Source organism: Sminthopsis crassicaudata, chromosome 1, assembly GCF_048593235.1.
Source record: "Sminthopsis crassicaudata isolate SCR6 chromosome 1, ASM4859323v1, whole genome shotgun sequence".
NCBI classification, from domain to species: Eukaryota; Metazoa; Chordata; class Mammalia; order Dasyuromorphia; family Dasyuridae; genus Sminthopsis; species Sminthopsis crassicaudata.
This window is the reverse complement of record NC_133617.1, coordinates 397,156,853-397,421,101: the sequence shown is the minus strand read 5'-3', so window position 1 is coordinate 397,421,101 and position 264,249 is coordinate 397,156,853. Positions and strand designations below refer to the sequence as shown.

Genomic DNA, 264,249 nt, shown 5'->3' with positions numbered 1-264,249 from the left:
ATGGTGGCAAGGCATAACATCAGATTGTAGAAGAGTTTTGAGTGTAAATGTTGAAAACAGTAAACTTTATATTCTGTAGAAGATAGTATACTCTTTGTTGAAGCTGCCTGGGAATTAAAAGCAATTTTGCAAACTTAAACTGGTGCCAAACCATAGGCCCAGTTTTTTCAATAGTATTTTATTTTTCCAAATACATGTAAAGATAGTTTTCAACATTCATTTTTGTAAGACTTTGTATTCTAAATTTTTTTCCCCTCCCCAAGACAGTAAGCAATATGATACAGGTTAAACATGTGCAATCCTTGTAAATGCATTTCCATATTTGTCATAATTGTGCAGGAAAAATCAGACCAAAAGGGAGGAAAAAAACACAAGAAAGAAAAAAAATGGTGAAAATATCCTGCAATTCACATTCCTTCTTCATAATTTTCCCTCCGGGTGCTCTGGGCATTTTGCATCCCAAGTTTATTGAAATTGCCTTGAACCACCTCATTGCTAAAAAGAGCCAAGTCTATCACAGTTGATCTCATAATCTTGTTACTGTGTAAAGTTCCGATTCTGCTCACTTCACGTAGCATTAGTTCATGCAAGTCTTTCCAGGTTTTTTTGAAATCAACCTGTACATCATTTCTCACTGAACAATAATGTTGCATTACATTATATACCCTAAGTTATTGTGGTATATTCCCCAACTGATGGGAATCTATTCATTTTCTAATTCTTTGCCACCACAAAAAGAGCTGCTATAATCATTTTTGCACATATAGATTCTTTTCCCTTTTTTATAATCTCTTTGGAATACAGACCCAGTAATAAGACTGCTGGATTAAAGAATATGCAGTTTTTATAACCCTTTTAGCATATTTCGTATTTGTTCTCCAGAATGGTTGCATTTCACAACTCCACCAACAATGACTGTGATCCAGTTGTCCCACATCCCCACCAACATTTATCATTATCTTTTCCTGTCATCTTAAATCAATCTGAGAGGTACCTCAGAATTGTCTCAGTTTGCATTTCTCTAATTAATAGTAATTTGCAACATTTTTTTCCATATGACTAGAAATGGCTTTAATTTTTTCATCTAAATCAACTGTGATGGACTTAGCTCTTCAACAATGAGGAAATTCAAGGCAATTTCACTAGATGTGAGATGGAAAGTGACATCCATATCCAGAGAGAACTATGGAGACTGAATGTGGATCAAAACATAGTAATTTCACCTTTTTGTTGTTGTTTGTTTGCTCCCTTTCTTGCATTTTTTTCCCTTTTGATCTGATTTTTTTTGCACAGAATGGTAAATATGGATATATGTTTAGAAGAATTTCACATTTAAGCTATATCAGATTGCTTTCTTAAAGAGAAGAAAGGGAGAAATTTTTGAAACAAGTTTTTGCAGAGATGAAGGTTGAAAACTATCTTTACATGTATTTGGAAAAATAAAATACTATTAAAAATTTTAAAAGAGAAAATAATTTCATCTGAAATTTGTTCATATTCTTTGACCACCTAACAATTGAGGAATGACTTGTATTCTTATAAATTTGAGTCAGTTCTCTTAGATACTTTAGAAATGAGGCCTTATCAAAAACACTAGCTGTAAAAATTTTGTCCCAAGCCCATTTTTGGCACATTTTATTTTAACTCATGAAGGCTAAATTGTTTGAACTGTTATACTTGAGGGTAGAACAAATAAAAAGAGCAGGGGACGGCTATTAAGGACAGCTCCTCTCAACTAAGGCAAGCAACTAATACCTAGGGCAACAACATCTGACAACTCAGTCTCCCAAAGTGGAATAAAAAAAGGCTAATGACTAGGAAAGGAGATTTCTAATATAGAAGGTTCTAGATCAACAAGCATTTATTAAGTTACTTGGAAACTACAGAGATAAAAACAATAACCCCCAAGACTGCTAAAGGAGCTTGTGTCCTATGAGAAAAACATCTCACAGAAATAAGTATAAAATAGTAAATCATGGTAATGTGATGACTTTGTATTCCCAGAATTTAGCACAGTGCCTGGGAAAAGGGACTTTAAAAAACTTGATAATTCATACATAAGGCATTAAAATGACTTCTCAATAGAAATCCCTTAAGACTGAACGACTCCAACTTCATCTTGTCTCTTTGCCATTAAGAAATAAAAAAGTCATGTCCATATGACCAAGCTTCAGTGTGATTTAAGCCTTAGCCTTCTGGTCCTATCAAGTCCTAAGAACAGCTCTCTGACCTATTGGAGGAGGGAGGGAACAGGAGAAGAAAAAGTAGAAATTGGTGCTAGATGAGAAGGGTGGCAATGCCAGCAAATAGATTTTAGATAAATCATGACCTCCGAAGTTTGGAAAGAGCTGAAGGGTCATCCAGTTTCTTAGCCTTTGCCTGAAGCCAAAATTTCTTCAACATCCCTAATAAGAGGTGATCCAGTCTCTGCTTAAACATATCCAATGACAACAGATTTCACTACTACTTATCTATTATGAAGGCTGGATCAAGGGTTATGAGCTCTAGTACTGAAATTCAGAAGAGAAAATTTAGTTCAAGAATGTAAGGGATGGTGAAGATTGGGGAAAATTCTATGATTCTGAGCATATACCCAATTACAGTTTAGGAGTATACCTCTAAGGCAGAAGGCTAAGAGAAGAACCAGTATAAACTGTCACAAAGCCAAGGCAGATGAAAATTTCAGAAAATCACTCATATGTGGAAATACATATATATCAAAGAAAATTGTGATCCAGAAAGTCAAAAGAGATGGATGTAGAAGTCTTGAGAAACTGCATGGCATATTGGACATAGCAATAAACCTGGAATGAGATTTCTCAGGACTAGTAGGGAACTTCTAATGCAAGGGAACTTTGGATTACTACAAATACTATTGTTACCAACTGCAGAAACAACAATATGCAAAGAATTTGAGATTTAAGAAGAGACTCCCTCCATCAATTTATTCACCAAATGTTAGTTACCTCTCTCTCAAATTCTTTAACTATTTTCTATTTAGTACTTTTGTGTGCATTTTTTCTGTATCTTCATATATATATATATATATATATATATATATATATATATATGCATATATATATATATATATATATACACACATTATATATATATATAATACATATAATTTTATTTTAAACAAATGCAAAATGAGAAAAGAAAACTTAAACATTTTTATGTACATAGCAGGATATAACAGGGGATTCATTATAAAGCAATAAATTTTTAATTCAAGAAAGTCTATATAATAAATATTACATGTTATTTTCAAAGCTTCCTAGCTTTTCTCTTCTTCCTCATAGGTTTTCATTTGTTCATTTGTTTTACTTTTTTTCTCTCCTTCCTCCTCCCCTGCCCTAAAGAAAGCTAAAATTAAGCATGGTTATATATACACATACGAAGTCATCTATAAACATACACATATATGTAGAACTATACCATGCATATTTCTAGTTGTCATCTGTTTCTCTGAAAGTGTATAGCATTTTTCTTCATAATTCCAAATCTTTCCATGTTTTTCTAAATCAACCAGCTCATTTCCACAGCTATATTCCAATTAAATCACATTCTATCTGAGATGCTGTTTAGGAAAGTTTTGGGGTTGGTTTTTGCTTTTGTTTTTTTGGCAGTATTCTGTGTTTCTTTTATTCTTGGTTCATAAATTTTATTTATACAAGAATACTTTAATCTAAAATAATAAAGATTATCCAGTCCAAAGACTCTCACTGAAAGTTTTTTTCCCAATATTCAGCATTGCTTTTATTCTTGATTATATGAGTTTTATTTCTACAAGAAAAATTTTGATTAAAATAATAAATTATCCATTTATACTTTAACAAGACTTTCATCTTATAAAGTCTGATACTGTTGATTAATTTTTTATTATTTGAAGTATTAAAAATGCCTCATCTCTGTAGTGCTTCACAATTCATAAAGTGCTTTTACAAAGTCACAGCATCACAAAGATGGCAAGAATCAGAGATGTCAATCCTCACTGACAAAGAATGCTTCTCCATCAAATGTTCATCTTTGGAAGCATCGATGGCTTTGTCCTCTTAACTGTTTATATTTATGAGTCAGTGTGGTATAATGGAAAGGGTACTGGTTTGGGTGTTAAAAGACTTGAGTTCTAGACCCTGTTCTGCCACTTCTTAACTGTGTGAAGCTGAACAACTCACTTTACCCCTCTCAGTCTGGTTTTTTTGTCATTAACTTGGGTTGTAATTTCATATGTACCCATTCTACCCACATTCAAGGGTGATTGGAATGGAAGAGAAGTTTGCAAAACCTATCACAAGTCTAACCCACCCCAACTTCAAATCTACCTATCTTGCTACCAAACAAATTTCCCTAAAGTTTAAATCTGATCATGCCCTCTTATGTAGGTACATAATAAACTCCAGTGATATATCCAGGATTAAATATAAAGCCCTCTGATGTTCAAAGTCTTTCATAAGCTTTTTTTTTTCTTTTCTAATTTTATAAGCTTTATATTTTTTATCTTTCCAGTGTTGTTATAAATTACTCCCTGCATATTCAAGATGTGAGGACATTGGTCACTCCATGAAAGACACATTCCATGTCTTGGCTCCAGATGTTTTCTCCCACACTTGAAATACTCTTTCCCCTCATCTTTACGTACCAGTTTCCCTAACTTCATTTCAGGCTCAACTAAAATCGCCTCTTCTATAGAAGGCTTTCCAACCCTCTTAATTCTCATACCTTTCCTCTGTTAATTATTTCTTATTGGTAGCTAGGTGGCGCAGTGGATAGAATACCAGCCCTGAAAGTCAGGAGGACCTGAATTCAAATGTGAACTCAGTCACTTAGCCCCAATTGTCTCAGTATAAATAAACAAACAAACAAATAAATAAATAAATAAAGATTATTTCCTATTTATTCTATAAACAGCTTATTTGTAGTCTCTCCCATTAACACAAAGCCTGCACAATTGATTAATCCTTCCACATGACAGCCCCGGAAATGCTAATCTCTTCAACCTCAGTATCCACAATTATTTCTAATGATTCTTACATGCCAAGAATGGAGTGTAAGAGAGAACATTTCACTCATCGCATTATTCATTTTAAGGCAGCACAGCAGCACACTAAATAAAACACTGATCTTTTAAAAAAAAAATTTAATAGTATTTTATTTTTCCAAATACATACAAATATAGTTTTCAACATTCACCTCTGTAAACCTTTGTGTTCCAAATGTTTCTCCCTCTCTTCCCCCTCACCAGCTCCCTAAGACAGGACACAATCTGATATATGTTAAGTATGTGCAGTTCTTCTAAACATTTCCATATATTCATCATGCTGTGCAAGAAAAATCAGATAACAACTGTGATAGACTTGGCTCTTTTCAACATTGAGGTGATTCAGGCCAATTCCAATACAGTTGTGATAGAGAGAGCCATCTGTATTTAGAGAGAGGACTATGGGGACTGAATGTGGATCACAACATAATATTTTCACCTTTGTTGTTGCTTGCTTGTTGTTTGGGTTTTTTTTTTTTCTCATTTTTTTCCTTTTTGATCTAATTTTTCTTGGACAGCATGATCAATGTGGAAATATATTAGAAGAATTGCAGACTCTGAAGGTTGTATGAATCGGTTGTATGACATGGTAGACACTGGCACTGGATTGCCCAGCATGGTGTGCCCTCATCAGAGAAAGTGCCGTGCTCTGTGAGCAAAGCAGAATTGAATTAGCCCAAAGGAAATATGAAATACACAAAATTAGAGAAGCCACCCCAAATAATGGACTATTTGCGTCCAACCTGTGGCAGGGCATTCCAAACTTGTATTGATTTGATCAGCCACAGTCAGTTAAACTGTAACCCAATTTTAACATAGTGATGTCATTTTGGTAATTTCCATTCTTTTCCAAAACAACAACATGGATTACTTGCTGTATAGGAGAGGGGAGAGGGAAGAAAAGAGAGAAAAAAAAATTGAATACAAGGTTTTGCAAGGGTGAAAGAAGGAAAATTTGCCTAAATTTTGAAAATAAAAAGCTATCATAAAAAAGCAAAAGAAAAATCAGATCAAAAGACGGGGAAAAAAAAAAGCAAACACATAATAATAAGAAAAAGGTAAAAAATACTTTGCTTTAATCCACATTCAGTCTCCATAGTCTTCTTTTTGGATGCAGATGGTTCTCTCCATCCCAAGTCTATTGGAATTGCCTTGAATAACTTCATTGTTGAAAAGTGCCAAGTGCATCACAGTCGATCATCATCCCATAATCTGACTAATGCTCTCTTGATTCTTCTCATTTCACTCACCATCAGTTCATAGAAGTCTTTCTTGGCTTTTCTGATATCAGCCACTCATTTCTTATAGAACAATAATATTCCATTACATTCACATACCATAACTTATTCTGCCATTGTCTAACTGATGGGCATCCACACAGGTTTCAGTTTCTTGCCACTACAAAAAAGGCTGCTACAAACATATTTGCACATGTGGTCTTTTCCCCTTTTTAATTTCTTTGGGATACAGACCCAGAAGAGACACTGCTGGATCAAAGGGGAGAGCACTGATCTAGGCAGGAAAACCTGAGTTCTCATCTGACCTTAAACACTAGCTACATGACTTAACTTTCTCAGTTTCAGCTGTAAAATTAGGATAATAATAGCAACTACCTCTCAAGCATGAAAATCCAATAAAATGATATTTATAAAGGGCTTAGCACAATAGTGGTACATAGGAGGTGTTTAATAGAAGCTTGTTCTTGTCCATTCCTTGCCTCTTATTCCCTTAAGAAATCTAGATTTTCTTTAGAATCTAGGTTTTCTGAGATACTAAAAGGAGGACTAGAGAGGTAAATTCAGGACAGTTTTTCCAATATGTGTAGAAAAATTGAAAGGAGATAGTCAGCTTGGGTGAGAAGTCTTTTTCTCAGAAACTGACTTGAGCTGCTATCCCAATCTAATCCATTCGCAGGTATATGTGCTAATGAAAAGCAAGAACCTTTTAGGGAGAGAAAGCATGTCCTACTCTACACTGTAGTATTTATAAATGAATACAATATTCCAACTGTGGTGGACAAGCAGCTGGGAACTGACAGAAGTATGTCTTTTTTTTTTTTTTTTTTTTTTAATGAATTTCAACAAGATTTTGAATTGATGCACCTTCTGTGTGCCCAGCCTTATGCTGGTGCTTTATCTTCTTGACTTTAAGTGACATACAATCTAGTAGACACCTAAAACACCAAGGAAAATTCAAAAGCAACATTAAAACCAGCTCCAGTGAGGGGGAGAACATGGAGTATACCTAGGGGTTGGAGAAATTTAAAGGGATGATTGTTGTGGGTTCTTGAAGTTGACCATAGAAGGACATGAATGATTTGGGCAGACAGAAAGGGAAGCCAGTCATAAAATTGTACCAGAATAAATGTACAAATTATATATTTGGATGATAATTGTGGAAATATATATAGAAAAATTGCACCTGTTTAACATATATTGGATTACTTGAAGCGTAGGGGAAGGGGTAAGGAGGAAGAAAAAGAAAAACATTTGGAACAGAAGGTTTTGCAATGATAAATGTTGAAAACTATGGATATGTTTTGAAAATAAAAAGCTTTAAAAATAAAAAAAAAATAAATTTTGTATTGGAGTGTCTGTTTACCTGTAGCATTCCCCACCCCCCCACACACACACGTGAAAAACCTTCCAACACCCTTCTTAAACTAGATAGCCACTACTCAGCTCATTTCTGTGGTCATGGTATTAAAGTGTCTAAAGTTATATTCTTGTACAGCTAAATGATGCAGGGGATAGACTGCCAGGCCTAAAGTCAGGAAGACTATCTTTCCTAAATTCAAATCTGGCCTCAGATACTTACTTAGCTGTGTAATCCTGGGCAAGTCACTTAACTCTGCCTTAGTATCCTCATCTATAAAATGAGCTGGAAAAAGAAATGGCAAACCATTCCTATATCTTTTCCAGGAAAACCTCAAATGGGATCATGAAGAGGTAGGTGTTACTGAACAACAACAACAAAATTACATGCAAATTATAACTGCTGACTTCTGATTAAGATGGCTACCTGAATAGGAGGTAGATTGTCCAGTTCCAATAGAATACTCTTCCACCTCCATCTTCAATGCAAACTTTTTTATGGTCCTTTGATTCTTTATGTAGGTAACTTCCAGTATCTCTGAAACCATTACCTTGGTTACTTGTGGCTGAACCTGTCATTTTATTTTGTTAAGCCATTTGAATTTCCTGTGTAAATTTGCCATCTGCTTTGCTTAAAAAAAAAAAAAAAAAAAGTTACAGTTTCCTCCATGCTCTGGCTTGGGCTGACAGTGAACAATGATAGTCTGCCACTCTGGGAATAGAACCAGTATTGCCAATGTGGTCACAAAGCTTGGACTTTGTGAAGCCTTTCAGGATGATGTATCTGGATAGAGGACTTACAGAAGCGTAGGTGCTTAAAGAAAAACATTAGAAAAAGAAGACCATTGAAACTTTTTTAATGCAAAAAAGTCAAAAGGAAGCACACATAGTCAAAAAGAAATTTCTTTTTTTTTCCCCCCCCCTGAGGCTGAGGTTAAGTGACTTGCCCAGGGTCACACAGCTAGGAAGTGTTAAGTGTCTGAATCACATTTGAACTCCGGTCCTCCTGAATTCAGGGCTGGTGCTCTATCCACTGCGCCACCTAGCTGCCCCTAGAAAGTACATCTTTCAAAGATATACCTGCTTATCTGCCATAAAGAAAATGCTTTTTTACTCATTCCAAAAAATACTTTTCCAACACTTTCTACATATATGGCATAATGCTAAATGGTGTGACAGACATAAAGAGTACTACATGATCCCTATTCCACGACTCTCATAAAGCAAAGCAAAAAAAAAAAAAAACATACACTTACAAGAAAGTACAATGAAAAGGTACAAAATGCTATATTAGTTCACTTGAGTAAGAGATTATTTCTCTTGAAATGAAGGAATAAAGGGTACAATGTTTAAGGAAAGAGGAATTTCCAGACAAAGAAGCACCCCTTAGCAAAGGAATAAAGGCAGAAAACAACTAGCACAAACATCATGAATTATGATTCATTATGAAAATTATGATTATGAAAATCATTATTTTGATTATGAAAATAAAAGTAAGTCCTATAAACTACAAAAAGTTTCTTTCTAAACTGAATCTACTTAGGAACCTCCTATTATTTTAAACTTAGCAGAGAGGGGTGTGTGTGTGTGTGTGTGTGTGTGTGTGTGTGTGTGTGTGTGCAGTCCCCACATACACATGTATATATACACCCACATACAATTTTTCCCAAAGATTTATTGAAAAAGTAGATTGAAAAGGATAATACTAACTGGTAACAAAAGGAAGAATAAATGTTGCTGTTCTCCTTAAAAAAAAAAAGAGAGAGAGAGAGAGAGATTTCAATGTAATTTACAGAATTTATCATGTTTTTTTAAAAACAAATGATATGAAATAGAAATCTGGGTTGCAATTAGAATCTTCTTTGAGTATTCTGCTGTGTGCATGGAAATTCTTCCCCAACTTCTTTTTTGGATGAAGTTTATAATTTGAAAAAAATTTAAAATTACCCTAATTTGGAAGCCTTACACGTTGTCTGCAGCATGCAGCCCTTTCTACTATGGAGGGAATTAAAATAGGTTATTAAACCATTGCAGTACACTATTCACTGCCTTTAGTACTCCCTCCCACACAGAAACTACAAAATTTTTTAGGGCAGCAATTTTCTCTTTCAGCCAATCAAGCAATATTTGCCAAAACTCCTTAACTTTTTTCAGTATACCCTTCCAGACATCCAGGGCCATTTCCAATATTGTAGTTTCAGATCTTGGCTGCTGATCATTGAGATAATAAGAGAAGCAATACTTCAATTTGTCCTTCCACAGGTTCCAGAAATCACACAGCTCAGAGATTGGATCCCTGGCATCGGCATTAGCAATGGCCTGAGCCTGAAGAAAAGCCTAGAAAATGCAATTTAATGATTTCAGAGCTGAATTATTTGAGAGAGAGAGAGAGAGAGAGAGAGAGAGAGAGAGAGAGAGAGAGAGAGAGAGAGAGAAAGAGAGAGAAAGAGAGAGACAGAGACAGAGAGAGAGAGACAGAGAGACAGAAACAGAGAAAGAACCTTGTCCCTCCCACCAATGTCCAGTCTTCTACCTTCAGGTCAGAGTTTTCTTTTTTCTTTACCCTTCCTTTCATTGACCCTTCCCTCAAATCCACTCAGACAAGTGGTTTCCATCATATGCACCAGAAAGGCAACAGAGATCAGAGGACAAGAAGAAGACAAGAAGTCCAGGGCAAGTGACATGGGGAGAATGAATAAGAGGCCAAAGTGAGTAAAAGGATAGAGAGGGAAGAGATGTGGCAAAGATGTTGGAACAGGCAGGAAGGACAGAGGCAGGAACTAGAGAGCTTGGGACCCACCTGATTTTGGCTCCGATATTCACCTTCAACGGCGTCCATCACAAGGTTATTGACTTTCTCCTGAACAAGAAGTGGAAAGCAGCAGATAAGGGACAGCTATCCTCAAGCAACCCCATCCCCAACCATGGTGGCAAGTCCACAAACCCCCAAGATGGAGAAAACAAGATGGATGAGGTGAAGAGAGAAAGGCAGGTCACTGAACAGGATCCAGATAGTCATAAATCTTAGTTCCCCTTACTGTCAGTTAAGGCTGTGTAAGGAACCTCTTGATGAAACTGAAGAGAATATAACAGGGGTCAATGCATTAGAAAGATAAGTGCAACTGCTCAGAAGCACTCCTAGCATCCTGAAGGCAAGCAGGCCCCTTGTTAGGGATCCTGACCAGCTAATGTATTTAGAGTTTGGGAGAATAATTGCAGAGCCTTAGAAAAACAGAGTAAGACATGACAAGATAGAAGGGGAAAGAACTGAGCTTGGAAATCCAGGCTTACCATGTGCATAGAGGCTACATTATTAATATCTCCCAAATCATCCTGTTTGGAGAAAAATTGATTGATCATTACCTCCTCCAGCCTCCTCACATCTTTAATCTAACAAGTTCTTCCCCCTATCCCCAATAACATGGAGGTGCCACCCAAGAGACTGAATTCCTTCTCCTTTCCATTCAATTCAATGCATTCAATGAGAATGGATAAGGAAAAAAAAATCACTCCATCCTGAGTTTCAATTTTCTATCTAGAGAGATAATAATCATCACTGTTGGGAAGCACTAATGAGATCATGAATGTGGAACTGCTCAGGAAAGTTTCAAGTTATGCATAAAAATAAAATATTGTTATTGTTGTTGCTGTTGTTGTTATGCCAGATATCACTTAAACCCTAAATCCCAACCATCTCAATACCTCTAGGAAAGTGTAAGGAATCCAAGTCTCTAACCACGGCCCAGGGCTCAGGGCTGGAAGTTGCAACCCACCTGATTTTCCCTAGGAAGCATGTCATTAATGAAACCTTCAGTTAGTTCGTGCTATGAAAAGAAAAACAGAACCAGAGTTGAGGATGGGACACAGCTAGATAGAGCCTAGAATTCCTCTCTAATTAACATCCAAAAGCTCCCTACCTACCTGGGAAACATGAGAGTAGGAAAAGGGGAGAATGGAAGACAGAAGATTAACATCTCATCTAGGCTCTGTGATACATTTGTTTTGTTACATTTGGGCTACTTGTTTGCCTTATTGGGCCCGTTTCTCCAACTGTAAGAGGAGATGGTAGAAGCTGATGATCTCTTCTCCCTCCAAATCAAAGATCTTATGGTGATCACAGGTGGTTTCTAAGGTTCCTTTGACCTATGTGGTGCCATGATTATTTATTCTTATTTTCCCTTGATTAAGAAATGGAGGCTCTATGTGGGAATATATTTGTTTGCCTTACCATTCTTCTCCTGAAAGCTTTTCTTAACTTGACCTGTGGAGAAAAGAGTGATTAAGTCCCATTCCCATTCTCCCTAGTAAGATATAGTGAGGGCAACATAGCTTCTCTTTCTAACCACCCTATTCCCCAATCCCTGAGCATGTTCAAAATTGCTCTTTTCTTCTACATATGGAAGTTGGGCTGGGGAGCCTGAATCTAGTCATGTGTGACATCTCAGAGAGGCCTAAAGCAAGCCCCACAAAGGGTCCATATAATCTTCCCTTATCCCAAACCATGATTGACAATACTTACAGTCTGGTAAGACTGCAAGTTCCCTACTATAATAATCATTTTTACTGTTCACAACAATCATACTCATTAATACTTATCTGGTGACTTCATAGACACATTTTCATGTTTCATAGACACATTCTCAAATGACATCATGCACGTGAAACGTGGTTTTTATCCAAAAGACATTCATGAAGTCCCTCCTTTCTTCTTAGAACCCAGTCCCACCTTTCCTCTCAGAAACCCCAAATGACAGAGCAGAGGCAAGGATGATTGATGCTTTGGGGGAAGGAGAGAGGGGGGAGAGAAGTGGGATATCCAGCAGCCCCTTCTCACAGTCATGGGGACCCCAGAAATGATCCTTCCCTCTTAGCCTCACTTTGAGCCTTCCCCACTCTAGTTGGTCCCTGGGTTTACCTTCCCATTGCACATGATGGGCCTGCTTGTGAGGGACTGAGATGTGTAAGAGAATGAACAGGATCTGTGGGAAGAAGAGACTGTTTTAGGGGATAAGAAGAAAGGTTACCCTATTTCTCTTAGGGCTGTTGTGACACCTGAGGGGGGGGGAAACTTAGAGACAGTTTCTAGTCAACAGATTTTTGAATTGCAGATACAGTCAAAAATATACCTGAATACAAATCAATTAGATTTTCTTAGGTTTCTTTTATACATGAAAGCAACAAGACCAAAGGAAATACTTCCTCTATTCTGGCTGGCTACACTAACCAGATACAGGAATCTGTTCATGGGAATACAAGAAAACACAGTACATAACATTACACTATATAATAGCTTATTTTAAGGTATAAATAACAATTGGGTCAGACAATTAACTGAAGCAAAGAAATGTCGATTAGAAAAAGATGAATAAAAGGTATAGGATCTTTCACATATTGAGCTTACTCAGAAAGCTACAGCAGCCCTGTGACTCCTTGAAACCAAAACCAAAACTGAAATTCAGTTTTTGAAACTATTTAATGCCCATCCTCAGATTCTTGGGAAATGGGATTTCACCAGACTTGGGAGCATTTCCCAGAATGATTTTTATCCTGCTTTACAAACTGTACCCCCCACCTTCTGCCTCTTCTGCATTTTGTTCTCTTCCTTCCTATCTTCTTTAGGAATTTTTTTTTAGCCCACTTTCCAAAAATTTCCCCAGTCTCTCCTTTTACCTCTATCAGCTGTGGGCTCCTGGATCCCTGTGAGAGAAAAGTAAGAGAAAAACACTTGTTTGATATAAAACAGGAAAACGGATGAGGGGAGTGGGCGGAGCTATAAACATCAAGATTGTCAATCCTAGGGCGGCTAAAAGGATAGAAGGCTGCGCTTGGAGCCATAACTGAAACACTTGCTGTGTTATTTAACCTCTGTTTGTTCCAGTTTCTTAAGCTTGAAAATGGGAATAATAATCGCTTATTGTGTTCCAGGCTGTTTCTGTTCTATGTCCGCGACCCTCTCCCACTCCCCCTTCTGCCTCTCTTCTACATTTTGTTCTCTTCCTACCTCTTTAACCATCACCTTAGCATTTTTTTTAGCCCCCTTTCCAAAAACATCCCCGGACTTCCCTTGTACCTCTATCAGCTGTGGGCTCCTGGATTCCTCTGAGAGAAGAGTATATTATTAGTGAGAAAAACCGCTTGATATAAAACAGGAAAGGAGGCGGGGAAGAGGGCGGAGCTTTAGTTAAAAGTCAATGTTGGCAATCTTCTGGCAGCTAAATGAAAGCTAAATAGATAAAAGGCTGGGCTTGGAATCACAACTGAGTTCACAACAAGCATTACTTGTCGTGTTATTTAACCTCTGTTTCAGTTTCCTCGGCTTGAAAATGGGAATGATAACCGCATATACTTACCACTGCTGTAGTGGAAATCAAAAGGGGTCACATTTGATAAGTGCCTGACACATAGTAGATGCTATTTAAATGTTAACTTACTATTATTATTAATATCATTGCTATCTCCACTTATATTTAACTATCTACATTTTTTCTAATAATTATATATTACCTGCTGTTCTCTATGTGTTAGCCAGAGTTTTTCTGTAGCAACTTCATCCTTTTTCCAATTGGTTAATTATTTCTTTAAATAAGCTCTGGGATGGGACAAACAATTCTAATAAATCACATGATTTCTTCTCAAGTAGAGGAAAACGAAAGTACATAGTTCAAACCTCTTCCCCCTCAATTCCCCCCCCCCCCCCTTACTCAGGCTACTCCTTACCTCCAACTGGCCCCACCTTTTGTTGTTGTTCAATGGTGTCTGCCTGCTTGTGACCCCGGTTGGGGTTTTCTTGGCAGAGATACTGAAGTGGTTTGCCATTTCCTTCTCCAGCTCATTTCCAGATGAGGAAATGGAGGCTAAGAGGGTTAAATGACTTAAGGGTCACAGAGCTAGTGTCTAAGGTTAGATTTGAACTTGACTCTTCCTTGATTATTCCCTACAATACACAGATGCTGTACCACAGTTTTCCACATCCCTTACCATGTCTCCATCAGACACAACATTTAAAGCATTAACTAATCACGAATGAGAATTTGAGATAAATCAAAATATCTGAGTTCTCACCCTGAATTCCTGTGCAAAGTCAGCCACCAGTGCTGTCAGTCTGAATAGGAAGCAGCTAGCTTGCATGAGATGATGGTGTACATGGACACTAATCCCATCTCCTCAAAAGGACCTGTCAATCCATATCTTTTGCCCTTCTATGGACATTGTTTACTTGCCTATAAAAAGCCAAGAGGGAAGGTGAAAGGCAGGATTAGGGGGATTGTGGCAGCACCCAATTGTCCTGTTACTTTGATGTGCTAAAGAAAATCCTTTTAATTTCTTGAGTTTGTCTCCTTAATCAGAATGAGGTCATTTTCCTTTCTTAAGCTTGTTGTCTTCTTCTGCAGAAAGACAGGATGGGGCAGCAAGGTAGTACAGTGGATAGAGTTCAGGGCTGGGAATCAGGAAGACTCAACTTCCTTACTTCATATCTCATGTGTGTGTGTAACCCTGGGCAAATCCCTTAACCCTGTCACCTCAGTTTCCTTATCTGTAAAATGAACTGGAGAATGAAATGGCAGTTCATTCCAGTGGAAACCCCACATGGGAGTCATGAATGGCTAAAATCACTAAAGAAGACAATATCCCCAGGTTGCTAGGCAAGGACCATACATTCAGCACAGCCCTACTTAACTCAATGGGCAGTGGAAGGAATGTGAGGGAGCATTTCATCTAAAAAATCAAAAGTACCTACAATCTACTAAATATAACTTTACTAGAAGAGGTTTTACCATCTACTTTTGCATGTAATTGTATTATGGAAATTTTGTAGACAATATGTGATTCTCCACAAAAAGAATGCTTATTTCTACATTCTGTGGAAACATTCAATCTTCCTGTTTCCTGGGCAAGTTTTTGGCCAGTTATTCTACTTGCCTCTGAAATGGGCTAAATTATAACTACAAATCACATGATTTCTTCCCAATAGCAAGAAAACGAAAGGATATATTAAGTTCAGCTATTCAGTCAGTCTCCTCTTCCCCCCAGAGCACTGAATAGGGAATTATGAGAAGCTGTTTCTATAGCAGCTCCTAACCAAAAGTTTAGTAACTGTCAGAAAAGAAAAGGACTGATTTTGACCTATTCTTTATTAAGTAATGTTGACTTTGTGATCAAAGATCCCTTTCCATATATTCACCATTAACTATCTCATTTTAAAAGACATTTTTAAATTTTTTATGTATCAAAGTCAAACTCTGGTCAATTGTTTGTATGTTTTCAGACACACACACCTTTTGCCTTAAAAAAAAAAAAAAAAATAGAAGTCACTATGTCTCCTATGCCATTCTTGGAGATCTCTGAAAGATCAATGGCAAGTTCTTAATGTATTCCTATAGGTCCCCTACCATCACCACTAAGGGCTTCAGCATCAACCTAAAAGAGAAAAGATAAGATAAACTGGGCTAGCTCTCTGGAGGTCCTCCTAATGGGCCTTGGTTTCAGCAGAATAATCACCACAAGAATAGTCAGGAATAAAGTCCAAAACCTTTATTATCTCCTTCACAATCTGTCTCCTTCACCTGGGACCGGGCTAGCTTTCTGGGGGACCTTCAGATGGGCCTTAGTCTTAGTGGAGAAATGAAGGAGGCAAGAGAGCCATTAGGATGGTGGGAGATGGAATGTTTCTCTTCCAGTCCTTGACTCTTATATACCTTATTGTAATTACATCATTACAGCATACTGATTATGCGTGAACTTAGAGAAAAATTACATCACCACGCTAAGTACTCAGTATATGTGTGAACTAGGTAACCATTGTCTCATCAATTCCTCTGAGTTAACACATTGTTTCAAGTATACTTCTCCAAAGTTCTGGCTCTCTACAATAAACAGCCCTCACAGAAAGGGAGATGTGGTAAATAGTGGATCACAGGTTAGAATTTTAGAGTTGGGAATGTGGATCCAGAACTCCTCCTTTTTGAGAATCACTGCTTTGTTCACACACACAAACACACACACACACACACACACACACACACACACACACACACACACACACACACCCCTCTGAGCTAGTGACCCAAAATACTTCTTCACCCTTTCACTTCCCCTGATGGAAAAAACCTAGTTCTGGGAATATCTTATTGAGTGAGATCTAGAATTATCACTCTTGATTGAGCTGAATTTCCTCACTCTTATAAAAATGGGCTCTGTAATACTTGTACTAAGTACTAAGAGCCTCCTCTTTTCACTGAGGCATCAGACAATGGAATAGCACAATTACTAGCCAATCAGGAAGAGTTTTGATACATAGGGTTGCTTGACATACCCATGATCCTTTGCAAAAACTTTAGCTGAACTCAGAGATGCCTGCAACTACTAAAAGCAGATTTGACCAGCTCAGAGACAAAAGCAAACATCTTGGTTTCTGATCTACCTAACGGAAAGTAGACCTTTTGATTCCTTACTTAGCTAAAGAGCAGCAATCCTCCTGCTTTCTCATTTATTATATTTATAGATAAGTTCTCCCTTGGTCCTCCCTCCCCCCCCCAATTATAGATAAAGATCTCATTTTCTTTCTGATGGGGGCGGTAGCCCCTTGATATTCCTTGTTTGATCTCCAACTTCTTTTGGGACTTGGACCTTTGATACAAGGTCTGTTCAAACTAGTTTGGGCTATCTGAGCTGGCCAGGGTTTTACAGCCCCCATTCTAATCTGCTCAGATAGACCAAACGCCAGCAGGAAATTCCTTTTTGGGAAGAGACTTCTGTCTCTCCCCAAAAGATAACAAGAGAATCCTTATCTTATTTACATGACTCTCAGGAACCTCCTTACATCACTGCATCTGAATGATTGTGCTCTTGTATAAAACAGAGTCCTCAAAAATCTATTCTTTGCAAAATTGGCCTTGTACCGTGCAGCCATTTTGCCCACCAGCTCTCCAGTGTTTCCATTCTAATCAATAAAGACTATGTTTCCATACAGCATTAAGTAGCAAATTCCTTTGCTGCCGAAACCCCGCCTTGGTTACTTTGGGGAAGGAAGGAGAGAGAGAAAAGGAACTGACCTATCTCGGTTTAGACCCTCAGTTTACTCCTCATTATTTCTTTTTTCATTTTTTAAATTAAAGTTTTTTATTTACAATATATATGCATGGGTAATTTTTCAACACTGATCTTTGCAAAACTTTGTTCCAAATTTTCCCCTCCTTCCCCACACCTCCTCCCCTAGATGGCAGGTTATCCAATACATGTTAAAGATGTTAAAATATACATTAAATGCAACATATGTATATTTCCACAATTATCTTGCTACACAAGAAAAATCAGATCAAGAAGGGAAAAAAACTGAGAAAGAAAACAAAATGCAAGCAAACAACAATAAAAAGAGTGAAAATGCTATGTTGTGATCCATACTCAGTTCCCACAATCCTCTCTGGGTGTAGATGACTCTCTTTATCACAAGATAATTGGAACTGAAAAGATCTGATTCTCTCCCACTGCGAGCAGATGTGAAGATTGTCTCATTGTTCCAGCTTGTAAGCTTGTTCTCAGCTAATAAATGCAGTTATAATCTTTGTAAACTGTGCTTGGACTCTGACTCATTCTAGGTCTCCCTTTTGGACCTGGAGTTTCTTCCATTTAAGCAAGTCAATGAAATAATCACATTTTGGGATTTTACACAGAAAGTGGATGCAAGATAGCACACTAAAAATTGGAAAGGGTCCAATTGCAATTAGCTTAAGTGGTTTCATGTAAATCTTTTAAATCAGGGAGTATATTTCCAAGATGGTGGAACCATTCACAGGCTCTGCAGTCTCTGATGATGTTCTTTCCTCAATCCTCAAGATTGTCTCTCTCCTTAACTGTCTGAAATGGACCAAAAGGTTGGCAATAGAATCTTTTATGTATAAAATTAATGTCTCACAGAAATTGACAACTACATCACACTCAAAGATATAAAGGTGAACACTGTTTCATTAATTCACGTTGTTTTTCAACAGTTATACAACAATGGATAAAAATATCAACCAATTACTTTACTGTATATTACTTCCATAGATTCCTCAATAATCAGACCAATTTAATAATTCCTAAATTGTTAAGTCAATTTTAAGCCTTGATCTTAACAAATTATCATAACCTCTTATGTTTGTATCTATTTAGTTCCACAAGTTTGTGTCCTGCATCAATTTTACTATAATATATGAATTTAAATGGCTTTTAATGAGTTCTACTTTTTTCTAGATGAGTAATATTTGAAACTACTGTATTATTATTTCCCCTTATATTTCAGTAAATGAATCATTTTAATTTATCCAATTTGTACAAAATGAAGATTACAGGAAGAATCTCTACTAAATTGTAGCTTGTCAAGGATAGTTTATGAACAGATATGTATACACAGTGATGATTAGAAAGTCAAACTACAAAGAGCTCAATGAAGTATCAGATTGTGAAAATTAAAGCTGACTTTTTTCCTTTTATCTGCTCAATAAGGAAATGTAGACTTCGGATAATTTCCAAGTAGAATGGACAAAACTAATACAAAATGTGAACTATTTAGAAAGGTATTGTAAAAATCATGATTTTCATACTGTATTCACAGTTTCTCTACATGCAAGTTTCCTAGGTATTCTAGTCTCTGGCTTGACTTTATTGTTCTTTCAATATTATACAGACAATACATATCTGTAGCTTCTATCAGAGTTGGATAAAAAGTTTGTGAAAGTTTCTGAACTTGAAGATCAAATTCTAAATTTAAATTTTTCCTATTCAGCACTAAAGAAATAAACATTCCTCACTCTCCAGGGAAAGATGACACAGGTCTGGGTGAATTTGTATACAAATTACTGAAAGTCTTTATTTTTAACAAACTTGGAGAAATATATTTTTCCCCATTCCATCACCCTCTTAAAAAAAAAAAATCTCAGGAGACTACTTCTTAATTTGAAAATCTATCCAAGCTTACAGCGATTGGTTTCACTTCTTCTCACTAAATGCCAATTACACAAAAGACTATCATAACTGGTTAATAATGAGTAAATTCATTTGTCTAAGCCAATAGCAAATAGAAATTGAATTCTATAGATTAGAATGCATCAGAAAACATGAAAGTAAATGAGCTCTTTAGATGGAAGCAAACTAAGATCAATGTCAACCAATGTTTTTATGATTATTATAGCTTTTATTTACAAGATATATGCTTGAGTAATTTTTCAGCATTGACCCTTGCAAAACCTTCTGTTCCAACTTTTTCCCTCCTTCCCCTCTACCCTGTCCCCTAGATGGCAGGTAGACTCATACATGTTAAATATGTTAAAGTATATGTTGTTGTTGTTGTTTTTTGGGGGGGAAGTCTTTTTTTTTATTATAGCTTTTTATTTACCAGATATATGCATGGGTAACTTTATAACACTGACAATTGCTAAGCTCCTTGTTTCAATTTTTCCTCTCCTTCCCTCCACCCACTCCCCCAGATGGCAGGTTGACCAATACATGTTACATATGTTAAAGTAAAAATTAAATACAATATATGTATACATTTCCAAACAGTTGTTTTTCTATGCAAAAAGAATCAGATTTTGAAATATTGTACAATTAGCCTGTGAAGGAAATCCAAAATGCAGGTGGACAAAAGTAGAGGGATTGGGAATTCTATGTAGTGTTTCACAGTCATCTCCCAGAGTTCTTTTGCTGGGTGTAGCTGGTTCAGTTCATTACTGCTCTATTGGAACTGATTTGGTTCATCTCATTGTTGAAGAGGGCCACGTCCATCAGAATCGATCATCATACAGTATTGTTGTTGAAGTATATAATGATCTCCTGGTCCTGCTCATTTCACTCAGCATCAGTTCATGTAAGTCTCTTCAGGCCTTTCTGAAATCATCTTGTTGGTCATTCTTACAGAACAATAATATTCCATAATATTCATATACCACAATTTATTCAGCCATTCTCCAATTGATGGGCATTCACTCAGTTTCCAGTTTCTGGCCACTACAAAAAGAGCTGCCGCAAACATTCTTGCACAAACAGGTCCCTTTCCCTTCTTTAAGATCTCTTTGGGATATAAGCCCAATAGAAACACTGCTGGATCAAAGGATATGCACATTTGATAACTTTTTGAGCATAGTTCTAAATTGCTCTCCAGAATGGTTGGATCCATTCACAACTCCACCAACAATGCATCAGTATCCCAGTTTTCCCACATCCCCTCCAACACTCAACATTATATTTTCCTATCATCCTAGCCAATCTGAATGTCAACCAATCTTAGACAATCAGAAACTTATGGAGACATCAAAATTCCCCTTTCATGTCAGCAAATGTTTTCCCTTTCTCCTCTTTGGAGTTGGTTCTAAACAGAATCTGGAACAGCGGATTTTGTTTTTGATCCTGGAGGCAACTTATTGAGTAGGGATGTGGGTGTGTAAAAAATTACCTTATTGGGAAAAGGACCCACATGTGAAAAAATGTTTGTGGCAGGCCTTTTTGTAGTGACAAGAAACTGGAAACTGAGTGAATGTCCATCTGTTGGGGAATGGCTGAATAAATTGTGGTATATAAATGTTATGGAATATTATTGTTCTCTAAAAAACAATCAGCAGGGTGATTTTGAAGAAGCCTGAAGAAACTTACATGAACTGATGGTAAGTGAGATGAGCAGAACCAGGAGATCATAGTACAAAGCAACAAAAAGATTATATAATGATCAATTCTGATGGACATGGCTCTCTCAACAATGAGATGATTGAGACCTATTCCAATGGTCTTGTGATAGGGAAAGCCATCTGCCCCAGAGTGAGGACTATGGGTACTGAGTGTGGATCACAACATAATATTTTCATTTTCTGTTTTTTGCTTGCATTTTTCTCCTCTTTGATCTGCTTTTTCTTGTGTAGCATGACAAATGTGGGAATATGTATTGAAGAATTGCACGTGTTTAACACGTCTTAGATTGCTTGCAGTTTACGAGAGGGGATGAGAAGAGAAGGAGAAAAAAATTAGAAACACAAGGTTTTTCAGGGGTGACTTAAATTTTCAGTTAGTTCCTTAGGCCATTCCCTAAAACTGTAAGGGAGGCACACTGGACAGAGCCTAGAACACCTGAATGAAATCCAAACTCAGATTTCTACTAATTATGTGAGCAAGTCATTTAATAACCTTTCTGCTTCAATTCCCCTGTCTGTAAAATGAGTGTGTAAAATAAAAGTGCCTACCTCCCAGAATTGTGAAGATCATAGGAGACAATATTGAAATAAAGTGTTTTGTAAATGCTTGATATTATCAAGTTGTAGAACAGTTGCTATTGCATTAGTGAAAGGAGTTTTTCCACTGGAAATTCCCTCTACCTATATCCAGACAAAAACATTTTCTCTTGTATTCATAAATGTTGGGAGGGAGGTAGTTGTGACATTGGGGGGGGGGGGAGTTGTAAAAGGACATTTTTGTCATATATCCCAAAGAATAGTGAAATATTCTAATATATCCAGTTAGAAAGATAACAGTCATCTCACCAGAAATAGACACCCAAGGCAAAGGAGTGAGTGAATTCTGTTTTGGACATGATGAATTTGTGGGTATATGGGACATCCAGATGACATCCAGCAGGTTTTGGGTAAGACAGGATTACAACATCAAATGCTTAAGTGAAATCTCAATGAATATTCTCTACAGAATTCTCCTGAAATTTACTTATCTTGTCAAAAAGGAAACTGAGATCTCACATCACCTGCTGTGGATGAAGTCATACTGGTAAAGCAGAATATTCCTAATGATGCCCTCCCCTGGCAAAACCAGGGACAGTAAGGATGACATAGCAGAGGAAGGAAGGGGAAGCTCTAACTAAGGCATGCAGACTAAGTTAAGCAACAAGCAAAGGTGGATTCAGGACAGTTAGACTTGTAACTTTGGAAAGCTCTATCAGCTAGTGAACTAGAGAACAATCTCCCCTTGCACTCGCTTGTTTATGGGCACATAACTCCTCCAAATACTTTTGATCTAGGAGGAGGGGGGAGGATAACAGGAGTATCATCTGTTTTGGAAAGTGGTGGGAGACAGATTTTTCTTGTTATGTTTGTTGTCTGTAATGAAGCATATGTGACCACAGTAAGGTTTAATTTTTTGTTATTATTAAAACTTTTTACTTTCAAAACACATTAATAGATTATTTTCCACATTCACCCTTGTAAAACTTTGTGTTCCAAATTGATTCTCTCCCTTTCCCCCACCCTCTACCTTAGACTGCAACCAATATATGTTAAACATGGGCAATTCTTCTTCACATATTTCCACAGTTATCATGCTGCACAAGAAAAATCAGATCAAGGGGCAGATAGGTGGTGCAGTGAATAGAGCACCAGCCCTGAAGTCAGGACCTGAGTTCAAATACTTCCTAGCTGTGTGATCCTGTCACTTAACCCTAATTGTCTCAGCAAAAAAGAAAGATCAGATCAAAAACGGAAAAAATAAGAAAGAAAACAAAATTCAAGCAAACAACAACAAAAAGAGTGAAAAGCTATGTTATGATCCACATTTAGTCCCCATAGTCCTCTCTCTGGATGCAGATGGTTCTCTATACTCTATACCACAAGTTTATTGGAACTGGTCTGAATCATCTCATTGTTGATGCTGATGATTTTGTATCCCACAACTTTGCTAAAGTTGTGAACTGTTTTTAGTAGGTTTTTAGCTGATTCTCTAGGATTCGCTAAAATTATATGATCTGCAAAGCCTGGTAATTTGGTTTCCTCATTATCTACTGTAATTCCTTTAATTTATTTTTCCTCACTTATTGTCAAGATTTATTTCTGAAGCGTTATATAATATAGATGGGTGAGATAAATTGAAGGCAATCTATTGGGGGCAGAACCACACAGGAATTTCTAACATTTTAATATTTTAAGCAATATTCAATTTACTTTAAGCTAAAATTTGAGGTAGGCAGTGAAGCAGAAGCAATCCACTAACTTGCAGAGGGGTGTCCTCTTGTGACGATAGAGGGTATTGCAGCTCCTCCAAGCTCAGGAACTAGTTCCTATCTCAGAAATCTACTTCTGGCAAATGATGTACTTACTACACTTCTTAGATGACTAGTTAATTAATTGACCATCTCCTTTTCCAGAAAATGAGCAAGATGGGATAGCATCACCAAGTATACCCCTTCCCATTGCTTTTTAGTATTCACTGCTTCCCTTTCTAAGTATTCACAAACATCTAAATGTACTTTAGAATGCTTCCAGATTAAAAAAAAAAAAAAATCAAAACAATAATATCATTCAGGCACAGCCTAAAAAGTGAGAGTTCTTGGTGTCCAACATTGTGTGCTTCCATCATTGTGTTGGGTATTTGAATGAGATAATCATCAATATGTAATAAACTATTAGAAATATTTTAAACTGTCTTTTAAGCATCAAATTTTATTTTATTTTTTGATTTAATAATTTATTTTCCACAGTTACATGTAAAAGAATTAAAAAATTTTGTTTTTAAAACTTTGAGTTCCAGATTCTGTCCCTTCCTTCCCTCTCCCCCCTCCCCACCTTGAGAAGGCATATGTGAAGTTATACAAAACATTTCCATAAAAGTCATGTTGCTAAAATAACAATATTCTGAGATGATCAATTGTGAATGACTGCTATTCCCAGCAATACAATGACCCATGACTACTCTGAAAGACTTATGATGAAAATCCTTTCAATATCCAGAGAAAAAACTGATTGTGTCAGATTGAAGCATATTCTCCCTCTCCCTCTTCCTCTCCCACCTCCCCTCTCTCTCTCTCTCTCAAACTCTCTCAAACTTTATTTTTCTTGAGAATTTTTTTAGGGAGGAATCTTTGTTTTCTTTCACAATATAACTTATGGAAATGTTTTGCGAAACTGTACATGTGCTTTCTTAATGGGGGCTGGAAATGAGGAGAATGGGGAGAATTTTAAAAACAAATGTAAGATTGTTTTAAATATATTCGAGGAAAAAATAAAAATGTTTAAAGTTGAGATGGAAAATAAAATATATATCTCCCCCACTCCCTCCTCAAAAATCTGTCAATAAAAATAAAATTTTGAAAAGTATGCTTCAATACATATTCTGTAAATATGGATAAGATTTTTCATCCTAAGTCCTTCAGAGTAGTCTTGGATCATTGTATTGCAGAGAATAGCAAAGTCATTCATATTTAAGAAATTGGGCTTTAGAGTATGATTCATCTAAACTTCAGTGGGCTTCTCAGCCATGAGCATGGGCAAATATCATTCTGAAAGATTCATTCAACCCTGGTACTCTCATCTCATCATTACCTTCTGCCCCTTTACATAGGAGGCATAAACCTGAACTCCAAAACCTGCCTTTTAGAAGGCAGCGCAGGCCATCCATCTCTCCCTTTCTTACCTGGCTGTGCATGCTTTTGGATTTCTTTGGACTTCTCCATCATGTTCTTTCTGAGTATCTTCTTTGCTTTTCCCTACCATCTCCTCAGTTTCTTTTTGCATGTTGCCTTCTCTCTTTAGAATTTCTTGCAGCCCTTTTTATAGTGGCTAGAAACTGGAAACTGAGTGAGTGCCCATCAGTTGGAGAAGGGCTGAATAAATTACGGCATATGAAAGTAATGGAAAATTATTGTTCTATAAGAAACAATGAACATGATTTTAGAGAGGCCTGGAGAGACTTATAGGAAATGATGCTGAGTGAAATGAGCAGAACCAGGGGATCATTGTAACATGGCAACATCAATATCATAGAATAGATGATCAGTTCTGATGGACATGGCTCTCCTCAACAAGGAGCTAATTCAAACAAGGGTGTTGTGATGAAGAGAACAATCTGCACCCAGACAGGGCTGTGCCTGAATGTGGATCATCACAACATGGCATTTTCACATTTTTTGTTGTTTGCTTGCATTTTGTTTTCTTCTTTATTTTTTTTCCTTTTTGATTTGATTTTTCTTGTGCAGTATGATATTTGTGGAAATATGTATAGAAGAATTGCACATGTTTAACATATTTTGGATTACTTGCCATCTATCTAGAGGTGGGAATGAGGAGAAGGAAGGGAAAAATTTGGAACGCAAGGTTTTGCAAGGGTGAATGTTGAAAACTATGCATGTGTTTTGAAAATAAAAAGCTTTAAAAAAAATAATTTTTTTCAAGAAAGGCCTATCTTTCTTTTTAATATCCCTATCTCTATCACTTAGCACAATGCCTGGCTTGTAGTAGGCACTTAATAAATGTTTATTGACTGACTTGTTGACTAAACTCATTGAATTCAGCTATATTCAGCCAGTCCCTTTACCTACTTTGGGTTCCCAATCCTTGCTAATGGTATTTGTTCTATCCTTCCCAATCCAAAGATCATTTTTTGAAGAGAAAATAAAAGCAAAGGGGCAGCGAGGCAGAGAATAGAGCACCAGCCTTGAATTCAGGAGAACCTGAGTTTATTTAACTCTGGCCTCAGACACTTCACACTTCTTAGCTGTGTGACTGAGCAAGTCACTTAACCCCAATTGTCTCAGCAAGAGGAAAGAAAATAGAAGCAAAGTAAGAGTTAAGTAGTTTAATTTTTTTGTTACCATCTATTCTTCTTATTCTATCCAGTAAAACAGAAGTCATTTCTTCTTTTATCTTTCTCTTACCTCCAACGTAATTTTAAATACAGTTTTTTTGGATAGCTTTTGTTTTTTAGATTACCTCAACTTCCCACCACATTATTCTGCTTCCTTATTCCCCTTCTGAAGAGCCATACTTTATAACAAATTTTTTGCAAGCAAAAAAAAAAAAAACCTAACTAATATATCCAAAGAAGTGTGACATATGCAGTATTCCACACTGATGGTTCCTCTATTTTTGCAAAGGAATAGAGGAAAGTATGGAGTTTCATAAACTTGATTTGGAGTCAAGTTTAGTCAATATAATTTCCGCAGTTTTGATTGTTTTGTTTCCAACTTATCTTTTTTATTTATTTTTATTTATTCATTTATTTATTTATTCATTTATTTTTCTGAGGCTGCGGTTAAGTGACTTGCCCAGGGTCACACAGCTAGGAAGTGTTAAGTGTCTGAGACCAGATTTGAACTCAGGTCCTCCTGAATTCAGGGCTGGTGCTCTATCCACTGCGCCACCTAGCTGCCCCCCAGTTTGTCTTTTTTAAAGCCCTTTTTGTTGTACTTAGAATAAATTGCCAGCTTTGGCTTATTCTGATCTTTGGCACGCCTGAGAATTCTTATGCCATGCTTAGTATAACCTGATGTAGAGCGTCACAGTCATAACTGAGAAATATCATATTTTGTGCAAGAATGTTTGTGGCAGCCCTCTTTGTAGGGCAGCAATTTTCTCTTTCAGCCAATCAAGCAATATTTGGAACACTCCTTAACTTTTTTCTTTACACCCTCCCAGACATCCAGGGCCATTTCCAATATTGTAGTTTTAGATCTTGGCTGCTGATCATTGAGATAATAAGAGAAGCAGTACTTCAATTTGCCCTTCCACAGGTTCCATAGCTTGCACAACTTAGAGATTGGATCACAGGCGTTGGCATTGGCAATGGCCTGAGCCTGAAGAAAAGCCTAGAAAATGCAATTTAATGATTTCAGAGCTGAATTATTTGAGAGAAAGAGAGAGAGAGAGAGAGAGAGAGAGAGAGAGAGAGAGAGAGAGAGAGAGAGAGAGAGAAAATGAGAGACAGAGAGAATGAGAGACAGAGAGAGACAGAGAGAAAGAGAGAGACAGAGAGAGAAGAGACAGAGAGAGACAGAGACAGAGAAAGAGAGAAAGAGAGACAGAAACAGAGAAAGAACCTTGTCCCTCCCACCAATGTCCAGTCTTCTACCTTCAGGTCAGAGTTTTCTTTTTTCTTTACCCTTCCTTTCATTGACCCTTCCCTCAAATCCACTCAGACAAGTGGTTTCCATCATATGCACCAGAAAGGCAACAGAGATCAGAGGACAAGAAGAAGACAAGAAGTCCAGGGCAAGTGACATGGGGAGAATGAATAAGAGGCCAAAGTGAGTAAAAGGATAGAGAGGGAAGAGATGTGGCAAAGATGTTGGAACAGGCAGGAAGGACAGAGGCAGGAACTAGAGAGCTTGGGACCCACCTGATTTTGGCTCCGATATTCACCTTCAACGGCGTCCATCACAAGGTTATTGACTTTCTCCTGAACAAGAAGTGGAAAGCAGCAGATAAGGGACAGCTATCCTCAAGCAACCCCATCCCCAACCATGGTGGCAAGTCCACAAACCCCCAAAATGGAGAAAACAAGATGGATGAGGTGAAGAGAGAAAGGCAGGTCACTGAACAGGATCCAGATAGTCATAAATCTTAGTTCCCCTTACTGTCAGTTAAGGCTGTGTAAGGAACCTCTTGATGAAACTGAAGAGAATATAACAGGGGTCAATGCATTAGAAAGATAAGTGCAACTGCTCAGAAGCACTCCTAGCATCCTGAAGGCAAGCAGGCCCCTTGTTAGGGATCCTGACCAGCTAATGTATTTAGAGTTTGGGAGAATAATTGCAGAGCCTTAGAAAAACAGAGTAAGACATGACAAGATAGAAGGGGAAAGAACTGAGCTTGGAAATCCAGGCTTACCATGTGCATAGAGGCTACATTATTAATATCTCCCAAATCATCCTGTTTGGAGAAAAATTGATTGATCATTACCTCCTCCAGCCTCCTCACATCTTTAATCTAACAAGTTCCTCCCCCTATCCCCAATAACATGGAGGTGCCACCCAAGAGACTGAATTCCTTCTCCTTTCCATTCAATTCAATGCATTCAATGAGAATGGATAAGGAAAAAAATCACTCCATCCTGAGTTTCAATTTTCTATCTAGAGAGATAATAATCATCACTGTTGGGAAGCACTAATGAGATCATGAATGTGGAACTGCTCAGGAAAGTTTCAAGTTATGCATAAAAATAAAATATTGTTATTGTTGTTGCTGTTGTTGTTATGCCAGATATCACTTAAACCCTAAATCCCAACCATCTCAATACCTCTAGGAAAGTGTAAGGAATCCAAGTCTCTAACCACGGCCCAGGGCTCAGGGCTGGAAGTTGCAACCCACCTGATTTTCCCTAAGAAGCGTGTCCTTAATGAAATCTTCAGTTAGTTGGTGCTATGAAAAGAAAAACAGAACCAGAGTTGAGGATGGGACACAGCTAGATAGAGCCTAGAATTCCTCTCTAATTAACATCCAAAAGCTCCCTACCTACCTGGGAAACATGAGAGTAGGAAAAGGGGAGAATGGAAGACAGAAGATTAACATCTCATCTAGGCTCTGTGATACATTTGTTTTGTTACATTTGGGCTACTTGTTTGCCTTATTGGGCCCGTTTCTCCAACTGTAAGAGGAGATGGTAGAAGCTGATGACCTCTTCTCCCTCCAAATCAAAGATCTTATGGTGATCACAGGTGGTTTCTAAGGTTCCTTTGACCTATGTGGTGCCATGATTATTTATTCTTATTTTCCCTTGATTAAGAAATGGAGGCTCTATGTGGGAATATATTTGTTTGCCTTACCATTCTTCTCCTGAAAGCTTTTCTTGACAACTTGACCTGTGGAGAAAAGAGTGATTAAGTCCCATTCCCATTCTCCCTAGTAAGATATAGTGAGGGCAACATAGCTTCTCTTTCTAACCACCCTATTCCCCAATCCCTGAGCATGTTCAAAATTGCTCTTTTCTTCTACATATGGAAGTTGGGCTGGGGAGCCTGAATCTAGTCATGTGTGACATCTCAGAGAGGCCTAAAGCAAGCCCCACAAAGGGTCCATATAATCTTCCCTTATCCCAAACCATGATTGACAATACTTACAGTCTGGCAAGACTGCAAGTCCCCTACTATAATAATCATTTTTACTGTTCACAACAATCATACTCATTAATACTTATCTGGTGACTTCATAGACACATTTTCATGTTTCATAGACACATTCTCAAATGACATCATGCACGTGAAACGTGGTTTTTATCCAAAAGACATTCATGAAGTCCCTCCTTTCTTCTTAGAACCCAGTCCCACCTTTCCTCTCAGAAACCCCAAATGACAGAGCAGAGGCAAGGATGATTGATGCTTTGGGGGAAGGAGAGAGGGTGGGAGAGAAGTGGGATATCCAGCAGCCCCTTCTCACAGTCATGGGGACCCCAGAAATGATCCTTCCCTCTTAGCCTCACTTTGAGCCTTCCCCACTCTAGTTGGTCCCTGGGTTTACCTTCCCATAGCAGGTCCCATGGGCCTGCTTGTGAGGGACTGAGATGTGTAAGAGAATGAACAGGATCTGTGGGAAGAAGAGACTGTTTTAGGGGATAAGAAGAAAGGTTACCCTATTTCTCTTAGGGCTGTTGTGACACCTGAGGGGGGGGGAACTTAGAGACAGTTTCTAGTCAACAGATTTTTGAATTGCAGATACAGTCAAAAATATACCTGAATACAAATCAATTAGATTTTCTTAGGTTTCTTTTATACATGAAAGCAACAAGACCAAAGGAAATACTTCCTCTATTCTGGCTGGCTACACTAACCAGATACAGGAATCTGTTCATGGGAATACAAGAAAACACAGTACATAACATTACACTATATAATAGCTTATTTTAAGGTATAAATAACAATTGGGTCAGACAATTAACTGAAGCAAAGAAATGTCGATTAGAAAAAGATGAATAAAAGGTATAGGATCTTTCACATATTGAGCTTACTCAGAAAGCTACAGCAGCCCTGTGACTCCTTGAAACCAAAACCAAAACTGAAATTCAGTTTTTGAAACTATTTAATGCCCATCCTCAGATTCTTGGGAAATGGGATTTCACCAGACTTGGGAGCATTTCCCAGAATGATTTTTATCCTGCTTTACAAACTGTACCCCCCACCTTCTGCCTCTTCTGCATTTTGTTCTCTTCCTTCCTATCTTCTTTAGGAATTTTTTTTTAGCCCACTTTCCAAAAATTTCCCCAGTCTCTCCTTTTACCTTTATCAGCTATGGGCTCCTGGATCGCTCTGAGAGAAAAATATCTTATTTGAGAGAAAAACCGCTTGATATAAAACAGGAAAGGGCATGGGGAAGAGGGCGGATCTTTAGTTAAAAGTCAATGTTGGCAATTTTCTGGCAGCTAAATGAAAGCTAAACAGATTGAAGGCTGGGCTTGGAATCACAACTGAGTACACAACAAGCATTACTTGTCTTGTTATTTAACCTTTGTTTCAGTTTCCTGGGCTTGAAAATGGGAATGATAAACGCATATACTTACCAAGGCTGTAGTGGAAATCAAAAGGGGTCACATTTGATAAGTGCCTGACACATAGTAAATGGTACTTAAATGTTAACTTGCTATTATTATTAATATCATTGCTATCTCCAGTTATATTTAACTATCTACATTTTTTTTTCTAATAATTGTATATTACCTGCTGCTATGTGTTACCCAGCGTTCTTCTGTGTCAACTTCATCCTTTTTCCGATTGGTTAATTATTTCTTCAAATAAGGAGTCATGAAGTGCCAGATATGGCTGAAATCACTAAAAAAGACAATATCCCCAAGTTGCTAGGCAAGGATCACACCTATTCAACACAGCTCTACTTAACTCAATGGGCCGTGGAAGGAGTATGAGGGAGCATTGCATCTAAAAATTAAAAGTACCTACAATCTACTAAATATAACTTTACTAGAGGAGGTTTTATCATCTACTCTTGCATGTAATTGTATTATGGAATTTTGTAGATAATATGTGGTTTGCCACAAAAAGAATGCTTACTTCTACATCCTGTGGAAACATTCAATCTTCCTCTTTCCTGGGAAAGTTTTTGACCATTCTACTTGCCTCTGAAATGGGCCAAATTATAACTACAAATCACATGATTTCTTATCAATAGCAAGAAAATGAAAGGATATATTAAGTTCAGCTACTCAATCTCCTCTTTCCCCCAGAGCACTGAATAGGGAATTATGGGAAAATGTTTGGACTGATTTGACCCATTCTTTATTAAGTAATGTTGACTCTTTGTGATCAAAGATCCTTTTCCAGATATTCACCACTAACTATCCCATTTTAAAAGACATTCTTTAACTTTTTTATGTATCAAAGTCAAACTCTCTGGTCAATAGTTTGTATGTTTTCACACACACACACACACACACACCTTTTGCCTAAAAAAAAAAAAAAAAAAAAAAAAAAAAAAAAGTCCTATTTCTCCTATGCCATTCTTGGAGATCTCTCAAAGATTACTTAAGAGTTCTTAATGTATTCCTATAGGTCCCCTATCACTACCCCTAAGGACTTTAGAATCAACCTCAAAGAGAAAAATTAAAATAAACAGCCTTCATAGAAAGTGAATTGTGATAAATGGTGAATCACAGATTAGAATTTTAGAGTTGAGAATGTGGACCCAGAACTACTCCTTTTTGAGAATCACTACCTTGTTCACACACACACACACACACACACACACACACACACACACACACACACCTGAGCTAATCCAGTTATGTGCAATATTAGTGACCCAAAATAGGGACATGCTACAGAATCTTGTGTAGTCTGTTCTGAGAAAGAACCTAGCCCCAGTCTTCCCACCCACTCTGTGATGTAGAAACCCCTTAACCCTAACTAGATCAATCTTCATTCCCCTCAAGCCCAACAGAAACTTTGATCAATCAGTTTTTGTCCTGTCCTGTTCCTTATTCTTTGAAATCTATATAAGGATTGTATATTGTTCATCTTTGCCTCTTTGGGCAAACTCAATAAATCCTCATTGGTCCAGATTATGTTTCTTGGTCACTCTGGTTTTTTTTTTTCTATTTCCAAAACCACATAGTTGAAGAGAAAAAGATTGTACATGAAACTGCATGTCTCTATTATTTTTCTTTTTAATAATATAGAAAATTCAAAGCTGATTTTAGAAAGGCCTGGATAGATTTATATGAACTGATGCTGAGTGAAACAAGCAGAACAAGAAAAAGATTGTACACAATAACAGCAAGAATGTGTGATGATCAACTTTGAAAGACTATCAAGTCTGCTCAGTGGTTCAGTGGCCCAAAACAATCCCAATAGACTTGGGACATAAAATGCCATCTGCTTCCAGAAAAAGAACTAAGAAGACTAAATGTAACACAACACATGCTTCAGTTTTTTTATCTCTTCCATTATTATTCCCTTTTGAACTGCTTATTGAGTGAGATCTAGAATTCTCACTCTTGGTTGAACTGACTTACCTCACTCCTATGAAAATGGGCTTTGTAATACTTGTAGTAATCAGTAAAATATACTAGAGTCTCCTCTTTTCACTGAGGTATCAAACAATTGAATACCACAATAACTAGCCAACCAGGAAGAGTTTTGGTGCCCAGAGTTGCTTGATATACCCATGATCCTTTGCAAAAACTTTAGCTGAACTCAAGAGATGCCTCCAATTGCTAAAACTAGATTTGACCAGCTCAGAGAGAAAAGCAAGCATCTTGGTTTATGATCTACCTAAAGGAAAGCAAACCTTTTGATTCCTTACTTGGCTAAAGAGTAGTAATCCTCCTGCTTTCTCATTTATTATATTATAGATATTTTCTGCCTCAGTCCTCCCTTTCCTGCTGAATTATGGATAAAATTCTCATTCTTTTTCTTTTTTTGCATTTTTTTATTAAAGCTTTTTATTTACAAAACATATGGATGGGTAATTTTTCAACACTGATCTTTGCAAAACCTTGTGTTCCAAATTTTCCCCTCCTTCCCCACATCTCCTCTTCCCCTAGATGACGGTTATCCAATACATGTTAAATATGTTAAAATATATATATATATACACATACATATTTATACAGTTATCTTGCTACACAAGAAAAATCAGATCAACAGTGATGAACAGAACCAGCTACACACAGAGAAAGAACACTGGGAAATGAATATGGACTGCTTGCATTTTTGTTTTTTCTTCCCAGGTTATTTTTATCTTTCTAAATCTGATTTTTCTACTGCAGCAAGAGAATTGTATAAATATGTACACATATATTGTATTCAAGATATACTTTAACATGTTTAACATGTATAAGACTGCCTGCCATCTAGGGGAGGAGGTGGAGGGAACGAGGGGAAAAGTTGGAACAGAAGTGATTGCAATGGTCAATGTTGAAAAGTTACCTGTGTATATGTTCTGTCAAAAAAAAAAGCTATAATAATAATAATAATAAAAAGAAAAATCAGATCAAGAAGGAAGAAAAACTGAAAAAGAAAATAAAATGCAAGCAAACAGCAACAGAAAGAGTGAAAATACTATGTTGTGGTCCTCTCTCTGGGTGTAGATGGCTCTCTTCATCATAAGATTATTGGAACTGAAAAGATCTCATTTTCTCCTACTCTGAACAGATGTGAAGATTGTCTCATTATTCCAGCTTGCAAGCTTATTCTCAGCTAATAAATACAGTTATAATCTTTGTAAATTGTGCTTGGACTCTGACTCATTCCAGGACTCCCTTTTGGACCTGGAGTTTCTTCCATTTAAGCAGTCCACAAGATCAGTATTATTTTAATATTCCCAACAGGAGAGCTCCTTCACTTTGTATTGTCTGGCATATATTCTCCTCTGTACATCTCCTCTGGTTTCTGTTTTTCTACTGATTTGAATAAATGTTTTTCCTGGCTATATGTTGTATATGTTCATCGTAGCACTGGTATTTGATGGGAAAGGGGTCAAGCTTTGAATAAAATAAAGCTTGGGTATGTCTTCTTCCCAATAATGAACAGTGATCAAAAGTTAGTTTGAAGGTGAAAATTTCACCTTTTAGACTAATAACATTTAAGGGAGCAGACTGCTATAATTTCTCCAGTACTTCCTCTTTTTTAGGAGAATGGAGTGGCCAAGGGGTCTCTGGCTCTAACTCTCTGCTTCTCTTTTTGGCAGGAATTAAAATCTTTGGAAAAGGGTTGGAGGAGAAGAACCTGGAGATGTCTCTTCTACCACCCTTCAAACCACACAAAAACATTCCTGTAACGTTCTCTTCTCTGAAGTGTAATCTTCTCTGGGAGCAGATTTCTTGGAGGGCTTCTGGAGGCAGCCTTAGTTTCAGTTCAGTTCAATAACCCCAAATACAGCCAGGAATTAAAGTCCAAATCCTTTATTGTGTCATTCAAAGTCTTGTCTCTTTTCCTGGGGCCCAGTTAGCTTTAGTAGAGGCCTATCTCTCTCCTTAGTTCCGAGAGCACTTTCCGAATGTCTCCAGCCAGCACAAAAGTGGAAGTTGGAATGAATCTTGACTCTGCCTCCAAGAGAGTGGGCTTGTGGGTTTCTGACTTGTGAATCTCCCAAAAGTCGATCCCAGTTGTGAATCTCCTGGAAGTCCATGAGTGGACTTGTCCTTTCCTCCTTATATATGCTCTCTAAAGGTGTGAAGTTTAATGTGTGAACTAAAGTGTGAACTCCTTTAAAGGTATGAACTCCTTTAAAGGTGTGAACTAAACACCTTGTTTCAAGTTCTGGCCCATAACATCTCCTACTTTCTTTTGATTATAGGTATACATAAATCCATCAATAATTTTACATATAATTACATAAATTACATAAGCACATAGCAATATAACACATGCAAGAAGTGATGTAACAAATAATATGAATCAACATGAGGAATTATGCATGTCCATAAATCCTAAAAATAGTCCAAAAGGAATCTATTGTTCATTAGTTCATGTGCCAAGAATCCAATAATTCCTGCAAGCTTTGAAGTCCTGCAACAGTCTTATCTTGTGTTAGGGAATGCAATGATTCCTGCTGGTTTTAAAATCCTACAATAGTCTTTAATCAACAATTTTTCATCTCAAGGAAACAAATGATTCCTGTTGGTTTTCAAGCCCTGCAATAGTCTTATCTTGTGCTAGGGAATCCAATGATTCCTGCTGGTTTTAAAATCCTGCAACAGTCTTTAATCAATTTTTCATCTCAAGGAATCCAATGATTCCTGCTGGTTTTCAAGTCCTACAACAGTCTCATTATCAGCCATGCTCTTTCTGTGTCAGCTGTTTCTTAGATCTTCTCCTTTGTTTTGAGGTTTTTCTCCTTTTCTGTCTCTCTCCAGGTGCTCATTGCCACCCATGTGTTTCCTTCTCCATCTGTTTCTTCCTCTGACTATAAAAATACAAGCAAACCCTTTCTCCTAAGCAGTTAACCTATCTAATTCTCTTCTATTTGCCACTTTCTAAATCTCTCCTCATTATCTGGCAATTATATTGGAGCTGTTTGCACTGGACACTGCCCTGTTATTTTAAAAGGCCTGTATTCCCCCCAAGTGTAATCCCTTTCTGCTATCTGATTGTTTTTCTGTTGGTTGATCATGTACTCCCTTCCTGCCATGTGATTGCTTTTCATCAGATTGAGCACATCAGAGTCCTGACCTTCTAAAGACTCTCTGGGTGTAAACTCAGCTGCCATCATGCCCCACCTATCTTTTGTATGATATCTTGGAGTTGGGCCCTGCTTCTCATTTCCCTGGGTCAATCTACATTCTGAGGTCCAGTGGAAGCCCTTGTGGTATTTTGGACATAGGGTTTTAGGTCTTCTCTCAGCCTGCCTTCTCACTCTATTTCCATATCTCAGATGTCCTATATTTTCATACTGAAAACATCGACGACTCTCTCTAGAAATCCCTTGCCAAGAGGGACCCTGCTCCCATGTTCAGCATAGTCTGGGTATAATAAGCATTTGTGCTCACTGTAGCACAGCATCTTATGATCTCTAAAGGGGCATCTTTGTGTAATCCCCATATAATTCTTCTGCAAACCTCATTGGCATTTTTCTTAGCCAGACTCTAATCATTATTTCTGTAGCTGCATTTTCTCCAATGGTTCTTGTGACAGCTGTTTGCAAACATCCCACAAAATCTGCAAAGGGTTCATTGGGACCTTGCTCTATTTTTGTGAAGGCTTCTCCTCGATCTTTTTGTCTAGGGAGGGAACCCCAAACTTTTATTGCAGCCTTAGAAATTTGCTTATACACTATTATGGGATAATAAATCTGTTCTGAATTCTCTCCATACTGACCTTCACCTGCTAGTTGGTCAAAAGTGATTTGTACATTAACTCCTGTTTGCCTATTGCATCTGACTTGAATCCTACATAATTCATAACACTCCAAAAGCCACAACAAGTTTTGTCCAGGTTCTAAACATGTCCTTGCTATGGATTTCCAGTCACTAGGGGTTAGGATTTCATAAGCCAAATTATTTAGTAACATTTTAACATAAGATAATGTAGCCCCATAAAGAGTGCAACCTTTTTTCAAATCCTTAATTTTATCCAAATCAAAAGGAGTATATCTTCTCCTTTTTTGACCTGAAGAGTCAAGATCTTCAATCACAGGGTATACATTTATAAAATCAGATCATCCTGTCCTTCATTTTTTGCTTTAACCAGTGCCTTTTGTAATCTTGTCATAGGCTGCTTAATAGATTGTGCTGATTGTGTTTCTGCCTCTCCCTCTCCTCCTTCTCCCTCCACCCATGAAGGGTTAATTGAGGGAGGTACATCAGGAGATTGGAAATTATCTAATTTCTCCTGATGTGAAGCTTCACACTCAAATTGTACTTAACTCCATTTTCATCTGATTCTTCATCCTTTTCACCTAGTTTAGTTGGCACTTCCCCCTCCTGCTCTTTCTTCTTTTTCCTTATTCTATAACATATAATTTCCTAAAGCCAGTTGTATTAAATTGTATATGTGTCTTTGGAAATTGAGTCAGGTCCATTTTTATTGTAGTATTGACAAAGTTGCTCTCCTACTAATTTCCACTCCTCTAGATCCAAGTCTTTTTCCATAGAGAACCAAGGAGATATGTACTGCACAGTTTCTAAAAGTTCAGTGATCTGCTCCAAAATTATAATCAAACCTTGGCTTTTCATGACCCTGACCAATGTTCTCTACACATTTTCTTTCAGAGAAACAGAAGGCTGTTTTCTAAACATCTGTCCCATTTTAGCTGAAATTCTACTTTATCTCTTTAACAAAGTTTCCTTGTATTCACCCTAATTTCTGGGTCGAGAGACTTTTCCACTGGATCAGGATTATGTCTGTCCCACGTTCAGGAGCTAAACTGTAATGTTCTCTTCTCTAAAATGTAATCTTCTCTGGGAGCAGATTTCTTGGAGGGCTTCTGGAGGCAGCCTTAGTTTCAGTTCAGTTCAATAACCCCAAATGCAGCCAGGAGTTAAAGTCCAAATCCTTTATTGTGTCCTTCAAAGTCTTGTCTCTTTTCCTGGGGCCCAGTTAGCTTTAGTAGAGGCCTATCTCTCTCCTTAGTTCCGAGAGCACTTTCCGAATGTCTCCAGCCAGCACAAAAGTGGAAGTTGGAATGAATCTTGACTCTGCCTCCAAGAGAGTGGGCTTGTGGGTTTCTGACTTGTGAATCTCCCAAAAGTCGATCCCAGTTGTGAATCTCCTGGAAGTCCATGAATGGTCTTGTCCTTTCCTCCTTATATATGCTCTCTACAGATATGAAGTCTAATGTGTGAACTAAGGTGAGAACTCCTTTAAAGGTGTGAACTAAATACCTTGTTTCAAGTTCTGGATCATAACACATTCCCCTGCTACACATTGAGGGCAGTCTTCACAATACATAGGACCTCTCTACAGTGATCTTGATACATTAGCCAGGGTCTGCTCAAAACAGAGAAAAAAATCATAGGTTGATATCTTTCATAAATATTTATGCAAAGACTTTAAAATAAAATATTAGCAAAGAGGCTATAACAAAGATTAAACACTATAACCAGATTAAATTTATACTAGGAAAGCAAAGTTGATTTTATAAATATTGTAATATCATTTTGAATATTATGAAATCTATGAATATTATAAAATTATGAAAATAATAAATTTAATTAAGCACATTAGTAAGAAAAACAAAAAAAATTATATGATTATAGCAATAGATGCAGAAAAAGCCTTTGCCAAAATGAAACTTATTTTAAAAAAATGTTTAGAAAACATAGGAATAAATAGCCCTTTTCTCTCAAAAATGATAAATAGTATGTATTTAAAGCTAAGAACTAGGACTACATAAAATCTTTTCCAATAAAATTAGTAATAAAATTAGGATTTCCATTGTCACCAATGATTTAGTATAGAAAATTTAGTCTATAGCAATGAAATCAGAAAAAAAAAAACCCGAAGGAATTATTTTACATAAAGAAGAAACAAAATGATCACTAAGAAATGCAAGGGAATAAGCTAAAATTGAGATAATAACTTCAGCAAAATTGCACTATATAAAATAAATCTACATAAATCATTATTTCTATCAACAATTCTATGTAATACCAATAAAACTCAGCAAGAAGGGCATAAATAAAATTTTCATTTAAATAAATACGAAATGTATAAAATACTTAGGAATCTATCTATCATCTACTAAAATACACTGTGAAACTATATATGAATTATATATGAACACATATAAAGTATATATAATTATAAAATATAAAATAAAGATAAATATAATTATAAAGTACTGTTTGCAGAAATAAATATACTCAGATTTGGGTTATGGATAGGATGAATTAATATAATAAAAATAATAATACTACATAAGTTAATTTACTTATTCAACATCATTCCAAACTACCAGAGAATCATTTTATAGAAAATAGGAAAAAAAAATTCAAAGATCAAGACTTTCAAGGGAAATAAAGAAGATAAGTAGGAAGAGCTAGATGGTACAGTGAATAGAGCACCAGCCCTGAAGTCAGGAGGATCTGAGTTCAAATATGGCCTCTGAAAGGTGATTCATCCTTTCCTATCTAACCTCTAAGACCTTGTTAATATTTTGTCCTTCAGGAAAGGAATTCCTGGTCCCAGTAATAATTAGGTCCCTTAAATCTTGCATATTCTGCCTGAATGCTTGATTATTATTATTATCTCATTCTGGATTTACTAGTGGATATTTTCGTTCTGCAGCCATCACTCCTTCTGCAAGGGGATGATGTCCCTCCCACTCTTCCATAGTTGCTTTCTAGTAGCTGATTTTTCTTCTGAAGTGAAGAGAGTGGCTAAGATATACAATTCTCTCCTCAGCTGTTTTAATTCTCTTTCCAAATATCTATATACTAGTTCCCTGTAGGCTTCTACTGCCCCTTGGTTCTCCAGTTTAATCAAGGGAAGCTGCCTTTCTGGTTCCACCTCCACAGTACTTGTGGGACCACTGGCTGAGGAGGGGGCATATACAGTGGAGGGACTGCAACTAAAGGATTCCAGGGATGAAATGGGATCTTCTCAGTCTCTGGCTCTTCTTCTACCTCCTTTTCCTGGCTTAGAAACAGCCAGGCTTTTATCCCTGAAAGCCAGAGGTTTGCATACATTGATTCTTCTGGATTGAAGGGATTTTTCCCATTAACATATAAATTTAGTTGTTGACATGTCCAGTTATCAGAGGAACCATATTTTGGCCAAATTATGCCACCACCAATATCCTGGACACTCCAAACAAAGTAGCAGCATTTAATCAGCATCTTTTTATCCTCTTTTCTTTAGTAAGTCAGGAGAGTTAAATGCCAATTTTTGCTTCATATGCATTTTTACCTTCCTGGTATGATTCCTCAAGTTCAACTTCTGATAACAAAGCTATGGACTCCTTGCTTATAGGAGTTTTTAAAGTGATTGTACATTGCTCTTCTGTTTTCTCAAAACTTTCCAAACTTTCAAATCCCTTTCAATCTATGTTTTTCTCATTCCTACATGTTTAAAATTTCTCATTTCACTATATTAGATATATTTCCCCCCTTCTCTCCCTCTTTCCCACAAAGCTGCTGCAGTCAACCAGAGGCAGAGAGAGAGAAAGAGAAAAAGATTTTCTTTTCTTGCACTATCTTAATCTTGAGAAGCCCAAAATTAGCTCCCAAATTACCTTGCCATGATCAAAGACCAATACTTTCTGAGCCACTCTGAAAGAATTACTATTCTGAAAGGACTCCAATTCCAACAGCCTGATATTTTTCTAAACCTACAACACAGAGGCCAAATTCTTATCTCTTACAAGCTTGTTAACTTTTAACACAGAACACAGAACACAAAGCAGACACACAGACACACAGAGAACTTTATTTTCACCTTTTACATACAGATTTAAGTCTGATATACTCAAATTGCCCTGGGAGCATCCTCCAAGTTTTCTTCTCTTTTATATCTGGGAAGTTCATCCCAGTCTTTAAGTCGACTTGCAAGGAGGCTGTCAACTGGAATTCCTTAGCTAACAATCTGACACAAATTATTGGACTGCTTCTGTCCCATTTTACAACCTGGTCCCAATTCACTGGTCAGTGGAGGTCCCCGTTACCCTCACTCCCGAAGTCACCCAAGAGTTTCCTCAGGAAAATCCTTTATCACTGGGGTCAACAGCAGTCCCCACAAATTTAGGAAGGCTAATCCCTTGGGTCTCCCTCGACCCAGCCAATGGACCCCCAGATTCCTGAGAGCTTTACCTCTAGTTACATATCTATTTTCTTTTTTTTTATTAATTTTATAATTACAAAATTTTTTGACAGTATATATGCATGAGTAATTTTTAAAATAACATTATCCCTTGTATTCATTTTTCCAGATTTTCCCCTCCCTCCCTCCACTCCCTCCCCTAGATGACAGCCAATCCCATACATTTTACATGTGTTACAGTATAACCTAGATATAATATATGTGTGTAAATCCAATTTTCTTGTTGTAAGTTAAGTATTGGATTCCGAAGGTATAAGTAACCTGGGTAGATAGACAGTAGTGCTAATATTTTACATTCAATTCCCAGTGTTCCTTCTTTGGGTATAGTTGTTTCTGTCCCTCATTGATCAGCTGGAAGTGAGTTGCATCTTCTTTACACATATATTTTCTTTCAGACAGCACTTTGCTGGCCATCAGGACTCTATTTCCTTCAGTTTTCAATTCTGCTTTCCACTGAATGCCTCGGGTTGTTGTCTAAGAGGGAGGGAGGCTGCACATTCAGAGCCAGAGACCATGGAGAGAACTACTCTGTGGGCATGTCCCTGTTCAGGGTGCACAGCCATCTCCCCCAAAGACCCCCATTCCAGACAAGCCCCCAACTGTGTGGGACATAAAGATCCTTATCCAAAATGACTACTCAGAGATCATTCAAAGTAGAAAGCAGAAAAAGTTGTTTATTATAGCTCTCATGAGAGGTGGGCAGCAGTCCAGCCATGAGTGGAAAAGAGAAGTGAAAGTATTTACAGCAGGAGGGCCAAAGAATTAGTGAATATACACAGCTTTTATAGATTTTATTACAAGAGATTACATCACAAATAAGAGAGCATTGAGAGGGGGGCCATATAACTGGTTGTTGCTATCCAGAGAGATTGGAATAGAAGGAGTCTGGCTTAGGCCTTCAGGCTTTAGATAATCAAGCCGACACTGGTCAAGCTAATAGACTACTAAATGCCAATAAATGTCAAATATTGATAAATGTTATAGGCCAGAACTCTGAACTTGAAACAAAAAATTCTTACAAAGTAATAACTGAGTGGAATTGATGAAACAATGGTTATCTAGTTTAGCATGGTGATTAATAGTTCTCTAAGTTCAGTATGATTGATTTAACCCTATAACAAATAATGGTTTCCTAGTGATATAATGATTGGTTTATACTCAGTGTACAAGCATATAAGCTAGGTGCCTCAGCTAGGTTTGATTCAGAGGCTGTGAACTGGAGGCAGGAGCTCAAGCTCTCAGAACCAAGAAGAGAGATTCAATTCTCCAGAAGGCCTCTAAGAAAGCTAACTGGGCCCCAGGAAACAAGCCAAGACTTTGAAAGAGATAATTAAGGATTTGGACTTTAACCTCTGGCTACTCTTGTGGTGATTATTGAACTGAAATGAAGGCTGCCTCCAGAGACCCCAAGAAAACCAAACAAAGAGCATTACAAATAAATGTCACTGATTAATGTTAAGCAAATATGTCTGCATATGCAGGACACAGGGAAACAACAAAAAGGTGGGGAGAGACATACAATACTTATCTTGTAAGTACTTCATCTTTCCATCTCACACATGAGCAAGATATTTAGCTGCCTTTCTGCCTCAATTCCCCTGTCTGCAAAATAAGTGTGTAAAATAAAAGTGCTTACCTCCCAGAATTGTGAAGATCCTAGGAGACAATATTTAAATATAGTGTTTTGTAAATGCTTATTATTATCAAGTTGAAGAACAGTTGCTATTGGATTAGTGAAAAGAGTTTTTCCACTGGAAATTCCCTCTACCTATATCCAGACAAAAACATTTTCTCTTGTATTCATAAATGTTGGGAGGGAGGTAGTTGTGACATTGGGGGGGGGGGGAGTTGTAAAAGGACATTTTTGTCATATATCCCAAAGAATAGTGAAATATTCTAATATATCCAGTTAGAAGGATAACAGTCATCTCACCAGAAATAGACACCCAAGGCAAAGGAGTGAGTTTGCAGCAAAAATGAATGAATTCTGTTTTGGACATGATGAATTTGTGGGTATATGGGACATCCAGATGACATCCAGCAGGTTTTGGGTAAGACAGGATTACAACATCAAATGCTTAAGTGAAATCTCAATGAATATTCTCTACAGAATTCTCCTGAAATTTACTTATCTTGTCAAAAAGGAAACTGAGATCTCACATCACCTGCTGTGGATGAAGTCATACTGGTAAAGCAGAATATTCCTAATGATGCCCTCCCCTGGCAAAACCAGGGACAATAAGGATGACATAGCAGAGGAAGGAAGGGGAAGCTCTAACTAAGGCATGCAGACTAAGTTAAGCAACAAGCAAAGGCGGATTCAGGACAGTTAGACTTGTAACTTTGGAAAGCTCTATCAGCTAGTGAACTAGAGAACAATCTCCGCTTATACTCAATTGTTTATGGGCACATAACTCCTCCAAATACTTTTGATCTAGGAGGAGGGGGGAGGATAACAGGAGTATCATCTGTTTTGGAAAGTGGTGGGAGACAGATTTTTCTTGTTATGTTTGTTGTCTGTAATGAAGCATATGTGACCACAGTAAGGTTTAATTTTTTTATTATTATTAAAACTTTTTACTTTCAAAACACATTAATAGATTATTTTCCACATTCACCCTTGTAAAACTTTGTGTTCCAAATTGATTCTCTCCCTTTCCCCCACCCTCTACCTTAGACTGCAACCAATATATGTTAAACATGGGCAATTCTTCTTCACATATTTCCACAGTTATCATGCTGCACAAGAAAAATCAGATCAAGGGGCAGATAGGTGGCGCAATGAATAGAGCACCAGCCCTGAAGTCAGAAAGACTTGAGTTCAAATCTGGTCCAGACACTTACACTTCCCTTCCTAGCTGAGTGACCTTGGGCAGGTTAACCCCAATTGCCTCAGAAGAAAGAAAGAAAGAAAGAAAGAAAGAAAGAAAGAAAGAAAGAAAGAAAGAAAGAAAGAAAGAAAGAAAGAAAGAAAGAAAGAAAGAAAGAAAGAAAGAAAGAAAGAAAGAAAGAAAGAAAGAAAGAAAGAAAGAAAGAAAGAAAGAAAGAAAGGAAGGAAGGAAGGAAGGAAGGAAGGAAGGAAGGAAGGAAGGAAGGAAGGAAGGAAGGAAGGAAGGAAGGAAGGAAGGAAGGAAGGAAGGAAGGAAGGAAGGAAGGAAGGAAGAAAGAAAGAAAGAAAGAAAGAAAGAAAGAAAGAAAGAAAGAAAGAAAGAAAGAAAGATCAAATCAAAAAGGTAAAAAAAAAAAAATGAGAAAGAAAACAAAATTCAAGCAAACAACAACCAAAAGTGTGGAAAGAAAGAAAGAAAGAAAGAAAGAAAGATCAAATCAAAAAGGTAAAAAAAAAAAAATGAGAAAGAAAACAAAATTCAAGCAAACAACAACCAAAAGTGTGAAAATACTGTATTGTGATCCACACTCAATTCCCACAGTCCTCTCTGTAGGTGTAGATGGTTCTCTTCATCACAAAATTATTGGAACTGGCTTCAATCATCTCATTGTTGGAAAGACAACAATAATTTCTTGGAAAGAGTTACATCCATCATATATTCTTCTTGTTGCTATGTATAATGATCTCCTGGTCCTACTCACTTCACTGAGCATCATCAGTTCCTGTAAGTCTTGCCAGGCCTTTCTGAAGTCATCCTGCTGATCGTTTCTTTTCTTTTTTTTTTTTTTATTCATTTTTCCAAATTATCCCCTCCCTCCCTCCACTCCCTCCCCCCGATGGCAGGTAATCCCATACATTTTCTGCTGATCATTTCTTACAGAACAATAATATTCCATAATATTCATATACCATAACTTATTCATTATTATTTTCCAATTGATGGGGATCCATTCAGTTTCCAGTTTCTTGCCACTACAGAAAGGGCTGCTACAAACATTTTTACACATGTGGGTCCCTTTCCCTTCTTTAATATCTTTTTGGGATATAGGCCAAGTAGTAACACTGCTGGATCAAAGGGTATGCACTGTATGATAACTTTTTGAGCATCGTTCCAAATTGCTCTTCAGAATGGTTGGATCAGTTCACAACTCCACCAACAATATATCAGTGTCCTAGTTTTCTCACATCCCCTCTAACATTTGTCATTATCTTTTCCTGTCATCTTAGCCAATCTGAGAGCTATGTAGTGGTACCTCAGAGTTGTTTTAATTTGCATTTCTCTGATCAATAGTGATTTGGAACACCTTCTCATATGAGTAAAAATAGTTTCAATTTCATCATCTGAAAATTCTCTGTTCATATCCTTTGACCATTTATCAATTGGAAAATGGCTTGAATTCTTATAAATTTGAGTCAATTCTCTACATATTTTAGAAATAAGGCCTTTATAAGAACCTTTGAATGTAAAAATGTTTTCCCAGTTTATTGTTTCCCTTCTAATCTTGTCTGCATTGATTTTGTTTGTTCAAAAATTTTTAAATTTAATATAATCAAAATTATCAATTTTTGCATTCAATAATGAACTCCAGTTCTTCTTTGGTCACAAATTCCTTCCTTCTCTACATATCTGAGAGATAAACTATCCTTTGTTTTTCTAATTTGCTTATATCACTTTTATGTCCAAATCATGAACTCATTTCAACCTTATCTTGGTATAGAGTGTTAGGTGTGTATCAGTGCCTAGTTTTTGCCAACCAATTTCCAATTTTCCTAGAAATTTTTGTCAAATAGTGAGTTCTTATACCAAAAGCTGGGATTTTTGGATTTGTCAAACACTGGATTACTATAGTCATTGACTATTGTGTTTTATAAACCTAATGTATTCCACTGATTGAATACTTCTTAGCCAGTACCAAATGGTTTTGATGACCACTGCTTAATAATACAGTTTTAGGTCTGATACAGCTAGACTACTTTCATTTGCTTTTTTTTTTCATTAGTTCTCTTGAAATTCTTTTTTGTTCTTCCAGATAAACTTTGTTACTAATTTTTCTAAGTGTAAAATAATTTCTTCGGAGTTTGATTTTTATGGTACTGAATAAGTAAATTAATTTAGGTAGTATTGTCATTTTACAGCCTACCTATGAACACTTGATATTTTTTCCAATTCATTAGATCTGACTTTAGTTGTATAGAAAGTGTTTTGTAATTGTGTTCATATAGTTCTGACTTTGCTTTGGAAGATAGATTCCCAAATATTTTCTATTATCTATAGTTATTTTAAATGGAATTTCTCTTTTTATCTCTTGCTCCTGGCCTTTTATTGGTAATACATAAAAATGTTGATGATTTTGTATCCCACAACTTTGCTAAAGTTGTGAATTGTTTCTAGTAGTTTTTTGGTTTATTCTGTAGGATCCTCTAAATATACCATCATATATATGATCTGCAAAGAGTGAAAATTTGGTTTCCTCATTATCTACTATAATTCCTTTAATTTTTCTTCTTATTGTTAAGATTTATTTTTGAAATGTTATATAATATAGATGGGTGAGCAAAATTGAAGGACATCTATTAGGAGCAGTACCATACAGGAATTTCTAACATTTTAATATTTTAAGCAATATTTTATTCTAACCTCAATTTTGAGTTAGGCAGTGAAGCCCAAGCAATCCAATAAGTTGCAGAACGGTGTTCTCCTGTGACCATAGAGGGTATTGCAGCTCCTCCAAGCACAGAAACTAGTTCCTATCTCAGAAATCTACTTCTGGTAAATGGTGTACTTACTACACTTCTTAGATGACTAGTTAATTAACTGACTATCTCCTATTCCAGAAAATGAACAAAGTGTGGATAGCATCACCAAGTATAGACCCAGTCCACCCCTTCCCATTGCTTTTTATATTCATTGCTTGCCTTTCTAAGTATTCACAAACATCTAAATGTACTTTAGAATTCTCCCAGTTGCATGTAAAACAATTTTTAAAATTTGTTTTTAAAACTTTGAGTTCCAGATTCTGTTCCTTCCTTCCCTCTCCCCCCTCCCCATCTTGAGAAGGCATATGTGAAGATATACAAAACATTTCCATAAAAGTCATGTTGCTAAAGTAACAATATTCTGGGATGATCAGTTGTGAATGACTGCTATTCCCAGCAATACAATGACCCATGATTACTCTGAAAGATTTATGATGAAAATCCTATCAATATCCAGAGAAAAAACTGATTGCGTCTGAATCCAGATTGAAGCATACTCTCTCTCCCTCTCTGTCTCTCTGTCTCTCTGTCTCTATCTCTGTCTCTCTCCATCTCTATCTTTGTCTTTCTATCTTTGTCTGTCTCTCTCAAACTCTCTCAAACTTTATTTTTCTTGAGAATTTTTTTAGGGGGGGGAATCTGTTTTCTTTCACAACATGACTTATGGAAATGTTTTGCAAAACTGTACATGTGCTTTCTTAATGGGGCCTGGAAGTGAGGATAATGGGGAGACTAGAACTCAGAATTTTAAAAACAAATGTAAATTATTTTAAATATAATCAGGGAAAAGAAAATATATATCTCCCCCACTCCCTCCTCAAAAATCTGTCAATAAAAATAAAATTTTGAAAAGTATGCTTCAATACATATTCTGTAAATATGGATAAGATTTTTCATCCTAAGTCCTTCAGAGTAGTCTTGGATCATTGTATTGCAGAGAATAGCAAAGTCATTCACATTTAAGAAATTGGGCTCTAGAATATGATTCATCATAGGTAGTAATGACCTGGCTAAACTTCAGTGGGCTTCTCAGTCATGAGCATGGGCATCTCTCATGATTGGAAAAATATCATTCTGAAAGATTCATTCAACCCTGGTACTCTCATCTCATCATTACCTTCTGCCCCTTTACATAGGAGGCATAAACCTGAACTCCAAAACCTGCCTTTTAGAAGGCAGCGCAGGCCATCCATCTCTCCCTTTCTTACCTGGCTGTTCATGCTTTTGGATTTCTTTGGACTTCTCGATCATGTTCTTTCTGAGTATCTTCTTTGCTTTTCCCTACCATCTCCTCAGTTTCTTTTTGCATGTTGCCTTCTCTCTTTAGAATTTCTTGCAGCCCTTTTTATAGTGGCTAGAAACTGGAAACTGAGTGAGTGCCCATCAGTTGGAGAAGGGCTGAATAAATTACGGCATATGAAAGTAATGGAAAATTATTGTTCTATAAGAAACAATGAGCATGATTTTAGAGAGGCCTGGAGAGACTTATAGGAAATGATGCTGAGTGAAATGAGCAGAACCAGAGGATCATTGTACATGGCAACATCAATATCATAGAATAGATGATCAGTTCTGATGGACATGGCTTTCCTCAACAAGGAGCTAATTCAAACAAGGGTGTTGTGATGAAGAGAACAATCTGCACCCAGACAGGGCTGTGCCTGAATGTGGATCATCACAACATGGCATTTTCACATTTTTTGTTGTTTGCTTGCATTTTGTTTTCTTTCTTATGTTTTTCCTTCTTGATTTGATTTTTCTTGTGCAGTATGATATTTGTGGAAATATGTATAGAAGAATTGCACATGTTTAACATATTTTGGATTACTTGCCATCTATCTAGAGGTGGGAATGAGGAGAAGGAAGGGAAAAATTTGGAACGCAAGGTTTTGCAAGGGTGAATGTTGAAAACTATGCATGTGTTTTGAAAATAAAAAGCTTTAAAAAAGGAAGAAGATTCCGAGTTTGCCCATCGAGCGCACGCTCAAAAAGCTCTGCAGGGAAGCCGGGCATCATGCACCTGAATGGCAAAGTGGCGCTGGTGACGGGGGCTGCGCAGGGCATAGGCAGAGCCTTCGTTGAGGAGCTTCTGCACAAAGGAGCTAAGGTAGCCCTAGTGGATCTCAATCTGGAAGAAGGTGAAAAATGCAAAGCCGCCCTGGACGAACAGTTCGAACCTAAAAAGACGCTGTTCCTTCAGTGTGATGTAGCAGATCGGGAACAACTGAGAGATACTTTTCGAAAAGTAGTTCAGCATTTTGGAAGATTGGATATTTTGGTCAATAATGCCGGAGTGAATAATGAAAAACACTGGGAAAAAACTGTCCAGATTAATTTGGTCTCTGTGATTAGTGGAACTTATCTTGGACTAGACTATATGAGCAAACAAAATGGAGGGGATGGAGGAGTCATTATTAACATGTCATCTCTGGCAGGACTTATGCCTGCTGAACATCAGCCAGTATACTGTGCTTCCAAGCATGGAATAATTGGATTTACACAATCTGCTGCTATTGCAGCTCACAATATGAAGACTGGAGTGAGATTAAATGCCATTTGTCCGGGTTTTGTTAATACACCAATCCTCCAGTCCATTGAAAAAGAAGAAAACATGGGACAATATTTTGAATACAAGGATTGTATCAAAGATATGATGAAAATTTATGGAATATTAGACACATCAATCATTGCCAAAGGATTGATGACCATTATAGAAGATGACACTTTAAATGGCGCAATTATGAAGATCACAACATCTCAGGGAATTCACTTTCAAAACTACGATGCAATTCAATCTAAAACTCAGTAAACATTTCATGAATTGCCAACATTTGAATAGAAATACAGTTGATGGATACACACATTTTTGGATTTGATTCATAGACGCTATCTGTTTTAAAGATTTTAAATCATAGTATAAAAGGTGTCTGTTTTAAAGTTTAAGTCCTTTCATGAGAAAATTTATAGTGAAGAATAAATGTATTTGTATGGGAAAAGGTTAATGCCATTTTTCCTTGTGGTATATTAAACTTGTGATTAATAGTTAAAGTAATTCTGATACATAGCATGAACCATAGGATGGACATGAAAACCTAAGCTATGAGAAATGCAGAATGGTGTTGAAATACTAGTCCGCATTTTTAAAAGTCTAATTAAATCATTAGTGTACAAATGATACATTTTTTGAGGTCCATCATGTTTTTTTTATTTTTTTTCAATACTTGAATTGCTCTTTCAAGGTAGATAGAGATATGTTATAAACAATTGTATTTGTGTTCATAATTGGTTTAAATGAATAAAGCTACATGAAATAGCAAATGCTCAATCATAATACTTTTAATACTTAATATATACTCTTTGATCTGAGTAACTCCTATTCTTAAAATTTTGAGTGTATTTATTGTGACAGCATCCCTTTGTAATAAGAAGTAGAAGAATCAAATACAGTCCATATACTTACTACAGAGAGGACTAAAGTTATTGACTAAAATAGCTCAGATTCCTGTCTTAGGAGATACACAGCCTTCCCATTTGTCAGTCACAACTTTTAGTTTCTTATTGATTAGTCTACTTGAATTCAAAATTCTGAATTTTAACTTCAGAAGCTTTAATATTAGATTTTAGTGGCAGTGCTTTTAGTATTGGCAATTCAATTTTTAGAAGTGACATGAAGCAAAAATAATAACAAAGAACCTTTCCCCCCCAAAAAAATTAATTTATATACTATTTTATTTTTTTAAAGTATAACTGAAATATGTATTTCAGATTCAATTTTCATGTTAACAATTTCATGGATTTCAAAATTGCCTGGCTTTCATTGAAATCATTTGATTTAGATCTCTAAAATATTACTAATTACTCTCAAATTGGATGATTAATAATTTGTTTCACTATTTGGGAACTGATTTGGCAACAACTATAGCAAAGCTACAAGATACAATAATAAAAACTGCCATGAAATAGTGTCCCTTTTGTTACTAGCATAACTACACTCTCCAGGGCCAGTAAAGGAAAAAACTAGCTACCTTACCTGAGGTGTACAAAAATGTTTTCTGCTGCATTAAGTTAAAGTAATCCATACTCCACTACCACTCAATGGTAAAAGCCCAAGATTCCTAACTTAGTCACTGAAGTCTGGAAGTCCGTGAATTTACTTTGCCTGCTGAATTATAGGTCTCCTAATCTGAGTCAGGTTCTCTGGACTGTGAAGCAAGTAACTGATGTACCTCCTAAAGGAGAGCAGATAAAGATTAGGAGGGTTTTCATCCATAGGGTCCCATATATGTTACTGACTAAAATTCTCTGTAGTTAAATTTCTGCTATTTTGTGGAACTCTTGAAGCTGTTGGGACAGACAGTTTCAGCAATGCAGAACTCCAGTGGAAGAAGATTCAATTTGCTGGAGATAAATTGGGAATAAGCTATGTCATATCTAGGTATAGACCTTTCTAAACATGCATTGAATGTCACTATTGTAAACCATATTTTCTTTTTGTCCTTTTTCATTTTCTCACTGTGACATGAAGTCCTATTTTGAAATGTGTGTATAGTAATTAGACCACCTACCCTGGATCCCGGCAGCTCTCAGAAAATATGTTCTGTGATGAAAATACTCTCTTTCAAGACAAAGAATTATCCATAGCAGGTATTAAGAAGCAATATTTGAGCAGCACCAAATAAAAATGTGAGTGTACATATTTTTTTAAAAGTCTGTTCAACTTTCAAAAAGTATGTAAATAGTGTTCATAAATCCTACAACATGATATATACTACATGAGCCTATGAATAGGGGAAAGAAATAGCTTACTATGTTGGGAAAATCCCAACTTGTATATTCTAAACACAGTTGCCTCTTATTTTTATATCACCAGTGATGATTCCAATATAGATAGGTGCTTCTCCTGTTTCTCTTTTCTTCTGTGAATACAGGACTTCCAAATTCTCAGATTCTCTTCCTATTTCCAAGTTACAAAGGATCCAAGCAACCTATTTTTTTTTCTCTTTTGTAACTAACCTGACTATATAGGTTAGACTGGGAGAAGATCAAAATGGAAATTTGTTCATTTGTCTTAAGTATTTAGATTTTTCTTTTGTTGCTAAGTGAACATTAAAAGCTGAAGTGGATTAAAGATGTAAATTTTAAATAAAGTTTAATGGAATTTAAAAAAAAAGAATTTCTTTCAAGAAAGGCCTATCTTTCTTTTTAATATTCCTATCTCTATCACTTAGCACAATGCCTGGCTTGTAGTAGGCACTTAATAAATGTTTATTGACTGACTTGTTGACTAACCTCATTGAATTCAGCTATATTCAGCCAGTCCCTTTACCTACTTTGGGTTCCCAATCCTTGCTAATGGTGTTTGTTCTATCCTTCCCAATCCAAAGATCATTTTTTGAAGAGAAAATAGAAGCAAAGGGGCAGCTAGGCAGAGAATAGAGCACCAACCTTGAATTCAGGAGAACCTGAGTTTATTTAACTCTGGCCTCAGACACTTCACACTTCTTAGCTGTGTGACTGAGCAAGTCACTTAACCCCAATTGTCTCAGCAAGAGGAAAGAAAATAGAAGCAAAGTAAGAGTTAAGTAGTTTAATTTTTTGTTACCATCTATTCTTCTTATTCTATCCAGTAAAACAGAAGTCATTTCTTCTTTTATCTTTCTCTTACCTCCAACGTAATTTTAAATACAGTTTTTTTGGATAGCTTTTGTTTTTTAGATTACCTCAACTTCCCACCACATTATTCTGCTTCCTTATTCCCCTTCTGAAGAGCCATACTTTATAATAATAAAATTTTTACAAGCAAAAAAAAAGGAAAAACCTAACCAATATATCCAAAGAAGTGTGACATATGCAGTATTCCACACTGATGGTTCCTCTATTTTTGCAAAGGAATAGAGGAAAGTATGGAGTTTCATAAACTTGATTTGGAGTCAAGTTTAGTCAATATAATTTCTGCAGTTTTGATTGTTTTGTTTCCAACTTATCTTTTTTATTTATTTTTATTTATTCATTTATTCATTTATTTATTTTTCTGAGGCTGGGGTTAAGTGACTTGCCCAGGGTCACACAGCTAGGAAGTGTTAAGTGTCTGAGACCAGATTTGAACTCGGGTCCTCCTGAATTCAGGGCTGGTGCTCTATCCACTGCGCCACCTAGCTGCCCCCCAGTTTGTCTTTTTTAAAACCCTTTTTGTTGTACTTAGAATAAATTGCCAGCTTTGGCTCATTCTGACTTGGTACTCTTGAGAATTCTTATGCCATGCTTAGTATAACCTGATGTAGAGCTTCACAGTCATAACTGAGAAATATCGTATTCTTTGGCAGGAACCTTTTTTATTGTTCTTGGCCCTGTCTAGCCAAGAAGCAATCAATAAGTTCTTGTTTAAGATTATGAATGGCATTGTATTCATTATTTCCTCATCCTTGGAGAGAGCCTGCATCTTATTAATTAATAATAGTTTTTGTTTAAATTTGGCTATGAATTCTATGTAAATAAATCCCAAATTTTCAGCCAATCTGGTCCCACCAGCTGTTTATTGGCCATCCACAATTGGATTTTCTGTAGGCAATTCAAATTGGATATGTCCAAAATGGAAATCATTATCCCCCTCCCAAACCTTTCCTCTTCTTAAATTCTCAATTTCTATAGTGGGCACCAACATACTTCCAGGCCTCCTGAAATGCAAACCTGAAGAGACATTGAGCTCTCCACCACCCCACACACACCTTATTCAATGACTGGTCAAGCATCAGTTCTAGAACCACATTTCTCTAATTTTTCTCTTTCTCTTTGAACCATCCCAATTCAGACTCCCATCAGTTTTTGCTTGGATTATCATAGTCTCCTAATGTGTCTCTCTACTTCCATTCTCTCCCCTTTCCAGCCCATTCTCCACATAATCAAAAATTGGATATTTCTAAAACAGATTGGATCATGTCTCTGAAACTGAAGCATCCCCCAGGCCTTTCTCTTTCTTGTAGGACTGAACAAAAAGTTTGGCTCCCTTTTTGGAATTTTAAAAAATTCATAATCAAAGGAAATGTTAAATTTCAGGTAGAGCCATGCTTAACCCCCAAGGACACAAAGGAAGTGCAGGTAATGATGCAAAACAACATATTAAGTTAGCCTCTAATAAGAGGCTTTATCTTTGACACATTTACGGTCATCTGCATACTCCCAATCCAGTGTGTTTGGAAAATATGGCAACCAAAGAAGACAAATTCAGGGATCCATTAACAGTGTGAAACATTGCAAATGATGTCAGGTTTTTTTCCATGTATCAATTGATTTTGTTGATTTTTTGTTTTCATTTTCTTTTAAAAAGTTTTTTGTTATAAGGGAAGGTTCTCTGGAAGAAGGAAGGGGAAAGATACAGACAAATTTAATTAATGTAAAAACAGAAGGCATTAGAGAGAGAATTGTGGAGATAGATTATGGATTGAAGTGTAGCATTTTTACTTTGTGTTTACTTGTTTTCCTTCTTGTGGTTTTTTCCCTTTAGGTCTGATTTTTCTTCACATGCATGACAAATATAGAAATATGTTGAAAAGAATTGTATGTATTTAACCTATATCAGATTACTTGCTGTCTTGATGAGGGTAGAGATAAATAAGGGAGAGATAAAAATTTGGAACACAATAAGTCTTACAAAAATGAATATTGAAAACTATCTTTATATATATTTGGAAAATAAAATACTATTGAAAATTAACAACAAAAAAGACAGAAGGTATCAATAAAAATAAAAAAAAAATTTAAGTCAATACACTGAGTCAAGGAGACAGACTCAGAGGGAGAAGCTTAACTCTTGACTTAGCAAGTAGAAGTTAAATGGATTTGGAGAAAGGGAAACTTTGGGCTCTATAGAATGGGAAGGGTGGAAGTGAAGACCTCAAGGACAGAACTGAGAGAGAAGGGTTGCTTGGGCTGATAAGGCATGGAGTAACAGCAGCTATGCTGCTCCAACTCCCACCTCTGCCACAATGAACTTCTGAAAGATTGCCCATGGGCTAAAACAGACAAGACTACCTTCCTTAAAATTTCTTTCCCTAGGGACCTGTATGTGTCAAAATGTTTGTGGCAGCCCTTTTTGTAGTGGCTAGAAACTGGAAAATGAATAGATGTCCATCAATTGGAGAATGGTTGGGCAAATTATGGTATATGAAGGTTATGGAATATTATTGCTCTGTAAGAAATGACCAGCAGGAGGAATACAGAGAGGCTTGGAGAGACTTAAATCAACTGATGCTGAGTGAAATGAGCAGAACTAGGAGATCACTATACACTTCAACAATACTGTAGGAGGATGTATCCTGATGGATGTGGATATCTTCAACATAGAGAAGATCTAATCCAGTTCCAATGATGGACAGAATCACTACACCCAGAGAAGGAACACTGGGAAATGAGTGTAAACTGTTCGCATTTTTTGTTTTTCTTCCCAGGTTATTTTTACCTTCCGAATCCAGTTCTTCCTTTGCAACAACAACAACAAAAATTCGGTTCTGCACACATATATTGTATCTAGGATATACTATAAGATATTTAATATGTATGGGAATGCCTGCCATCTAGGGGAGGGGGTGGAAGGAAGGAGGGGAAAATTCGGAACAGAAGGGAGTACAAGGGATAATGTAAAAAATTACCTATGCATATGTACTGTCAAAAATGTTATGATTATAAAATTAATTTAAAAAAAAAAAAAGAAGTTTAAAAAAAACTTTTTTCCCTAATCTAGGAGTGGAGCAATTCAGACAATTTTATTAAAATCCATTAGTGGGGGACTGGAAGAAAAAGAGTTTGGGTTTTAGCCCATTAGCTAACCAAATAACTAACCTCTAGTTTATTCCCACATATATATCCTCAGTTCTGTTTGCCTTTCCCCAATTTCACTACAACTTCTACCTCTCCAAATCTTATCTTTTCTTCTTGGTCTATTTCTATTCTTTCAAAAAAGCTTCTATTGGTCCAGCTCCCAAACCTCACACTTTTCTCTTACTTTTCTTTTTTTAATAGTATTTTTTAGTTTTCCAAATACATGTAAAAATAGTTTTCAACATCTGTTTTTGTAAGAGTTTGTGTTCCAAATTTTTCTCCTTATCTCCTTTACTCCCCGCCCCAGACAACATGTAATCTAAGTTAAATATGTGCAGTTCTTTTAAACATTATTTCCACATTTGTCATATTATGCAATTTTCTTTTTCAAGAGCTGTTCTGCCAAAACCAAAGAGTTTACATGCTCTTGTGGGAAAAAGTTAACCATCTCATAAGCAAAAGCTAATAGAATTGGAAATGAAAATGAAAATAATTAGAAAAGAAATAGAGTAGTCAATCAGTGGAATAGGTTAGGTTCACAGGACAAAATAATCAATGACTATAATAATCTAGTATTTGACAAACCCAAAGACTCTAGCTTTTGGATAAGAACTCACAATTTGATAAAAATTGCTGGGAAAATTGGAAACTAGTATGGCAGAAACTAGGCACTGACTCACACCTAACAGTATATTACTAAGATAAGATTGAAATGGGTTCATGATTTAGACATAAAGAGTGATATTATAAGCAAATTAGAAAAACAAAGAATAGTTTACCCCTCAGATCTATGGAGCAGGAAGAAATTTGTGGCCAAGAAGAACTGGAGTACATTATTGAATACAAAATAGATAATTTTTATTATATTAAGTTGAAAAGCTTTTGAACAAACAAAACTAATTCAGACAAGATTAGAAGGAAAGCAATAAACTGAGAAAAAATTTTTACATTCAAGGGTTCTCCTAAACGCCTCATTTCTAAAATATGTAGAGAATTGACCCAAATTTATAAGAATCCAAGCTATTTGCTAATTGATAAATGGTCAAAAGATATGAACAGACAATTTTCAGATGAAGAAATTGAAACCATTTCTAGTCATATGAAAAGGTGTTCTAAATCACTTTTGATCAGAGAAAAGCAAATTAAGATAACTTTGAGGTTCCATTACACACCTCTTAGATTGGTTAAGGTGACAGAAAAAAATAATGATTACTGTTGGAGGTACTGGGACACTGATACATTGTTGGTAGAGTTGTGAATTGATCCAACCATTCTGGAGAACAATTTAGAACTATGCCTAAAGAGTTATCAAACTGGGTACACCCTTTGATCCAGCAGTGTCTCTACTGAGTCTTTATCCCAAAGAGATCATAAAAATGGGAAAAGGACCCACATGTGCAAAAATGTTTGTGGCAGCCCTCTTTGTAGTGGCAAGAAACTGGAAACTGAGTCGATGCCCATCAGTTGGGGAATGGCTGAATAAGTTATGGCAATTCCATAACATTCATATGGAATATTATTGTTCTATAAGAAACAATCAGCAGGATGATTTCAGAGAGGTCTGGAGAGACTTACATGAACTGATGCTAAATGAAGTGAGCAGAACCAGAAGATCACTGTACATGGCAACAACAAGATAATATGATGATCAGTTCTGGTGAATGTGGCTTTTTTCTTTTTTTTCTCTCTCTTTAAAGCTTTTTCTTTTCAAAATAAATGCATGGATAATTTTTCAACATTAACCCTTGTATTCCAATTTTCTCCCCCTTCTCCCACCCTCTCCCCTAGATGGCAAGTAGTTCAATATATGTTAAACATGGTAGAAATATGTTACATGGAAAATATACATACATATTTATACAATTATCTTGCTCTTTTCAACAATGAGATGATTCAGGATAGTTCCAATGATCTTGCGATGAAGAGAGCCATCTATACCCAGAGAGAGAACCATGGGAACTAAGGGTAGATCACAATATAGCATTTTCACTCTTTTTGTTGTTGTTTGCTTGCATTTTGTTTTCTTTCTTTTTTTTTCCTTTTTGATTTGATTTTTCTTGTGCAGCAAGATAATTTAATAAATATGTATACATAGCTTTGATTTAACATATGTTTTAACATGTTTAACATATTTTGGATTGCTTGCCATCTAGGGAAGGGGCTGGAGGGGAATTTAGAACATGAGGTTCTGCTAAGGTCAATGTTGAAAACTTATCCATGCATTTGTTTTGAAAATAAAAAGCTTTAATAAATTGCCAAAAATAATAAAATAAAATAAAATGAATAGAAAAAAAAGTAATTAGAAAATATTAAGGGGAGGTATAGCTAAGTATAGAGCTGCACCAACTCTGGAGTCAGGAGGACCTAATTTCAAATCTAATCTTAGATGCTTTACAGTTACTAGTTGTGTTACACTGAACAAGTCATTTAATCCTTACTGCCTCATCAAAAAAAAATCTATATCTTTATATGTGTATGTATGTTCATATATAATATATGTATATAGATATACATACATATAGACAAAAATTGTCATTGATAGCACATAAACTAAAGACTTATTGTATAGACTATAAGTACCATAGTGAGAGATGCTGTCCAGATAAAGAAATACAAAAAAAACATAGTGCTTGCATGAAATTAACTAAATCTGTCAAAAACAAGAAAAGAAACTGTTTTAGAGATGGAGAAACTATTATCTCTGTGGACAGAAGACCAAACTAAGAAAAATACTCTTTAAATTTGATGAAAATTCAAGCCAAGGGTTGAATTCTTTTTGAAAATTTAAAACTAAAGTATCCTGAAGAGATATGGGTTTTATACAGTAAGGTAGTTGCTAGTTTGCATGACCTAAAAAGTGTGAAGAATATCATAACGTGCAAATGTCAAGAGAGTTTGAGAGTTTGTGCAGATATTGAAGCATCAAAAAAGTTCTCCAAGAGCCTACAAAAAATGATAGATGAAGGTCTCTACTCACCAGAGTTAATCTTTAATGTAAATGAAATCAGCCCATTGTATTAAAGAATGCCATCTCAAATCTGTATCTCCTTTGGGAAAGAAAAAAAATGCTGGAATTAAAACTTTGAAGAGTAGATTTCTTTGTTTTTTAGTAATAGCTTTCTATTTTCAAAATACATGCAAAAATGGTTTTCAACATTCACCCTTGCAAAACATTGTGTTCCAAATTTTTCTCCCTCCCTTCCTCCCATCTCCTCCCCTAGATTGTAAGTAATTTAATACACGTTAAACATGTGCAATTCTTCTATACATATTTTCACATTTATCATGCTGCACAAGAAAGATCAAAAAGGAAAAAAATGAGAAAGGGAAAAAAAAGCAAACAAATGACAAAAAAGATGAGAATGCTATGTTGTAATCCACACTCAGTTCCCACAGTCCTCTCTCTGAATGTAGATGGCTCTCTCTATTACAAGTCTACTGTAACTGGCCTTAATTGTTGAAAAGAGCCACATCTATCAGAGCAGATCATCACATAATCTTATTGCCATGTACAATGATGTCCTGCTCATTTCACTCGGCATCAGTTCGTGTAAGTCTCTCCAGACCTCTCTAAAATCATCCTGCTGATCTATAAAACATTCCATATAGAGTTACTCTTATGCTTAGAGGGAATGCATCTCTGGGATTTGCAAATTAAAATCTATTTTTGTATATCATTCAGAAAACCCAGAACATTAAAAGAAATAAGCCAGAACATTATTTCTGCTAACCTTAAGGCATGGATAACTCTTATCATACTTGAACTATAACTTGTTCCATTTCTGAAGTCCAGAAATTTTATTATAATAATGGCATTCATTTCAAGATTCTATTTATTTAAGATAATGCCTCAGATTACCCAATCCATCTGGATGATTTTAATGAAAATATAATAGTGGTCTATCTTCCCCCTATCACTGCTTCATTATTACAAACTATGATTCAGGGAGTGATTGTGAATCTGTTACTTGAAGTACTTTATTGTCCAGACAATAGCAGTTTGGATGTAGATAAAGATTTAATATTACGAGATTCTGGATCTATAATATTTACCATGCAATCCAAATATTGCTAAGAATGGGGAAATATAATAGAAACACATATGAATAGAGTTTAGAAAAAATATACTTTCAAATTCATTCCAATTTTTGTGGATTTCACAAAGATAAAACATTTGAAAAAGTGAGTAATAAGACTATAAAAATTAGCACAAAAATTGAAGCTAGAAATGGATGAGAATGAGGTGGAATAGTCTCATGGAGAACTGTCAAATGATTGAGCTAGCTGCAAAGACTGCAGAAGAAAGAGGCCTTTGGAATCTGATGTCAAATTAAAAAGATTCACAACAAAACAGTTGGCAGAAACATTTCTTCATTTGAGAGAATTTTTTTCTTGTATTCTTGTATGAATCCGAATATTTCAAAATTTTAAAAGTTCATGATACTGAGTGAAATGAGCAGAACCAGAAGATCGCTGTACACTTCAACAACAATACTGTATGAAAATGTATTCTGATGGAAGTGGATATCTTCAACATAGAGAAGATCCAACTCACTTCCAGCTGATCAATGATGGACAGAAACAACTACACCCAGAGAAGGAACACTGGGAATTGAATGTAAAATATTAGCACTACTATCTATCTACCCAGGTTACTTATACCTTCGGAATCCAATACTTAATGCGCAACAAGAAAATTGGATTTATACACATATATTGTATCTGGGTTATACTGTAACACATGTAAAATGTATGAGATTGCCTGTCATCTAGGGGAGGGAGTAGAGGGAGGGAGGGGAAAATCTGGAAAAATGAATACAAGGGATAATGTTATAAAAAAATTACTCATGCATATATACTGTCAAAAAATGTATAATCATAAAATTAATTTTAAAAAATTTTAAAAAAGTTCAAAGATTAGTATTGGATAATATCACTTGCAATCATCGCACAAGTAAAGAAAAAAGAGAGCCATTGCCAAACATCTCTCGATAGCTTCATAAAAAATAGTTGCAAAGTCAACCACCTATGTGATAAAGGCCAAGTGCACTGGATGGGGAAGAAGCAACACCTTTGTTAATTTTACTGTGTAGTGCTATGCATACCTCATCACCAATTTTACTTTTTATTTCACAATTCTGTTATTATTGTGGTATAGTATTTAATATGTCTGCATTTTAGTACATTTTATGACTTGCATAAAGTTATTATTTTGTGTATGCCTTTGTTGTATAGGCTAAGTAAAGTGGGCCTAATTCAAATTATGTAAAAATCATGTTGCAGAAGCGTCCACTTTCATAAGGCAAAACCTGTCTGTACAAGGACCAGAAGCCCAAATGTATGAGTAGTTTACTGAGGTCAAGGGAAGTAATATAAACTGGACTCCCACTGAAACAAGGAGCTCTAATCAATTCAAACTTTTATTAAGTACCCACCATGTACAAGATTAAAATGATCGTCCCTGCTCTCAAGGAGCTTATATTCTAGTAAGTATGTATGCACACAAGGTAAAACTTGACAATATTAAAGGAGGGAGCCATACATAATATTATAAGAAATTTAAAGGAGCGATTATTTTTACCCAGATAGAGATGTGGATTAGGAAAACTAAAAAAGAGGTGGTACCTGAATTCTTTCTTAAAGAAATTAGAAACATTGAAAGAAGTATGAAGATAATGTGACATAGTAGAAAGATTTGATTAGTAGTCAGAGATTTGGCTTGCTAGCTACTGTGTGACCTTGGGCAAGGGACCTTTCAAATCAGGATCTCCAAGATCCTTTCATCTCTAAACCAAGGAGCCTATGAATAACTTAAATGAATAGGAGTGACCTGCCAGGAGAGAGTAAATTCTATGTCTAAGAAAAGACATTTGCAAATACATGGAGACAGGAGAAGGACTGGAAAACAACTAGTATTCTAATTTGCCTAAAACACAATGAGAAGTGAATGAAGTGAAGATGAAAAAGTAAATTATAAAAAAGAATATAAAAGAAAACTTTTTGGGAAAAAAAACCATAAAAGGATATATAAATAGAACAATTTTGTTACAACTCTTAAATTTAATATATGTGTTTCCTTTTTAACTTTTTTTAAAAAGATAAATTAGAAAATTAGAGGGAGATTATGGAAACCTTTAAATGATAAGTCAAGTAGTTTGTATTTTATCTTGTAAGCAACTAGTGGGGGAAGGTGATAAGACCTGATGAAAGTTATACTTTAGGAAGAATCCACCAGTCACCTTCTTAAAGAAATTCCCAAATGAAAATGCCCAGGAATCTCATAGCCAAAATCCAGAGCTTACAAATAAAAAAAAATATATATATATATATATATATATATTGCAAGCAGACAAAAAAAAAAAAAAAACAGTTCAAACTTGTCAGGAGTTGTCTACATCCTCTTAATGAGGAACTGATGAACATTTCCATACTGTTTGATGGAGAGAAATGTTCAAATTGATTGGGGAGCTCCCCTATAAACTCTCTTACATATAGAATGCATGTTATATGTATGTTGCACATATTATGTATGTTCATGTTGTATATACAGAGATGCTTATCTACATATGAGCATCTCTCTGGATATATATACGTGTGTATTTATGCAGTGGTGTCATATCATCCAGTGTTATAACAGAATATGAAGTAGACAACCCCTGACAGGTTTTCAGTGAATAAGAATGATTCTAAAATGATTAACTGGATTTCAGAAAAGCCTGGAAAGACTTAAATGAATTGATACTGAGTGAAGCGAGAAGAACCAGGAAAACACTGTACACAGTTACAAGATTATGTGATAATCAACTATGACAAATTAACATTCACACAAATGCAAATCATGATACAAAAATATATTAAACTCAACAGAGAAATCTAAAGAAAAGAAGAGGATTTTTAAAGGGGAAGGAGAGATAAGTTTAAAAAAAAAACATTAACATAACAAACTGAAAAGTCAGAACAGGAATGTGAAGGGAGATTTAAAAAATAAATAAATAAAGACCTGTGACTAAGGGAAACAGGAAGACAAATGTGGCAATGGAGAAAACAGACTACTACTTTTATAGATAACAAGTATTAAGCAAGGTCCTCTTCTACTATCTTCTTATTTGTAGAGAGGAAGATAGGAGCAAAGAGGGGAAAAAAAGTACAAGAGGACAGAAAGGAGAGAAATACATCATTAATCATAATAATAATGAATAAGAAAATTCACCTGCAAAATATAATGGAATAGCAGAATGAATTAGAAAACAGAATCTAATGAAATGCTATTTATAAGAAACAGATTTAAAACATAAATAATATTCACTCAGTTTAGTGAAGCAGAATCTATGTTAGGTCAACTCAAAAAAGCAAGAGTAGTGATCATAAATTCAGATAAATAAATATAACCATGAAAAAAAGAAGGAAAATTGTATTATATTTAAGGGAACTATAAATAATGACTCAATATCACTTCTTAACATATATATGCACTGAATGGCCTAAAAGTTAATCTAATTATAGGGAGAAATTGACAATGAAATTATATAGAGAGGGATTTTAATGTATCTCTTTTCAGTCTAGAAAAGTTTACCTAAAAGGTTAACAAGAAAGAAGTTAAGAATCTAAATAGAATTTCATAAAAATTAGAGATAAGAGATCCCGTTACTGAATGGGAACAAAAAGGAATTTACATCACAGCCCTGTATAGCATTTTACAATTAACAAAATATTGAGACATAAAATTCTCAATAAAAAATGCAGAAAACTGCATAATAATCAATTGTGAACAACTTACTTAGTCTCAGCAATAAAAAGATCCAAGACCATTCTGAAGAATCTATGATGAAAAATGCTATCTATCTTTAGAGAAAAAACTGATCAAATCTGAATACAGACCAAGCATACTACTTTAAAATATTTTTTTCTTCTTTTTTTTGTCTGTGTTTTCTTTAACAACATGATTAATCTGGGAATATGTTTTTTCTGGTCTTCAAAATTTTTTAAAAATCATTTTTAAAAAATAATAATAGCTTTTTATTTTTCAAAAAATGCAAAAGTCAGTTTTCAATATTCTCCCTTGCAAAACCTTGTGTTCCAAAATTTCCTCCCTCTCTCCCTCTCCCTCCCCTAGACCACATGTGCAATTCTTTTATTTATTTATTTTTTGCAAGGCAATTGGGATTAAATGCCTTGTCCAGGGTCACACAGCTAATAAGCGTCTGAGGTTCAATTTGAATTTAGGTCCTCTAGATTCCAGGGCTGGTGCTATCTAGCTGCTCCATGAATAATTCTTCTAAACATATATATAACCATATTTATCATGCTGCACAAGGAAAATCAGATCAAAAGGGGGAAATGTGAGGGGGGAAAACAAACAAACGAGTAAGGAAACAATACCACCAACAAAAATGGTGAAAATGCTACGTTATGATCTACATTCAGTAGCCATAGTTTTCTCTCTAATGCAGATGGTTTTCTCCATTACAAGTCTATTAGAATTGGCCTGAATCTTCTCATTATTGAAAAGAGTCATGTCCATCAGGATTGATCATCATATAATATTGATGTTGCCATGTACAATGTTCTCCTGGTTCTGCTCATTTCACTTTGCCTCAGTTCATGTAAATCTCTCCAGGCTTCTCTGAAATCATCCTGTGATCATTTCTTATAAAACAATAATATTCTATTACATACATATATCATGATTTATTCAGCCATTCCCCAACTGATGAGCATCCACTCAGTTGAAAATATATTTTGCATAACTGCATATGTGTAATCTTTATCAAATTGCTTGCCTTCTTAATGAGAGGGGAAGTGAGAAAGAGTGTGACAGAATGTGAAACTCAAAATTGTAAAAAAAATGATAAAGGTAAAAAATGGTTTTACATATAATTGGAAAAATAATTTTTAAAAAGTTTTTTGGTTTTTTTGTTTTTCCTGAGGCTGAGGCTAAGTGACTTGCCCAGGATCACACAGCTAGGAAATGTTAAGTGTCTGAGACCAGATTTGAACTCGGATCCTCCTGAATTCAAGGCTGGTGCTCTATCCACTGCACCACCTAGCTGCCCCCAATTTTTAAAAAGTTAATACACAGAAGCATAAAAAGCAAGCACATCATTAATTAATCATAATGCAGTAAACATTATATTCAATATAAGAACTTTAAAGGAGAGACTTAAAATTAATTAGAAATTAAATTATAATCCTAAGAAACTGGTACATCAACAAACAAGTCATAAAAACAATAGAAAATTTCAACAAAAAATTATGTGGTATACAGTGTGCTGTGTCATTATTGAGATGTCAAATCAAAATTAATGGAATCTAGATAAAGCAGTCTTTAGAGAAAAAATGCATATCTCTATGTTCATTTACAAAAAAAGAGACAAATCAATGAATTGGATACTAAAAATAAAAACCTAGAACAACAATAAATTAATAAACCCAAACAAACAATAAAGTATAAATTCTGAAGGTCAAAGATTAACAAAGTTGAAAGAAAAAAATGTATTGATAAAATAAAAGTAGAACTGTTTTTAAACTAAGAAAATAAAATTACCTCATCTGATTTTTTTAAAATATAGAGAATTGTTCATATAAAAAAATTTTAAAAAGGAAAATTCATGGTAAATGAGGATAAAATAAAGAAAAATATCTGAAACTATTTTACCCAATTATATACCAACTAAACTGATAATTCAGAAGACAAAAGCATTGACAAAAATATAAAAGACCCAGATTAACAGAAGAAATTGATTATTTAAATAATTCAATATAAAAAATAAACTAAATAAGTCATTAAAATCTCTTTAAAAGACACGCTAATGTCAATGAACTCACAAGTGAATTCTATGAAACACTCAGAGAATAATTACTTTCAACATAAAACAAATTATCTGGAAAAAATAGAAAAAAGAAAGGATCTTTCCAATCTTTTTTTATGATGTGAATATAATTTTGATATTTAACAAGGAAAGACAAATAAGAGAAAGGAAACTATACACCAATATTCCTAATGAACATTAATATAAAAAATGTAAGTATTTTTTAAAGTAAGTCTTAAGTAAGACACACTGACTTTTTAAATATTATAATATACTAGATTGGATTTATACCAAGAATGCACAGTTGATTCAATATAAGGAAGACTCTGAACATAACAAACTATAAGTAATAAAAACCATATGGTTATATCAATACAGGCTGAAAAGGTTTTTGACAAAATCTAATACTTGTTTCTGTTTAAAAAAATAACAATGGGGGCAGCTAAATGGCACAGTGGATATAGAGTACCAGCCCTGACAGCAGGAGGACCTGAGTTCAAATTTGACCTCAGTCACTTAACATTATAAAAAATGAAAAATAACAAAAGTTGATGAGCTCTGGGAAAAATATATCCAATAAAACATTTTTAGTGGAATTGCAAATTATTTTAACCATTGTGAAAAGCATTTTGGAATACACACAGAAAAACCTCAGTAGGCTGGTAATATTTTTTGAGTCAGTGATATCACGTCTAAGCCTATGCCTCAAAGAAATCAAAGAAAGAGAAGAAAGGACTCAGATATGCAAAAATATTTATAGCAACTTTTCTGTTGTAGGAGGAAACAACTAAAAACTAGAGGTGTGATCTGTTGTAGAATTAGGGCAGATAAGTATAATGATGAAATAGACAGTTCTAGAGAAAATTTATTTGAACCAATGTAAACAGTGATGTAAACCGGATTAGGACAATTTATGTAATAATATTATAAAGAAAAACAAAGATGGGAGAATTCTTATCAGTGCAATGACAAATCAACAATTCCAGAAGACCAAAGATGAAGCATACTGTGTAACCCCAATAAAGAGATAATGGACTCAAAATGCAAAGTGAAACATATTTTTAGACTTGGTCAATGAGAAAACTTCTCTTGCTTAACAATATTTATTTGTTAAGAAGGTTTTCTTTTTCTTTTGTTCATGCAGGCTGAGGGGTAAATGGAAGGAAGGAAAAATTGTTAATTGAAATTTATTTTAAAACTCTAATTTGAAAAAAATATATACTATTATGTGAAAAAATTAAAATAATTATTTTTTTAAAAAATAAATAAAATTCGGGCAGCGAGGTGGCACAGTGGATAGAGCACCAGCCTTGAATTCAGGAGGACCTAAATTCAAATCTAATCTAAGACATTTAACATTGCCTAGCTGTGTGACCCTGGGCAAGTCACTTAACCCCAGCCTCAGGGGGAAAAAATTAAAATAAAATAAAATAAATAAAATTCACAGAAGAAAACAGGAAATATAGAAGTAACCAATAGAACAATTTTGTGACTATCTTCTTATACATATATGTATGTATAAAGTTTATATATATATGTATATCAATACATGTAAGCTTAATATATGTTTCTTTTTAATTTAGTATTTTTTCCAGTTTTATGTAAAAGCAATTTTAACATTCATTTTTTTAAATTATACTTTTTATTTACCAGATATATGCATGGGTAATTTTACAGCATTGACAATTGCCAAACCTTTTGTTCCAATTTTTCTCCTCCTTCCCCCCACTGACTCCCCTAGATGGAAGGTTGACCAATACATGTTAAATATGTTAAAGCATAAATTAAATACAATATATGTATACATGTCCAAACAGTTATTTTGCCATACAAAAAATCGGATTTTGAAATAGTGTACAATTAGCCTGTGAAGGAAATCCAAAATGCAGGTAGACAAAAATAGGAATATTAGGAATTCTATGTAGTGGTTCATAGTCATCTCCCAGAGTTCTTTTGCTGGGTGTAGCTGGTTCATTTCATTATTGCTCTATTGGAACTGATTTGGTTCATCTCATTGTTGGAAAGAGCCATGTCCATCAGAATATATCTTCATATAGTATTGTTGTTGAAGTATATAATGATCTCCTGGTCCTGCTCATTTCACTCAGCATCAGTTCATGTAAGTCTCTCCAGGCCTCTCTGTATTCATCCTGCTGGTCATTTCTTACAGAACAATAATATTCCATAGCATTCATATACCACAATTTATTCACCCATTCTCCAATTGATGGGCATCCACTCAGTTTCCAGTTTCTGGCCACTACAAAGAGGGCTGCCACAAACATTCTTGCACATACAGGTCCCTTTCCCTTCTTTAAAATCTCTTTGGAATATAAGCCTAGTAGTAACACTGCTGGATCAAAGGGTATGTATGCACAGTTTGATAACTCTTTGAGCATAGTTCCAAATTGCTCTCCAGAATAGTTGGCTGTTTTCACAATTCCACCAACAATGTATCAGTGTCCCAATTTTCCCACATCCCCTCCAATAATGCGCATTATCTTTTCCTGTCATTCTAGCCAATCTGACAGATATGTAGTGGTATCTCCGAGTTGTCTTAATTTGCATCTTTTCATATGGCTAGAAATAGTTTCAATTTCTTCATCTGAGAATTGTCTGTTCATATCCTTTGACCATTTATCAATTGGAGAATGGCTTGATTTCTTATAAATTAGAGTAAATTTTCTATATATTTTGGAAATGAGGCCTTTATCAAAACCTTTGACTGTAAAAATGTTTTCCCAGTTTATTGTTTCCTTTCTAATCTTATCTGCATTAGTTTTGTTTGTACAAAACCTTTTCAATTTGATATAATCACAATTTTCTATTTTGTGATCAATAGTGGTATCTCAGAGTTGTCTTAATTTGCATTTTTCTGATCAGTAGTGATTTGGAACACTCTTTCATATGAGTGGAAATAGTTTCAATTTCATCATCTGAAAATTGTCTGTTCATATCCTTTGACCATTTATCAATTGGAGAATGGCTTGATTTCTTATAAATTAGAGTTAATTCTCTGTATATTTTCGAGATGAGGCCTTTCACCTTTAACTGTAAAAATGTTTTCCCAATTTGTTACTTCCCTTCTAATCTTATTTGTATTAGTTTTGTTTGTACAAAATTTTTGTTTTTAATTTGATGTAATCAAAATTTTCTATTTTGTGCTCAATAATGATCTCTAGTTCTCCTTTGGACATAAATTCCTTCCTCTTCCACAGGTCTGAGAGGTAAATTATCCTACATTCCTCTAATTTATTTATAATCTCATTCTTTATGCCAAAGTCATGAACCCATTTTGACCTTATCTTGGTGTATGGTGTTAAGTGTGGGTCAATGCGTAGTTTCTGCCATACTAATTTCCAATTTTCCCAGCAATTTTTGTCAAACATTGAGTTCTTATCCCAAAAGCTGGGGTCTTTGGGTTTGTCAAACACTAGATTATTAAAGTTATTGATTATTTTGTCCTTTGAACCTAACTTATTCCACTGATCAACTAGTCTATTTTTTAGCCAATACCAAATGGTTTTGGTAACCGCTGCTTTATAATATAATTTTAGATCTGGTACAGCTAGGCCACCTTCATTTGATTTTTTTTTTCATTAATTCCCTTGAAATTCTTAACCTTTTGTTTTTCCTTATGAACTTTGTTGTTATTTTTTCTAGGTCATTAAAATAGTTTTTTGGAGTCTTGATTGGTATAGCGCTAAATAAATAGATTAGTTTAGATAGTATTGTCATCTTTATTATATTTGCTTGCCCTATCCAAGAGCATTTAATATTTTTCCAATTGGTTAGATCAGACTTAGTTTGTGTAGAAAGTGTTTTGTATTAACATTCATTTTTAAACATTGAGTTTCTGATTCTTTTCCCTCCTATCCACCCCATTGAAAATGCAAGCAATTATATGTTTCTTTAAAAAAGAAAAAACAATTTAAAAATTTTTAAATATAAGTGGGAACTTTTTTTTATTTTTCTTGTTATTGTTTTTTTTTTCCAGAACATGACTAATGCAGGAATTTATTTTGCATGTCTTTATGTTTGGAATGAATTTTGTATATCTTGGGAAGGAAGAAAATTTGGAACTGAACATAAAATACAATTGAATTGGGGGGGGGGAGTAATTGGGAGGAAGAATGTGGAAACCTTTGAGTGACATGTTAAAGAGTTTGAATTTAATCTTACAAGCAATGGGGAGCCACACAGTGAAGATGATTTGATCTTGTCAGAGTAATGCATTAGGAAAATTACTCAGAGAAGAGATTGGGGATGGGAGAGAATGGAAGTGGGATGATTGGTGAAGAGACTCTCACAAGATGATGAGGGCAGATGCAAGGGATCTTAGGAAGGATCAATACTACTTGTCAAATGACTGTGCATGTGGGATGAGAGAGGGTCAATGACCGAGGGACATCCTTACTTCTTCCTGCCATCGCTATTTATGTCTGATTCTGTGAGCTGAGGAGTATGGGGAGAAGGGAAGATGAAGGCTGAAGTCATCCAAGGGGACTGACAGGCCCCTGGATTCATTGACTCCTCCTGGGCTTGGCCCAGTATGGCCTTCAATGTCATCATCAGATCCATTCCTCTCACGTTCCTGATGATGACTCTGGTTTCCCTGAGAAGGTAAGGAATTTTCCCAAAGTCACACAATAAATTATGTGCAGAGCTATAGAGTATCAAAATCCATGTCTTATGACTTAGAATTTACAGTTTTTCCCATTTTGATAATCTTTATAATCTGTTTTGATTTCCTGCTTAGACCAAGGGTTCCTAATCACCTTCATGGACTTTTTGAGCAATCTGGTAAAGCCTGTGGACTTCTCAGAATTGTGTATTTTGTTTTTGTTTGTTTTTGTTTTTGTTGAGGCAATTGGGGTTAAGTGACTTGCCCAGGGTCACACAGCGAGGAAGTGTTAAGTGTCTGAGGCCAGATTTGAACTCAGGTCCTCCTGACTTGGGGCTGGTATTCTATCCACTGTGCCACCTAGCTGCCCCAAGAATCATGTTTTTAAATGCATGAAATGCACAGGATTACAAAAGAATCCAAAAGTTAGTTAAAAATAAAGATATATATTGTTTTCCATAAAAGTTCATAGAACACTTAAAATTCATATACAGTCCCCTTTGGGACACCCCTGGAGGTCTACAAGTCCTTAGTTAAGGGAGAGGGGGGAACCTGAGAGAAGGAAGCTCAAGGGCAGTCAGCAAGACTGAGGTGAGGCTCAAAGTCTGAGGTGGAGTCCCTCTACCTCCTCATTGTTCCCTAAGCACCTCAAGAAACCAGATGGAGATTGGGGCATCTTGAAGGTTTGACTTGGAAGATTTTCAGGCACTGCTGAGAGGCAGGATTTTTCAGAGGAGCCTTCAGGCTTCAAAGGTCTGTAGCCTGGCCCCATCCCTCCAAGAGGAGGTCTGGATCCACTGCACTTACAGCCTTGCTTTTCTCTCCTTTCAGTCTTGCCACTAGGGACTCTGCAAAATCCAGTCCTTTCTCTGAGCCAAGAAGAGGAACCAAAGTCTGGGAGAGAGGCAAGCTTTACTTGTACAGCCTCTCTTCAATATTCCTAATCCCTGGGATCACCGTGTCAGAGGTCCCCCATTTTGGCAGACTGCAGGAGGGAGGAGTAGATAGTCAGGGAGGCTGCTCTCTTCCTGGGAATAGCAGCCTTTCAGGCCCTCTGAGATCCCCACAGAGAAAAGTGGGGACCTTCTGGCTACGCAATCTGATCCTTTATGGCCAGAATCATAAAATGCGCAAGCAAGAACTAAGGGAAGGTAGGAGGCAAGGAGCGGAGAACTAAACTCATAAACTAGAGAGACCCGCATTGGGAAAACCAATGAATCTTTTTAAAATGGGACTAAATCAATTTCAAACTTCTTGGGTGTCCCTTTGATGATTTAGCTTTTTAATAGAACTTAGGTTTTACACTGTCATAAGTTCATTTTAGTTCAAAAAGGACTGAACTTTTATGATTTATTTAATACTGAGGTTTTTCAGAGTTGAATATTTCTGTAACACACATACATGTAATATATATACACATATATGTTACCTATTCAATTTTAAATTTCAAAAATAATTCTCCTGGATTTTGCTTAGTTATTTAATCTATTTTCTTTTAAAGTTAATTAAATGGAAAAAGGACTTTGAACTTTTGAATGTTGATGGCAATGTGGTTAGCTTATAATTTTTTTTTCCCCCCTGAGGCTGGGGTTAAGTGACTTGCCCAGGGTCACACAGCCAGGAAGTGTTAAGTGTCTGAGATCAGATTTGAACTCAGGTCCTCCTGACTTCAGGGCTGGCGCTCTGTCCACTGAGCCACCTTGCTGCCCCCAGCTTATAAATTAATAGGTAGCTTTTAGGGGTTCTAAGTTCTTGCAGTATTGTCTGTGCTTTTTGCATATTTTTGGCTTATTTTCTAATGTTAATTTAACAGAGATAACACAAAGATTCCTGGGATGTCTATAATTGATACACCAGGACTCGAATCTTTCCGGTAAAAACAAACTTTAAAAAAATCTCTCGGTTTTTATTCTCAAATGAAATTCTCTTCAACTGTTTTTTCTTTCAACTGTGTTAAATGATTCCCCACTGTTAATTTGGCTTTTGTTCATTTGTGATGTATTATCATACATACAAATTGATGTTGGAAATAATACTTTTATTCTACTTTAATCTGGTTATGTTACTTGCATAGAAAGTAGACATGATTATGGCTTCAATAGTTTCTAATAGCCTAAGAGAATACCAGAAGTTCCCCTATTCATGGGATCCTAGTTTTAGGACTAGGAGGAAACCGTAGAGGCCATTAAATCCAAATCCCTCATTTTTCCAAATGGAGAAAATGAGACCCAGCAAGGAGACATGACTTGCCTGCATGAATTGCAGAGACCTGAGTATTTTCGGAGGGCAGTAAAAAAGAGGGACAGACATAGGACTTCCTAGAGGAAGAGGGAGGAGGAGGGGAAAGTAGGGGGTGTAATTAGGACCAGGTGCTTGTGCCCAAGAAGAGAGAGAGAATCACAGAGAGGATGACAAGGAAGCTAGGAAGTCTTGGATTTAAACTCCCTGCCTGGTTAAGCTCACACTGACAGTTCGGGGGAGACTTGGAAGGCCTTGGGATCCGAGGACTTGGGGCAGAAGGAGGGCAGTCCAACCACTCAGGCCCCATGGGGTGGGGGGAATTGGGCTCTGCTATCACACTCCCTGGAGCAAATCTCCAGTACTCAGTACCCTTGAAGAAGTAGGTATCACCTATAGAATGAGAAGGAGGGGAGAGGTCAGTCATAGTACTTCTTAGGAAACTATTTATTCTAAAATAATAGCTTTTTTATTTTTCAAAATTTATACAAAAATAGTTTTCAACATTCACCCTTGCAAAACCTTGTCTTTCATATTTTTCTCCCTCCCTACCCATCTCCTCCTTCCCATAGATAGCAAATAATACAATATACCAAAAAATACAATATAATACAATGTACAATAAATATGTGCAATTAGAATTAATTCAATCTTCCCCAGACCCAGGAATCTGGATGTTCAGTTCTACTTTCTTCATCAAGTCAATCAGTATCCCACCCCCAACCCCTCCCACACACATACCTTTGTTGCCAATGGTCACATCATCAGGTGCTGAAGGTGCTCCCTCCCATAGGCTCAGACTCTTGGGGTAACCCGGGTCAATGCTGTAGATGGACTCATCAAAACGCCAATACTGTTCACCTTGAATCAGGTAAGTCTTCCCATTCTGGGGCCAAGAGAAAACAGCATCCACAACTACACCAGGGGGAAGCCCCAGTTCAGTTACCAGCTTTGGGGAGCCAGGCTCCAGCTGCCGGTCCTGAAACACCCAGAACTTGTGTCCTGAGGATTGGGAGGAATAAAGTCAGTCAAATATAAAATCTCATCACGGTTGTCCCTTCCCTCCACAGCAGCAAAGTTCCAGTCTTTTGCTTGTGCTTGTTCTTGTGCTTGTCTTGTGCCTTTCCTACTCTATCTCCCTTTTCCTCACCTCTTCCTCCACCAACTCTCAATGTCTCTTTTTTCCATCTCTGTCTCTCCCTGATAATAGTTTTTCCCTCTCCATTCTTCTTGCTCCCTTGCAATTCTCTTCTCTCCATACTTCTTCCCAGTCTTTTTGGCTCTTTTCCAACTTCCTATTCATCTCTTTTCTCCAACCCCGACTGCATTCCACCCTTCACTCCATTTACCACTGAAAAGCAGGATGCGTCCATCCAAAGGCCGAGAATAGGCTGCATCCACGGTCATCACGTGTTCAGGCAGCCCTTCCCAGAATCGGTGCAGCTTTGCAGGTCTAGGGGACACCAGCTGGCCTGAGGGCTGAAGGCGCCAGAACCAGGGTCCTGGAATACAGGAGGGGTCACCAATGGATCAGCCCTAAAGTCATCCACCCAGGTCCCAGGAGAGAGTGGCCCTGAAGCTATTGGAGTTCTCTACCAGCCTTTGCCAATGTTCCAGTTGACACAAATAAGACAGCTGGGCTCTTGGCCTTGGGCTTCAGAATATAAGGATTTAAAGGGGCCATTATTATGGATGGGTCAGAAGCAAAGAAAACTTGATGGCCCAGGGGATGAGAGAAATGGTGAGAGAGTCAGCATTTTAGGGCAAATAGGAGTCAAAGTCACTCACCTTTAAAGAAGAAGACTTCACCACGGATGTTGGCGATAGCATCAAAGTTACCAGAACATCGGTCTGGAACTGGGGCTGAAGGGCTGGGAGGAAGTGTAAGAGTGGGAAGGGGAAGATAAACGAGAGTGAGACAGAGAACTGGGGGCATCATGAGGGGGGAGAGGGAATCAAAGAGGGGATAATGAAGGGGACCAGGGAGAAATTGGGGATTGAGCAAAAAGGGGATATTCACCTGTCTGGAGGCTGTTCAGGAGGTTGGGGTGGAGGAACCAGAGGTTTCCGAGTTGGCTCTGGGTGGGGACTATTTGGACCCTTTCCTGGAAAGAAGAATTAGATGTGGGGTAAAATAGAGAGGCTGAAAGGCAGCTAGCTCTAGGAACGGTTCTCTTTCTCTTTATCCAGATGGAGAATGATGGAAAAGAAAAATGGTCTGGCGGTTAGAAGTCTTGAGTTCCAGTTTCATGTTTACTGCTTATTAGCTGTGTAACCTTTGTTGAAACATTTCCTATCTGAGCTTAAGCTTTCTCATATGCAAAATGGGGATAATAAAACCTGCTTTTCTAGAATTGTGGTGAAGATTAAATATTAAAAACCAATGGGGAGGGGGTGGAGAGTGGGAGTGGTACAGAGAACTGAGAAGGAATTTTGTGGGGGGGGGGAGGTTTGTTCCCATAACTCTTAGTCCAGATCTGGGAAAGAGAAAAATAGAGGGTCACAGGGCTCACCATAAAGCTGCTGAATCCCTTCTCGGTCATCAGGTGGAAGTCGATACTTTAAGGGGTCCCCAACTGGACCCTGGTAGAAAGGTCGCATGATGGAGTTGGGGGCTGAGGAGTGGGCCAAGCCCAAGGCATGGCCAAACTCATGGACAGCTACAGCAAACAGGTCTGTCCCACCGCCGTCTATGGGTTGAGAGAAGGCAGGTATTGAGTGGTGAAAAAAGAGGCCTTGGTCCAAATTCATCCTCTATACAGCTGCCAAAGGGATTTTCCCACAGTGCAGATCTGACTTCTATTGCTCCTCTACTCTATAAACTTCAATGACTCCCTACAGCTTCTAGGATAAAGCACACTCTTCTCTTTGGCTTTTAAAGCATTTCACAATGTGTCACCAGCCTACCTTTCTAACTTTGTTGTACATTACTTCTCTTCCTAGTCTAGCCAAGATTCTTATTCATAAGCAATTCCTTCGGTTTCTGTGACCAGGACTGTCTGTCCATCCCCCAGTGCCTAGAATGTGCTACACACACACACACACACACACACACACACACACACACACACACACACAGATATTTTTGTATGTATATCCCTAAGCCTAGGATCCAGCAGTAGTAGACACCAAATGTTTGATGATCAATTGATTGGTCCATCACCCTCCCTCATGATGGTCCTAACCTGCAGCCCTCTAAGCAAAAGATGACTTATATGACCATATAGCTGGTTCTAGAAAGGAGAAGCCCAACAAAGAAAAAACACAATTTGCAGAAAGGAGTAGTTCTAGGCAAGATGACTCTTCTTTGTTCTCCTGTTTCCTCTGATGTTTAGTATTCAGAACCTACCGCAGTCTCCATACTACCCAGGTGCTACAATGATATCTTTATTTCCTCTAACCCACCTGAACTCCTATTCTTTCCCTCATTTAGAATACCCTCCTCCTTCCTCTCATCTTCTCCATATCCTCCTTAGTCTTCAAGATCTCTCAGACCCCTTCCAGAAAGCCTTCCTGATCAGCCTGAGTCTAAAATCCCTAGAATTTAACCCAAAGTCTCACACACACAGTCTTTTGCTATTCTTCACTGTTCCGGTCCAACCTAACTGAACTCCTCCTGAGACTAGAGGTCTTGTCTTCTACTTCTTATAAATTAGCCTCCACTCTTTCCCCTCTCAACTTCTATCTACTCCAGTGATCCATGCAGAATTGTATGAGGAGCAGAAACTCAGTAAACTATTGTTGGATGTACTAGAGAAAAAGGTCCTCAGGGAAGGGAAGGAAATATCTCTGTGGATGGGGGTTTATCTCTAGGGAATAGGGTTGACTGAGGAATAAAGAGGAGTCCAAGGAGACTGTACCACTTTCCCCAAAGGTCCAGACTTCCTCATCATCAAAGTGGGTATCCCCAGAGATGGGGTGGTCCCCAGGGAAGAAGGCATGGGCTAACGTGCCCCCAGGCCCATCAAAGGGGTAGGTGTCCTTGTGATAGGCGCGAGCGAAGTCGATGAGGAGCTCCGGCTCTGTTCCTGCCCTGGGTTCAGCCTCCTGGAATGTCATCCCCACCTCAGTTCCCCAGGCAGTCAGAGCATAGTGCATCAGGCTTCGAACTGTGTCCTTGTTGAGGGCAGAGCCCTGTGGGAAGGAGCGAACCCTGGTGTCCAGAGAAGAGAGTCCAGTGTTAAGGAGAGAAGTGTATGGCAAGCAATTAAAACAATGATATGCAGATAAAGGAGTGATGGAGGAGCCCAGTTAGCCAACCACTCAATAACCATTTATTAAGTACCTAAGGCACTGTACTAATCACAAGAGATACATAGAAAGGTAAAACAATGAGGTGATCAGGGACAATTCCAATACACTTGTGATGGAAAAAAAAAAAAAAAAAGGTTAAAAAAAAAATCCATAACTTTAAGGATCCCATAGTGTAATGGAGGAGACAACATACAAATAATTATATACAAATAAATTATGTGCAGGATAAATAGGAAATCATCTACAGAGAGAAGGAAGTAGAATTCAAAGGATTCGGGGAAAGTTTCCTGTAGAAGGTGAGATTTTAGCAAGGAAGGAAGTCAGGGAGTCCAAGAGGGAAACATGAGGAAGGAGAAAATTCCATGCATGGGGGGCAGCCAATGAAAATGGTGAGTTGGGAGACAGAATGTCTTGTTTGAGGAACAATGATATTGAACTGAAGAGTGTGTAGTTGGATTTAAGGTGAGAAGATGGGATGGGGGAGGAAGGTAATGAAGGTCTTTGAATACCCACCAGAGAAGAGAATGTCATGAATTTACTAGAATTTAGTAAAGATCACTTTAAGAACAGAATGGATGATGGACTAGAGTAAGAGACTTATACCCTCAACAGTAATAAGGAAGTTTGGATGGGGGAGGGTTTGAGATGAAAGATAATGATTTCAGCTTTAGACATATTGGGTTTAAGATATCTACAGAACTTCCAGTTCAAAATATCTAATAGGCAGCTGGACAGTTGAGCCTGGAAGTTAGCAGACTGCTTAGTTCTAGGTAAGTAAATCTGAGAATTATCAGCACAGAGATGATATTTGAATCCATAAAAGCTGATGAAATCACCAAGGGAAATAGTAGAGAGGAAAAATAGAAGAGGGCCCAGTTCTCTGGGACATCCAAATTAGTTGCCATTACCTGAATGATGTTCCAGCAAAGGAATCTGATGAATGGTCATATAGGAGGAGAAACAGGAGAGTTTAGTGTCCTGAAACACTAGAGAGAAAGAAGTATAAAAGAGAAGGTGATTTACAGCATCAATGGGGTCAAGAGATCAAGAAGGATGAGGCTATTCTTTTCAACACGGAGGTGATCAAGGACAATTCCAATAGACTTGTGATGGAAAGTGCCATCTGCACTGAGAGAACTATGAATTTGAATCAAAGCATAATGTTTTCATTTTTTTGTTGCTATTGGGGTTTTGTTGTTGTTGTTTTTTGTGTTTTTTCGTTTTTGATCTGATTTTTTTGTGCAGTATGACAAATATGAAAATATGTTTAGAAGAATTGCACATGTTTAACCTATATCAGATTGCTTGTTGTCTTCAGGAGGAGGGAAGGGAGAGAGAACACAAGATTTTGCAAAGGTGAATATTAAAATGAGATGATTCAGGCCATTCCCAATGATTTTGTGATGAAAAGTGTCATCTACATCAGAGAGAGGATTGTGGGAACAGAGTGTGGTTCACAACATAGCATTTTCACTCTTTTCGTTGTTCTTTGTATTTTATTTTCTTTCTCATTTTTTCCAATTTTTCTTATGCAACACGATAATTGTATAAATATGTGTGCATATATTGGATTTAACATATCTCTACCATGTTTAATGTACATTGGACTACTTGCCATTTAGGAGAGGGGTGGGGAAGGGGAGGAATTGGAACACAAGGTTTTGCAATGTTGAATTATCCATGTTTTCAAAAATAAAAAGCTTTAAAAAAAAAAGGTAAATGTTGAAAACTATGTTGGCATTTAAAAAAAATAAAATACTATTAAGAAAGAGAATAAGCCTTTAGACTTGGCAATTAAAAGATCTTTAGTAACTCTGGAAAGAGCAGTTTCAACAAAATGATGACATTGGAGTCAGACCAAAGAGAGTTAAAAAGGGAGTGAGAAATGGAGGTATTTATTGTAGGCAACCTTCACAAGGAGTTGAGCCACAAAAAGCAAGAGAGAGATGGAACAATAGTCAGCAGGAAAGGGTGGATCAAATGAGGGGTTTGTTGACAAATAGACAAGGGGCAGGCAAAGATAAGACAAAAAGTGAGGGTGGTAGATGAGGCATTCTCTTGGAGAAGACAGGATGGAATGGAATCATTTATGCAAATAGGAAGATTAGCCTTGGCAAGCTGAAAGGCCAATTCTTTATATAAAACAGGTGAAAAACAGGAGATAGTGGTAGAAAGAGTCTGGGTACTATGAGATGAAGAGAAAGGGATCTCTCTGATAAATAAGCTCTCAGTTTAATAGGGAAGGAAAGAAGAAACCATGGAGGTTTTGAAAAGGAATAAAGAAGTTTGGAAAAGATGTGGTGAATGGGATAGTTAATTATGGAGACATAAAAGGATTGCCTTGCAGCAGTGAGGACCCATTTGAGGTTATCTAATATATACTGGCAGTGGATTCAGTAAGGTTTTATGATTTTCTTGATCTTAGTTCAGCAACATGTGATGAGGAACAAAGAAAGCAGATGATGGAAGTAGTATAAGGCTGAAGTTTGGTGAGGGAAATCAACATTATAATAACGTCAAGGCCCTGAAGAGGAGAGGACAGTGTAGTGTTGAACCAGGTCAACAAAAGGAAAGGATGGGGAAAGGAAGAGAATGCAGTTCATTCAGGGAGAGGACTGAGGCATCCAGGGACTAAAGGTCATGATGATGACAAGCAGGCTGTGGTTTTGAAAGGCATGGGGATAGATAAAATACCAAAGATTTTGACCAGATAAGGAAATGTCAACATGGCTGAACATGGAAGTGATACATTTATGGCTGATAGCAAGATCAAGGGTATGACTATTTTTGTATGAGGTGGGATAAAGGAATAGTTCATGAGAAATGAGTGAGTTGAAAAATAAATAAAGAATTTGAGAGAATATCAATATGTATTCTTCAGTGTCCTAGTATGAAGGTAGGAATTAGGAAGGGGGAAAAATTTATAGTGAGGCACCAAGTCCCTTAAGTCTAATAGTAAGGCTTTGGGGAGGAAAACAAAGTGAATTAAATGCCAACTCACAGACACTATACAGCCTACCAGAGGGTATATGAGGCTACAACAGATAAGTTATCTGGTGAGAAATCAAGGAGTAGAACCTAGAACCCACCTCCAGAACAGCTGCTTCTTCTTCCAGAAGCTGCCTGTAAGGGCATATCGCCTCTTTCTTACCAACCCAGCCACTCCCAGAACATCAGGCAGAGAACATCGAGGCTTCTTCATAGTGTCCAACGTGGCCTGATCTGGAAAGGAGAAGGGACATGAGAGGTCAAAGGAATGGACAGATGCCGAGCCCTAACCCTAAGAATTGGCAGAGAGAGTACAAAGAAGGAAAGCAGCCCCTGGGATCAGGAAGCTGTAATGTCAGTACTAAAAACTGTCTGAGAGCAAGACTGGCTAGATCTGTGGTAAATACACCACTCCTAATCTGTTCTGAGAGCTGCCCTTCCACCCCATTCTGTGGACCTGTGAACCAACAATAGTAGTAGCAAGCACTACCTCTATTTTGAATTTTCCATCCTATTCTTGCCCATGAGTTCCTGCCTTAGAATTTTGCAGAAGCTTTGAGAATTTGGGATCCAGAAAGAAAGGACTTAGGGGTAGCTGGGGGTGCAGTGGATAGAGCACCAGCCCTGAAGTCAGGAGGACTTGAGTTCAAATCTGGTCTCCGACACTTAACACTTCCTAGTTGTGTGACTCTGGGCAAGTCACAACCCCAATTTCGAAGAAAGAAAGAAAGAAAGAAAGAAAGAAAGAAAGAAAGAAAGAAAGAAAGAAAGAAAAGAAAGAAAGAAAGAAAGAAAGAAAGAAAGAAAGAAAGAAAGAAAGAAAGAAAGAAAGAAAGAAAGAAAGAAAGAAAGAAAGAAAGAAAGAAAGAAAGAAAGAAAGAAAGAAAGAAAGAAAGAAAGAAAGAAAGAAAGAAAGAAAGAAAGAAAGAGAAAGAAAGGAAGGAAGAAAGAAAGGAAGGAAGGAAGAAGGAAGAAAGAAAGAAGGAAAGAAAGAAAGAAAGAAAGAAAAGAAAGAAAGAAAGAAAGAAAGAAAGAAATAGAGAAAGAAAGAAAGAAAAAGAGAGAGAGAGAAAGAAAGAAAGAAAGAAAGAAAGAAAGAAAGAAAGAAAGAAAGAAAGAAAGAAGAAAGAAAGAAAGAAAGAAAGAAAGAAAGGAAGGAAGGAAGGAAGGAAGGAAGGAAGGAAGGAAGGAAGGAAGGAAGGAAGGAAGGAAGGAAGGAAGGAAGGAAGGAAGGAAGGAAGGAAGGAAGGAAGGAAGGAAGGAAGGGAAGGAGAAAGGGATGGAGGAAGGGAAGGAGGGAAGGAAGGAAGAAAGAAGGGGAGGAGAGAGAAAGGGAGGGAGGGAGGGAAGGAGGGAGGAAGCAGGGAGGGAGGGAGGGAAGGAGGGAAAGACTAAGAACTTGATAGACCCTTACAGCGAGGCACCAGATTTGAAGATGGCTGGAGGATATAAGAAAGATCTGAAAAGAGTCGAAGGGATGGTCCTGGAGGGAAGTAAGAGGTGACAGAAGAATGGGATCTGTTGAATATAACATGGCTTCTAGCTTTGGGGAAGGGATCTCCTAGGGCTGTATGACTCAAATCAAATCACTTAACCACCTCCCTGTCCGCCTCAGTTTCCTCAATTGTAAAACAGAGATAACAATAGCCCCTGCCTCACAGAGTTGTTGTGAGGATTAAATGAGACGTTATTGCTAAAGCGCTTAGCCCCGGGCCTGGCACGGGTTCTCGTTCCCCTAGGATAGTCTAGTTTCCTTCCCGTGACCGTTGGCTGGAGAAGGAGCGGGGCAAGGAGTGTTTGGGAGGAAGAGAATAACCATTCATTACCCATGAGGCCGGTTTCCTGCAAGCCAGCGAACCTCTGCATGACTTTGATTGCGTCCCGGAGCTGTTCTGGGCTCTGCAGCTGGGCCTGAGCAGGGTGGGGTGGGGGCAGGTAGCCAAAGCGAGTGAGCCAGTCCTGGACCACGAAATAGAAGTAGTTAACGGGGAAGGGCGGGGTCGGGTGGGGAAAGGAGAGAACCCAGAGCCTCTTAGAGATAGAGCAAGACTCTCGATCCCCAGGCTCTACAGCCCAGGATAGAATCTAGGGTAATTCCCCCTAGCTGCCTCACCTTCCAGGCAAGGATCAGAGACCCGCGCCCTCCCCCCCCCCCGCCCCCCGCCCAGGATCCTGACGTGCCCTCCGGAGCTGTTTGTCGCACGCTTATCCGCCGATTCGAACTCTCGCTTCCCCGACCGCGGTCCCCGTATCTTCTCTGGTCCCTCTCGTCTTCTGGAATACTGTGCCAACCCCAGACACTTCCAGACTCCGGGAATGCCAGTTCACGTCTTTCCACTGGTTCCTCAAACTTCGCTCTTTCCCTTCTGTGACCCCGGCGTTCAGGGCTCCAGCTTCCCTCTCCTTCTTGGACCGAGATGTCCCCCCCCAGCTTTCCTTCTCCCCTCCAGACCCTAGCTTTTATCTTTCTACTCCCCGAGATCCTACTTCTCATCTCACTTTTAATACTCTCCTGAACAGCGAGTCCCACACCTCTCTCCCTATTCCCGATCCCGACGTCCAGAATCCCAATTTCTTTCTCCCACCCTCCCTGCCCCAGATGTCCCGGACTCCTGCTCTTCCCTGTCCTTTTTAGATCCTTGCTTCTACCTCACTTCTGTTCACTTAAGGGCTTCGCCACCCTCCGCGACCCTTTTCCCTACGATCTGCGTAAAGCACCTGTGCTTGCCTCTGCGCGTCCCGCACTAGCATCTCCACCTCGCCATCTCCTAGACCCAGATGTCTAAGGACCGCAGCTTCCGTTGCTCTCACTCCGGACCCCGCCGAATCAGGCCCCAGCTTCCCTCTCCCCGGCCCCGGGACCCGGCGTCCTGTCCCGTACTCACCACGCTCAGGCTGACATCCTGAGCAGAGGGCTCCAGGGTCCGGGCAGGGGCCGGGAACGGTAGCAGCAGTAGCAGTAGCAGGGTAAGGACAGGACGCTCTCGTAGCCACATGACCCTGGCTCAGGCCAGGCTCTTGAAATTAGAGGAAAGGAAAGAGTGATGGAGGAGAGGGGGGACAGCCTAAATAACAGAAAAGGGGTTGTCAGAGAGGGAGCACCCCGCCCAGCCGACCCCTGTTCTGGCTTTTCGGCAGGGCAGCTGAGGTTGACTCAGGTACCAAATTGCTGATGTCTTCGGGGTATCCAGGGACCGAGGCTGAGGGGTCCGAAAAGTCCTGGACACTAAGGGGTCCGCGGACTGACAGTGCAGTGTCGAGTGGGGCGGGGCGGGGCAAGGCGGGTTACAGCATCGCACTGGGGTGGAGTGAAGGGGAAATGGCCCACTTTCCCTAGCTCGGCGGTAAGCAGTGATTTGGGAACTTCAAAGGTGGGGCTGAGCCCGAAGATGATTGGGGATTTGGGAAGAGAGACTGGGAGTGAAGGAGACAATAAATGGGCGAAAGGCTGAGTCCTCGGAGGGAGAGGTAAGGCAGGAGAGAAAATAGGGCTGGAGGCCAAGGCTAGGTAAGAGAACTATGGGATTTGGGGCTGGGACGGGAAAGGTGGGGAGAGGAGATGGAGAACAACTGAGATGAGGGAGGGGAAAGACTTAAGGAATCAGGAAGACTAGGTCCCAGAATCTTGGATTTGAAAGGGACCTTGGGGTGCCGGTAATTGCTTGGAGAACAGGGAGAGGAGATAAAGGAATCAGGGGCTGGAAAACCTAGGCTCTTGGAGGGGGGAGGGGAGTCCATTAGCCGGAGATAATGTATGAAGATGTTAGGTACCCGGAATCGGAAAGCCCTGAAAGGGGGAGGTAGAGACAGAGAGAGCCTGGGAAATGGACACTGGTCCTAAGAGGGGAGCAGCACTCCCTAACACCAGTAGTGTCCCTCATCTAGATACTCACCTCCCCCAAAAGTGAAGCATATGGAAAAATGTGGAAGAGAACCATTCATCTCTTTTCCCCCTTTGGTTTCCTTATGTTGCTCCCTTAAAGGTACCTTCTTCTGAGTGTTCATTCTCCAGGATACATTTGGAGCTTCTCTTATCCCTCCTCCCCCTTCATTTTCTGTGTCTGCTCCTCTGGTTGTGGTCTGGCAGCAGTCCGTCTGAACTTTCCATACAAATGGTTCAAATGAGACACGGAGAGTGGCAGTGAGGCACCAATGAAAGGAAGAGATGCACTTCCTACTCAGATCCAGCTACAGAGATCCTTTCCTTGCTTCTTCAAGACCGGACCCACTGCTGCCATTCCCCCCAGCCCCTAACGTCACATGTACCCGCAAGTACTCGCTTCCTCTTCAAATATCTCAGAGTCATTCTAGCTCTCTGTCGGACCTCAGGGTACTCTATCATCATTGTCAAGATGACTCTTGGATTTGTTGGACGAAATTGAGGAAGGGGTGAGGGAGAAACAGCAGAGTTAGAGAAACTGAAATTGAAACAGACAATGAGACAAGAGAAAAGCAGACATGTAGACACAGTGGAGAGGGAAAGGGGACAGAGACAATAAGAAACAATGAAGGGACCACAAAAATAAAGTTAAGGTGACAGATATGACAGACATTTGCATACAAGAGCCAGGGAAACCTAGGGCTGAGCTGATGGGGGAGTTAGGTCCTCTCTTACTGGGGCGATCTATCTCCCCCATTTCTGCCCTAGACAGACTCCATAAACAAATAAATCCAAATTCTCTCTGACAAGCCTCTGATAGTATCTCTCCCCTGCTGAGGGTAATTGTTATGTGTGGTTACCTCTCCTATTTGAACATCCTATATTGCTCTACTTGCAACCCTTTCCTTACTCAAGGTACAGAGAGGCCCTACGAATGTGTGTCATAGTTACACAAGTATGTGTACCAACTCCTCCCCCCAACTTGGCTGTGAGTTTTATTAAGAAAGAGGCCAAGTTTTACTGGGCTCTGGCTGCCTCTCAGCACCCACCACAGGACCTCATATGCACAGACACAAGTGCATCCCCACTTAGGGGTTATGAGAGCCAGACAGCCTCTTAAAAACCATCTGGTCAGTGTCCACCTCCCCCTCACCCTTTTTTACAGAAGAAAATAGGGACAGACATAGGATTAATCACTGGGATCTTCAAACTGAACAGAATTGAGTCTGCCCTCAATTTGGATAACTGTCTGAGCCCACTTCTCCTACACTATTACTACCTACCATCAATCTGGTGTCTTGTCTCATAACTGCCTTAGAGGCAGGTGAGCAGATCAGAGAGATCATCCTCCTTTTTACAGAGATGGAATCTGAGAATCAGAAAAGATCTCACCCAAGGCTGATCATACAAATCCAGCAGCTGCCTTGCCTGGGCTGCAAACATATTTCCTAACTGTCAGACCAGAGTTACTAGTCTAACCAGACACTTGGCTGCTACCCATCCCCCAACTAGTAGGAAGTCTAGTTCTTTTGTTACTGAGAAATCCGAGGGTTTTTCTAAGAGCTACCTCAATAAGGACTCTGGGTGGGGCACTGCCTTTCTTTTGGGCTATCTCTCAAGCCTCAATACCTTTTCTTCTCTGGGGTCTCCTAGATAGCTATACCCCTCCCCCTCCCACCAACTTCTCCCTACCCCTGATAGGTCCAGATTTCTTGAATCTTCTCAGTTTCCCTTCCTCAGCTTTCCTGCATCCTCTTATTGAAAATCCCCAAACCAGAGCTTAGTTCTGCTTTACAAGAACTCAGAGGAGAGGGCAGAACACAGGAAAGGAGGGGAAGAGAGAAAGGAGACAGGGAGATAGAGAAAGGAGAGAAAGAGATTCTGTCCTTAGTGCCATCTTCCTCTCTCAGGCAGCCAGTGTTGGATTGGTCCACCAACTCCCAGATCTCTCCAGGAACCCTAAGCCCTCTTCAAGATGTGGGATTCCAGCTCGTCCTGCCAGTTGGCCATTCCAGATCAATATAGACAAGCTGAGTGTTTCTGGGAAAGAGGTGGGGGGAAGGGCCAAACCACGACCACTAATGGGGATGGGGTTGGTTAGGGAAGAAGTTGAAAGGAGTGAAACTGCCCTGCTCCTTTCAGCTGCCATCCTTCCGTTCTCTTTTGTCTTTTACTGACAAAATTCTAAGTGTTGTCTACAATTGCTGCCTGCACTTTGCCGCTCATTAGAACTCACTCAGCTCCTTAATAAAGTAAATACTCAGATCCTTTTTAAAAATAGAGAAAGAGAACTCAAATAACTTTCCATTTATCATGATTAGTGCAGACATTCGGGTTGCCTTCTTCACTGAAAATGATTACATACACAGGTAAAGAGTCAAGGACTCACAAACTAAGCATATTTTGTTATTTTTCAAAGCTCTGGAGGATCTCTTCCTGTTAATCTCCCAAAATCTGTTTACTAAGGTAGTTCAATACATTGAGCAGAATGTTGGAAGAGTTGGGTTCAAGTCTAGCTCTGCTACAATGTGCTTGTGGCCAAATCACTTCCCCTCTAAAAGTCTAAATTGACTCCTCAATAATAATCTTGCCTCGTTCCCATAAATTAATTAGGGATAATTAATCCTAGAATGTTAGATCCGGAAGGGACCTTGAAAATATTACAGCTGAAAAGTACTTTAGATAACATCTAATCCAACCATTCTTTGACTTGGTGGTTATACACTGACTCAGAAGCTATGTTAAGATAGAGCCAAAGTTTCCTCATCCCCCACAAAAAGGCTGTCTTCTAGATAAAGCGAATTATTTAATTGTGGGGTGCCTTTTCCCCCTCACAACTCAAGCAATACGTGGTTTGGTCACTTTTTTGTTTGGCTGATTTCCTAACCACAAAACACCTCAAGTTTAAATTGATTTTAAAATTTCGAGAAGAAATCAAGAGAACTGATGGTGAGAAGATTCTAAGATGCCAAAACAAGAGACTATAAAAGGCAAGACAGAGACAGTGAGACAAAGTGAGAAAAAGAAATAGAGAGAAATAAAACATAAAGAAGGGGGAAAAGGGAAAGGAAAAGAGAAGAGAGACAGGGACAGAGAGACACACAGAAAAACATACAGAGAAAGAAAAACAAAGACACAGAGAGACAAACTCAGAGAGGGACAGAGACAAAGAAAGAGTGTGTCATTAAGTGCCACAGGGGTTCAGAAAAAGATCAGTGTGAGTGTCAGGAAAGCTTTTCTAGAGAAGATCAGGACTAGGCCAGGAATGTGTGTAGGATTTGGACTAGCTGAGAAGAGGACACTAGAGGGACGTCCAGGCAGGGAATGGGAGGTGGGGGTGGAGTTAGATTTAAAGTAGCAGGAAATGAATGATGGTGCTCTGATTGGAAAGGAAGAGTCATCAGTTTTGGCAGATTTGGGCTCCCAGAGGTAGCCTGAAATAAGGCTAGAAAGGGAGATTGAAGTTAGACTCTGAATAACCCTGAATGCCAGGAGAGAAGAGTTTGAAATTTATTTGGCAGGCAATGGGGAATTTCTTGACGTATTTTGAGCAGGGGAATAATCTGTCTAAATTTATGCATAAGGAAGATGATTGGCACAGTATACCAGAAAAAAGATTGGAGAGGGAAAAGAGTAGAGACAGATGAATTAACTTAAGATGATGGAATAAGCATTATGGTGGCAGGATCATAGATGAATTAGAAGGGACTTCCAGAGTCACCTAGTACAACCACTTTTTTTTTTTTTTAACAGATACTTTTCCTTTTTAACAAGGAAATTGAGGCCCCCATAAGTTTTTTTTTAACTTTTTATTTTCGAAATATATGCATGGATAATTTTCAGCATTCACTCTTGAAAAATCCTGTTCTGGTTCCAATTTTTTTTTTCTCCCTTCCTTCTCCCCACCCTCTCCCCTAGAGGACAGGTAATCTAATATATGTTAAACATATGCAATTCTTCTATATGCATTTCCACAATTTTCCTGCTGCACAAGAAAAATCAGATCAAAAAGAAAAAAAAAAAAAAAAAGGAAAAAGGAAGCAAAAACCAAGCAAACAACCACGACAAAAAGTGAGATCCATACTCAGTCCCCACAGTCCTCTCTCTGGATGCAGATGATTCTCTCCATCATAAGACCATTAGAACTAGTCTGAATCACCTGGTTGTTGAAAAGAGTCATGTCCATCACAGTTGATCATCACATAATTTTCTTGTTGCTGTATATAGTGATCTCTTGGTTCTGCTCATTTCACTCAGCATCAGTTCATGTAAGTCTCTCCAGGTCTCTCTGAAATCATCCTGCTGGTCATTTCTTACAGAACAATAATACTCCATAACATTGATATACCACAATTTATTCAGCCATTCTCCAACTGATGGGCATCCACTCTGTTTCCAGTTCTTGCCACTACAAAGAGGGCTAGGGGAAGACTTCAGGATTAGCCCAGGTTCTGAATGTCTAATTCTACTCCAGGGAGGATTTTAGGACCAACTTGAGCCCTGATATCTGCTGAGGAGTGATGGATGAGGCAGGAGTCAGGAGGATGTTCAAGCAGGAATCCATTTAATCAAGACAGCTTTCCATTTTATATACCTTGTAACCATGGACCAACTTATTATCATGGACAGGTGTTTCCCACTTCAGTATAACTCTGCTTCAAGCACAACACAGATTGCCATACCCCTTTGACTTCTCAGGAAAGCTAAGATGCCCTTAGGGGAAGATGGAAAGCCAAACCAGATATGTCAGCAAGGTTCCTTATTGGGCTGGAGGGTCATACTTCACCCACGGTTCCCCACTATTTGTGATCCTCAACAGGTTACTACAAAAATTTTTGTGACTTGCCTAGATCATTGAGGTGGGATTTGAACTCAAGCCCTCTGACTCCACAATCTATGCTCTTTCAACTACATTGACGGGATTTGAGATCTTTTTGGAGGCTGAAGGATGGCGAGAAGAGAGAAGGGATGGAGTGAAAAACAAAGAGTAAAAAAAAAAAAAATGATCCTAAGGTTTCAAGCTTAGATGACTAAAAGAATGGTGATGTCATTAGATAGAAACAGGAGAGTCAGGGGAAAGGATAAGTTTGGTGGCAGGAGTTAAGTTGAGTCCAATCTTGCAATTTAATTTGAGATGTAAATTCCAGGTATAACAATTGAAATGGACAAAAGACTGGCCCCTTCATCCCTAGGTCAAGGGGCCTCAGACTTATAGGAAAATGTTGCTTAAACTAAATTAAGGGAAGTGTTATGTTCAGACTGGATCCCATCCCCCGGTTCATGAGACCCTAGACTTTCCAAGAAGTGTGTGTCTAACAGAGTCAGGACAACATTGCAAAACATGTCAACAGGTTCCATTGTGTGCTCACTCTCATCCAGACACTTCTCCAACAAGAACCTGTGTCAGTGATTTTTGAAATTTGTAACCACAAAGCTGTCCTAGGATGTGGCAAACGGGCTTAAAAGTGTGCCTCACTAAAGGTTCGGGGCTGATCTCTACTAGCCAGTCTAGGGGTGTCAGTGGCTGGCCGGCTAATAAATGATACTTTAAATTGGATAATCTGGTCAGAGCTGTCTATCTCATGTCCGTCTATTTCATTTGGAGGTTCCACCGAGATAAGCCTTTGGCTCAGTCTGACCGCCAGTCCCTCTCCCTGGAGGGCAAAAGAAGTTATGAATCCTAGGGGGTGGCCACTGAGAGATGTTCCTTGGCCCCAGTTTCCAGAAATTTCTTTGTGTGGACCAAATTTTGAATTCGGTCCAAAATTGGCACAGAGCATCCTAAAAGCCAGTTCTGGTTAATAAGATTCTGAGGGGTCCCTGCAGCCATCTGTCTGGTCTGGTGAGTACTCCTGAAACAAGTGGCTAAGTTGGATGCAACATCAAAGCCCTTGTTGACCTCCACAGGACGCTGTGTGATAGTCCAGTCTAATCTGGTTCCCTGGTAATATGTGTTCCGTGTTCTGTATGTGTGTGATTAGTCTGCCTGGTCTGTTGGTTGCAGTCTGTGTCCTGGGTATTCTGTGTGATTTGCCTGTCCATTCTGTTGGTTGTGGTCTTTGCCCTGTGTGTCCTGTATGATTGTTTGTCTGTTTGCTTGAAGAGCCCTGTTAAAGATTTAAGATAAAAATGCCCATTTTTAATCTGTTACACTAATTCATAAGCAAAAGCAACAGAATTTTTTAAAAATAAAAGGTGAAAATAGAGCTCTGCGTGTGTCTGTGTGTATATGTTTGTTTGCTTTGCATTTTGTTCTGTGTTAAAAAAAAATTAGCAAGCTTGTAAGAGATAAGAATTCAGCCTCTGTGTTGCAGGCTTAGAAAAATATCAGGCTGAATTGTTTGAAGAGGAATTCATTCAGAGTAGTAATTCTTTCAAGAGTGGCTCAGGCAAGGAAAGAAGTTTGAAAAAAATCTCTTTCTCTCAGGAAAAGGGAGAGAAGGGAAGAAATAAAAACAGATTGAAAGGGATTTGAAAGTTTAGAAAGTTTAAAAAAAATATATTATATATATATATATATATAAAGAGCAGTATGCTAACATTTAAAGAAAAGAAGTTTGAATGGAATATCTAGGCATTCATTCTCCAATTGATAAATGGTCAAAGGATATGAACAGACAATTCTCAGATGATGAAATTGAGACTATTTCCACTCATATGAAAGAGTGTTCCAAATCACTACTGATCAGAGAAATGCAAATTGGGACAACTCTGAGGTATCATTACACACCTGTCAGATTGGCTAAGATGACAGGAAAAGATAATGATGAATGTTGGAGGGGATGTGGGAAAACTGGGACACTGATGCATTGTTGGTGGAGGTGTGAAAGAATCCGGCCATTCTGGAGAGCAATTTGGAACTATGCCCAAAAAGTTATCAAACTGTGCATGCCCTTTGGTCCAGCGGTGATACTGCTGGGCTTGTATCCCAAAGGGATACTGGGGAGAGGAAGGGGACCTGTGTGTGCCAGAGTGTTAGTGGCAGCTCTTTTCATGGTGGCTGGAAACTGGAAGATGAATGGATGTCCATCAATTGGAGAATGGTTGGGTAGATTGTGGTTTATGGAGGTTGTGGAGTGTTGTTGCTCTGTGGGAAATGACCAGTGGGATGAGTGCAGAGAGGTTTGGAGAGACTTACATGGACTGGTGCTGAGTGAAATGAGCAGAATCAGAGGATCGCTGTACACTTCAACAACAATACTGTATGAGGAAGTGGATATCTTCAACATAAAGAAGATCCAACTCACTTCCAGTTGATCAATGATGGACAGAAACAACTACTTGAATTGAATGTAAACTGTTAGCACTACTCTCTATCTATCCAGGTTACTTACACCTTCGGAATCTAATACTTAATGTGCAACAAGAAAATTGGATTTACACACATATATTGTATCTAGGTTATACTGTAACACATGTAAAATGTATGGGATTGCCTGTCATCTAGGGAAGGGAGTAGAGGGAGGGAGGGAGGGAAAAATTTGGAAAAATGAATACAAGGGATAATGTTATTTTAAAAATTACTCATGCATATGTACTGTCAAAAAAAATTTTATAATTATAAAATTAATTTAAAAAATAAATAAAAGAATATCTAGGCATTCTCTGTGAAGACAGAGAAATGCACTAAACAGGTTTGGAAGTTTAAAGAGGCTCCGTTTGGATTCTGGGAGGGAAAAATGTTCAGGATGAAACAAATTTCTCTCCAAGAGAAGCCCCTAGTCTGTTTTGCTGATTTAAAAGCTTTGTTAAGTTTCAAGAACAATGGTTAAGAAATTTGGGAATTGGTTATTTGAAAATTTGCTTGTGATTTTAAACTTTTTAACCTTTAACTTACTACTTTGTAAGTAAATAGAACTTGGCTATTTAAACTGACAGGAAACTTTTTCCCTTAAAGCACTAAATTAAGGGAAGTGTTATGTTCAGACTGGGCCCCATCCCCTGGTTCATGAGACCCTAGACTTTCTGAGAAGTATGTATCTAACAGAGTCAGGACAAAATTGCAAAACATGTCAACAGGTTCCGTTGTGTGTTCACTCTCATCCAGACACTTCCCCATTGTAAACAAGAAACTGTGTCAGTGATTTTTGAAATTTGTAACCACAAAGCTGTCCTAGGATGTGGCAAACAGGCTTAAAAGTGTGCCTCGCTAAAGGTTCGGGGCTGATCTCTACTAGCCTGTCTAGTGGGGTCACTCACCAGCCGGCTAATAAATGATGCTTTAAATTACACAATTTGGTCTAAGCTGCCTATCTCATGTCCGTCCATTTCATTACATAGAAAACATATAAAGTCTGTATCTTGGGAAAGATGAGGGCTAGAGTTTAATTTGGGGAATTCTCTGAAAAGACTATTTAGACTGGTATTTGGAACGCATTTTTTTATGATTTAAAAAATTACTTATCTGAGATGATACAGACAGAAAATTTCTTTTTTTATGAATCGTGTTGGAAGAGAAAAATCAGAACAAAAGGGGGAACCACAAAAGAAAAAAAAAAGGAAAAAGTTAGCATAGCATTTTTTTTTTATTATAGCTTTTTATTTACAATATATATGCATGGGTAAATTTACAGCACTGACAATTGCCAAGCCTTTTGTTCCAATTTTTCCTTTCTTCCCCCCACCCCCCTCTCCTAGATGGCAGGTTGACCAATACATGTTACACATAGCATATATTAATGCATGTTCATTCTCCATAGTTCTCTCTCTAGATGCAGATAGCATTTTCATCCAAAGTTTATTGGAATTGCCTTGGATCACTGAACCTCTGAGAAGAATAAAGTCTTTCATGGTTGATCATCACACAATTTTACTGTTACAGTAAAATTTTTTACACTGTATTTTCTCCTAGTTCCACTTGTTTCAGTCAGCATGAGTTTGTGTACATCTTTCCAGATCTTTCTAAAATCAGCTTGTCCATCATTTTTTATGGAACAATACTATTCCTTTACTTTCATATATCATAACTTATTCAACCATTCCCAATTGGTGGGCGTCTAACTCACTTTTTGGAAAGCATTTTAATTGTCACTTGGTATTTAATCATTGATTCCTGTTGGTATTTAATTATTTGAAAGAAGATGGATGGTTTCTCCTAGAGCAGGGATGGAGCTCTCTGTCTTCCGGCTTGCTCAGGGGGCTGAGCCCTTAGGGCGATTAATGACTGAATGTGAATTGTCTGCCAAAGCCTCCTGTAGTTCTGGAGCATGGCATTGTCCTGCTGCACTGGAGTCTGTGGGACTGATTCTGAATCTGAAGATGTCTTCATGGGACTAAACCACAAGAGGGCCACCCAGCTCCTCCCAAGGCCACCACCCCTCTCACCTGTGCTCCGGCTCACCTGGCCCCACCCCCCGGAAGAGTTGTTGACGGAGCTTTGGGAGAGACCTGAGAATGGGAAGCTGGGTCCAATAGGGGGTCTCACACCCCCCCAGCAATACAGGTGGGGCTATGGATGGGGCTCTGGAATTGATTGAATAGGCCATGTCTGTAGTAGGAAGCTGAAGCTAAGGAAACACACCTGTGTTTCTGGAAGAGAATTAGCTCTGGAAGAGAGAGGCTAAAAGGACCTGGTTTCAGGGAGGGAGCCTATCTAAGCCTGACAGCTGAGATTTCAAGGTCTGGGAAAGGAGAAGAAAAGAGCGAGGGGATTGGAGTCTTGGATTCAGGGGGAAAGATTGATCCTGAGGACCTAGACATCCTTGTTTGGAGAAGGAAGGGGGACTACTGGAAGGGATGCTTCATAAGAACCTAATCAGTGGTAGAAGGGGCAGGGAATACGACCATAGTCCCTGGAATGGGAAAGCTCTGGGGCAGGGTGAGCACTTTGGAAATAGAATTGATAGTTCTTAGGTCTGTGAGAAGGGAAAATTAGAAGAAACTAGGCTGATGGGTTCGATTAAGGGAGAGAGGAAAAGAGGGATTCCTTAGGAGGGATGGAGGGGGTGTCATAGATGGGACTAGTCCTCCCTCTCCCCTCTACTTCTTACCAAAGGGAAACAGGAACAAGGACTTAAAGAATAAAGAAGGTGAAGGGTGGGGGAGGCAGGATCTGGGAACTGGAAGCCAGGAACAGGTTCGAGGTATGGTCCCCAGAGGCGGGGCCCAGGAAGTAAACAGAAACCAAGAGCCATAGCCTAACACAACCAGTTAGCCTGCTTAGGTGCTGAGTAAAGGGTGGAAACAGGGCTAGGAGTCCAGATGCCTAGATTCTGGGAGACAGAAGAGAGAAGTAAGACAAGGGGTGAAGACAGTGTTGGAATGGGAAAGCAGCCCAAGGTCGGGGCTGGAATACCTGGATCCTAGGAGAGGGCTTGGGAAGAGAATGCTTGGTTCTTGGGGAAAGGGAGAGGGGAGGAGGAGGGGAAGAGCACTTGAGTTTTTGGATAAAGCAGGACTGGAGGGATCAAGATATGTAGACCCTGAGAGGGAAGAAAGGGCTAGCGATTGTTTCTTCCAGTAGGGCTAGAGCAATGAGGACATTTAAATCCGAAGAAGAAAGAAGGGATTGTATGGTTTGGTCCTTAAAATTGGGATTGAAGACCTAACGCTTGGGCTCTAGGAAGCTTTGACAGTGAAAGATGTTATTTGGTTCCCTTCATGTCTCAGTTAACCTTTGGGTCAGTAACGGGAACTAGGAAAACATACATATCATTAACCTTTTATAGTATGAAGATTCTTTGACTTCAGGGTTAGAAAGAAAGGAAGAAAAAAAAAAGAATGAAAGGAAGTCGGGATGGAAAGTTTCTATTCTGCGGAAGGTGGTTTAGCCTTGTGATAACTTGAGGGTTCAGAGAAAGGAGTGAGAGAAGGGATACTAGGAGTCAGAAAACAGGTGGGTTGGGAGCTAATGAGTCAGAATGCTTCAATGGGAAGAGAACTGGGGAAAAGGATACCCGGGACCAAGGAGAGGAAAGAGTTGAAAATTGGGACTAAGATACTGGTTCTAGAGTTGAGCTAGACATTGCTATGGGTGGGTGAAATAGGGATCAGATTGTCCGTAAGTAGGGATCAGGATAGCTAGGTTCTGAGGTAGTGGGCTAGGGGCTGGGAAGCTTCCAATGGCCTCTTTCTCTAGCTAGCCTCTCCCTTCCTCCTTGTAGATGCTTGGGGAAGCATGAACTCCCCCAGTAGTCCCCAGTTCCCTTCAGGGCTGCTCTCAGGAAGCACCTCCCCAAGTGGGGATGATGGCTTCTTCCCCTTTGTGCTGGAGAGGCATGATTCCTTCCTGGGGGGACCGGGGCCTGGGGATGAGAAGCAAGAGGATGAGCCCGAGGACCTGGCTGTGCTGCTTCAGCGAAAGGAAAAGGACTTACTACTGGCAGCCGAGCTAGGCAAGATGCTTTTGGAGCGGAATGAGGAGCTGAGCCGGAGCCTGGAGCTTCTCAAAGCCCAACACGCTGAACGGGAGGAGGTAAGTCCGCTTGGTGTCCAGGGAGCCCGTCGGGGAGGTGGGGATGCTTAGCTAGGAAGCGGATGACTTGGCACCTAGGCTGGCCCCTGCCACAGGTGACCCTGGTCAAGTCACCTTCATTGAAGATCCAGCCACTCACCTGGAAAATGACTGGACTGGGTGATTTCTAAGATGGCTTCCTGCTAGGAAGCCCAGGATTCCCTAAGTCTGAACTTCCCAGTATATGGGATCAGACCAGTAAGGCTCTCACCCCTCCACAGACACACATATCCTTTTCCACCTCTTGACTGGCTGTCTGGAACGCTCTCCCTCCTCATCTTCCTTCAAGTCCTAGTTAAAAATCTTACCTTCTACAGGAATTTTTCCCAACCCCTTTTAAGGAGTTCTGTTTCCTTGCATATTGCTTGTTTGCCGGTGATTGTTTACATGTTGTCTCCCCCCTTAGGTTGTGAGCACCTTGAGGACTGGGACAGTCTTTGACCTTTCCTTTTATCCCTAGCACTTAACTTAGTGCCTGACCCATAAGAGTCATTTCATAAATAGAAATGCTTATTCATGACTGCCCCTGCCCCTCCTCCCTCCAGAAACAGAATGGTGTAATAGAACGTGGAACCGAGGGTCAGAAAACCCAGGTTCTAACAACCAGCTCTGCTCCTAGCTGCCTATGTGACCCTGAGCAAGCCGTTTTCCTTCTTCAGCTCTCAATGTCTCCATCTGTAGGGACGCAAGACAGGGCCTTATGGCCCTGGTCTTCTAAACAGGAGTGACTGGCCTGGGGACGCAGAGGACTTGATTATTAAAATTTCACTGTGAGCATTTATATCTTGTTTATTGGCAAATGCTGTAAATCAGGGCTTAGTGTATGGTCTAGATTTGAGTGATGGAAAAAAAATGTCAATAATGCAGATTAAGCTGAAAAGTGTGTTGTGCATACATATTTCCTCCCCGATTGCATGTTGTGAAACATTTACCAGTACACTCTTGCTTCTGATGCTAAGATTCTGGATAATATGAACCCCGTAGGAAGGGATCGCTTCTATCTCAAACCTGAGCTCTACCCGCACAGAATTTATTTGGTCAGACTAGATTTTGAGCTAACCCTTTGCTGGTCTCTAACTTAAGGGCTGAAGGGGAGGTCAATATTTTTCAAGAAACAAGAATTCTTGGAGTCTCAAAGAGAGGAAGAAGGGTTAGAAAGAATTTGGAACTCAAAATTTAAAAAAAAAATGTTAAAAAGTTGTTTTAACATATAATTGAAGGAAATATATGGTAAAGCAACTTTTTAACTTTTTAAAGTATATGTAAGTATACACATGTATATATATATATATGTGGATATGGATGTATACATATATAATTATTAATACTATATATTTAATATATATAATATATGTGTGTATTTATACATACAGATATAGATGTAGATGTAGATGTGTATATACATACACATAAAAGAAAGAAACAAGATTTACCAGCCGCTGTGGAGTCCGGGAGGGGTAAGGGTCTAGTTCCACCTCCACTTTGCTCCTAACTTGCTTTACTGCGGGTGAGTCACCTCCTGGCTAAGCCTCAGTTTCCCCCACCGTAAAGCGGGGAGTTGGTCTTGGTCTCCAAGGCCCTGTCCACTTTTGATGGTTCATGACTCATAACCTTGAAGCGGATCTGACTGTTGGGGAGTCCGGGCAGAAGGGCGCGGGCCCCGCCTCCCCTCCCCCCAATCTCACAGCACGGGGCACACAGGTTCCCTTCTTTTCCCAGGTCAGCTACAGGAGTCTGGGTGGGGCAGAGAGCGTCCCCCCACCAGTCAGACAGGTTTGGAGGAGAGACTGAGGCGTGGGGTATAGGGTGGGGCGGGGGCAAAGGAGTAATTAGAGGGAGCGAAGAATCTGGGAGAGGGGAACCCAAGACCAAGGGAGACTAGAAGGAGAGAAGGACAGGGGTAGAGTGCAATGGGCAGGGGTATCAACTCAGGGGAACTGAGACGGCGCCGGAGGAGGCTGCGCACCAAAAGCAAGAGGCCCAAGCAGCAGGTGAACCTCCCCAGGCGTCCTCCCCCTCCCCGGCCCCTCTAAAGCTCCAGGATGCTCTGTCTCTCTGCTCCCCACTTCATCTTTCTCTGTCTGCTCTGTTGTCTCAGCGGCTGCAGCAGCAGAACCATGAGCTCCGACAGGGGCTGGCGGCCCGCGGAGCGGAGTGGGAGGCTCGGGCAGGGGAGCTGGAGGTGGACGTGGCCACGCTTCGAGCAGAACTTGGGGAGCGGCGCTCAGAGCAGCAGAATAGTGGGCGCCAACGAGCCCAAGCCCTGAGTGAGCTCAGCGAGCAGAACCTCAGGCTCAGTGAGCAGCTGGCCCAGGTCAGTCGGGCAGGGCTAGCGGGCTGGACATTTGGATCCTGGGGGGGACAAGAACCAGAGCTATCATTCTGGGGGGGCAGATGCTGGGGGCACCCCTGAAGGGGGGAAGAGGCTGGGTGGTAGGGCTCTGGGAAAGCATGAGGCGCTGAATGAGTTCATCTCCTCTCTCTCTCCATCTTCCATTCCTAACCATACAATGTCAGGCCTCCCAGACAGAACAAGAACTCCAAAAGGAACTGAGCATGCTTCGGGGAGACTACCAGACCCAGCAGCTGTTGGGAACTGAGATGAGGGCCCGACTAGAAAGCCTTCAGGGAGAGGTAAGGGCCCAGGCCCGATTCTGGAGCCAGGGGAGAGGGAGCCCTGACGTCCCTCCAAATCCACCCCAGCTCTCTGGCTCCTCTCCAGAACCAGATGCTCCAGAGCCGGAGGCAGGACCTGGAAGGGCAGATCAAGAGCCTGCAGGAGGAAGCGGACCAGAGCCAGGGCCGAGTGCAAGCCCTGCACGAAGAGCTGCTGCTGCTGAGAAGGGAGAGAAGGGAGCACAGCCTAGAGGTGAGGAGTCAGAGCTGGCATGGAGGGATCATGGGGGGGTGAGAGGAGTGCCCTCCCCACTCTGGCTGCCGGCTGCTAATAAGACAAGGCCTAGGGCAATGGAAGGAAACTGGGGCCATTTTCCCCAGAAATACCCAGTCAAAGAACCAGGTTTAACTCCACATGCCCTGCTCCTTCCTGCACCCCCACCCTCCTCCAAGGGAAGCAGGTCTTGGTAAAACAGGAATCTGAGACAGAGCAGTCCCAGGGCGTCTCAGGGTCAGCACACAGGGGCCCAGGACCCTGCGACCACCCCATTTCCTGGGCAGTGCTTCTGGTGCCAACCCCGGACTCGCGGTGCCATTCCTGGGCACAACCACAAGAAACGATGGGAAGGGCTTCATGCATCCGTTTGATCATTCAACAACCTATCATATGTGGTCATGGAGGGCTAATTCAGTACCTGCTCTATGCCAAGTATTCGGTTACATTCTGGGGTTGCAAAGGCAAAAACAGGGTCTGCCCCCAAGGAGGCAATAGCCAAGTGGGGGGAAACCATATGCAAATAACTATGTACAAACGAGAGATACACCTGATAGAGTAGAGATAACCAAGGAAAGGTACTAGTGTTAAGAGGTGTTGGGAAAGGCTTTTAATAGAAAGGGAGATTTTAGCTGAGACTTAAAGTCAGGAAAGCAAAATCCAGGTATGGAGAACATCCAGTGAAAATACATGGCATGTGCTGTGAACAACAAGGAAGTCAAGGTCACCAGATCAGAGAGCACAGGAAGTGTAATGAAGGATAAGAATACCAGAAAGGTTTATTAAGACTTTTTATTTTCAAGACATATGCATAATTTTCAACATTCACCATTGCAAAACTTTGTGTTCCAAATTTTTTCCTCCCTTCCTTTCCCCCCACTGCCTCCCCTAGATAGCAAGTAATCCAATATATATTAAACATGTGCAATTCTTCTATATATATTTCCACAACTATCATGATGCACAAGAAAAATCAGATCAAAAAGAAAAAAAAAAGGGAAAGAAAACAAAATGCAAACAACAAAAAGTGAAAGTACCATGTTGTGGTTTATATTCAGTACCCATAGTCCTCTCTCTGAATGCAAATGGGATGAAAGGTTTCAAAAACCAAATAGAGAATTTAAATTTGATAGGAAGTCACTGGAGTTCATTAGTGACAAAATATATCATGGCCTGCAAAGGCAAAGCCTAAGCTTTGGAAAGATCACTTTGATACCAAAGTGAAAAATGAACAATTTTAGTGAACCACAAAGTAATATTCTTAGCTGGGAAGAAAGGCCTTCCTCAAAGAGTGGGAGGAAGTAGTTTGAAAAAGCTGCTAGAATGAGTGAACCAGTAAATCAATTAGACAAGAGTAAAAGGAGCAGGTTGAACCCCATGCTAGATTTGAGAAAGATCAATACAATTAAGACTTGGTTGCTTTGCTCTGTCATCAGCTAGAACTGGCCCGCTCCGAGGCCAGGGAAGCACTTGTGTCCCTCAGACGTCTCCAGCAACAAGTCTCTGAGCTGGAGGAGGAATCCCGGCTGCAGGATTCAGAAGTCTCTGGAGCCTCCTTGCAATCTGAGATTGCTCACAGCCTAGATGAGGAAGGAGACTCTCAACTTCCAATACCACCCCAGGTAAGTTCTGATCAGGAGTTGCCCTTTATAACAATTCCTCAGACCATGAGATAGGACAATACTCAACAGAAATTAGTACCACTAAACTGGTTTTGGGTAGGATCTTACTGAATTAGGTACTTTGGGTTCTCATTTTATGCCTACCCTTCTGAAACTGCAGACTATTTTCATTGTTGTATAGTCATTTCAGTTATATCTACTCTTCATTTCCCCTTTGGAGGTTTTCTTTACAAAGATACTGGTTTGCCATTTCCTTCTTCAGCTCATTTTATAGATGAGGAAACTGAGGCAAAAAAGGGTGAAGTGACATGTCTAGGGTCACATGGTTAATGTCTGAGGCCAGATTTCTTTCTTTTTTTTTTTTTTAAAAGATAATTCTTTTTTTCTTTTTATTTACAAGACATATGCATGGGTATTTTTTCAGCACTAACAACTGTAAAACCTTTTGTTCCAACTTTTCCCTTCCTTCCCCCACCCTTCTCCCAGATGGCAGGTTGACCAATACATGTTAAATATGTTAAAGTATAAGCCAAACACAATATATGTATACATGTCCATACAGTTGTTTTGTTGTACAAAAAGAATCGGACTTTGAAGTAGTGTACAATTAGCCTGTGAAGGAAATCAAAAATGCAGGTGGACAAAAATAGGGGTATTAGGAATTCTATGTAGTGGTTCATAGTCATCTCCCAGAGTTCTTTCACTGGGTGTAGCTGGTTCAGTTCATTACTGCTCTATTGGAGGTGATTTGGTTCATCTCATTGTTGGAGATGGCCACATCCATCAGAACTGATCATCATAGTATTGTTGTTGAAATATATAATGATCTCCTGGTCCTGCTCATTTCACTCAGCATCAGTTGATGTAAATCTCTCCAGGCCTTTCTGAAATCATTCTGCTGATCATTTCTTACAGAACAATAATATTCCATAACATTCATCTACCATAATTTATTCAGCCATTCTACAACTGATGAGCACACACTCAGTTTCCAATTTCTGGTCACTACAAAGAGGGCTGCCACAAACATTCTTGCACATATAGGTCCCTTTCTGAGGCCAGATTTCAATTTAGTAAGATGAATCTGACTCCAGGTCTGATGCACGATCCACTGAACCATTTAGCTGTCCTAGGTACTCCACCTAGCTGCTCCTATTTAGCTAATGCTTATATTTCTCCTTAGAATCAGTTGTCTCTTTGAGTAGGGGCAAGCTACTAGATTTGGTTCCATCAAGATTTTGAGCTATAATTCAAATCTAAATTTAAGTCAAGAGCCTTACCTTGATAAAGAAAACTAACTTTCTTTTTCTTACTGGAGGTTCTAATAAATAAACTAATGGAAAAATCAACCAACCCCAAAGGAAAAATCATAGACTCAGAAACTGAACTAGCTGCCATTCTTAGGCCCAGGACTGTTCTTTCCTCTTGGTTCTCAGGACATCCACAACCCCAATGTCCTTCATGATTCATCAAAACCCCAGACTCCTCCTGAAGAGGGCTTGGAGCCCCCTAAGAAGCGGGCTTCCATGAGTTCTAGAGAAATGGTGGAAGAGAAGGAGATGGAAATAGAACGGCTACAAAATGAGGTGAGCAGAAATTAAACTGAGGAATATGAATGCTGGGGAATATGAGGAGGTAAGAGGAGCAATCTGTGGTGATCAGAATGAGAACTACCTGGATCTTACTACAGAACAGCAATGGTTATAGCACACTAAGTGTCTCTCCTGACCCCCGTCCCAGTTATCTTTGCAAGTAGAAGAGTTGCAGTCTCTCCGAGAAGAACTGAAGAGACAAAAGGAACTGAGGGAAGAGAAAGACCCCGAGTCAACACTGAGTAAGGCCCTGTCTGACCGGGATGAAGCGGTGAACAAGTAAGTCCATCTATCTCTATATCCCTATTCTCATGACATCTTGGTGTATTGGAAAAGCTCCAAACTCAGTCAGAAACCCTAAGTTTTAGTTCTAGAAGTCAATAAACTGGCTATATAATTTCGTTCCCCAAACCTTCATTTTCTTTCCATAGCTGCCACTTTTTCCTGTCTCTTGCTTTTATACAAACCAAATGGGGAGAGTTCTGTGCAATTCCCCATGTATTTTCCACCTAGGTCTTTGGCCCTGTCCCTTGAACTGACCAGGATCTCCCTGGAACGGGACTCTCTTTCTCGGGAACTGCTCAGAACCATCCACCAGAAGGTGGCGTTGTCTCAGGAATTAGAGGCCTGGCAGGTAAGAGGGACAAAACCTGATAAGGGCCAGGGGTGATGGCACAGCTGATAGTCCTTCCCCACCTGATCTCTTTTCTTCTTCATTCAGGATGACATGCAGGTAGTGATTGGACAGCAGCTTCATTCTCAACGACTAAAGGAGCTTAATTCCCAGCCAGCAGCACTCCCCCACGATGCCACAAAATTCTCCTTGGGAAGAGGGACAGGGGCTGGTAGCTTCTTCACCAACCTTTTCAGAAGGACCTGAGGGGGTGCTTGGGCTGTGGATGGGAATGGTGGTCTGGAGGTTTTTCTAAAAAGGGCTCAGGATGCTAAGGATTAAGGGGGCCAATGACATGGGGATATGGGATAGCAGAAGATAAGACTCCACTTCTTGGAGCACAATAGAAATAAGGGCAGAGAAGGCTTCCAAATCAAGCCGGCTTGGGAGGCCAAACTTTTCTCCCTCCACAAGAGCTATCAGAAGTGTCTATTTTGCATATTTGCAAGCTTATCTTTTCTAAATCATAATAAATTTCCCCTAGCCAGGGGCTGGGGAAGAGGGGAATCCATATAGGGTATTTATGTAACAAGGTCTAACAGAGTAATATATAAATGAATTTGAAATCTTGGGTTTTACTTTCTAAGAGATTAAGTGGACAGAAATTTCACCAAACTGGACTAAGTGGCTTCCTTTTTTTTTTTTTTTAATTATTATTAACAAAGTAGATCCTAACAAATGGGGAAGGGAAGATTGGAGAGAAGGGTCAGGAGAAGGATAAGGAAAAAGCTCGGTATCCAAGGTTAGTGAAGACATCAACTCTACAGCTATTTCCTGCAGCTGTCAGAACCTGGGAAGAAGAAGGCAGATAGTGAGAACTAGAAATATGAAGTGTTCCCAGTCTCCCAGATCCCCCTTCCCTTATGACCAAAGGGATCTTACCTTACACTCTGGTGCAGCAGGCTGCTGATTAAGGCTTAAATTAAGCAGACTGGGAGAGGAGCCAGGTACTTGTGCCTTCAGCTCCCCACTCAGCTGCCACTGGTTCACACAAGGTCCTTGCCCTGCTGAGAGGATCTAGGGAAAAGAAATGAGGGGAAGTCCAAGTTTAACAGATAAAAATCTGAAGACAAAGGAATCAAGTGCTACCTGGGAAAGAATAAAGGGAGAAAGCTCACCAGATCTTGATAGAAGGTTACATGTTTCTGTGGGGCTCTAAGTGGAAACACTGTTGTGGGTGTGGCAGATCGAAGGTGCCAAAGAGTAAGAGCCGGGCCCCCTCCACATACCTGGTAAGAATTGTTTTCACCATCATCCAACTCTAATTAATCATTTGCTTACTTCCCACCCTGCAGAAAACTTAACTCTTTTCCCCAGAGCCTCAGATACTCACCATCCAATCTGAGTCAGTTGCTAAACATCCAATCCACTTCCCATTCTGGGGTCGAGCACACTCCTGGAAAGGGAGGTAGAAGAGAAAAGGAGAGAATAAGCATTTATAAGCACCTACTACTACCAGGCAGTGTACTCATCAATTTGCAAACAATATCTCATTTGATCCTTGTAACAACTCTGGGAGACAGATACTATTATCTCCATTTCTTAATTGAAGATATTGAGGGAAACAAAGCTTAGGTAACTTGTCCAGAGTTATTCAGCTAGTAAGTGTTTGAGGCCACATTTAAACTTCCTGGCTCAGGCATCCTAGCTCCTTCCTCACCTAGCTAATCTAGTTAATCCAAACTGGTTAAGGAAAGGGAGAGGGGCCGAACAGAACAGTGAAACCCTCACCTCATGTTTGTAAACTTCAATGGTCTGGACCTCCTCACCTGTACGAAGATCTGAGAAGAGACACAGTGAAAACCTCAAGATATATCTCACTGTTTTATTACACTTCTTGTTTCTCTAGACCCTGGTCCTCTCCTGCTCCATATCCCTCCCTGCCAAATTTTTCTATCTCCAGTCACAACCCTCCAGGCAACTGCTCCCTTACCCCAAAGGCGAACACTGCCATCCTCACTCCCAGATAACACTTCAGGACTCCTTTCCCGAAGAGCCAGACAATGAATGTAATCAGTGTGACCTCGAAGTGCACGCTAGGGGAAGATAGTAATGGAAAGGACCAGTCAGCTAGAATCCCTAAAGGCTGCCTCCTTCCACCTTGAAGACCAGGAATTCCTCAGAGGGCAGCAGCATATGGGACAAATTGTCTGGCAAACAGGGGGGATAGAAGAGAAAAGTAGTAAAAAGAGCATCATTAGAAGAGGCTGGAGTTAGTTTCCTGGGCGTTTGCCCAGGCAGGGAAGGCAAGGGAGGTCTGCCTTGTCTATAACTTTGTCCCTTCTCCTTGTTTGACTAGTCACCCCAGCACCAACTTACTGTGAACGTTCCCGTTTCCAGGTCCATAGTATGAAGTTGACAATCACCCCCTGCCAAGAGGAGGGAATTCTCCTGTGGGGAAATGGAAGCAAAGAAGAAATCAGAAGAGTACAGGGAAGTGGAGGGAATCAGGACAGGTGCCAGGTTGGGATAAAAGAACCCACGTAGGAGAAAAGAACTCTGACTGGGCTAGATTGAAAGCAGACGAAGGAGAAACATACCTTGGGGTTAAGCAGCAAAGCATTGATTTCTGGAACTTCCAGGCTGCTCCTATTTAGAAGAGCAAATGGGGTCAGTCTGAGAGGAGGAAAAGGTACTAGCAGGGTCCCAACCCAATAAGCCTGCTCACCTGTAAGGGGGATGTCTGCTCCACACTTCCTTACAGCCCTTTAGGAAAAAGAACACACAAGAAATTTCCAGAGACCCACCCTGGTGCATCTTGCTCCTCAGCCTTTCTGAGGGGCATTTCTTCCTCCGAATTCAGTCCCCACCTTACCTTCTTTATGATCTCCCCCCAAAGCCAGGCCTTCACTTCACCATCCCCAGCACTGAGCAGATGGCGGTCTGTGGAGACCAGGCTGTACACAGGCCCATCATGGGCTAAAAGAAAAGGCGCACAGTTGGATAAATCCGTCCCAAGCAGGGGGACCCCCAACTTTGATTCCGGTACTCTACCCGCCCCCTTCCCCACGTCTCCCTGACTCCTCCCAAATCCAAAATGTCCGATGGCCTCACCCACCTACAAAGGTCACCACTGGCTTCTTACTTTCCTCTTTGGCTTCTGAGCTCAAAGCAGCTGATAAACTGAAGGGGAAGAGAAGTTATTAGTGAATCGAGGAGCATCCAAGTTTTAGAAAGGAAGGCCTTCCCACCCCCAGGAACGGTCTGTTAAGTCAGGGATGAGTGAGCCATAGACCACCCACTCAATTCTAGAAAGGGAGGGGGAGGAGGGGGAAGGCCCGGCTGCCAGTCTTCCCCTACCTGAAGATGGCGATCTGCCCGTAGTTGTTCCCTGCTGCTAAGAACTTGCCACAGGGGGAAACACTCTGGGAGAAGATGGTCATGTGCAGCCGCTCCAGAGCGCGCTGTACCTCCATCTGGGGAGGAACACACGCGCGTCACCCACAGCCCCCGCCACTCGGGGCCACCACCAACACTCGCAGGGCGGAGCCTTTCCTGACCCTACGCCTGGACCCCGAAAAACTCCTGCGCGCCCCCCCCAGACAGCAGCTCGACCCGACCCCGACCCCCCTCCCGAGAGCAGGGCGACGCAGGAAGCGGTGTTCTTGGGGGTGCACATTTTTTGATTTACACCACAACTCAAATCCCTCCGAGTCAGGAAGTTTTTCCTGACATCTAATCTCCTTCCCTCTGGCTGCCATTTTTGTCTGGCCAGTTTCCTCGACCTAGACGCCGGCCCACACCCCACCAAGCCCGCGACGTCCCTCCCACGGGATGACGTGCAGAGAGAATGGCGCCCCACCCCTCGGGATGGGACTACAGCTCCCAGAAGGAAGGGTCTTCGGCGCCGACTAATGACGTATGATCCAGAGGCGCGAGGCACAGCTCCGCCCTCACACCTCCCCCTCCCCCTACGACGGGTATGCAAGAAACCCCCGGCTTCCGTGAGACCCCACGAGCACCGGGCCGGCTGTGGTGAGTGCTCCTGAGGCCCGCAGCAAGTCCCACAACGCCCCAAGCCCAACTCCTCGCTGCGCGAGCTGACAGCTAGCCTCTCTCGCCTGCCGGGCTCGAACCCACCGTGCCGACGCACGCCGCTCCCTGCGCTTGCGCGAAGCTTCCGCGCCGCGCGCGCCTGGGCCTAGCGGCACTATGCGCCTGCGTAGTAGTGACCGGCTAACTCCCTGCATCCCGTGGGGCCCGCCTTCTGGTATTGTGTCTCCGCCCCACCGAGCCGCACACACCACCGCTCGTGGCCGAGCCGCGGGATTTTGGAGGCTCCCCCCGCCTCCGTGTCTGGGCAGCGGGACCTGAACCTTTCTTACCCGCAGGTCCCCGGAACTTCATGATCCTTCAGCCGCCCATGGAGCTGGGCCGCCCAACGGGGGCCCGGAAAGATCCCAGGGAAGCGCAGGGGCCAGACAGGACCCTGGACGCCTGGTGTGTGGCCCTGGGGGCGGGGGACAGGCGGGGCCTGGGATGCCCGGATGTCTGGGTTATGGGGTGCCGATGTGGGGGTCAGGGGCCTAGAAATCAGGGTTACAGCTGTAAACGGGGGACCAGGGCCGCTGCAGTGTGTACTGCTCTCCAGCAGACAGGAGCCCAGGATGGGCGGCGGTGGTCCAGAGTGCTTGGCGTCCTGGCCGCAGAGCCCATGAGCAGGAGCCAAGGTGTCAGTTACAAACCAAGGACTGAAAGTCAGAAGCGGACACCAAGGCTACAGTGTAGCACTGGACGGCCAGTGTACGGGAGATAATGTAGTCCTGGCTACAGGGCACCAGGGAGGACTGGGAGCCCGGCCCCCTTGCTGGAGTTACTGTCTAGGACGGTTTAAGTGGAGGCCGGACATCAGAATCTCCGTTCCATAATTAACCCAGACGTCTGGCTGGTGCCCGACTCAGATGGGGCAGTTTTCATTTAATAACTTTTTAATTGCACTTTCATTGTTAAATATTCCGATTACACTTTAGCCTGGCTCAGGCCTCCCTCACTTGTCACCTCCATGTTGGAGAGCCTGGAAGGAGAGCCCGGGTTACAGGATTAAATCTGAGGGTGAAGGACCGGTGCTGTAGTTAGAACTAGGAGTTGGATGCCTGGGTTTATGGCATGTGCGCACACACATTTATGACACTGGGGTTGGAGGGGCTTGGGTTAGATGTGCAGCTGAGGATAGGTTATCAGCATCCATGGTGCAGAACATGGGATGGGCTTTCATACTAGCATGCCCCGGCCAAAGGGCATCAAGTTGGAAGGCAGGAGCCAGGGTACCTGGATTATGTGGTTCAGACCAGACGGATAGGAAGCCTTGAGTTATATGAATGGAGCTAATAAAGAGGAGGGGGGTGGCCTGCATGAGAGAGCCAGGTCTGAAGTCTACCTGTATTAAAGGACCATGGTCTTGGGCCCAGGAACTCTAATAGGTTGCTTCCAGGGAAGGAGAAAAAAGTATTTAGGCTTTTAACTTTGTCTCTTTCACAGCTCCCTTCCCCAAGGAATTCAACCCCAGAGCACCAATCAGTTGCTGGAGGAGCATCAGTGAGTTTAGGGAAAGGGAAGGAGTTCTCCCTACCCTCCCATTCACCAGAATTTTTCTTCTTAGGACCCAATATCTTGCCCTAAGCCCAAATCCTCCCTAGGTTCTTCCTTCCCCATTCCCCCCTTCTAGCTTGTAATACTCCCCCTTTCCCTTAACCCCCCCCCAGGTCTAAGAGGAAAGGTACAAGATTTGAAGTCAAAGAACCTAGTTGTTTTTATGTATATTTATATTATGTGTGTATATATATATATATATATATATATATATATATATTATATATTTATAGGAATCAAAAGTTTCTTCCCAAAAGCCTTCTTTCCCAGTCCATTTCCCTGGTCTCTTTTTCCAGCAGCTCTCTTCAGAAGCATTTCCTGTCTGAGGAGAACATGGTCTCCCATTTTTCTCACCTCAGTCTGGACAGTGATCACCCCTACTGCCCATCAGCAGCTTTCTCCATGGGCACTCCAGCCCCACCTGTGATCAGGTAATGACTCTTTGAATTTCAGAACATTCACTGACTTCGCATTAACACAAAATAAAAATTTATATTCCTTACCTGATCAAAACTCATTAGGTAGGGCCTTCTTACCTTTCTTATTTCATGTTACTCCTCATTCTGTTCAAACCCTCCACATTTCTTTCCTCTATGTTGTCTTTGTCCAAGCCCTATCCATCATTCTAGGTCCCTGTGAACCCTCACATCCCCAGCCAGAATCAATTTCCTTTTGCCTTCTCCCACGTATACACTTACCAAATTCTCTCTTGTTTAGTTGTAGCTATTTTATCTCCCTTACTAGAATGAAGATAGTATTCATTTTTGAATGCCCCCTCCATTTCTACCACAAGGTCATTCACACTGGATTTGGGCTATAGTTTCATGTCTGAGATTCCTGGGATTCCTCCCCAAATCAAGAGCTGCCTTACTTAGCTCCAGCTACTGCCTAGGACCAATTTCATCTTTTCAGTGTCACTACTACATTTAGCCAGCAATTTTGAACAAGCTCTTATCTCTTTTCTTCCCTCAAGGCCTTTGGAAGACTCTTTTCACTCAACTGAGGATCTGGGGGTACTCTGCCCCAGCCTTCTTCTGGCCCTGTAAGTGTCGGAGAAGGGAAAGTGGGAAAGTACCAAGATTTGTAATAGGACTGAGTCCCCCTGACTACAATTTTTGCTTTTAGGAATCCCCATTCAGAGCTGCTCCTCTGGCAATATCCAGGAAACCAAATCCCAGAAATTCTTCGGCTGCTGAGACTGGGAGGCACCCAGGTATACCAAAACCACAACCCCCATAGTGGGGAGGCAATGGAGCTCTGAACCTCAAATGACTGCCCTGTCCCTCAGGAACACAAGCCTCTCTCAGTGCCCCCAACTTCAACTCCATGAGTTGGATCCAGATGGGCAGAATCTGGCCTTCTCTGGAAAACAAGACTCAAAGACCAAAGAGTGTCTAGACACCCATATATTGTATACAGAACTAGAGAATAGCACCTTCGGGTTAGAAATAGGTGTGTTACATACACATACATTTAAGGGATGGTGGCGAAAATAGAACCACAGGAGAAGGGTGGGGGGGGAAACATCTTAGGGAAGGGGGCCTTTGTGAAAGCAAAATAAAGATTGGTGGGCAATAAAAAGCAAGTAGCTTCATTGGTGGAGGGGAAGGGGAGAGGTGCTGTCTGGGGAGAAGGGCCCAAAGGGACAGATGCCCAGGTCCTTTTCAGTCTTCCCTGGAAAGCGAGTCAGGGCTAGACCCGCCCAGACATTGAGAATGTGTGAGTCAGGGCCCCGCCCCCACCCCCGGCTGACTCACAAACTCTTCCCTGCAGTGGCCAGAAACAGTTGGGGACCAAGCCAAAAAGGGGGATGGAGATGCCCATCTCTGTTAAGGGAAGAATAAGTTCAGACCCTTGTACAGAAGGGGAAATGGGAGTCTTACCTCTCCACTCAAATAAAATAAAAAAAAAAAAAAAATCAAATTTGAAATCAAAATAACTTTTATTTATACATATTCTATTCCCTCCCTCCCTCCTTCCCCATTTGCTCCCCCAAATAAATATCTCCCCTTGTGGGCTGGCCAAAGGAGGAAGACCCTAGGACCAGCTTCCCTAGAGGACCAGCCCCTACTATAGGAGGATAGAGTACTGTACCCTGTCCCTCCAACAAGATAAAGCTGCCTTGTCCCAGCACTTGTAAGGGGACTGGAAATCAAGGTCCTGAGTGTTCTATCTGGCCTCCTATTTTTAAGGGGTATTTTCTTGGCTCAGAGCCCCTAGTGCTGCCAGGGGAGGGAGGTGGCAGTGTGATTGTTGGGGAGGGGAAGCACCCCCCAACCCCTCCAACTGTGCAAATGTTGCATTCTTCAGCCAGTGAGCAGTCCCAGGATAAGACCCCAGGTTTGAGTCCCTACTTCTCTTCTGGGTATAGGAAGAGAATTGTAGAGTAAAAGAAGAATGTGTGAGGAGGGATAACTCATCCAAGAACATAACGCCAAGGTGGAGAGATCCACTCAATAACTAGATAAAGTTGGAAACAGGCCAAATCTGTCAGAAAGAGAATGAAATTGTAAATTCTTTGTGGGCAGGGATGTTCCTGTGCAAACATACTAATCCTTCCCCTCCAGCCCCCAAGTGCTCAAGTGAATTAGTAAATGCATCATCTGTATCAAGTGAGTTTTAGCTCTGTGAGTGAATGAATGAGAGGTTTAAAAAAAAAAGGCACAAATCAGTATATAGTCCTCCCATTTCCCTCCTAAACCGCCCCCCCCCCAAGACCCATGAAAGGAATTGGGTTTTGTGTGGCACTGTTAGTGTAGTCTAGAATAGGGTAAATGTGCTGGACTTTGGGTCATTGCCAAGGCTGGTAGAAATGAAAAAGCTCACCGTCACTGGATCAAAGCTGTGCCTGGACATCCTTCTCCTCCCGTCTCTTCAATGGGAGCTATAAGCCAAGTATATGGGAACATTAGGATCCTACCAGGTAACAACATATGAAGCTGAAGGAGACAAGGGAGGTTGTATACTTACTAGTGAACTTCTCTTTCTGTCGACATTGTCTCCAGACCAGAAGGCCAGAAAGGAGCCCTAAAATGAGTATCAATCCTAGTGTACCTCCCAAGACTGGCCACAGCAGAGGAAAAGGGGGTGGAGGTGCTGTGGTGCCTGGGGAAAAGAAAAAGGATGTCACTGAAGGTTCCAAATACAAACCTCTACTACTAGTTTTCAAACCCTTCCCCTCCCCTCTAAACTGCCCTAGCTATCCAGTCTACACCCTCCAAAAATCTAATCTACACATCCTAAATGTTATCTTTCTCTCAAACCTTACCCTGTTCTTCCTCACTCCCCCCCCCCCAAAAAAAATGCCCTTGGTCTCCCTCCAGCTCTTTTTCACTCACAGCCAGGGCAAAAGTCACTGTAGGGTCGAGCTGGACAGGAGGAACAATCCATGCACTTGTCCAAATCTGGGCTCCAAGAACTGCCCTGGGGACAGGGGGAGGGTGCTGGGGAGAAAAAGGGGAGAAAGTTGAGGGAAGGAGCCTTCTACACTTTCTTCCCCAGGATGGGCTGGGGGGAGGTGGTAAGAGGAGAGAGAGGTCAGGGCTATTCCGGGGGTTGAGGTCAGGGCTAGAGCTCTAGTTTCTGGTGAGTCAGACCAGCCAGACATCAGAGCCCCCAAGCACCCCCCCCCCGACATTCCAGACAGGTGACCGCAGGCCTAGGGGCAGGACTCTCGGGTTCTGAAAGAACTAGATTTGGAAGGGCTGAGAAGGCAGGATGCCTGGGTCTTTAGAGCTCAGTGGAGCGGCTTCTGCAGAGACACCATAGTTTGGGGAGAGGTGGAGGACACCGGACAGAGAAGGAGATGGGGAGGGAGGCGGGGGAGGCACCGCGTAGTTAAAAGAGATATCCAACTCTTCTCTCCCCCCCTCCTTCTAGCAGTCTGTGACTCAGTCCCGGGAGCTGGGCCGACAATCCCCCCCGCTTTCACCCCTCCTCCTCACATTACTGGGGCGTGAAGTCATTGTGAGGCGGGGTGTTCACCGGTCCGGGTCGGAGATGCCCACGTGGAGTGCCCCCCTCCATCCCACGCTCAGCCAAGTAGGGTAGAGTCTAGGGGTCTCCTTCGTCTCCAGCACCCTAATTTCAGAACTGCTCTGGGGGAGGCGTGCCCTAAAGTCATCCTCTTCCACCCTGACTATCCCATTTCACCCACAGCAGACTTCCCGGGAACTCTTCCACCCCGGCACTTCCCAGACAGGTGTCAGTGTCCCCTAGCCTGGCAACCCCATTACCTGAGGCTGGCTCTCCCCAAGTCAATCTCAGCACCATCAGCGCCAGGATCACTACTAGCGGTCCCAGAGCCATGGTGTACCTCCCGAGGCCGGTCCCGTTCTGAGCCGGGACGCGCATTCAGGGAGGCACGCCCGCCGCCCACCCTATCCGGGGCGGTCCCAGTCCGGACCCCGCCTCCAGGGGTAGCGGCCAGTCCCCCAACCAGTTGCCTGTCCACCGTGCTCCAACTCCCGATCCCCGAAAAGAATTCAAGTGTCTCGGCTTTCAATGCCCTTTCCGGAGTATCTCCTCCTGAGACTCATCCCTGCAGCTCAGCCTTTCTTGGTGCTTGGTGCTTCTTCCCCCCAAGCTCTGACTCCCCTGCCAAATCCCTCGGGCCTTCCAGAACTCAGGCATCCTGGTCCGGCCAAATGCCCGTTGCATCTTTTTCCAGTCCCCAATTCATACCCTGTGTTAAGCGATTTCTCATTCAGAGAAACGCGGAGATCTGCTTTTTCATCCCCAGGTTCTCTCAGGAAGCCCAGATGCCTGACTTCGGGGCTGGGGTCTCTGCCCCTCCCTGGGGAAGGCGGGGTCGCCAGTGACGTCACGGGGGCATTCGCGGCCTTTAAGACCCCCGCCTCCGCCCCCTTTCCCCATACTCTATCCTGATCTCTGGCTGTACTCGTTTCTCTTCTAGGCAGGTGAGTCTGGCACTCTGGCCCTTCCACCGATTGGGAGCTGCCCCCCCCCATCAGCAAGGCTAGCAGCTGGACGCTAAGGGTCCAGTACGGGAGCAACCACTGTAGTTGGGTCCGGTGGAGGAGCCCCCGGGTTTAGAGTCCGAGATTTGGTCCTAGGTTAGAAGTGTCAGATGTTTGGGTTTGGAGCATGGGTCCTAGTGGAGCCAATGGGTCTTTAGGGCAGGACGGAAGCCCCCCCCCCCATCCAATGAAGTAGAACTATACGATTCGAATTCCCAGGTTCCGAAGGAACTGAAGTAAAACCAATCTTCCCGGGTTCCTCGTAGTTCCTACAATTACAAGGGAGTGGAGGTATTAATCTTTGCTCCAAATTTCCAGAAAAACCAACTTTCCCCTCCCCCTCTCGGAACAAAAGGCCCGAACCCATCTCCACCCCCCAATACAAACACCCTCTACCCTTCGGACTGGGCCACTCTTCCCGCTGAAGAAGATCCTTGTGCTCGGGTCTGGTGTCCGCCCCTTCCGACCCCTGTAGAGTGGGAGGGTCCACGAGCTCCCCTTGCTCCTACCTGGACCCCCTTCCCACACCTGACCTAGTAAAACCACCTGACGACTTCTGGGGGTTGGGAAGGGAGGGGAGAGAGAAGAAATTTCCTGGATGTGAGATTTAGGTCTCCGGGGGCCATCTCTAGACTAGGACTCAGCTTGGGTGTATTTAGAATAAACGAAAAACTGGACTTTAGCGATTGGATTAGCGGTGTATCTGATATTGCTGGCGCAACGACAAAAATAAGTTACTGCTCTATGGGAACTTTTTATTTCTCTCAGAGATTGTACAGGCACTGGTAGCTGAGAATCACCAAAAATACCTTTAGAGTTAATATTTGAGTTGAGCTTGGAAACAACCTAGAAGCTCCTGGTTGTGTGAGGCTGAAATTGTGCATTTTCCATTAGAGAGCTATCAGTGTATAGTGGGAAAAGCCCCGATCCTGGCATCAAGAGGATCTGGGTTCAAATTCTGGGTCTAGGGGTTACCTCTTTATAAAATCGGGAAGATTTGTGCTACTCCCCTTAGGATCAACTAAATCAATATATAAATGTGAATTATATGCAAAGAGCTATTAACTCTGGGGGAGTTGGAGGGAAATAAGGGAAGGGCGATCTGAGTTTCAATTCCACAGTATTCAACAAGTGTAAAAATCTGTACCACGTGTAAGGGCCACTTTAGGGTCCGGGCATTCTTGAAAATTGGGAGAATCTGTAATTTCAATCTTCCATGTTTTTGTTCCTTTCTCTTAATTTGAGTCTTTGTGCTTAGAGGGAATTCAACTGGTACATAAGTTAAGCCTAGATAATTTAAGAAGGAGCACTAATAATTAAGGATTAGAAAAAAGGGATTCTCCCTTTGAAAGAAACTGAAAGATTGAGAGTTGGAGAAAAAAGTGCATCCCCAGACTTGGGAACTTGTCAGATAGTGTGAAAGTACTTAATGAGGAAATAGACTTTTAATGCCAGACATTATGTGGCAGTGCTAGGAGCTGTGGGGTGCCATTGAAGATTTTTGAGGACATTAGTTTGACAAGAATGGTTGGAGAAGGAAGAGACTATATAAAAAGACATGGCTGGGAATAAAGTTTCTGGAGAAATGGGAAGGCTAGATTTCAGGTATCAAGGATGGCTTCATGGCCGGAGAATTGCACCTGAAGCTGCCTGAAAGGGACTTCATAGAATATGCTGAGATTTCAACTTGGAGGGGATCTTGGAGGTCCAAGAAACTGAGGGGATCAGAGAGAGAAAATGTCTAAGGAGCTTGTTGAGACCATTGTCTCCAAATTCATCTATTTTCCTACTACCTTATGTGTGCCTCTGCAGGTAGAATTGGGGGAGGGGAATGACACATTCCTGGCTCTTGGAACCTCGTGGGGGTTGAGCAGATTTAGAATTCCCTGGAGGGCTGAAACCAAGTATTTAATCTTGTAAGTACTCTGCCTAGCACTGGGGATTTTGGCACATAGTAGGAACTTAGTAAATGGATGAAGGAATTGGGCTGGAAGGGAGGGGCTGGGGCCGAGGTGGTGGCCCTTGGGTATGGGAATCTAAGACTAAGGCATTTGAGCTTTATCCTGGAGGCTGTGGGGAGCCTTTGAAGTTATTGAGTAGAGAAGTGATTTGATCCGAAACTTCTTTAGGATTGGGGTGGGGGAGGAGGCACTTGTGTGTGAAAGGAGAAACTTGAAGGGGGAGGGGGACTTTGAGGGAGGTCTTTCTTAGTAGATAAAGTCCATTAAGCTGCCGACCTGGGAGTGTCCAAGGCCTGCCCTGGGGTGAGTGCAGTGAGAGATTCTTAAGAATGTTTTGGTACCTGTTTCTAAATCTAGTTCAAATTAAAAGGTGTTCTTTGGGTGAAAGTGGAACTGAAAATGCCAAGGATCAGTGAGCCCAGCTGGGATGGAAGGGGAAATATCACCTATAGCCAAGATCCAAAACTAAAATGATTCATATTTATAAGGATAACTGCTACATCCCATATTTAAAGCACACATACACCTATACAATATGGAGGATATTGGACTGGACAGTGGTTAATGTGGGAAGTTACCTGAGCCTGGGGACTCCAAGCTCAGTATGCATCATAATCTGGCTTCCTAGGTAAATAGAAATGACAATGAGGCAAATAAATCTCAAAAACACTTAGAATGAGAAAGAGTCTGGGGAGCAGTGGCAAGCAGAGTGAACTAAGCAGCCTTGTGATTTAGCAATATTGGAGATACAAAGAAGCTGGCTGACTGTCAGGACAATTGTGGAAGAGATTCCAGCATGGGGTGGGAGGTTGAACAAGATGACCTCTGAGGTCCTTTCCAACTGTGAGAATCTATTTTGGGAAAGGATATAGAGGACAATAGGTGGAATTTGATTTTTTTTTTTTCTTCTCCACTGGCCATCCCTATCCTAGATCTATTTAGGAACAAAAAAATCTTAGTACAACACTTGGTTGATGGATATGCAAGCAAATTGAATCTCTTGGAAAGGAAAAGTAATCATAGTGAGCAAATCTGAGAATGAGAGAGATACACAACTAAAGTAAAATTTGAGCATATTGCTTCACATTAAGAAATCTTAAGGATTTCACCCCCTTCTTCCTCAGAGGAGGAAACTGAAGCCAGAGAAAAGTGACTAGTCCAAGAATAAAATTGGAATCAGAACCCAGATTTCACTGTCTCTTTCCACAATGGATACTAGGGAAATAGCTAGTTAATTTGATGAGCAAAGTCTTAGGACTCTGCAGTGGGAAAGAGGATTATAGAAAGTAAGAGGCTAGAAGATGAAATGAGTTTTTGAAAGAGGAATTCATTGACATGGTTGAGGCTAATTTGTCAGAAATTAAGGCATGAACCTGCCTTGATTATCCTGAGATCTTTATGCTGAACTTTCAGGGTTCTAAGCCCTATTTAATTTCACTAATTTAACTTAACTAGTTTTCTGCTATCCCTTTTACTGAGTTTCCAGTATATGGATTTCCCAGCTTTCAGATATCTAGTAGAGGCACACCTTAGAGATCTTACAACCCATCTAAGGGAAATTTAAGAATCAAAGAGGTCGTTTGCTTAAGGTCATAGAAGATGGAGGACTAAAATTCAAGTAATTCTAACAACATCCAATTCTGTACTCTTCCCACTACATTTTTTTCCCTGAGGCTGGGGTTAAGTGACTTGCCCTTTGTCACACTGCTAGGAAGTGTTAAGTGTCTGCCACCAGATTTGAATTCCAGTCATCCTGACTTCAGGGCTGGAGTTCTATCCACTTAACCATCTAGCTGGCCCTTCCCACTATAATCTTAAAAGTAAAAGTTTTCTGCTATTGTACTGTATAATAGTAGGAGGCTTTATCCAATCGATGGGATTACTTAATAAAGGCTCCATTTAATGAAAGAGTTTGAAGCCACTGAATAAATGAAGTGGGTTAACCTAAATGATCTATTTAGGACTGGTTCTGAATTAGGCTTCTAGTCCAGAATTTCCCTCTTCACTGTTTCCCTCTTCACCCTTGCAGGTCTTCTCTTAAATTCATCCATGGCTTCTGCTGGCCTCCAGATCCTGGGCATAGTCCTTTCATTACTGGGCTGGATATCAATGATAGTGTCCTGTGCCATGCCCATGTGGAAAGTCACAGCCTTCATTGGTAATAACATCGTGGTGTCCCAGGTGACGTGGGAAGGCCTCTGGATGAATTGTGTGGTCCAGAGTACCGGCCAGATGCAGTGCAAGGTGTATGACTCCCTGCTGGCCCTGCCTCGGGAACTGCAAGCAGCTCGGGCCCTCACTGTTGTGGCTCTGCTTCTGGCCTTGGTGGGCCTGCTCATCTACCTTGCTGGGGCCAAGTGCACCACGTGCATAGAAGACGAGGAACCCAAGGCTCGACTAGTTCTGGCTTCAGGGATCATTTTCCTCATCTCAGCAATCCTGGTCCTGATCCCTCTGTGCTGGACTGCCCACGTGGTTATCAGGGATTTCTACAACCCTCTGGTGGCTGACGCTCAGAAACGGGAGTTGGGACACAGCCTCTACGTGGGCTGGGCAGCTGCAGGCTTTTTTCTACTAGGTGGGGGGCTATTGTGCTGCACTTGCCCCTCTGGCAGCTCAAGGAGCACAAACCATTATGTGGCCCGATACTCTGCTTCTGCTCCTCCCCCAGGGGGCTCCCGAGGCCCTTCAGAATACCCAACCAAGAATTATGTGTGAATCTGGAAGAAAGGGGGCAGGGAGGAAAACAAATGACTCCCTCACAGAAGGGAGATCTCCTTCCACTGCTTCCCTTCCAAGATGACCCCTGTCAGTCTTGGAGATTTTTGGCTTTTTTTTTTTTCTTTCTACTAAAACCCCTTGGATGACTGAGCCAAAGGATGATTCCACATCCCTTCCTGGTTTTTACTGCTGCTACTGATACTAAAGTCTTCCAGACATCTTTGAGTAAGGAGCTACAGAAATTCTGTCCAAGAGCTCCAGCATATTTTCCTGGATAATGGCACCACAAAGATCTACGCTATTTCTCTGAAAATGGATAGAATCATCTTTGATTGTGGGACTGAATTCAAATCTTGTCAAGAACAAAGTTCTTCAATGTGTTCTGATCTTACTATCCCCAGCTTCCAGGAAAACGGGGCCATCGAGATTCTATTTGCCATTTTTGGTCTTCTGTGGGAACTATGGTAGCTACTATGATCCCCTTGGACTCCCAAAAGGCAGGATGTGATCTCCCCACCAGCTCTTGTATCCTGCTTTTAACATACTCTTCCTGCAAACCCCTCCCCTCCCTCTTTTTTTTTTTTTGTAGTTTCCATGATTGGAGATTTTTTTTAGAATAAAATTTGTCTTGCTTGAAAGATGATGGTCTCTATTTGTGGGAGACTGCTTGACTTTGGGGTGGCTAAAGAGGGGGCATGGAGGCCTGAGATAGTGGGAGGAGAGGACTGAAGAGCATTCCCAAGGCATGCAGGTCCATAGGGCAGTGTCCTGGCATTAGGAATGAAGCAGAGATTACCCTTGGGTAATATTCTGGGACTAGAATGTCAAGGCCACCTGTGCAATAGTATGTTATGTCCCATACCCTCCCATCAAAACCCCACATATAAATCAGATGGAGGCCAATTACAAAACACTTCCTTTATTCCTGTTTATAGGTAGAGTTGCAAGCTGATGCTGCTAGGTCCAAGTAACTGGGTGACTGGATAGCTGGGCTCTTAGCCACAAAGGAGGAAAAAGTATTTGGGCAAGGACTTCACCTAAATGCTGGTGGTGGACCTGGGAGTTCAACGAGCGAGAACTATTCCTTGAGGGATCCAATGTTTTGTTCTAAGGAAAGGGTAGGTACCCTTCATGGGGACTGTGGCTAAAAGAGAGGTTCCATTGTTAGAACCTGATAAAGAAGAGTGGAGTTAAGAGTATTGACCTAGAGAAAGCAGAAACTTGCAAAACCCAGCTCTTCCCCAGGGCCCAAGGAGTATCAGGTAAGTCCACTTACCTCTGGATTTGTTTTCTCTATAAAATAGAAAATAATACTTGCCCTAATGCATGAGGTATATGAGATCTTGTAAGAGAAGCACAATTTTTCTCTGAAAATTAAAGCTTTGTAAAGGTCTAAAGGATCAGAAAAGGAAGATTGGGACGGGTAATTGAAACCAAGTAGGACTAAGCCCAGTGAGTGGGTTTGGGATATTAGAATTGGGGGGAGGGTTAGGGTTAGCCATTTTGATGGCTGAGATTTAATTCCCTTTTGGATTCTGGGAGGGAGGTGAAGGGTAGATCTAATCTTAATGGAGTGGCAGAACAAAGGGATTCTTGTTAGGGTGCATTTCTAGTTAGATCTCAACTTAAACTTTTTGAGATAAGGTTGGTCTTGTTATGTAGGTGAGAAACCAATATTGGAAGAAAGACAATGATGATACAATGAAACAGGCGTTTCTATTCCAGTTTAGGATGTAGTTACAAATAGGGTTTTTTATATATATAAAAGACATAAGATTTCCTTCAGGGTTAATGATACATATAGGGAGTTCTTAAGATTGAAATGGTCCATTGACTTAAGATTTTATGCTAATAGTAGAGTAAACCAAGTCCAACACTGGAGCCAGGGTCACTTCTGGCCAATGAATTCAGAAAGATGTCCTTAAATAACTTTCAAGAGTTCTTGTTCGGGTGGAAGTCGGAATGCCGATTCTTCAGTCTCTCACACATAATCCCGTTTATCCAGACCAGAAGCCCCTGATCGGGAAGCAGCAGAATATCCCAGCTGGGGTCCCCTAGGCCGGTCAGGCTGAGGTGGGGGACAAGTGCAGCACAACAGTCCTCCCCCTAGCATCAGCAGGGCAGCAGCTGCCCAGCCCAGGTAAAGCGAAGCCCCCAACTCCCGCTTCAGAGCTTCAGCCACCAGGGGATTATAGAAGTCCTGGATGATGGCATGGGCTGTCCAGCACACAGGGATCAGTACCAAGATCCCAGAGATGAGGAAGATGATCCCTGAGGTGAGAACAATCCTTGCTTTGGCTGTCTCGTCTTCCACACATGTGGTACACTGGGCTCCAGTGATAGCCACCAGCAGACCCAGCAAAGCAAGCATCAGAGCAATGACAGAGAGGGCCCGAGCTGCCTGTAGGTCCTGGGGCAGAGCCAGCAGGGAGTCATACACCTTGCACTGCATCTGGCCGGTGCTCTGGACCACACAGGACATCCACAGACCTTCCCACACCACCTGGGCTACCACGATGCTGTTGCCAATGAAGGCTGTGACCTTCCACAGGGGCAGGGCACAGGACACTAGGGTTCCCAGCCAGCCCAACACCACTAGAGTCAGGCCCAGGAGTTCCAGCCCAGCTGAAGCCATCTTCCCTTAGGTCTTCTCAATCTTTATGACCCTTGGTAGAATTTGGGAGAAAAGGATCAAAAAGCTTCCAGTACAATCTAGGCTCTTTTAGCACCTAATGGTAAAGGAATAGAGGGCTCACTTACATCAATGATCCCCTTGTCCGAGACTGGGCTACTTCCTTCCTCAATGACAGATCTTGATCCGATCCCTTCTCCAGCTTTGCTGTTTTTTCTTCTAAAGTGCAAGAAACATCTCCATTTGCACTGGATTCTTCACAGTTGCTTGCTGATCCCTATATCTGATCAATAACCTTTTCCCCTACCTGAAGGATTCTGGTTATTTTCCCCTAAAAAGGTCTTTGTAGTTGCCTCTGTTCCTGTTCGCTTTCCAGGAAGCTGTCTGATGCTCCCCTGCTTAGTCTATGTTTCTGCCCTGGATGAGTCGGGGAGACTTTTTTACATTCGATGTCTAGTGTGCTGGGAGTGGGGCTGGACATCCGATAGTTTTTCCTTTGGGTCAGCTCCCAAATCCTGATGCTCCTTGTCTAGGTGACTTACTCCCCAGGATTTCATAAGTGTTTGAAACTGGAAGGGCAAGGGCAGGAGTGGTTATAGGACTGGAGCAAGGGGAGGAGTGAAGTGGGAGTCTAGGAGCTGGTGATTGGGGGAACCACAGCAACAAGGAGGTGGGGGGTGGAGCTGGGGGGTGCCCAGAGGACTCTAATGTGGGTTCTAGGGCCACTTGTAGAGGGGGGGACGCTACATGGTGAGTTTGCAATGCCTATATAGGAAGGAAAAGGGAAAGTAATAGAGAACCTCCAAATAACAAAGCTATAGAGAAAAAGATGGAAGAGTAAAAATTAAGGCATGGTGCTATTACCTTGGGTTCCCTTGAGAAAGGGGGGCATATCTTGCAATAAGTCAAACAGCTTGAATCCCAAATCTAGATTTCAGTCCCTCAATGCCTTGTCCCTCCTTATCTCTCTTGACTCTGGTGACCCCATCCTACCTTCTGTAATAGTCTCTCCATTTCACAGAAGCTCAGCTCCCCTGTCCCCAGTATCTCTCTTCAGTCCCCATCCCCTTTCCTCCCCCTCCTAGTTTCTGTTTCCCTCCACCCCCAGGACCTAGGGAATTTGATCTGTCTCAGTCTCAGCCCAAGGGCTCTTGCATCTCCCAGGGGAGGGGCCCTGCCTGCCCTGTTCCCTAGGCAACAAGTGTGTGGCGCCAGGCTCAGGTGGCATTACCAAGGTAATGGCCTAGAAAGCCTGCCCCCCCCCCACAACCTGCAGCTCAGGTGTACCATCCCCTCCTCTCCTCTAGCTGGAACTGGGGAACTGAATTGTGGGAAGCTACTCATTCAGGGTCTCTGGGATCCCAACCCCCTCCCACCCCAGGGAGACAAAGAGTCTGTTGTAGAGATAGGGGAAGGAGGGGACCCGGACAAAGGGGCCTGTGAAGAAGCCCATGAGGGGGTGGGGCACTTCTGTAGTGGAGAAAGGGATGTCGTAGGGGAGGATGGGGGCCCATCTCTGTGGCCCAACCCAACATGGGGTCCCCAGAATCAGCTCTGCCCTTGCACTGTGTCATGCTCCCCGAAGAGAGGTAAACTCCTCCTCCTCCTCTTCTGTTTTCCCCAGGTGGCCTCAAGTAAACTTGTTTTGTTGCAGAAACCTTCGGAAATGTCAGCTCAGGAGAAAGGAGTCCAAGAAGCTGAAACTGAGGTGTGAGGAGGATGCTGTAAAAAGTAGCAACTCCCATGGAATGTCTCAGAGACTCAATGGCAGTTCTAGGACATTCCATAAAGGCCCAGGGAAAGCTTGCTTGTCTCTGTTATACCATTCTCAACCAAATCTTTAGAGAGACAACAAGATCTGAGTTCAAATCCTGCCTCTAATACTTTGTTTGCATGAAAACAGACAAGTCAATCTCAGAGCCGTAATCAATTTGTCTACAAAATGATGATGATGGTACCTGTAATAATAGTTTTGTGAACATCAAAAGAGATAAGATAAACTTTAAAGTGTTATATATGTAAGGAGTTAATTCTCTTTTCTTTGGCCCTAATTCATGACTTCTTCACTCTTCCTCTGGTGACACACTGATGTGCCACCTTACCATTCCATTTTTCAAATCCCTCCTTGATACCTGGTAACTCAGGGTCTTGTTTCCTTTTCTGGAGAACTCCTCTGTGGAGAATAATTCATACCTTCATAGCATTTGGAACTGGAAGGGAAGACCTTTATTTAATAGAGGAAGAAAAAAAGATTTTTATTCTGCTATCAGTTGGCTGAGATGGCTCCTGAAGCCCCCGACTTTTCTGAGAGTTTGTGATACTGAGGAGGCCCAAAAGGTCATTGACCTGCCCCAAGATAACACAGGTAGTGAGTAGCAGAGATGGAATTTCTACACAGGTTCTCTGGCTCAAAGCCTCAGTCTTCTCTATTATATCCTATTACCTCCTCCCAAGAGCCAGTCACCTGTGACCTGGCTGAAAGAACCTTCTGATAAAAAGTGACAAAAGGGTTGGAAGAAAGGAGTAGGGGGAAAAAAAAATAATCTGGGGATGGTGAAGCTGAAGAAGACAAAAGAGATGGAAGATTCAGGGATCTGGACTGTTTGACAAAGAAAGCATTTGTAAGAGTCAGAAAACCTGGGTTCTTATCCCAATTTTACCATTAACTAGCTGTGGGATGGTTGAAAAGTTGTGAAATTACTTTTAAATTTTCTCGTTACAAAATAGGGATTAGAATACACAGCTCAGAGAAATCTTAAAATATAGACCCCCTGTAAATGGAAGGGAATCCAGGAGGGATTTAAAACTTAATTTTCTAGAGGAGGAAACTAAGATAGAGGAATGAAGTGACTTGCCTGGAGCCTGTTTTCAGGGCTCTATCATACCACATTGCCTCTGTCACAGATGTCAGAGCCGGAAGAAGCCATATACATAGAACAAAGGATGTCAGATCCTCTCCATAATTCCTTTCTTTTACGCCTGATAGAAATAGGATAAAAATAAGTGACCTAGAATACCATTCCAAGACTGCTTTATAGATACACATCTATTACTCGGTCTTCACTGATAAGCCAAAGGGATAGTGGGTGCAATTCCGATGACAATGGATCAGAGACAAAGGCATCACTTCCTGAGACGTAGGATGCAGGACAATAGAAGCAATAAGAGAAGGCTGTGAAATCTTTGGGATGTCTCTTGAGATAGAGATTAACTCTGGGAAGAACAGGGCCCCATCCAACAGTGCTGAGTGAGGAGCCTGGAGACCAGATAGTGATGATGACCTTTGGAGAGGCCAGCAATGGAATTTTCTAGTTTTCTCCAAGAGGAATCAGGAATCTTGTCCTACTGGTTTGTACAACTCGAGGTAAAGAGCTTCATTGCCTGGTTACTCCAGGAGACAGCCTAGTGACCCTTGTAAGTAGCCCCCTCCCCTTCCCCCACTCTGCTCCAGTCCTGAAACCTTTACCCAGGAAGCTGCATGCAGGCAATTGGACGTAACCAACTTGTTTGTCTCTCCTGTTAGGTATTTGCTGGGCTAAATAATTACCATGGTGGCTGAGGTAATGGCCTTCCTTTCCTAAATTGTGCCACCAGCTCAACTATAATATCAAAATGTTTTGCCAACTAACCTTCAGGGAAGAAAGATATCTGTCTGGAGAGCAAGAGCTGAGATGGGAATGAAATTGCCTTCTGGTTTCTGTTTCTTTCACTTCCCCCATGGTCCCCTGATAACCTTGACATTGCACCTATAGGATTCTTTCTTATCCCTGGGCTAATCTGTATGGATATTAATAGTTAAATGAGTTGTTCAAGATCATAAAAGCAGCAAACAGCATAGTCAAATCTGAAGCCAGGTCCTCTAAACTCCTAAAATAGTTCACTTCTCCAAATTTAATGATCCTAAGAAATGGTCCCTGGTATCAAAGAATATAATGGGGCAAAAGAAAGTTTAGAGATGAACATGTTGATATTCCACTAAAGCTTATTCACTGAAGAGTCCTATTATCAAACATAGCAGCAGAGCAGAAGCTCTGACTGGGCCAGCCATGGTAGTAAGGCTTTATAGGAGGGTTCACACTAAAGAAATTATCTCATATAGTATTAAAGTGTAGACTACAATCAGTAGTCTACACTTTGAGGGTAAGGGATCCTTTATTTTCCTTCAAAGATGATTTTTCATTGAAAGTAGTTACTCTCCACTTGTGGTTCAGGTTCCTTTCTTTTCCCTTTGGCAAGACAGCCACCTTCCTTCAGTCCAAAGCAAAAAAAAAAAAAAAAAAAAAAAAAAAAAAAAAAAAAAAAAGGAGGTGGCCAGGGGAGAAAAAAAGAGCTGCTCTTTATTATGCATTTTATGGTTACTGGGCACTTGGAATACATTACTTCACTACAACACTTTCTTACAACCACCCAATGATTTGAGAACTATATTATTTCCCTTCCACTAAAAAGTAGAAACTAAAGCCTGGAAGTGACTAAACTAAATTGGGAAAGGAATAAGGTATTGTAAAGTGCCCATTATGTGCCTAGCACAGTACTAAACTCTTTAAATAAAGTTTCATCTTATTTGATCTTTACAACAATCTGTGGAGGTAGATGTTGTTGTTCCAATTTTACAGGGAAACATGTGAAATTATTTAGCCAGGGTCACAGAACTCATAGTCTTAACTGTCCAAAGCTGGATTTATATTCTGATCTTCCCTGACTACAGACTTAGGATCATATCCACTGTGACTCCGACCCCCAAGCCCAGTACTCTTTTCACTAAACCTCAAGGCTGGTGCTAAACTAAGAAGCTGGAAATCTGAAGATTAGACCATTTGTATTGGTGGGGTGGGAAATAAGATTTGTAGTACATATTTAGTGGTAGGTTATTGTCTTTCATTCTCAAAGAGGGCCAAATTGACAGCACTAAATTAGTGGTAGGTACAAAGGGAAAGTTTGATATGGTGCTGAGGTAATCCAGGGCAGACTGGTCTGGGCTTTTCTACTCCCCTCCAGATTTTATACTAAAGTTGTAAAGAAAATAATACAACTTGGGGTTGATTGGGGAAAGTATTTCAGGGTTTCCTATAAAGGCAAATCACCCAAAGGGATTCTGGGTGTGAAAGGGTTAATCCAGAAGCGGGAGTCTGGGGACTGAGGAATGGGACCTAGACAAAGGAGAAGGCCTGAGGATGGAATGCAATTGATATGGTGGGGGTGGGAGCCACCCTCACACAAGTTACCATTTCAATGGCTCATTAACACTTATGCAAAGGATTGTGGAGGCCCCCCACCCCCTATCCGGTCTCTGACTTACCAAAAAGAATTGGGGGAGGGTACTCTTTTGTTCAGTAAATTTTCCTAGGAGAAGAAACTGAGGCACTAGTGAGATTGAAGTGCCTTTCTCTGCCTTCAGGTAACAAATTTCCTACACTAATCTATATTATTTGGGAGCATAGATTTTTTCCAGGGGGCCTGCCAGGCTCCGGAGTGCTACTAGAAGTCAGACTCTGACTGGAAAGATAAGGGCTGTGGTTGGGGCTGGGTTTGGAGTTTTGCAAAGGGAGAAAACAAAGGGAGCCATAGGAAGTTGTTGCCAAACAGATTCCCAAGCCCCAAAGTAGAAAAGAAACCTGTTGGGTCGCAACCTCAATCATTACTTTCCGATGAGACATGTAGGCAAGAGTGGATGGGATCTTCTAAGGAAACATTCCCACCTGCAACAAAAACCTACTGCCCTTCAAAATATCCCAGCTTAGTACTTCCAATAAATCTTCAAGTGATTTTTCTGACTCAGAGTATTCCATACACCCAAATCCAAAATGCCTCCTCTCCGGTTGGAGTGGCTCTCCCAGTTACTCTTAACTTACTAAGCCTAGAGCAAACAATGGTATGATTAAGAAACACAGCTGGACTTAAGGGGTAATTCACTTTGCAGGTGGTAGGGAGACATTATGACATATGAACCCTTTTGCCACGAACTGTGTCTCTTTCACGATTCACCAAGTTGTATTAACAAATAAAATTCAAACATGTATTAAGTACTTTTTTTTGTGCATTTTCAGATTGGACAATATAATACTTCAGATCTTACCTCAGGCACAAACATACCTGGTTCCCAAGTCTGTCCTTAGTATTATTTTCACTTCTAAGCAATCTAAAGAAAAGGCTGCCCAAGGACAAAAACAACAAATACTTTATTCACTTGTAAATTTCCAACATCAAAACCAGAAATTTTTATAATTTGGGTTATTTCTGGGTGGAAAGGGAAAGAGATATGACCAGAGGAAGGGAACGCATTTGCTGAGCAGTCTTGATTATAAACTCTTTACAGATAAAACTTTTATGTAATACTAGGGACCTTAATACTGTAGACTTTTAATACTGTTTAACCTTTAATTCTAAACCTGGATGGAATACTGAGATTCTTAGGCCAGATATCAGTATTATCAGTTTCAGCTCAATCAATTTTTGGCTTACCAGGGACTGTAATCTAATTATCAAGTTTATGAATTACTAATGAAGACCCCATACTTTCCTTTTTTCTTACAGATGATGTCATCAACACTCCTTGCCTAGAGGCCCTCAGAAAATAAGTAAGCTGATTCCTACAAGCAGGCTTTTCTTTTCCTAAAGGGTTTTCAGTTGATCTGATTTCTGACCTTAGTCTTTCCCTTCCCAGTCCCACCTCTTCACCTGGCTTCTGAGTTAACTAGTAAACTCCCCTCAGTGTTATGCAAACTTGTCCCAAAAGCCTGGGACAATGTGGCTGGTTTCACAATTGTTGGAATTTCTGTTAAATGCCACATAGAGACAAGAAATGAACTACAAAGCTTCACTGAGCTCAGTAATCTGAGGGAAAGAAGTCATGAGGAACATTTGCTTAGAAGGAGTATTCAGAATAGAACAAATAATTCGGGACCACTAGGCAGAAAGTCAGTTGCCACCCCCAATTAGGGATTGGAAACCAGGAATTCTTGAACTTTTTCCAGTAGATCTTCTGGCTCAGTCATACTAGAGGCAGGACCTTTTTCTTGCAGAGGCCAAACACCTGACCGGTCACTTGGTCTGGATTCATCTGAGGAATAAGGAAAATGTGTTTATAATACTTTGGAGAGAAACTGGAAGGGAGAAAAGGAGAAGACTTCTAGACTCACCTTTTGGGATCTTAGGTCCCTATAGCAGTCATCTGCCACACAGCAAAAAGGCAAGATCACCGATCTTGTATATGTTGCTCCTGTAAATATAAACCTATATCATGCATTCTTTAACACTGCAGTTTTGGGGGGGTCATTAGGCCTTCTAAGCCTTTTTCATTCAACATTTAACTTCAATAATACTGTAACATAGATTATTAAACTAAAAAAAATCTTAATGAGAATAAATTGTCATTTGTAAATAATAATTGGCTTTTCTACTCCTTCCTCAAAGTATAAGCTAAAAGCCCTAAGATATGGGCTTTATCCATTAACTAGTCTGCCTCCATGTGGTGACAATGACATTTATTACATGACTTCATAATGAACAAAATTGTGATTAACAAAATGAATGGAAATACAAGTATGATAAAAATGTAGATTTCAAATCATAATTCCTTTCTTCCATAATGTCTATATCCAGATATTCCTCAAACCCAGGTTCTGGCTAGTTTTCACAGAATCATGAATTTCAAAGATAGAAGGGGCCTAAGAGTAACCCAATCTTAATAATAATCCCTTAAATCAAAAATACTAGTCATCTTTGTTTTAAGATCTCTAATAATAGCTGGCATTTATATAATATTTTAAAGTTTTTAAAGTACCTTCCATATTACAATACAAATATTATCTCATTTGATTCTCACCACAACCTAGGGAAGGAGGTGCTATTATTGTCCCCATTTTACTGATTGGGAAACCTAGACAGAATCAGACTAGTGATTTGCAATGGATTACACTCAAGTAAATGTCTTGAGGCCACATTTAAATAGGTTTTCTAAACTCCAGAGTTCAGCCACTGCCACACCTAGCTGCTACTCTTCCGGTTGGGGGATAGGGGTGGGGCAAGTTTGGGGGAAGAGAACAGTATTGAGAGAGGAGACCACAGATTCTACTCTTTTGCTAGAAACTCACCCCTCAAATCAAGCCAATGACTTATACCTACTGCTTTCTAAGTTTCTAGGGCCAAGCCAAAAAAGTCTCATTCTTGCTGTCGGGGAGGGAAAAACTCTTTAGCTTCTTGAGGAGAGTAATTGTGATCCCCCCAAGTCAGCTCCTTCAACTGCTATTCATGATCCTTCACCTCAATGATTATCTTCTAGATAAAAAGCAGCACTCTCTTAGAGGTGGTCTGACCAGAGAGGATCACAATGGGACCAGCATCTCCTTCGTCCTGGACCGATCACCCCTTCATACAACTAAAGATAATACACTGTTTTCTCTTCCACGAATAATACTGATTTCTTGAGAGGCAGTAATCCAACAAAAATACTAGATCTTTTAAAATTTTATTATCATAGACTTGGGCCAATCTTGTTGCTTGTTGGTAAATTCAGACTGGGTTGACTTTTTCATCTCCAAATTTGTTAAGCATGTGATCTATTCCTGTAACATGTTTATCAATAAGACAACAGCACAGGGCCAGGCAGTTTCAAGGCCATGTTTGCCATTAAAACTCTTCCAGCAAACTGACTCCTCTGGGTGTAGTCTTTGAACACTTCTGAATGCACCAAACTGAGCTGTCAAATTTAAACAGAAATGGATCCCTAGGGCTAAATATTGATTTAAAAAAAAAAACACAAATTAACATTATGTTTTATTATATATTTTTAGTTACACATTTCTCAAATACATTTTAATCTGGTTCAGGTCCCTCTTAGGAGTTTTAGGGTTCACAAGTTAGACTCCTGGTCTAGCTCACCTTTTTTGTCCAAAAGAATAGAGTATCAGACACTCTTATCAAATACTTTGATAAAATCTGGACAAACTATATCTAAGGTATTCTTTGATCAGTAATGCTACTGAGTAGTGTTGGCTCTTTGTGATCCACTTGGGCTTTTCTAAATAATTCACTAGTTGTTTTTTTCCCTGTAGAGTTTTTATCAGAAACAAAGGTCAAATTCACCAGGATAGTTTCTCTGATGCTCTTCTGAAAATCAGTATGTTTGGGTCAGGTAGATGAGCAGTGGAGCACCACAGCTGAAGTCTGAAGGACCTGAATTCAAATCCAGCCTCAAATCAGCCTTTCTAGATGTGTGACCCTGGGCAAATCACTTAACCCCAATTGCCTCCGCAAAAAAAAAAAAAAAAAAAAAAAAAAATCTGTATGTATCTTTTTATTCTATGAATTTACAACTTGCTAGATTAAGGGAAAAAAAAAAAAAGGTTTTAGTCTATACTCCTCCCTTCACAGGCATTTTATGCAGAATCAAAGAATCTTGAGCTGAAAGTTATATCTAGAGATCACCTGGTTCAATTTATCTTTCTTATCTAATTTCCTATTATTCTTTCCCCTTAGATGTCAGGGACTGTTTTGTCTTTATGTTTCCAGAGCCTAGTACATAGTAAAGGCTGGATAAATAATGGGTTAACAGAATCAAACCCTTACCTGACAGGTAAATACCCTCTAGGAAACCCACTGAGAATGGTCATCCAGCCTCCCCTTCAAAAAGTAGGCGCTTAATGCCCGTTCTAGTTTTGGACGGTACTAATCCGCATCTGGGGGGCCAGCCCAAATTCTATGCTCAGGAACTAAGCAAAACAATTCCATTCCTCTTCCACAAGAAAACCCTCCGAAAACAGGAATCACCAGCCCTACCACAAGGGCCTTTAAGGCAGGCATTTTGTTTCTTTAACCATTCCTTATATGGAACAGTTTTGAGTCTCACCACGTTGGATGCCCTCTTCTGGACACCCTCTAGTGTCCCCATTCCTCTTAAAAGGTGGTAGCCCAAGCTAAACATGATACACTGAGCTAATTAGGGCTGAAACCATTGAGCCCATAACAAGTCATCATTGTACAGCAGTTTAAGGGTACAATGTATTTTGCTAATGGGGACAACTGAGAAAACTGAAACTTGTTGAGGGTAAAGACCCTGGTTCAAGGCTACATGTAGCTTTAAAAAAAAAAAAAAAAAAAAAAAAGAGTTAGAAAGATTTAAACCCTGGTCCTACAGAACAAATGCTTCCTTTGAGTAACCTGAGTTTTAATTCTATCTCAGGACCTTATTTCATTTTTTGGATACCATGATTCTATAATGCAGCTGAATGATTTTTCCTCTGGCTGATAATTACTGATGATTCACACTGAATTTGTGCTCTGCTAAAATTCTCACATCTTTTTCACACGACTTGTCTAACCACCTCTCTCCCGTCCTGTTTTGGTCTAGTTGAATTTCTTTCTGAACCCAGCATAACATTTTCCATTGATTTAAAATTCCATTTTATGAGTTCTGGCCCATCCGTTTAACACCTCGGGCGTTTTTGGAGTTTAATTTTGGGGGACATGTTAAATGCCCAAGCTCCTTGCCTTTGGGTCACCGATAAAACATTAAACAGAACAGAACTGCGGGTTACTACTCCACTCTGATGTGGGACAGCACAGAATGGATTTAGGGATGGAAGGCCCTCAGATCTGGAGAAGCACCTTCGTTTCATAGTGATATTTCAATCGTCTTGTCAGGGTACAAGTATTCACTTTCATTCCATGATATACTATCTCATGGACATTGTAACTAACAACAACTTGCTGGAAAATGAGTATTTCCGCTATCCATCAGTCCAGTCACTATCCAAAAGGGAGGAGACGCTAATCAGCAACATTATCCTTCACCACTTTCCCAGACGCTCAGACAAGCATCCTTTGATATGATATTTTGCCAATCAACTAAAAGGTTCGGAAAAACCAATGTTACACAAGAAAGGCTCTAAAATCTCCTCATTTTACTTACGGAGGGAAAAGAGCGCACACAAGAGTAAGGGCTTGCAGTGAGAGAGAGAGAGTCAGAATTAGAATCCAGGACTCCCGCTCACTCCCTGACAACTGAGGCCATTCCAACCCCCGGAGACCACAGTTTCTCCCATCAGAAGCAGCCTTTGAAAGAGGCGTGGAGGAGAGGGAAGAGCGGAAGGCACACTCACCCGCCGCTGTGTCTCTCCCCTCCAGGGGGGCCTCCCCTTTGGGAGACACAGAGGTCACAGGCCGCGGCCGGCGGCGAAGCAGCAGCCCCCAGTTCGCCACACAGAACCGAGCGGCTCTTTGGGAGCTGAGGGCCACTAGTGAGCGCCACTCGTCCAGGGTGTCTGCAAGACAAGGCCAACGGAACCCGAGACTCAGCCGGAGCGGGGGCTCCAGGCGTTCAGGGGGCGTTTTTTTGGAGAGCGACCCGCTCCGTCCAGGAGCCAGGAGGGCTCAGGAAGAAGTGAGGCGGCGGAAGGGCCGGGAAGGGGGCGCTGGGGAAGGCGGGCAGTGGGCGGTGTTCCGCGGGGTGGGCGACCACGGGGAACGGCTCCTGGGGCAGGCGCGGGAGGGCCGGGCACGCAGCGGGCGGCGGGGCGAGGAGGCGCAGGAAGGTGGGCCGGGTGGGCAGCGGGGGCAGCAGCTGCGCGGGGGGCTCGGCCCGGGGGCCCGGCCGGGAGAGGCGCACCGCCAGCTGGGGACCCTCGGAACCCGGGGGCAGCGGAGGCAGCGGCAGGTGGGAGGGGGCCGCCAGAGGCCCGCGGGGCAGCCGGGGCAGGTCGGATAGAAGGGGCGGCGGAGGCAAGGGGAGCACGGGCGCCTCGCCGGGGAGCGGAGGCAGCGCCACGTAGGCTCCGGGAGGGCCGCGGGGGGACAGCGGCGACGGCCGCACCGGCAGCTCGGGCAGCAGCGGCCGCTCCGCTAGAGCCGAGGCCGGCGGCGGCCCCGAGGGTAAGCCCGGGGGTAGGCCCGGCAGCGGCAGGTGCGGGAGCGGCAGTGGCGGAGGCTGGGGCGGCTCGGGAAGGGGCAGGGAGAGCCGGGGCCGCGACAGCCGCGGGTGGGGGCGGGAGCGGGAACGGGAGCGGGAGCGGGGGAGCAGCGCCGCCAGGGTCTTCGTGCCCGAGACCGGGCGAGGAGGGACGCAGACCTGGGGCTTAGGGAGGCCAAGCGCGCGCGCACTCGCACCCGGCCGCGCACTCGTCCGCAGCTTCTCTCCCCCCACCAAGAGTTTCAGCCAATCGAAATGCAAACTTCCCCAAGCCCCGTGTCCAGGGACCAATGACGGACAGGCTGTCAAGGACGCCCGCGGGTAGGCGATCGAAGTCATGGCAACTACCCAAGCCTGCCTAAACCGCAGCAGTCCGTAAAAAGTAGGGCGTACATATAGCTCCTCCCACTTTCCATTTTGCTCCGCCCCCTTAATAATTTATAGAGTCATCCGTTTTAGAGCTTGAAAGGGCTTATACTTAGACCAGAGGTTAAGGGAAAGGCTCCCTCCCCAGGTGCCCATCGCATTCCTCTTGTTCTTGCAGCATCAGCATTTAAGTTCTGCTTCGTGTGACCGCTGGGCTCTGCCCTCCATCCAACAACTCGATAAGACAGGGGGAAGCACCTGGTCTACACACAACAGCACCAGCACCACCTTTGTCCAGGCCATCCGCACTTCTCATCCGGACTGGAAACATCTTACAAATGTCTCAGTTTGTTGAGCGGTGGCCCGGGAAGCAAGTCTTGAATCCAAGTCCCCTGATTCAAAGCCGGCCTTCTTTCTACTCAAGACCTAGTCTTGCTGTACGTTGAAAAGAAGGGGTGGATATAAAGATGAAATCATGCGCAATCCTGAGTTCCTAGAACTATCTAGTGGCTCAGGGACAGAGCACTGCTCCTGACCTGAATCCAGATGAAACTCAGGCGCTCTCTGTGAGACCCCGGGCACCGCAGTCGGTTTTTCATGCGGGAGATGAGGTGGAGAAGGAAAGGACAAACTATTCCATCGTCTTTGCCAAGAAGGCGGGCAGACAATATTGGGGTGGTGCACAGGGGTCACAAACAGGACTGACAACAACAGGGAGACTCGGAGCTTATCTAGCCCAACCTCTTCATTGTACAAATTAGGAGTTTGGGTCCTAAAGAGAAGGAAACGTATCTTATCAGAAGAAAGTGAGCTCCCCGAGCTCTATCTGGGCGACCGTTTCTCATTTTGTCTTTGGATGCTCTGCGCCCCATCGGTGCAGCACCCAGCTAGATGCTTGAAGTGACATAAAGTGACCTCCTACTCCCAATAAGTTTGCCAGCTGATAATGGGGGTAAAACTTACTGTGGGGCCAAGTTCCTCATAGTTAGGAAATGAGAAAGTATGATGTTAATTGAGGGCAATGAAATCTAACAAGAGAGATCACTCAAATTAGGGGTTTCAAGGAAGGGTTATTGAAGGAAGTCACCTAATTGTGTTACCAAAAAATGAGAAGACCAAATCCTCCCTCTGCCATTTACTGTCTGTGTAACTATGGGAAACTACCAAAGCTGTCAGAATTTGTTTCCTCATCTGTAAAATGAAAATGTAAAGATGATTCCTAAGGCTATTTCCAGAGGTATACCCCAAGGGCACAAAAAGGGTTCAAAAGATGTGGAGGCTAATTCTCTTTGTTGGGGTGTGGGAAGCCACCTAAATGCACAGGAACGATGTATTTGTATGTGAGAGAGAGACAGAGACAGAGAGAGAGAAAGACAGAGAGAGAAACAGAGACAGAGAGAGAAACAGAGAGAGACAGAAACAGAGAAAGAGACAGAGACAGACAGAGAGAAACAGAGACAGAGACAGAAACAGAGAGAGAAAGAGACAGAGACAGAAACAGAGAAAGAGACAGAGACAGACAGACAGAAACAGAGAGACAAAGAGAAACAGAGAGAGACAGAGAAACAGAGAGACAGAAACAGAGAGAGAGAGAGAAACAGAAACAGAAACAGAGAGAAACAGAGAGACAGAGACAGAAACAGAGACAGAGACAGACAGACAGAAACAGAGACAAAGAGAAACAGAGAGAGACAGAGAAACAGACAGAAACAGAGAGAGACAGAGAGAAACAGAAACAGAGAGAGACAGAGAGACAGAGACAGAGAGAGAGACAGAGAGAGAAAGAGACAGACAGAAACAGAGAAAGAGACAGAGACAGAGAGAAACAGAGAGAGACAGAAACAGAGAGAAACAGAGACAGAGAGAGAGAATTGAGCTATTCCAACCACCTGCTGCCATTCAGTCCCCATATCAACATATTGGACACCAGAGTCAAACTTGTGATTTGAAACCTTTTATTAACAGACCCAGGATCTCCCCCTCCTCTCTGCCTCAAAGGACCATTTATAAGACCAATGAAGGACTCCTAAGGCAGAGGGGAAACTTCCCTCCCAAAGAGCCATTGCTGTTTTTCCAAAAAGCCTGGCAGCACTAAGATGGCCAAGTCGTAGGCTCCCAGCTCCCCCGAAGATCTTCACATGGGGGATGTTGGGGATCTCCCTTTAGGCTCAACATTTCCCTGGAGGACAACGACCTGCAAAGATGGAGAAACATGGGTAGTGTTGGGCCTTAACCTAGCAATGTGCAATCCCACAGGACGAATGATGTAATTCCAGGTAGAGTATGTGAGCCCCACAGCTCCTTTATACAATGATTGGCCTGGTCCTGGTCAGAGGTGCTGAGGGTTAGGGAAAGGAACCTTTTTCCCTGAAGAAGTCTTACCTCTATAACCATTTCCCAAGAAGCCATTGAAGTTGTGCTTCACATCTGGTCCACCTAAGTAGAAGGCAGACAACCTCTAGTCAGTAGAAAATCTCCCCAGATTTCTTTCCCTTGTCCAAATACCCTTATTTTCCAAATTCTCACAGTTCAAAGATCCTAGAAGAGGATCTGGGCCCTGAGAACTCTCCTTACAAGGAGTCGGCAGGCAGCCACTGAGTGAGCAGTGTCAGCTGTCCCTTGGCCTTTCTGGACCTCAGAGTCTAATCTCTGCTTTGCACAGAGTGGGGAACTGAGACTCACAGAGGGGAAGTAACTTGTGCAGGGTGTCATATCCTGATAATTAGTGAAATTAGCAAAGCATCTTCTTTTCTGATACCCAGTTCAATGTTATCTCTAAAGGTCTCCTCACTTACCATAAGTCCCAGGAACTGGCTCTGGTCTTAATTGACCATAGAGACCTGAAAGGCAGGAAAAAACAGACAAAGGGAAGAAGATGGCAGGGAGTACATGCTATATGAGGAAAAAGGGCACCATCTTGTATTCAGCCTGGCAGTCTTGCTTTCAGGAATTTGCTGCCTAGTTGGGGAGATGAGATGGACACACAAAAGGCCACACATACAAGTATTAAGTAATATGGAACAGTTAGTAAGCAGCCTAGGAGGCAGCTAGGTATTAAGCACATCGGATAGAGTACTGAACTGGGAATTGGGAAGTCCAGAGTATGAATTCCATTTCAGCCACTTCCTATATAACTCTGGCTAAGTCCTTTAATTTCCCAGCCTCAGTTTCCTCAATAAGACAAAACTACTAGTAAAACCTACTTCATAGGGTTGTTGTAAAGATCAAATTTTATATATATAAAGTGCTTTCAAATGTTAAATGCGAACTGTTCTTGTTAATGTAGAGTAGGGAGAGATTAATATGGGCCGAGGTGCGACTGGAGAAAGTATAGCTTGAGCTGAGACTTGCAGCCTTTAGAGAGAGAATTGGAGGAGAAATTTCAAGTAGGAAAGATGACGTTAGCTTAGCATATATTACTAATATTATTACCATTAATATTATTATTCATATTAGCACACTTAATAAATGCTTGCTAACTGGCTGCGTGACAAAGGGAACCATGAGAAGGTCAGCGAGTAACTCAGAGATTCTGAGCTGGGTCATCCAGTAGTATGATCCTCTTTATCTGATATTCGGAGAATCCAAGATCCAGATCCCAGAGGATGAAATGGACTTGCTGAAGGAGAATCAGTGGTACAAAGGTACTCAAGTGTCCTGTCTTACACAATGATAGGACAGGAGAGCTGGAAGGAAGCAGATCCTCTTGTCCAAATCCCCTATTTAATTGGATTATTTAACACCTAAAGAAGTGATGTGACTGGGTCACACAGTGGAAAAGTGGCAGAGCTGAAACCTGAATCCATAAGTTGTATCTTTAATATCAGAAGTCCAGTGCTACTACTATACCACAATGCTTCCTAAAGTCCAGCATCATTGTCTCCCTCTAGTGGGAGAGAAAGTTAAAGAGCTAGAGAAGAGCCAGTTGATGAGTTTAAATTAGAAGCTTTGGGTTCCCAGAAAGCATAGAATATTCCCTCCAAATGGGACCTTGGAAATCATCAGTTCCTAGACTGGAGAGAGAAAACGAGCTGGGATGGAGGAAGCTGAGGTTGGTAGTATGTAGAGTACTAATTGAAGAAGATACAGACTACCTGTGTTCCCCATGGCTAGATACAAGGCTCTTGCTAGCTCTATCAAGAGACCAGACAAACAGGAGGACAGGTTGTCACCCCTGAGGGAGGGATCTTTTGTCTTTGATTTCCTCACATCTCCAGAGGATGGGGAATAGGTTCATCCCTGGGCCAGCAGAGCCACTTGGCTGAACACTGAATGAGATCTGTGGAAGATGGGAAATACAGAATGCAAGAGGTAATCCCCAGGGACACAATCTGGTAATCCTATTTTCTAGCCTTTGCTCCTCTCCAGGAATCAGGCATTTAAGTTTTTATGTTAAGCAATTAAGAAAAATGGTGCAACGAAAAGGGTCAGTAGATTGTAAACTCCTTGAGCACAGGTACTGCTGGTTGCCACTTTTAGCACACTACCTGGCACACAGCTAGCACTTAATGCTTAATGACTGATCAATTGGATCCTGGCTCTGCCACCTACTACCTGTGAAATGTAGAGCAGATCCCTTAAACTTTCTAGACCTCTATTTTCCTATGTATATAGTGAGAGGGTTGAAATAGAAGACATCTGAAGTCCTTGATAACTCTAAATCTACAATCTTGTGAAACACACACACACACACACAAAATCTGCAGTCTTTCCCAGAATCCAGCCAAACATGTATATTACCTGGTGGGCTTTCATCTGCAGGGTAGGAGCCTGGGCCTACCCCATTTCCATAGTCATGTTTAGCAGTCTTGGCCCCAGCCTCTGAACCTCCAGGGAGAAAGGGGACCCCCTGAGCACCAAAGGAGCTGGCCCCACCTGTGAGAGAAGAGAAGGGCTCAGTGAACCCTCCCTAAGACCTACACCCCTTCCTACTGTAGCCAGGAATCCCTGCCATACCACAGTGGAAATAGAACTGGAAAGCAGTCAGGAGACCTGGATTCTTTTCCTAAAATGCGTTTGATCTTGCAATGCTCTCCCTTCTAGGGCTCCCTTTCCTCATCTGGCTGTTTGCTAGAAAGCCAAGCAAATCAGTTGCCTGAAGACAGCTGGTAGGGCTATCCCATTCTGTGAGCAAGATACCAAATATAAGGGGTCCCTGAGCCCAAAGTCAAGACTCAGAGCTGTACAAGAAGCTTAGGACAGCTCCCCCTGATTTCCAGAAGCAAAGTTCGACTTTAAAAGTCACAAAATAGAAAAAGAAAAAAAACGAGCAAGAAACAGAAAAGAACTTTAACCACAGAAAACTACTATGATGACAGGGAAGACCAAAACACCAACTCAGAGGAGGACAAATGCCCATGAAGAAATATCAAAGGGTAAATATGAATTGGTCTCAAGTCTAAAGAGGCTTCTGGGAGGGGTTCATAAAAAAATTTAAAAAGGCAAATAAGAGAAATGGAAGAAAAATTGGGAAAAGAAATTTGAGGTATGCAAGAGAAAGTCAACAGCTTGGAAAAGGAAAACAATTCCTGAAAAGATAGCATTTGACCAATGCTAAAAAAAAAAAAAAAAAAAATTCCACTGAAGAAATCAATTCCTTAAAAAACACAGTGGGTCAAATGCAAAACAAACAAACAAAAGAATCCACTGAAGATACAAAAGCTAACTGAAGAAAATTACATATTAAAAACTAGAACCAGGCAAATGGAAGCCTATGACTCTACAAGACATCAAGAATCAGTCAAACGAAAAAGAATGAAAAAATAGAAAATTTCCTCATGCTACAGAACTATTTCCAGATCCAAATCGAAAGAGCTGGTTAAAATGTTATACAAAGGCATGTATCTCTCAAACACCACCACCTTCTTCACCTTATCTTTCTAGGAGCTGCCTCACTGGGCCTTTGTCTCTTACCATTTTCATAGAGGGAAGGTTTAGGGTATCCAGGTCCCCCAGCTCCATATCCTGTAAGAAAATGGTATTAACTTTTCCTACATCATTACCTTGGAAATCTTTTACTTTTGCTTATTCCTACTCTTATTGTCCCCTAAGAAATATGTGCCCCATCTAGCACTACTAGCCCAATTCTTAAGAAAATATCTTCTCCCCTTTTATACTACTCCCAAGTTCCTCTACTATACTCTCATTCTTTTTTTTTTTACATAGTATTTTATTTTTCTAAATATATGCAAAGATATCTTTCAACATTCACCTTTGCAAAATCTTGTTTCAAAATTTCTCCCTTCTTTTCCTTCCTCCCTCCCCAAGATAGCAAGCAATCCGTTATTGGTTAAATAAAAATTCTCATTCTTATTCAAGAATTACCATTGCTATAGCCATTAGCTGGATAACTTCCAGCCCCAGGGAACCCTAAGAGGAAAAAGGAAGATCAGTCTAGGGGGCAGGAGAGAAGTTAGGGGTAGTGTTCTAGAGTTCAGTGCCCAAATTACCTCCAACTCCTCTCCCCTTTCCTCACCTGTTTGCTGGACCTCAGGAAAGGTTCCAGCTCCTAGTCCATTGCTATAAACTGTGGGAAGAAAAATTTAAAAAGAGATGGAACTGTTACTTATCCATATATAATTTATTCCTTGTCGGGAAAGGGAGATAGGAAAATATGGTAGGAATAAAGAGAAAGGTCAGGAGAGAGTGAGACAACAACAGAGAGAAACCAGAAGATAGAAACAGATCAAAGAGAGATCCTAAGAGAACCTTACTTGCTTTTTGAGGCTTCACACCACCTGGGCCTGGAAGAGAGAGAGAGAGGGGGTAATTTAGGATTTATAATTTTAAACTCTTCAGTACCTTTGGGAGTCCATTCCCTAATCTGCAGCCCTAATTCCTCCTCACCTCCTCCAAAACCATTTAGGGTCCCAAACCCTGCAAGGAGAAAACAGATTAGATAATTAATTAACAGGCATTTGTTAAGCACATACTATGTGCTAGGCTCTGGGGATATAAACACAAGGAATGAAATAATCCCTCCTCTCAAAGATCTTATATTCTATCTATCTGAAAAGACAAGCACATGTATAGCTATATTCAGGATAAATGTAAGAGAATTAGGAAGGGAAGGCACTAGCAGTTAGTGGGGAGAGGAAAGGGAAGGATCAGAGAATATCAGAGAAATGTCTTTGAGAAGGGATTCTGAAAAAAGGCCAAAGGAAAATGAAATTAGGTTGGCTTGGATGAAGTTGGGTTTGAGACTGGAGAAGAGAGGATAGATGAGCCTTGAAGAATAAAAAGTAAGCCATGTAATATATCCCTTATCTATTCCCTTACCTGTTTTTTTTTCCTCATACAAAGAGATCTATAGACCTTAAGTTTACAAGGGAATTTAGGGATCATGTCATCTCCTCCCCCACTACCCTCCCACTCCACTTTACAATGAAGGAGGTAGAAAGAACGTGCCCTTGGTTATTATGCAACTAGTTAGTGGCAGAGCTGGTTCTAGAACTCTGGCCTGGGCCCTTTTTCTTATGTTATAGCCACCTTTTAAATGTGAAGAGTATTGGGAACCCTGCTCTGAACCCTGAGTTTTATTGAACTCCATCATCTTTCAGAGCTCTGCAGCTCCACCTAATCCTATTCCCACCCCATCCCCGGGCAGCTCCCTAGGTGGATTTACATATCTGGAATCTGGCCCTACCCTTTTTTTACAGGTTTTTTGTCCTCACCTGGTTGTGGCCCAGTCTCTGGGAAAGCACCTGCTCCAAATCCATTCCTATAACCTGAGAAGATATATTTGTTGATGGGAGGGTGGGATTCCAGGATCTCCCCATTCCACACCATTCTCTTCCTGGAGGGAACATAACCAAGCAATGGAGGAGTGGGGAAATAACTGGAAAGCCAGTGAGAAAGGTCTCACCTGTCTTCTGTGATTTGGCTCCTGTAAGACCTAGGAGGTGGGAGAAAAGAGATTGGAAAGAGAATGAATATGACTTGGACTCTGGTCCCTCCTAGAAGTTAGGCATCCCTCTCTCCCATCCCCTTACCTGTCCCATATCCATTCATGGCACCATAACCTGCAATGGAAGGAGTAAAGGAATCAAGGATTGGTGACAGTGTAAAGGGATGAATGGCACTACTGAGAGTGTGTGAGTGAATGAAAACAAAGGGACATTGTTGCTGTGGTTTGATTGGGGTGAACGAATCCTTGTTTTCATCTTCAATATAGTTTCTAAGCCCAGTTCTACCCAAGCTTTCAACCAGCCTTCACTTAAAGTCATTTTTGACTGGAAACCCAAAACTGTTCAAAATAGTGGCTTGCCCAGTCCACAGCTAGTAAGTGTTAAGTATCTGAAGCTGGATTGTAACTCAGCCCCTTCTGACTTCAGGCTTGATGCTTGGTCCACATGCCATCTAGCTGCCTCCCTGTTTTCAGATTTTCTGTGGGCTCTCCCTGTTTTCAGATTTTCTGTGTGTTCTAGTGTCTTTCAACTCTAACATTCTATATTGTAAGATCCTTTTCATGAGGCTAATAGAGGAAGAAGGAAAAAGAACCAGCTCAGATTAGTTCCTTTTTCTTTTAGTCCTAGCCCAACTTCCCTCCTAAATTTCAGGAATCTCACTTTGAAAATTTCAGTTTTCCCTATGAAAGTTTATTCTTTCCCAAACTCAAATCTGTGTCCCTAATCCTAGGGTTCTTCTAGCCTTCCCATCATCATCAACCACCACCACCACCAAAAAAAAAAAAAAAAAAAAAGATTAAGAGAAATATTGTTATATAGGAAGAAAATTAGGAAAGTTAAAGTATTGACTCCTTTCCTCCTCCACTCTGGATCCATGGTCTGTCCCAAGTACTTTTCCTCAGTGTAGGCTTTTGGTCCCCCTTTCCCCTCACCTGGCTGAATCCTGGCCCCTGGGAAGGACCCAGCTCCAAGAACATTTCTGAGTCCTGAGGGGAGACAATTTGGTGAAGTTAGGACATGCAAAAGTCATCTCTTGAATGGGGAATTCCAGGAGAGAAAAGAGGAGGGGAGAGAAGGAAGAGAGGAGAGGCAAGTTGGGAGAAGCAGAAGTAGAAAAAAGAATCATTACCTGTTTTTTGAGTTTTCAATCCATCTTCAAGGCTTGGGGGAGAAACTAGGAAGAAAACCAAGGGACCCTGAGTGAGATCCAATTGTCCATCTAAGTAAGAGCTTAGAGCTGAAGACATGCCTGCCATAAGAAGCTTCCTGTAGACCTCAATCATATCTTAGCCATATGTCCTTTCTTCACTTAAGCAATTTCCAGCCTTCTCCTCTCAGGAAGCTAGCTGACTTCCCTTGCCCATACTATCCACCTTACCCCTTTCCTCTATACCCTTACCTGGTCCATAGCCATTCTGAGTCCTGAATCCTATAGGGGAGAATAAATTCAAACATGTCTGTGATTAGAAGAAAAGGGGATCCAAGGAGAAAAACAGACAGGAGATAGAACAGGAAACACAGCTTATGAAAAAGGGAGTAGGACACAGGGAAAGGGAAATAGAATCAGAAAACCTAAAACAAAATGTTATGTGGCTAATAGAGAAATATGCTTTCTAGGACTTCATATGTATAATTGATACCACATTGCTTGTCTTCTCAAGGGGCAGGGAAGAATTGAGAGGGAAAGAATTTGGAACTTTAAATTTTAAAAAATAATGTTAAAAAATTTTACATGTAATTGGAAAAAATTAAGTAAAATTTATTATTAATTTTTAAAGATAAAGATATCAGAACAAGAAAGTGCTCTTAGAACATAGAATGATAGATCTGGAAGTGACCTTAAACCAAATACTTCCACATGTCAGAGCTGGAAAGAATAAAGAACATAGAATACTAATCACAAAAAATAGCATGTTAAAGGTAGGAAGGGTTTTAGAACACATAAGATATGAAAAGTGCTTACAGAAGGGCTTTTTAAAGAGAACAAAAGCTGGGACAAGGGAAGTGACTTGTCCAAAACCACAAAACAAGTTAGGGATAGGATCAGAATTTCAATCTCTAAGCTCCTAGCCCAGCTACCTGAGAAGTGTGCCTTGGGGAGTGAGAGAGATGAAGATATGTGGTTATAAGGAAAGCTATAGATATAGATGATGATGTAAAACTTATGGCAGGGAGAGAACATGATTCTTCCCCACTCCTCCACTCCCAGATTCCATACCCACCTCCTTTTTCTGAGGGACTCCCTGTTGCAGGCCCTACTCCATTGGGAGGCCTAGGAGGAAGAGCTGGGATGGAGCCCCCATTACAGGGACCTGGAGGAGAAGGAAAAAAAAAAAAAAAAAAAAAAAAAAACAGGAGCAAAGCTAGCTCCTAGTCCTATAGCCACTTAAAGCATCCCAGTTTTAGCTCTACACTTACCTGGAAGCAAGAAACTTTGCTTTCTAGGTCCAAATTCTTTTACTCCACCCCATCCCATCCTGACCAAAATCAGATGGTATATTCCTTAATAACTTGCTTTCTCAAGGTAAGATATTTTGCCATGAGTTATGAATTTTTCCTTTTCTCTTCATGGATAATGAAAAGAAGTTAAGGGTTAGTGAATGGTATTCTGTCTAATAGCAATACCATTGAGATCTGAGTTGGGATTAAGATCAAGATAAAGGTTGGGACTGGAATGGAAATCAATATCAAAAATAGAGCTAAATTTGGGATAGAGTTTGAGATCTAAGTTGGGGTTGAGATCAGTTAGAATCAGGACTGGTATCCAGTTGGATCACAATTGAGGGTGGACCATGGAGATAAAGTGGGATTAGAGTTGGAGTTAAAATTGCTTTCTGGAGGCCTCCAGGATTAGACAAAGGAGCTGCGCACAGTACTGGGGGTTGGGGTTCAGAGCCCTAAGTTATCATTATGTCCGCTTCTCACTTGTCTCACTCTCAGGACTACAGATTTCAGACCTTGCTCCTTTAGTGCCCCTTTCAGAAGATGTAGGAAAATGTGTCTAGTACGAACCAGGGAAGATATTAACTTGCTCATGCCCACCTCTTACCATCATCTGAGTCTCAAACACTACTCTCTTCTGCTGCGTTTAGGGCATGATATTTGGGGTTCCTAGCCCCATCATCCCTCTTCCTAGAACCCAGATTTCCATACCTGGCAGAGCTCTGGCTTCTGGGAATGCCCCAGCTCCTATTCCATTTCCATTTCCTGAAGAGACAGATTTGGACAGTTAAATCAAGGAGGAAACACCAGAGGGTGGAGGGTGTGGATAGATGCATACAGAGATACACACACTCACACACACACACACACACACACACATACACACACACACACACACACACACACTCTCTTCTCACCGGCTCTCTGAATTTTGGTTCCTGCTCCAAAGCCTGGAGGGAAGAAGGAAGAGGTAAGGGTGATTCATCTGGTAGACAACTCAGTCATCTTTTCTTCTTCCTCAGTTCAACCCACCACATCCTAGAATTCCCTCACTCCCCCTAAGCCATCTCTCCTCACTGAGCCCAACCAGTACAAGGCCCATAACAAAAGACAGGAGAGAAAGAGAGACACTGTCTCTGGAGCAAAGAGATTGTGGAGAAGTGCTCTGGGACAAGAAGAATTTGGAGTGAGTTATAAGGTGTTTGAAGAGATTCTATAAGACCTAAATTCCTGATCTGAGCTCGGAGAAACTTTATCTTATCTAAACCTGAGTTCTCCCTCAAACTTAGAACAGTATTCCAAATATAGGGGAAACAGTAAATATCAGTTGAATAAATAATTAAAGAAAGGTTCTGGGATGGGAAGAAGTAGGGAGAAGGGCTTTGGAGAACAGAGGGACTTGAGGAAATCGACTATGGGGAAAGAAGTTTGAGAAGGAAGAAAAAAAAAACAGAAGTAAAGATAACAGGAGACAGAGAAAACCCAGGACAGAGAGACAGAATAGAGAGCTTCCTGAATATCCCTTCACTTTCCATGCACAGGATTACCACTCTGATAGACTATTGCAGCCTAATTCTCTCTATCTCCAACCTCTTCTCCCTAACAGTTTATCCTCCACAGTTTAAAAACTGTTTAACAAGCACAGACTTGACCATGACATTCCCCACTCAACAAACTCTAGAGGCTCCTTACTATTTCTATATTCAAATAGAATTCCTGTTTGGCATTTAAATCCCTTTAGAACTTGAGACCAAACTACCCTTCTTAGACTTTCTGTCTATTCCTTTACAAACTCTTCATTACATCCAAACTGACCTTCTAGTTGTATCCCACAGAAGATACTGCATTTTTTCACTCTCATTTCTCTTATCTCTATCATCTCTCTATTTTTCTCTATAGTCTCTTTTTTTTCTCATCTTTTTTTCTGCCCCTTCTCTCTCTCATTTCTCTCTTATCTCTCCTCTTTCTCATTTCTCTTGTTTCTCATCTCTTTCATTTCCTTTTCTCTTTTCTCTCTCTCATCTCATTTTTCTCACCTTTTTCTTCTTTTTCATTTCTCTTTCATGTCATCTCTTTCTTCCTCTCAATCTCTTATCACTCTCATTTCCTTTTCTGTCCCTTCTCTACTTTCTCTTACTATCTCTCATTTCTCTTATTGTCTCTCATCTCTCTTCTTTCTCTGTTTCTCTCCCTTTCCCCCTCTCTCTGTAATATTGCTCCTCTGAGAGAATATAAGCTTCTTTGGGGAAGGAACTTTCACTTTTGTCTTTTTGTCCCCGGAACTTAGTCTAATGCCAGGAACAAAGTAAGCAATTAATAAACACTTGATTGATTAATAGAAGCATCAGAAGGAGTCACAAAAAGATTATAGGAGGCAGAGAAGAAAAGGAGAGATTTAGAAAAGGAGATACCAGATTTGGAGAGTTCTTTTTACCTGCTTTCTGAGCCTTGGTTCCTGCTCCAAATCCTGAAGACACATCAGGGAGAAAATGAATGGGAGTCAATCCCAGTTCTTGACTCAAATCTTTCCCTCACTCCTACCAATAGCATTCCCCCTCAGTTTTTTTCCCCCACATTCTCCCTGCCTTCTCCAAACACAAAGTCTCAGCCCTTTTTCTCTCTCATTTAAACTTTCACTCTCCTTTCATTCTGACCAACCAACTAACTCTACTGGAACCCAGTTGTCTTACTCCCACCTCCATCTAGGTCTCTAATGATGGATTTGGATCCTAATCATTCTGAGTTCTAGGTCTTTCATTGGGAAGACGGGGATAAAGCCAAGCTGCAGCTGAGACAAGCTGTAAGGGGGCCTGAAGGTCTGCTGGTCAATGTTTCACCTGGGTCAAGAGACCCAGAATGGAGTAGGGGAAAGGAATCGGGAAATGGATAGAGTTTGAGTCAGGAACTGAGAAACAGGCCGCTGTTAATGTTAGATGAGATTAAGGGTTAGGATTAACCTACAGAATAAAAATTTCTTTATATAAGGACTTTTTCATTTTGTCTTTGTATCCTCTGTACCTAGCATTTTTGGGTGCTTAATAAATACATGGAGAAATAAAAGCAAACACAAATAGGGATATTAATTCATTTTTATGGCACTTCCCTTCCCTTTTCATTGAGGCAACTGGAGTTAAGTAACTTGCCCAGGGTGACGTAGCTAGTAACTTTCTGAAGTCATATTTGAAGGTCATACTTGAACTCAGAGTCCTCCAACTCTAGGGCCAGTGATCTTTCTATTGTACCACATAATTATTCCAGCCCTTTCTTTCTTAAGCCCAAGTTTCCTATCATCCAGTTCTGCTCTCTGTATTTCTTATCCCCTTGCTCAGTCTCCATTCTCGCCACAAGCAACTTGCCTACAAATCATCACAGTTTGCTTGTTCTCCCTTATATCACATTGGCTTCTGAGAAACCTGGCAACCTAGCCCCTAGTTCATATCACCTGGCTGGGCTTCAGATCCTGGAAAGTCCCCATGTCCTAGCCCATTCCCATATCCTGGAGAAATAAGAGGAAAAGGATCAGAGTGGGACACTTGAGAACAGAAAGATTGGAATCTACAATTACAGGCATAGGAACTGGACTCTGGGGGAGTTGTTAGGGACAGGGAGGGGGAAGGAGCTATATGACACGTATCCCATCCCTACCTCTACCTCCTGAAATAAACCAGGTCTTATCATCATAGGAGGTCTGTGGAGCCAATTTTTCAAGTATATCCCAAAAGAAAGTACAAGGAAAAAATTTCGGACTACAGTATAGGAGTTGGGGATTGGGGGCTGGGTGGGAGGGAGGGAAAGGGGTAAGAAAGAGATAGCAGTAGAAACAGAAATAGGGAGAGACCAAAGTTAGAAAGACAGACAGATATGGAAGACTGAGAGTTCTCACCTGCTTTCTGAGGCTTCGTTCCCCCTCCTAGCTCAGGGAGTTAAGGAAAAAGAGAAGACAAGGAAGTTGAAAAGGGACTGACATTACCCCATCTTCCTTCTTGGTACCCAGAATGGATCCTTCCCCAATCCTTCTCCTCTCCACCTGAACCCACCAATCTCACCTCCCAATCCCTAAATTTCCCCCCACCAATCTCCTACTACCCCCTGATGATTCGGTTATTACAACCCTTACCTCCCCTTACCTGACTGAGCTCCAACTCCAGGGAAGACCCCATTTCCCAGCCCATTTCCATATCCTGGAGAGACAAGTTGAGGGGAAAGAAAATAGTGGGATTTAGGGAAAGAAAGAAATCCAGGGAGAGACAAATGGAGAAAGGAAGGCAAGAGAAAAACAGAAAAAGGAAGAAAAAGGCAGACAAAGTGATACAGTGAGAATCAGGAATAAAGAAGGACAAATTCAGGAGAGAGACTATGGGCCTGGGATTTGCTGAGATGGAGGAAATAGAGCGAGATAACTGAAGGAGACAGAGACAAAAAGAGATCATGGGAGAGGTGTCACCTGGTTTCTGAGGCTTGGTTCCAGCTCCAAGGCCTGAGGAGAAAGGTTGGTAAAACTAAGAGGTAAAGCTGCCTGTAGTCTCTAAACCTCTAAACCCAAGCATTTGTCCCCCAGCTCCATTCTACTCCTCTCTGTTTCATAGTCATTCTGAATTTCATACCTTATTGTGGAAAGAGGGAGAAGTAGGAAAGGGATAGATAGCAGGGGCTCACATTGATGTTAGAATGAATTGGAGACATATTGATCTAAGAGTGAGTCCAGAGCTTATCTATCCCAAGGAAGTTCTGAAGCCCCAGCCCAATGAGAAGCCAGGGGAAGACACAGAGAACACCAGACTACCCATGGTGGGGGGATCCACTTAAATCCACTGGCCCATACCCCCTGGAGCCCCTAGCAGACTCATTGATGCAGCATCTCTGTCTGGGAGCTAGCCGACTTGGCTCTGAACCTGAATCCTGACTTGACTGTTTCCCAGTTGTGTGATCTCAGACAAGCCTTCTTTGGGCCTCAACATCTCCAAATGTTCAATGACTGTGAGTCACCTATGTATTATGGGATTCCTAAGTTCAGACCCTGCTCCAGAAGGAATCCTGAGGACAATGACAAGAAACCCATAGAGGAAAGAAGAGAGCTCAGGTCTAACTAAGAAGAAACTTCCCTTCTTAAATACCAGCTTTTATGTCTCACCCTTTCTAGCTCTGCTGTCCAGATTCTCCATAGTACAAACAACCCACTCTGAGCCCTAAATCTTGTCACTTCCTCCTAGCATCCTTCAAAAAACAAGCAATTCCAGGCCCCAGATCCATGTTTTCTTACCTGGCTGGGCTCCAGCTGCTGGGAAAGCCCCATTACCCAATCCATTTCTATATGCTGGGGAGACAGAAGGAAGAGGTTGTGTTAGGGACTTTCAGGGAGCAGAGAGATTTCAAACTGGAAGTTGATTGTGGGCAGAGCCAAAGTGCAGGGGGATGGAACATGGAACCCTAGGAGAGGGATGAACTAAGAGCTACCACCCAGAGCCCACCTGGCTTGACTAAACCCAGCATGGAGAGGTTAGGGAAGAGGGTCAGAGCAGGCAGATGTTGGGATAGTAGGATTATCCTGTGCAAAAATAGACAGAAAGGGACAGACAAGATTAGTCAATGGGGAAGAAAAAAAAAACAGAAAAAGGAGACAGAAAGGCTCACCTGCTTTTTGAGGTTTCATCCCCCCACCAAGGCCTGTGGAAAGACAAAGAATAAGCTGAGAAATGGTTTATGACTTTTCCCCATCTTCCTCTCCAAGAACTCAGGATCCAGTCCCAAACCCCTGGACCATCCTTCTAGAACCCAGCAGATATCTTTTGTTTCTCATCCCAGTTCTTACTCCCCCACACCTGGCAGGGCTCCAGCTCCAGGGAAGATTCCTGCTCCAAGTCCATTCCTGTATCCTAGAAAAACAAAATTGTTTTTAAATTGCATTATTGAGGAGAGAGGAAATACTAAAATTCAGGGGGAGCCAGGGAGCAGCTAGGTGGTGCAGTGGATAGAGCATCAGCCTTGAATTCAGGAGGACCAGAGTTCAAATCTGGTCTCAGACACTTAACACTTCCTAACTGTGTGACCCTGGCAAGTCACTTAACCCCAGCCTCAAAAAAATAAATAAATAAAATTCAGGAGGAGCCACTGAAGAGATAGATACAGGAGAGACAGAAGATATATAAAAAGGTTCTCACGATCTCCTTTGGAGTTTTCAATCTTACCCTGACCCATCCCCTCCACCTAGGACCACCAGGAAAGACAGGAGAGACAGAGATGAAGAAGGTAAGCATTTCAACCCTACTCCCACACCCCAGGAATGCAAGCATCTATCTCTTCCTGCAGCAGCACCCTCCAGACATCCATTAAGCCTTCTCTCTACCCACCCCCTCAGGCCCTTCTTACCTGCTCCATAACCATTCTGAGCCCCAGGCCCTGCATGGGGAGGAGGGACAAATGAGGTCAGGCTGGGAATGGGACCACGGGGCAGAATTTAAGGAAGGGTGAGGTCAGAAAGGGCAGAGGATGAGCACCAGGAGCTGGGCTGGTGATGAAGTGATGGATGGAGAATTTGGAGACTAAGGTGAAAGAGGGGTGTTGGCTATTCCACCTGACCTTTGGGCTCCTCCACAACAAGGACATGCACAGATACACAAAAGCAATCAGACACATACACATCTACACAAACATATGGACTACAGAGAAACTTACAAACATAGAACAGACCCACACTCACCAGCTTTTGTTTCAGGGCCCTGGGGTCCAGCCCCTGCTCCATTGGGAGCCCCTGAGCAAGAGATGAGATCCAGTCCTGTCTAGAGGGGACTTGGGAGGAGAACTGCCCTAAGAGCTCTCCCCTCTCCAAGAAACCGCCAGAATTCTTGTCCCCGCCCCCTTCGAATTTCTCCACGCCCTCCACTGTTTTTCTACTAAAGGCAAAGTGTTCTTTTATTTTCCTTTTCTCAGTCTGGTATTCTTTTGGTGTGGGAGCTTGCAAAGTCCCTGGGGAGGAGGTAAGTTTGATGGAGAAGGCTGGGGATTAGTTATGGGCCTTGGAGTCTAGAAACCATGCTGGCCTGAGAAGGGATTACAGAAACATTTAACAAATGCTTACTGCGTAAAAGTCCTTGTAGTAGGCAATGGGCATACAAATAATAATAACAACTGGCACTTTTCATTTTGCAAGATACTTTCCTGCTTTCTCATTTGATCCTCACAATCAGCCCTACATGGTTGGTGTCACAGGCATGATTATTCTATTTACAGAAAAGTAAACTGAGATTTATAGGGGCTCAATGATTCCTCCATATTTATCCACAGCAACAGTTTAAAGTGGAAAAGTTTTTGATTAGAGAAATGACATGAAAGGAAATGTATAGGAGGATTACTCTGTCGAAGTCAGGAGTAAACAGATTGATGAGAGGTGGGGAGGTATCGTTGAATCAACAATACCAGAGTCATTGAATCAGAGATTCAAAAAGTGTAAGAATCAAAAGGAAGCTTGGGGATCACCTGAACTATAGAAGGGAAGTGATTTACCCAGGAGCATCAAAGTGGCAGCGCCAGGACTAGAACCTGAGTCCCTGACTTTCAGACTACTGTACCATAGTTGGATCCATTGAGATTGGAAAGAAGGGAAAGGAGTGTGTGTGTGTGTGTGTGTGTGTGTGTGTGTGTGTGTGTGCACACGCGCACACTGGGGAGCGTGCTGGGGAGAATGGGGGGAAGGGAAGGGAAGTTTGAGTTGAGATAGAGAGAAAATATACCTAAGAATCTTGTGTATTCTCAACTCCAAGCTTCTGTTCCTCTATGTCATCTCCCGCTTCCTCATACCAAACCTCTTTGCCTTTCAAGGTCCATCCTGAGCTCCACCTCTTATTCATTCATTCAATATTGAGTGCCTATTATATATAGGTGAGAGCCTTTTCCCAGGAAACTTTTTTTTCTTTCTTTCCTCCCTCCCTCCTTCCTTTCCTTCCTTCCCTTTCCTTCCTTCCTTCCTTCCTTCCCTCCTTCCTTCCTTCCTTCCTTCCTTCCTTCCTTCCTTCCTTCCTTCCTTCCTTCCTTCCTTCTCTCCCTCCCTCCCTCCCTCCCTCTCTCCTTCCTTCCTTCCTTCCTTCCTTCCTCCCTCCCTCTCTTCCTCCCTCTCTCTCTCTTTCTTTTCTTTCTTTTTTCCTTCCCTTCCCCACTCCCTATTATTCTCTGGACAAATCATCTGGTACCAACTACATACTGTCTAGAGTCCTATCTTTTAAAATGGAGTCATCTCCCCAACCCAGAAGGAAGGGTCCCTTCATCCTCCTTCCTCTACCCTTTCAAACATCCAATAGTAGGGCCAAGTAGGTAATAGGTATCAAGTGTAACCTGGGCTAGGCATGTTTTGAGTCTGCACAATTTGTCTACCACGGAGTTGGAGCCTGCTGCTACCTCTATATATGCACTGCATTTGCCACAAATTGGGTGTACTCAAAACATATTCAGCCTAGGCTATAAAAGTAAAATCCTCTTTTGATCCACTCAGTTCACTAGTGTAAGGAAATTACTGGGGGCAGGGGTCTTTGTAAAGGAGATATGACATAGTAGATCAGAGGGCTAGCACTTTTTCACAACTCATCTCCAATACCCAAAGTCCCCTCTGTTTTTAACATCCTCCACCAGGACTTTATGCTTCTCTCTTCCTTTCTTTCCTACACATTGCCTTACCTGCTCCATAGCCATTCGACAATGTGCCATAACCTATAGAAAGAGAGGATCAAGATTAGTGTGGTTAGGAAAAGTTCTGGAAGTGGAGAAAACAGGAATTAGGATTCCCTAGGGCTGAAAAGTGTCTGATAAAGAGATTGAGATAGAGAGAAGGCTGGGATTGCTGGGCCTTAAATATGTACCAATAGGAACAAGGTTAGAATTCTGTCTCTGCTTCTTGATGGCCAATGTAGGGCTTCTTAAACTTTTCCCATTCACCCAAGAAATTTTTATATGACCCCAAATATATGGTATATAAAATTGGTATACAAATCAAATAATTGTTGATAATAAATCATAAAGAACTTTATTTTAAAACAATTCTTTGATATACACATAATTTTCCATTTAATAAAGATGAAAGCAAATTTGCATATTAATTAGATGAATATGCTTGTTTAGTTTTTCATAAAGAATTAAATCTTGGCAGAATATTTGATACTTTTTGCTGTTGACAAATTTTTTGAGATCTCCACATTCAGTTATGTGAGCTCATATGGGATTGAGACCCACAGTTTAAGAAGTTTGGGCTATTGAACATGGGGGAATATGAAGTTCTCAGGCATTTTATGGGAGAGGATGGAGGGGGCAGCAATTCTGGTTTTGATCCCCATAGAAAATCTTTTTCCTGAAAACCTAGAGTCACCCATCCACATGGGAAGAGAAAATGGCCTTGTGGACTCAAAGGTTTCACAGTTCTAAGTCTTTTCCCCTTCACTCTTCTTCTTACCTGCCTTTCCTGGTGGGATCCCAGCCCCAGCTCCAGGCCCTGCTCCTGGGGGAACCCCTGGGGACAAAAACTTTGTCAATGTTGCAGTGAGAAAGAGAAAAAAAGACTTCTTGTTCCCTTTGTTAGCATTCTGGGGATCTATATGTTATTGCCTTCCAGAGTCTGTCTTTCCTTGGGGTCTTATTCTGCCCTTCTAGTCAACAGTCTTTCAAGTTTTTTCCATAGCTTTCCAAGGAGAAGAGAGATGTTAAGATAATTGGGCTGAGAACTAAGTCCGAGGTTGGCTGAGTCTATCCCAAAAATTGTGATCCTTATCAGTCTTTTTTCTCCCCACCTCCATCTCAGTTTCTTCATTTGTCAAATGGGGATGATAATCAGCATGGTATAATAGAGAGCATTGTTTCTGAATCTGGGTTTACACTGAATGTCTGACAATTTCTTCTTGTATGACTTTGGTCCCTATATCTCTGACCATATGAATCCTTGCCTTGCCTTTTTTTCCCCTTACAATTGCATTATAATAAGATAATGGGTAGAAAAACAAATGATATCCACAATTTTCTTCTAAGTCTTCTGTAATTTCCTAGATTATTCCAGGGTTCTCCATGGCTTCCCAAAACAAAACGCTTCATTCCAATTAGCTTTCTCTACTTCTTCATCTTTGCTCATAAAAATTGCTTTGTCTGGAAAGTCCTCCATCATCCTCTCTGTCTAATCTTTTGCTACCCATCTTTGGAGAGCTCAGATCATATTTCCATCTCCAGGAAGCTTCTGACCAGTCCAATTCAAGAAGCATTTATTAAATTTTAGCACATGAAAAAAGCAAATGCTGCTAGGTTTGGGGATGTGAAAGCAAAATGAAAAATAATCTCTATCCTCAAATTGTTTTCTTAGTCCACACTAAGCTCCTTAATGAACTCCCTAAGTAGTTACAATTTGTAGCGTGCCATAATTATGAACTGTCTAGTATTATTTTAAAATTATTTAGCATGTGAATCTTGTTTCCCCAAAGAGATTATAAATACTTCAAGGAAAAAACAGAGTTCTTCTCTTCTAATTTCTTATCTCCTCTCTTCCTTCCCAGTACTCCATGTGAATACACAAAAACAAGTAATGAGGGTCCACACACCCCAAGGAGTCAGGATGGATTCCAGAGGATCTGTGACCTTGTTTTTTAAAATATTTTGATAACTTTGTTTCAATATAATAGCTTTCCTTTGTAATCCTTTGTAAAATTTATAATTAAATTTTCTGTTTTAAAAAATATCCTGAGATAGCCATAGGTTTTACCAAACTGTCAAAGAAGTTCAGGGACAAAAAAAAAAAAAAAAAGAGGTTGAGAACCCCCAGTCTAGATGCACCCTAAGGCTAATGGTCTCCCTAAAGCCTATCCCTTACAGCTCTAATTCTAACCAATTAAGTAAACATTTTTTAAGGACCTACTATTTGCAAGACACTGCTAACATTCTATGTTCTGAGATTCCCTTCAGTTTTAACTGAGCTCTGATCCCACAGGTCATGCCCAGGGAAAGAAAAAATGAAAGACACTAGTTCTCTGCCCCCTACTCATCTTTTGGAGAGCTCCCCACCAGCTTTCCTGGACTGCACACCTAGAGACATTTCTAGGAGGTGAGTTATCTGAAGATGAAGGGGAAGGGGACAGAAAAAGCAGGTAGTGAAAAACTTTATAGTGTAATAAAAAGGGACTTGAAAAAAAAGAAGAAACCTGAGTTTGCATCCCATCTCTGACATTTACTACCTGTGTGATATACCTCTCAGAGGGTCAGTTTCTTCATCATAAAGTGAGGATATAACTCCTGTAGTACTTCAAAGAGTTGTTGGAAAGATCAAATGAGCTAGCAGCAGGAAAACCTTAAAAAGTACTATAGGGAATATCCCAAATCTCTGAGCTAAAACTTTTGTTAGCTATTCTCATTAATTAAGGGCAATTCTGCTTTTACTCCCACATAAATAGGGACTGTGTTTTTCTATTTATCTAATAAGGGGAAAGAGTGGTCTACCCTAAGAAATAAAGGGTCTGATCCTCAACTCCCCCCAAATCACCAGCATCCAGTTCCCTGCAACTAAATGCTGGGTGAGTCACTCACCTTTCATATGGGTTGAGGAAAAGAACCATCCCATGATGCCGTTCCCCTGAGGGGCCAACCCTGGAGGAGAAAGGAATCTGATGATTCAGGAAAGAAGGGGAGCTGGGGCTACTCAGATGAAAGCCTATAATTTGTACAACCCTTTGCCTTCTAGGCTAGGGCCCAGGCAGCTGACCTTTCTCCTTAAGCCTTCCTTTCTGGGATTCCCATTTCCCTCCCAAGACCCAAGTAGCTTTCTGCTCAGGCCCAGGCCCATTCCCTCACCGCCTTGCTGGCTTCCCTGGATCAGACAGAGCAGGAGCATCGAGGTGGGGAAGACCCAGGAGCCCATGATGCTGACAGAAGATTGAAAGGGACATGGAGAATCTTGGCCCTTTAAATACCTTTTGTGGGCTGTGTCCTCACAAGGTCACATCCTCAAATCCCTCGACCTTCTTCTAGCTCAGATTGCCTCCCCCTCCCCTTTCCCTTTGGCTTTGAATGTCACTAAACAGTGTTTCTCCCCATAGAAGCCAACACAATCTCCCCCTTCTCTACACACAATCCTGCTGCACAGTTCCACTCCTGAACTAAGACATACTGGCTGCAAGCCCTGACCTGCCCCTAATCTATCAAGGATGTTGACAGCTGGGACAGCCCCTCTCTCCCCCAAGGCTTCACTACCCCCTGTCAGCCCTGGCCTTGGGCTCCAGTTCTTACTGGCTAGAACTCAGGAGAGCTCAAATGTCCATTCCTCTACCCCCACCCCAGCATCAAGAAAAGAGCTGGAGGGGAGCCCCAGAGTTGAGTACAAACTCAGCTGGGACCTGGCTGTGGCCTGGAGACAGACTCCAGAGGACTGAGTAGGGGGTAGCACAGGGGATGCTAGAGAGCCCCACAGAAAGACAAACAAAAGAGCTTCAGATCGAAACTGTGACCGAATGAGACAGAAACAAAATACAGACAGACTTACTAACAACAAGCTAGAGACAAAGTGTCACATTGACACAAAGACAAAAAGTGTTCAGAGACAGAACGAGAAATAGAGATGAAGACAGAGATGGAGAGACAAAAGAGAGAGAGATGGGGAAAGAGGAAGCAGATGTGAGCATCCAAAACAGATATAGCAGAGAAAGGCTAAGGCAAAATTTTGAGCAGAAATAGAAATAGGTACTACAGAGCTAAAAGATAGAAACAGAAGCAAAGAGACAGTGAGACACATAGGAAGACGGACCCTCATCCTCATCCCATCCCCATCCTCATGGGCAAATAGAAACTGTACAATTGGAGATAACATCTGGGGAGGAGAATTTACATTTAATATCTATTTGGAGACCCTCCCTTGAAGTTTAATACAAAAAATCCTCGACTGCAATAAGTGAGAGAGCTATACCCTAGTCCTGACTTTGTAATTTATAAATTTATAGTATGACTTTGGGAAGTCCTTTTTCCCTTTTGGATCTAGGATGTGAAGGAGTTACATTGGATGATCTTCAAGGTCAGCTCTAATATTCTATATTTTAATCTCTCTTCTAGTTCTAATATCCTACATTCCCTCATCAATATTCTACTGATTGATCATCAATGTCCTGAAGTCCCTTCCCATACAAAATGTCTGTATCCTAAGATCTTTAATGACTACAGTTCTAAGAATTTATGAGTTTTGTAAGAAAGAATTGAAGTTTTGGGCAAAATATGCAGGAAATATTGAAGAGGGAAAATCCAAAAATTATTTCAAAGTCTGATTTTTCCTGAGCAGCATGCCAAATGTGGAAATATGTTTAGAAGAATTATACGCGCAACAATCTATATCAACTTTTCTCTCTGGGTATCTTGCTTAAACCTCCAAATCAATATGTCTAAAATTAAACTCATCATTTACCCCCATAACTTTGCCCCTTTCCTAAATTCTTTATTTCTGTTGGTGGCATCCCCATCCAATCACCCCATCTTGAAATCTATGTAATTATGATAGTTGTCTAATCCTCTTTTAAGGAGCTTTGAGGTTTTTTTTTTTTTTTAAGGTTTTTAACTAGTATTTATCCTCCAAATACATGCAAAGATAGTTTTCAATATTCATCTTTGCAAACTTTTCTCCTCCCCAAGACTGCAAGCAATCAGATTTAGGTTAAATATGTGCAATTCTTCTAAAGATAATTCCATATTCATCATGTTGCACAAGAAAAATTAGATCAAAACAGAAAAAATGTGAGAAAGAAAAAGAAACAAGCAAACAAACAACAACAATAACAACAACAAAATGTGAAAATACTACGCTTTGATACACATTCAGTCTCTTTGGTTCTTTTTCTGGATATCAATGGCTCTTTCTATCACAAATCTATTGGAATATGAAAGAAGTTCTTGACCTGAAGTTAATGGATTTTTTAAAAACACATTAATAACAGTATTTTAGAATAGCTTATTTCCCTTGTAATCTGAATTTTATTTTATTCATTTAGACACATTATTCTGAGAAAGAGTTCATTGGTTTCATAAGACTGCCAAAGGGATCCCTGGTCCAAAAAAAAAATGTGAAGAACCCCTGTCTTATATATAGCTTCTGCCTTCACTCTATTTCTAACATCCATCCATCCTTTCTTCCCCTTCCTTGGTTTGGGGCCTCCTTGCCTATCTTTCAGACTATTGTGACATTTTCCTGGTTGCTCTTCCTTTCTCTGTTCTCTCAAATTCATAGAATAATCTGCAGGATAATCACTCTCCTCTGATCACTGCTCTGCTCAAAAACCTCTTTTGGTTCCCTACTGTTTCCAGAATAAATCTCTTTAATTTGGAATGTAAGACTTTCCACAGACTGGCTTCAAATGAACCTCCCAAACTTAATTCACTCCATTCCCCTCCATGTTCCATATATCCTGACCAAAGCAGGTTGCCTTGTCAACACTTTCTTTCCCAACCCCTAATTTATTGCTGAAAACATTTTCTTTCTTCAAGGTCCAACTCAGGGAGCCCTTAGCCGACTCCCTTTTCTTTCAGCTAATAGTGATCTTGCCCTTCCTGTCTTTCCCAAGCTACTTTGATCTTTCCATTCTATGTATCACATTTATATACTGAGGGTTTGCTTTAGCCTCTCTACCAAATTGTAAGCCCCTTGTGTGTAGGGGCTGTGCCTCATTTTATTTTTGTATTTCTAGTACCTAGTATAGAACATTGGTAAATGTTAATTGAATTGAATTGAATATAAAATATAAAAGGAAACTCTTGCAATATATATTGTCTGAACTCATCATTCATTCATTTTTTTCAAGAAACATTTATGAAGTATCAGCTACATACATCATGCTGTTGCTTAGTGCTAGGCAGTACAATGGATGAAGCTCTGGATCTGGACTCAGGAAGCCCTGAATTAAGATCTAATCTTAGACACTAGCTGTATGACATGAGATATGTCACTTAATTTCTGCCTCAATTTTCTTGTCTGTAAAATAGGGATAATAGCTTCTCTGTGTTAGGATTGTTATGAGATGAGATGCTGCAAAGCTTAAAGTGCTATATAACTTACTAGATATAGAGGAGACGAAATTTCATATAAGACTTGAATTCTTTTTTTTTTTATTAATAGTTTTTATTTACCAGATATATGCATGGGTTGACAATTGCCATGACAATTGCTAAACATTTTGTTCTAATTTTTCCCCTCCTTCCTCCCCCCAGATGGCAGGTTGGCCAATACATGTTAAATATGTTAAAGTATAAATTACATACAATATATGTATACATGTCCAAACAGTTGTTTTGCTGTACAAAAAGAATCAGACTTTGAAATAGTGTACAATTAGCCTGTGAAGGAAATTCAAAATGCAGACAGACAAAAATAGAGGGATTGGGAATTCTATGTAGTGGTTCATAGTCATCTCCCAGAGTTCTTTTGCTGGGTGTAGCTGGTTCAGTTCATTACTGCTCTATTGGAACTGATTTGGTTCATCTCATTGTTGAAAATGGCCACGTCCATCAGAATTGATCATCATATAGTCTTGTTACTGTCATATATAATAATCTCCTGGTCCTGCTCATTTCACTCAGCATCAGTTCATGTAAGTCTCTCCAGGCCTTTCTGAAATTATCCTGTTGGTCATTTCTTACAGAACAATAATATTCCATAACATTCATATACCACAATTTATTCAGCCATTCTCCAATTGATGGGCATCCACTCAGTTTTCAGTTTCTGGCTGCCACAAATATTTTTGCACATATAGATCCCTTTCCCTTCTTTAAGATCTCTTTGGGATATAAGCCTAGTAGAAACACTGCTGGGTCAAAGGGTATGCACAATTTGATAACTTTTTGAGCATAATTCCGAATCATTCTCCAGAATAGCTGAATGTATTCACAGTTCCACCAACAATGTATCAGTATCCCTCTTTTCCCACATCCCCTCCAATATTCTGCATTATCTTTCCCTGTCATTCTAGCCAATCTGACAGGTGTGCAGTGATATCTCAGAGTTGTCTTAATTTGCATTTCTCTGATTAATAATGACTTGGAGCATCTTTTCATATGACTAGAAATAGTTTCAATTTCTTCAGCTGAGAATTGATATCCTTTGACCATTTATCAATTAGAGATTGGCTTGATTTCTTATAAATTAGAGTCAATTCTCTATATATTTTGGAAATGAGGCCTTTATCGGAACCTTTGACTGTAAAAATGATTTCCCAGTTTGTTGTTTCCCTTCTAATCTTATCTGCGTTAATTTTGTTTGTACAAAACCTTTTCAATTTGATATAATCAAAATTATCTATTTTGTGATCAATAATGATCTCTAGTTCTTCTTTGGACATAAATTCACTCCTCTTCCACAGGTCTGAGAAGTAAACTATCCTATGTTCCTCTAATTTATTTATAATCTAAGACTTGTATTCTTAATTGCAAGCAGATACTTATAACACAGTGCCTTGGTTTATACTTTATAAAATTGGTTTTGCATGTTTTTTGTCTGCTGAACTAGACTATACCACAATTTGAGGAAATTCATTCCTCTCTTTGCCTATCATGGAGCTGGGCATACAAGGACAGCAAACCTTAGCAGGGGATCCATTGATTGAGGAATAGGAGCCATGGGTATTGGGGCAAGGGGCAGGATGCCTCAGTCTTGAGAGGGACTTAGTGATGAATAAAATGAAGGTCTGGAAGGAAAGGAGCTTGGGAAAGGAAGTGGGGCTGGACACTGGCATCTACCTCCTTTCCTTGGTCCATCATACATAATCACCCCACTGAGCTGGTTCCCCGCAATCCCAGTGGGGAGGGTGTGACTCAGCTCCCCCAGATCTTGGCCCTCAGTCTGGGATGCTCCACACCCGTTTGCGGTTTCCATCCTTTACCCCCCACTATTCTCTGTCAGGCTCCTCTTGTTACCATTGGCTGCAAAATCCAGACAGGCCGGCCCCAGGCCAGCCCTGGGAGGGGAAGACACCTGGGTTCTCTTAAGCAAGGGGAGTTAGACGAGAGACACTTTGGTTCCAAGAAGGGAGTGGACAAAGGGAAAAAAGAACCCATCTGAGAAAGAATAAAACAACTCAGAGGGGAGAAAGAATTAGGATATTGACAGTCTCTTTATTTATTTATTTTTTCTCTGAGGCTGGGGTTAAGTGACTTGCCCAGGGTCACACAGCTAGGAAGTGTTAAGTGTCTGAGACCACGTTTGAACTTGGGTCTTCCTGAATTCAGGGCTGATGCTCTATCCACTGCACCACCTAGCTGCCCCCCGACAGTCTCTTTAAAAGAGAAAGGTCATCCTTTGGTTCTGAAGAAAGAGAATGAAAGAGAAAGAAGGACTGAAATTTAAAAAGGGTTCTTAATTTTTGTGTGTGTGTCCTGGACCCTTTTGTCAATCTGGTGAAACCCATAGACCCTTTCTCAGAATAATGCTTTTAAATACATAAAATAAAATAAGACTACAAAAGAAATATATTTTAAATATATATTAATATAATATTTGGCACATTTGCTGAGTGCCTATAATGTCATCTCCATTTATCAAAATATATATTTTTAAAGTTTATGGATCCCAAGAGAAAATCCCTGGAGGATTCCTGACTTTTAAAAATATGAGGAGAAAACATGAGTTCCCAGGTTGCAAGATTCTGAATAAAGATACTCTAGCACACCCCATGGGAATTATCTGGAACAGCATGGCCCTGATCCTGAGGTTAGCCTTCCAAGGAGAAAAGAGATCACTGGCAAGAAAAACTGGCTTAAGCTAGAAAAGGAATATGACCAGTGTTGGTGAGGGACTAATTTCAAAGGTGTGGACCAATGTGGAGCTGGGTCTCCTCAGGGATCAAGCTGTCCTGCACTCTAGGGTCCAGTGCCCAACCCCTGCTCAGAATCCAGCCCCTATTATTCTTCCCAGATCCTCCTTCCCTTTCTGGAATCTAAGCAACTAAAGCATCCAGGCTTCAGGGCTCTCCAGTCTCTCTTTATTCCTTTATCCTACAAATGAACAGGCTAACAAATAGGCCACTTGTACACTGGTCTGACTACAAGAAACTCTGCAGACTACATAGATAATTATCAAACTTCAATTCATCCTGCTGATGTGCTGGAAAGGTGGCTGGAATTAATATTAGGAATTCTACGTTTAAATACTCACTAGTTTTGTAACTATGGGCAAATCACTGAACCATGCTGAGGCTAGGTTTCCTCATCTAAAATGAGGTTAATTGTTCTTGAAGGAAGGTTTTGTTTTGTGAGGCAATGGAATTGAGCCCAAGTCACACAGCTCTTAAGGATCAGGGGTCTGGACAGATCCGATTTGAGCTCAAGATTCCAGGGCCTAGAACTGGTGTTCTATAAACTGTGCTACCTACCTGACTTGCACAGGTATTTTAAGGAAAATGCTTTGATATCCTTAAGAGGTTATATGACTAACAAACCATAGAATAAGCCTTCTGCCTTGCAGTAAGGAGAATCCATTGGAAGCTGACCTTCAGAACTCACATACTCCCTTAGTATTAATATTATATATAAACCATCAATCTTTGTTTTCCTTAATGCAAATTCAAATGCCCCTCCACTTTTTAGTAGCTGGTTTCATGAACAGTTATGGCTGAAAATAAATTCATCATTTGGTTACCAACCTTCTGAGGATGAACCTCTCTGAACTTACCTAATTTGGCCTTCTCTGAATCTCAACTTCCTCATTTATAAATTATGATTGAAAAAGATGAGCCTTAAAGTTCCCTTCATGCTCCAACTTATGTTCTATGTTCTAAGGTTCCTTGTTAAACTTGACATTTTCTATTTTTATCCATTGAAATATTATCTATCTTTAAAAACTCATTTCTTAGACCATCTTCTTAAAGTTTCCTCTCCCCTTCCCCACATCCTGCTTGAAGCAATCTCTTTTTTCTCTAAATTTTTAGAATACTTTGTTTCAACCTCTTCCTTACATAGTTACAACAATTTCGATGTGTATCTGGCTTGTGTCTCAATGCTCTGCAACTTTAGGCAAATTACCCTCATGAGCCTCAGTTTTCTCATCTGTAAAATAGAAAGGTGAATATATAATACATGGTTGTCTAAAGGGATGCTTGTAATGCTTTGTAAATTCCAGAGTATTATCTAGGTTTAATCTTCCTAGACTGAGCTTCTGGAGGATGGGGATTTCTTTCCATCTGTTTCCTCAGCAACCAGCTCAGAGCTCCACATGTAGTGTAAGTATTCAAAAAATGCTGAATGACTAATAATAACTTTAATTTATGTGGCATTTTAAAATTTTGAATTTTTAAAAAAGTGCTTCAAAAATTATCATTATATCAATTCAGTGAGAGAAATAATGCAAATGTTATCTCTATTCTATAAATGAAGAATCTGGGGTCCAATTGACCTAATGATTGGATATTCCATTTAGGGATGATATGGAGGGATCAAAGTTGGCATTGGTTGGTAGGCCAAAGTACTTTTGTTTCCCTCCTTTATTCCATGTGCTAGTGCACAAGAAAAAATATGGATTACTGAGGCAATTATTAAACCTTTAGCCACCAGATGGCACTGACGTGACCCTTATTCCAGATGTGATTAAACTAAAGGAAGGATCTTTGGCCTGTATGATTTAGAACTTGGGATAATCTTAGGGTTATTCCTCTATTACAGTCTTCATTTTTTTCAGATGAGAAAAGATCCACTGGACCTGAAATATAACAGATGCAGAAGAAATCTGTGGATTTATCTATAGGTACTTTGGTTCCAGATCCAAGGGACTTTAGAACCTGGTACCCCAAGAAGTGAATGAAGTCCTTAAAACAGACCCCCAAAGAGAAGGGAAATCTCTAAGGACCTGGGCCTTAGTGGTATGTTGGAAGGTCATTGACCATAGAGACGCCATAGCAAATGGAGTAGTGGCTTCCAAAGTAGAATTTAAGCATGAGCCCAAGTGGGGCTTCACTCTAAGAAGTATATGATCAATCAATTGGAAATGAATCATATCCTACCCTCCTGGAGATATGTCAGGGGCTTTACTCCAACACAATCATACCTACCCATTACAATCCAATACCACCCTCTCCATCTTTTCTTTCAAATTCACAAGTACTTAATCTTCTGAGTTCAACACCAATCACCTAGAAAAGTTAAAATGTAATGGCTTCCATGGTAGGTGCTTGGATGCCATTTTGAAAAGTAACCTCTCCTTCCCTCAACATAAACACAACTAAGATTTGGTTTTTACTGATAGGGATGTGTGAAAAAAAAAGTTTGGAGACAATTGATATAGACAGTCCTCCAATTCTCTAATTTCTTTTTTTCTAATTTTCTTTTCTCCCCCTGAGGCCAGGGTTAAGTGACTTGCCCAGGGTCACCACATAGCTAGGAAGTGTTAAGTGTCTGAGACCAGATTTGAACTCAGGTCCTCCTGACTTCAGGGCTGGAGCTCTATCCACTGCACCACCGAGCTGCCCCTTCTCCAATTCTTTTCCCAACATTCTCTATATTTCAAATCCATATGAGCCTTATCCCCCAAGTAGTGTTCATTCTCATCTAGCATAATGAAAAGATCATTTAGGAAACAGAGGACCCTAGGTGTTAATCTCTCTTTTGCCACTTATTATCTGTATGATTTAGGATGTTACTTTCCCTCTTTGGGCCTCAGTTCTTCCATTTGTAAAATAAATGGGTTAGATTAGATCAAGGGTTCTTAACTCTTTTTGTGTCATAAATTCCAAGTCTGGTGAAGACCTTCTCAAATAACTGTTTTAAAATACATAAGATGCACAGGAAACCAATTATATTGCAATATACTTATCAAAATATACAAGTGGACTGCCTGTTAAGAATCCCTGGAACAGAATTTTTATAATTCTGATAATTCCATGAATTATCATCAAATATTGCCTGTTCTTACTCATTCTCTATCACTTCCTAGCAGTGTCTTGGTCTTTCCTTTCCACTATCCTCTACCCCAAACACACATACATACACATACACATACATATTGGCTCCTTCACATACATATACACACATACTTAGATGAACAATTATATGTCACATATGGATGGATATACATATATATAAATTCACACAGGCATGTGCACACATAAACACACACTAAGAGATGTAGTCAGAAACATGGAAATCTTCAAAAGCTTCTAGACACAGATTAGTGTCTGTCCCTCTGTCTCAGGCAGCCAAGCAGGAGGGGAGCTTGGAATGGGTAAGGGGAATAGAGTGTTCAGAGGTCAGGGTGGGTCTCTCCTCCGGGCTTTGCCCAGGGTGATGCCAGAGCAAGGAGTGAGCCAGCTTGGACAGAGAGAAGGGAAATGCCAGTATCCTTGTCAGCCTTCCCAAGACTGAGTAGACAGAGCTAGGAGAGACTGACGGAAAATCCCCATGAGCCGGCTGACCATGGGGCTTCTTCTCTTTCCTCCAGGCTAGGCCAGCCAGCCTGCTCCAATGTCAGGACTGAATGTCGTCACTCTCCAAGGTGGGAGACTTTGGGAGAGTCAGTCAAGATTCATATACCCTGGCTGCACCATGCCAACATAACTTCAGGGCCCTTTGGTACCAGAGCTGTTATTATTCTCTCTGACTTGGTGCTCCCATTCAGACCTTCTTTCTGTGAGGAACAAACCCAAGAAATGAGACTGGTATTCCATACATACATACATTCCCACTGGCAGAAAGGTAAACTCACCTAGGACCCCAGAAATTAAATGATCAGAGTGAAGTTAGTTGGATGTGATTAAGCCTGATGAATTCCATTCCAACGGCATTTCCAAATTAAAACAAAACACAAAACAAAACCAAAAAAAACCAAGACACTTCATTTTGAATATTAGCCTAATTTGCCCAGGACAGGGGCAACTAGGTGGCACAGTGGTTAGAGCACCATCCCTGAAGTCAAGAGGACCTGAGTTCAAATGTGGTCTCAGACACTTCATACTTTCCTGGCTGTATGACCCTGGGCAAGTCATTTCACCCCAACTGCCTCAGGAAAAAAAAAGAATAATTTGTCTAGGACAGAATTAGGGAGACATTTCCAAAGTTTCCTTTCCTATTTGTCCTTTATTCTGGATTACTCAGCAAGCCTCCTGTCTTACCACCCACTGACATGTCTGCAGAATTCATCTCACATGGGTTAACAGCTGAAAGCATCTTCTTCCTGCTGAGATACAGGGAACTAATACCTCATTATCTCTGCATCTCACTGTTGAATCTTACAAGTTGCTTATTCCTATGCCTATGTTAAATTTTGCCTCTGACACTACCTTGGATTAGTCCCTTAGCTCTTCTTAGCTTTTCTCATTTGTAAAAGGAAAGGCTTTGACTAGATGGATTCTGAGAACTCTTCTAGTTCTAGATATCTGACCCTGTGCCTAGATTTAGGGCAATACATTTCTCTGGGAAAGCATCATGGAGCTGAAACAGAGCGGATTGGGAGTCGGGAGTTTGGGATTTGATTTCCTATCATTTATTGATCCTATAACTCCTGCAAGGCAAATACCTTCTCTAAAATTCAGTTTTGGGTCTGTAGTCTAATAGCTTAGAGAAGTAAGAATTAATAATAGTTTGCTACAGAAGTATAAATCCTTTGATCATGACAGCCCCTGAAACCAAGAAAAATGTAAAAATAGTCATCAGTTTTATGTGAACCTTCTGCTTCCACAATAACAGTAGTGGAATGCTGAAAAGTGATGGGGGAGGAAACAGAGGGGAAAGGGGAAGTGAGGAGATTAGACAGGAGACTAGGATCAGGCATATTGACTTCAATGTGCAATGCTGCATGGAAGGAGTGAGGAAGCAAGGATCTGTGTGCCCTAGATCTGGGTCATCACAAAGTCTTGTGTTCCATCCAGTTTGTTCTACTTTCTGTCCCTCTGGCCAGTCCCAGGCTCTCTGCATCTGTCTTGTGAAAGGTCAGCATCTTGGATCTGATTTTAATTTTATGTCTCTACCATCCTTTGTTTATAACTGTCAGGCAAGGGATGGCCATAGCTCATAACTCTGCTTTCTTATCTGTTGGCCAGCATTAAATGGTAGAAGTGTTCCCATTTGTCTCCAGAGCCACTTGGCTTCTTCTACAGATCTGTCAAGGCCAATGCTAAAAAAGGGACCTACAGGTTTTCTGGTGGAACTTAAGGACTTCTAGCCTCTTGTTCTTTTAAATCTTGTTGACAACATTTGTGGAAAAGGGATGGGATGATATACTGGAGCAAACTTTGAAAGCTGATTGTTAAATTTTTGGTGTGAGCATTTACACTTTAGAAATGCTACAAATCCAGTTTTAATTGATTGTTTTGTTGATTTTCTAGATTTAAGAAAGTTAGGGAGGAAATGTTATTACTGTAGATTATATTTCAAAATATGTCATGTTATCTTTTTTTTTTTTTTTAAAGCTGGAGAGCTGACTATTAAACATTTACTAGCACCCTTTATAACATGGTTATTATGTTCAAAATGTGATTTTAAGGCAAAAAAAAAAAAAGAAGTTATCTTTCCACCTAGGTGGAAGAGGGAAGAGAGATTAGGGAAAACCTAAGAAAGCAGGAACAGAACAATTGAGATCTCACGTTAGGGCTCTAGAAGAAAGTAGAGCTCCAGGTAGTAACATTGGTCAGGGTGGAAGCACCAGGTAGGAGTAAAGATACCATTAATTTCTTTCCTTTCATGAAAAAGGGATATCAGGAAGAAGCAACTGAGATGCAATTGAGAGAAATCAAATGAGACTCAAATAGAAAGGTCAAAGCCCAGAAGATGGGCTTAAATCTATATCTATTCCTGGAAGAGGTAATATAGGCAGTGGGAGGAGGTGGGTGTGGGATTAGTCAGGGAATGAATGATAGCCAAGGAATTATTATTAAATATATATATATATTTTTTTTTGGTTTGGAACTGAGGTTTAATCAGTGTATGGGAGTTTCCCTGTGAGAATACTCTCTCTCCCCATGCAGGTCTGCAACTGTTCTTTCTGCAGTTTGATACTCGCAGAGAATTTGCCTGGGGCACTGAGAGGTTATAAATAATAGTATTTGGAATTTTTAGCGTGCAAATAAGCCTTATTTTATAGTCATTTTTTGAAAATGTAGTTTCAAATTCTTTTCTTCCCTCTAGCTCCTTCCCCACCCATTAAAAAAGTAATGTGTAATGATACACATTATACATGTGAAACATATCTTTATATTATCTATATTGATAAAAAAAAAAAAAAGAAAAAAGAAGAAGCAGGTTGAGAAGAGAAAAAATATGCTTCAATCCACATTTAGAGCTCATCAGTTTTCTCTTTAGAAGTGAATACCATTTTTCTTCATGCATCCTTTAGAATTGTCTTGAATTATTGTATTGATCAGAGTAATTGTCTTTCACAATTCTTATCCTTACAATATTGCTATTATTGTGTGCAAAAGTGTTCCAGTGCTTCTAACTTTACTTTGCATATTTCTTATAGGTCTTCCCAGATTTTTCTGAAACCATTCCTCTTGTCATTTCCTAAAGTGAAATAGTATTCTATCACAAGGACAACTAACTGGCACAGTGAATAGACCATTGGTCTTGGATTCAGGAAAACATCTTTGTGAGTTCAAATCTGACTTCAGACAATTACTAGCTGTTGTGAACTTGGACAAATCAATTAGCCTTGTTTGTCTTAGTTCCTCATCTGTAAAATTTGGGGACATGAAAAGATAGACATGACTGAAAAAATGACTGAACTGATTCCATCACAATCATATACCACAACTTGTTCAACCATTCTTCAATCAATCCTCTCAATTTCCAATTCTTTGCCATTAATAATAATATTTGAAAAAAACTTTACAAACATTCTTTTATAACAACTCTAGGAGGAAAATGTTATTTTTGTTTCTATTTTACAGAATGAGAAAACTGAGGCCCAGAGAAATGAAATGATTTTCCACAGTAACACATTAAAGTCTTCCCATCTCTAAGTCTATCCCTTTATGTATTGAGCCATCTAGCTGCCTAGTTTATATGATTCGCCTTGACCCACCTAGCTTCAGAGGAGATATTTGAAACCAGGTTGTTTCTGAGGCCTCTACTTCAAGATGATTCACCAGAAATAGACTCTGAATTGAGGGTGGGGAATTGAATTATTTCTGCTATTTCCTGATTGTCAGACACCAGACTTATTAGATTCCTGTTAGAACAAGAAAAGAAAAACATGAAATATAGGTTTGGGTTGGATGGTGGTGCTCAGCCCAGAGCATGACATAAGTGAAATAGAGCAAGGGCAGTCTATGACTTCATTCTTTCTTCCATCAACACATTCAAAGACTTGACACCCTACTGGGTCTCTTATTGCCACCCACTCCTCTCCACTCCCCCCCTCCCCAGCTAGTTGCCCCAATCCAGCTTTGTTTTTAGGAAACACAAAGTCCTCTTGCTTCTCTTTTTTCCTTAATAATGCTGTCTGTAGGTGAGGGATGTAGGAGAGTCTTTGCTCTTTTCTTTTTTTATTAAAGCTTTTAAAATTTTTATTTATTTATTTTTATTATTATATTAAATTATATTATTTATTTATAAAATATTTATTTTACTTTAAAAATATTTATTTTCAAAACACATGCATAGATAGTTTTCAACATTCACCCTTGCAAAACCTTGTGTTCCAAATTTTTTTCTCTCCTTCTCCCCATCCTTTCCCCTAGACAGCAAGTAATCCAATATAAGTTAAACACTCAATTCTTCCAAATATAGTTCCACATGCTGCACAAGAAAAATCAGATCAAAAAGGGAAAAAATGAGAAAAAAAACAAAAAGCAAGCAAATAACAAAAAAAGTGAAAATACTATGTTGTGATCCATACTCATTCTCCATAGTCCTCTCTCTGGGTACAGATAGCTGTAGAGAGCCACAGATAGTGAAGGAATTCTGGGTGAGTTATAAGACCTTTCACCCCAGCTAGGGAGCCTGCTGACAATGTTTGGTTCAGCTCTCATCTCTCTTTAGGAATATCTCAGCCTTCCTGAGAAGTCAGGGAGTATGACAACCTGTGTTTTACTTGAAGCAGAGATACTTGCAACAAGGAAGCATTCACATAATAATAGCAAGCTGCTTAAGTGGCCCCACATGCACAGTATTCTATAGTTGGCACATGCCTAGTATAGTTAGCACATGTGCAGTGTGCTACAGTGATGTAATTGTACTAAGGTATTTAAGCTGAGAAAACTTGAAATAAATGGACTTCATATTTTACTATCCACATGGATCCCGCTCCTTCACTCCTCTCCTAAGGTCAAGGACTTGGGCTGGTACCAAAATTCTTGAGAGCTAGTCTGGACACTAAAGATGGCTCTCCCCATCACAAGACCATTGGAACTGGCCTGAATCATCTCATTGTTGAAAAGAGCCACGTCCATCAGAATTGATCATCGTACAATATTGTTGTTGCCATGTACAATGATCTCTTGGTCCTGTTCATTTCACTTAGCATTAGTTCCTGTAAATTTCTCCAGGCCTCTCTGAAATCCTCCTGCTGATCATTTCTTTGTATATATATATATATATATATATATATATATATATATATATATATATATATACATATATATATATATATATATATATATATATATATATATATGTAATTTATTTTTAAAATTAATTTTATAGTTATAACTTTTTTTTTTGATAGTACATATGCATGGGTAATTTTTTATTACATTATCCCTTGCACTCACTTCTATTCCGAATTTTCCCCTCTTTCCCTCCACCCTCTCCCCTAGATTGCAGGCTGTCTCATACTTGTTAAATGTGCTATAGTACATCCTAGATACAACATATGTCTGCAGAACTGAATTTCTTGTTGCACAGGAAGAATTGGGTTCAGAAGGTAAAAATAACCTGGAAAGAAAAACAAAAATGCAGTTTACATTCATTTCCCAGTGTTCCCTTCTCTGGGTGTAGCTGATTCTGTCCATCATTGATCAATTGGAACTGCAGTAGATCTTCTCTTTGTTAAAGATAACCATTTCCATCAGAATACATCCTCATACAGAATTGTTGTTGAAGTGTATAATGATCTCCTAGTTCTGCTCATTTCACTCAGGATCAGTTGATGTAAGTCTCTCCAAGCCTCTCTGTATTCCTCCTGTTGGTCATTTCTTACAGAACAATAATATTCCATAACATTCATATACCATAATTTACCCAACCATTCTTCAATTGATGGGCATCCATTCATTTTCCAGTTTCTAGCCACAATGAAAAGAGCTGCCACAAACATTTTGGCACATACAGGTCCCTTTCCCTTCTTTAGTATTTCTTTGGGATATAAGCCCAGTAGTCTGCTGATCATTTCTTACAGAACAATAATATTCTATAACATTAATATACCATAACTTATTTAGCCATTCCCTAACTGATGGGATCCACTCCGTTTCTAGTTTGTTGACACTACAAAAAGGGCTGCCACAAACATTTTTGCACATGCAAATCCCCTTCCCTCCTTCATTATCTCTTTGAGGTATAGGCCCAAAAGAAACACTGCTGGGTCAAAGGGTATGCACAGTATAATAGCCCTTTTGGAACTGATCTTTTCAAACCTTGAGAATCTGAGGAAAAGTTTGCCAGAACTGGGCAGTCAAATGAAATAAAATTAAATCTCAAATCTTGACTTTTTATTAGAGTTTCTTCCATTTGACTCTACAATCAGTATTTCAGATGTCCCATATTTCCAGCTATTTCTCTACTCATGCCACTAGGCCTCAGCTTTTAGATGAATATGACTGAGCAGTCTCTGTGAGAGACAGCAGATAGGAAAAACAGAGGCAATTCTATTGTAACAGAAGGAGAATTGAATTTGGAGTTAGAACTCCTGGTTTGAAATCTGAACCCTGCCACTAGCTATGTAATCTTGGGCAAATCACTTCCCTTTTCTGATCCTTGGTTTCCTTGCCTATAAAACAAGCCCGATGAGATCTGTGTTACCTTCCTGGAAGGGTTGTTGTCACAGGTATGCACAGAATATTTTATTAGGGTGTGCCTCCAGGGAATTTTATTTACTTTTAAAGATGAGTAGCAATCACAAAGGATATTTTTATTCAAATAAACTAAATTTTAAAAATATAGCATTTTATTTCACCCCAATTATGTGTTAAAATATTTTTTTAATATTTAAAAATTTTTGTTTCAAATTTTATTTCTTCCTTCTTTCCATTCCCCCTTCCTGAGACAATCTGATATAGTTAATTATATTTGCAACCATGTAAATCCTTTCCATATTAGTAATTTTGTACAAGAAAACTCACACCCCACACAAAAAAAGGTCAAAAGGGCACATGATTTGTCTGTAAAGGATGATAACATAAACAAATTAAGAGAGCAAAGGAGGTAATTTACCTATCAGATCTTTGGAGAAGGGAAGAATTTATAACCAAAGAAGAACTAGAAAACATGAAATGCAAAATGGACAACTTTGATTATATTAAATTAAAAAGGTTTTGCACAAACAAAATCAATAGAAACAAGATTAAAAGGGAATTACAAAGTTGGGGGAAAATCTTTACATCCAGTGTTTCTTTTTTTTATAATTACAATTTTTTTTTTGACAGTGCATATGCATGGGTAATTTTTTACAACATTATCCCTATCACTTCTGTTCTGTTTTTTTCCCTTCCTTCCCTCCACCTCTTCCCCTAGATGGCAGGCAGTCTTATACATGTTAGATATGTTATAGTATATCCTAGGTACAATATATGTGTACAGAACCAAATTTCTTGTTGCACAGGAAGAATTGGATTCAGAAGGTAAAAATAACCTGGGAAGAAAAAGAAAAATGCAAATAGTTTACACTCATTTCCCAGTGTTCCTCCTCTGGGTGTAGCTGATTCTGTCCATCATTGATCAATTGGAACTAAATTAGATCTTCTCTTTGTTGAAGATATTCCATCAGAATACATCCTCATATAGTATTGTTGTTGAAGTGTATAATGATCTCTGTACTCTGAGGTACTACCTCAACCTATCAAATTGGCTAAAATGACAGGAAAAGATAATGGTAAAAGTTGAAGGGGATGTGGGAAAACTGGGACACTAATGCATTGTTGGTGGAGTTGTGAAATGAACCAACCATTCTGGAAATATGCCCAAAGGGCTATCAAATTGTGCATATCTTTGACCTAGTAGTACTTTTACTGGGTCTGTAGCCCAAGGAAATCATAAAGGAGGGAAAATTTTCCACATGTGCAAAAATGTTTGAAGCAGCTCTTTTTGTGGTAGCAAAGGATTGGAAAATGAGTAGATGCCTCTCAATTGGGGAATGGCTGAATAAGTTATGGTATATGAAAGTAATGGAATATTATTATTCTATAAAAAGTGATGAACAAGCTGAAAGCTTTTAGAAAGGCCTGGAAAAATTTACATGAACTAATGCTGAGTGAAAAAAATGCAGAACCAAGAATACATTCTACACAGTAATATTATAATAGAAACATAGTTGCTATGATCAACTATGAAAGACTTGGTTCGTCTCAGCAGTTCAACGATTCAAAGCAATTCCAATAGACTTTGGACAGAAAATTCCTTCTGTATTCAGAAAAAAACTATGGAAATTGAATGTAAATCAATACATACTATGTTCACTTCTTTTTTCTAATCTTTTTTTTTTCTCTCCCATGTTTTTTCCCTTTTGCTATGATTTTTCTCTTCTAACATGATTCATAAAGCAATGTGTATTAAAAATAAACAAATTTTTAAAAACTTGAATAAAAAAGAAAGAAAAAGAGGGAAATAGAGGAAGGAAGGGAGGAAGAAAAGAAACAAGGAGGAAAGGAAGGGAAAGAAAATAGCATGCTTCAATCTGCTTTCAGATAGTATCAGTTATTTCTTGTGGAGGCAGATAGTATGCTTTATTGTGTATTCTTTAGGATTGTTTTGGATCATTGTACTGCTGAGAATAACTAAGTCATTCACAATTCTTCATCTTACAATATTGTTGTTACTGTGTACAACTTTCTCCTGGTTCTTCTCATTTCAGTTTGCATCAGTTTATGTAAGTCTTTCCAGGTTTTTCTGAAATTATCTTGCTTGTCATTTCTTATAGCACAATAATGTCCCATTACAATCATACCAATCAATTAACCATTACTTTAAATAAAAATAATAAGATAAAAATAAAATTATCTTTGAGGTATTAGGGTCTACATGGTCACACATAATACAACCTGCATACACCCTTGTAGTTGTTAGGAATATTCTGCAATTCAGTAAACGAGATAAAATTTTGAATTATTTTATAAATTGATGCTCTTGGCTGCCAAACCTTTCAGCTCAACAAGTGATTGTCGAGTCATTAACTAACTCTCATTGCATCCTTTCTTTCCTCAGGGGGCTATGTAGGAGGTCTGGACCCATCTTGTACCCATAGCTGCTGACTCTATGTTCTATAACTGGCTTGCAGAAATAGATGAATAGTTAAGTTTCCCAACTCTCAGAGAAGTTTCTAGTTACTGGATTGGTCTAAATAATATAAGCCATACTTTTCCTCTAAATCTGACTTGAATATATGAGGACAGATTGATTAGAAAAGTTCACAAATATTTGCTATATATTACTACCCTCAGCACACTATTCTAATGGAAATTCCTCACATTGATTAGCTAGAGGCTGTCCCTTTTTATTTTTGTTTCTTAGAATGTGGAGACTTTACATGATCATATTTCACTTCACCACCACCACCACCATCTCATCCCATCCCAGTTACTGATGCCTTCTCCTACAGGGTTACTTCCAATTATTCTCTTTGTATCTTATTTCTGTTTTTATACCTGTAGTCTACCCCATTAGCTTGCAAGGTCCTTGGAGGAGGGACCAGTGTGCTTAGTATGGTGCCCCAGCACACATTATGTTTACTTCTGTTTACTGTTTCTCTTACTGCTCTTCTAGTACTTAAAGGTGTTTCTAATCAAGGAGTTACTTAATCAATCTCCTTACATTTACTAATTTTTAATCTTAAAAGTTCTATTGAGCTCTTTCGAAATTATATCACATTTAGATATAAAAGGTGATACTATACGCAAATTAGAAAAACAAGGCAAAGTCTGTTTCTCAGATCTGCAGAGAAGGAAGGAATTTATGGTCAAAGAAGAACTAAAATTGATCATTTTGATTATATTAAATTAAAAAGATTTTGTACAAACAAAACCAATTCAGCCAAGATTACAAGGGAAGCAGAAAACTGGGGAAATTCTTTTACATTCAAGAGCTCTGATAAAGGCCTCATTTCTTTCTTTCTTTTTTTTTTTTTTTAATTATAAATTTTTATTGACAAAACATTTGCATGGGTAATTTTTTACAACATTTTCCCTTCACTCACTTCTGTTCTGACTTTTCCCTTCCCTCCCTCCACCTCCTTTTAGATGGCAGGGCCTCATTTCTAAAATATGTAGAGAATTGATTCAAATTTATAGGAATATAAGCTATTCTCTAATCAATAGGTGATCAAAGTATATGAACAGATAATTTCTAGATAAAAAACTAAAGTCATGTGTAGTCACATGAAAAAATGCTCTAAATCATTGTTGATTGGAAAAATGCAAATTAAGATAACTCTGAGGTATCACTACACACCTCTCAGATTGGCTAAAATAACAGGAAAAGATAATGATAAATGTTGGAGGAGATGTGGGAAAACACTAATGCATTGCTGATGGAGCCATAAAAAGATCTGATCATTTTGGAGAGCAATTTGGAACTATGCCCAAAGGGCTACAAAACTGTCTATACCCTTTGATCCAGCAGTATCTCTATTGGGTCTATATTCCAAAGAGATCATTTAAAAAAGGAAAAGGACCTACCTGAGAAAAATGTTTGTAGCAGTCTTTTTTGTAATGGCAAGGAACTGGAAACAGAGTGGATGCCCATCAATTGGAGAATGGTTGAATAAGTTATGGTATATGAATATGATAGAATATTATTTTTCTTTTTTTTTAATTTTATTTATAAATTTTTGACAGTATATATGCATGAGTAATTTTTTTATAACATTATCCCTTGTATTCATTTTTCCACATTATCCCCTCCCTCTTTTTACTCCCTCCCCTTAATAACAGGCAATCCCATACATTTTATATGTGTTACAATATAACCTAGATACAATATATGTGTGTAAATACCATTTTTTTGTTGCACATTAAGTATTATATTCCGAAGGTGTAAGTAACCTGGGTAGATAGACAGTAGTGCTAACAATTTACATTCACTTCCCAGTGTTTCTTCTCTGGGTGTAGTTGTTTCTGTCCATCATTGATCAACTGGAAGTGAGTTGGATCTTCTTTATGTTGAAGATATCCACTTCCATCAGAATACATCTTCATACAGTATTGTTGTTGAAGTGTACAGTGATCTTCTGGTTCTGCTCATTTCACTCAGCATCAGTTCATGCAAGTCTCTCCAAGCCTCTCTGTATTCCTCCTGCTGGTCATTTCTTACAGAGCAATAAGAATATTATTTTTCTATAGGAAATGATCAGTAGAATGATTTCAGAAAGGCCTGGAGAGGCTTACATGAACTGATGCTGAATGAAGTGAATAGAACCAAGAGAACATTGTACACAGCAACAAGAAAATTATGTGATGATCATTTTTGATGGACTTGTGGGAAAATGTGTACAAGTATTGCACATATTTAACATATATTGGTTTACTTGCCATCTAGAGGAGAGGGTGGGGAGGAAGGGAGGGAAAAATTTTGGAGCACAAGGTTTTGTAAGGGTGAATGTTGCAAAACTGTGCATAGGTTTTGAAAATATTCATTTTAAAAATGAATATAAAGTTAAAAAGCTGTTATTAAAAATTTTTAAAGAAAAAAAGAAATTATACCATGTTTATTTCTGAATATCTCCACTTCTCCTTTTCTCACTCCTAAAGTAAGTTTTTTCTCTTGACAGTAGAATGTAAGCTACTTGAGCATAGGGGACTAGTGTTTTAGCTTTTCTGTTTAGTTCTCAGTAGCATGGTACCTGGCACATACTTTATAAATGTGTATGTTGATTTCCACCTCTTTTCAAATTGGCACAGAAAAAAAAATAAATGTTAAGGGGGCAGGAGGAAAACAAGTATATTAATATGCTATTTATGGAGCTGTGAATTGATGCAACCATTCTGAAAAACAATTTGGAATTACATGCAAAAGTTGCTAAGCTGTGCATATCCAAGTGACCCACATGTACACAACTCTTTTTGTGGTGGCAAAGAACCAGTAACTAAGAAAGTATCTTTCTCTTGGGGAATATCTGAAGAAATAACAATTTACAAATGTAAGGAATACTATTGTGCTATAAGAAATTACAAGGATGATTTCAAAGAGATCAAGAAAAACCTATAAATTGATACAGAGTGAAGCAAGAAGAATCAGTAGGACAGTTTATAAAATCAACATTGTAAGACAATAAACTTTTTTAAAAATCCAAATTAAATCTGTTTTTTAGTGTTTATATGTAATTTTTTTTTCCTTTTAGAGAGATTCAGATTGAACTATAGTTAGACCAATATGTCATTTCTAGAGTTACTGAATTTTCTGAATAACTATTATCACAAAATGCCTGGTCTCGAGAAAACCAAATCTTTCCAATCTGACTATCTCATAGATACTTTCTATTGTTTATCCCTCATTATCAAAGACCATGATAAAAGGGAGGTGACATCATGGCATGCAAGTAAATTGGATTTAAATGAAGAAAGGCTATGCAAATTCCACAGCCTCACTTTCTTCTCTACAGATTTCTAGATCCAGTAGCAAGATGTAGATTAGGATGACTGAAGATGGCCTTGGATGCATTGAGAGCAACACTTTCTAATGCTTGGGCAAAGAACCACTTTTTTTTCCCTCTCAATTAATTTTCTGTAGATCATTAGCCTTCAATCAAAGAACATTAGAAATAATTAATTTAATTTCTCTGTGTACAAAAATCTCCCAATACATTTATTATTGTTTTACTTTTGTATAGTAGTTTATAAATTTCCAAAACACTTATAGTTTGCAATGGGTTTTCACATGTATAAGTCCTTATGACAACTAAGAGAGGTTAGTTCCAGTAATGTGAATAATAGAACCCTACATTTGAAGCAGTGATATTATTCAAACTGCTTATTTCCTTTGGGTTGGAATCAATTTTTATATTTTACAAAATCATAACTTAAAATCATGAGAATTCAAATAACTATAACCACTTTAGGGTAATTATTATTCATCCCCCCCTGAGCAAGTCCTGGCTGTATTATTTCCCTATATGACAGAGAAGGAAACTGAAGCTTTGAAGATGAAAAGTTTAAAAGAGTTCATACATCTTAGAAGTAAAAGGCCTTCAAAAGTCATCTGGTTCAATCTGCTTATTTTACAGATAAGGAAACTGAGACCAAAAGAGAGTAAGTGACTTATTTAAAGTCACTGCTAGCAACAGGAAAAGTTAGGACTTGAACCCTATTCTTGAAGCAGGGGCATCACAATTATGTCCATGATAAATAAAGCTGAGTGATGGGTTTTTATACCTAGTTTTTTTGTTTTTTTTTTAAAGAGAAAACTCAAGCTACCAAAAATAAAGATAAAGAAGAGATGAAAAGGATTAAAAAGGAAGTAAATCAGAGAGCCTAAATGAAATGGATGGTTATTTATAAAACTTCATAGAAAAAGGCTAACTTGAAAGGAAATAGAAAATTAGAAAAGATCAATTTTGAAAGAAGAAATAGAAAAATTCAGTAAAACTCTTTTCTTGTTTCTTTCCCACTCTTTTCACTTCTCCATCATCCATGCAAATAAGGCCTTTGGGATGATATTTCCAAAAACTCTAGACTTGGAAGGACCCTCAAAGGTAACTACACCAATCACCATCTGAAAAATGATAATTTTATATCCTTTCACAATTTATTCAATAAATTATCATTCAGCCTTTGCTTGATGTCTTCTAGTAATAAAGAACTTATTATCTCAATATGGCAATGTATTCCATAAGTGGACATTATTTTTCCTCAAACTTTAGAGCCAAAATCTGCTGCTCTATAACTTCCACCCACTGGGCCCAATTCTGCTTACATGGGATAATTTTTTTTCCTCAAAAAACAAATAATTCCTATGCTACACAAATTGTTTCTAAACATAGGAAATGATGGAATGCTGCCTGATTTCTTTTGAAAGGAAAATGTGGTCTTGATTCCAAAACCTGACAAAGACACCACTGAAAAAGAAAATTAGAGGCCAGTCTCTCTTATGAATATACATGCAAAAATGGTAAATAAAATTATGGCAAATAGAGTACAAGGATATCTCAGAAGACCTATTCATCATGATGAAGTAAAGTTTTGTCCCAGGCATACAAGAATGATTCAACATAAGGAAAAGTTAACATAATTAAATAAGAATTGTAGCACTTTCAATAAGAAAAATTTTTTTTGAAATGCATGAGCCTTTGAATCCTAAGTCAAAACTTTCAAAGTTAAGAGTTCTTCAGAGTCTAACCTCTGCCTGAATAGTACTTCTCTTAAAAATATTAACCCTAACCCTAAATCAGTAGGTAAATGGGCAAAATTCAATATTTATTCATAATTTTTTAAAAATCCTGAAAAAATTAAAATTATAGGATTTAGAACTGTAAGGGATCTCAGATTTAGTTCAACTTTGTCATTTAACACATGGGAAACTCAGAAATTCTATTTTTTTTTTTTTTAAGGAATTCTTAACCCTGTGAGATGCTTTCACTCAAAATGAAGAGTAAACATCTACACAGGAATAACAATAGAGGTCCTTCTAAGTAGGCCATTGTTCTTGGATGAGATGTATTCAGTCTATTCCACAATGGCCACACTCAGTTTCCCAATAACCTTCTAAACCAGTGTATACCTTCCTTGCCACCACTACCCTAATTGTATTGTCTTTCTCATTAAAATATAACTCCTTGAAAGTGGTACTTTCTTTGCTTTTGTCTTCAACTTTAATACAGTGTTTGGCACGTAGCAAGCTTAATGAATGCTTTTTCATTCATTTGTTGATGGATCAATTGATTGATCTGTTCATACATATCTTAGATCCCCCGTCTAGTCTCCTGTGTATTAGAAATACCATGAATTTTAATTATTTTAAAAGTAACATTTACAGTTATTTTTTCCATATCGTGACTTTCCCCACTGAATTTTCCATATATCACCAGTCAGCATAAGAAATTAAATGGGAATTTTTTGGAAATTTTGCAGAAACTGTAGATAACACTCAAAGGCCAGTAGATGACATAGAAAAAATTCAGAGACTCAGAAATGCATATAATATATGGATAATATTGCTTAATAGTAACATATTTTATCTTTTAACACCACAACAATTCAGACTTCTCTGGTATGAAGGGAGGACTGAAAAATTTTACACAAAATTTCCAGATCACAGCCATGCAAGGTCCCTAACCCCTAGGTTGTGAAAGAAATAATTGTATTTTGTTCTTCTATGACTCTTTCTTTTGATAATCTCCAACCCAGAAACTGAATCTTTCTTTGTAATAAAGAAAAGAATTAAACCAAAATAGAGATTGTGACTTTGTCTAAGAATATATTCAATATTATATCGCTATTGCTCCTTGCCTCTGTGAAGAAAAGATCTGTATGCTTCATTATCTGTCCTATGGGATTGATTGGTTACTAAAATTTCTCAGAGTTTACCTTTATTTCAGTGTTCTTTTCATTTAATTTGTATCTACAATTACACATTTACTAAAGTAAAAATACCCACACATTCATATATAGGTGATATGTATATATGAGGTATATGTATATGTATTATACAAGTGTATACATATCTTTGGTTTACCTCTCTCTGCTTCAGTTCATGCAAACATTCCCTTATTTCTTATAAATATTTGTTGTTTCTTCCTAGTAATTGCATTAGAAAATATTGAATTATCACTACTTGTAGGTTACATGATGCCATAGCTAGGAAAACCTAGAACTTGATTGAATAAAAAAATTTATTAATCACATTCCTACATATGTGGATACACTATACAACTTCATTTATTAGATATGAGAAAGCAAGCTATTAAACAAAACTGTATGTTGCAAGTAAAGGAAATTCAAGGGACTTTCCTTGATGAGTTCATTCTCTTGAGTTGACAGAGAAGTAAGTCTTTGGAATTTTGGAAGTCACCTCTTTTCTGATCTGTACGTGCAAACTTTGTGAGGGGAAAAGGCCTATGTTTAATTCTCAGTAACTCAGTCTGCTCCAAGATGACTTGATTGGTTCATATTAGAAGATGGAATCTTTTTGGAGAAGCAAAAAGTGGTAGTCTGTGAAAGGAAGCTGACACTTTGATTTTGGCCTTTTTCCTTCCAAAAAAGGAGTAGCAGCAGTGTGTATATGCGCATGTGTGTGCGCACACATACATGCTAGGGCACACTCACAAAGAGGTTTAGTTCCATAGACATATATGAGAGGTAGTCAAGTATAGTGGAAAATAGATAGATTTAGGAATTAGGAAAGTTATGTATAAATCCTTGTTATGTTAGCTAGCTCTGTGACTGAGAACATGTTATTTAACTTTTCCATCTATAAACAGTATGATGATATGTACACCTTGTGAGATGTTATTATTTATGTGTGACTTTTGTGCAAGCAGTCTTGCCAGATACAATAGCAATACCTACTCATTGGAATGACCAAAGGATTTTGATCAACAATTCTCTTTTTTGTTGTTGTTGTTGTTGTTGTTGTTGTTTTTTCCCTGCGGCTGGGGTTAAGTGACTTGCCCAGGGTCACACACTAGGAAGTGTTAAGCGTCTGAGACCATATTTGAACTCAGGGTCCTCCTGAATTCAAGGCTGGTGCTCTATCCACTGCGCCACCTAGCTGCCCCTGACCAATAATTCTCAAAAAAAAGTTTAGTTCAACTCTGTCATTTAACACATGGGGAAACTCAGGAATTATTTTCTGAAAAATATTTGAAAACTATTCATCTCAATAATTAAAATAGCTGTAGTTCTCACTCTTATTTTCACTAGGCAAAAATGGATTTTTAAAAAAGCAAAGCTAAATTGTGATGGACACTGTACTCATTGTTATTCGTAAAATTGCAGGTGAAAATACCATGTCCTTGACTTGAGTGAGATATATAGGAAAAAAATTGGTCTGCAAATTAGGAAAACTATTCATAAACTGAATCTTTCACACAGAGTAAATTTTGGCAAAACATTTAATCTTGTCAAATCTTAATGTCACCATGGGTAAGATGGTAGAGTTAAATTAAATTCCTTTTAAAGTACCTTCCAGACATTCTCTAATTTTGAAACATGTTTTTAGTATGACAGTGAAATTTTATAATAGCTTTTTATTTTTCAAAATGCATGCAGAGATAGTTTTCAACATTCACCCTTGCAAAAACCCTGTGTCTGAATTTTTTCCCCCTTCTCCTCCCCTCCCCTCTCTCCTAGACAGCAAGCAATCCAATTTAGTTTAAATATGTGCAGTAGAAAACAATTAAAAAAAAAACTATTTGTACAAGTATTTCTTTGATGAGTATGTATCTTTTCCCCATTGAATGATTTCAAAACAGTTTCCCACTTTGAGTAGCTGATCTTCAGGGGTTGTCCCTGTATCAAAAGACATTAATCTGTGGTCTTTGGTGATGAGTCCCTCTCTATTTGACTAGACTGTTCTTATCTGGATGATAGTTGCTGAGCCCAGACCAGAACCCTTTCTAGTTTGGGAGTACCTGCCCCAAATTGCTCTCACTTGTAAAGTCTTTGAAAATCTAGTATCACTTCTGTACCATGATGAGGCATCAGGGAAGGATGTCAATACAAATATATTTAATACCTAAAAATAGAAACAACTTAAGGACTCTGGGTCTAAACCTATAGAAACTCTTATCACCATTTTAAGAAAGGTAAATATACTAGATCATGAATAGGATTGAATGAGATGAGGTGAGATCTTTCAAGACAATTGTGAAAATCGAGTAAGGCTTCATCTACTTCAGAGTTTTAGTAGGCCTGAAGGACTTTGAGCATTGAGTCAAGGGCATACCTTCCAGCTATCCTCCCATGACATCATTTCCTCCCTATTTCAGTCAAATATGGGCAACTATGTACTTATTGGTCAAGTTCAATTTCGTGGGTAGATCTCCAGTTTAGAATGTAAGACTCTCAGCCAGTGAGGATGAGGGTCAGTGGTGGGAGGGGGCGTTTGCGTTAGGGATTAAAGGTGCTGTCCTGCCCACAGGAAGCGCTTCCTCTCTTCGATTGTCTGCTCCAACGGTGGGACACCCTTCTCTCAAGAATGTACAATAAACTTTGCTTTTCCCTAGAGCTCTCTCCAGCTTTTTTATTAAATGGTGACCCCTCACCATTCCCGTACCACACAGGATCATATAATTAGATTTGGAAGCAACCTTGAAAGTTATTTAGTTCAAACTCATCATACAGATTAGGAAACTGAAGCCTGATGAGACTAAAAGCTTTTCTCAGGGTCACAAAGCTAGGGAATGAATCAGGTCTTTTGATTCTCGATGACTTCTAATTCAGTTCAGAAGGTATAGAATCAGACAGCTGTGAAGCTGGAGGTGAAATCTTCGACTATAGAACTCATTAAGTGACTAGAACTAGAAGAGCACTGTACATAGTGATAGCAAGATAGTGCAATGATCAACTAGGATAGACTGGTTCTTCTCAGCTTCTTCAGTGATTTAAGACAATTTCCATACACTTTGGATGGAAAATGCAATCTGCATCCAAAGAGAGAACTATGGAGTATGCAGGCTGAAGCATACAATTTTCACTTTTTCTTGCCTTTTCTTTCTCAAGGTTTTTTCCTTTTGTTATGATTTTTTCTTTCCCAATATGACAATATGGAAATACATTAAAAATGATTGTATATGTTAACCTATATCAGATTATTTGCTGTTTTGGGGAGGAGGATAAAAGTGAAGGAGGAAGAAAAAATTTGGAACTCAAAATCCTGCAAAAATGAATGTTGAACATGTTATTCCTCAATTGTTAAATGAATGGTCAAAGAGTATGAACAATTTTCAGATAAATTAAACCGAGTTATAGTCCTATGAAAAAATGCTCTAAATCACTATTGGTTGGAGAAATGTAAATTAAACAACTCTGAGGTACCACCTAACACCTCTCAGATTGGCTAGGATGACAGGAAAAGATAAAGATAAATGTTGGAAGGGATGCGAGAAAACTGAGACACTAATTCATTATTGGAGGAGACATGATAGATCTATCTCACATAAACAAAACCTCTTTGGAGGGTCTTAAATTGTTTTAAGAGCATAAAGAAGTCCTAAAACCATAAAGTCTGAGAATTGTAGGATTAAATAATTCTCATGGTCCCTTTTTAGACCCCATTATCAGCTCATCTGTAAAATGAGAATAGTAGTGTTTGCAAATTAACTGTCTCTCAGGACTATTGTGAGAAAAGTGTTTTGTGAGGCACAAAGAATTCTAAAAAATTCAGCTACTATGATTCTCTTTGATTCTGGTTCTTCCTTCAGCAACATTTCTCACAGCAACCAAATAAAGTAGTCCTCATTTACCCAATCTATCTCTTGAACTTATCAAAGTCTACTGAATATTCTATTCATCCCTTTCAGGATCAGCCTATTTCCTTGACCCTTACCCATTCAAATGCCCACTCACTCCTTATCTGAAATCTTCTAAAACAAGAATGACCAACAATGATCCTAGATTTACAAACAACTTTTCTCTAAAATTTCAATATGACCCTTAAAGCAATTGTGGGGTGAGAAAAAAATTCAGCAAGCTTATTTAGATTTTAAGATGAAAATGTATATCATGTATCTACATATTTCTTAGAAATGGGAAAACATGTGTTCAGAGAAGGGCAAATCATCTAATCTAGTTGGAATATAGCATATGTGAGGGTCAGTGGTATGAGATATAAAACCAAAAAGGTATGGGGCAGGCAGCTTGTGAAGAGCCACTAAGGCTCTCAGCCCATACTTATATTCAAGCTTTCCTGGATGTTTGACAAAGCTCTGTCAACCTTCTCTGATTAAAGTAGGGAGATGAACAACACCTGACTCTCCTCTAGCCTCTATTATAAAAATATATCATATGTAATATGTTTAAAAATACCTGGCATATTGGAGAGCATTCTGACATTCCGCCCTCTCTATATTGGTTCTCAGGAGTTTTATCCCAGTTTTTGCTACCACTAGACTTTAAATAACCTTCCCAATCTCGTCCTCTACTTGTTGAAGTCATACTCATTTTCAAAGGTTACCTCTTCCTTGGAGTCTTCCATAATCTGAATTCCTCCTCCTTTCATCCTGCCAGCACTTTGCTTAAAACCTCTCCCGTGTCCCTGATTTATCCAGTTTTCTGTTTTCTGATAGACTGTGCTCTTTGTGAGTCACCTATCTCAAAAGAGCCCAGTGCAGAATTATAGATACAATAGGTATATAAAAATAAGAAAAGATTTGTAGAACTGAATGATTTTTTCTCAATCTTCATCATCTGAATATTTTTATTGTAAACTTAATCAGTTAGCCACCTATGCCTTGCATAAAACAGTCATTAAATAGGCATGGTTTTTGTACTGTGGACTTTGCAATTAAAAGAACATTGATACAAAGAGATGGAAAGCTCCCACACACATTGGAGCTGAACCAAGAGGAAACTCAACAATCCCTCACTGTATAAGTGAAATAAAGGGCCCCTGTCCAGCCAGAGGGGTGAAAGGAAGGGAGTGTGCTATTTGGGCAGGGTGGATATCAAGGGAATTTCTCCACTCTGTTAGGGAGGGCTTCATGGAGGAGACAGGACAAGATTTCTATTAACCCTTGAAGATCTCCCTTCTTCTAGATCTCCCTTTCTCTCTACTCTGATTTCTCTAAACATATTCTCTCCCATTTTTTCCTGTGATTTTCCCATTCCCTTTATGATTCAGAATAGGAATTCCTAATTCAAGGGTCCATGGACCATCAAGGGGCTTTTGATATTAGGTGGGGGGAAATTCTGTCCTTTTTACTTATTTTTAACTGAAATCTAGCATTCCTTTCAGTTATGAATGTAGGCAGCAAATACTAAGATTTTACCATATTGGTAAAGGGTTCCTTCCATAACATTAAAAAAATGATGAGCCTCTGATCCAGAACATAGAACAAAGAATGTCAGAGGCAAAAAATGTCAATACATAGAGTATAGGATATTAAAGCTACAATGGATTACATGATCAATCCATCCCTCTGAATTTGCAGATGAGGAACCAGGTCTTGTTTAAGCTAATCAGTGGCAGAATAGGGAGCAGGACCTAAATCTTCTCTAATACTCTTTACTGACAGCTAGTGAAACAGTGGCTGGGGCTGGAATCAGAAAGGCCTGAGTTTAAATCTTAACTCTGACACTAGCTGTGTGATCTTGAACAAATCATTTAACTTCTATCTAATTGTTTCCTTAAATGTAACATGGGGATCAAAGTAATACCTACCTCACAGGGTTGTTACGAGGATTGATCAGTTGAGATAACTTTTATAAAGTGCTTTGAACAGAGTCGACCTGATTTCAGAAAAGTCTGGAAGACCTACATGAACTGATGCTAAGCGAAGTGAGCAGAACCTAGAAAATATTGTACACAACAAGAAGATTATGTGATGATCAGCTGTGGATAGATTTGGCTCTTCTCAACAATTTGATGATTCAAGGCAATTTCATTAGACTTGTGATGAAAAGTACCATCCTTATCCAGAAAAAGAAACTATGGAGATTAAATGTGTATCAAATGAAGAGAGCCACCTACTGTGGGAACTGAGCAGGGATCTGAACATAGCATTTTCACTCTTTTTCTTGTTGTTAGCTTGCATTTTGGGTTTGGTTTTTTTTTTTCATTTTTTTTCCCCTTTCTGATCTGATTTTTCTTGTGCAGCAAGATAATTGTATAAATATATATTCATATATTGGATTTAACATATTTTAACATGTTTAACATATGTATTGGGTTACTTGCCATTTAGGGGAAGAGGTGGGAGGAAGGAGGGGAAAATTTGGAACACAAGATTTTGCAGGAGTCAATGTTTAAAAAATTATCCATACATATGTTTTGAAAATAAAAAGCTTTAATAAAAATATGTGGAGGGGCAGCTAGGTGGCGCAGTGGATAGAGCACCAGCCTTGAATTCAGGAGGACCCGAGTTCAAATGTGTTCTCAGGCACTTAACACTTCCTAGCTGTGTGACCCTGGGCAAGTCACTTAACCCCAGCCTCAAAAAAAAAAAAAAAAAAATGTGGATCAAAGCATATTATTATTTTTTTTTTTTCCTGAGGCTGGGATTAAGTGATTTGCCAGGGTCACACAGCTAGGAAGGGTTAAGTTTCTGAAGTGTCTGAGATTAGATTTGAACTCAGGTCCTCCTTAATTCAGATGTGGTGCTCTATCCACTGCGCCACCTAGCTGCTCCTATTATTTTTTTTCTAATAGTATTTTCCCCCCAAGACAGTAAGTAATTTGATATAGGTTAAACAAATGCAATTCTAACATATATCCATATTCACTAAAAGCATCATATTTCTACCTTGTTGTTTGCTTGTTTTTTTTTCTTTCTCATGTTTTTTTCCTTTTGATCTGATTTTTCTTGCACAACATGACAAATATAGAAATATGTTTAGAAGAATTACACGTTTAACCTATATTGGGATTGTTTGCTGTTCAGGGGAATAGGGAGAAGAGGGAGAGGTCCTCCTCTTTTTTCTTCCTCCCTTTCTCTTTCTTTCTTTCTTCCCTCATTCCTTCCTTTCTTCCTTGCTTCCTTCTTCCTTTCCTTTTCCTTTAGATCCTTTCCCCTAACCTCTTCCTCCTCCTTCCCTTTTCTCCTTTTCTCTTCCCTCCTCTTCTCTCTCATAGGGTATACCTACAAGTGATCTGCCCAAAGGAATGTAAATTTTGATTTCACCACAAGATATCTTGGAGTTTAAGGGCTATATTTCTTTAATGACCATGTCTTAAGTCTAAATCACTCTGTCTTTTATTGTTTGATCAACAATAGTTCTCAGGGCAAGCCTACAGGCTCATTATTTGAGCTCTGACTGCTCAGAGGGAATGTAAATAGCAATTGTTTCTGTTTCAGCCAGTACTTTGAAGATTTTCCTCTCTCAGATTGATTTTTTTTTTAAACTAGGTAAAAGAAGCCATCATTACCTTAGTCAAATTGAGACCTGGGAAAGACCTTAGCTTAAAAAGGCTAAGGACTCCCACAGCATTCAGGGCCATCTCCAGTCACACTGTACATACATTCTATATCTGGCCACTGGACTCAAATGGCTCTGAAGAAGAAAGTTAGGCAGGTGACTTTCCACAGCCTTCCCTCACTTAAATCTAATTCATTTGCAAGTCCAGGTATCATTTTCCTAATGTCTTGGTTGTCTTCAAGGAAGGACAAGCAAACATGTTTGCAATATATCTGTTTACTTGTCTCTCCCATTGTAAGGTTCTGGAGAACAGGACTGCCTTTTGATTCTTTTAATATACCCAGTTCTTAAAACCATTCCTGGCACATAAAACCATAGCAGGCACTTTGACAAAGTCTCTCTCTTAAGTCTACTATCTCTCAGTAGATAAGATAGTAAGGTGAATATAGAACTAATTAAGTAACTGGATCTTTAGAATAGTTGTCAATGATGCCATGTGAATTTAGAGGGGAGCCCTCTAGTGGAGTGCATCTAGAATTAGTCCTTGACTCTGCTGTTTTAAGTTTCATCAAATGACTCAGATATGAAGAAATAAATTGAATGCTTATTAAATTTGCAAATGATAGGGAAGCTGACAGGAACTGTTAACATACTACATAGCAGCATCCAAAGAGATTTCAACAGATTAAAATGTTGAACTGATGACATTAGCATGGATAATAAAAGTTTTATATTTTAATTTGAAAAATTAGGTACACAAGGACAGGATAGAGGAGATATGGACAAAAACAAATTGGTGATCTAGGTTTTGTTGACTACAAGTGCAATATAATCATAATAATTTTTTGTTTTGTTTATATAGCTTGATGCTTTGTGATCAGATATGAGGTTTTCTTAGCAAAATACTTCAGTGGTTTGCCATTTTCTTCTGCTGCTTATCTTACAGAGTGGGAAACTGAGGCAAACAAGATTAAGTGACTTGCTGAAGGTCACACAATTAATGAGAGTCTGAGGCCAGATTTCAACTCAGGAATATGAACCTTCCTAATTCCAGGCCTGGCATTCTTTATCAACTTAGACACCTAGCTACCTCAACAATAACTATTAGCATTTATATATTGCTTTAAAAGTTTGCAAAGTCTTTTACATCTGTTATCTTATTTGACCCTCAATACAACCCTTAGAGGTAGGTGCTATTACTACATTCCATTTTGCAGGTGAGAAAACTGGTAAAGAGAGGGGTTGGTAACATGTCGCACAGCTAGTAAGTTTCTGAGGCAGTACTGGAATTCATGTCTTCCTGATTCCAAGTGCAGGACTCTTTGAATGTAATGCAATTATAGACTTATTTAGAATTGTAGTGGTCAGAGCTAGGGAGATGATAATCTCATTGTATTCTACTTTGATCAGACTGAAATATTGTGTTCATTTCCCAGCATTTTAGTGAAATGAGGGTTTTGATTCTGATGTAAGACAGGTAAGGTAGAGAGTACCCCACCTATAAGATATAAATGGGGTACCGGGACATGTCTGGTTCTCACATGTGAAAAGGCAGCATCCTGATATAGGAGGCTTCCTCCTCTTTATATTATAGAATATAGAAGAACATGTCCTTCTCCCACAGCCTAGGTTCCTTTTAGTTTGGTTAAAGGCTTAAGAATGCAAAACTTATTGATATAATGTTTCGAAAATCTATTTCAGAACTCTAACTTATATTTGATCCCTACTCAGATGTTAATCTTTGGAAGTTTTCCAAATATATACCTCATGTTTTGTTTCTCATTATTAATTTGATCTCTATTCCACTTTATGTGACTAAAGATAAAAAATCCTCAAATTATAAAATATATTTATTGAAATAGAAAGATGATAAAATACAATAATGAGACTTCACAGATAGCGGCTTCACTTTCCCAATAAAGAATACACCATTTCTTCAGTAACTCCTGTGCTATGATGCATTAATGATTTGAATTTACCTTGCTCACTGTCAAAGGCTGGAGGGAAAGATGAACAGAATCACCTTAGCAAAATCTGCATCAACTCCCATCACCAATGATCCACGATGCAGGGATGCTACACTGGCCACACCATCAGCAGAGCTTCCCCCTCCCATTCTCATGACCTTGCCCAAGATGACTGCTCTACTTATTTGACTGGGATCTAGCAGTTCTCTTTAGAGAAAGTTCTTGGACAAGAAGAGCCCTTCTCAAGCTGCTTTATTGACAGTGATTGTCCTTGGAGTTCTTCATGGAGATCTTGTCAAGCAATTTTTCTTTTTGAAGTGGCCCATTTCAAAAGACATGTTACTATTTTCTCATTATCTTCTTTGGAGGTAAGAATGGTGGGGCTGGGGGAGGGACAAACTGGAGAAGTGGAAGGCAAGATCTAATCTTATAGATACTGATTACATCCCATAGGGCAACTGATAGCTGGAGAAAAGTAACCAGAATGATGGGAATGTGAGGGATAGAAAATCCTATCCAAAAATGACTACTCAGAGATCACTCATAGAAAAGCAGAATTATTTATTAGAATCTCTAGAAGCAGACCCCATCCTGGTCTGTGAGCCAGATTCACAGCAGGAGAGAGCCACTCCCTTGAAAACATTCACAACTTTTATACATTTCAGACAAAGAACCTTCAAAATCCCACCTTCCATAGGTTGTGATTGGTCATATTTGGTCAGTGGAATGCAGCTGGCAATGTGATTTATAGCTTCTTCGGCCACGTATAGGTTAATCCCTATTTGGGCAAAGGAATGCAGCCCAGGCCTTCATGTATCTGAGGCCTATAGGCCTGATTTTACGTTAGCTAGCAGTCTCTGATCAATATGTGCTTAATCTGTAAGTTCTTCACCATATCTTACTCCACACAGGAAGAATAGAAACCGTTGAAGAAGATAGGCTTACAACATGTTTGTGGCAGCCCTCTTTATAGTGGCTAGAAACTGGAAGATGAATGGATGTCCATCAATTGGAGAATGGTTGGGTAAATTGTGGTATATGAAGGTTATGGAATATTATTGCTCTGTAAGAAATGACCAGCAGGAGGAATACAGAGAGGCTTGGAGAGACTTACATCAACTGATGCTGAGTGAAATGAGCAGAACCAGAAGATCACTATACACTTCAACAACAATACTGTATGAGGATGTATTCTGATGAAAGTGGAAATCTTCAACATAAAGAAGATCTAATCCAATTCCAATTGATCAATGATGGACAGAAACAACTACACCCAGAGAAGGAACACTGGGAAATGAGTATAAACTGTGAGCACTGTTTTGTTTTGTTTTGTTTTGTTTTTCTTCCCAGGTTATTTTTACCTTCCGAATACAATCCTTCCTTTGCAACAACAACAACAAAATTCGGTTCTGCACATATATATTGTACCTAGGATATACTATAAGATATTTAATATGTATGGGAATGCCTGCCATCCAGGAGAGGGGGTGGAGGGAAGGAGGGGAAAAACTTGGAACAGAAGGGAGTACAAGGGATAATGTTGTAAAAAAAAAAAAAATTACCTATGTATATGTACTGTCAAAGAAAATGTTATAATTATAAAAATTAAATTAAAAAAAAGAAGAAGATAGGCTTAGTTGGGTTATTTTGTAGAGGAAACTTGTTGGGGTATAAATTAGACTCAATGATCCCTCTCCAGGGTGCCTTTCAATCCTGTGTGCTAAAGAAAGGATACTTTAAGGATGGGGGGGGGGGGCTTCTGCTTGGTTCCAGAAGGCAGAAATAGGAGCAATGGGGTGAGAGTTAAAGAAGATTTAATTCTGGTATTAGAGAAACCTCTTAACAATTAGAGCTACTCAAAAAGAAGAATGAGCTGCTGTAGGGTGGGTGGGGGAGTGAGAGATCCCCCTCTGTGGAAGTCTTCAAGAAGAGTATAAAATAATAATGTAATAAATGATTAAATCTTTAATAATTTAAAATTGCGTGAGGACTTTTAGGGATGCCCATTATAATACCTTTGAGGCAGATGGATTGCCCAAGATGCCCAGAGTGTCAAGACCTGGAGTCAGAAAGACAAATCTTCCTGAGCTGAAATCTGGCCTCAGGCACTTACTAGCTGTGTGACTCTGGGCAAGTCACTTAACTCTGTGTGCCTCGGTTTCCTCATCTGTAAAATGAGCTGGAGGAGGAAATGCCAAATTATTCCAGTATCTTTGCCTAGAAAACCCCAAGTGGGGTCACAAAGAGTCAGAATAACTGAAAAATAGCAATCCTATCCTTGAAGTATACAAGTGTATGTGTGTACATATTACATAAAACCTCATTTGGATCTCACGATAACACAGTGAGGTGAGTACTGCGGGCACAGTAATGCCTGTTTTTACAGGCAGAATAATATGCCGTTTTAGCTGACAGAAGATTAGTACTTAGGAGAGAGAATTTGCTCATGAAGACAGCGTTAAGCTGAGGAGATAGATTCCTGGCTCCCTCTCACTCTAATCCGTTCTATCTCCACTGCTTGCTGTGCTGCAGAAGATGGGATTCCATTGGACCCAAGTTTGATTAGGTGACTTCTGAGGTCTCTTCTACATTTGTAATTCTGGGGCCAAAGACAGAAGATAAAAGTGGCAAAAGGCACAAACCACATGGGCTGGGACGCCACCGGAAAGTCCTTAGTCCTTTTGCAGCGGACTCTAAGACCTCCTATTGTCCCATCGGCCTCTCTGGATCCTTCTCTAAGTCCCAATTTCCTCATCCCTAAAATAAGACTGTTGCCTTGTATCATTAAGGTAACAGATTATCGATCATTGATGCACTAGAAAACATGCAGAGGGAAACTAGGCCTAATAGCACCATACAGCACCTACAACGTGCCAGGCGCTGGCTAAGCGCTTTACAAACACTCCTGGGACGGAGGGGCTATTGTTGTGCCCATTTTACAGATGGGCATATTCAGACAGGTTAAGTGAGTAGTGCGGGGTCACACAGCCAGTCAGTGACTGAGGGCAGATCCGAACTCAGGAGGAGAGCTTCTGTTTGCAGCACTCCGTTTACTTAAGTGCCTTCCACCTGGAAGGAGGGACTAGGAACAATGGGGGTGAACGGCGCAGAGGCAAGGTGGCTGTCAGGAGCACCTCCTTGAGGACTGGAGATGTCCCACGGGGAACGCGCTTCCCAGGCCTTCTCTTCTATGTACATCTCCAAGTGGCGTCTGGGTGACCACAGTCAGGCTCCGCGGGGACTCTTTTCTCTGTGCGGGTGCGGACGGGGTTAGATTGGGAGTGTTTGGATTCCGCGATCCCTGGCAGCTCAGATTTCTCACAGTTCGCCCCCGGCAAGCAGAGGGCGGCGGAGGCACCGCCACGTGTAGGGCCCTAGCAGGAACCCGCCCGGCTAGTTCCGTAGTGGGTGTGGCGAGGGGCGGGGCCTATCAGCTGGAAGACCCGCCCCGTGCTTTCGCTTGCGTAGGCCAGGGAGTGAGTAGGCGGGGCCCAGAGCCTCGCCAAGCTACGAGAGCGGACACATAATGGGGACGGACTGGTGGGGGCGCTGCTCATTGGTGAATCCGTCAAGCGAAGGCGAGGCTGAAGGCATTTCTAGGCGGGGCCCACGAGGCTCATTTGGAATTTTTGGCGCGAGAAGGCGCCGCGCGCGCGTATGGGCCCCTCCCGGTTCCACCACCCTTCCAAGCGCTCGAGCTTTAGGGACAGCCGACGTCAGGACCCTCCCTTCCCCTACCCTGTTCCCCCCTCCCTCCTCTACTGCGCGCGACCCTGAAGTCTGGACCCGTGCCGAACTGGCTCATCCGGGGCTCTTGGAGTAGGAGCCCAAGACCCCACCTGGTGGTGAGCATCTGACCCCTGACCCTTAGAAGACCCCTGACCCTCGGTAACAGCCCCAGCCCCGGCCTCCCGAGTCCCAGGTACTGCGAGCTCGCTCCTCCCATTAGCCACTCCTCCGGAGCCCCTTCCCCTCCCAGCTCCTCCTGACAGGCTTCCTTCTGCCCCGCCCTCCGAGCCCCTTCCCCTCCTTGACAGCTCTTCATCCCCAATCTCCCGGCTCGGCCCCGCCCTTCCCTGACTGCTCTTCCTCCTTCAGCCCCTCCTCTTCCCTTCCCTCCTCCGCTTTTACAGCCTTCTTTCGGGACCCCCGGCCCTCCCCTGCCCCTACAGCCTCTCCCCTTCCCCTCCTCATCAGACCTAATCCCCTCAGTCCCTGCCCTGCCCTGCCCTGCCCTTACCTCCCTGACAGACTCACCTTTTGTGCTGAGCCCTCCCCTCCCTTACTCTTTCTCAGACTTTCTTGATAGCCCTGTCCCTTCCCCTCCCCCATTCCTCCCTGTCCCCTTCCTCCTCTCCCCGTATCTACCTCTCCCCCACTCCTCATTCCCCGCCCTCTCGCTGCCTCCTCCCCCTCCTCCTGTGGCAGCCCTTCCCCTTCCAGGACCCCTCGCTGACCTCTGGGACCTCGCCACCTTGGATGACCAGCAGCCTGCCCCTCCCCTGCTGCTCCTTCCTTCCCGGGCCCCTCCATCACCTCATTTCTGATAACTGTTCGCTGCCATGGGTGCCCTTCCTCCCACTGATAACCCCCGTCTCCGGGGTCCCCTCTCCTAAGTGACAGCACCGCCCCGCTCCCGGAATGGCAGCCACTTGCTGCGGGAACTCTAGCTTTAATTGTAGGCCCTTCCTTCCCAAGGGAACGTGCCACCCTTTAACCATCTGCTTTTGACTGTAGGTTTAAAGCATTTGCTTTGCCAGGATTGCAGAGGGCTAGAAGACAGACAGGTAGGAGAGTGGTGGAGCCCGGCTCCGCGGAATCATTCCGTTTGTGGAATTGGTAGAGGAAGGAAGGGAAAGGCGGCTTTTCTGTTGGGCAGTGCTTGCTCTGGGCAGGGCTGTGTAGCTTGGTTGCAGGTTGTCTTGTGGCAGCCGTCACTGGAAGGTGTTTGGGCCTCTTTTGCCCTGAGTGCGCATGTTTGGTAGAATCCCTTCTCCTTCAGTACAGGGATGAGGCCTGGGGCTTTCGGCCTAGCGGCATTTACTCTGAGGAGGTAGTCTCTCCGAGAACTGTGCTGGTCATGGGGAACAGAGAAGCCCCTGACATTTTCAGTCCCCCCCCATACGCAGATACGCATAATTTGAGCGATCACATAGAGTGATCACAGGAGAGATGTGGCATGAGTTGCAGTCACCTCCAGCTTGCAGTGGGGGGAATGTCGTGAAGAAAAGGGCCTATTGAGTTGGGTCTTGAAAGAATGGAAGAATTTCCACAGACAAATATGTGGAGAGGTGGAATTCTTAGATACTGGGAACAGCATCAGCAAATGCTCAAAGGTTGGAGAGAATAGAGTGAAGAATATAATATTGAAGGATGATGAACAGTCTAGGATTGTAGAATGCCAGAAGGATTATATAAATTATAAAAATGTAAGTTAGTGCCAAATTGTAGAAAAGTCTTGAATGCTAAAATAATCTTAATTCTGTAAACAATGAGAAAATTTTAAGCTTTTTCTCATGATGATTTACTGGTTACTGACTCTTGCCTTTGTTTTGTAGGGTCTCCTGTGCCAGTCATGCCAGTCCCAACAGAAGGGGCCCCTCCACCTCTAAGTGGTACTCCGGTACCTGTGCCTGCCTACTTTCGTCATGCTGAGCCTGGCTTCTCTCTCAAGAGGCCTGGGGGTTTGAATAGGAGTCTTCCCCCACGGCCCCCTGCCAAGGGGAGTGGTTCCGTCAGCCGATTCTTTCCCCCTCGGACCCCAGGCTGGAGCCAACCCAGACCCAGAGGAGTTTCATTCCGGGGCGGGCCCCCAGGGGCATTGCAGAGCCGGGGCTATGACCCAGACCGGCCTGAATCTTTCTTCCAGCAGAGTTTCCAGAGGCTTGGGCGATTAGGACGGGGTTCCTTTGGGGAGGTCTTCAAGGTGAGTGAGAGTATAAGAATTCCTTGGTCCTGTAATAAAACTCCAGCTCTTTTCTTTTCACTAAATTCTGAAAACTTTCAAGGAAGACAATTATGCCTCTATTTTGAGCCCTATCTCCTAGCAAATGTTCTACCCCTAAGTTGCAGGGTTTAAAAATCAGCTGTTCAGGACTTGCTTTTTCAAATGGAATTGATGGGCAGTGGTATATTTTCATTGCTCACTTTGTATCTAGAGCTTTTTCCTTTTATTGTGTTCAGAAATTTTATAGTAGCCCAACCCCAACTGAAATTTAGTCCTGAGTTTCTAGAGCTTCCTAATCCCTTCTCCTGTTTGGTTCCCAGAGATCTACTGTATGGACACAGTCCCTAAATACTCATCCTTTTACCACATTTTGGTGTCCATTTCTGGCACACATTTCTTTTCTTCCCTACTGTCCTTTCTCCATGTACATAAAATACAATCTTTTTTTTAGGCATTTGCTTAGGCATTGAGGATTTAATAAATTGATGTACATGCAAATTCAGAAACGATATGCTTAGAAATATATAGAATTCACCTCATTTATAAAGCACAGATTTAGAAGATTAAAAACAGTTCCTGCCATCCAAGATCTGGAATTTTACTAGGGTAATGTGACATACACAGATAAGTAAAATATAAGGAAAGGAGCAAACAAGAAATGAGACAAAATGCTCTAGGAATATTCAAGGAAGAGTGTTAATAACTGGGATAATTAAGGAAGGCTTCTTAGAGGAGATAGCCTGTGAATTAAAAGAAAGTTATCTTGTCCTAGATATGTGACATTTAACTTTCTTTCCAAATTGTTCATTTTATATATTCCTAATTTGGTCACCTTATCGTCTCCTGAAGTATATTTCAGTCTCAGAAAATACACAAAATTGATTTTCAGAATCATTTAGTTTTTGTTATTTTTTGTTTTGTTTTTTGGTGAGGCAATTTAGGTTAAGTGATTTGCCTATGGTTGCACAGCTAATAAGTGTTAAGTGTCTGAGTCTGGATTTGAACTCAGATCCTCCTGACTTCAGGGCCAGTATTCTATCTACGTCACCATCTAGCTGCCCTGAGAATCACTCATTTAGGGTTAAAGAATTGAATCAAATTCCACTATTGTTCAAAGTCAAGTTTGTTCTCAGCCAATTAGAAAAATAGTCTAATGACAAGGGTTTCTTTTTGTGTTCTGCTTATATTACTAGAGAATCATTTTGGTTAATTTCTTCCCTAGTCTAAGGGTCATATAAATACAAATGGGCAAAAAAATATATTTCCATAACATTAAAAAAAGTAGTATTATTTCATCTAATATGATGTCATCTCCAAAGTTGACAATAAAAAATCCCTTGTACACTCTCCTTGTTTTGCTATCGTCCTTAAATTTTTCCCCACCAGAGAACCTTAATATTTAATTTCTTTCCTATCCTCAATGTTTTCCTTAGGTTCTTTTACATAATTTTCTGGCCTAGCTATCTCCATTCTAATGACGTTGTCGTAGAGCCTTTGACACATTAATATTGTGCTAATGTTATTGCCTTGCTTCCTAAAGTTAGTCATGTCTTCCCATATATATAGGTGTTACACTAAGTTGTAAACTCTTCCCTTTCCAGACTTGGCAATATCTTATTGTTCTACCTGCCACCCCCTTTTCTAGGTTCGCTCCAAGGAAGATGGTCGTCTCTATGCAGTAAAACGTTCAGTCTCCCCATTCCGGGGTCCTCAAGACCGAGCCCTCAAGTTGGCAGAAGTTGGGGGCCATGAAAAAGTGGGCCGGCATCCTCGTTGTGTTCGTCTGGAAAAAGCTTGGGAAGAGGGTGGGCTCCTGTATTTACAGACAGAGCTATGTGGGCCCAATCTACAACAGCACTGTGAGGCTCGGGGATCTGGCCTACCTGAGGCCCAGGTTTGGGGCTATCTTCGGGACACATTATTGGCCTTGGCACACTTACACAGCAATGGACTGGCCCACTTGGATGTCAAGCCAGCTAACATTTTCCTGGGGCCCCGAGGCCGCTGCAAATTAGGAGACTTTGGACTGCTGGTGGAGCTGGGGACAGCTGGGCCTGGTGAGGCCCAAGAGGGTGACCCCCGTTATATGGCTCCAGAATTACTGCAGGGTTGCTATGGGACTGCTGCAGATGTATTCAGGTAAGTAGGAAGAGAAGGAAAATAAAGAACCAATCTTTAGGAGTTGGGATAGGAAAGTGGTAATGGAGGTTGTGTTAGAGATAGATAAGCTGAATAGTTTCATTCCATTAGACAGAGTTATCACATTCTTAGAGAACAGGCTAGGGTTTTCTAGGAGAAAGGATGTTATTCTATTTTTGGAAGGAATTTCTGACCCTAAATATGATTGAGCTTGGATAGGTTTACTCAGATGATGCTGAGGCCTATGTTTCTAGTTCCTGAAATAAATTTTACTGCAGGTAAGAATCTTTTTTTCTTTTTTTTTTTTTTTTTAATTTCCTGAGGTTAGGGTTAAGTGACTTGCCCAGGGTCACACAGCTAGGAAGTGTCTGAGACCAGATTTGAATTTGGGTCCTCCTGAATTCGGGGCTGGTGCTCTATCCACTGTGCCACCTAGCTACACCCTGCAGGTAAGAATCTTAATGAAAATGGAAAATGTCCGTGCATAAGGGACTGTCATGCTATGTATCAAGAATGGCCTGAAGCATTATAACACTCTATGGGACTCTCCAAAAATAAACTCATGGCCAGGGAGTAGCTGCTGCTTCTCTAGGTGACCATTAGGAAGAGTATACAGCTGAAGGTAGAATTCCCTTCTCTACTCTGTTCAGGGACTTTGCCATTAAAACACAGCAAGAAACCCTGAAAGGTTCTTTAGAATTCTGGGTGAGTCAGTTGCTTTTGATTCCAGACTATGTTAAGAAGTGGTATGCCAGGGGCAGCTAAGTGGCGCAGTGGATAGAGCACCAGCCCTGAATTCAGGAGGACCTGAGTTCAAATCTGTTCACTTAACACTTCCTAGCTGTGTGACCCTGGGCAAGTCACTTAACCCCAGCCTCAGAAAAAGAAAAAGAAGAAGTGGTATGCCTAAGTTTCTCTGTTTTAAGTTGCTTGGAGAAAGGCTCCAGGGATAATCACCATTCCCAGGAACTTCAGCAGTCCTACTCTGTTCTCTTACTTCCTAGTGCTCTTTAAGGCTTCTACAAAAAAAAGTTTCTTTTTAAAAAAATTTGACTTTCTGCTACTAGATGTCATATTTGCAACTGCTATTTTCTCTTGTGGTTTTGGATGTGAATAGGAATATTTTATTTTGGGGTAGTAAGTTAGTTTCTGTGGGTTAATATTGCTCTTTTCCCCAGCTTGGGCCTTACCATTCTGGAAGTCGCCTGCAACATGGAGCTGCCTCGTGGTGGGGAGGGCTGGCAGCAACTCCGGAGGGGCTATCTGCCCCCTGAGTTCACTGCTGGTGAGTAGGGGCAGAAGGGAGAGAGTGGCGAGAGACACCAAGGCAAGATACCCTTTTGTAGTTCAGATAAAGGGGTTTGACCTGTATTCCAGGGTAGACAGAGAAGGCATACCTAGGTTCTTAGGTACCAGAAGGGCCGGGGGAATGCCAAAGAAAATACCACTTATTTATCAATGCTACAAAATTGGACCATGGAGTAACTAAGTCCTAGTACTAGGAATAAATTGTGGTAGGTACTAAAGGAAAGCCTTCTAGAGTACCTGGGAGAACTACATTTGGGTGCTTGGGAGCACAGGTTCCTGAGAAGTATGGCAATTTATTCCTATTTTCCTCCATAGGCCTGTCCTCTGAGCTGCGCTCTGTCCTCACCATGATGCTAGAACCAGACCCCAAGAAGCGTGCCACGGCTGAAACCCTATTAGCCCTGGAGGTCATAAGGAAGCTGAGGCACTGGGGACCCCTGGGAGGCTTAGCCAGTGAAATCCTGAGTCGAGGTCGAGCCTTATGGCAAGTAAGTTCCATTGATTGCTCCTACTAACATTTCTAAGTACACCTAATCCTTTAAAAGTTCTCCTTTGGAGTTTTCACCTCCATGTCACTTTTTTCCATAGGGTTTCCTTTCTCTGCTATGCTGGTTATGGCACAGTCTGGCCAACCCTGCCAGCTGGCTCCGCCCCCTGGGTCCTCCAGCCACACCTCCCAGCTCCCCACTTTCTAGCCTCCTTCTAGACAGTAGTATCTCCAGTGACTGGGAAGATGACAGCTTGGGGTAAGTCAACTTAGATAACCAAGCCTCAGTGGGAAAGGTGGGCTTAGAACTTTTTAAAAAAACCACTCTTAACTTTTTACCTTTTTTATTATATCCTTATTGCTTAGCCTTGCCTCTTAATAAATACTTGTTTGACTAGACTATCTCAGATTGGAGTTAATGATATTTCTGACATTCTAGTCTCCCAAAAAGCTTCCATTACATCCCAAATTATAGTTTAGGAGAAATGGCAATGTTGTGCCAAGTCTCATTAAATGAAATTCTACTTTGTTTCAAACACATCTGTGTTCAGTATAGAAACAGATGTGATCTACTAGGGACCTGATTTGTTTTACTTTTAGGCTCAAGATATATTGAGGTTTTACCATATTTATTTGATGGTAGGATGTTATCTAATAGTATCTAACAATGGAAACATGTTAAAACATTCCAAATATCTAGACAATAGGAAAAACAGAACAAATATTTTGTTCAAACTCTCCGATGTTGGAAGATCCCAAAGTATAAGAGAAATTATTATTTGACTAGTACCAGATTATTTAAGAGGTTTTTTAGTTGGGAAAATGCTACAAGAGCAAAATAAATTGCTAGAGGGAGACAGTTCCCAACATGCATAATTTGCAAGTATAGGACAGTAATCCTTTTTATATTTTATACATTTTTTGTTATCCTTTTTTTTGTGAGTTAATAATGGGATTTTTTTTTCTTTACAAGCATATCACAGATTTTTAATAGTCAGTGGATAAGATTAAGTTTACAAAATTTACTTAATCTCAGATCTATAAGTTTGTTTTTAAAAGTTTTGATAGTTTTTAATAGAATTGAAATCCAGTTTTCTTGTTTATTTTATTGATTTAAAAGCATTAATTTGATAAAGGGACCATAGACTTCACAAATTGCTAAACGTTAGGAATCCTTGCTACAGAGTTAGCCTTATGCTTCTCTTCTAGAATCTTAGAACTTTCAGGGAAATAGTGTCTGCTGTGCCCCCTTCCCTTTTTGGTTCAAATTCTTCTATCCCTTATAGCCCTCCACTATCTCCAGCGATGATCCTAGCCCGCTCCCCTGGGGGTACTTCCACCCCTCGAAATGGTTCCCCTGATGTCAGAGGTGGACGGAGGATAAGGTAAGGAGAACCTGAGTCTGAATAGGGGAAAAGGAAAGCCCAATTTGAGAAAAAGCTGAAGACTAGGAGAGGTAGTGGTCAAAAGAGAACTGAATCTTTAGATTCTGAGTGAGGCATCCTTGGATGTGAGACAAAGGGGCTGGTTGGTGTAGTGAGTTCTGGCCTTCACTCTGTTCTTTTCTCCTTGCCTACAGGGACCCCCTGGACCTAAGTGGCATCAGCCCGGAGCTGCCCCAGGGTCCCTCCTTTGAGCCCCGGAACCTCCTCAGCCTCTTTGAGGATTCACTTGACCCCAACTGAGCCCCAACCAAACCCTAGTCTGTTTTTAATCTTTTTATCCTTGTTCTTCACTCCAGGGCTCTTTACTTTGAGGACACTTCTGTATATAGGCCTATGCTTTCCATAAGTTGGGGAGGGGTTGGCAGCAGGGAAGGGACAGTTCTTCTAAGATCCCTTCTGTAAATTTTGGAGATGGCATAGTCTAATAATAAAAACTATTTCAGTCTAGGGGACTCTTGGTTGTTCTTGTAATTGAGAATATTAAAATTGCCTTTATAGGATCTTTAAGGAGTGACCACCCCCAAAAAAACAAAAAACAAAAAAAACCCAAAACCAATTCCCTGATCAGCTCATCCTGCTCCATTTATTATAGATTTTATCCTTGGTTATTCCAACCCTAGAGATTGGGTCTAGGGTAGGAGACGTTTTTTGTTCCAAAATGCTAGTCCTCATACAAGAAGACTGGTGATTGGAGCTGCATCTTCATTGTCAGGGATGGAGAGGTTTCCAAATCTTACAAAACCAACAGTCAAAGAGCACCATCCTCAGGCAAAAAGTGCAGGCAGACCTGGGCAGTTTCAGTCCACAGGTGAGGCTTAAAGTTTGCTTGGGCATTAAAAAAACCCTCTGGATCCATCTTATGCAGAATAGAAAAAGCCTGAATTCTTGGACCAGAGAACTAGTCTTTTGCCTTAGTTTAGAAGTGGTTGTGAGTCTTTGTGAGAAGCTGGATTTTCCTCTGCAGTACCACCCTGGCCCAATCCTTGTGCAAAGAGGCCTTGTGCAAGAAGCAGACATCTTGATATTTGGTAATCTTAAATCCATGGTTGGGGGTGCTTAGGGGCAGAGGAGGTTTTAGGAGGAGAGAGGAAAGGGAATAATATCAAGAGATGGAGCTTTTACAAAGTTAAATATAAGGGGCTACCATGCCAAGGAAGGAGACTTCAGTTGTGCAAATGCTGAGAGGTGGTACTTAAAGCCACCAGACACTGGAGGAGGTGGGGAGTCCCTCACTGCTCCCCATCCAATTTAGTGAAGGACAAAGAAGGTTGATAGTAAGGTTATCGACTACTGGCTCTGAAAAAGGGTAGCATATGTGCAAACATTTAGAGTTGGAAACCTAGATGAAATATTAAGTTTCAAAATTATAAAACTTACATCACTCGCTCCTCATTTTACAGATAAGGAATCCAAGGCCCTTTTCTTAAGGTCACAGTACAGAGATAGTAGAATAGTGGAGGGCAATAATCCATTGATTCCTGATGCTGTCAGTCATTCAGTCACATCATACTACCTCTTGGGGTAAGCTCTCATCACTGAAATAGCTCTAGAAAACATGATAGGCTGTGAGAATGTATTCTGGAGATGAAAAAAGTAAGGAATGTTACAGAGTTGGAAAACCCTTTACAGACCTGAGGAAGGAAAAGAGTACACATTTAGGAAACTCAAATGAGAGTCTTTGGTACTCTAGAGAAGAGCTCATGATTAGACAATGTGAAAAAGCTCTATAGACTTGAAAAGGGAGACCTAAGGGAAAAACAAAGCTATAGATTTTGGGGGATCTTGAAGGAAAAATGGAACCCTCTACAGCTTCAAGAAATGGGAGCATTTTTTTTTTTTTTTTTTTTGCAGATTAAAAAAACAGCTCAGTCCGTAGGACACGCATGGCGGGCAGCCCAGAGCAGATCAGGTACAACACCAGCATGCAGTTGTAGAATGGAGCCAACACTGAGCAGATGCATGATTTGATGGGAATTACCCCAGTAGTCAAAGCGGCCAGGCCCCCAGCGTTCAGGCAGCCGGGCCACATTCACTAGCCCCCCCAGCAACGCTAATGCGTCCATTCGAAGATAGCAGGGCAGGGATCCTGGGGCTCCTGCTCCCAGCCCCATCCCTCGAGCCCCAAACACCAGCAGTCGTGCTCCTGCCTGCCAGCCAAAGGCCCGAAGCCGGGCACTAGTTGAGGGGGCAGTGAGGGCTCGCCAGCCTGCCAACCCAGATAAGAGAGTATAGCCCACCAGGGCTGCTGGACGCAGCCAAGGCCGACACGCCAGGGTACAATGGATGATGGGCAGGGCTCCTAGAAGGAGAAACAGAACACAAGTGATGAGTGAGAAGTTTTCAGTCTCCGAGCCCTTCCCAAACCCCACAAAAAGAATCCAGAAGTCATCTTTTCCATCCCACCCCCCCTTTCTCTATCCAATTGTCTACTGCTCTCATCTCAAAAGGTGGGACAAAGTCAACCCCACCCAGCACCCACTTTCCCCCCCCTTTCCCGGCTCACCGAGGGTGTTGACGAGGCAGACCCCACACATGTCGAGGGCAAGGAGCCGGGCGTAGACAGGGCTACCCCCACGGTGGCACATGAAGAGGTGGTAGAGCACAGAGCCTGCAGGGGGCGCCAGGCAGGCCACACAGTGTGTTCCCCCCAGCCAGCCGCCCCCTCCCAGCTGTCCCCAGGGCATGGTCAGGGGCAGCAGCACCAGGAAACCCAGGAGGGCCAAGCCTGTTGGGATGGGGGGGAAGGGGGAGGTAGAAAGATGTAGGGACAGTATCAGCCAGATTGCTATGTTATCCAGCTCTTCCCATAATTTCTTCCAAAGCAAAATCTGGAGAAATAAGAAATTTGGGCCTTTCTAATGATTTTATACAAAAGACCAAGCTAAGAATAGGAGTGACAAGAAGATACCTAGCTCTCTGATTCCAGTCACCTAGCTAATTCTAATTACTTGGCTTCATAAGAATTTCCAACTTCTGATATCCCTACAACCTGGGTATGATTCGATTAGACTTTGATTTCTTTGTCCTTCCCAACTCCCTCACTCTTTTATTCCAATTCCCCTCTGTGGCCCACCCTCCCATTTGAGGGCTGGTTCAGAGAGAAAACAGAAATGGGACCCTCTGTAGTAGGTAGAGAGGAAAAAGCACCATCCCTAAAATCACTGAGCCAGCTCCTTGCTGTTTGACCTTAGGCAACAGAACTCAAATTTCTTGAACATTTTTTAGGTTTACAAAATGGTTTCCAAACTACCTTCATTTTACAGATAAGGACACTGGATGAAATGGAGAGGGGGAGTACTTGACACCTTATCTAATAAACCTCTTTCTTTCTTTGTACAAAGTAGGAAATTATCAATCCTGAAATTACATCAGGAAAGTGATATGAATTGTAAAGTTCTACATTAACATCAAATATCATTTTTCTACCCAGTCCTTGACTGGTACTTGGCCTTCAGATATCAGGGAAGCAAAAGGCTGGGACAGCCTTCTTGGTCCCAGAGACCATAAATGGCCCTCAGCCCAGGCTAGGTCAGGGGAACTCTCTCTTTTCTCCCAGGAACAGCTCAAGGACAAGCCTAGTAAGCTCAGCAGCTGTGTCAGCAGAGCTCAGCCCTGACCAAGGTAGCGGGGCCAGAAGAGGGCAAAGGGGCGGCAATGGGCATCTTGGACCACGAGGGGGAGCTGTGACACAGAGAAACCTCCAGCAGGCAGCTGGCTCTGGGATGGGAAAGGACACGGGCAGTCTTTAGCGGAGAAAGGAGGGCCAGTTAGAGGGCTCCCAGATCTAGATGCGCCACCGACTCCTTCCCTACCCCCTTGCTCCCACACACTCCCCACCACTAAATGTCCTCAGTTAGACAACTGACCCTGAAATGAATGAACACTAATTGAAGAAAACCGGCTGTTTTGTCAAGGCCTCTTGTGGGACCCCCACACAAGGGATTATGGGATTGATAAAGAACCAAGCTAATTCTCTTCAGCTCAAGAGGGATTAGCCTAGGGTCACAACCTCACAGATACAGCTCCATCTACCCGCCCCCCAGGGACGCAGGGAAGTCATGGGGCCCCAAACACTTGAAGTTCTTTAGGGGGTGGGGGTGGGGCAGAGACTGGCCGAGCCTGGGGTCATAAACAACAGGAGCTTTGTCACCAGTCCTCCGTGCCAAATTGAAATCTAGTGTTTTATCCCTCTCCCCTCTCTCTCTCCGGCCCGATCTCCATCCCCTGGCACTCTCTTCCCATTGCCGTCTTCCTAAAAGACCCTCGTTTCTTCCCGGAAACTACAACCTCCCGTCCTTAGTCGAAAAGCTTTTCCCCAAATCCTAATCCTCTCCCTGCTTTCTGAGTTCCCGCGCCCAAGGATAATCCTGATTTATAACTCGGGAGCAGAAAAAAGGAAGGGGGCAATTGCAGTTAGGGTAACGGGATTAACCCTTCATCTCCCGGGATTTCCTTCCCCCGACTTTGATCTGCCGGGGACAAGATTGCAGGAAGCCGGAGCTCTGGAAAGCCCCTGGCTTTTCCATACTCTTCCCGGGCTCCGCTATGCCCTCAATCCCCAGTGCAGCAGGCAAAGGAGGGGATGGCAGCAGAGGCCAGGGGCCCGCACAGGGCAGAACTGGCATCGGGGCGGGCTGCGGCCGTGAGACGCGTTGCAGGGGCCAGTGGGACAATAGGCGAAGGCGAGGGATGCGGGCCAAGAAAGGGGTTTTATTCAGAGTTGGAAACAGGAAGCGACAGTCGTGCGGGGATGGGGAATGCGGTAATCCGCAAGCTAGGCTCCGGACGCGGGGAAGGAAGGGATGTCAGCAAAACGGAATGCCGGTGATGAAGAGCGGGCCAGGAGAGGGGCGCAGAGTGGAAGCTGCGCGCTCCGCGGGAACAGAGCAGGGAGCCGGGGGGCACGGGTGGGGCCTGCCCCACCCGGGGGACGCGCTCACCGTGGGTGTAGATGTTGCCTAACTCGTTGTGCAGGTAGAAGAGGCTGCGCAGGCAGCCGGAGCCGCTACTGGCCGGCCGGTAGCCCGTCAGGACGAACTTGTTGAATTGCAGGTGTGGGGGCGAGCTGGCCCAGTCCAGCAGCCGCGGGCCCGAGAGGAACGCCATGGCCCGGTCAGACCCTGTCCGAACGCGGGAACTCGTACGAAGGCGGGGAAGGGGGGCGCGCTCTCAGTAGCACCGGGGCCCCCCAGCAGCTCGCCCTCCCTCCCCCAGCCCCTCAGTCTGCGCACGCGTCCCGCCCCCAGGCCTGGGGTCTTGGACTCTAGCCCACTCCCTTCTCGTGCTGCGCAGGCGCGTCTTCCCTTTCTCGAAGAGGTCGGGGGGCGTCCCCGCTACAACGCTGGGGAAGAGGATTCCACTGGCTGAAGTGCAATTACCCGGAGCGCGGCCGGGGGTCCTGGACTGTGAAGGGGCTCTCCTGAGTCTCCTTTGATTCTTCCAGCAGCCAGTCAGTCCCCGCTGCCTTCTGTGCCGCTACCGCAGCAGCGGATGGGGCCAGAAGTGAGGCCCCGCCCTCATTTTTCTCTCCCCCTCAATCCCTCCGCGGTTTCGCGCGCTGGGCTCCTGACGTCACTGCTCTCAAGGCCAATGGACACCCCAGCTCTCTTCGTTTCTCGAAGCCGAGAGGGTACCTCTACGAGTCCCCAAGGTATGCCCGGGACTGCTGCTCCCAGCAGAATCTCAATGGCAGCTCCCGATTTCCTTATTAGCATAATTTAAGTAGGCCCCTCCCGGAGGGTGGGTATGCTTTCTAAAACACGTGCTTAGAGCGCCTTGGTTTATTATCATAATTCACTTTCTGCCAGGAGCCGGAGCGGGAAGGACCCCGGGTTTCACTCCACCTCTCTACCCCCCTCTCTAAAGCTTCCAAAGGCCCAGGCAGGACTTTGATCCTGCAGAGCTCTTCTTTCCTACCATCTCTAGGAGGGACCCGGGGCGTGGCTGTCGTCCCTAGGAACAGTGCAGTGCTCAAGACTTTGGTCCCAATTGGTTGCCGCCTTCTGCAAAGATACTCAAACCCCCCTTCACCTCCCTCCCCCCGGAACTCCCAGTACTGGACAGCCAGGCTGGGGACACTCCCCGAACAAGTCGTCACTCATTGATTGCCCTTACTCTGGGAGAGGGATGAAGTTGAGAAAGGGGAAATGAGGAAGATGAGACTTTCAGGGGAGGAAGAAGAGATTTGGACCCTGATCTCAAAGTTCATCCTGATGGGGAAGAGAAGCAGAGATGAAACCATCCTGTCCCTGGGACCAAAGTGGGCTTCTACCCACTCCAGCTGTCCTGGCGCCTCGAGGTTCTTACCCAGCATGCCTTGCCACACTGCAGACCGCCTCTGGGCCTCTCCCTAGTTCCGTCATTGTAGTACCCCTCTCTTGGATTCCCTTTCTTCTCAACCCTATCCCTATACTGGGGTGGAGGCTGACTTAGCTGAAGGATAGGTTACTGTTAGGACAGTTGGAACGCTCCTGTGCCGCCGCCTCCACCCTTCTTCCTGACGGAACTTGCCCCTGGCCTAAGACTTCCAGATAAACTTCTGTGCAAAGGATCAGAAAAATCAGTGTTCTGAGAACTTAAAACAGGGCCCCGAAAAATGAGCAAGTTATTAATATCTGGAGAGGAAGTGGGAGAACTTCCTAGACAGGAGTGGGACTAGCAGGAGCTAGCTAGGTACTAGCACTTTGAATCTGCCACAGGCTTCCTGAAAGCTTACCCTGGCTAAGCACCTCTATTTGGTGCTGTGTGGGAGTTGGAGATGAGTCATATTTGTTTGTAGAGAAGGATTTATTGGCATAGGTATATTAATTCAGAGCAAGTCTTTATGATGAAAAAAAAAATCCTCACCTCCCCAACCCACCCCCACTTCTGCCAATTCTGAGATATCAAGGATGCTCAGATTTAGGTTAAGACTGAATGTAGTTTTATAATGATCAACTATGATAGACTTAGCACTTCTCAGAAATACAGTGATCCAAGACAATTCCAACTGACTTAGGATGGAAAATGCTATCCACATCTAGAGAAAGAATTATAGCATATGAAGATTTAAGCATACTATTTTCATTTTTTTTTACTGTTTCCTCTTTCTCGTGATTTTTCTTTTTTGTTCTGATTTTCCTTTCACAACATGACTAATATGGAAATATGTTTTTTAAATTGTACATCAAAGCTGGGAAAAAAATTTTTATAGCCAGTGTTTCTGATAAAGGCCTCATTTCTAAAATATGTAAAGAACTATGTCAAATTTATAATAACACAAGTCATTCCCCAATTGATAAATGGTAAAAGGATATGAATAGAATTTTCAAATGATGAAATTAAAATCTATAGTCATTTTTTAAAATGCTCTAAATCATTATTGATTAGAGAACTGCAAATTAAAACAACTCTGAGGTACCACCTCACATCTCTTAGATTGGCTAAGATGATAGTAAAAGAGTGATAAATGGGGGGCAGCTAGGTGGCGCAGTGGATAGAGCACCATCCTTGAATTCAGGAGGACCCGAGTTCAAATTTGGTCTCAGATACTTAACACTTCCTAGTTGTGTGACTCTGGGCAAGTCACTTAACCCCAGCCTCAGAGGGGGAAAAAAAAAAGAATGATAAATGTTGGAGGGGATGTGAGAAAACTGGGATTCAAATGCATTGTTGATGGAGTTGTGAAATGATCCAACCACTCTGGAGAGCAATTTGGACCTATGCCCAAAGGATTATAAAACTGTGTATACTCTTTGACCTAGAAGTGTCTCTACTGTGTCTGAATCCTGAGGAAATCATAAAGAAGGGGCAAGGACACACGTGCAAAAATGTTTGTAGAGGCTCTTTTTGTGGTGGCAAAGAATTGGAAAATGAGTAGATGCCCATCAATTGGGGAATGGCTGAATAAATTATGATATGTAAAAGTAATGGAATATTATTACTGTTCTATAAAAAAATGAAGAACAAGCTGATTTTAGAAAGCCCTAGAAAGATTTACGCAAACTGATGCTGAGTGAAACAAGCAGAACCAGGAATACATTGTATACAGTAACATTGTAATAGTAACAGTGCAATGATCACCTATGAAAGAACTATTGTTCAGTGATTCAATTGGATAGAAAATACCATTTGTATCCAGAAAGAGAACTGTGGCAATTGAATGTAAATCAGCACTTGTTATTTTCTTTTTTTTTCCCTGTTTTTTTTCTCTCATGGTTTTTCCCTTTTGTTGTGATTTTTCTCTTCCAATATGATTCATAAAGAAATGTGTATTTTAAAAGTTAATATATTTGTATAATCAGAAAAATAAAACAATAAAGAAAATTTTAAAAATATTGTACATCTATCTATCAGTCTATGTCACATTGCTTTGATGTCTTGGGGAGGGGGGAGGGAACTAAGGGAGAGAGAAAAATTTGGAGCTCAAAATCTTACTACATAAATGTTGAACAGTATCTTTACATGTAATTGGAAAAAACAAAATACATTAAATGTGGGGGGAAGAGACTGAATGCAGGTGCAGTAACATAGGGAAAATTATCCTCATATTTTAGTACAGGGAACCAAGGTTCACTGAGAGGAAATTATGTGAATTAGTATTATTAACCCTGAGTCTAAAAATTAACTATGGGAGTGGGTAGAACCAAGATTGGGAGGCAGCAAGACAATGCAATGGATGCTGTACTTGAAGTAAATAATAACAGCCCAAAATCCTGCCTCAGACATTTATGAGTTGTGTGATCCTAAGTCACCTAAATTTTCTATAAAATCTATAAAATGAGGGGAGTTAAATCCTTTGACTTTCAATATCTCTTCCAGCTTTAAATCTAAGACTTCGAAGTTTCTTTTCTTGGCTCCCCAAACATTCATCAAGTTCATGCGACCTCAGGGACTAGAATTAACTGCTTTTCAGCCCTGATCCCTTCTTTAAACCTCTGTTAGCTCTCACCTGAAAGCATGCCTTGTCAGAGACTCTGATTTAATTTTACTTCATTTCAGCAACATTAAGTGCCTACTTAATAACAAAACATAGTGCTTAGTTTGACACCCTGAATGCCAGGGTCTTGTTCTTCCTTTAGTTCCATTGCCTTTTACTTTCTGGCCCTTCTTTTTTAACTCTTCCTTTTCTGACTCCTCTCTTTCCACTCCCTGTCCTGATCTCCCTTTAAAAATTCTGGCACAAATATAAGGTCCTAAAGCAAGGGAACATTTTCATCTCTGTATTTATATGCCCAATACCTAGTATAGTCAATGTCTTGAATATAGTAGTGGTTTAATAAATATTTGTTGAAAAACCTTCATGTTTCCTCTCTGCCTGTAGGATAAAATATAATCCCTGACCCTTGGCATTTAGCTCATTCCACAGTTGAGCTCCAGTTTTATTTTTCAGTATTTTTTTTTTTAGTATCATACTTTGGGGGGGGAGGGGTGAAACTAAGCGGTACAGTGGATACAGTGAACAGCAAGACTGAAATCAGGGAAACCTGAGATCAAATCTTGCCTCAGACACTAGCTGTGGGACCCTGAGAAAGTCACTTGCTTCAGTTGCCTCATCTGAAGAATGAAGACAATAATAGCACCTACCTCAAAAAAAATTTTTTTTCAATTACCAAAAACCTATTTTCTCTCCCTTTTCTCCCCTTCCTCCACTGGAGAAAAGAGGGGAAAACTCCCCACAAAACCATTATTTAAAATTGTCAAGCAAAAACGAATTCCTGAATTGGTCATGTCCGAAAAATATATTTATCATTCTTCACTCAGAGTCCACTATCCTTTTCAAAAGGAGAGTACCATATTTCATAATCAATCCTCTGGAATCATAATCAATGTATTGATCAGAGTTCTTAAGGTTTTTCAAAGTTGTTTGTTGGTACAATGTTATAGCATAAATTGTTCTCTTAGTTTTGCTCACTATTCTCTGTTTCAGTTTATAGAAGTCTTCCCAGATTTCCCTGAAATCATCTCTTTCATCATTTCTTTTAGCAAGTCATATTTCGTTACACACACACACAGAGAGATATTTAATACACCATAATTTATTCAGCTGTTTACTAAAAGGAGAGCAACACTTTAATTTCCAGTTCTTTGCCACCACAAAAAAAAAATTGCTGTATTTTTACATATATAAGACCTTGGGGTATAGCCCTAAGAGTGGTACCACTGGGTGAAAGAGTATCCACAATTTAGCAACTTTGTGAGTATAATTGCAAGTCACTTTGCAGAATGACTAAAGCAATTAATCCCAGACCCACCAACAGGGAATTAATGTGGCTATTTTTCCTCAACCCTTCCAATATTTATCATTTTCCCTTTTTCTCATCTTTACCAATCTGATGGGTATGAGGTAGGAACCCAGAGTTATTTTAATTTATGTTTCTCTGACTATCTGTAAATACCAGACTTTCCAGCCATACTAGATTACTAGCTATTCATCAAATTTGATATATATTATCTTTTATCTCCATGCATTGCTATCCCGGGATGCAAGCCTCATCTCTTATCTATCTATCAAAATCCTTTTCGGCTCAATTTATATTATTTCCTCATGAAAGCCTTTCCAAACCCTTGAAGGAAAGGTTTCCTTTAATTCAATAAGTCAACTAAATATTTATTTAGCATTTACTACACATAAAGCAGGTAGCTATATGTCAAAGTGGAAAGATTCTCAGGGCTGGATTTGGAAAGACTTACCTTCCTGAGTTGAAATCTGACCTTAGACATTTACTAGTTGTGTGACTCTAGGTAAGTCACTTAATCCTGTTTGCCTCAGTTTCCTCGTCTGTAAAATGAGCTGGAGAAGGAAATGGCAAACTACTCCAAAGAGTTATCAAAGAATGGGACATGGGGGCAGCTAGGTGGCACAGTGAATAGAACTCCAGTCTTGAACTCAGGAGTACCCGAGTTCAAATCTAGTCTCAGACACTTAACACTTCCTAGCTATGTGACCCTGGGCAAGTCACCCCAGCCTCAGGGGAAAAAAAAAAAAAAAAAGAATGGGACATGACTGAACAACAAACATATAAGGCACTGCACTAGGCCCTGAGAAGCAAAGACAAATCCTTGCCCTTTAGGAGCTTATATTCCACTGGGAGGTCAAGATAAAGCATGTACATATTTAAATAAATACAGACTAGTTTAAAGCAAGAGAGTATACTAATAACTGGAGGGATCAGGGAAGGTTTCATTTAGAAAGAGACTCCCTAAAGGGAGAGGCAGTATAATATAGTAGAAAGAGGCTGGATTTGGGAGTCAGGAGTAACCTGAATTCATATTCTTCCTCAACACTTATTGGCTGTCTGACTATGGAATAGTTGTTTAGCCTTTCTAAATTGTATCTTTAACGGTTAAAGGAATCTTGCAATTTCCTGAAGGCAACCTCAACCACATCCTTCTTCCTGTTTAATTCTGAGCCCAAGATATTGTTTATATGTGACTTTAAGATAATTAATAATAATAATTTATAGGTAGTCCATCCAATTCCATGTTAGAACATTGATAACAGTCTTCCTATTCACTTAATTTTTCCCGTGGAAATACTTAAATCATACTCTTTTGAAGGACTGTAGATTTCTTCCAGAATATTCTTTAAAAAAAAAAAATTAAGTCAACTACAAACAGAAGCATCTGGGGGAAATTCACTCAACTTGGACAGCTTGGATTGCCTTCATGACAGTGGTATAAACTGTTTCTCTATCTCTGTCTCCATCTTTCTATCTCTCTATATCTCAAAGCTGGCCTCTCTAATTTAGGAAATAAGGTTCCCAAATAACACATTCTTCAGCTCATTAAGTTCCTCACCCCAATACAATTTACATATGATTTAATTTAGGAACTTTCTTTCAAAAGGAGAAAGAATAAAAGAGGTAATCAATATGTAATATTAATTAAGTCTGGAACAGGTAGTTTACTCCTGTACAGAAATGCTAGACATGGATGAATTACACTGCACTAACAGAATTAACAGACTTCAACAATTTAACTTGTAATTTTGCTTAGAATATATATTGGGAACCCAATATTCAAGTCTTATAATTTATTGTCTCTAACCTTTTTCTTTACCCTCACTAAACCTTACATTCTCTGCACCCCTTATTTCTTTCTTAAATTATCATCTCTGAACTGGCAAAACTTTTACCTTTCCTCTAGCAAACTCTTGGTAAATCAGTATAACTCTATGTTAGGTTAAGATTTATGATTTGCTTCTACAAAATGGCTCGCTCTCATAATAAGACCTAAGATACCAAGTTGAATGAAAATGTTTAATAAAAATGAATAATAAAAAGAGAAAATAAGACTTGACAGTTCAGTTCTTACAACAAAATACATCCTATCATTAATATTACTACTACAATACAAAGAGATATATAGACCAAGAGAGGAGAAAAGAAAGAATACATCACCAAGTCAAGGAAGAACCAACTTTGCAGACCTCTGGCTGGGGAATCCCAGATCACAGCCCTGCAAGTCCCAACCAGGAGGATCCCAGGCAAAGCGTCCTCTCCATGGGTGAAATTCCAATTTGGAAATTCGGTTCTACACACATATATTGTATCTAAATTATACTGTAATATATTTAACATATATAAGACTGCTTGCCATCTGGGGGAAGGGGTTGGGGGAGGAAGGGAAAAAATCTGAATAGAAGTAAGTGCAAGCGATAATGTTGTAAAAAATTACCCATGCATATGTACTGTCAAAAAATGTTATAATTATAAAATAAAATTAAAAATTTAAAAAAAAAAAAAAAGAAATTCCAATTTGGGTATTGTTTTATCATGACTTAAATAGCTCAGGGAACAAAGGTGGCTAAATGGCAGCAATACTGACTTCACTTTCTTGAGCGAATCCAGAAGGGGAGCCAGTCCTGCGAGTCTGTAAAGAGTGAAGCTTTACCATGGACCAGGCCATCTTCAAGAAAGAGATGAACCAAATCAGTTTCAATAGAGCAGTAATGAACTGAACCAGATACACCCAGCAAAAAAAACTCTGGGAGATGACTATGAACCATTACATAGAATTCCTAATACCCCTATTTTTGTCCACCTGCATTTTTTATTTTCTTCACAGGCTAATTGTACACTATTTCAAAGTCCGATTCTTTTTGTACAGCAAAACAACTGTTTGGACATGTATAAATATATTGTATTTAACTTATACTTTAACATATATAACATGTATTGGTCAACCTGCCATCTGGGGGAGGGGGATGAGGGGAAAGAGGGGAAAAATTGGAACAAAAGGCTTGGCAATTGTCAATGCTGTAAAATTACCCATGCATACATCTTGTAAATAAAAAGCTATAATAAAAAAAATCCTCAAAAAAAAAAAGAAAGAAAGAAAAGAAAAGAAAGAAAGAACCAGTGATGGTAGCCTGGTAAAGAGAATGCTTGGTTACAGTGTGATAATCATGACAACTAATTATCCTTTAAGTATTTGAAGACCTGTCATGTGGAAGAGAGGTTAGATAAGATCAGCTAGGTCCCAGAAATTAGAAACAATAGATGGAGGTTACAGAGATGTGTCTTGGAACTAAAGTACAGAGGAAAAACATGTCTTGAATAATTAAAATTTTCTCAAAGTACTTAAGAATTAGAGCTCTCAATTTCATTTGAAATTTTTAAATTTACCATGTCTGATATAAAGAAATTTCTTATTTACCTAGGAGTTGGACTAAATAACTTCAATTTTACAAATAGAAAACTGAGGGAAGAGGAAGATTTGTAACAGATAAAAGGGTGAACAATTCACATTTTACATACCTTTAAAGGATGTCTAGTCCAATGCTTTCACTTTAGAGACAGAGCAACTGTGGCCCAAAGAATTTAAGGGATATATAAAGGACATATCTGGAGTGAAACAGGTAGTGAGAAGCAGAAGCAAAATTTGAATCCATGTCCTTTAACTCCAAAACCATTGCTTTTTTAGATTAATGAGCTGTAAGATTTTTTAACATGTTTTGTTCTTATATCCTTCCTGATTAAAGTTATTTTTAGGGGGGGGAAAAAAGAGTGAAGCTTTACTCCTGGAGTGGCTAGTTCCAGTATATAGATAATGTGTCCTTGGTGGATTTGGCCAGAATTCACCCAGGATGGTGTTCTTTAAACTATATTTGTTCCCAGGGTTATTCAGCAACTGCAAAACAGGGGTGAATTTGTTCATTGTACTGTAATTACTCAATGGACATGGAAGGAAATTGAAGGCCGAGGCCAACAGAATCTTATCCTTATACCTATATCTTTCATTCTATACTATCCTCCACTTAGTAACACCTTGCCACCTTGTTCTATCACTGGTTACACCTAACCAGGTACCAAGCCTGAATCATGCAAATCATCGTCATTTGCTCTTAGTCACCTATTCTGAACAAAGCTGAAGAAAATCACATCACTGATTGAGTTCACTGCAAATGTAATGTCATCTCAACAGGGACCTCATGACAAAAAGACAAATATTTTATTCTTCCCTAATTGATTCTCTCTCCCACATACTAAAACGACTATTTAACTTTCCTTGTCTCCTTCAGTATCCCTTCTAGAACCTCTATCTATATTATATATCCTATACCTATACCTATATTCTATATCCTTTTCTATACCCTAACACTGAAGACCTCACTTCTTCACAAAAAATTAAAATCATTTGCTGAGTTTCTCCCTTTCATCATCTTCTCACATTATTCAGACATCTTTCTCCACTTTTTCTTTCCTTCCATGGTCACATATAAATAGGTGACTCATCTTATCCAAGTCTTCCCCAGCTTATTGTCCCTATATTATCACTATTTCCTCTTCTTCAGTTTCTACTTACTGATTCCTTCATTGATATTTTTAAACATGTCCATATTTTTCTCATTCTTTAAAAAAAAACCATCATTATCTGATCATCCTTGATAGCTATTACTTTATTTCTCCTTTTCTTTGTGGCTAATCTTCTTGAGAAAATCATCTACACTAGATTCTTCCACTTCCTTTCCTCTTTGTTTCTTCTAAATATACTGCAATCTAGCTTCTGACTCCATTATTCAATTGAAATTATCTTCTCTTTCTTAGTTCCAAAATCTAATGGCCTTTTCCCAGTACTGATCCTTCTTGGCTTCTCCGGAACATTTGATACTATTAATTACCTCTTTCTAGATTCTCTCTCCTCACTTTATTCTTATGACACTACTCACTCTTGGTTTTCCTTTTTTCAGACTATTCCTTTTCAGTATTTTTTTTCTGATTCATGTCATGTCCACTAATGGTGACTAAACCTCAAGACTCTTTCCTGAGTTCTCTTCTCTGTCTGTAGTATCTCACTTGGTATCCTCATCAATTTCCATGGATTCAGTTATTGTAGAAGACCAGGAGGTAAAACTCCATTCCAAGTTTTGAGTCTTACAGTAACTTGGCTCACCAAAACTCCCTTATTAAAATAACAGAGACTACTTGTCAATATAATAAATTAATAATCTAGCAAACACTAGTTTTTGGATTAAAAGTTAAACCTTTGAATTTTGGACAGGAAAGAATGTCCACAAGGAGACTGGAGGTATTTGGGAGAAAGATACATGAGATAATGGTATAATAAACTTTACTCTGATGCATATATCAACTAATTACATCTCTGTCTGAATAACCAAGATCGGGACTTAAAGGGTTTAATCATTTGCATCAAAGCAGAATTTTGTTAGGCTATAGGAATTTTAAAAAGTGTACTTTGTATCAAACCTATGAGCATTTGAGGTATACATATTTGTGCCTCTGATCAATAAACTTCGAAGAGTCCATAACCAGGACTTCTCTGCCTGGCCCCTGTATGTCACATCCTTCATCTCTACAGGAGCTGGAGTCCAACAAGTTATCACCTCTATGCATTTGATTCCCAGAAACAAATATCCAGCTCTACTTTCTGTCTTGAGCTCTAGTTCCTCTACATTAGTTATCTTTTGGACATCCCAAAGTGGATGTCCTGTAGTCCTTTGACTTTTAATTTGATGTTAAAATTGAACTCTGCTCCTGGGGTAGGAACGGTATTTATTACCCAAAGTTTCAAGTTTTTTTTGAACAGTTGTTTTTAGAGCTAGTTCTAGGAGTCTGTTAAGTTTTCAGTACTTCCAAGGTGGTATGATCTAAACAAAGGTGTGTTTTTTACTCTCCTGGCCAATGTACTGATCTCTGAGTGACCACAAGCACTTTTTTTTACCTTGGAACTATGATCCACTCCTCTGCAGTGCTAGTGCTCCTTGTCATCCTCGGACTGTGACCCAGGATTATGGCCTGGATCCACATGGACAACGCAACACAGTCCTGCACCCAGTGCCAGCAAAGGGATTTCTGTAATCTGACTAGCTGTCCAACCCCCTTACCATCTGTGGGCTGAGAGCTCCAGAAATCACTACTACCAATTCTGTTGACCCCAAGGCTTGCTGCTGTTTTGCTGGAGTATTGCCTGTGCTGGACTGCACTACAGTCTCATCCTGATTTGACAAACCTTTCCTGGAAATCCTTTAGCTTGTCTTCGGATAGACAATTGTTTCATCCCATCTTTTTCTTTTTCTTTTTGCTCCTCCACTCCAGAATTTTTTTAGTATTATTTTAAATTTGTTTGGAGACAAATTTGGAAGAGCTCAGATGAGCTTTTCTCTACCATCTTAAGAAAGATTATTGGCCATAGGCTTTTGAAACCTAGCTTTTACATTAAGCCCTCACTAAAATTCTCCCTATTATTATTCCCTGTAATTCCCTATTCCTTACTACTATTAAGTGTACCACTATCCTCCCATTCACATAGGGCCTGAAAATCCTCAGTGGCATCTTCAAATCCTTAATGGCCTATTAATTAATTGGATTATCCAATCCATTGCCACATGCTTCTTCTCCCTTCACTATATTTCCCTTTATGTCCCTTTTTCTCCCTTTATTGCCTACTTGAGGCTCTCATCACTTCTCACCTAGACAATTGCAGTAGTCTTTTAATTGGTATCCCTGTCTGTAGTCTTTTTCCTCTTCAAATCTGTCTTCTATTTATGATTTTTCTTTTTTTAATTTTTCAATAGTATTTTATTTTTCCAAATACATGTAAAAATAGTTTTCAACATTCATTTTTGTAACATTTTGAGCTCTAAATTTTTCTTCCTCTCCTCTTTACCTCCTCTCTCCCTAAGAAAGCAGATAATTTGATATAAGTTAAATATGTGAAATTCTTTTAAACATATTTCTATATTTGTCATGTTGTGCAAGAAAAATCAGACCAAAAAGGAAAAAAAACTTTGAGAAAAAAAAAAAAACAACAAATAAAAAAAGATGAAAATACCATGCTTTGATCCACATTCAGTCTCCATTATTTCTCTCTGTATGCAGATAGCATTTTCCATCCCAAGTCTATCAGAATTGCCTTAGATCAGGAAATGATTTTTCTAAAGAACAGATCTGATCCTTTACTCTGACTTTTTACCTTTATTCAAAATTCCATGAATATGACTCTATCTCTTATCTTTAAGCCTCTGGACTAGATGTCCTCTATGCCTGGAATGCTTTCTTTCTTCATTTCTCCCTCTTAATTTCCTCAACTTCCTTCAGGATTCAGCTAATTTCTACTTAACTCCAAGAGACCTTTCACACTCTCTCCACATGCTAAAGCACCATCTTAAAGTAGTTTCTATCTACTTTGTATATATCTTATATCTACCTAACTTTTTGCATGTTGTCTCTACTTACAGATGCTCTTAAAAGCATTTTTTTCCTCTTTTGCACCTCTAAATTCTACCAAGATATCTTCGGATTTACTGACTAGATTTCTTTATTAAGGATCAGGCCTTAACCCCAAACCAATGTGATTTTCATTGGCCACCAAAAGATCCTAGACCAATCCCAATTTGGTCATTGTGTGGGTCCTGATTGACTCATATTGAATATAAATAGCAATCTTTTCTGGTTTGGACAGAAAGCCTAAGTGTCTCCCCTTCGTTTATGTATTTAGGTGTGTTTTTTTTGGACTAGGTGAAAGAGGAGATTCTTTGCCTCAATTGCTATCTAATCACTGAATGGGTGTGGCCTCAGTCAAACTGAGGTCTGTTGAAGACCTTAGCTTAAAAAGGCCAAGGTCTCCCACTGCATCTAAGGTCTTCTCTAATCATCCTGATCTATATCTGGTCACTGGACCCAGATGGCTCTGGAGGGGAAGGTGAGGCAGATGACCTTGCACAGCTCTCCCTCACTGAAATCCAATTCACTTGTGTGTCATGGTAGCATCTCCCTGACGTTATGGTCCTCTTGGAGAACAATGTAGAGGGCCAGGAGGTAAGACTCCATTCCAGGTTTTGAATCTTACAGTAACTTGGCTCACCAAAACTCCCTTATTGAAATGGCAGAGACTACTTGTCAATATAATAAATTAATAATCTATGACTGAAGCAAAATACAAACATTACTCTTTGGATTAAAAGTTAAATATTTGAATTTAGGATAGGAAAGAATGTCCACAAGAAAACTAAAGGTATTTGGGAGAGAGATACATGAGATCCACTGCCTCCCTAATCTGGGGTAGCCAAGCCGAGCCAAGCTGATGGATAGCCGAGAGAGGTAAGGAATTTGGTAATGAACACGAGGGTCTTCAGACCAGGTGTTCACTAGGGAATCAACAAGTCAGGGCATCAAGTCAGGGCATTATGTGAGTATAATAAAGGCTTTTAAGATTACACGTGGCTGTTCTTGAGCGTGCTACTGGTTATTAAACTATAGATTCAAGAGATCGTGGTCAGAGACCTTTGAAGTCCTCAGAGCAGGTGAGCTGGGTAGAGTTGACACTGCAAAGGTCAGTGGTCAAAGGTACTCTGTTGGGCCTAGGACAGAATAGTAATTGTAACTGCCAGGAGGGCATGTTACAAATGTATAATAAATTTTACTCTGATGCATATCTCAACTATTTATATCTCTTGTCTAAGTAACCAAGATCTGGGGCTTAAAGGGTTTCATCATTTATATCATAGCAGAATTTTGTTAGACTATAGGTATTTTTAAAAGTATACTTTGTATCAAGCCTATGAGCATTTGAGGTATATATATTTGTGCCTCTGATCAATAAACTTCAAAGAGTCCATAACCAGGTCTTCTCTGCCTGGCCCCTGCATGTCACATCCTTCATCACTACAGGAGCTGGAGTCCAATAGTGGCGCCCGAACAGGGACAGAACATGGACAGAGCTTCTGTGGAAGGGTGCCCACTTAGACACATGTGTACAATTCAGATAAGTAGGAAATTAAATAACAAAAAGTGAGGATAAAGTGGGAAAAAAGGTGATCACCAACAGGCACTTTATCACTGGAAATAATTTGGCATTAGAAATAGTTTATCACCAGGCTGACACAGGGGAAAGATATCAAATATCAAATGTTAGATATCAGATATCATATAAGAATATATATAATAAAATAAAATTTATAAGATTGGTTATTGTCCAGCAGCTGTATACAACACAATATATATATATATATATATATATATATATATATATATATATATATATTGAATTTGGAATAAGGCAAAATCAGTCAGCAGGAACTGAGAATAGTATCTGAAAGTATTAATTAATTAAAAAATAAAAGGACTGGGAAATCTTCCAATTTTTGTATTCTCTATTTTGGTGTATTTCTCCAATCCTCTAACTGTCCAGAGACAGTTCTCTTAAATCCTTAAAGTAAATTCTATTATCAGTACCTTGGAGGAAGACAGGAGGGCAGAGACTGTGAAATCCAATAAGAGGGGTAGAAGTAGCACTTTCTCTCCTCCCCATCCTTCCCCTTTATGGACTATAGATTGTACCTTAAATACCCTGGAAAAATGGGTTTGAAAGGAGAGGCTTGAAAAAAGCCCTAAACTTAAGATGACCCAGCAATGCCAAAACTTTTTTGCTTATCTAAAAAGACCCTTGTCTCTTTTTCTGTAAAAACCCTCCTTAGCATAAAAATAGCAATGAAAACTTATTCGAAATCTCTGTCTCCCTACCCTTGTCTTTGAACACTACTACTAAATATGTTTTTTAATACTTCGCTTGAAAATACTTAAAAACAGTAGGCATTATATGCAATTATTACTATACTGCATACCATTCAAGAGCTTCTTAATATTTTTCAGATAGCAAATTTTCTGTTTTTTGAAACATCCCAAGTCCTGAATATTCTGCTGGTTAAAAGATTTCTTAACAATAATTTTTGTATGTGAGTGTGTAAAATAATGGCTGATGCTTGCACAAGTGATAATAATGATTATATTTTTCAAGTTTATGGCGTTATACAAAGTTGGGACAATTCTCTTCCATGTCATATTTGTTTGTGTCTATGTTTGTTTCTGCTCAGAATGTCCATGTCATATGTGTGTGTAAGCTAGATTTTGGAACGAGTCATAGGCAACTAGCCAGAAAAAAACTTCTGTGCTGTAGTTTATATGCTGAAAAATTTCCTGAAAAAGGGTTTAATTTGTTTTCTGTGGATTTAAAACCTTTGGCCAAAGGTTAAAAAATGCACAGAAAAAGTGATTGGAAAATATTAAAATAATTATCTTACAGATTCTCAAAAGTTTAGTGGGCAAAACACCTGAGTAAAAGTCTCAAAATTTTGAGAAAATTGATTATGGAATTTAGAAATTAGTCAAAAACAACAATTAGAAAAATAGCAGTTTTTACTAACTTTTCTTTGAATCTTATCTTGTCTGGAGTAATCTCCCACTCCAGGTGGGAGTGAGATTCGGGAGGGATTGATGATGGGATTGATGTCATCCTTATTATTTCCTAATTTCTCTTATATGTTAGAATATAGTAAAAAAGCCTCAATAGTGGTAGACTCAAAAGCTTGCAAAAAATTCCTGTCCAACCAAGCTTGGAGGAATGCAGATGGGATGGGGGGTCAAACTCCGCCATTCTCAGAATCCTGTCTCCAACCACGCCAGTGTCATCAGCTTCTGTCCAGCAATTGCTTGAGAAGAATCTGGGTACCCCTGGCAGCACTCAGCATGGCAGTGTGGAGTGTGTAAGACACTCAAAATCTTTTCTTTTTTGGTAGATTCACCATTTTTTATTTCAATTAAGAAATAGATTACCTATGTAATTTATGGCAAATTAATTTATATCTGACCAATTTTCTGATTTGTAAAGATAACTAATGTTGATTGTTGATTAACAAAAAACAAATGATATATGAATGTTAAATTGCTTCATATTTTGATAACTCAAATGGGTTTTTAGATGTGACCAATATGCAATGCTAATATTGAGAGATATAATTTTTTGGGTGTGTAAATTACATTAAGCAAATTCAACTAGGCCTCACTAGCTCTAGGAAGATAATGTATGGAATCTCTTTCTCTTTCCTTTTTCCTTCCCTGACCTGAAAAAGGGATAAAAGGAAGAGAAAGAAAATATGCATAAAGCAATATAATTTGTTATTTGAGATATAATAAATGTGGTTTAAAGGAACTTTAATCAAAGCCCATTATAAGAATATATAAATTATAATATATTTGCATTAATTTTAGGAAAACAGAAAAGCAGTTCACAGCTTAAAAACTGTCAAAAAATCAGCCTGTTTTTGAGTTATCTAGAATCAGACTTCACAGGGTCCAGATACAAAAAAATTACATCTTAACTTTCCTGGCTCACCAAAGAAAAATGATTTGTGTAAAATTGGAAAATATTCAAAATGGATATTAAGTTTGTCCAGAACATTTGATTGATATTTAGGAAATTTCATGAATTAAAGTCATATAAATCTCAAAAATCTATTTTAGCTCAACAAAATATATGTATGCATATATATGCATGTGTGTATATAGGTGTGTATCTACATATGTATACATACATTGCCTTGCCTTCTTTCTAAACAAAAAAGTAAAATTATTTAAGCAATGGAAATCATCTCTGAGAACTTCTCAGATCAACAATTTGGAGACAGAATAGATGTGGCAATTATTAAGAAGGTGAAAAGTCTATTTAGCCTTGTTCATCCTATCTCAAATTATTTGCAAATGTAAATTAAGGAATTAGATATTTTCGCTGCTGGTAGAAAATTAATAGGAAAATTACAACAAAAATTCTGTAAGCTCATTTAATGATCAATCCTTTACACCCAGGTGAGTTTAACATATGAAACAAGTTAAACAATCTTTTATGTGTTTCAGTTTGGTCAACTTTTGATGAACTTTGGTAAAAGAGATAATTTATCTAGCCTTAAGTTGCAGTTAGTAGAATTTGATATGGGAGATGAAACCACTTGGGACAGCATCTGATATATTATTTCTGAGTTTTGAATTTGATTGCCTGATCATTAAGACAGTAACCTACCACTTGAGAGAAATTTCATAAGCTATTCATAGAAATGTGACTGAACAAATCGGAGTCCAATAGGATAAGAGTTGGGAGCTTTTGCTCAAAGTGAGATCTTTCTGACTCAGTTTCTCAATTCTATTTCTTTGTTTCATACTTGATCATTCCTGAGTCTGATAAAGTAATACTATTAGAATTGGATATCAATCTAAATTAAAGAAGTTTTATTTTGTCATGTGTGTGCTCTCAGGCTGAGGCCTAAAGAATCAGTTTTGATAGTATTATCATATCTCCATATTTTCCTTTTATAACAAATTCCTATGATAAGAGCAAATGGTCGTCACAAATTCAAGTATATAATATCTTGTTGTTTTCAATATGTAGTCAATATATCCTAAATAATTTGATGAATGAGTATTTGGCCTAGTCATCCATTTGTTATAGATACATCTAAATGTTTGGTGAAATAATTTTTTATGAGTTTCCAAAATAATGTAAGAACAATTAACATGATTGTCCATAAGAATGAACAGTTATTTTATTGTTCATTAAAATTGAAACATCTTTAAGATTGGTATATACTTTGTATCTAGGTTATATTGTAACACATGTAAAATGTATGGGATTGCCTGTCATCGGAGGGAGGGGGTGGAGGGAGGGGGGGATAATTTGGAAAAATGAATACAAGGGATAATATTATTTTAAAAAATTACTCATGCATATATACTGTGGGAAAAAATTTCTAAAAAAAAAAAAAAGATTGGTATATACTGTATGTCCTGTGATACAAATATATTTCATTACCTGAACATTTCTGCTCAATATACATTGGTCTTTGTACATCTTATAGAAGTCCTGTGGGCTTGTCTTTTTATCTCAGATCATCCTAACCTGTATTTGTTAGAATTGTTTTGTATTCTATATTTTGGTCGGTTACAGCTGCATTGACCAGCTTCAAGGAATTAAATCAAACTTTGGACACTTCAGTCAGCTCTAATTTGCCACCCCCTCCATAAAAAGATGGGACCTTGCAAGGGACTCAAATCTATGCCCATTCTCAACAGGAAACAGTTTCAGAAGATGAGATCATCCCCCTGGCATACAGAGGACTTTGAGCCCCATTTGTTTAAAAGGGGGAATTGGAACTGACTGGTGAATGATCCCAATCCAGTCTCTGGATGAGTCTCCTGTTACAATGTATTTGAGACTTAGAATGGCACAAATTTTCACATTTCAGATATTGGATTCCATGATGTTTTTCAAACTCCTCAGAGATATACTGTACAACATTTTAAAATAATCCAGATATTCCTAACTGCAGATACTGTTTTAAGGAATGGCATTAGAATCCAGATCATGAATGTGTTAGAAGGATATATTGTAAAATGTTACAATTGTATTTTATTCCAATGTCTTACTTCTATTCAAATGTTTGTCAAATTTCATACCATTGTTATTATGAAATATCCATCCTATGTGATAATGTCTAATAAGATTAATCACAATTGGTATAAATCAACAGGTGAACAGGTCTGAGACAACAAAGAAAATTAGAAAATAGTAGTAGTAGAAGAGACTTGTGGGATTACTCACTGATGGAATTCTTTTTTTTATTATTATTATTATAGCTTTTTATTGACAGAATATATGCATGGGTAATTTTTAACAACATTATCCCTTGCAATCACTTCTGTTCCATCTTTTCCCTTCCCTCCCTCCACCTCCTCCCCTAGATGGCAGGCAGTCTCATACATGTTAAACATGTTAAAGTATATCTTGAATACAATATATGTGTACACATCTGTACAGTTCTCTTGTTGCACAATCACTGATGGAATTCTAGAAGATATATCAACTATTACAACACATGCTGTTTCAGCTACAGCTCTTACAAAATCTGTTCAGATTGCTTCATTCACAGATAAATCAGCAAAAAGTATATCATAAGCTTTTAGAACAAATTAATATAGATTATGAGTTAAAACAAGAATTAAACTTAGTGGAACAATCATTAATATAGTTAGGGAATCATGTGAACAATTTAGAATTGTTCTCCATTGCAGCTAACTTTTTAGCAAAAACATGGCAAGAAGCAACGTCCATAGAATTGATCCTCATAGTGTAGCTAACCAAATATTTGAGTAGTTAAAAAAGATAAATCCTGTACATAATCTGACCTCTATGCCTTTGCATTTTGTTCCTTTCGCATGTTTTATTTTGCCACTGACTGGATTATCCCCTTGTGCTGTCAAGTATGTTCTGCAATCATTTCAACTATGAGAACTGAAGTCCATAGACTTCCTTTTTAATTTAAAAAGGGAAGAATTATAAAGGGCCAGGAGGTAAGACTCCATTCCAGGTTTTGAGTCTTACAGTAACTTGGCTCACCAAAACTCCCTTATTGAAATATTGACTGCTTGAGTCACCAAAACCATTTGGTATTGGCTAAGAAATAGACCGGTAGATCAGTGGAACAGATTAGATACAAAGGACAAAAAAGGGTACAACTATAGCAATCTAGTCTTTGACAAACCCAAAGATACCAACATTAGGGATAAAAATTCATTATTCGGAAAAAACTGTTGGGAAAACTGGAAATTAGTATGGCAGAAATTAGATATGGATCCACACTTAACACCATATACCAAGATAAGATCAAAATGGGTCCATGATTTAGGCATAAAGAGGGAGATAATAAATAGATTAGAGGAACAGAGGATAATCTACCTCTCAGACTTGTGGAGGAGGAAGGAATTTATGACCAGAGGAGAACTAGAGATCATTATTGATCACAAAATAGAAGATTTTGATTACATCAAACTAAAAAGTTTCTGTACAAATAATACTAATGCAAACAAGATTAGAAGGGAAGTAACAAATTGGGAAAATATTTTTAAAAACAAAGGTTCTGACAAAGGTCTCATTTCCAAAATATATAGAGAACTGACCCTAATTTATAAGAAACCGAACCATTCTCCAATTGATAAATGGTCAAAGGATATGAACAGACAATTCTCAGAGGAAGAAATTGAAACTATATCCACTCATATGAAAGAGTGTTCCAAATCACTACTGATCAGAGAAATGCAAATTAAGACAACTCTGAGATACCACTACACACCTGTCAGATTGGCTAAAATGACAGGAACAAATAATGATGAATGTTGGAGGGGATGTGGGGAAACTGGGACACTAATACATTGCTGGTGGAGTTGCGAAAGAATCCAGCCATTCTGGAGAGCAATCTGGAATTATGCCCCAAAAATTATCAAACTGTGCATACCCTTTGACCCAGCAGTGCTACTACTGGGATTATATCCCAAAGAAATACTAAAGAGCGGAAAGAGTCATATATGTGCCAAAATGTTTGTGGCAGCTCTTTTTGTTGTAGCTAGAAACTGGAAGATGAATGGATGTCCATCAGTTGGAGAATGGTTGGGTAAATTATGGTATATGAAGGTTATGGAATATTATTGCTCTGTAAGAAATGACCAGCAGAGACCTGGAGAGACTTAAATCAACTGATGCTGAGTGAAATGAGCAGAACCAGAAGATCACTGTACACTTCAACAACAATACTGTATGAGGATGTATTCTGATGGAAGTGGAAATCTTCAACATAAAGAAAAACCAACTCACTTCCAGTTGATCAATGATGGACAGAGGTAGCTACACCCAGAGAAGAAACACTGGGAAGTGAATGTAAATTGTTAGCACTAATATCTGTCTGCCCAGGTTGCATGTACCTTCAGAATCTAATGTTTATTGTGCAACAAGAAAATGATATTCACACACATGTATTGTACCTAGACTATATTGTAACACATGTAAAATGTCTGGGATTGCCTGTCATCGGGGGGAGGGAATAGAGGGAGGGGGGGATAATTTGGAAAAATGAATACAAGGGATAATATTATTAAAAATATATATATAATAAAAAATTATTAAGTAAAAAAAAAAGAAATATTGACTGCTTGTCAATATAATAAATTAATAATCTAGGGCCTGAAGCAACATATAAACACTACTTTTTGAATTAAAAGTTAAGCCTTTTGTATACTATTGCATACCTACAATACCTGCATATGCTCTGTATATCTCACCAAGAAGGGCAAATCTGAGCATGTTCCTTGCCCCTTTTATACAGGCAGAGACAAAAATTTAGGACAGGAAAGAATGTCCACAAGGAAACTAAAGGTATTTGGGAGAAAGATACATGAGATAATGGTATAATAAACTTTACTCTGATGTGTATCTCAACTAATTACATCTCTATCTAAATAACCCAGATCAGGGCTTAAGGGGTTTAATCATTTACATCAAAGCAGAATTTTCTTAGGCTATAGGAATTTTAAAAGAGCATACTTATCAAACCTATGAGAATTTGAGGTATATATATATATACATATATATACATATATATATATATACATATATATATATATTTGATCAATAAATCTGATCAATAAACTTCAAAGAGTCCATAACCAGGACTTCTGTGCTTGGCCCCTTCAGCACTACAGGAGGTGGACTCCAACAGAACAAAGGACAAACAACAACAACAAACTCTTTAAGAACAGAGATTGTCCACTACTGATCAGAGAAATGCAAATTTTTTTTTTTTTTTTTTTTTTTTTGAAGCTGGGGTTAAGTGACTTGCCCAGGGTCACATAGCTAGGAAGTGTTAAGTGTCTGAGACCAGATTTGAACTCGGGTCCTCCTGACTTCAGGGCTGGTGCTCTATCCACTGCGCCACCTAGCTGCCCCCTGAGAAATGCAAATTAAGACAACTCTGAGATACCACTACACACCTGTCAGATTGGCTAAGATGACAGGAACAAATAATGATGAATGTTGGAGGGGATGTGGGAAAACTGGGTTACTGATACATTGTTGGTGGAGTTGTGAAAGAATCCAGCCATTCTGGAGAGCAATCTGGAATTATGCCCAAAAAGTTATCAAACTGTGCATACCCTTTGATCCAGCATTGCTGCTATTGGGCTTATATCCCAAAGAAATACTAAAGAGTGGAAAGGGACCTGTATGTGCCAAAATGTTTGTGGCAGCTCTTTTTGTTGTAGCTAGAAACTGGAAGATGAATGGATGCCCAACAATTGGAGAATGGTTGGGTAAATTATGGTATATGAAGGTTATGGAATATTATTGTTCTATAAGAAATGACCAGCAGGAGGAATACAGAGAGGCTTGGAGAGACTTACATCAACTGATGCTGAGTGAAATGAGCAGAACCAGAAGATCACTATACACTTCAACAACAATACTGTATGAGGATGTATTCTGATGGAAGTGGAAATCTTCAACATAAAGAAGATCCAACTCACTTCCAGATGATCAATGATGGACAGAAACAACTACACCCAGAGAAGGAACACTGGGAAGTGAATGTAAATTGTTAGCACTACTGTCTATCTACCCAGGTTACTTATACTTTCCGAATCTAATACTTAATGTGCAAAAAAATTACTCATGCATATATACTGTGGAAAAAAATTCTAAATTAAAAAAAAAAAAAGAACAGAGATTGTCTTTCTGCTTCTTTTTAATTTCCATGCTTAATTAACACAATTCTTAGCACATAGTAAGCACTTAAATTCTTGACTCGACTTTATTCATCAGCACATGAAACAGTTTTAAAGCTCGGGCTAATTAGTTTACATTTCACCTTGCTTAGTACTGCTTGATCACCCATAGCACTTGTCTGCTGGTAACATGGGTCATGCTTGGACCAATCCAGGCTGGACATTCAATGGTTACTTATAGTCTCATTTTAGAATGAAAGCTTTAACCCTAACCTGGGATGTTTCATCCTTCCTTCAGCAACCTGGTGGCCCTCCAACTCCAAGGGTACCCCATAATGGTGCTATACTTAGTGTGGACACAAAATAGGTTTTTGTCCTACAGTTCAGAACTCCCAAACTCATTCAATCTACTAACCTCAGTCTCTTCCAGAAGTAGGGATTAGAAGTCTAAGTATGTTGGGGTTTTTTCCTATTTGGCACAATGTTTCAATATAATTGGCTTTCTTTGTAATCCTATATATTTTATCTTATGCATTTAAAACCATTCTGAGAAGTAAGACTTTCTGCATCACCATATTGCCAAAAGGTCTAAGACACACACACACACAAAATTTACTCTAGAATATTAATTTACCTAAGGTCAGGAAAGAACAAACATAAAGGTACAGATAGAGGTCTCCAGTGTATATCCAACCTTGGAAATGGAGGTGGGGCAGGGAAGCAACAGACCCCTTAGGGTCTATCATCTTATATTAAAATACCAACAACAGGTCACCTGGTCAAAAGCAACCCCAAAGGTCCCACTTTTTAGAAGCTTACAAGCAGCTAGAACATACCTGCAATACCTGTATATGCTCTGTATATCTCACCAAGAAGGGCAAATCTGAACATGTTCCTTTCCTCTTTTATGCAGACAGAGACAAAGAGAGACAGAGAGGAGGAGAGAAAAAGAGAGGACAGAGAAAGAGAGAGAGAGAGTCAGTTACTATCATTATAAAGATTCTGAGGGGGGCAGCTAGGTGGTGCAGTGGATAGAGCACCAGCCTTGAATTCAGGAGGACCAAAGTTCGAATCTGATCTCAGACACTTAACACTTCCTAGCTGTGTGACCCTGGGCAAGTCACTTAACCCCAGCCTCAGGGGAAAAAAAAAAAAAAAAAAAAAAAAGATTCTGAGAGACTGATGAAAAGCAGTGAATTTCAGGCTTGGGGGATAATGGCTTATGCAAAATATAGAAAATTGAATTTGGGAATAGCTAATAATCTATTTAGGCTGAAATGTAAAATGGGTGAAAAGAAGTACTGTGAAATAAGGCTTGAAAGGCAAGTTGGAGGCAAATTGTAAAGGTCTTTAAAGGTCAGGCTATCAAAGCTAGAGTAATTGGGGTGACCGTGAAAGTTTTTGGTTTAAAAAAAAATGCCACGCTCAGATCTGTGTCCTTGGGAAGATTATATTGTTAGATGTGTGGAGTATGAATTGGAGAGTGGAAAGACTGAATTAAGTACGGCAAAGTAGGTGGTTATTACAGAGCCGGTTAAGAGGTGATGACAATATGAACTAGATGCTGGCCTTGTGAATGATATCAAATGAAAAAGAATTAGAAAAAGAACCACTCATCACTTGAAGCTAAGAAATGTCTGAAGCCCTTCCCAATAGGGAGGGAAGCTGGATTCTTTGAGGAAGAAGCAATAAAGTGTCCTTCAAAGCTGTGTGGTGTAGATCCACATATGTTATCAGGGAGAAAATCATCTAGGGAAAGGCTAGAGAAAAAACAGAGAAATTGTGGTAGCTGTAACTCCTTACAGAAATAACAATTGGAGGCAGCTTTTGAATGACCTCATAACAATAGAAACATCTCTTTCTTCCCAGGACAAGCATAGAAGATTTAACAGATATGACATCTCCCCAAATTTGTCAAACTTTAAAAAAGTTTTATTGATACCTTTCATTTTTTATTAATTTCTATAAATATTTTCTACTCTTCCCTCCCAAAAAACAACCCCAGAATTACTGTAACCCACCCTTTTTATATAACCAAAAAAAAAAAAAAAAAAAGACAGTTATGGGAGGAAAAAAAGATACCAACCCCTTCATTAAGAATTTAGCTCTTCCTTTTACTTTTACTTCTACTCCTCCAAATTGAGAGGGGGTTGTAGAGCAAAATTTGTGGTAAATATATATATATATATATATATATATATATATATATATATATATATATATATATATATATATTTATAGCCAAGCCAAACAAATTTCTACATTGGCCATGTTTATAATATGTAAGATATGTCAAACATCATGACTACTATTCACTTTTTGTGATCTACATGCTCAAAGATGATTCTGCAGAAGGAAACAAGAAAGCATTGCTAAAAACTATATAAACTAGCATAAGAAACAATACTCTCAAGGAATAGGTGACATTTTCATCTCTCTTGCCCAAGAAAATAAAATTATTCTGAAGAGAAAAGCAGGTTAAATAAACCTAGAATAAGAAGATGGATAAGAAAGGAATTTCTGTACAACAGAGGAATGACTAGATGTTGATGAGATATAGGGGGTTCATTAAATAGAGGTGGTTACAAATGTATTTACCTGTAGGCTTGCAAATCTAATCAAAGGTATTTTAAACTGAAAAAGATGAGGTAGGAGAAAAAACTACATATAAACATTCATAAAACTTGCTACAGTGTAGAAAGACCAGTCATAGAGACTTTCAGTTCACAGATGACAAAAATATAAGAAAGAAACTATAGCTTCAAATACCCATACATACGTCACAAAGTATAACCAACATGAAAGTATGGCCATGTAAGATGACAGAAAAATATAATGATAAATGTTGGAGGGGATGTGGGAAAACTGGGACACTAATACATTATTAGTGGAGTTGTGAACTGATCCAACCATTCTGAAGCTCAATATAGAACTTTGCCCAAAGGGCTATCAAATTGTATATACTCTAGTATCCAACAGTATCTCTACTGGGCCTGAAAGAGACCCACATGTGCAAAATAGTTTGTAGCAGCACTTTTTGTAGTGGCAAGGAACTGGAAATTGAGTGGATGCCCATCAAATGGAGAATGACTAAATAAGTTATGGTATATGAATGTTATGGAATATTATTTTTCTATAAGAAACTATCAGGAGGATGATTCCAGAAGGGCTGGAGAGAATAACTGATGCTAAGTGAAGTGAGTAGAACCAAGAGAACATACACAATAAGAAGAATGTGAGATTATCAATTCTGATGGACATGACTCTTGTCAACAGTGAAGTGATTCAGGCCATTCAAATAGACTTGTGATGGAGAGATCCATCTGCACCCAGAGAGAGGACTGTGGGGACTGAATATGGAGCACATACTAGTACTTTAATATTTTCTGTTATTGTTTGCTGTCTAGGGGAGGGATATGGGGAAAGGAGAGAGAAAAATCTGGAAAACAAGTTTTTGCAAGGGTGATGTTAAAAAACTATGTATATATTTTGAAAATAAAAATCTTAAAAAAATTTTAAGTGGCCGGGTGAACTAGAAATCCTAATGCAAGAAGGCATATTTAATCTCTCATAAGTATCATGGAAAATTTGTCTGGATTATAGCTCTGAAAGGGCATAGTTTATTATAAAAAATAAGAGAGGTAAAAAATTATGGTACAGGATAGCATACTAGGTTTAGAAGATATATTCATATGAAGAAATACTGGGATCAAAGTTGAGAAGAGAAAAGGTAGTGGAGAACATTTAGGCAAAGATCAATGGAAGGAGAAATAGAAGTAATATTCTCAACACAGTATTCTGCATAAAGAGGAAATAGATGAATTCCAGAAAGACTAACCTAGCATAGCTGATTATATATATATATATATGTATATATATATGACAAGCAGAAAGAATAAAAAAAAAAACAACAGTATTCTAAGAATAGTGCCAGGAGTGTTCAGCATGAGTTGAGAGCTAAGGATGACAAAAATAGCTTATTGGTTTTTTTAAGCTATAGTTGGGGAAAGAGGAACCTCAAAGAAGAGGTGACTGGGAAATTAGCTGGTGACAGAGAGAAGGCAGAGCTGCTTAAATCTTAAATTATTTCTGTCTTATCTCTCAAAGAACATGATCTTTGGACTGGAAAGGACAGAACAATAAAATACAATAAAACTTAGCAGGGGTAAATACAATGTGTTATATCTGGATTTAAAAATGTTACAAATAAGCAAAAGAATTGGAAAATTACTAGATGTCCATTGATTGGGGAATGGCTGAACAAGTTGTGGTATAATAATAACAATAATATTAATATTATATAATTATATAATAATATTATTGTTCTATAAAAATGATTGACAAGCTGATTTTAGAAATGCCTGGAAAGATTCACAGGACATTGAGTGAAACAAGCAGAATCAGGAGTACATTATACACAATAACAGCAAAATTGTGCAGTGATCAACTAAGAAAGCCTTGGTTCTTCTCAGTAGTTCAGTGATCCAAAGCAAGTCCAATAAACTTTGGACAGAAAATGCCATCTGCATCCAGAAAAAGAACTAAGGAGACTGAATGTAAATCAACACCTGCTATGTTCACTTCTTTTTTCTGGTTTTTTTTTTTCTCTCTCCCATGATTTTTCCCTTTTGCTCTGATCTTTTTCCTCACAAAAATGATTCATAGAGCAAAAGAAAAGTTACAAATTAAAAAATAGTCATGGCTAGATATAATAAAGACTCAGGGATTTTAGTGGATTTCAAATTCAGTATAAGTTAATAGGAAGCTATGGCAGCCAAGAAGGCTTTTGTGATCTTAGATTATATTAAAAAAAAAAAAAGGCATAGTGTATTGCTCTGGTCAAACTATGTCTGAAATATTGTGTTTAGTCTTGAGTGCCATATTTTAGGAAGGATTTTGTTAAGCTAGGGAGTATCCAGAGGGAAGCAACCAATGAGTGAATTTAATGACCTATTTAGAGCCATAAGAGCCATAAGAGCCATATAGCCATAAATTAATTATTTAGAATCCATAAGAGCCAATCAGAACAAGTCAAAAATGTAGAGAAAAGAAAAGGGCTCAGGATGGAAACTTGGGGAATGTTCATAAAATGATGAACCAGCAAAGCAGAAATAATAGACAGAAGATAGGAGAAGATCAAGGATAAAGAAATGTTATAGAAGCCAAGGGAGGAGAGATATTTCAGAGAAGACAGGTGTTCAACGGAGTCAAAAGCTGTCAAGGGGGATAAGGACTTAGCAAGTATTACTGAGTGGAGTAATTAAAAGATCATGGGGAATGGAAGTAGCTTCCCTGGAGCAGTGGCATCAGAAGCCGGAATGTAAGAGATTGAGAAAGGAATAGATAGTAGAGGCAACAAGTGGAGGCAGCTCTTTTCTTTTTCTTTTTTTTAAAGGTGATTATCTTGTCAATAATAAGCATTTATTAATTTCTTGATAGGTAACATTTTTTCTTTTTTCTTTTCTTTTCTTTCTTTTTTAATTATTTTTTATTATAGCTTTTCATTTATAAGATATATGCATGGGTAATTTTTCAGCATTGACAATAGCAAAACATTTTGATACAGTTTTTCCCATCCTTCCCCTCCATCCCTTCCCTCAGATGGCAGGATGACCAATACATGTAAAATATGTTAAAGTATAAGATAAATACAATATATGTATACATGTCCAAACAGTTATTTTGCTGTACAAAAAGAATCGGACTTTGAAATAGTGTATAATTAACCTGTGAAGGAAATAAAAAACGCAGGTGGACAAAAATAGAGGGATTGGGAATACTATGTTGTGTTCATAGTCATCTCCCAGGGTTCTTTCGCTGGGTGTAGCTGGTTCAGTTCATTACTGCTCTATTGGAACTGATTTGGTTCATCTCATTGTTGAAGAGAGCCACGTCCATCAGAATTGATCATCATATAGTATCATTGTTGAAGTATATAATGATCTCCTGGTCCTGCTCATTTCACTCAGCATCAATTCATGTAAGTCTCTCCAGGCCTTTCTGAAATCATCTGTTGGTCATTTCTTACAGAACAATAATATTCCATACTATTCATACACCACAATTTATTCAGCCATTCTCCAATTGATGGGCATCCACTCAATATCCAGTTCTGGCCACTACAAAAGAGGGCAGACAGCTCTTTTCTAAAGTAGCTTTATAATGAAAATCAGATTTTAGCATTGAGTAGCATGGGAACAGGGATGAAGAAAAGCAATACAGATGATATGATGGTATACTTAGAGAACCCCAGAGATTCTACTTAAAAACTATTAGAAACAATCCACAAATTTAGCAAGGTTGCAGGATACAAAATAAATCCACATAAATCATCGGAATTTCTATATATCACTAACAAAATCCAACAGCAAGAGATACAAAGAGAAATTCCATTTAAAATAACTGTTCATAGTATAAAATATTTGGGAATCTATCTGCCAAGGGAAAGTTAGGAACTATATGAGCAAAACTACAAAATACTTTCCACAAAAATAAAGTCGGATCTAAACAATTGGAAAAACTATTAAGTCCTCCTGGTTAGGTCCAGTGAATATGTAATATATATATATATATATATATATATATATATATATATATATATAACGATGGCAATACTCCCTAAACTACTAATCTATTTATTTAGTGCTATACCAATCAGACTTCCAAGAAACTATTTTAATGACCTAGAAAAAATAACAACAAAATTAATCTGAAAGAACAAAAGGTCAAGAATTTCAAGGGAACTAATGAAAAAAAAATCAAATGAAGGTGGTCTAGCTGTACCTGATCTAGAACTATATCATAAAGCAGTGCTCACCAAAACCATTTGGTATTGGCTAAGAAATAGACTAGTTGATCAGTGGAATAGGTTAGGTTCACAAGACAATAGTCAATAACTATAGCAATCTAGTGTTTGACAAACCCAAAGACACCAACTTTTGGGATAAGAATGCACTATTTGACAAAAACTGCTGGGAAAATTGGAAATTAGTATGGCAGAAATTAGGCATTGACCCACACTTAACACGGTACAACAAAATATGATCAAAATGGGTTCATGATCTAGGCATAAAGAACGAGATAATAAATAATTTAGAAGAACATAGGATAATTTGCCTCTCAGACCTGTGGAGGAGGAAGGAATTAGTGACCAAAAAAGAACTAGATCATTATTGAATCCAAAATAGAAAAGCTTTTGTACAAACAAAACTAATGCAAAAAAGATTAGAAGGGAAGCAGTAAACTGGAAAAACAGCTTTACAGTTAAAGGTTCTGATAAAGGACTCATTTCCAAAATATATCGAGAATTGACTCAAATTTATAAGAAATCAAGCCATTCTCTGATAAATGGTCAAAGATTATGAACAGCCAATTTTCAGATGACGAAATTGAAACTATTTCTACGAAATTTCTACGTATATGAAAAGGTGTTCCAAATCATTATTGATCAGAGAAATACAAATTAAGACAACTCTGATACCACTACACACCTGTCAGATTGGCTAAGATGATAGGAAAAGATAATGACGAATGTTGGAGGGGATGTGGGGAAACTGGGATACTGATGTTGGTGGAGTTGTGAATGGATCCATCTATTCTGGAGAACAGTTTGGAACTATGCTCAAAAAGTCGTCAAACTGTGCACACCCTTTGATCCAGCAGTATTTCTACTGGGCTTATATCCCAAAGAGATCTTAAAGGAGGGAAAGAATGTTTGTGGCAGCTCTTTTTGTAGTGGCTAGAAACTGGAAACTGAGTGGATGCCCATCAATTGGAGAATGGCTGAATAAATTGTGGTATATGAATATTATGGAATATTGTTGTTCTGTAAGAAATGACCAGCAGGATGAATACAGAGAGAGTTATGCTAAGAGAAACTGATGCTAAGTGAAATGAGCAGAACCAGGAGATCATTATACACTTCAACAATACTATATGATGATCAAATCTGATGGATGTGGCTCTCTTCAACAATGAAAGGATCCAAATCAGTTCCAATTGATCAGTAATGAACAGAACAGTTACACCCAGCAAAAGAACACTGGGAAATGAGTGTGGACCACAACATGGCATTTACACTTTTTCTGTTATTGTTTGCTTGCATTTTTTGTTTTTCTTTCAGGTTATTTTTACCTTTTTTCTAAATCCGATTTTTCTTGTGCAGCAAGATAACTGTATAAATATGTATACATATATTGTATTTAACATATACTTTAACATATTTAACATGTATGGGATTACCTGCCATCTAGGGAAAGTGGTGGAGGGAAGGAGGGGAAAAGTTGGAACAGAATTTTTTGCAAAGGTCAATGTTGAAAAGTCACCCATGCATATGTTTTGTCAATAAAAAGCTATAATAAAACAAAAAGAAAAAAGAAAAGAAAAGAAAAGCAATGATGCTGAGGGAAATTGTCAGGAAAGGCCTGGCACAGGAAAGGACCAGGGAGAAAGGGTATATCAAGATAGGTGTACTAGTATATAACCAGACAATCATAGGGTCAAAGCTACGAAGAGAGAAATAGAGGCAAGAGCAGAGATGGGAACAAGGTAGTAGACTGAGAACAAGGAGGGACAAAACAATGGGTATAAGGAGATTCAAGAATAGTTTTAGGAAGAGTGAGACAGATGGAGAAACGAATGGTAAGACTTTATCATTAAAAATTTCAGAATTTGAGGTGTTGAAGTAGCACAGTTTTGATATTGGTGAGATCTAAGATCCACTTAACCCTTTGGTGTCTGATGTAGAGTGAAGACATATGGAGAACTCTTTCTGACCAAAACTTTCTATCCTTTCATCATCTCTTTTGTATTTTACTTCTCTTAAACTTATCCTTTGTCTTTCCTCAAAATCTTATTTAACCTCACAATTCACCTGCTACAAACATACATATATGTTATTGAATGGTGTAAGAAGAAGCCTCAAGCAATAAAACTTTTTAACTCTTCAATATTCCTACATTATCATTCTCTACTGTCTTTCAATTGAGAACCTCACCTTATACTTTACAGAGAAAATAGATGCCACTCTCCCTTCTTATAAAACTCAAAACAGGGGCAGCGAGGTGACTCAGTGGATAGAACACCAGCCCTGAATTCAGGAGGACGGGAGTTCAAATCTGGTCTCAGACACTTAACTTCCTCACTGTGTGACCCTGGGCAAGTCACTTAACCCCAGCCTCAGGAAATAAATAAATAAATAAAACTCAAAACACTTTACATATATACATAAACATTCATTTTTGTAAGACTTTGTGTTCCAAATTTTTCTCCTTCCCTCCCTTATCTTTCCCCTGCCTAAGACAGCAAGTAATCTGATGTGTTAAATTCAATAATTTCTAAACTCATTCTAGCTCCACCCACTTGCTGATCCCAACTAAAACTATTTTCTTCAAGGTAAATAAAGTGACCTTTTCTTAGGGCAAACCTATGTGAAACAATTTCTGGTTTGGAAAACAATTGTTGTTCCCCTCTCTCTCCATTCCCTCCCCATTTCAGGAATGCTTTGCAAGCCAAAAAGTACAGGAAATGTTGTGTGGAGATGATATGATGACATATGATATAAAAGAAGTATCTAGGATCATTCTAATATGGTATCATATGAATTTGTTTTAAAAAAAACTATTTTGTTTTATGAAAAAGAGATGGCAAATGAACGTAGGCTTTTCAGTGATCAGATCAGGACACAAATAACCCATGGAGGCATTGAGTGGCAGCCATTATAAGAACAGCTGTATAAGGAAAGCTAATAAGTTGGACTGAGACAAAAGACTGAACTTCACTCTTTACTTTTAAGACCAAAAGACTTGGTCTTGGGGAGAGGGTGGAGCAATCTTTAATATGTGATCTTTGGGTGTGCCTAGGAAAATCTGGCACAGAAGGTAGGTAGGGAGAATTAAGATTTCAGACTTTATCTAGGAGCTGCCTTGTTAACCCAGAAGTCTAACCTGCACTTGATTATTTTGGCTCTTTTTTTCCCTCTTCTTTTCTCTGTCTGTCTCTGTCTGGCTCTTTCTTGCTACTCAGGGTTAAATGTCTTGCCCAAGATCACACACATAGCTAGCAAGTATCTGAGGCCAGATTTGAATTTGAGGCCTTCTGACTCCAGGGTTGGTATTCTACCCACTGTGGATAGATAGATAGGGCAGCCATTTAGCTGCCCAATTTTGCTTCTATAATAAGTGAATTCTTAGACATAATTTGGGAGATAGTAGAGGATTTTGGAAAGGTGTGCTCTAATCTGTGAAGAGTTGGACACAACAACAAAGAAGTGAACCCTAATCTTCAGATGAGTGAATCATTGTTTTATTGTAACTCAGAATTGAGAGACTAGAATCTAAATGGGATATAGCCAGAGCAAGGGGAGCATTATAAATTATTGTTTTAATTATTTGTATACCTAAATAAAGAACCTGGGAAAGCACTAGGAAGACCTGGGATTGATGGAAGCAGACATTTTCTAAATGTACTAAGAGTGAGATGTATAGCTTAAGTCCTGAGAGCTTTCTGGTAGCTTGATTAAATATAGCAAGCCATCAGGATGGTTATTTCCTTTTTGCACATCAAGGGATGTACTGGGGGCTCTCTAGCCTTAGAGAACCACCTGCTGGTTAATAGAGATATAGCACTCTGAGTAGCCATCTCCAACCACTCCCTGGAGGCTATTCATAGTTGATGAAACACAGGTGCATGTCTTAAAATGAAGCAGTGTTTCTATTAATATTCACCCTCTTGACTTCTCTGCAGCATTTGTCACTATTGACTATTATTGCTAACTTCATACTCTTTCTATCCAGAATTTCTGTGATACTTCTCTTTCTTGTTTCTTCTAAAATAAGAATAACATGTATCCAGTTTGCAGAACACTTTATTTCACTACAACCTCACAGCCCTGGAATGTGGTTGTTCTTATTTCCTTATTTTATAGAGGAGGAAACTGAGAGTCTCGGAAGTTACATCAATTATCGAGGATCTAGTAAGCATGTGAGACAGGTTTCAAACTCAGGTTTTCCTGATCCCAACTCTAGCCCTTATGCTATCCTGCCTTTCTGACCAGGATTCTTTCTTATTTTCCTTTTCTTGGTTTTTAGCCAGTCCCTGTTACCCCCAGTTTTCCCTTAGACTTTGTCCTAATCCCACCTTTTTTTCCTCCTTATCTCTTAGGAATCTCTCCTCTGATGACAATAATTATCTATATGCAGATGAGTTGTAGATTCATAATCCATCCCTAATTTCTTTAGGAAATATCAACTTGATTTTGAACATCTCTAACTAGATGTCCCATTGACATCTCAAATTCCTCATTCCTCTTTCCTCTTTCCCTTCCTCCTAAGCCCCCAACTCATTTTGCTGCTCCTAAACCCAGTCCTCATTCAAACTTACCTATTTTTGTGGAGAGTACCACCATCCTTTAAACTTTTTCACAAGTTGTCCTCCGTGTCTATAATACACTGCCTTCTCATCTCTGCCTCTTAGAACTCCAACCTTCCTTTCAGGCTCAGATATGTCCCTTCCTGTGGGAATCTTTTGTTGATACCTCTTCCTCAAATAATTACATATATGTAACTCAACTTCCGTCATACCCAGAGAGATCACGACTAATCAGGGAGACCCCCAGAATGCCTTACCAGCCCTCATTCTGATGGTCTTACTTCTTCGGGAATGCCAAAAGGTGACTTACTTCTCTACATACATATTTATCAGTGTACATGACTATACCCATCCCCCAAAGTATAATGTAATCCAGGACATTTTGTCTTCATACTCCTAGTCCTTTGCACATTGTAAGTACTTAATGCTTGTTATATTTTGGAGAGTCAGGGCTGAGACTGAAACAATAAAAGGACAAAGGGAGGTAGCAGAAGGAAAGCTTTTTATCTCCAAAGGGAAGCAATGGAGGTAAGGTGTTTATCAATCCTACAATAAGAAAAGAATAAATTGATCAGGGCTTCTTGCAGGGTCCTATGATGACACAAGGATCCGGCCATTATTGCAGCTCCATCTCCCAATTCCACGACTTCCCCATAACTGTCCCTATGCTTACAATCCTCTTCCCCTTCACTTCCTACTACTCCTGTGACTCCTGGTTTCCTTCAAGACTCAGCTCAAATCTCATTTCCTACAAGAGGACTTACCCAGTTGGGTTTACCTGCTGTTTCCCTCTTCCTCTGCCTCATGACTTCCCTTCAAGATTTCTTTCTATAGAATAATAATAACATTTATATAGTATTTACAATGTGCCAAGCATGTTACAATTATTACATCACTTGAAATTCACCAACAACCCAGAGAAGTAGGTGCTATTATTATCCCCATTTCGCAGATAAGAAAACTGAGGCAAACAAAAGTTAAGTGACTTGTCCAAAGTCAAACAGCTAGTAAATGTCTGAGGCTGAATTTGAACTTTCTTATTCCAGGGCCATTGCTTTATTCAGTGGGATGTCTAGATGCCTTCATATGCCCATTATGTATGTATGTATGTAATTATACATGTATAGTATGTATAGTAGAATACATATATAGTATACATCCACCCTTAGCACAGTGCCTGGCACATAATAATCATTTAATAAATGCTTGTTGGTTGAACATGGAAATTGGGGACAGCTAGGTGGCGCAGTGGATAGAGCACCAGCCTTGAATTCAGGAGGACCCGAGTTCAAATCTGGTCTCAGACACTTAACACTTCCTAGCTGTGTGACCCTGGGCAAGTCACTTAAACCAGCCTCAGGGGGAAAAACAAAACAAAAAAAAAAAAAAAAAAAAAGGAAAGTGGCAGTGGAAATTTGTTCCGTGTTTGGAATAGAGGTGGGGAGCATACTCCTAGAAGACAGGATCTCCAGTCTGTTTGGTTTTTTACTTTTACATTATTTTTTATTCCTCATGATAACCCTGGGAGGTTGGTATTACATGTGTAGTTGTTTCTCTGTTTTGCAGATAAAGAAACAAAAACTAAGAGAATTTAAGTGATTTGTGCAGGATTGCCCCATTAAGTATTACCTCTTTTTTTTTTAATTATTATATTCTCAGCACTTAAAGGTGGTATCTGGCAGATAGTACATCAAGTAAATATTTGTTGAATTGAATCTCCATCCTCATTGTAAGCTTCTTGGGACCTAGATGTCTTTGCTTCCTTTATTGCCCAAATACTTCCCAATTCAGTGCTGATGCATGTCTTCATCTCTTATCTGAACAATCAATACTGATCCCTTCCTACCCCAACTGGCTTTCATACCTTCTCTAGGACCATAGTACTAGGCTCAAAAGTCCTTTGGTTGATGGCCTTTTTCTTTTTAAGCAAACAAAAAACCCAAACTATTCTCTATATTTTTATTAGAGTGAAAACCTATCCTAAGGTCCAGGGTAATGGAAAGAGCCATACAGGTGAATCAGGAGACTTGTACTCTAGTGACAGCTCTAGGACCAAAATAAATCATTTCCCTGCTCTGAGCTTCAATTTGAAAAATGAAGGGATTAAAGTATGTCATCTCTGTCACCTCAACCAGCTCATTGGATACCCTAATATGCTGGACTATCAAACACCCAGACACTTCTCTTCCCTACAGTGGAGGCCAAATCAGTGAGGTCTCCTTTCCCCCTTTTCTGGATCTCTCCATCTCCATCTCTCTCTCTGTCTGTGTCTATGTCTGTTTCCATCTCTTTTTGTCTGCTTGTCTGTCTCTGTCTCTCAGTCTTTGTCTTGTCTTCTCTCTGCTTGTTCTCGCTCTCTCTCTTTCATTTGTCTATCTCTCTCCTCCCACTCCCCAGTTCTTTGTCCTAGATCATAGCATCTAATCCATATTTGGGAAGAATCAACTCTGAAAAACAGGCTCCCTCCCTTTTTGCTTGCAAACCTCCAATGAAGGGAAGTGGGGGAAGGGCAAACTCTCCCAAAGTAGCTTGGTTCATTTTTTTGATAGCTTTCATACTAAAAATATTTTTCTTATGTCAAACCTAAATCTGTCCCTGCAGTTTTCAGCCTATTATTTGGAATTCTGCCCTTTGGGGCCCAGTGAAACAAATTTAATTCACCTTGCAAATGACAATTCTCAAAGTATTTGAATATAACTACCCTAAACACTTACCAAACACAACAAGCCTTTTCCAGGCCAAGTATTTCCAATTTTTTCAACCAGCACTTCTCAAAACATTGTCTGAAGTCAAAACAGTTTTCATAGTAATATTAAATATACTATTTGCCTATTAAAGTATTCTTTCTTTTCCACTATAAATCTCTGTGATGATGGATTTTCTCCATCCATTTCAACCAAAACAATACATCTCAACAAACTGAAGTAGAAGTAGATTAGAGAATCTAGCTGTCTTTTATTAAACCATTCATTAAAGGGATTTGCAAAAAGATGTAAAACAATGTTACTCCTCTCACTAAATGTTTGATTTTATATATATTCATTTATTTCTTTATTTATTTAAATCACTTGACAGTTATTACAATGGGTTTATAATTTCTTTAAACTGAATATTTCAGTTTTTTTCATTTCTAAGTGTCAATAGATATAGCCCACATAAACAAAGCTCTTTGAAGTCATTAATAAAATTTAAGAGTGAAAGAGATCCTAAGACCACCAACTTTAAGAATCTGTCTTCCCCAATCCTCATATGATATGATGTTTTCCATTTTATTAACATTTTGTTAAGATGTGCTTCTTGGGACTGAACAAAATATTCTAAGTGGGATCTTACTAGGACAGAGGACAGCAGGATTGTCTGGCTGCCATCTAACTAAGTTGTTCAGTGGATAGAGCACTAAGCCTGGAGTCAGGAGCACCTGAAGTCAAATATGACCTTACTAGCTATGTGTGACTTTGGACAAGCCACTTAATTTCTACTTGTCTCAGTTTCCTCCACTGGGGATGATAATGGTGCTAATAATAATGAGAGTTAGGAAGGGGAACCCCCTTTTGGGTCAGCACAAAGATAGTCGTGTGACAGCGCAGAGTCCCCTGTAAAAGGAATTTACAGGCTTGAAAACCTAGATTGATAAAAAGGTTTATTGTAGGGATTTGGAAGTAAAGTTAAAGGTAGAAAGACGCCAGGGCCAGAGGTGGTTGCTGGGTGGACAGGAACCTTTACATGGCTGGAAGGATACCAAGTTTGGGGGAAGGGCTCCTGCAAAGAGAGAGTTCCAGTTTGGCTCTTTTATACCTAAAGAGGCTTGTGAGTGATGTCCCAGGCTCCTGGCGGGACTTTCAGCCAGGGTCAGCATTGAATAGAATTCAATGGGTTTAAACTGTGGGGGCTGGGAAAACTCCAGTTAGTTCAGATCTGGTGGGGGATGATGGGGAAAGCCCACTGACCAGGATTTGTAAATCAAAGGTCAGCCATGGGGGGGTGGGGAGGTTCCTAAAGGGACCTCAACCTCCATCAATAATACCATCTACACTCAAAGAGTTGTGAGGATCAAATGAAATAATATTTGTAAAAGATTTGATACAATGCCTGGTATATAAATACTAGCTTATTTTCTTATATATTTCTTAATGCAGTTAAAAATTAATTTTTTACCTTTTGGAGGGGTACTATTTTATACTATTGACGAATATTAAATTTACAATCTACTAAAAATTAACAGGTTCACACCTCCATTATCATGTACTTGAAAAAGTTTATATCTTTTATCTATATTAAAAGATTAAATGTCATTTTATTGTATCCTGCCCAATGTCCTTGCCTGATGAGATATTTGGGGGACCTGACTCTGTTAACCCATTTTGTTGGTTATTTTTTCTACTTTTGTGTTTCCTGTAAATGTTATTAACATTCTGTCTTGTTCAAAAAAAAAAAAAAGAAAAAAAGAAAGTAAATGCCATTCTATACAGGTAGTATACCAAAAATGGTCAAAGTCCTTGAATTGGAGTTAAGAAGACCTGTATTGTTAGCTCTAAATACCATGTCTGGGACCATCTATAGAAGAGCATCCACTTTTTTTCTTTACCCTAGGTATATATAAATGAAACATTTACTGATAATAATTTTGCAACCCCCACATTCAGTTATGTGACCCCATCTGGGGTTGAGACCCCCAGTTTAAGAAGTTTTGACCTCTAGGATTGTGGGTAAGTCATCTGCCTTCTCTGCAGCTCAGTTACCTCACTTGTAAAATAGTGACCTTCACTGAGACCATCTAGGTAAATTGCTTTATAGTCTTAATGGATTATGTGTCAATTACTATTTTTTATTATTATCATCATCATCCCTTTATCAAAATCATTGATATTAATGTTGATCACATGATCAAAGATAGATCCTTGGAAAATTGTACTAGTGCCTTCTTAGCACTGAATCATGAATGACTAGTCTATAAGTGTAGATATTTAGCTACTTGTTCCAACTAACTTTATTGTCATCCTGCCTTCCTCTTTCCATCTGTTAAATGCTTTGAGAATTTTGAAGCTTACAAAAAAGTTAACTTTATTTTTAATAGTATTTGTTTTTTCCAAATACATGCAAAGATAGTTTTCAGCATTCATCTTTTCAAAACTTTGTGTTCCAAATTTTCTCCCTCTCCTCCCTTTTTCCCCTCCTCAAGATAACAAACAAGCCAATATAGGTTAAACATGTGAAATTCTTCTAAATATATTTCCATATTCATCATGCTGCACAAAAACTGAATCAGATCAAAAGGAGAAAAAAACACAGGAAAGGAAAAAATTAGTTTTCCATTATTTAACCTATATCAGATTATTTGTTGTCTTGAGGAAGAGGAAGATAAAGAAGGGGAGAAGAAAAATTTAGACTATAAACAGTTAAAAAAATGATTGTTGAAAACTATCTTTGCATGTGTTTGGAAAATAAAATACTATTGAAAAAATTAAATATATCTGGAAAAACACTTAGCTTTTTTTTTTTGGGGGGGGGAGATAGAGATGGATGGGGGTAGGTGATATAATAGAGTGATGGACTTTGAGTCAGGAAAACCTGAGTTCAGTTCTCACCTCAGATACTTTCTAGATATGTGACTCTGGGCAAGTTACTTAACCTCTCTGTCTCTCTGTTTCTTTTTTCTTTTTCATCTGTAAAATGGAGATAATAGCACAGACTCATAGAATTGTGGTAGGGATCAAATAAAATTACATACACACTCACATACATCACTTTACAACTATACAAATGCTAGTCATTAGGAAGGAGAGAAAATAAAGAAAATGTGAGAAATGAGAAATGGGGAGGGGGAGAATACAGAGAAAGGGGAAATGATGTCTGCTGCAGGAAAGTTTACAACACTGAATCTGGTTAAGATGACCTGTGTGTCAGGGAGGAGTTCAGTCCTTGAGAGCCATGGACCCTCTTCACTGTCTATCTGTTTGACTGCCATGTCTCTTCTATTCCTTTCCTCTCTTTCTCATAGATCACTTCCAGCAATCTTTTATTTGCATAATTTCTGCATAGCCCACTCATCTTTTATATACTCTCAAACATCTTTGCCCTCTTTTAATCATTCAAAACCAGTGTCCAACAATTCTTCCACGTTCAATCTCCTTAGAATAACTGTGCATAACTTCTTTAACCCTTCCCCTCTCTTTTGCAAGGAAATAGACTGCTCCAGGGTCAATACAAAAATATTTCCCTTTATTCAAAATCTATGTATCAGGTCTTTGGTCACTTTTTCTTGACCTGTGACCTCTTCATCAGGTTCATGAAGCTTCCTGAAAAGGGTACCATTTTCTAGTAATCTCAGACCTACTCCCAATTTTGTACATATCTTGTCACATTTAGGGATTGCCCCAGACCTATCAGCTGCTGTCACATGGTCCTGGGGTGCTGAGTAGAGGGGTCCACAGTTCTGTATATCTTGTGTCTTTTGGACTTAATCATCCTGAGGTCCACCAACAAGGCTGATGGTTTGACTGCTTCCTATTTTATCTCCTTCTCCCCCCGCCCCCAGACCTTTTCCATTCACAAGTCGGGAAGCACGAGTCCAAGGTTTGCCCCCGGTTGTCTTCTGATTCCATTTTAGGCCATCAGTAGAAGAGATGGAAGATAGGGGCCAGTGAAGAAACCTAGATTGGTCTGGAATGGGTAGATTTCAGAGGATGTGGCAGTTTGCCACAGTTTGACAGGAGCTAAGGTTCCGGGGCTGGAGTGGGTTTGCCAGCCAGGTCAGAGTGCTGAGATGAGGGATCGAAGAGAGCTCTGGCTGGAGGCACTGAGGGGCCGGTAACCCAGAGCTGGACCCTCAGGAGCGGAGTCTCCAGTGGTACTGGGGACAGCTACCCCACGGGGCCGGCGATACCAGACGACCCAGCTTCTCCCAGCTCCCCTGACAGGCCCCAGCACCAGTAGTCGCCCCATCAGCCCCTTCCCTGGTGCCAGCATACAGCTCCTGAGAGGGAGGGAGGAGATCAACAGGGTCCTGCCTCCTCTCCCGATATCCAAATCTTCATCCTCTCCCCTCCCAAGGCCCGGGTATTCTGCATTACTCCCCTCCCGCAAAGCCCTTGCTCTCCGGGGACCCAGGAGTTCAGCTTCCAGTCTGCAGTTTAGCCCTCAGCCCTCCTCAGGGTTTTCCCTTGGATCCTAATCCTGCCCCTGCCCCTCCCCTCCCCCCGGGGCTGGCCTAGGTCTCTCCTGGTTCTCAGAGGGTCCAGTCACACACCGTTTCCGAAGCAGGCGGTAGAAGGAGAAGAGGATGAGGAACAATACGGACACCACCGTCACCGCGTAGAAGACCCCAGCTGCAGGGGGATGGAAGAGCGACCATGAGAATAAAGAAGGGCTTAAAGAAACACCAGGGGCAGCTATGAAACTCAGTCGCTTAAACAGACTCCCTCCCAATTCCCCTGGCAATCCCGTGGATGCCTCTCACCCCCTATTCCAGGGTCTGGATCCCCAGGCCCAGTGCTGCAGTTAGTTCCATCCATGGGGACTGGCAAGGTCTGGGCCAAGCTTTGAGGGGATCCCAAGTCCTCAAGAGAATCCAAAATTCCTGAGGAGAGAAGATCCAGACTTGAAGTGGAATTCTGAGCGAGACTATAAGTAACTTGCTCTGGAGAATTGAAGGCTGAGGGTTAGGATGTACTGGAGTGGAGGTTAATTACTACATAGGAAGGACGTGCCCTCTCACCTCGATAGGTGAGGGCGAAACCCTGCGCATGGCCTCGGGGGTCGCTGTGGAAAGTAAGCAGGAGGGCAGCTGTAGGAAGGCGCAGGGGTCCGGAAGGCGGTGGCCTTGTCCCATCGAAATCCCGCAGTAACCGGCCAGAGCCAGCCTCCCGAAGCTCCAGCCGGTCTCTGGAGTCGGCCAGCTCAAAGAGGCGGAAGGTGAGCTCTAGGGCCGACCCTGGCGGGTCCAGAATCCAACTGCAGTTGCGGTCCGGGCCATACTCATCTGGGAAATCCGGAGAGTAGACGACACCCTGCGGGGCAGTCCAATTCCCTTGGCAGGAACCCACGGACACTGGAAGGATGGAAGGAGGCACAGTCATCAAATGGCTTAAGCCCATCTCCCTGAGCCCCCTGCGCAGTGTCACCCAGGGGAAAGAATCCGGGTCATACCGATCTGGAGAGACTCCCTAGGCGGCTCCCACCCACCTATTTTATTTCTTCGACCCCCTCAATCCTCCTCCGCCTTTCCCATATTCACATCCAGCTCCACCTCTTCGGAGGCTGTCCCTTCCCTAGTCTGGTCCCACCTCAGACCTCCCACCTTATTTTCTAAGTTCCTCCTCCCCACCTCATCCCATCAAAACCCAGGCTCCACCCCCCCATCTTAAAGTCTGGATCCCCCCATTCTCCCACGTTCCGAGTGGTTCCTTCTCAGCTTTCCGGTCACCCTCACCTTCATAGATGCCCAGCCTCCCGTCTCCACCGCACAGCTGTCCCGGGTGGCCGAAGCAGATCTGGTCACAATCTGTGGCCGGGGCAGGGCGTCCCCGGGCCAGGTCCCTCTCCGAGCCGCAGAAACAAGCGTAACCGGCCTCTACCCCAGCTAGCTGCGGGAGAGAGGTCGGTCACCTCCAGGGCTCTCCTCAGCCTCCTAGTTCTCAGAATTTCAGGGCCGGGGCTAGGACTGGGGAGTAAGACAAAGGAAGGAACCAGGACGGGTTGGCGTTACCTGATATCCCTTCATGCGACAGAAGCGCAGGCAGACCTGTACTGTGAGTTTGGTGGAGGTACCACTGGGGCCACTCAAAGCTGGGGGAGCCCCGGAATCCACAAAACAGCCTAAATAGCCCGGCACTGGGAAAGGGAGACAAAGGAGAATGGAAAGCGGATCAGTCCTCCTCCCCCACTCCCACCCGGTCTTCCCCTTCCTATTCTCCCGATGCCACAAGCCTGAGGCCTTGGGGCTCTGGTCCAGCTCAGGGCCCAGATGTTCTGAGTGTGCAGTCATACTTTTAAGTTCTCCAAGCACCGGGTAGTTTCATCATTGCTCCGATGTGTCCCCCTGTGTCCCACTCACTCGGGACCTGGTTGTCCCCGCCCCGGCTTCAAGCTAGCTTATTCCCATTAAGGATCCGGGTGAGCTCGTCCATCTCCCCAGACCAAGGCTCACTGTGGCACGTGGGGATGTCGCAGTATCTCCAGTAGATCCCTTCCTCTGTCTCCGCAACGTAGCACCAGGGCTGTACGTCTCCATCGGGATTCCTTAAAGAGATGGAGAGCCTGTCAGGCTTCATCTCGTCCTCCTTTCTTCCCCCAAGTCCTGGCAAAGTTCCCTCCCTCCCTCCCCGAGTCTTCCACAGAAACAGAAAGTGTGCCCCCCCCAGCCGCCCCTGCTCCACTCCGGCCCAAGTCCTCTCGCACCGGCAGAAGTTGTGCGCTCCCAGGCCCCAGCGGCCTTGGGGATCCTTGCTGCTGCTGTAGCTATGCTGTTGCGTCTGGTCCCAGAAAAGGCAGGGCCGACCACTGCCTCGGGGTCCGGTCCGGTTCTGGCGGCCTCGGTAGTCTGCCCCATTCACCTGGTAGCACTCGGACAGCGCTGATTGCAAGGACCGGGTTAGGGGTGTCCGGAACTGGCCGCACTCTCCTAAAGAGCCTTCCTCCCTCCTCAACCCTCCCTCCAGGAGTCTGAACCACGCCCCCACCTCCAGGTCAGCGGGCAGGTAAGGAAACAAATAGACAAGAACGACAAACAAGAAAATGGACTCGGGTGTAAGGAAGGTCAGCTTATACAAAGAGTGTTGGATCTGGACTTTCTAGGAAGAGAGGGTTGGGGGACTGAACATCTGAGTTCTAGGGCGAAAGGAAGTTGTAGGTCTGGATGCCCTGGAGGGAAAGAGCCAGGGGAACCCGATACCTTGGGTCCTGGAATTGTAAAGGCCTGGGCGACAATCCCGGATGCCTGAGTTCTCAGACTAGAGGAAGCAGGGGTCTGGACACCTAGATATTGGAAAGGGACTGTACCATGAGATTCCAGGAGAGCGGCTAATGAGGCAGGAGAAGTGAAAACCTGGAAGGAGGGAGCTAGGGAATAAGGGCAATGGGGCCAAACTCCTGCGTCTTACCAAGGGGGAGATTGGAAATTGAAAAACTGGATCCCAGAAGAGAAAGAGGCTGAGGGCCTAAATGCTTGATTCCCAGAAGGGATATTGCTTGGGTTGTTTTTGAGGACTCACCTGGGCTCTGTAGATTCCCCCCCAGGGTCAGGGTCAGGGGAGGGGAGAGCAGCAACAGCAGGAGGCTCCAGAGTTCCAAGGGTCCCATGGCCCCCTTTATGGGGAGATCCTTAGAGCCAGAATCATGGGGCCCTCTAACTCCTCTCTGGTCCCCCACCGCTCCCTTCAGTCCTAGCTCTCTTGCCCTTCACTCACCTCACCTCCCTTTCCAGGTGACTGGCACCTGCTTTTCTTAATCCCCCAAACAGCTCTTCTCACTCTCTCCTAGCCTGGATCTTCACCAAGCCATTTGAACAGAAGCTACTTTGAGAGTGAGTCCTGCCCCCATCTCTTGAGTTGTGCTGATTTGTCAACCGGTTTCTGAGTCTCTTCCTGCTCACTATCTATGACTTCCCTGTTACCTAAACGTATATTATCATAATCTGAGTCTATTTCTGAATCTGTCTTATTCAATTTTTGTGTCTCTTCTGAATTTCTCCCTTTCTCCCCACTTCTGTTTTGCCAGCTCTGTCCTGGGTGCCTCCTGGCTCAGCTTTTGCCTGGTTCCAGGACCTCCCTCTCATTCTCTGTCTCTAATTCCCTCCCTCTCAAACTCCCCACCTGGGATCTCCCTCCTTCTCTGGGTGGGTCTCTCTCTAGCCCTGGGGGAGAGCCTGGGAAGCCCCGCCTGGGAGAGTGAGCTACAGGCCCAGACACCTCCCCTTCTCTTCCACTCCTTCCCTCCCCCTTGATGGGAGTTTCAACCTGCCTCTCCCCACCCCCACCCATGAACCCAGGCATCCTCTTCTCAGCCTTAGACGGCTTTTCTGAGATCGGAGACTCCTGTCCCCTCCCTGCATTTCAGGAGCTGGGGAAGGGGGGATGGTACTGAAGCAGCTGGAGCTGTCTGAGCAGGTCCAAGCCCAGAGGGGATTGGGGGGATTGAGGAGAGAGAACAGACAGAGACTCTGAGTCTAACAGAGACCCAGAGATATAAACACTAAGGCATGCGAAGACATAGACGTGGTATAGAGTGGGAACATTCACAGACATGCTGCTGCTCCCACAAGCACGATCACAGGCTTATGAGCTCCCAGACAGGCTCTTGTGCTAATTTACAAAAAAGGGCCACATTCTCACATGGGTTCCTCATGCTTAGGCTCACACTGTCAGATGGGATCCTTTGTTCCCAGACATGCTCACTAAAAGATCAGATCTAAGTATTAAGGATTTAGGGTCAAGAGTATTCTAGGAGAGGCCCTATTTCCCCTGCACATGGACCTCAAAGAATGAATCTCACCTGGTGTCTGACAGAATGAAGTAGCTATGTCTCCAAACATGAATCTCTCTAGGGGTTAAGGGTTCTTGATTCCCAGCCCCCTTTCTTCATAGGGTTCAGGCATCCTGACCCTGTGTTCCTTGCATCTTGATACCCAGCCCTCTCCCTTTGCAAGGGACCCTGGCATCTGGCATCCTGGCCTATTCTAGGCTCTGGATGTGGAATTCCCCAAAGCCCCCCACCTGGCTCTGTAAGAGGAGGGGGAGTTCAGGCCCAGACAGGTGTGGGGGGAAATTCCCAGCCCCCTCTGTGCCCCTCCCCCAAGGGGCCCTACTCCTCTGATCTCTGAGGCCCTCTTCACAACTCCTCCCTGCTCTGCTCAGCTGCCCCTGGGGCTTGGGGCGAGGCCAGCACAGGTGTGTGGAGATGGGAGGAGAATTATGTTTAGTGAAGGCTGGGGGTCAAGACACCTGGATCCTTGGAGAGAGTCAGGTTTGGGGGTTAGGCTACTTGGATCATGGGAAGGAGTGGAGTTTGGAGGTTAGGATAACTAGATTCTGGGAAACAGTATGTGTGTGGGGGCATGGCGAGGCAATATCCCTAAGTGGGATGGGGACTGGAGGTCAGGAAGATAGCAGATTTCAAGTAGAGGCTGAGGAGGTAGGAGATGAGGGAGGGGCAAAGCCTCATACTCTTAAGTCTCCTCTTTTTCCTCCTTAAACTTGAACTTTCCCCAAGGTCCACAGACTGAAGCCCAAACTCTCTGTCCTGAATGCCAAGCCTTTCTCTAGTCCTACACAGATCCATACCTGCTATCACTTTAGGTTACTCCCCTTACTATCTTACCCACTTTGTCCTATCTCAAAAATGAGAACCCTAAAATCTATAGTCTGGGTTCCCAAGGTATTCCAGGAAAGGAGATGGGAGACAATCTCCTGTTCTTGGTTTCTTATGTCCTAGAAAACACCTCTCTCCTCCCTGCTCTCCTGCTCTATTCCATCCACCCTTTACAACTTCCCCACATAAGAACTTTAGGAACACCGATTGAGTTTGCAGTGAGCAAAAGCTCAAAGCTAATGACCAGAAGGTTGACTTTTCCCTATTTTTCCACCCAAAGCCTCATTTACTCATTTTTGATATGAATCCAACTTCTTATCCCCCAATTCTCTCATTGATACCAACTCAGAATCACAGATCCCAGAAATCATCCAAGGTCTGAGTAGGAAAGGATCTCAGTGTGATTGTCTACTTAAAAGTCTCTACTATATCCCTGCAAGTGAGAATCATCTAGCCTCTGCTCAAAGACCCCTAGTAATGGGCCACTTACTTTTGGGCACTTCCACCTGGTAGGAAGATAGGGAAGTATGTGGAAGACAAAGAAAGGTCAATCTTCTAGTCATTACCTTTGGGTTTTTGCACAGTGCAGCTCAACCAATGTTCTTGAAGTTCTTGTGTGAGGAAATGGTGACTAAGGTAAAACACCAAGACATAAGTATCCAAGTACAGGAGATGGCTTCCCATTTCCTTCTTTGGAATCCTTTGGGAGTTTTCTGAAGATGGGCAAGATGGGCAAGGTAGGGGCAGGAGGAGCAACCCAAGGCTCTAGCAGATCAGAGTTGGTGTGGGAAGAAGCTTAGCACTCAATACAGAGTGAATTTGTTTCTCAGGCTAGGGTCCTAGGAGTAAATTCAAGTTTAGGGAGGAAAATAAGAGACTTAAGAGTCTGACCAGAACTGAGTGTGATAGAATTATTACTTCCCCTCAACTTGAATATTACCATTTTATTAATGCAGATCAATTAGCTTTTTTTTTCAGCTGCCTTGTCACATTGTTGACTCATTAGTTTGCAGATCCCTAAAACTCCTAAGTTGTTTTTTTTAATAGAAATTATGACCTAACCATACTTCCTCCACCCTGAACTTGTGTAGTTGATTTTGAACCCAAGTGTAGGACTTGAAAATGAGTAAGGATAAATGTAATCTTACTAAATTTACCCTTTAGTTTTAACTTTCTCCTAGCATAGTGTGTTGAAAAAAGCACTGGACCAGGAATCTAGAAGATCTGGGCTTTTTCACATCAGACACTAGCCACCTGACCCTGAACAAATCACTTGTCTTTAGTTTCTCTATGCTTGTTTTCTCACCAATAAAATAATCATCCTGGCAATACCTATCTCACAAGATTCCTGTGAGGCTAAAATGAGATAATGTATGCAAACTTTAAAGCAGCATATAAATGTCAGTTATTCTTATTAGCCCATGAAAATAATTTTGGATCTTCGTTGTCTTGTTCTGACATGATAGCTCTCTCTCTCTCTTGGCATCATACCATCAGCAGATTTGACAAGCATTGAGGCTTTCAATCTAATAACTGATTAAAAAAAAAAAAGTCCTCTACAGGACCAAGGACAGATCCTTGAGACCTTGCACTGGTGACCCCCATCCAGTTAACTTTGATCTGTTAATGACTGCCCTTTGGTTTTGAATATTCAATCTTTTCTGAATCTCCTTAACTGTACTAGTCCACATTTTTACAACTTGTCAGCAAGGATATCGTGAGACATTTTGTTAAATATCTTCCTGATAAAATGATCAATTCTGATAGGTATGGCTCTCATCAATAGTGAAGTGATTAAGACCAGTTCCAATAGTCTTGTGATGAAGAAAGCTATTTGCACCCAGAGAGAGGATAGTGGGAACTGAATGTGGACCACAACAGAGTATTTTCACTCTTTTTGTTGTTATTTGTTTTCATTTTGTTTTCTTTCTCATTTTTTTTCCTTTTTGATCTGATTTTTCTTGTGCACATGATATTTGTGGAAATATATATATAGAGGAATTGCACATGTTTAACATATTGGATCACTTGCTGATTGGGGGTGGGAGAGAGAAAGGAAGGAGAAAATGAGAACACAGTTTGTAGGGGTGAATGTTGGAAATTATTCATGTATATTTTTTGAAAATAAAAAGCTTTAATTAAAAATAAATAAATAAATATCTTCCTGAAATCCAAGTGTGCTATGTTAGTGGCATTATCCTACTAGTCTAGAAGTTCTGTTTACATTTAATTTTTTCATTCAAAGGGGGTAAGTTGTGTGCAAGGGACTTAAATAATTTATAGATAAGACCAAAAAAATTTGCTCTAGAACCAACTTATTCACCATCATCTTCAGTGACATCATCATCTTCTTCTTTCTCTTCTCTAGCTTCCTTTCCCTCCCCCTACCTTGTTCTCTTCAGCTTTGACCATCAGACTTTCTCTCAGTCAGAAGTCCAGGATGTTCCTTTCCCTTTGATTTGTGGACAATATTCAGAACAAAATAAGAAAAATGCTGAAGATAGCTTCTTAAGTGCACTGAAATCATCACAATTCTTTTTCTTTCTTTCTGTTTAGCAGACATTATAAAGTTTTTCTTTTTCTTTTTTCCTTTTTTTTAAAGAAAATTCTGACGTCACAGAAACATTTGGATGTTTATTCTTCCGTTCCACTAAGCAGGTTTGCATAAAGAAGGCATATGAAGACTGTTTTCCTCTCACCATCTTGGGATCACTTTTGCCCAATTTTGATTACTTTCCTTCTATGGCACATTACTAGCCCAGTGCCTATTTGGCTCTTACTTACCCCTGTACTGTCTTTAGGGAGTTCGGTGTGCTTCAATGACTATGAAAGCGCAAGCCAGACCTAAATGTACTGTGGAAAAGGGAAATTATGTCAGTTCTTAATGAATCTGGACCTACAAGTGATCACCATTTCTTTTTCTAAGTGCTCATAAATCATCACTTAAATAATACATTCTTGAATTTTGCCAGAAATCACAATCTGGCACATTGGTTTATAGTTTAAAGAATTCACTCTCTTCCCTTTTCAGAGAGTCAACATTCTGGAAGACAACATTTACCCCTCCCCAGGCATGTAGCAGCTCTCTATCTTTTAAAATTATATCCACTGGCTCAGTAATCACAAAGATCCTTCCATACCCAGGAATATAATTTATTAGACTTGGTGCCTTGAACTCATTGAAAACAGTTAGCTATTCTTGTATCATCTTTTCATTTATCTTGGGTTTGAACTCTTAATCATTTTAATCCTACTTAGTAGAGATAGCAGAATCAAAATAAGACTTAAATAGTTTGGCCTTTTCTCTGTTTTCTGTCATTATCATTCCATCGTCCTGAGCAGCAGTTGTCCCATACATTCTTTAATTTTCCACTTACTCCTATCAAAGATTGACAAATGCCTTTTTTGTTAGTCCTAGCCATTCATCACTAGCTTCCATTCATTTTGAAGTTTAGTGTTCCAAACCATATCATTACAAGACTATGCTATTTCTCTGCATTTATTTTCAGTTACCTCTCTTTACTTTCATCCTGTGGACATGTCTTAAAATTCTAAGTTTGTTCATTTGTTTCCTGTGCATTCTCATTGATCTCTTTAAACAGCCTCCCCCTTTCTTTATCAGCAGAATCCTTTGTGATTGCATAATCAAAATTTCATCTACTTTTTACGCCAACATCTTCCATAAAACCTTAGCATATAGGCTCTTTTCATTGAACTCTTTCAAATTTCCTTTCCCCTTATGTAGGATATACATCAAACTATGTCCACAATTTCCCTCTTTATCAAAATCTGTAAGATGAGAGAATTGTTTAACTTCTTAGCTTCCTATCATTTTTAGCAACTGTATCCTCCCAGAATCAGATCCAGGTTTCTCTCCTGAAGAATTAGTTTATTATGAAGGCAACTCAAGAATTTATCAGTTAGCCATCTGGACATTCCATATTTCTCATTATTATTGCCTTGACCTTAGCCCCTACTCCTCCTTATCATCCATCCCTCTATCCCTCACATTGACTATCTCTCCCTGTCCCAATCCCTGATACTGATACTAAATACCCTGGTTTCCTAAAACCAGACACAGAGCACTCCCATATCTATTGAACTCCATCCTTGCATATTCTCTAACCTTAAAAAAAATTTCTGTCAACTCCAGGACAACTTTTCTAATTCTTTCAGTTGGTAATTACTCTCCTCCTCTCTCTCCCTCCCCCGCTCCCCCCCCCTCCACCGCCTGACCACACATAACACTTTGTTTGCAGGTTTCTAATGCATACAACATATTGTTTTACATTATCAATAATTACATATCTGTCATGTGTCTGTATTAAACTACAAAGTTTTTTTTTAAGCAGTTAATGACTTGCCCAGGGTCACACAGCTATTACATATCTGAGATCAGATTTTAATTCAGGTCCAGTGGTCTATCCACTATACCACGGAGCTGCCCCTGTGAAGTTTCCTGAAGGAATCCTATCTTTCTTCAAATTTCTATTCATATTAGATGAATGATAAATGCATTGAACTCCGATATGGTTGAGGATTTCCTCAAACTGGTAGGTAGCTCTCTGCTTCCACCTGGTGACCAGAAGTGCAACATTAATTCTGAAGAAACTTAATGTGGCTCTCCAACTCTGTTCAGCTTTAGCAACCTCCTAGTCTCACCACCGTGACTATTGCTCTTGTTCACAGACTATGTGAATTGCTGGGCAGCATAGATAAAAGAAGAAAAGATTGCAATCCTAATAAATTTTGGATAGAAGATGCCATCTGCATGCAGAAAGAGAATTATAGAGAATGAATGTAAATTAATAGAGAAATCCATAGAGAAATGAATGTAAATTCAAATATACTCCACCACCTACCATGCCTTTTCTGTTGCTTCTCATATTCTCATGCATTCAAGCAAGTTTACCCACATGCTTAGCATAGATTTTTTATCTCTTTTCCTTCCTCTTACTTCAAGTTGGAATCGAGCTTTCTCAAGCCTCTCTGTTTAACCATGCCTTTGCATTTATCAACACCAAATTTAGTTGTTTTTGTAGCAATTGGATGGACTCTCCCTTCTACCTTCCACCTCTCAATACCAGATTTTCTCACAATTACACACACTATCAGTGCAAAGAGTAGACATATTTAGGAAACACCCATGGAAAACACATACATATGTAGCCAAGGTAATGTCATTCTACACCTTATGAGCTTGTCAGTCTGGTTCCTTGTGATTTCATGTGTGTATAGTTATTGCCCTGACATTGGATCAAACTCCCTCTATCATCCCTCTATCCCTAGTACTGATTCTAAATGTCTCTCTCTCATTCCTTGACATTGACCCCAATAGCTGTGATTTCCCAAAGTCAGAAACAGATATCTCTCCATCTCTTTTAGCAGGAATGTCAGGGGGATATGTACAGGATGTGGGTGATTTGTATGCTCTGCCATTGCCATTCCCTCCTGCTCTCTCATAGCTGCTCTTTGCCAGTCCTCTGTTTACCAAGAACTCACTGCAAAATGTAGCTCTCTCATCCTATGAGTTGTTCTCAACTTCTGATTCTGCAGGAGTCTTCAGGAGATGTATTACTTTTTCTTCATTAGACAAAGAGTGGATTCTGCCATATCTTCTTTAACTTTAAGTCAAGAGGCTTAAGTATCAGTTATTTTAGAAAGGCAAGGGCCTCTTGTACTTAGAGAAAACCTTTAGCTGCTTCCCTTGCTACAGAAGAGTTTGTTGGTCCAAGGAGCTTGGGCTATTCTGGATTTTTCCTTTCTTTTCCTTTCTAATAGGAGAGTCTTGCTTAACACAGAATAACCATTATTCTATGAAGTACCCAGAAACAATAAGTCTATTTTTTTTAACTTCAACCAGCCTCTATCTGACTTAAATCTTGTTAACTCTTTGTTAGCCTAATTATACTTTTTTAGAATAATTTTTAGGAGTGCCTTTTTTTAAATTGATTTCCTTTCTTTAGCTTAATTTAATTTTTTACAAGCTTTTATTTTTTTCTCTCTCCAATTCCCCCTCTCAAGTAAACAAAATTTAAAAAGGAAAAAAAAAAACCCTTTATAATAATATGCAAAGTCCAGCAAAACAAAATCCCACATTGGCCATGTCTAAAAATGTCTGTCTCATGATGCATAAATCCATCATCTGCTTGGCAGGAGACAAATAGCATGCTTCATCTGCGGAGTCCTGGAATTGTGGCTTATTATTGCATTTATCAGCATAAGAAAGTCTTTCAAAGTTGTTTTCCCCTATAATGTTGTGGCATTTTATAAATTGTTCTCCCGATTCTGCTGACTTCATTGTGTATCGGTTCATAGAGGTCTTCTCAAATTCCTCTGAAACTAGGACTGCCCTTTCAACAAACTACCAGAAGCAATCATGGTTTGAGGTCCCCCATTTTTTTCAATCCCCAGATTAAAAAAAATTTTCCATGTAAAGGGATAAAGCAAATAAGCAATAAAGCAAAAAGAACAAAAATTTTAATATGGAGTTGTTTCAAGGAACTGCCTTCTTTCTCAATTCTGTGCTTCAAATCCTGATATCTATTATGTTTATAGGATCACCATCAACCTTCTTTTAGCTTTGAGATATGCATAGGTGGTGGTGTGTACATTGTATTTGGCAAAATCTCTCTAGTTTTCTACCTTCAACTTCACCTTGGACTATCAGCTCTTTGAAGGGAGAGTCTTTACCTTTTTTCATATATGAATTCCTAGTCTTCAAGATGCTGTCTTATGTACAGTACATATGAATAATGTTGGTTTAATTTGGGTTGCAGGCAGACAGAAAATCCAACTGTATCATATTTTTCAGGGCTTCTGTCACAACACTCTATGAGATAGATATTATTATCCTCATTTTATAGACAGAAATTGAGGCCTAGAGAGTAATGATTTATTTAAGATCATATAGTTAATAAATAGTAATTATATATTGGACCCTAGTGATTGGAAAAAGAATAGATCTAAATCTGATGGACGTGGCTCTTTCCAACATGAGATGATTCAAACCAGTTCTAATTGTTCAATGATGAAGAGACCATCTACATTCAGAGAGAGGCCTGTGGGAACTGAGTATAGACCACAACAAAGAATTCTCACTCTTTCTGTTATTGTTTGCTTGCATTTTGTTTTCTTTCCCATTTTTATTTTACCTTTTTGATCTGATTTTTCTTGTGCTGCAAGATAACTGTATAAATATATATACATATATTGGATTTAACATATTTTAACATATTTAACATGTATCGGACTACCCGTCATCTAGGGGAGAGGATGGGGGGAAGGAGGGCATAATTTGGAACAAAAAGCTTTGCAAGGATCAAGGCTAAAAATTTACCCATGCATATAATTTGTAAATAAAATGATATAATAAATTAAAAAAAAAAAATAATAGCTCTGAAAACTGAAGATCTAAGTCTGAAGTCTGGCTTTGCTCCTTATTATCTGACCTTATGAAAGTCACTTCCTCACTCTAATATCATCTCAGGTTCTATCTCATCTTGTTTAGTCTAGAGTTGGAAATATTAAGATTATTTTGTTAATGATTTAGACTGAATGAACTTGATGGGTGACCCAGGTAACAATGGAGATACTACAGTGGCAGGAGCAGTGTATACTTAATTCTTGAATTCTGTTTTTCTGCAAATCTACAAAAAGAAAGACACTCAATAAATTACCTAACCCATGAGATAGTATAATATGTGAAATACACATTTATATATTTATATTTACATACTCATATAATTGGGAGGGTATTTGGTTTTCATTTCTCCATTCTCCACCAGTAGGTTGATGAAATCACAAAAGTAATTGTCAGATAACAGAGATAATCTCAAAAAAATGCAATGATCTGTATATTCCCTCTAACACCTTTATGAAATATGAAGACTTTTTCTGATTGAGCTGGAAGGGCAAGTAAGCATTTGTTAGGTGGAATTTGGCCATGCTAACAAAGCTAAGCCTGCCAAGCTCAAGGCAATCTAATAGTTCAAGGGCAAAGAAATCAGTTTGAGGCAGAATTAAGATGCACCTACCAGGAAGAAAAAGCTGTTTATGACATACAAGCATACACACACAGGAACAGCTTTCCTGACAGGTTCAAGGAGCAGGAGTTTTAAAAGCAGAGAAAATTAAAAAGAGAACTGGCAGTAAACAGTCAAGAGCCAGAGAAAAGCAAGGAGCCAAGCTGAGTAACCCTCACAGCAAGGATGCTGTACCCAGGGAAAAACAGAAAAAAATCCCCTTTTCTTCTGGAGAAAGGGAGGTCCATAGGAGTGAAATGCATGTATGTTTATGTACACATATGCATATTTATACAAAATGTGTGTGCATATATACAGATGGCTATATATGTATGTGTGTATGTGTGTATGTAATACTACCTAAGTATAATTTGTCCGAGTTGCATATTTTTAATTATATTTGTGATTTGTATAAATTGTAAATTTATACATATAACCCATGTTTCCAGTCAAATTTGGAATATTTTGTATAAGACTCTCCTAATTGTGCCTACCTGAGTAGAGGCTTGTGTACAGAAGTTTTGGAGAAGAGAAACTTTTTTTCTTCAAAGAGGATATCAGTTCCAGAATCTCTCTGAGGAGAGATAGATGAAGAGAGTAATTTTGGATGCAATAGGCATGTAGGGGAAGTTGGCTCTTCAGCATTTCTCAGATTTCATATCTCTTGGCTTTCTAGAGACCTTGGAGAATATTTCCTTTGTGAGATCTCTTGGTTGAGCTGAGATCCCAAACCACTCCCATTTATATGACTTCTCCAATTTCAGTTTGTGGTTTGCTTAGATTAATCAGTTTAATCACTATTCACTATTTTGATGGTATTTTGTGTAAGTAGCATTTAGTGGCAAGAAATTAAGCCTGTGGGTGTAGTAGGAGTTAAGCCTGTGGGTATAATTCATAGGAGTTAAGCTTGTGGGTATATCTTGGGGTACCAATCAGGAAAATGGCTTTTTGTTTGGACCTGTTGGACTCCTAGGCCAACAATATTTAAGGGGGGCTATAGATATAATTTATAATCCTAGGGCAGTTCTCCTCTTGGAGAATGCAGAAAAGAATGCCCAACATTCAGACTCATAGGGCTTAAGGGCTTCCCTGCCCAAGTACCCACCCTACCTATATATTAGTTCTCCTCCTCCTATTTGAGGCTGCCCAAATCTCAGATTATATTTATCGATGCCTTTCTGCAAGCTAGGTTTATTTATTTAAGATCATATAGAAAATAAATAGTAATTATATATTGGACCCTAGTGAGTTGGAAAAAGAATAGATCTAAATCTGATGGACGTGGCTCTTTCCAACATGAGATGATTCAAACCAGTTGTAATTGTTCAATGATGAAGAGACCATCTACACTCAGAGAGAGGCCTGTGGGAACTGAGTATAGACCACAACAAAGAATTCTCACTCTTTCTGTTATTGTTTGCTTGCAACTATTCTTACTTGAGAAACTTACATAAACACACATATCTTACAGAGGCATATATAATCTACACACATGCACATACACATATAATTTATATATACATATGCATATATAATATATATACATATAAAACACACATACATATATAATTTATATAATACTATATATATACATACATATAATACATAATTTATCTATGTCAAATGCCTGTATGTATATCTCTCTGTATATATGTGTGTATGTATACATATCTCCTTTATTTTTTAAACAAAGCTTCTTTAATTTTTACCAAAGAGATCCTTTCCATTTCCAAAAATACTGCATGTATATATAAGGTTTATTTGGTCTTTGTAGTGGATTCAAAATTTAGTCTAGACAAAAAAGAAAATGGACTATCACTCTGAATTAAGAGAATCATGCAATGTCTGGAAAATTTTCTTCAATCTGACCAACCCGCTATAATCCTATAGCTACACATCTTTTATTCTATAAAAAAGAATGGAAAAATGTCTCTGCCTCTGTTTCTTTCTATTTCTCTTTTTCCTTCGGTGCCCAAATTGAATGTCTGAATGGAAGCCTCTTTTAAGAGCAAAGAAGAATCTTGGGTATATGGGGATCTGAATACTGAAGGACATTTTCCTGCCTTCTTTGGGGGTTCATGATTTGTTTATCTCTGGTGGACTTTGGGAATGGGGAAGGAATAGCATATAATCCATATTATCATAAATTTATTGGAATGGTTCAGCCCCCCTTCTATCGAGATACTTATCTTTGCAACTTTCTGTGATCTTAAGGACTATACAGATAGCTCAGAATACATTTACTGAATGAGATTGAAAATAAAAGAGATGACATTAAAACTCCTGAGTGGCTTAAACCTGACACCATCAGCAAAGTCTGAAATCCCAGCTCCCCAGTGTTGCAGCCAGTTCCTGTTAAGATCTAAGTTTTCAATTTCACTTTTGCCAGAGGAACAGCCCTCCCCAAAGGCCTTTTGCTGACAGGCATCTTCAATAATCAAATGAGGGAACAGCCTTCTCGTTTGCTGGATGGCCATTCCTTTCTTGATTCCTGGAATGACATCATTCACTTAATTTGTTCTTGTCAGGTAAGACATAAAGACCTCGGATCACTGGAGGGTCTCTCTGATAATTCAGATAACCCCTGTGCAGATCCTGGACCTGCAGCCTCCTAACCCCTACCCCATGCAGCAGTCCCATTATTCCTAGCTCAAGAGGATTTCCCAAGGGTCTGTTCCCAGGCCTCTTTTCCAGCAGTCCTATGTGCCTTTGTTTTAAATGCACATTTCCCAAAATTACAAGATCTTTTGGGCAAATACATATATATTAAGTCCCTGAAGCTGCATAAATCACACACTTCTGTTTCTTTTGGTGCCTTCAGGGTAGAAATATTGCAAGGGAATACTTTAAAAAAAAAAAAATGAAAAGGGGAGAAAGAGCCCTTACAGTTGATGGAGTCATAGAAGAGTTGCAAAGTAATTACAAAGTATAAAGCAGGTGTTAGGGAGTTTTCCTATCAGCCCTCATTCTTCCCAAAAAGTGAAGTAGTTATTCAATTTGAGAGGATTATAGAGGCTTGGCCATTGGATAAAGGCCAAGAAACATTTTGTGATTGGCTGAAAGCAATAGTCATAGCCTGTAGGCTTGCAGATTAAAGAAACAAGCCTTTTAGCTCTGGGAAGAATTTAAATTCAAGTTCAAAGGCAGTTGTGGGAGACTCCTAGGCCTATTCCAGAGGGTAAAGTGGGGGAGAGGATTGTCTCTCCTTTGCCCCCTTCCCCTACTTCCATGTTGGTCTCGTCATTGTAGCTACTAGATTGATGGAAGATATTTCATCCAACGGGAAGAATAGATACACAACCCACACAAATACAAAACACAGATACAGACATAGTCACCCAAAGGAAGAAGTAGTTTAACATGTGGGACTTCTGACAATCAGGAGTTAAGTTGAGCAGTGTCTCTCCTGGGCCTGTATCCCAAAGAGGTCATAAAAAAAGAAAGATTATGCAATGATCAATTCTGATGGATCAGCTCTTTTCAACAATGAGATGATTCAGGACAATTCCATCAGACTTGGGATGGAAAGAGTTACTTGCATCTAAAGAGACTGAATGTGGATTACATCATAATATTTTCACCTTTTTTGTTATTTGCTTGCTCATGTTTTTCTTTCTCATTTTTTCCCCTTTATGATCTGATTTTTCTTGTGCACTATGATAAACCTGGAAATATGTATATAGAATTGCACATGTTTAGCATATACTGGATTGCTTGCTGTCTAGGGGGAGGAGGTGGGAGGAAAGGAGGAGAAAAATTTGGAGCACAAGGTTTTTCAAAGGTGAATATTGAAAACTATATATATATATATACATATATATGTGTGTGTATATATACATTGAAAATAAAAATCTATTTTTTTTTTAAAGAGTTAAGCTGAGGAGAGAAGTAGACTTTGGGAAGTAAGCTGAGCAGACCACCTGGAAGCTACCTAAGAATGATATGAAGAGAAATATTACTTCTATTAAGCTTTGTGATACTAGAAATTGCAAGGAGAGATGTATCCTTGCTTTCATACTCTTAGACTGGGTCCTCAGAAAGAGTCTGCTAAGAATCCTAAGAATGGTTATTAACCCTCTACAGATATGCTTTCCATTAACAATCAGTCAGTAGATTTAATTAACTTGGCAAAGGCATTTATTAAAATGGTATAGTAAGAATAGTTGGGTATAAAATATTCTCCCTATAAACCTAGGTGCAATCTTTCACAAATAGACACAGTGTCCATGGTAAGACTGGGCTGGAATATATCAAATACACATGTTTGTGTTATGATAACAAGTCACATTATGTAGGAGGCCAGAAAACAGGAGGAAAAAATCTAGACTCCCTGTCTTTGGAATCAACCTAATCCTTGTATGAATTCACATTTAAGTGTGTCAAGAGAAGAAATTCCCTTATGAAAAAACGTCCTCTTGGGCCACAGGATACAATGATTATCACATAGGAAACAATGAGGGGTATGTGGCTAGGATCAAGGTAACAACATATAATAAATAATACAATAAATTGAAGAACTAAAATAAAGGAAAGCAAATGTTTATTTGAAAAAGAAGATGGCCACATAGCAAGAATGAGAGAGAACAGATGAACATCCCTAATATATCACTGGTATCCTCTTGCCTTCTAATGTCAGGAGAAAGCAAAGTCCAAGCATGTTAAATAAACACTCTGTGTTTACTTGTATATTACTCAGAGTAAATGGGGATATTAAAAAATCTCAGTTTGATGCCTCATTTTGGGGGCTCATGATACAGGATTCTCAAAGCCAATACTTATAGAACATAAACTCTTGAAGGTTCTATTATTCTGGCAAAACTTCTTTCCCCCTTCCTTTTCTCTTGCTCTTTTCCTTTCCCTTTCCTTTTATTTCAGCAGACTGGAAGTATGGCAACCCCTCATGGATCTCATCCCAGTACTGATTGGTATGGAATCTTTAAACTCCATTTTTGCATTCTGGGCCAATATTTCCCCCTACCCCCAAAAGACAGCCTAGTGATCCTTTGCTTCTAGTGGCTCATCTGAAGGTGGATTTGTTGTGGACAGTCACTCAGAACTCCTGAACTCAAGCGATCCATCAATCTTAGCCTCCACAGCAACAGAGAATCCAAATGTGTATATATGGCCAATTTTATAAGTTATTTTTTTAGTGACATATGAAGTCTACTTTGTAAGAACCAAACCAAGTAGAAAGAAGCTCATCAGCAATAGCAAGAAGGTCATTAGGTAATAAATTATTTGGGTACAGCAACAAAAAAAAAAGCTAAA

The 264,249-nt window shown here is 40.0% G+C and overlaps 11 protein-coding genes and 1 pseudogene across 35 annotated transcripts; 5 read left to right on the top strand and 7 right to left on the bottom strand.

Moving 5' to 3' along the window:
- Positions 1–48,675: 48,675 nt before the first annotated feature.
- Positions 48,676–51,889, top strand: LOC141549883 (15-hydroxyprostaglandin dehydrogenase [NAD(+)] pseudogene; annotated as a pseudogene).
- Positions 51,890–71,985: 20,096 nt separating this feature from the next.
- On the bottom strand, positions 71,986–83,536 carry MMP25 (matrix metallopeptidase 25). Of its 3 annotated transcripts, none has more exons than XM_074279916.1 (11): positions 83,436–83,536; positions 82,334–82,465; positions 81,275–81,407; positions 79,550–79,682; positions 76,067–76,359; positions 74,720–74,896; positions 74,227–74,311; positions 73,995–74,077; positions 73,556–73,708; positions 72,948–73,208; positions 71,986–72,599 (listed from the first exon to the last, which is right to left on the bottom strand). In XM_074279916.1, the coding sequence occupies exons 2-11, from the start codon at positions 82,442–82,444 to the stop codon at positions 72,328–72,330; spliced, it is 1,701 nt and encodes a 566-aa protein (XP_074136017.1). In that variant the 5' UTR covers positions 82,445–82,465; positions 83,436–83,536; the 3' UTR covers positions 71,986–72,327. The 3 variants fall into 3 exon arrangements, with proteins under 3 accessions (XP_074136017.1, XP_074136016.1, XP_074136015.1); XM_074279915.1 differs by having other exon boundaries at positions 83,342–83,459; XM_074279914.1 differs by lacking the exon at positions 83,436–83,536 and having other exon boundaries at positions 82,334–82,588.
- A 9,121-nt stretch (positions 83,537–92,657) lies between these two features.
- BICDL2 (BICD family like cargo adaptor 2) lies at positions 92,658–102,169 on the top strand. 3 transcript variants are annotated; one of them, XM_074279893.1, is made up of 10 exons: positions 92,658–92,770; positions 94,431–94,741; positions 96,879–97,094; positions 97,298–97,414; positions 97,503–97,649; positions 99,107–99,292; positions 100,729–100,878; positions 101,033–101,163; positions 101,398–101,518; positions 101,606–102,169. In XM_074279893.1, exons 2-10 carry the CDS (start codon positions 94,445–94,447, stop codon positions 101,762–101,764), a joined length of 1,524 nt encoding a protein of 507 aa, XP_074135994.1. In that variant the 5' UTR covers positions 92,658–92,770; positions 94,431–94,444; the 3' UTR covers positions 101,765–102,169. The 3 variants fall into 3 exon arrangements, with proteins under 3 accessions (XP_074135994.1, XP_074135992.1, XP_074135995.1); XM_074279891.1 differs by lacking the exon at positions 92,658–92,770 and adding an exon at positions 93,389–93,559; XM_074279894.1 differs by lacking the exon at positions 92,658–92,770 and adding an exon at positions 93,588–93,606.
- On the bottom strand, positions 99,608–105,693 carry THOC6 (THO complex subunit 6). Of its 6 annotated transcripts, none has more exons than XM_074279900.1 (13): positions 105,638–105,693; positions 104,858–104,973; positions 104,616–104,680; positions 104,373–104,476; positions 104,226–104,263; positions 104,098–104,173; positions 103,877–103,948; positions 103,491–103,593; positions 103,289–103,338; positions 102,891–102,953; positions 102,676–102,786; positions 102,440–102,574; positions 99,608–102,347 (listed from the first exon to the last, which is right to left on the bottom strand). In XM_074279900.1, exons 2-13 carry the CDS (start codon positions 104,971–104,973, stop codon positions 102,264–102,266), a joined length of 1,017 nt encoding a protein of 338 aa, XP_074136001.1. In that variant the 5' UTR covers positions 105,638–105,693; the 3' UTR covers positions 99,608–102,263. The 6 variants fall into 6 exon arrangements, with proteins under 6 accessions (XP_074136001.1, XP_074136003.1, XP_074136000.1 ...); XM_074279902.1 differs by having other exon boundaries at positions 104,098–104,146; XM_074279899.1 differs by having other exon boundaries at positions 105,520–105,660.
- HCFC1R1 (host cell factor C1 regulator 1) lies at positions 105,401–108,727 on the top strand. 2 transcript variants are annotated; one of them, XM_074279911.1, is made up of 6 exons: positions 105,401–105,532; positions 105,889–105,997; positions 107,036–107,092; positions 107,443–107,577; positions 108,120–108,188; positions 108,272–108,727. In XM_074279911.1, exons 1-6 carry the CDS (start codon positions 105,412–105,414, stop codon positions 108,405–108,407), a joined length of 627 nt encoding a protein of 208 aa, XP_074136012.1. In that variant the 5' UTR covers positions 105,401–105,411; the 3' UTR covers positions 108,408–108,727. The 2 variants fall into 2 exon arrangements, with proteins under 2 accessions (XP_074136012.1, XP_074136013.1); XM_074279912.1 differs by lacking the exon at positions 105,401–105,532 and adding an exon at positions 105,672–105,767.
- Positions 108,728–109,069: 342 nt separating this feature from the next.
- TNFRSF12A (TNF receptor superfamily member 12A) lies at positions 109,070–111,535 on the bottom strand. The gene is made up of 5 exons (XM_074279913.1): positions 111,382–111,535; positions 110,485–110,589; positions 110,117–110,251; positions 109,973–110,030; positions 109,070–109,633 (listed from the first exon to the last, which is right to left on the bottom strand). The coding sequence occupies exons 1-4, from the start codon at positions 111,497–111,499 to the stop codon at positions 109,975–109,977; spliced, it is 414 nt and encodes a 137-aa protein (XP_074136014.1). The 5' UTR covers positions 111,500–111,535; the 3' UTR covers positions 109,070–109,633; positions 109,973–109,974.
- A 24-nt stretch (positions 111,536–111,559) lies between these two features.
- Positions 111,560–117,445, top strand: LOC141549888 (claudin-6-like). 2 transcript variants are annotated; one of them, XM_074279910.1, is made up of 3 exons: positions 111,560–112,065; positions 113,938–114,041; positions 116,116–117,445. In XM_074279910.1, the coding sequence occupies exon 3, from the start codon at positions 116,136–116,138 to the stop codon at positions 116,802–116,804; it is 669 nt and encodes a 222-aa protein (XP_074136011.1). In that variant the 5' UTR covers positions 111,560–112,065; positions 113,938–114,041; positions 116,116–116,135; the 3' UTR covers positions 116,805–117,445. The 2 variants fall into 2 exon arrangements, with proteins under 2 accessions (XP_074136011.1, XP_074136010.1); XM_074279909.1 differs by lacking the exon at positions 113,938–114,041 and having other exon boundaries at positions 111,608–112,065.
- A 1,059-nt stretch (positions 117,446–118,504) lies between these two features.
- Positions 118,505–131,718, bottom strand: CLDN9 (claudin 9). 6 transcript variants are annotated; one of them, XM_074279906.1, is made up of 7 exons: positions 131,504–131,669; positions 130,539–130,700; positions 126,579–126,658; positions 125,533–126,499; positions 121,572–122,418; positions 119,568–120,008; positions 118,505–119,473 (listed from the first exon to the last, which is right to left on the bottom strand). In XM_074279906.1, exon 7 carries the CDS (start codon positions 119,440–119,442, stop codon positions 118,789–118,791), a length of 654 nt encoding a protein of 217 aa, XP_074136007.1. In that variant the 5' UTR covers positions 119,443–119,473; positions 119,568–120,008; positions 121,572–122,418; positions 125,533–126,499; positions 126,579–126,658; positions 130,539–130,700; positions 131,504–131,669; the 3' UTR covers positions 118,505–118,788. The 6 variants fall into 6 exon arrangements, 4 of the variants coding, with proteins under 4 accessions (XP_074136007.1, XP_074136006.1, XP_074136008.1 ...); XM_074279905.1 differs by having other exon boundaries at positions 118,505–120,008; positions 131,504–131,670; XM_074279907.1 differs by lacking the exon at positions 126,579–126,658 and having other exon boundaries at positions 118,505–120,008; positions 131,504–131,673.
- A 1,930-nt stretch (positions 131,719–133,648) lies between these two features.
- Positions 133,649–154,081, bottom strand: GREP1 (glycine rich extracellular protein 1). 4 transcript variants are annotated; one of them, XM_074279895.1, is made up of 32 exons: positions 153,984–154,080; positions 153,601–153,660; positions 151,493–151,549; positions 150,724–150,756; positions 148,757–148,807; positions 148,426–148,455; positions 147,879–147,932; positions 147,691–147,723; positions 147,320–147,373; positions 146,504–146,536; positions 146,187–146,240; positions 145,943–145,969; positions 145,502–145,555; positions 144,494–144,526; positions 142,977–143,009; positions 142,771–142,824; positions 141,840–141,929; positions 141,017–141,046; positions 140,747–140,791; positions 140,550–140,603; positions 139,702–139,731; positions 139,575–139,604; positions 139,384–139,437; positions 138,557–138,586; positions 138,424–138,453; positions 138,186–138,236; positions 138,035–138,079; positions 137,624–137,674; positions 136,451–136,585; positions 134,506–134,550; positions 134,093–134,146; positions 133,649–133,904 (listed from the first exon to the last, which is right to left on the bottom strand). In XM_074279895.1, the coding sequence occupies exons 2-32, from the start codon at positions 153,632–153,634 to the stop codon at positions 133,879–133,881; spliced, it is 1,434 nt and encodes a 477-aa protein (XP_074135996.1). In that variant the 5' UTR covers positions 153,635–153,660; positions 153,984–154,080; the 3' UTR covers positions 133,649–133,878. The 4 variants fall into 4 exon arrangements, with proteins under 4 accessions (XP_074135996.1, XP_074135999.1, XP_074135998.1 ...); XM_074279898.1 differs by lacking the exon at positions 145,502–145,555 and having other exon boundaries at positions 153,984–154,081; XM_074279897.1 differs by lacking the exon at positions 138,035–138,079.
- A 37,744-nt stretch (positions 154,082–191,825) lies between these two features.
- PKMYT1 (protein kinase, membrane associated tyrosine/threonine 1) lies at positions 191,826–199,919 on the top strand. 4 transcript variants are annotated; one of them, XM_074279883.1, is made up of 9 exons: positions 191,963–192,068; positions 192,884–192,933; positions 193,705–194,072; positions 195,739–196,232; positions 197,411–197,517; positions 197,856–198,028; positions 198,129–198,286; positions 199,314–199,412; positions 199,607–199,919. In XM_074279883.1, the coding sequence occupies exons 3-9, from the start codon at positions 193,722–193,724 to the stop codon at positions 199,710–199,712; spliced, it is 1,488 nt and encodes a 495-aa protein (XP_074135984.1). In that variant the 5' UTR covers positions 191,963–192,068; positions 192,884–192,933; positions 193,705–193,721; the 3' UTR covers positions 199,713–199,919. The 4 variants fall into 4 exon arrangements, with proteins under 4 accessions (XP_074135985.1, XP_074135986.1, XP_074135984.1 ...); XM_074279886.1 differs by having other exon boundaries at positions 191,974–191,991; XM_074279884.1 differs by lacking the exon at positions 192,884–192,933 and having other exon boundaries at positions 191,826–191,991.
- Positions 199,920–200,036: 117 nt separating this feature from the next.
- On the bottom strand, positions 200,037–205,288 carry PAQR4 (progestin and adipoQ receptor family member 4). Of its 3 annotated transcripts, XM_074279889.1 has the most exons (4): positions 204,851–204,985; positions 204,413–204,592; positions 201,976–202,197; positions 200,037–201,771 (listed from the first exon to the last, which is right to left on the bottom strand). In XM_074279889.1, the coding sequence occupies exons 2-4, from the start codon at positions 204,576–204,578 to the stop codon at positions 201,338–201,340; spliced, it is 822 nt and encodes a 273-aa protein (XP_074135990.1). In that variant the 5' UTR covers positions 204,579–204,592; positions 204,851–204,985; the 3' UTR covers positions 200,037–201,337. The 3 variants fall into 3 exon arrangements, with proteins under 3 accessions (XP_074135990.1, XP_074135988.1, XP_074135991.1); XM_074279887.1 differs by having other exon boundaries at positions 204,413–205,288; XM_074279890.1 differs by lacking the exon at positions 201,976–202,197 and having other exon boundaries at positions 204,413–205,288.
- Positions 205,289–244,851: 39,563 nt separating this feature from the next.
- Positions 244,852–249,571, bottom strand: KREMEN2 (kringle containing transmembrane protein 2). Its single transcript, XM_074279882.1, has 9 exons — positions 248,863–249,571; positions 248,051–248,225; positions 247,800–247,891; positions 247,359–247,483; positions 247,083–247,236; positions 246,369–246,701; positions 246,111–246,230; positions 245,901–245,979; positions 244,852–245,627 (listed from the first exon to the last, which is right to left on the bottom strand). The coding sequence occupies exons 1-9, from the start codon at positions 248,948–248,950 to the stop codon at positions 245,405–245,407; spliced, it is 1,389 nt and encodes a 462-aa protein (XP_074135983.1). The 5' UTR covers positions 248,951–249,571; the 3' UTR covers positions 244,852–245,404.
- Between the last annotated feature and the right edge of the window lie 14,678 nt (positions 249,572–264,249).

What these genes read in the sequence shown, in the direction of transcription:
- MMP25 (XM_074279916.1), bottom strand. Translation starts at nt 82,444, where the DNA reads ATGTGGCTACGAGAGCGTCCTGTCCTTACCCTGCTACTGCTACTGCTG. An exon ending in AAGAAGCAGCTGTTCTGGAG is followed by an intron (nt 76,360 to 79,549) that starts GTGGGTTCTAGG and finishes TCTGGACACCAG; the next exon opens with GGTTCGCTCCTTCCCACAGG. An exon ending in CCTGAACAGCCTCCAGACAG is followed by an intron (nt 74,078 to 74,226) that starts GTGAATATCCCC and finishes ACTTCCTCCCAG; the next exon opens with CCCTTCAGCCCCAGTTCCAG.
- BICDL2 (XM_074279891.1), top strand. Translation starts at nt 93,529, where the DNA reads ATGCCTAGATTCTGGGAGACAGAAGAGAGAA. An exon ending in AACACGCTGAACGGGAGGAG is followed by an intron (nt 94,742 to 96,878) that starts GTAAGTCCGCTT and finishes CTGTTGTCTCAG; the next exon opens with CGGCTGCAGCAGCAGAACCA. An exon ending in GAAGGGAGCACAGCCTAGAG is followed by an intron (nt 97,650 to 99,106) that starts GTGAGGAGTCAG and finishes CTCTGTCATCAG; the next exon opens with CTAGAACTGGCCCGCTCCGA.
- THOC6 (XM_074279900.1), bottom strand. Translation starts at nt 104,973, where the DNA reads ATGGAGGTACAGCGCGCTCTGGAGCGGCTGCACATGACCATCTTCTCC. An exon ending in GCCAGTGGTGACCTTTGTAG is followed by an intron (nt 104,477 to 104,615) that starts GTGGGTGAGGCC and finishes CTTTTCTTTTAG; the next exon opens with CCCATGATGGGCCTGTGTAC. An exon ending in TGGCAGTGTTCGCCTTTGGG is followed by an intron (nt 103,339 to 103,490) that starts GTAAGGGAGCAG and finishes GTCTCTTCTCAG; the next exon opens with ATCTTCGTACAGGTGAGGAG.
- HCFC1R1 (XM_074279911.1), top strand. Translation starts at nt 105,412, where the DNA reads ATGACGTATGATCCAGAGGCGCGAGGCACAGCTCCGCCCTCACACCTC. An exon ending in CAGTTGCTGGAGGAGCATCA is followed by an intron (nt 107,093 to 107,442) that starts GTGAGTTTAGGG and finishes CTCTTTTTCCAG; the next exon opens with CAGCTCTCTTCAGAAGCATT. An exon ending in CCAGCCCCACCTGTGATCAG is followed by an intron (nt 107,578 to 108,119) that starts GTAATGACTCTT and finishes TCTTCCCTCAAG; the next exon opens with GCCTTTGGAAGACTCTTTTC.
- TNFRSF12A (XM_074279913.1), bottom strand. Translation starts at nt 111,499, where the DNA reads ATGCGCGTCCCGGCTCAGAACGGGACCGGCCTCGGGAGGTACACCATG. An exon ending in CAGTGACTTTTGCCCTGGCT is followed by an intron (nt 110,252 to 110,484) that starts GTGAGTGAAAAA and finishes TCTTTTCCCCAG; the next exon opens with GCACCACAGCACCTCCACCC. An exon ending in ACAGAAAGAGAAGTTCACTA is followed by an intron (nt 110,031 to 110,116) that starts GTAAGTATACAA and finishes CTTGGCTTATAG; the next exon opens with CTCCCATTGAAGAGACGGGA.
- LOC141549888 (XM_074279910.1), top strand. Translation starts at nt 116,136, where the DNA reads ATGGCTTCTGCTGGCCTCCAGATCCTGGGCATAGTCCTTTCATTACTG.
- CLDN9 (XM_074279907.1), bottom strand. Translation starts at nt 119,442, where the DNA reads ATGGCTTCAGCTGGGCTGGAACTCCTGGGCCTGACTCTAGTGGTGTTG.
- GREP1 (XM_074279895.1), bottom strand. Translation starts at nt 153,634, where the DNA reads ATGGGATGGTTCTTTTCCTCAACCCATATGAAAG. An exon ending in AACCAAGCCTCAGAAACCAG is followed by an intron (nt 146,241 to 146,503) that starts GTGACACCTCTC and finishes TTGTCTCTCCAG; the next exon opens with GATATGGAAATGGGCTGGGA. An exon ending in TCAGAATGGCTATGGACCAG is followed by an intron (nt 140,792 to 141,016) that starts GTAAGGGTATAG and finishes TTTTCTTCCTAG; the next exon opens with TTTCTCCCCCAAGCCTTGAA.
- PKMYT1 (XM_074279884.1), top strand. Translation starts at nt 193,722, where the DNA reads ATGCCAGTCCCAACAGAAGGGGCCCCTCCACCTCTAAGTGGTACTCCG. An exon ending in TGGGAAGATGACAGCTTGGG is followed by an intron (nt 198,287 to 199,313) that starts GTAAGTCAACTT and finishes TATCCCTTATAG; the next exon opens with CCCTCCACTATCTCCAGCGA. An exon ending in AGAGGTGGACGGAGGATAAG is followed by an intron (nt 199,413 to 199,606) that starts GTAAGGAGAACC and finishes CCTTGCCTACAG; the next exon opens with GGACCCCCTGGACCTAAGTG.
- PAQR4 (XM_074279887.1), bottom strand. Translation starts at nt 204,578, where the DNA reads ATGGCGTTCCTCTCGGGCCCGCGGCTGCTGGACTGGGCCAGCTCGCCC. An exon ending in AGGCAACATCTACACCCACG is followed by an intron (nt 202,198 to 204,412) that starts GTGAGCGCGTCC and finishes CCATCCCAACAG; the next exon opens with GCTTGGCCCTCCTGGGTTTC. An exon ending in CTGCCTCGTCAACACCCTCG is followed by an intron (nt 201,772 to 201,975) that starts GTGAGCCGGGAA and finishes TTCTCCTTCTAG; the next exon opens with GAGCCCTGCCCATCATCCAT.
- KREMEN2 (XM_074279882.1), bottom strand. Translation starts at nt 248,950, where the DNA reads ATGGGACCCTTGGAACTCTGGAGCCTCCTGCTGTTGCTGCTCTCCCCT. An exon ending in GTCGCATGAAGGGATATCAG is followed by an intron (nt 247,237 to 247,358) that starts GTAACGCCAACC and finishes TCTCTCCCGCAG; the next exon opens with CTAGCTGGGGTAGAGGCCGG. An exon ending in TTTCGCCCTCACCTATCGAG is followed by an intron (nt 246,231 to 246,368) that starts GTGAGAGGGCAC and finishes TTCTCTCCTCAG; the next exon opens with GAATTTTGGATTCTCTTGAG.